The sequence below is a fragment of the Oryctolagus cuniculus genome, chromosome 7, assembly GCF_051225735.1.
Source record: "Oryctolagus cuniculus isolate XC-2025 breed Fujian yellow rabbit chromosome 7, ASM5122573v1, whole genome shotgun sequence".
In the NCBI taxonomy this organism is placed as follows: Eukaryota; Metazoa; Chordata; class Mammalia; order Lagomorpha; family Leporidae; genus Oryctolagus; species Oryctolagus cuniculus.
In genome coordinates this window covers 137003065-137279857 of record NC_142873.1, presented here as the reverse complement: position 1 = coordinate 137279857, position 276793 = coordinate 137003065, and the positions used below count along the sequence as shown (strand labels likewise).

The 276793-nt window shown below is 51.8% G+C and overlaps 9 protein-coding genes, 3 long non-coding RNA genes and 1 pseudogene across 99 annotated transcripts in view; 3 read left to right on the top strand and 10 right to left on the bottom strand.

Moving 5' to 3' along the window:
- Positions 1 to 11992, bottom strand: part of TRAPPC3 (trafficking protein particle complex subunit 3) — a 12149-nt gene extending 157 nt beyond the window's left edge. The window contains exons 1-5 of the mRNA XM_002720685.6: positions 11840 to 11992; positions 3049 to 3146; positions 2713 to 2812; positions 1199 to 1381; positions 1 to 581 (exon numbers count right to left, since the gene is read on the bottom strand). The exon at positions 1 to 581 is cut by the window's left edge and continues 157 nt beyond it. Coding sequence (XP_002720731.1) covers positions 462 to 581; positions 1199 to 1381; positions 2713 to 2812; positions 3049 to 3146; positions 11840 to 11881 — 543 coding nt within the window. The 5' untranslated portion in view covers positions 11882 to 11992 and the 3' untranslated portion in view covers positions 1 to 461. The remainder of the gene's footprint in view (positions 582 to 1198; positions 1382 to 2712; positions 2813 to 3048; positions 3147 to 11839) is intronic.
- A 5088-nt stretch (positions 11993 to 17080) lies between these two features.
- Positions 17081 to 39977, top strand: MAP7D1 (MAP7 domain containing 1). 8 transcript variants are annotated; one of them, XM_070078757.2, is made up of 18 exons: positions 17147 to 17500; positions 30153 to 30500; positions 30683 to 30751; positions 31274 to 31437; positions 32791 to 32905; positions 34238 to 34348; positions 35409 to 35531; positions 35628 to 35791; positions 35893 to 36038; positions 37040 to 37374; positions 37623 to 37800; positions 37877 to 38015; positions 38089 to 38193; positions 38479 to 38532; positions 38731 to 38776; positions 38871 to 38961; positions 39053 to 39246; positions 39406 to 39977. In XM_070078757.2, exons 1-18 carry the CDS (start codon positions 17455 to 17457, stop codon positions 39414 to 39416), a joined length of 2439 nt encoding a protein of 812 aa, XP_069934858.2. In that variant the 5' UTR covers positions 17147 to 17454; the 3' UTR covers positions 39417 to 39977. The 8 variants fall into 8 exon arrangements, with proteins under 8 accessions (XP_069934857.2, XP_008271895.3, XP_069934858.2 ...); XM_008273676.5 differs by having other exon boundaries at positions 17184 to 17500; positions 38734 to 38776; XM_070078756.2 differs by having other exon boundaries at positions 17081 to 17500; positions 35409 to 35791; positions 38734 to 38776.
- Positions 39978 to 40892: 915 nt separating this feature from the next.
- Positions 40893 to 42313, bottom strand: LOC138850683 (uncharacterized). Its single transcript, XR_011390784.2, has 3 exons — positions 42188 to 42313; positions 41769 to 41931; positions 40893 to 41429 (listed from the first exon to the last, which is right to left on the bottom strand). It is a non-coding gene; the product is annotated as an uncharacterized LOC138850683 (long non-coding RNA).
- A 4199-nt stretch (positions 42314 to 46512) lies between these two features.
- Positions 46513 to 47144, bottom strand: LOC149125754 (uncharacterized). Its single transcript, XR_016211116.1, has 2 exons — positions 46993 to 47144; positions 46513 to 46765 (listed from the first exon to the last, which is right to left on the bottom strand). It is a non-coding gene; the product is annotated as an uncharacterized LOC149125754 (long non-coding RNA).
- Positions 47145 to 55484: 8340 nt separating this feature from the next.
- Positions 55485 to 141018, top strand: THRAP3 (thyroid hormone receptor associated protein 3). Of its 50 annotated transcripts, none has more exons than XM_089300986.1 (17): positions 55485 to 55629; positions 56074 to 56248; positions 56945 to 57436; positions 57979 to 58141; positions 66253 to 66360; positions 98561 to 98661; positions 115005 to 115039; positions 117313 to 117480; positions 122328 to 123233; positions 124780 to 125493; positions 126353 to 126525; positions 127242 to 127353; positions 130687 to 130771; positions 132539 to 132726; positions 136811 to 137009; positions 137434 to 137577; positions 139461 to 141018. In XM_089300986.1, exons 8-17 carry the CDS (start codon positions 117344 to 117346, stop codon positions 139680 to 139682), a joined length of 2880 nt encoding a protein of 959 aa, XP_089157112.1. In that variant the 5' UTR covers positions 55485 to 55629; positions 56074 to 56248; positions 56945 to 57436; positions 57979 to 58141; positions 66253 to 66360; positions 98561 to 98661; positions 115005 to 115039; positions 117313 to 117343; the 3' UTR covers positions 139683 to 141018. The 50 variants fall into 46 exon arrangements, 46 of the variants coding, with proteins under 46 accessions (XP_089157112.1, XP_089157119.1, XP_089157131.1 ...); XM_089301013.1 differs by lacking the exon at positions 56945 to 57436 and adding an exon at positions 130886 to 131077 and having other exon boundaries at positions 55537 to 55629; positions 123439 to 125493; XM_089300984.1 differs by having other exon boundaries at positions 55598 to 55703.
- On the bottom strand, positions 70674 to 74059 carry LOC138850682 (uncharacterized). 2 transcript variants are annotated; one of them, XR_016211115.1, is made up of 3 exons: positions 73903 to 74059; positions 73062 to 73128; positions 70674 to 70993 (listed from the first exon to the last, which is right to left on the bottom strand). It is a non-coding gene; the product is annotated as an uncharacterized LOC138850682 (long non-coding RNA). The 2 variants fall into 2 exon arrangements; XR_011390783.2 differs by having other exon boundaries at positions 73742 to 74052.
- Positions 141019 to 142081: 1063 nt separating the features above from the next.
- Positions 142082 to 155581, top strand: MNMIP1 (manchette microtubule inner protein 1). 4 transcript variants are annotated; one of them, XM_051832200.3, is made up of 16 exons: positions 142082 to 142220; positions 142390 to 142547; positions 142633 to 142696; positions 142924 to 143042; positions 143266 to 143356; positions 143537 to 143592; positions 143681 to 143726; positions 143853 to 143953; positions 144051 to 144137; positions 144294 to 144336; positions 153623 to 153716; positions 153806 to 153858; positions 153963 to 154057; positions 154211 to 155169; positions 155260 to 155323; positions 155392 to 155581. In XM_051832200.3, exons 1-16 carry the CDS (start codon positions 142217 to 142219, stop codon positions 155467 to 155469), a joined length of 2112 nt encoding a protein of 703 aa, XP_051688160.3. In that variant the 5' UTR covers positions 142082 to 142216; the 3' UTR covers positions 155470 to 155581. The 4 variants fall into 4 exon arrangements, 3 of the variants coding, with proteins under 3 accessions (XP_051688160.3, XP_051688162.3, XP_089157109.1); XM_051832202.3 differs by lacking the exons at positions 142082 to 142220; positions 143266 to 143356 and having other exon boundaries at positions 142471 to 142547; XR_016211109.1 differs by lacking the exons at positions 153806 to 153858; positions 153963 to 154057; positions 154211 to 155169; positions 155260 to 155323; positions 155392 to 155581 and adding an exon at positions 144570 to 144707.
- A 687-nt stretch (positions 155582 to 156268) lies between these two features.
- Positions 156269 to 157808, bottom strand: EVA1B (eva-1 homolog B). Its single transcript, XM_002720683.6, has 3 exons — positions 157518 to 157808; positions 157095 to 157191; positions 156269 to 156965 (listed from the first exon to the last, which is right to left on the bottom strand). Exons 2-3 carry the CDS (start codon positions 157159 to 157161, stop codon positions 156523 to 156525), a joined length of 510 nt encoding a protein of 169 aa, XP_002720729.3. The 5' UTR covers positions 157162 to 157191; positions 157518 to 157808; the 3' UTR covers positions 156269 to 156522.
- A 4343-nt stretch (positions 157809 to 162151) lies between these two features.
- STK40 (serine/threonine kinase 40) lies at positions 162152 to 201803 on the bottom strand. Of its 3 annotated transcripts, XM_017350241.4 has the most exons (12): positions 201614 to 201803; positions 200624 to 200650; positions 183698 to 183817; positions 182063 to 182148; positions 181598 to 181741; positions 178650 to 178877; positions 178057 to 178109; positions 170308 to 170423; positions 166960 to 167104; positions 166722 to 166841; positions 166345 to 166429; positions 162152 to 164162 (listed from the first exon to the last, which is right to left on the bottom strand). In XM_017350241.4, the coding sequence occupies exons 3-12, from the start codon at positions 183807 to 183809 to the stop codon at positions 163944 to 163946; spliced, it is 1308 nt and encodes a 435-aa protein (XP_017205730.1). In that variant the 5' UTR covers positions 183810 to 183817; positions 200624 to 200650; positions 201614 to 201803; the 3' UTR covers positions 162152 to 163943. The 3 variants fall into 3 exon arrangements, with proteins under 3 accessions (XP_017205730.1, XP_051688163.1, XP_069934864.1); XM_051832203.2 differs by lacking the exon at positions 200624 to 200650 and having other exon boundaries at positions 201614 to 201800; XM_070078763.2 differs by lacking the exon at positions 200624 to 200650 and having other exon boundaries at positions 183698 to 183839; positions 201614 to 201766.
- Positions 201804 to 209071: 7268 nt separating this feature from the next.
- On the bottom strand, positions 209072 to 212573 carry LSM10 (LSM10, U7 small nuclear RNA associated). Of its 3 annotated transcripts, none has more exons than XM_008273664.4 (2): positions 212291 to 212573; positions 209072 to 209892 (listed from the first exon to the last, which is right to left on the bottom strand). In XM_008273664.4, the coding sequence occupies exon 2, from the start codon at positions 209863 to 209865 to the stop codon at positions 209494 to 209496; it is 372 nt and encodes a 123-aa protein (XP_008271886.2). In that variant the 5' UTR covers positions 209866 to 209892; positions 212291 to 212573; the 3' UTR covers positions 209072 to 209493. The 3 variants fall into 3 exon arrangements, with proteins under 3 accessions (XP_008271886.2, XP_008271887.2, XP_008271888.2); XM_008273665.4 differs by having other exon boundaries at positions 212375 to 212573; XM_008273666.4 differs by having other exon boundaries at positions 209072 to 209889; positions 212375 to 212553.
- Positions 212574 to 219688: 7115 nt separating this feature from the next.
- OSCP1 (organic solute carrier partner 1) lies at positions 219689 to 255430 on the bottom strand. Of its 22 annotated transcripts, none has more exons than XM_089300970.1 (13): positions 255206 to 255388; positions 249782 to 249955; positions 247501 to 247530; positions 245425 to 245634; positions 241334 to 241488; positions 236772 to 236939; positions 234843 to 234923; positions 227787 to 227890; positions 224353 to 224481; positions 223391 to 223460; positions 221170 to 221312; positions 220238 to 220301; positions 219689 to 220036 (listed from the first exon to the last, which is right to left on the bottom strand). In XM_089300970.1, the coding sequence occupies exons 4-13, from the start codon at positions 245576 to 245578 to the stop codon at positions 219920 to 219922; spliced, it is 1185 nt and encodes a 394-aa protein (XP_089157096.1). In that variant the 5' UTR covers positions 245579 to 245634; positions 247501 to 247530; positions 249782 to 249955; positions 255206 to 255388; the 3' UTR covers positions 219689 to 219919. The 22 variants fall into 22 exon arrangements, with proteins under 22 accessions (XP_089157096.1, XP_089157098.1, XP_008271891.3 ...); XM_089300972.1 differs by having other exon boundaries at positions 221170 to 221309; XM_008273669.5 differs by lacking the exon at positions 245425 to 245634 and having other exon boundaries at positions 255206 to 255413.
- A 4325-nt stretch (positions 255431 to 259755) lies between these two features.
- Positions 259756 to 266759, bottom strand: MRPS15 (mitochondrial ribosomal protein S15). 3 transcript variants are annotated; one of them, XR_016211105.1, is made up of 8 exons: positions 266531 to 266759; positions 266244 to 266288; positions 265180 to 265255; positions 264347 to 264395; positions 263840 to 263881; positions 262018 to 262105; positions 260171 to 260362; positions 259756 to 259922 (listed from the first exon to the last, which is right to left on the bottom strand). XR_016211105.1 is itself a non-coding variant. In XM_002720680.6 (8 exons), the coding sequence occupies exons 1-8, from the start codon at positions 266658 to 266660 to the stop codon at positions 259773 to 259775; spliced, it is 786 nt and encodes a 261-aa protein (XP_002720726.5). In that variant the 5' UTR covers positions 266661 to 266759; the 3' UTR covers positions 259756 to 259772. The 3 variants fall into 3 exon arrangements, 1 of the variants encoding a protein (XP_002720726.5); XR_016211106.1 differs by having other exon boundaries at positions 262018 to 262076; XM_002720680.6 differs by having other exon boundaries at positions 262018 to 262076; positions 263797 to 263881.
- Positions 266760 to 274238: 7479 nt separating this feature from the next.
- On the bottom strand, positions 274239 to 274370 carry LOC149125753 (small ribosomal subunit protein uS10 pseudogene; annotated as a pseudogene).
- Positions 274371 to 276793: the final 2423 nt, after the last annotated feature.

The window sequence follows — 276793 nt, the reverse complement described above, 5'->3', positions numbered from 1 at the left end:
GGCGAGCGCTGCATCGCGTCACATACAGCTAGAAATTCCCACCCAGCCCCTCCCGGCACGTCAGCCCCAGGTTCCCAACAGCCATCTGCCAATGGCCTTCAGAAGGCCCAGGAATAGATGTGTCGGCCTGGCCTCTTTACGGGGTCAAAGAGGACTTGGCTTTGCTTGGGACACTTTCCACGGGAATGTTACACGGCTTGAGCTCTTTCCAGTCCAGCCAAGGATGACTACATCTGGCCCCTCTGAAGGAACGGGAGCAAAGGGTTTCCCTCCTGAACACGCACATCTGTGGGGTAAACGGACTCTACCGCCATCTGCTCTCTCGGCACGGAGAATGGAAACAAGGTGAGAAGACACAACATCCACGTGAAAGAGTCCCTAGCTCTGGAGGGCAGAGGGAGCGCGGAGGCGTTCTGACTCCAGCAAGTGCTCCTGCTGGCCACCCTCGAGTTCTGTGACGGTCACTCCTCGCCAGCTGGGAGATTGTCCTCAATCCGCCTGATGAACCTCATCCGGATTTCTGTCACACTGTCTCCTTTCAGGGTATCCTGGACAAACTTGGCCTCCACAGCCATCTGGACCTGCGGAAGAGTGGAAAAATGAAGGGGCAGCTGCCTAGCCACAGCCTGGGGATGGAGCGGAGACTTGCAGACCAAGAGCAGCCACAAAGGTGTCTGCCTTCCACAGGGCCCGGACTGCCAGTTGTGATACTCCCCTGCAGAAGACAGAGCCCTCGACCCATGGGGGAACTTCAGAATGAAGCTGTCACCCATGGGGGCCAGAATGAAGACCTGGAAATGGGTGTTCTAGGCTGCGGAGGCTGGCGGCGCCCTGCCCAGCCATCCACGTGGGGGTGAGGGGTCGTCACCCGGCATCAGCATCCAGTCTAACCTTGGATCCCATCTCAGGCGGCAAAGCACTGGGGGAGCCAAAGGTCTTTCTTTTTAAACAAAGACTGGTCTCCCACGAGGGTGGCATGGACCCGAGTACTGGAGCTCTCTTCTGCTGCCTTCTCAGATGATCAGCAGGAAGCTGGATCAGAAGCTGAGTAGCAGGTGTTCTGAGTGGTGCCTCAAACCACTGCACCACAATACCGGCCCCTCCCCCGAGGCCGTTCTTTTCTCTCATTCGCCCAAATGTTTATCAAGCCCCAACTACTACATTCCAGGTATCCCAGAGGATAAAGAGTTTCACTCACCATCTCTAAGGCTCCTCGCAACACCCCACACAAAAGGTTAGAATAAATAAGGGATGAGTGGTTATCAGGAAGTTCCACAAAGTCCACCAAGGGGTTATTTTCCAAAATGAGGGAGAATTCGTCACCAGCTGGGCTCCAATTAGTGATGCTTGGAGTGATGCCCAAGTACATCTTGAACGCCACCTGTCAGGGGACACAGAGCAGCACCATGGGGAAGAACAGCAGGGGCTGCTCCATGGGGCAGGGCACAGGACTGGCAGAGCAAATAAGTGGCTTAGGAACACAACCATACTCTCTGCAAGACAATGAAGCTTCAAGTATTCAGAGCAAAAAGGAGAAGCATTAGGCCGGCGCCGCGGCTCACTAGGCTAACCCTCCGCCTAGCGGCGCCGGCACTCCGGGTTCTAGTCCCGGTCGGGGCGCCGGATTCTTTCCCGGTTGCCCCTCTTCCAGGCCAGCCCTCTGCTGTGGCCCAGGAGTGCAGTTGGAGGATGGCCCAGGTGCTTGGGTCCTGCACCCCATGGGAGACCAGGAAAAGCACCTGGCTCCTGGCTCCTGCCATCGGATCAGCGCAGTGCGCTGGCCGCGGCGGCCATTGGAGGGTGAACCAACGGCAAAGGAAGACCTTTCTCTCTGTCTCTCTCTCTCACTGTCCACTCTGCCTGTCAAAAAAAAAAAAAAAAAAAAAAAAAAGGAGAAGCATTAGCGCCTAACTCCACATTCCTCTCCTTCAAAGCATCCTGTAAGCACCAGCTCCCATGTGCTGATGCTTCTCAGTGGAAAGGGGCGCTCACCTCTTGACAGCAGCTAAGTTAAAGTCCCTGCACTCAGCAGCCAGAACTTGTCAGTACTGGAGCCAGAATTTGAAGTCAAGTTTGGCTGAGGCCAGAGTCTTTATTTTTTTTTTTTTTTCTTTTCTTTTTATTTGACAGGTAGAGTTATAGACAGTGAGAGAAAAAGACAGAGACAAAGGTCCTCCCTACGTTGGTTTGCTCCCTAAATGGCCGTTATGACTGGCGCTGTGCCGATTCGAAGCCAGGAGCCAGGTGCTTCCTCCTGGTCTCCCATGCAGATGCAGGGGCCCAAACACTTGGGCCACCCTCCACTGCCCTCCCGGGCACAGAGAGCTGGACTGGAAGAGGAGCAATAGGGACTAGAACCCGGTGTCCATATGGGATGCCCGCACCGCAGGTAGAGGATTAACCAAGTGAGCCACAGCGCCAGCCCAAGAGACTGTATTCTTAACCCCAGGATCCTCTGCTACACCTTCAGGGAAGATCTGCCTTCGATTTCACTGGTACCTGAATCTACAGCCATTATCCCGACCCTCCTTTCCTTTTTCATTATCTGTGCTATTCCCAAACCACTTGGAAGGTTTCTTGTGGCCCAAACAACTGTCTAACCAGTCTTCTGGGAGACTATGGGCCTCTCGAAGGGAGCTGGGAAGTGGTAAGCAGTGCTTCCCAGTGAGAGTCCTTTAGCATGACCATGACCAGGTGGCCTAGGATAATGACCTTGGCAATGACATCCGCAGTTTCCCGAAAGTCATGGCACCTCCCGACATTTGACCGTGCCAAGAAATCTTCTATCAGTCGGACGCCAATGTTATAGCCCCTGGAAAACAGAGAACAGACTATCATGAGATCTGAAGGTCGAATGTCTGAACATAGGCTGTTCGGGTGGCTAAGGGAAAATGAGGATAATCTGACAACACCCCAGTGAGGGAACTCAGAGGAAACTGCACTGCAACACTGGCTTTGGGAGGCAGGACCCTGTTCCCGGCTCTAAAGGAAACGTAGACCAGTGTCATGCGGGGCCCCTTCCTGTCTCTGGTCAAGAAGCGCACTCACATTTTGTCCAGCTGTTTATTCACATCTTCATCGTTTTCATAGTCCTTGCACAGTTGGGTGACCAGAGCTCCATAGGTCAGGGTGAAGAGCTCCGAGCTCTAAAGGAGATACAACAGATGGTCAAGACAAGCCATGCAAAGGTGATGCAGCCTGGACCAGCTGTGATGCAACTTGCCAGGCTTCAAAGGAAGGGTACCTGGGTCTGCAGGGACCATCACCCACTGGAGCGGCCAGGGAATATGGCCCCAAGGACCACGTGGCAGGGCGGTAGCCAGACCCACTACAAAAACACTGAACACAGAACCTCAAGCACCGAGCAGCCATTCTTCCAACACATCAGGGTGGGCTTCCGCCATCCCAAGTCTCCACCACAGCTGACAAGACCAAGCTTGAATCAGCAGGGTCTGGCAGGGAAGCCCAGTCGTTCACCAGCTTCTGTGGAAGACAGACCTGAGGCAGACATTAACAAACTAGCCTCGGGGCCGGTGCTGTAGTGCAGTGGATAAGCTCTCTCTGCAGTGCCAGCATCCCATATGGGCACCAGTTTGACTCTTCGGCTGCTCCACTCCAATCTAGCTCCCTGCTAATGTGCCTGGGAAAGCAGTGAAGATGGCTCAAGTGCTTGGGAGACCCAGAGGAAGCTCCTGACTCCTAGCTTCAGATCGGCCCACCTGCAGCTGTTACGGCCATTTGGGGAGTAAACCAGTGGATGGAAGATCTCTGTCTCTACTTCAGAGGTAAGGAAACTGAGACCCGGAATGGTTCAATAATTTGTCCAAGGACAAACAGCAAATTATTTTTTTTTTTAAGATTTATTTATTTATTCGAAAGGCAGAGTTTGAGAGGCTGGGGGAGACACACACAGAGAAAGAGAACAGATCTTCCATCTACTAGTTCATTCCCCAAATGGCTGCAATGGCCAAGGTGGGGGCAGGCTGAAGCCAGGACCCAGGAGCTTCATCTAGGTCTCCCACATGGGTTTAGGGGCCTAAGCACTTGGGCCATCCTCTGCTGCTTTCCCAGTCACATTAGCAGGGAGCTGGATTGGAAGTAGAGCAGCTGAGACTCAAACTGGTGCCTATATGGGATGCCAGTATTTCAGGTGGCAGTTTTACCCACTGCCACAATGCTGACCCCAAAGAAGCTAATTATTATCAACAGTGATTTGGGAGTAAAAAAAAAATTAAAGGTTTCTAAGCCACTGTTCATTTTATCCAGTGTTCCCCACAATTGCAATATTAATAAGCCCCCTCAATAAAAACAAAAACAGAAAAAAGCCAAAATCCTAAAAATTAAAAAAAAAAAAAGATAGAAAAAGAAAGAAAAACACACACCTTGCTTGCCCTAGAGTCTAAGAACATCTACTTTGGGATCGGGAAGCTCCATGCACTCAACTAAAATAGTCGGATCAGGGTGTCACCAAGAGACCATTTACCAAACCTGACCATTAAAGAGAAGCTATTAAGAAGAGGAATGATTTTTCAGTAGTCAAGGGCTTGGCACTAGAACGGCTTGGGCATGAATGGATGGAGACAATCCAGCAGTTACCAGGCCAGAGAGTTGACACCACTGCATTAACAGGAGTGCTTCCCTTCCATTATTAATGAGTCCTTGGCTGGAGACTCCAAGGGCCCCAGCCCACCATGATACCAAGTAACTTGCAAACCATGATGCCATCAAGCACGCTATGCATGAAGCTGCCCCCAGGCTACTCATAAGAAAAGTCCTGGGCCAATCTGTCAGGTCACAGAATCAGTGTGCCTGAGAATTGGCAATGAAATCCCTGCCCCAGGCTTTTCACACTCTCTCTTAATTTGTAAGTCTCTCCACCTTCAATTATGAATCAAGGGGCTGGCATTGTGGCATAGTAGGCTAAGCCTCCACCTGTAGCACCAGCATTCCATATGGGTGCTAGTTCGTGTCCCAGCTGCTCCTCTTCCAATCCAGCTTTCTGCTTATGGCCTGGGAAAGCAGTGAAAATGGCCCAAGTGCTTGGGCCCCTGTGCCCACGTGGGAGACCCAGATAAAGCTCCTGGCTCCTGGCTTCAGATTGGCCCAGCTCTGGTTATTGCAGCCATTTAGGAAATGAACCAGTGGATGGAAGATCTTTCTCTCTGTCTCTTCCTCTCTGTCTGTAACTCTACCTCTCAAATAAAAATACATTGTTTTTAAAAAGAATTTAAAAAGTTATGAACCAAGCCTATTTGGAACAATGAGTGTTATAAATATATAAATTAAAGGACTTCACACTCTGAAAATAGGAGTGGGGCTACAGTGCAGAAAAAAAATCATTTATTCAACATTTACTATGTACCAGAATAATAGGAGGTAGACAATACAGTCAAGTAAGTAAAATAGCTCATTTGCTAGACTGTGGTTAAGTGCTATGGATAAAAAGCAAACATTGTAGAAAATTAAGGAGTATTTATGTGTGTGTGTATTAGGGGAGAGAGTTAACTTTAAATGGGGCAAGTCTCTTTAAGGTAATATTTGAGCTAAGAGTAAGCCATGAAGTATCTGGGCGAAAAAACTGTAGGCAGGGCCCGGCGCTGAGGCATAGTGGGTAAAGCCCCAACCTGTGGTTTCAGCACCCCATATGGGCACCAGTTCAAGTCCCGGCTGCTCCACATCTGATCCAGTTCCCCGCTATGAAGCCTGGGAAAGCAGTGGAGGATGGTCCAAGTCCTTGGGCCCCTGCATCCATGTGGAAGACCCAGAGGAAGCTCCTGGCTCCTAGCTTCAGCCTGGACCAGCCCCGGCCATTGCAGCCATCTGGGACACTCCCTCCACCCCCGCCTCTGCTTCTCTGTAACTCTGCCTTTCAAATAACAAATAACTTTTTTTAAGATTTATTTATTTATTTGAAAGTCAGAGTTACACAGAGAGAGGAGAGGCAGAGAGAGAAAGAAGTCTTCCATCCAATGGATCACTCCCCAATTGGCCACAACGGCCAGAGCTGCGCCAATCCGAAGCCGGGAGCCAGGAGCTTCTTCTGGGTCTCTCGTGTGGGTGCAGGGGCTCAAGGGCTTGGGCCATCTTCTTCTGCTTTCCCAGGCCATAGCAGAGAGCTGGATCAGAAGTGGAGCAGCCAGGTTTTGAACCAATGCCCATATGGGATGTCGGTGCTTCAGGCCAGGGCGTTAACCCATTGCGCTGGTCCCACAAATAAATCTTTTTAAAAAAATTCCAGGCAGGTGATTGTAAAGATCTTGAGGTGGGCAAACCCCCAGCATGTCTGAGAAACAGCTGGGAGACCAGGATCCTTAGAGATGAACAGCAGAGAATCGGAAGAGGAAGTCAGAAGTAGGTGGAAGTTCCCCAAGACTGAAGATCTGGGGTTTGGGCCCTTCTCATCCTTATAACAAAAATTCCCTTGGGCCCACAAAGGTCAGCTACTTTCACAAGTCCAATTTCTTCCCTGAACATAAACACAACAATCCCTCTACCCACAGCGACACAAATGTCTTCCGTGACAGTTCTATTTTCAGACTGCTCTAATTAGATTTAATATTAACAATGGTCGCTAGTAGTTATGAAACTTTCAGAATGCCTGCACAAACCCTCACAACCACCATGAGAGGCTAGCAGAACAAACATCATCTACCCGCATTTTACGGATGACAGGCTAAGGAACTGAGACACAACAGGCTTCTTAAGGCTGGACGCTGCCCTATAAAAAAGCTTTGTCATCCTGAACACTGCTTAATCTCCCTGAATGTCAGTTTTTCCAACTGCAAAATGTTGACAATATTTTCTACTCTCCAGAGTTACTATGCAATGCCAATGAGGTGATGTTACATCACAGAACACCTGCTGCACCGTAAGAACTCAAGAATTATGGCTATTGTTTGTTTGTTTGTTTGTTAAGATTTATTTATTTGGAAGGCAGAGTGACAGAGGCGGAGATCTTCATCTACTGTTTCACTCCTCAAATGCTGTCAAAAGCCAGAGCTGTGCCAGACCAAAACCAGGAGCCTAGAATCCACTCTCGGTCTGCCATACGGGTGGCAGGGACCCAAGGCCATCACCTGCTGCCTCCCAGGCCTAGAAGCAAGAAGCTGGATCAGAAGTGTGGAACAGCTGGGACACCAGGCACTCGATATGGGATGAGGGCATCTTGAGGGGCAGCTTAACTTGCTGCACAAAGGCACGCTGAACTAGGATTGAAGAGGGCGAGCAACAAGGAGGGAAATTTGGAATCTATATTAAGAGTTTTGTAACAATTAACAAGGCATTCAGAAAGAAAACTGGGTTTATGGTAAGACCTGATTCTGAGTCTCATTATGCCACTCCACAGCTGTGAGAACCCAGGCAAATCATTTCACTTTGCTAATCCTCAATCTCACACCAAACAGTAACAGGAGAATCTGTCCTGGAGCTCACAGGCTTGCTGGGAGGAGCTACTGAGATAACAGACTTGAAGATGCTATACAGATAAGAAACCACCAAAACTCAGGCAGTTTTGGCAACATGATCTTCCACTAGTACTTCAGACACAACCTGAGCAGAGCAGCTCAAGCCAAGCCCACTCTCAGGTGAGCCACCCCTTGATGGTTTCCAGGCCTTCCGGTTAGTGCACCAGACAAAACGGCGACAGCCCCTTTGAGGGTGACCTCAGAGCCCAAGCTCTCAAGTGGGAATCCAGCACTGGACAGGAGGCTCAGTGACAAGACTGGACCTAGCGCTCCCACCTCACCTCTCCTGCACAGACACTACACAGCTGCTGCTGCAGTAGTGGCTCTAGACACTGGGACTGGGTCGCCAGTAACAGACCACACAGGAATGGCAAGTCTCCTCATCCATGGATTCCAGAACCAACCATCACACAGAGGACGGTAACAAGTATGCTAGCTGGCACTGCCAGCCGTGCTCCCGGTGCAGTCATGCTGCTAGCTTTCCAGGCATTCTCTACAGGAATCCTCAGAACAGCCCTATGATATGGTACTATTATTATCCATTTTATTAATTAAAGAACCACAATGGTGATTGATGCTTAGAACAATGCACAAACTTGTGTCCAAGGCCACGCAGCGAATAAGCAGTGACACCAGCACTCAGTCCCAGAAAATATTCATACCACTACAATGTATACATGTTTTAAAAAAGATTTATTTATTTATTTATTTGAAAGGCAGAGTTACAAAGAGGCAGAGTCAGAGAAAGAGAGGTCTTCCATCTGCTGGTTCACTCCCCAAATGGCCGAAACGGCCGGAGCTGAGCCGATCCAAAGCCAGGAACCAGGAGCTTCTTCCTGGTCTCCCACACGGACTCCCAAGGACTTGAGCCATCTGACACTGCTTTCCCAGGCCATAGCGGAGAACTCGTTTGCAAGTAGAGCAGCCAGGACTTGGGACTCGAACTGGTGCCCATATGGGATGCCAGCAATGCAGGCGGTGGCCTTACCCACTAAGCCACAGTGCAGATCTCCTATGTATACATTTTTCAAAATATATATTTACTTGAAAGCAGAGTGACAGAGATACACACATATGGTGTGGGGGAAGGGGAGGCGGAGCATGGGAGGAATAGAAAGAGATCTTCCATCTACTGGTTTACTTCCCAAATGGCCTCAACAGCCAGGTCTGGGCTGGGGCCAAACCAGGAGCCAGCAACTTCATCCCCAGCCCACCAAAGGGGGAAAAAAAACCCAAAAAACTCCATCCCCATGTCCCACATGGGTAGTAGGGGCCCAAGTACTTGAGTCATCCTCCGCTGCCTTCCTAGGCTCATTAGCAGGAAGCTGGATTGGAAGCAGAGAGGTGGGACTCCAACTGACATAGGATGCCTGTGTCACACACCGCGGCTTAACCACTGTGCTACACCACAGGCCCCTGGGATGTGCACATTTCTGCTCCCTCAGTATGTGCTGCTCAAGGTCAGGGACTAGGACTTCATCTCTGCATCTCCCACAGTACCTCTCAGAGCTCTGCACAGATCTGGGGCTCAGGGAAAGTTTGCTAGACAAATAGACTATTTCTGTTTGCACAGACTAAGAGCAGAGATCTAGTTGGCATGGAATATTAACGATTTACGCATATTAACCACTTAGGTATGGGAAAGCTTAAGCCGATTGGGCTTATTGGGAAGAGGACTGTTAGAGGGGTAGACTTTGCAAAGAGATGATGAACATGTCAAAAAAACAAGTGGTGGCCAGCGCTGCAGCTCAATAGGCTAATCCTCCACCTGCAGTGCCGACACACTGGGTTCTAGTCCTGGTTGCCCCTCTTCCTGTCCAGCTCTCTGCTGTGGCCCGGGAGTGCAGTGGAGGATGGCCCAAGTGCTTGGGCCCTGCACCTGCATGGGAGACTGGGAGAAGCACCTGGCTCCTGGCTTTGGATCAGCGTGGTGCGCCGGCCACAGTGGCCACTGGGGGATGAACCAATGGAAAAGGAAGACCTTTCTCTCTTTCTCTCTGTCTCTCTCACTGTCCACTCTGCCTGTCCAAAAAAAAAAAAAAAAAAAAAAAAAAAACCACACACAAAACAAAAAAAAACCAAACAGGTAGCCTCAAAGAGGATCCTGTCACAAGCCCTGTGTAGCACCAGTAGGAACTGAATGAGGGATACACCTAAACCTTCATCTCACTCACTCAACAAATACAAGAGTTCTTCACAGTAAATAATCAATTCACAAAGAAATATTTGAAATGAAATGGTACAGGGGCTGGTGCCATGGGTTAAGTTGCTGCAAGCACTCCATATTGGAGTGCTGGTTTGAGTCCTGGCTGATCTGCTTCTAATCCAGCTCCCTGCTAATGTGCCTGGGAAAGCAGCAGTAGATGGTCCAAGTACTAGGACCACTGTCATCCACATGGGAGATCAGGATAGAGTTCCAGGCTCCTGGTTTTGACCTGGTTCAGCCCTGGCTGCTGTGGCCATTGCACTGGTTCATGTCCCATTCATTGCTAATGGCCTGGGAAAAGCAGTGGAAGATGGCTTAAGTGTTTGGGCCCCTGCAACCCACATGGGAGACTGGGAAGAAGCTCCTGGCTCCTGGCTTTAGCCAGGCTATGCCCTGACCATTGAAGCCACTTGGGAAATGAACCAGCAGATGGAAGATCACTCTCTCAGTTTCTTCCTCTCTCTGTAACTCTGACTTTTAAATAAACAAATTAAAAAATTTTTTTCAATATTGATTTCAGGTTTAAAAAGGTACAGGGGCCAGTGCTGTGGCACAGCGGGTAAAGCCGCCACCTGCAGTGCCGGAATCCTATATATGGGCACCGGTTCAAGTCCCAGCTGCTCCACTTCATCCAGCTCTCTGCTATGGCCTGGGTAAGCAGTAGAGGATGGCCCAAGGTCTTGGGCCCCTGCACCTGCGTGGGAGATTGGGAAGAAGCTCATGGCTCCTGGCTTTGGATCGGCGCAGCTCCGGCCGTTGCGGCCAATTGGGGAGTGAACCAGTGGATGGAAGACCCCTCTCTCTGCCTCTCCTTCTCCCTCTGTGTAACTCTTTCAAATAAATAAATAAATCTTTAAAAAAATTAAAATAAAAAGGTACAAAATGAGAGTAAGATAGGAAAACTAAACAGGAAGTTCTCTCTGTTTATTTGTAGGCAAATGAGGAGGAAACAATGTGCCAAGCCCTTCACACTTTACACTATCTCCCTTACTCCAAGGCAGGGACACTGTGCTCGTCCACAGATACAGAAATCAGTGACGAATGGAATAAGCCCCAACTCCAACCAATGTCCTCGCATCTTCCCTCACATGACACTGCTTTCTAGCCAAATACTCCACTTTCAAATCCTTAGTACTTCCTCCCAAAAGGAATTCTCAACCTGCGATCCTACAGTATCTTCAGGGAGCCCACAACTCCCCCCAGATAGGAGCGAATGTTTGTAGGAGTCTACTTAATATCTCCAGGGAAAAGATTCACAGCTGCCACCGGCTTCTCCAGAGGGCTCCCCACCCTAGGCCCCTCTGGAGTAGCGGGTGTCCCGCCGCCCCCTTCTGACCCTCGTCCCGGCCAGGGGCAGAGTCCTCCAGGGACCTGCCCAGCCTGCGACTGCGGCTACTCGGACTTCAAATCCGAAAACAAAGAGATGGCATGGGCAAGGTGGCATAGGCCAAAGACAAAGGAGCACCCAGAAGCAGGGCCCCTGAGCTCGGGAGCAAACGTCATCTCGTTCACTCTCCCTCCCGCACGGGTGCCCGCGACAGGAAGAGAGCGCTGTCGCCCCTCCCCCCCACCCCGTAGGGGGGTACTCTGCACCCCTCACCCTGGTCCACCTCTCAGTGCTCTGAACACAAAGTTCCGTGCAAGGCAAGGGCTCTATCTGAGCATTTCTCACAATGCCAGTGTGAGAGCCAGGGCGGCTTAGGAGTCTGAAGCCTCGGCTCTGAAGTCGGACAGACATGGGTTCACATGATTAACTCTCCCTAAGGAGGAAATCCGGCCAAGTTACAGAAGTCACCGAGCCCTAAAATGGTGGTAACGGTCTCCACCTCGGAGGGCTGCTTGGTGGATTAAAGGAGCTAAAATCCAGAGGGTTGCTTGGTGGATTAAAGGAGCTAAAATCTACGTGCAGCGCATGGCCCCGCGTCTCAGCCACGGCAGCAGAGCAGGAAGCGTGTGCCGCTGCTAACTTTTCGGGGTCGTAGTTGTCGGTCCGGCACAGAGCGGCACTCGGGGCGGGGGTCTCAGCGACCGAGCTCCCCGGGAGAGCCCCTCCAGCAGTCCTCCGGGCGGCCCAGCAGGCGGCCCCCGCTCCCGAAGCTCCCTTTCCAGCCGCTCCTCCCGCGACGCCCCAATCCAGCCCCACCCGCCGGGGTCACGCGCCCCAAGTTACCATTTTCTTGCTCTCGGTGCCACGGTTCGCCTGCCTCGACATGGTGCCGGCCGCCCCGCCTCACCACGCCAAGCAACACCACAAGCGACCTGACCAAACACAGCCGGACCCAGCCGCGGGCCCTAAACCTTCGGGATTAACCGGCACTGACCCACTGCGCCTGCGCAGCCTGCCGCGGGGCACCTCGGGATTCGTGGTCCGGCCCTCAAAAGTAGCTCCCGCCCAACAAGCGTCGGACTACAACTCCCAGCAGCCTCGTACGGCCTATTAGCGCCGTCCAACTACAATTCCCGGAGCGCTTCGCGCGCGACTGATTCCAAGAGCTCGAGCCGCGCTGGATTGAATTCTAGCCGCTAGGTGGCGTCCGCAGCTTGCGGTAGCCCCCTACGGTTCACACACTGCCCACACCCACTCCTTTGCCCTCGCACCCCAGGCTCTGAGATGCTCCGCAAATTCCGGTCTCGCCCGTTGTTGGCCTCGGAAAGTCCCTTTCTAGCTAGCTTCTTCCTCTACTGCTGCAACTCGGCGCCAGAAGCTCCCAGGATGTCCCAGCAAACTAGCAAAATCTCACACACTGATCCATCTTCCTTTTATTTAAAAGTATTTAATGCCCACCTACTATGTGCCAAGCGCTTCGCTAGTGACTTTCTCTTCAAAGTTCCACCTGTTCCCAAACACCAAACGCAGCCAGCGCCTGCATCCTACCAGCTGTGTGCGGCCTCGTGACGGAATACCCGGTTTTTGGGATAAAGCTCAAGTCACTTTCTCCCCCTCCCTCTGCTAGAACAGGGACAGTGGCTGGTTCCCAGAAAAGACAGCTCAGCAGGCAGCGCCTTAGTCAGTGCTGAGTTCTAATCCCAGCATCGCCTTCTTAGGCAAGCTAGAGCTCTGCCAGTTGTGAGGATTGATGAGAGATGCAGAGCCCTGGGTGCATAAAAGGCACAAAGCCAACGTGTGTTCCTTTCCTTCCAGCCACCCTCTAAAAACAGCCCAGCCAACAGGCCCCAGAAATGCCTGGGGAACATGCTGGCTGAAGAGGAAGTCCCAGAGTCCCTGACCACAGCCCTCTGGTGTCAGTGCCAGCCATCTATCCTTAGCCAGTCAACTCTGAGGGGGCTGGGCGGGGTCAGGGGGTGGTCTCCCTAGCACCCTCTCCTCACTTCCAGGTAGCCTGACTCTGTCACACGCTGCCTGCATGACAACAGGCCGGTCCCCACACAAGCCCATCAGGCTGAGGCAGGCTGGGGTTGGAGGACAGTGCCTCCTTGGAGTGCAGGACCAGTCATCCGCATGCCCTGTCCCCCTGGCACAGACATTCCCAGGCATCCTTGGAGGCGGTGACCCCATGCTCTCTCCTGCCATAACACCCTGGAGGAGGGGCTGAGGGCCGAGGGCCTGGCCCGGGAAGGCAGTGGGGGGCTGTGGGAGCCAGAGGAGAGCAGGGGTCAGCTTGCCCCCCGGAGGCCAGCACAGCGTGACCGGCGCCTCCTCCCTTCCCAGGAGAGAGGACAGCTGAGGTGAACACCGCGGCCGGCCGGCCTGTCTGTCGGTCTGGCCTCCTCCCTGCAGGCTGCCCTTGGCTGCCCACAGAAACCTGAGTCACAGTCACGGCCAGCCGCCCGACCCCACCCAGCTGCTGTCGGGCAGGGCGGCTCTGGAGAGGCGGGAGGTGGAGCCTCTCCCTGCCCGTCTCTCGGCCTGAGATTTCCTCAGCCTGGGTGTCCTCCTCTGGGCGTCGCTTTCTCTCCGGACTTGCAGCGTCATCGGTCCCGAATTAAGTAAGGGTGGGGTGGGGTCGGGCTGCCCTGCGGGGTCTCCTCCTCGCTCAGAGGGGAACTTCAAAGCTCCCCAGGCAGCCGCTCCATGGGGTCTTAGTACGGTTTCCCATCATCCCCAAATCCAAATCCCGTCCCCCCCCCCCCACCTTGGGGACCAGCGGGCATCTCCTCCCTGCGCTCGTTCGTCACCTTCTCCCTAGAAAAGAACGTAGGGACAACTTCCCATCCGGCGGGGCTCGAGACAGAAATCCCCGCCCCCAGTCTCGCAGGAACCCAGAGGGTTGACCCTATTTAGTCCTGAAGCTGAGTTCCTCCTGGGTCCTCCAACCCCTCTCTGCTCCTCCTACTCCCGAGAGCTGGAGGCAGGGAAGCAATTGATGACCCCATAGCCCCTGAGCACATTCCCTTGAGGGGGTGGGCCCTGGAGGCGGAGGCTCCATGGGAGAGCCAGTCCGGCTTAGAGACCTCCTTTTGCCTTGCAGGTGGGGTGGAAGTGAGAGCCTGGTGTCCCTTCCCCTGCCCCCACCGTGGGGCCCTTCCCACTTCCGACTACGTGGGTGTGGAGGCGGCATGCAGGGCCTCTGCTGTGCTGAGATTCCTATCTCTGAGCCAAATGTCCCGTGATGTCCCTCCCCTCCATCAGGCCAGTCCCGGACCCAAACCTGGGAGGGTGCAAGCGCTCCTGCTCCTGCCCGGCAGGAGCCATGCTTCTGATCCCCATCTGTGACCTACCTCCCCCCAGCCCAGCCTTGTGGTGAGACCAACAGCTCACTCATGCCGGTTTCTGTGGGGGAGGAGGGGCATGCGGGGGGAGGGGATTGCCCTGGGCCACAGCTGAGGCCACAGAGTTCCGTGCCCCTCACTGACAAGTGCAGGAGAAACTGTTGGGGCCTCAGCCCGATTTTGCAAGTGCTCCACTTGTTCCTTCTTATGGGGCCACGTGGTGCCCCAGACACTGTCACCCAGCCCCAGGCTCAGAGAGACACCCACCCACCGTCAACCCTCTCAGTTGCCAGGGCCAGGGGTCATCCAGGGATGCCAGTCGGCTGGGGGGGGGGAGTGGAGAGAGAAGAGCCCACTCCATCTGTCTCCCCGACTGTATCCAGCACAGGACACTTGCTGTCTCCCAGGATCCTTTGCAGCCGCCTTCCCAGAACTGGCTGCGGATCCAACAGCTGTGTGGGAAGCCAGGAAAATTGCCCCACCAGTCACACAACTCCCGGATGCCCTGCTGGTCCCCCTCATCCAGCACCCAGCAGGAAGTGGGATGAGAAGGAGACGGGCTGACATTTTGGTGCAGTTAGTCGTCTGGGCCGCCACTTGCCAGTTCGAGTCCCGGTCACTCCACTTCTGAGCCAGCTTCCTGCTAATGCACCTGGGGAAGCAGCTGAGGGTGCCCCAAGTCCTTGGGCCTTGGCACCCATGTAGGAGACCCAGAAGAAGCTCCTGGCCCCTGGCTTTAGCCTGGCCCAGCCTCCGTTGATTCAGCCATTTCGGGAGTGAACCAGCAGATGGAAGATCTGTCTCTGCCTCTGTCTCTGGAATTTTGCCTTTCAAATAAACAAATTGAAGAAGGAAGAGGAGGAGGAGAAGGAAGAGGAGGAAGGAGGAGGAGGGGGGAGAAGGAGGGGAGGGGTTAGAGGAGGAGAAAGGAAGAAGGAAGAAGAGGAGAAGGAGGTGGGACGCAAACCAGGCACTCTGAGATGGGTGGTGGAGTCTGTCCCGGGTGGCACTGCTGTGCCGTCCTCTCCCCTCCTTGGCTATTCCTTAGCTCTCGCCAATGTGGGTGCCTTACAATTGCCACCTGTGTGTCCCCGCAGGAACCTAAAGGCCAGGGGTGGCATGGGAAAAGCAGCACCCTGGAGGACCCTCCCCTGCTGGGTTCTGCTCCTAACTCTGGAGTGCAGCTGTTGCTGGTTCTCGGCCGGCCTGTCCAGCTCTGAAGCTGCAGGCCCTGAGGCCTCTGACCTCACAAAGGACAGTCATGAGTCCAGCACCCTCATGGCGCCCTCCCCCGGCAGATGGGTGGCTAACAGCAAAGGCAGAGACCTGCTCCTCAGCCTGATTCCTTGTGTTGTTTTTTTTCCCCTAAACCTTTGAAGGTCCTTCATCAACAAAGCCATCATCACCATCACCATCATCATCACCATCATCATGCTTATTTATTGCTTACTGTTTGCCGAGCTCTGTGCTAAGCACTTCATCCACATGGCCTTATTCCATCTCTAACCTCATGGCACTGTTATTTTCCTGAATTTATAGATGACCAAGCTGGGTCACTAGCTTCAGCCTCCCAGCTGCAGTCACAGTCAACCCCCTTTTCTAGGGGTTTGGAGCAGAAGGGGCACCGTTCCCTCCCCAAACTCTCTCAAGAGGCTCCAGCCCCCAGCTGCGCACGTCCCCTCACCCTCCAAAGCAAGAACTGCTCCTGGCTTGCCCCCGACTCCCACCCTCTGGTTCCCCACTCTCCCCCTTCTGAGTTCGCTCTCCGGAGCTGCTCAAAGAAAGGGGGCTCTAGAGGGAAGGGGAGGGGGCAGAGGGGCAGCATCTCAGCGAGCCTGGACAATGGAGACCCAGAGAACTGACCTCTGGGGGGTCAGGACAAAGGGCAGGGCCGGGGTGAGCTGGGCCCAGCTGTCTCCTCCCTCCTCCCTGGGTCAGTCTCTGCGGCTGCAGCAGCCTCATCGATCCACCTTCCCAGCAAGCTGCCTCTTCGGCCCCAGGCTGGGCCGGACTTGGCTCGAGGCCCTCACTTCAGCGGGCACCAAGGGGGCTGGGGTCCACCCCAGAGGCCTGAGGAGCAGGGCTGTGTCTGGGAGTGGAGCCGCGCCCCCCCCCTTCCCGAAAGGTTCCAGAGGAGAAATCCCTTCTGGGGAGATTGCAGGGGTCGTTCTGTGGAGGTAGGGGAGGTTCAGGGCCAGGACCACCCAGTTTGGAGTCGGGAGGGACCCAGCAGATTAGAGACCTGGGTAAGGCAGCCGTGCAGAGCTGTAATTACCGCCTCTAGAGCAGGGAAGGCAGCAGCCCCGGGATGCTGGAGGAAGGGCGGCGGCGGCGAGGCTCCCAGACCGCTCTGCCCATCCCAGCCACCGCCAGGACAGAGCAAGCGCAGCCCCGGAAGGGGTCTCCCCGGGACCCTCCCGCGTGCCTCTCGACCTCCCCCCGCCCCCCTAAGTCGAGTCTTGGGAGAAAATTTAGGCTTGAGGCTGCCGCTCAGCCCCGGAGCCTAAGCCCCGGCCAGGCCCCAGGGTGGGCCTGGGGGCTACCAGCCGCTCCCCCACCGGCCGGTCCGCGCGGCGGGTGAGTCACCCGAGCGCTCCCTACATAGCCTGCTCGCGCGGTGGCGCGAACCAACGCGGCCGCAGGGGGAGGCAGCCGCCCGCGCCCGCCCGCAGCCCCGCGCCCCCTCCGCTGTGGCCGCACCGCAGGCGTCGCGGGGTTCTGCGCGCCGCGCCCGGGGGCGGGACGGGGCGGGGCGAGGCGCGCGGGGCCGGGACTGGGGCCGCTGCGGGGCGGCCCTCCCCGCGTCGCACTTGGTACGCGCCAGCCGAGAGGCCAGGCCCAGCCCGGGCGGTACAATAGGGTTGGGCTGCGGCCGGGACTGGGCCGGCGCCGGGCAGGCAGCAGGATCGCGGCCGGAGCCCACGAACACTGGGCGGCCGGCGACTCCGAGCCTTGCCGGCCGGCAGCCCTACTCTTCTCCAGAGCGCCGCCGCCTCCGAGTCGTTGCCCGCCGGGTCGGGCCGGGCGTGATGCGCCGCGGGAGCCCTGTCCTGGCCGCCGGCCGCCGCCGCCGTCGCCGCTGAGACCCCCGAAAGCCCCGGTGACGCCGCAGCCATGGAGAGCGGCCCACACGCGGAGCCGGGCCCCGGCGCCCCCTCAGGTATGGCGGGAGCCACGCAGAGGCCCGAGGCGGGAGGTCGAGGACGGCGCGGAGGCCGCCGCCGAGCGGGGACCCCTCCCCCGCCGCCCTCCGGCCGCTAGGAAGTTTAAAAATAAAGGCGGCGGCGACGGCCCGGGGCCACCGACGCATCTTCTGACAGCTGCCCCCTCCCCCACCGCGGGCGCCCGGCGGCGGGCTCCGCGGGGACCCTTTCGGGAGTCGTTGGGACGACCCTTCCGCCCCAGCCCGATGCCATCTCCGGTTTCTCGGCCCACTCCGGGCCCCGAAGAGCCTCGAGTACTGATGAGCTGGGGGCTGCGTCCGCTTCCCCATCCCTGTGGGCACGTGTGACCCTAGCCCGGGTGTGCGTGTGCGTGTTGGGGTGCAGATTCTCAGGCCTGGCGCCCTGCATTCCGGAGCTTGGGCCCGAATGCCCCCACGCCCAAGGCCCTGGCCCAGACCTCGCCCCCACCCCATCCGTCCAGCTGCCGCGCAAAGGGCCTGTTGCCGCTGCGGGCTGGCGGGGAGGGGAGGGGAGGAGGAGGTCCCTCGCGGCGGCTGCCAAGTAACCGGCCGGATAAAGGCGAGGGGGAGGGGGAGGCGGCATTGTTTGGGGCGAGGGCGGGAGCTGGGGAGTGGGCCGCCTCCCCTGCAGCCAGGCCCGCTGCGGAGCCCACCCAGCCCGATTTGGGGAGAAGGGGGCCAGAAGCGAATCTGCCTCCGCCGCCCGCCCTCCTTTCCAGCCTCTCTGGGCCTGAGTCTCTCACTGCAGCAAGAGGTGACGACTCAAGGCCAGCACCCTGGGGACCTGCCACATCAGCCCCTGACCCTCACACACACTCTGCCAGCCTGCCTCTCTCTCTCTCTCTCTCTCTCTCTGCAGGCCCCAGACCACCGAAGCTCCCCCTCCCTACCCCTCACCACATCAACCCCCATTGCCCGGGACTTCTGCAAATCCCATTCGGATGTGGGAGCAGCTGATGGGGGGTTGGGGGTGGGGACAGCTTTCTGGTTGGGCCTGGTGGCAGAGGGAGGCTCTTTCTCTTTCTTCCGGGAAGGGCAGGAAGAGCATGATTACGGAGGACCTGAGTTCTAGTCCCACTGGCTCAAGGCGGGGAAGGGGCCCCCTTCCCACACCCCCACGGAGTCCAGGAGCCTAATGCTGTCACCTCCCTACCTGCTGGGGTGTGGGCCCAGGTTGGAGCAGTGTCTGTGCGTGCGGGGAGCCCCACGACGAGGTGGGGCCGCTTGTCCGTGGGTGTTGGAGGGAAATGGTGTGGGTGTGGGAGCTGGGAGGACACCAAGTAGGGGCTGCCATCAGACTGCTGGGTGTCGGGGGCACAGGAAACAAGGTACCTGGGCCCGCCTGGGCTCTGCTGAGCTTGAGGGGACATCCAGGGAGGCCCCACCCGCCCCCTGCACCTGAGGGTCCCCAGCATTAGTGTGCACATGGCAGCCTGCATGGGGTGGTGCCCTGGCAGTAGAGGGTCTGACCCAGTGGGTAGTTTATAATGAGGGCACTGGCCAGGGTGCGTGGACTGAACATAAAGACTCTGGTGGGCTGCTTGGTTCTCCTGGGAGGCCTGAGTGGGGGTGAGGGCATACAGGGTCTTGGATGGGGGAGGGTCTTCTGTGCACTGTGCACAGGGGTCTAGATGGAATTGTATGGGACCCATGGAATTCCCTACACAGTTGAAGGTGACGGGAATCCCCTGTGCGGCAAGGGCTTCCCAGGAATAAATGTCACACTTCCAGCACGAGTCCTGGGAGCTGCCGAGGCATCAGTCCGAGACTGAGTGCCTGTGACATGGCTTCTGCCCCCTTTGAGTTCCCCTTGTGCAGGTGCACAATGAGCGTTAACGGGAGGCTGTGCAGCACAGGGGACAAGCGTGGTGCCTGCCGTGGGGTCTGGAGACCAATTAGTCATCTACTGGCCACAGGACTGGGGCCAGTGACTTACCTCCTGGAGCCATCACTTCTGTCCCCTCTCCCTCAGAAAATGGGGGTAGTGTCATCAAGCTGGTGGGGTTAACGTGAGGGTTAGATGTGAGGTGTGTAAGGGAACCTGACACAGACACCAGACACCCACAATGAAGTGTTATTACCGTTAGTGTGGTTATCTCCTGGAGCCGTGCCAGCGTGGAGGTGTGGAGGATGGAGGGAGGGCTCCAGGGTCGAGTCGGGTTGTTGGAGGGGGTGGGCTCCAAATTCAAACAGTGTAAGTCCCCACTTTCCGCTTCCTGCCTTGGGGCCTCAGGCAAGTCTCTTGACCCAAGTGTGCAGTATTCCCCTCTCTGAGATGAGAGTAATGCTAGACGTGAGCTGTAGAGACCTTGGACTCCTTGAGTGAGGCAGACTCATAAAACACCAGCTCGTCCGCAGGAGCTAGCTCTTTGTGCTGTCATTGCTCACTTCTTCGGGGCCTGAGGAGAGATGTGATGAATCAGAACTTCAGGAGGTAAATACAGGACAGAGGGCGAGCGGGAGGGGAGGCACGAGCCGGGGTGGATCTGGGGACGAGAGGGGCTCAGTTCCTGAAGGGGGGTGGTGAGGAGGAGGAGAGAAGACCCAAGACATGGGTGCCACCAGCCACCTGGCACAGCTACACTGGTGCCCTTCCGCGGGCCAGCACGGCAGCAAAGTGCCTCAGACCCAGTCCTTGCCCAGGGGAGCGCCCAGTGTGCCCTACGGGGCCCAGGCACGAAGGTGCTGCAGTGGGCAGTGGCTGTGCTCCTGGAAGACTTCACAGAGGAGGAGGCGTTTGAGGTGGACCTGAAGCATGAGTAGAAGCTGGTGAGGCTGGCACAATGGGCTGCGACTCCATGCAGCAGCCAGCCTGGCTGGCACCTCCCACTTGCCCCTCTTCCTTGGGCTGGTGGGCCCGGTAATGAGGCCTCTAATGAGCCCCTAATGGGCTTTGCCCATGCAAATGAGGAGGATGCCAACCCAGCCTCCTCCACCCCTCCCCCAGGATAGGCACCTGCTGCTGGAGAGGGAGGGATGAGGGAAGGGGGAAGGGGCTGAAATCGCGGCTCAGGGTGGTGGCACTTGAGGGCAGTGAGGGCAGGTCTCAGGGCCCAGCAAGGCAGCAAGTAAGACAGCAGGCATGTCCTTGGGTCCCCGCTGGGCTTTGGGGCCAGGGAGGAAGCCAAGGGGCCAGGCCCAGATAATGCAGCTTTGTTGGCTGGTGGTGGCTCTGCCTGGCACCCTGAGGCACTGCCTTCAGTGTTGCCTGCATTACCTCTCAGCTGCAACTCTGCCCTGAGGGGAGCAGGGAGCAGGGCAGGGGGTAGAGAACGAGGTACTGCCACCCTCCCTCACTATCCTCACCTGTCAGGGGGCGCTGTGGGCCGGGCACAGCCTCCCTGGTGAACCAAACTGGCGCCCATTTGTTACCTCCCAGTCTTGTTTACCCTGTGTCTGGCACAGGGGTGGGCACATCGAGTGCTCTGACTCCTTGGCTCCCCACTTGTCCCCCAGGATGCTCTCAGGAGGAGGGACCAGGATTATCCCCATCTTAACAGAGAAGCCCAGGGAAGTGAAGTCATTTGCCTGAAGACACACAGCAAGGCACTGGCAAAGGTGGGGTTTGACTTCAGAACTCTGTCAGGCCTGTGCTGGCGATGGGTTTGTGGCCCACCCACACCCTGTTTTTGGAGTGCTTGGGTTCATTGACTGTGCTCCTGATCCCATCCCTGAGAGGCAGCAGGTGACCATGCGTCCATCCAATAGTTGTGTCCCTGCTACCCTCGTGGGAGACCTCGATTGAGGTCTGACCCTTGGCTTCAGTTTAGCCCAGCCCGAAGGCATTTAGGGAGTGAACTAGCAGAAGGAAGATCTCTATCTGCCTCTCAAATAAATAATGTCTAACGCCGGATAATACTAAAGAAGTCTGCTGAATTGTCACAACCAAGCCAGCCAGTGACAAGGTCTGACCTTTCCATGAGTGGTCTTCCTTGGGCATCTTGGTTTTGGGGACCCCAGGATCTTTTCTCTGACCCAGCACAACCCCGGGTCCCCTGTCAACTCTGCCGGGTTGGACCAGAAGGAGGTCCTGGGCAGGCAGTGGTGACCTGTCTAGCCAGTGGGCCATCCCCAGGCCCTAGCCTGAGGCCAGGCCTCTGCCCCCAGCATCTAAACCCCAGCCTAGGCAGCCCTGTTGGGCCCAGGGAGGGACTGGTGGGGCCTGGGCTGTGGGATAGGGTCATTTCCTGCCGCCTAAAATAACAGGAAGTGGGTGCTCCTGATTGGAGGCTGGGAACAATGGACGCCAGCAGGCCAGGGAGCTCCTTCAGATCTGCAGTCTTAGTCGGGTTCCCGGCTTTCTCTAGTCCACTGATGCGTGTGGCCTGGCCCCAGGGCCCTGTGGTGCACCCATTGCAGCAGGCTACCCCTGTCCGGGTGCACTCTTGGGGCCACAGAATCCTTCCTGGCCAGGGGCAGAGTGCGGACACCTCCATCCAAGCCTCACAATCAGGTGTCCCCAGCAACTGTTCTTCCCACCTTCCACCCGTTCTCTACCCCGGGAGGCTGCCCCCAGGGAGCTTTTGAGGCCAGAGACTGTCCAAGCCCACCTGCACTCCTCACCAGCTGTGTGGCTTCAGCAAGTGTCGTGACCTCTCTGAATCCATTCCCTCATCTGTAGGAGGGGGTAAGAATACCCACCTCATAGGACTGCGGCCGAGAGTAAGGGAACCAGTGACTTCAGAGTGTTCAGCGGGGCCCACATGCAGCAAAGCCTTCGCTCTCATTAGTTGGACTTTCCCTGGGCTGGAGTTAAGAAGGACCCGGAAAGGGTAGGGCAGAAGTGATCGGGATGCGGCTGTATAGATATGCCAGGGACATTGTGTCTGTGTGCTCATGTGCGTCTCCAAGGCTCGTCCGGGCCTCAGAGGAGGTGCCTGGCTCAGTGGGGTGTATGCCTGGGCACACGTGCCCATGTACAGTTCTGTTTTCTGTGTGTGTGAGAGAGAGAGGGAGACAGAAAATAATGTATCACATCTCTCGCCATTGTGCAGCTCCGTCTGCGTGGTCTGGTGTCTCCCACTGCTACGTGTCCTTCTGTCTCCCTGCCTGCCTGGCTGACTGCTGGCTGCCTGGTCTGGTGCTGCCACCTCATGCTCCTGTGAGAGCCAGCGGGGCTCTTGCTAGGGGTGTAGGCTCGGTGCCAGCTGCCTCCGCATCGTGCCTCTGCCTCCCCTTGCCCCTACTTGGGGTGCCATCTGTGCGCCCGTCTCCTGCCCAGCTCTCACCTGGTCATTCCCTAGCACTGCCCCCAGCCCCTGCCCGGGCACCTCGCTTCCTGCCGCCTGGTGGCCAGCCTGGGCAGGAGCCTGCCTTCCCTGCATTCCTGCGCTCTGAGCTCAGTGCCTGCCTGCCCCACCTGTACCCTTTGCATTAGTGGGGGAAGCCTCCCTGGGGAGGCACCGGATCACTTCCTGCTTTAGGGAGCAGGCAGGAGCCTCAGGGAGGGGTGGTGTGACTGCCTGCCAGAAATGGCGTGACAGGAGGGTTTTGTCATCAGACAACCCTGGGTTCAAATCCTACCTCTGACACTAACGTGAACAAGCCACTTGCCTGAGTAAGAGTGTTTTCACCTGTGAAACGGGGCCATCCTACCCTCTCCCTCTGCGTGTCCTAAGAATTAGCTAAGACAGAGCGCCTGGGACGTGGCAGGGCTTCAGCAAAATAGCTCGCTTCACTTGCCCGGCTTAGAAGCTGACGGGACACACAGGGCTGGGACGGGACCCCTGTATTTGGTGTTCACAGACGAGGCTTTGGAGAAGTTGGGGCTCTGTGTGCTGGCTTGGTAGCTTTCCTCAGTACCCCCGGCCATCCAGCCAGCCATCTGTCCATCCAGACGGCAGGTCCTGTATAAGGCCACAGGGCTGCAGAAATCACAAAGGTGCCTCCTCTTCTCGATGACCCCTCACACTCAGAGGGGCAGGCTGGGTTTCTCCGTGCTGTTGGGAATATTGGGCCTGGCAGGAGCTGCTGGGGCTGGAGGAGGGAGGGGCGAGAGGAAAGGACAGTGCCAGCTCCCAGAGGGTGGGCATGGGAAGTCAGCACCCTGAGCCCTGTGACTGGCCACCCCCTAGGGAGGAGGCCCCGATCTGCCTGCGGACCCTGGGGTAGCCTCTCTTGGGGACCCGGGACCCTGACCATGCTGTGTAACCAGCTCCTGCACCTTTGCTCTGCTAGTGCTCTGTGTGCCAAGAAAGAAATACAAACTGTCTGCCTCTTATCCAGTTCTCAGCAAACACTTCTGGTCGATAGCAGCATAGCAATACAAAGCTGGCAACAGCAAAAACCTCGCAATCTGCCGCCAACCAAAATAAGATTAGATGAAGTAGCTAAAGGATCACATTTGGCGATTGAAAGTGGGGATAATCAGAAAGAGGTTAGCCATACTGTTCAGATAATTAACTACGGAATGAATTGGATTTAATGTAGTTTGTTCCCAATAACGCTGTCCTGGTGCCATTGCATCAGGGCTGGCATAATTCTGAGAAAATATTTGTACTCAGGGCCAACAGCCTGCCAGGTCACAAGAGGAGCTGCAGGCACCCTGTTTGCCTCCTGAGAAGTTTCTCTTGTTGAGCTGCTGGGGTCAGCACTCATAACTGTTTTTATTAACGTCTACCTGAGTGGCTTAGTCCAGGCAGCTGCCCAGACTGTGTTGAGAGGGAGCTGTTTTGCTCCCTTCAAGTGTTTGTGCCTTCACAGCCATTCACCACGTGGGTCCTCCTTTATCAGGGTGCATACACCCTCCCAGTGCCCGCCGGCCTGCCCAGTGCTTGGTTCTCATTCCACTGCATTCTGTGGTTGCCTCCGTGTCCTCGGGCTGGGGCTGCGGTAGCCACTGGTGATGCAGGGGTGAACAGAGCAGACGTGGGCCAGCCTCACAGTCTAGGAAGGAGGCTGACAATCACGGAGGAGTCACACAAGGAAGTCGAAATCGCAACAGTGACCATGCTAAGGCACCCGAAGCCACAACTGCGTAGACGAAGGAATTTATCCCGATCCCAGAGGCCAGGGAAGGCCTGCCTGAGGGAATGGTGGCCAAGGACCCGAAGGGTGAAACAGGAGTTCATTAAGAGAGGAGGAGAAAGAGCATGTGCAAGGGCCCTGTGGCAGGAGGGAGCATGGGTGGTTATTGGAACTAAAAAAGGTCAGTGTGAGCGGAGTTGGGCAAGAAGTGCAGAGCAGGGGAGGGGAGGAGACTCAAGAAGTATGTTGGGGGAGGCCAGGGACTTCAGACTACGCCGGACTGGTGTGTTGGGCTCAAGCATTTTCTTCATCTTCGGAGGAACGGGAAGAGGGTTCGAGTGGGGAAGAGTGCCACGGGCAGACTTGCATTTAGAAAGGATGGGAGAGCAGAGAGGGAATAGCGCAGTCACCCAGGGGAGAGACATGCTGCTGCTGTCCACGAGGGCGCAGCCAGCTCCAGGATGCCTGTGTGCCGGGCTGTTCCGGCCCCGGAGCTGGAGCCGATCTAACAAAGTAGAGAGCGGCACGGCCGTCATGGAGATTGCATTCTAGCCGTGGGAGACGTGTTAAGATAGTGTTGATGCCTGCGGAGAAACATAGAGTTGGAAAGGAGAGGGGGGCTTTCGGTGCAGTTTGCAGTCTTCAGCAGAGGCCAGGGAAGGCTTCACTGAGAGGTGACATTTGAGTAAAGACCTGAAGGAGGGGCCGGCGCTGTGGTGTACTGGGTAAAGCTGCTGCCTGCAGTGCTGGCATCCCCTATGGACGCTGGTTCAAATCCCGGCTGCTCCACTTCCGATTCGGCTCTCTGCTATGGCCTGGAAAAGCAGTAGAAGATGGCCCAAGTCCTTGGGCCCCTGCACTCGCATGGGAGACCCGGAGGAAGCTCCTGGCTTCAGATCGGCATAGCTCTGGCCGTTGCGGCCATCTGGGGAGTGAACCAGTGGATGGAAGACCTCTCTCTACCTCTGCCTCTCTGTAACTCTGACTTTCAAGTAAACAAATAAAATCTTAAAAAAAAAAAAAAAAAAGACCTGAAGGAGGTGAGGGAGTGAGGCCTACAGAACCTGGGGACAGGATTCCTGGTAGAGGGGCCAGCAGGTGCTAAACCCTGAGGCAGGAGCCTGCCTAGCCAGGCTGAGGGACAGCGGCTGGAAGAGAAAGAGCAGGGGCAGAGAGAGGGACCTGGAGGCAGCGGGCTGCAGAGGGAGGAAGGGCCCTGTTGAGCCTCATGGATACTGTGATGACATTGGTTTGTCCTCCCCGTGAGAGGGGCAGTCCTTGGAGGACGTCATCAGACAAATGACACAATTTGACTTGTTTCGATGTATTTATTTGAGAGACAGACAGAGTGCTCCCATCTGCTGGTTCACTCCCAAATGCCTGCAACAGCCTGAACAGGGCCAGGCCAAAACTGGCCTCAAGCTGGGTCTCCCACCTGGGAGGGACCCGGTTACCTGCGCCATCACTGCTGTCACCAGGGCCAGCATGAGCAGGAAGCTGCAGTCGGGAGGTGGCGCAGGGCATCAGGGTCATGCATTCCGACGTGGGACACAGGGCGCTTAACCGCCAGACCACACGCCTAACCCAGATCTGACGTGTTTTAACAATCACTCTGGCCGTCTTTGAGAAAAGACCAAGGGAGAACAAAGAATGGATGGGAGCAAGGAGTCTTTTATAATGGGTGAAAGTGGCGCGGCCCAGGGGGCTAGAAGAGATGGTGGGACGTGACTAGGCCGGGGATATACTTGAATTTTGAAGATGAAGCCAAAAGGATCTGCTGAGAGCTCAGACATGGGGTGCAAGGGAGAAGAGGGTCTCGAGTGACCCCCAGGCCTAAGAAGCTGGAAGGATGGAAGAGCAGCAGGCTTGGGGGAGGAGCTCAGGAGCTCAGTTTGGGACGTGGTGTCAGGTAGGGAGTTGCATGAGCGAAACTGGCCCTCCAGGGAGAGGTCTGGGCTGGGGAAACAGATTTGGTTGTCGTCAGCAGAGTGGTGGTGTTTAAAGGCGCGAGTCTGGGTGAGGTCACCCAGGGCGTGCAGACAGAAAAGACGGGAGCAGGAGCGCCTCCTGAGCCCTGGGGCCCTGCCGTGCATCTCATTAGGTTGGGAAGTTAAGCAGGGGTCAGTGGAGAAGGCAGAAGTAACAGCCAACAAGGCAGGAGGAAAACCAAGCCAAGTGCAGAAATGGGCTTCAGGGATGGCACAGGGACTGGCTGAGTTGGACGCTGTAGCTGGCCGCCGGGTTTAGCAGCAGGGGGTCGGGGGCCTGGAAAGGCCTGGCAGAGTGGGCTTTTAGGAGAGAGGGCAGAAGTGGTTCTTTCGGGTGGGTGCTGCTCACCGAGTCCCTTCCGGGAGCTCAGAGCTGATGGACCTGCTGCACCAGCTACTTGTAGGGAAACTGAGGCTCAGTCAGGTTCAGGGTTTGCTCAGGTCCCCACTCGCGCCTGCTCACCTCTGCTGTTTCTGATGCCCATTCCGTCCCCCATGCCCTGCTCCCAGCCTCCCTTCACGTGGCCAGTCAGGACCTCGTTGGGGATTCATTGTCTCGCCTGTGGGTGTGATTTGCCTAGGCGAGGCCAAACACCTGCCTACTGGTTTTCCTTGCAACACTCGCAGCACGCACAGGTGCTTGGAGAGTGGCAGTAATCAGGCCTCGCCCTCAGCCTGCAAGCTTGGTACTTACACACCCAGGCTGGGCCCCACACAGTTCTGGGTGCAAATCCTGACTGCCATGGACTAGTGCGGTGACTTGCACCAGCTTTATCACTCACTGGAGTTGGCACAGGGGCTTCCAGCTGACTGGGAAATAGGATGGCAAGGGACTGGCCCACTGTGTCCAGCTGGTAGACAGAGAGCTGGACAGGTCGCTGGGAGGCAGACCCCCAGCCAGGCCTTTGGAGGGAAGGGACAAAGAGGGACTGTGTGAGCCTCAGATGATGTAATCTCCCAGCGCCTCTTACAGGTAAGGGCGTGGGCTCTGGGTACTGTCACTGGGGTCAAGTCCAGGCCTCTTCGCTTAGCAGCTGAATGACTTCAAATTACTTACCCTCTTTATGCTTTATTTTCCTCACCTGTTTGAAAGAGATGCTTCCAGCACCTCCTTCATCACTGTTATCAGTGAGGGCTTAAATATGTGGGGGCAGGCATTGTGGCCACCGCATGTGACACCTGCATCCCATGTTGGAGTGCTGGTTTGAGTCCCGGCTGCTCTGCTTTGGTCCAGCTCCCTGCTAATGTGCCTGGGAAGGCAGCAGATGATGGCCCAAGTGCTTGAGCCCCTGCCGCCCATGTGGGAGACCAGGATGGAGTTCCTGGCTCCTGTCTTTGGCCTGGCCTCACCCTGGCTGTTGTAAGCATTTGGGGAGTGAACCAGTGGGTGTAAGATCTGTCTCTTCCTCTCTCATTGTTACACTGTTTTTCAAACAAATCTAAAAAAAAAAAACTAAAATGTAAAATGCTTTACATAGCTAAGCTCTCAATAATATCTAATTTTTTTTTTTTTTAATTTGAGAGGCTGAGACACACACACACACAAAGAGAGCTCCCATCCTCTGGCTCACTCCCCAGATGCCTGCAATGGCCCGGGCTGGGCCTGGCTGAAGTCAGGAGCCAGAAATTCAATCCTGGTCTCCCATGTGGGTGGCAAGAGCCCAAGAACTTGAGCCATCTCAGCTGCCTTACAGTGTCTGCATTGGCAGGAAGCTGGAGACAGGTGCAGGAGCTGGGAGTCAAACCCAGGGACACTGATGTGGGATGTGGGCGTCAACTCCTAGGCCACACGCCCACTCTTCAATATATCAATGTTAGTGATAACTGTTATAGCTAACAACCATTGCAGTACTATGAGGTGGGTAATATCTGCCCTGTATATAAGAGGAACTATGGCACAGAGAGGGTCTGTCATTGGCCCAAGGACACACAGCGTGAAAGCCAGAATTCATCACGTTCAGATAGCCTGGCTTCACAGCCCAAACCAACCAGTAGACTCCCAACTCCCTGAAGAAGGCACCAGAAGTCCCATAGGCAACTCCTGGGGGCACTCCTCCCTACACACACACTGTCACCCACAGGGAGGGGCAGTGTGCCAGCGCCTGAGAGCCAGAGTTCCCAGAGCAAAAGAGTGGTTGGGTGGAGCCTCCAGGAAGAGGGAATGTTTCCCCCATGTGTGCCACCCCATGGACCTTGGCCTTGCTCCCCAAGCCCAGGTTGGTTGGTGTGTCCCTGTGGCTTTCACGGTGCCTAGAAGGTAACAGCAGATGGCACCAGCAGAAGCCTGGCACCAGTGTGCAGAGGCTTCTCTTGGGAAGACCTGGAGGCGTCCTAAGACCCGCAGGAATGGAGTGTTTGCTGGCACATGAACTATGCCAGGTGCTTTACTGCCACCCCTACTAGCTTGTGCCCATTACCTCCATTTTACAGGTACGCAAACTGAGACTTACAGAGGTTGAATGGCTTGCCTAAGGTTACTTGTCTGGAAAGCAAGCCTTCCCTTCCTGTCTTGGGGCAGTGAACTCGGAAATCCTCATTGTGGCATAGCAGGTTAAGCCGCTGGTGGCATCCCATATGGCCGGTTTGAGTCCTGGCTGCTCCATTTCCCAACCAGCTCCCTGCTAATGGCCTGGGAAAAGCAGAGGAAGATTGTCCCAAGTGTCTGGGCCCTTGCCACCCGCGTGGGAGTCCGGGATGAAGCTCCTGGCTCCTGGCTTTGGTCTGGTCCAGCCCTGACACCTGAGGCTGAGGAGGAAACCAGCAGATGGAAGATCTCTGTCTTTCTTTCTGTGTCTCTTGCTCTCTCCTTGTAACTCTGACTTTCAAATAAATGATTAAATCTTTAAAAAAAAAAAAAAAGAAAAGAAAAGAAATCCTCACCTGCCTGATGCTGAAGCCCATCTTTCAGCTGGCCCATGACGTGCGCATGCATGACTCTGTGCTCATTTGCCAGACCTCATGGCTTCTTTACTTGGCACCTGGTTAGCTTTCATAGGGTTCCTGGAATAGTCATGTCTTAGAAGAAACCCGAGAGTGGCTAGGGAAGAAAACCAAGACATTACAAAGTAGAGGTCGTTGGTTGCCCCCCACCCCTACCCCGTGCGGGATTTTAGCAACACGGGTGTCCCACCTGTGCCACATTCAGTGCTTCATGTTGTTAGTCCCCTGTGCCCAGCTCTGAGTTGGGCACTGGGACCCAGGGCTGGAGTAGAAAGGTGAGTGAGGCAGATGTGGGACCTCAGCATCACCATTTGGTGCAAGAGTAAGGGACACAAAGTTTTCTCCACGTTTTTCCAGTGCGCCCTGTACCTTCCCACTCCTCTGCACATGACCGCTCCTGGCCAGCCCCTTCCCTCTTGCTTTGCCCAGTGTAGCTCGTCCTGCAACTCTCAGCTTGGTCGTTGCTTCCCCAGAGAGCCCCCAGCTGTAGGTCAGCCATCCCTGCCACGCTGCCCCCAGACGTAGTCCTTGCTCTACAGCGACTGCCGGGCACTCAGGGCGCGCGCTACACAGGCAGGGATTGGGGCTGCTTTCTCACCCTTGTGTCGTTAGTATCGGGACGGGGCCTGGCCCATACCAAGAACGCACACGCCTGGAGGGATGCGTCACTTGGGCACGAGAGATAGCCCTGTGGGTGTACAGGCTGACTCTCCTCTCCTGTGTTGGTCTTTCAGCTGTGGGAGCCAGGATCCCCCCAGAGCCAAGGCCTTCTCCAGAGGGTGACCCTTCCCCACCACCGCCACCACCACCGATGTCAGCCCTGGTCCCTGACACTCCTCCAGACACCCCTCCTGCCATGAAGAACGCCCCTAGCCCTAAGCGGCTCTCACTGGAAGCAGAGAGCCCCCCAGGGCAGGCTGAGCCTCAGCCAGCTCCCCCACAGGAAGAGTCCCCTTCTTTGGAAGCAAAGAGCAGGGGACCCACCCCACCAGCCACAGGCCCGCGTGATGCCAGACCTCGAAGGAGCAGTCAGCCATCCCCAGCGGCTGTGCCAGCTTCTGACAGCCCTCCCGCCAAGCCAGGTGTGTGTGATGTCCCCAGTGTGGGGCTCAAACCCTTGGGCTCAGGGTCCTAGCCCTGGATGCCACCCGGGGGTTCTCTTTGGCCCCAGTGGAGAGGGGAAAGGGATGGGTTGAGGCTAGAGGGAGGACCCGCTCCTCTGGGGAAGATGTTTGACGGGTTTGTGCTCGTTCTCTCTGCTAAGATGTAAAGAAGGCAGGAGAGAGACACAAGCTGGCAAAGGAGCGGCGAGAAGAGCGGGCCAAGTACCTGGGTGAGTGTTGCGCTAGCGTCGTGATCGCCGTCGGCATCCTATTAATAACACTGATGCTTCTGGAACGTTTCATTACATGCGCCACACTAAGAGCAGCACACACAGCATCTCATTCAGTCCTCCCAGCCCATTAGAGGAGGAAGCGGAGGCCCAGAGAGATGAAATCCTTTGTCTAAGTGGCAGGGCTAGCAAAGTGGCTGAGATTCACACCCAGAAGCCCCGTCTCACCCCACATCGCCACTTCCCACCATGTTCTGTGGGCAGCTCTCTAGTCGCACCCCAAGTCAGATGGACATCTTGCCCTGAAGAACTCATTTCTCCTCCAGCCCTAAGACTAAGGGGCCAACAGGGAAGAAGCAGGCCTCCTGCAAGGCCTGTGTGTTCAGGATGCTTTCCGCGGGAGCTGGTGTCTGAGCATGGAGGGGCTCCACCCAGGGCTGGGACGGCCACTTGGAGGAGATGCGCTTGGCTGTGAGCAGCCTGCAGAAGCCCTCACACAGCCCTGGGCTCCTTATCCCACAGCGGCCAAGAAGGCGGTGTGGCTGGAGAAGGAGGAGAAGGCCAAGGCGCTGCGGGAGAAGCAGCTGCAGGAGCGCCGGCGGCGGCTGGAGGAGCAGCGGCTCAGAGCCGAGCAGCGCCGAGCCGCCCTGGAGGAGCGGCAGCGGCAGAAGCTCGAGAAGAACAAGGTGTGTGTCTTTGCCACGTCTCCTGGCTGGGTCCGTGTGGACCTCGGTGTACTGTGCCCACACCTGTGTACCGGTTTCGTGTGTTGCATGTCATGCATCCATGACATCTGTGTCTACGTGGTCCTCTCCAGGCGCACACCCACAACGGTGTCCCTGTGTCACAATGACTGGGCATCCTTACAACTATGAACACGTTTGTGCCCGTGTAAGCTGCCATAGGCCCCCATAGCTGTGCACTGTCACTACCCATGTTTGTGAGTAGGCCACGTGTCTGTTTGTAGTGTGGTTGTCCCTTAGTACCTGTAGGGAATTGGCTCCAGGATCTCCCCATACCAAGATGTGGATGCTCAAGTCCCTTATATAAAACAGTGTAATATTTGCACATAACCAATGCACATCCATTCCCATATATTTCAATTTTTATTTATTTTCACTTTATTTGAAAGGCAGAGATACAGATAGATAGAGATCTTCCATCTGTTGGTTCACTCCCCAAATGCCCACAATAGCCACCAGGGCTGGGCCAGGTCACAGCCAGGTGCCCAAAACTCAGTTTGGGTCCTCCACGTGGCAGGCAGGGATCCAAGCACTTGAGCCATCGTTTGCTGCCTCCTAGGAAGCTTGAGCTGAAGTGGAGTAGCTGGGACTTGAACCAGACACTCCAGTATGAGATGTAGGCACCCCCAAGCAATGACTTATCCCCGGTGCCAAACACCTGCTCCTCGTACACTTTAAATATCTCTAAATCACTTGGATACCTAATTAATGCCATATAAACAATCATTATACTGTATTGTTTAGGAAGTAATGACAAGGGAAGAACGTCTGTGTGTGTGCAGTGTAGAGGCAGTTCCTTCTTTTCCCAATACTTGCTGCCTGCAGTTGGTTGACTGCAGGCACGAAGGGTCCACTGTGTACAGACAAGTGTCTGCATGTGCCTAGCTCTGTCACACAAGTAGAGGAAATGATGGGAAGGGGGCCTGGCCCTGCCCAGGGGCCACAGGCTAAAGGGAAAACACAGCCCCAGGATCAGGACCCCTCAGTGCCAAGGGAGGTGAGCTTGCCCAGCAGCCCCAGGCAGGGGAGGAACCCAGGTCCTCAAAAGAGCAACTCAGACACCCAGGAAATGACTCAAGAACAATGAAAACACCTCAAGAACAACTCAAAAGGGATCTAGTGCACGTGGTCCTTAATCATAGCAAGGATTCGGTAACCTTGGTTACCTGTGATGAGTCAGGAAAAGCTTCCTGGGGAAGCTGGGAGGCGTCGTCTTGGGAAGAAGGAAGGCGTCTCTCCCTTCTATGACGAGTGATTCCGAACCCAGAGCCCTGTCCTCTGCCCATGCCCCTCCAGGAACGCTACGAAGCAGCCATCCAGCGGTCAGTGAAGAAGACATGGGCCGAAATCCGACAGCAGCGCTGGTCCTGGGCGGGGGCCCTGCACCATGGCTCTCCCGGACATAAGACCAGTGAGTGGGCTGGAGGGGCTGCTGAGCGGGTGGGGGAGGCTGGGGCCTGGCCGGCGCGGGAAGGGATCAACCCTCGTATGAGGAGCTGGCAGCTCCCTGTGGCAGGTGCCTCTTGCACCACGTGACTGTGTCCTCTGATATGGTCTGTAAGCAAATGATCCGGCAGAACAGAGGCGGGCCCTCTCCATTTGGTCTGCTCTTCAAACCTGTCATCTTAGGAGTAGCCTTCCTCACTCTTGTCGGTTGTTATTGGTCAGTAATACATAAAAGGGACATTAGTGCCCTGCAGACCCTGGACATTTAAAGAAAACTGTCCCCCTCTGACCTGGAAGGTAGATGTTTGTGTCTCAGTCTTCATGGAGAGCCATGATGGATTTTGGTCTGATTCCTTGCTGGCCTGGATGGTCACTGTGTTTGGCTCTGTGTTTCTAGCTGCATACCTCTTGGGGTCTGTTGCTCATGGATCTGCATTGTATGGCTTAATGTCTGCCTCGGTGTGTTTGTGACCTTGTAGACCTCAGTGAGGGCTTCTGAGTCACGGACTTGGGGTCCAGCTCTGGCACTTGCGGTGTGACCATTAACTTCTCGATATCTCATTTTCTTCATCTGTAAAATGGGGATATGATACTGCGTGCCTCCAAGCTTGTAGGTAGATGTTTGGAGGATCGAGTGAGGTAACGTGTGTGGTGCCCAGCACAGTGCCTGGCCCATGGTAAGCATCCACCACTGTCGGCTCCGAGAGACGTCACCACCGGGCTGCCTCCATGTGCTTGTGCCTTGTGTGCATCTGGGTCTGACACATCGTCCCTTGGTGTTTGTGTCTGTCTCTGTGCATGTCTGTGCATGCGTGCGTAGCCTCCTCTCTCTCTGCCTTTCTGCATGTCCTTGTCTTTGTGTGTCCAGATGACTCTGTGGATTTGTGCAAGTGACTGTGACCGTGTGGGTTGTTCTGTTTAGGGACTTCTTTGCATTTGTCCCAGTACGTGGGTGTTGTATCCATAGCGCCTTGGCTGGGCAGTGTCAGCAAGCACCAACGCCGGCTGGTTATGGGGAGGGGTTGCAGCACCCAGCCCTAGGGAATGGCTTCCTTTGGTCTGGCCAGGAAGGTTGTAGTTTCTCTGGTTTTATACCATCTCCTCCCTCTATTCCTTCTCCATCGGCTCCCCCAACCCAGGTTGACTCTGGTCACCTCCGCGTCCCTCCCTTTCCCAGGCCAAGTCTTTCTCCTCTCCCCTCTCCCACCCTGCCCTCGGAGCATCCTGCATGGAAGGCCTCAGTGCCCCCCTGGCTCCCGTCTGGCCCGGCCCTAATGCCGTGTCTTTTCCCCTCCAGGTGGGAGCAGGTGCTCCGTGTCGGCAGTAAACCTGCCCAAACACGTGGACTCTATAATCAACAAGCGGCTCTCAAAGTCCTCTGCCACTCTCTGGAACTCCCCCAGTAGAAGTAAGAGAAGGCCCAGCTTCCCCCTCTAGAGTCCCCTGTAGCCCCCACCAAGCGTCCTCCAGAGCTCTGCAAGAACACCAGGCCCCTGGAGCCTTCACATACTCCAGGTCCCCATCCCCAGTCTACATACCCCCCCCTTCAGGGGAGCCGCCATTGCCCTGCAGGAAAGACGAACAGAGACAAAAGAATGCCCTAGAGGGCAGAGAGCCTGGCTGAGGCCTCCAGAGCAAGTTCCGAGTAGTGGCTGGGGGTGGGGATGGGCAGGCAGCCTTATCTCCAGCCAGGCCAGTGAGCCTGCACTGGGCCAACCGTGGGCAGGTGGCCTGGCAGGTGGCCTTGCTCCCCGCGGGTCCGACTGGCCGGGTTCCTGAGGGTGGAGGCAGAGTGTCCGTATTCTGACTTCATCCTGGAGGGTCCATGCAACCCTGCCCCCTCTGCCTTCAGAGCCATAGCCACTATGGCCCTGGCTGGTTCCAGAGTTGTGGCCAACCAGGGTGGCGCAGCCCTGCCTTCCCACCATGCCCTGGTGCTCACTGTGAAGGAGCCATGGTAGGAGTTATTTATAAGTTTCTCTAGCTTTTATTTGGTTGCTCTGTTGCCTAGCAACCAAATCAGCTGCTGTACCAACCCCACCTGACTGAGGCTTAAAAATAACCCAGCAGCTGAGGGGAGAGAGCAGGATGGCCTAGGGCAACCAGGCAGGCTCCAGCCTCTCCTTGGCACAGGATTCCTACACACCGGGCCAGGGGAGCACAAGGACCCTCACTGTCCCAAATGCAGGGGATCGGACATCTGAGTCTTCCCCCAGCCCTGGCTGGCTCCTGCCTATACTCACAGTTCAGAGCCCTTTCCCCTGGAGAGAGCCATAGTGGGGACCCTCGGGTGATGGAGGATGCAGTGCCTTGTGGAGGCCAGATCTTGGGGAACTCAAGTGTGGCCCCAGCGTGATGGGGTGGGTGGATCTTCCCGAGTGAGAGTCCTTGGGCGAGGCATGGGGATGGCCCTGGTCCCCGTTGTGCCTCTGCCGGCGTTGACCAGTATCCCCTGGCATTCTCCCTAGATCGCAGCCTGCAGCTGAGTGCCTGGGAGAGCAGCATCGTGGATCGTCTCATGACGCCCACCCTCTCCTTCCTGGCTCGAAGTCGCAGCGCCGTCACACTGCCCCGCAACGGCCGGGACCAGGGTAGGGGCAGCGGCCCTGGGAGACCTCTCACGAGGGGCCGGGCAGGGGCCAGCCTTGCGCCCCGGCCGCGCCCCGACCGCACTCATCCCTCTGCAGTCGTGCCCCTGTGCCCGCGCTCGGCCTCCGCCAGCCCCCTTACGCCGTGCAGCGCCCCACGAAGCGCGCACCGCTGCGCCCCTGCCGGGGAGCGCGGCGACAGGCGCAAGCCCAGCGCCGGGGGCAGCCCCGCCGCGGTTCGCCGCTGGCCCGAGGCCTCGCCGGTGAGTGGCTGCGCAGGCGGGGACAAGCGGCCTGGTCTCGGGCAGCGTGGAGGCCGCTCACCGGTGTTCCCACTGCCTCCCTTCCCCCACCCCCTCGCCAGGTGCAGAAAAAGGAGAAGAAGGACAAGGAACGGGAAAACGAGAAGGAGAAAAGCGCCCTGGCCCGGGAGCGCAGCCTCAAGAAGCGCCAGTCGCTCCCGGCCTCCCCGCGCCCGCGCCTCTCTGCCGGCGCCGCCGCGGAGCTCAGGTAGCTGGGGCGCGATCGCTCCGTGCGTTCTCGTTCTCTCGGTTCACCTGCGCCTGCTGGGCGCCCCGCCCCAGCGCTGTCAGTTCTTTCGTTTCTCTCTCTCCCTCTCTGTCTCTCTCTCTCTCTCCCACTCCCCCTCCCTTCCTTCTTTCCTCACCCCTCTTTTTTTTTTTTTCTTAAAAAAGATCTATTTGCTTATTTGAAAGCAGTGGGACTGGCGCTGTGGGGCAGTGGGCTAAGCCTCCACTTGGGCCCCGGCATCCCATATGGGCACCGGTTCGAGTCCCGGCTGCTCCACTTCCCATCCAGCTGTCTGCTGGGAAAGCAGTGAAGATGGCCCAAGTGCTTGGGCCTCTGCACCCACGTGGGAGACCTACAAAAAGCTCCTGGCTTTGAATTGGCTCAGCTCTGGCTGTAGTGGCCATTTGGGGAGTGAACCAGCAGATGGAAGATCTCTCTGTCTCTCCCTTTCTCTTTCTGTAACTCAACAACAACAACAAAAATGCAGAGTGACAGAGAGGGGAGAAATCTTTATCCACTGGTTCACTCTGTAAATGGCTGCACCCCAGGGGAAGCCAGGAGCCTGGAACTCCATTCAGGTCTCCCACGTAGATGCAGAGGCCCAAGTACTTGGGTCCTCCTCCACTGCTTTCCCAGGTGCATTAGCAGGGAGCTGGATCAGAAATGGAGCAGCAGGAACTGAGACTGGCACCCATATGAGATACCACTGGCTGTTGCTGGATTACCCCATCTATAGCTAATGAATGAATGACCTGTTGGGTAGTGTTGGGGTAACAAGGCCATCTCTGCCCTCATTAAGCTTACAGGCTAAGAGGGAGACAGGCATCAGGGGTCTTACAAACAACTACACAGGAGAGGAAAAGACTGGGTTCAGGGCCGGGTAGAAGGTAGGGATGCTAACCTCCTTGGGGGACTCTTGCTGCGTTGAGGATGTGCTCAGAGGGTGTGCCACTCACTGCCCTCCATGCCTTTTCTTTCAGCCCCAAATGCAGGGCCCGGCCAGCCTCTCCTTCCACGTCCTGGCACAGGCCTGCCTCCCCCTGCCCCAGCCCAGGGCCAGGCCACGCGCTGCCTCCAAAACCACCATCTCCCAGGGGCACCACAGCCTCACCCAAGGGGCGGGTGCGGAGGAAGGAGGAGGGGAAGGAGAGTGCCATTGCTGCAGGGCCTGAGGACAAGAACCAGAGCAAGGGCAGGGCCAGCGATGAGAAGGAGCCAGCAGCCCCAGCCTCCCCTGTGCCCTCGCCCTCGCCCTCACCCTCGCCCACCCCAGCCCTGCCCCCCAAGGAGCAGCCAGCTGCTGAGACCCCTGCAGGTGAGTGAAGAGAAGTACGGAGGGGCAGGGCCGCCAGCTCTGCCGGTGTGGGGGGAGGTGGGTGGGGCGGGGCGGGAGCCTGGGTGCTCGCTGTTGTTGGGCTGGAAGAGCAGAAGAGGCGGCCCCTGCCTGCGGTGGGTCCAGACCAGGCGTGCAGGCCACTCTGAGCGACTGGGTCCCACTGCGGTCCTGGGGGCCTGCAGGTATCTGCGGGTGTGTGATGACTCCTGGTCCTGGATCCCCTCCAGACTCTGCCGCCCAGACCTCAACTCCAGCCCCCGCGCCCCCGGGGACCCCGAGCAAACCCATGGCCGGCACCACAGACCGAGAAGAGGCCACTCGGCTCCTGGCCGAGAAGCGGCGCCAGGCCCGGGAGCAGCGTGAGCGTGAGGAGCAGGCGCGGCGGCTGCAGGCCGAAAGGGACAAGTGAGTGCGCCCCCGGGCAGGGGCTGGGGGTGCCGGGGGAAGAGGTGCAGACCCAGCGAGTTTCCCTGGCTCCTAGGCGAATGCGAGAGGAGCAGCTGGCGCGGGAGGCTGAGGCCCGGGCCGAGCGGGAAGCGGAGGCCCGCCGGCGGGAAGAGCAGGAGGCCCGCGAGAAGGCGCAGGCCGAGCAGGAGGAGCAGGAGCGGCTGCAGAAGCAGGTGCCGGCGGGCGGGGCCTCGGCCTGAGGGGGGGCTGAGGCCGGCGCCCCGGGCTCATGGGCGTCTTTGGCAGAAAGAGGAAGCCGAAGCTCGGTTGCGGGAAGAAGCGGAGCGGCAGCGTCTAGAGCGGGAAAAGCACTTCCAGCGGGAAGAGCAGGAGCGGCAGGAGCGCAAGAAGGTGCGTGGGGCGGAGGGGGCGGGGCCTGCGGGCGGGGCACGGTGGGGGTGTAGGGGGCAGTGCTGGATTTGGAAGGACTCCAGCGGCCTGTCCACGGCCCTGGCCTTGGTCTTGCAGAGGGTAGGACAAGGAGGAGCTACCCTACTTCCAGGGCAAGTTCTGGTTCTTGGCTTAGAAAGGGTTGCTTTGAGCTGGGAAGGCCCAAGAGCCCCAAGACCCGGGCTGGCTGCTGGGAGATTCGGGACTCAGGCGGGGCTTGGACCTTACTACGGGCTCTCCACACAGCGCCTGGAAGAGATAATGAAGAGGACCCGGAAGTCAGACGTTGCTGAAACCAAGGTCAGGGGTCCCCCAGAGGGGGCAGTGTTGGGAGCAGGGGCCCGGGTACAGGAAGGAGGCTGCGCAGAGCACCTGGAGTGGCGGAAGGCGGCGCCATGGAGGCCGCCCCTCGCCCAGGTCACGGGAGAGGAGCACTGCACACAGGCAGCCAGGTGAGTCCACTCAGGCCTTGAGCCTGACTGCTGCTCCTCTTCACAGCAGAAGCAGGACGGGAAGGAGGAGAAAGTCCACAATTCCGGCCCAGGTAAGGCCCCTGTGCCCTCTTCCCCACCCGCCTCGCCACCTCCACCTCCCTGCGTGGCCAGCCCCTGACCGGCGGCCACTCCTCCCCTGCACAGAGCCCATGAAAGCCGTGGAGACGCGGCCGTCGGGGCTGCAGAAGGAGACCCGGCAGACAGAGGAGCCGCCCCCCCAGGAGCCTCCGTGGAGGTACCAGCCCGCACTGCTAGGGACCCTGAGCCGGGGTGGCCTGGGCTTTCCTGGAAGGCGAGGTGCTGAGCGTTGGCCCCTGCACCCACAGCCTTCCAAGCAAGGAGCTGCCAGGGTCTCTGGTGAACGGCCTCCAGTCTCTGCCAGCACACCAGGAGAACGGCTTCTCCCCCAAGGGACCCTCTGGGGACAAGGGTCTGGGACGGACCCCAGAGGCGCTGCTGCCCTTCGCGGAGGCAGAGGCCTTCCTCAAGAAAGCCGTGGTGCAGCCGCCGCAGGTCACAGGTGGGGGCGCCCTCGCCCTGCTCCCTCCCAGCAGCCTCCCCTGGGCTCCCCTGGCCCGGCCTCTCTTCCCTGACCCTGTGCTCCACCCTACAGCCCCGCAGCCCTCTGGGCCTGGGGGCCAGGTCTCCTCTGAGCGCGTCCCCTCTTCTTTTCCCTCAGAAGTCCTCTAAGGCACAGCTAAGATGCCCCTCTACACCACGTGCCAAGACGTCTGGAGGAGAAAGAGACAGAACAAAGATGGCAGCGGCCTGGGCCTCGGGGTGGTCCTCTCTTGTTTGTAACCTGCACCTTATAGACGGATGTCTCTTTGGCTGGAGCAGGCCCTGCCCCTAGTGCATTCGTGTGCTCCCACGCGCGACACTCCCCTCGCCCGTACACACACACACTCACAGCCTCTCTGGCCGCGTCCCCTGGGGAAGGGCCGCCTGTAGTATTTGCCTGGGTTCGGTGGGGTACAGTGGATGTGAATACTGTAAATACTCGTGCTCAAACTCCTCTGCATGGAGGGGGCAGGCGCAGGAGGCACACCCTCCCCCCAAGGCTCCCTGGGGAGGTCTTCCTCTCTCTATTTAACTGTAACTGAGGGGGAACCCAGGCTGGGGTTGGGGGGGCACCTCGGGCTACAGGATACTGGTTGCTTCAGGGGTACCCATGCCCTCTGCCCTCGCGGAATCAGTGTTACTGCATCTGATCAAACGTCTCCTGAAATAAAGTGAGAATAAGTCTGCCAATCCCATCTGTCCTTGGAGCTGGCCATGAGAGGGAGCAGGGAGCCCCCTGAGCTCCAAGAGGAGCTGAAGGGGCCTAAAGCCTAGGGCTGTCTGCCCCTACTGGTGCTACCAGTTCTGGACACCCCTGCCTTGTCTTTCAACTCCCTCATTGTTCGTTCGATAAGCACTGTTGCGTCTGCCTGGTGCCAAGTAGTGAGCTGTGCACCGGGGGTGCAGTCGGAGGAAAAGGAGTTGCCTGTGTCCTGTGGAGTTCATGGAGGAGCAGGTGAGGACTGTAAGCACAGTGGGCTGCCTGCCCACAGCTGTGCCCACCACCCCTTCCTCATTCCAGGTGGAACCGCAGTTTGTTCCAGTAGCCGTTTGTCTCCTGGGAGCCACCCTGTGCTTCCGTGGAGGTGGATCCTAGCCCTGGACGTGCATCCTGATTTTAATGGCCTAGAAATGATGGCCCCAAGCCCCACATGAGTGAGTGGCTTAGGTGTAGATATGTGACACAGTTCTGGGGACAGAGGTGAAGCCCCCCTTCTGGGAGCTCCTAGGGAGGAAACACGATGTGCCAGCCAGACTGTAAGGGGACCTCGCAGCGTTCACACCTTCCCACAGCCTGTCAGGGTGGGCTGAGGGACCAGTAGAACATGGCAGGTGTTTGGGTGTGTGATAATGCATCATGTCTAAGGCTAGGATACAGAAGACCCCTAGTGCCTGTCTTGGTCGCTTTCTTGCTTGCGGGTCACTTCCTACAGGAAGATGGCTGCTGTGTCATGAGACAGAGCCCTACAGAGAGGCCCAGGGATCGGCACGCGGAAGTTCCGTGCCAACGGCCACATCAACATGCTTGAAAGTGCAACCTCCGGCCCCAAGCCAGCCTTCACACGACTTCAGTCCTGGTCAACAGCTTGACCACTCCTGGATTCCTTATATTTTTTCTTATTAAGATTTATTTATTTGAAAGGCAGAGAGAAGGAGAGAGAGCGAAGGCCAGATCTTCCATCCACTGGTTCACGCCCCAAGTGGCTGCAATGGCCTGGATCGGAAGTGGAGCAGCTAGGACCCAAACCAGTGCCACAAGGGATGCTGACACTGCTGGCTGAGGCTTAACCCTCTACACCACAGCACCAGCCCCCAGTCCTGGGTTTCTAATGCTTGGAAACAGAATGGATGCTTTAAACCAGGTGTTGTGATCACCTGTCATTCATCACTGGTTAGCTAATTCACATAACAAGAAGAAAACCCGCCTGTTCCACTGTGATGCCTGGAAATTGCTGCATTTATTCTGCTAACCAACCTGAGGACAAAGCCAATGCCATGGTCGGCCGAGCAGCGAATTGGGAGTCCTTGAGAACATCACTGAGTCCACCAGCTCTAAACGCAGCCCCATCTCCAAGCACGTAGCTTGAGTTGGATTTTCTGTGATGCGTGGCCGAAAGCTTGTAACTTGTGTAGGAACACAGACTGGAAAAAAAAAAAAAAAAGGAAATGCATTTCTACTGTGAGGTACAACCAAGGAGGTAAACGGGAGAAAGTCGGGCACCCAGGGAGAGATGCATTCAGGAAAGGTGTCCTCCAGAGGCACCTTGAAGTGTGACCTGGAGGATGAGGCAGAGCTGGCCAAGTGAAGAGAGACAAGGGGGGGTGCAGGTGCAGGTGCAGGAGCAGGGTCGCTGAGCCTGAACAAGGGGGAGAAGCCCCATGGGGCTGGAGAGGCGTGGAGGGCCCTGTCCCTCCCCTTGCTGGGATCTTTGCACAGCCCCAGCCCCGACTTCCCCAGCTCACCCACTAGCTCACACTCACACTGAGGCTGAGGCGCCAACATTTCCCTGCAGGGCACTGCCCTCTGAACACTCCTGGGAGACATTCATTTATCCAATCAGTAAATTGCCACGGAGCACCAGTAAAGCACCAGACACGGTATGGTGGTTAAATGAAAACCAGACCCAGAAGTTCCTGGAGCTTCCTGTGGGGAGGACAGATATTAATATTAATCACACAGCCAAGCACACAGATGTAAGAACAGAACACGTGGACCTCCGAAGGCAGAGTCTGGGGAGCAATAAGAGCTGCAGGATCGGGAGAGTTCACGGTGAGGCAGTGTTGCGTGTGCAGAAGGAAGAGGGAGAAGTTCCGCCCAGACCAGGGGAAAGCAGTGTGCTGATCTCTGCGTGGGGAGGGGCTGTTTGAGCGTCTGGAGGACGCCAAGCGGTTTTGCTCACCTCTGAAGCCACTGTGCCAGGCACTCAATATTTGTGGAATCAAGAGAAGTCTGCTGAGTGGCTGGCGCTGCCACTTGCGACGTCAGCATTCCATGTCAGATTGCCAGCACGAGTCCTGTCTGCTCTGATGCCACTTCAGCTCCCTGCTGTGGCCTGGGAGGGCAGCAGAAGGTGGTCCAAGTCCTTGGGCCCCTGCACCCGTGCGGGAAATCCAGGTGGAGTTCTAGGCCCCTGATTTCAGCTCGGCCCAGCCCCGGCTGTTGTGGCCATTTGGGGAGTGAACCAGAGGATGGAGGATCTCTCTTTCGCTTCACTTTGTGTGTGTGTCTCTGTAACTCTACCTTTCAAATAAATAAATCTTAAAAAAAGAGAAAAGCCTGTTGAGGAGGTGGAACTTGGGAGCAGACCAGAGCCTCATAAGGCTGAGCCCAGCAGCTTGCATTTTATTCCTGGAGCCCAGGGAAACCACCAAAGGCTCTCAGCAGTGCACAGGGTGACAATCAGATGGTCACTTTCCTTACACCAGTCTGGCTTTGGAGGGGACTTGGTTCCAAACCGGGAGACACAACAAGTGATTGCTGGGGTAGGTGTTTGCAAGAGTCAAGTCCCCACCTGGGATGCCTGCAGCCCATATCGGAGTGCCAGGGTTCCAGCTTCCTGCTAATGTGCACAGTGAGGGGTGGCAGGTGATGGCTCAAGGACTTGGGTTCCTGCCAGCCCCGTGGGACACTTGCATTGAGTTCCCAGTTCCTGGCTTGGACCCATTTCTGGCTCAACCATTGTGAGCATTTAAGGAGTGAATCAGCAGATAAGAGCTGGCTCTGTCTTTGTCTCTCTCTCTCCCTCCTCTCAAATAAGTAAAAATATAAATAAATAAAACGAAGTGACTGCTAGGGTCCAAGTGAGAGATGGCGAGAGAGTGACACACAAACGTATTGTTCACGTGAGAAAATGTTGAGCACCTGCTCAGTGCTGGATTTTCACGTGAGCAGAAGCATGGAGCTTTGTTAATAAATAATACCACAAATGTACAGTTACTCTATGACAAGCCCACAAAGAAGTAGGTGGCATTGGCAAGTGAATAATAGGGGATCCAGCCTGGCCAGGAAGATCAAGAATGTCTGAGACAGCAGTGGGGCAGAGGGGTCTGAAGGAGGTGGAGGAGACCGCACTGCCGAGGCCCTGTGATGAACGCTGCCGGCTGGAGCTGGAAACTAGAGTAAGAGCGAGCATGGTGGCAGGCAAGGAGGCCAGGGCCAGGGTTTGACCTTTGAGGCAAGAACACTGGGAAGCCACCGCAGGCCTCAGCGGTGGGCGACACGATCAGATGATCAGAACTGGGGCTGGTGCTGTGGCGTAGCAGGTAAAGCCACCGCCTGCAGTCCAGCATCCTACATGGGCACTGCTGGTTCGAATCCTGGCTGCTCCACTTCCCATCCAGCTTCTTGCTATTGTGACTAGTGCGCTTGAGAAAGCAGCAGTGGCCCAAGTGCTTGGGCCCCTGCACCCACGTTGGAGACTGAGAGGAGGCTCCTGGCTTCTGCCTGGCCCACTCCAGCCGATGTTGCCATTTGGGGAGTGATCCAATGAATGAAAGATCTCTGTCTTCCTCTGTCTCTGTCTCTCTATAGTTCTGCCTTTCAAGTAAGGGGAAGAGGGGGAATGGGGAGTCCAGGCCGGAGCGACAGCCTTGGAGGCGGGTGATGGGCACTTGCTCAGTGAGCAGTGAAAACCGAGAGGTGGATGGAGGAGGTGGGAAAATGCGTTGACCGCAGGAAGTGCAAAAGGAATAGGCGGCGGGGTCATTCCAGCTCCCCGGGTCGAACAAGAGACAGATTCTAGTATCACCCTGCAGAGGAGAGGCAGGTGGCGGCGGCCAGGCCGTGCGCTTGCCCGGCACCCGTGACGGCCACTCCTTGTTCAGGTTGGGTGCTTCGGGGCTGCGTGTGGCTCTGCAGCTGCGAGGCCGCCGCGGGGAGCGGCGCCCGGCTTCCCCGGCGCGGCGGGGCTCTTCCGGGAAGTCCAGGGGCTGCGCGGCTCCGGGCTGGTTTCCCGGTTGCCCTGCGGAGACAGGAATGTCCGCTCTGTTCAGGCCCGGGGCGCGTCCAGTGTGAGAATGGAGATGGAGGTAGGGGCCCTGCGCTCGGCGGAGCTCGGCGCTTTCGTCAGCGGCGACAGCAAGGCAGGGCCAGGAGGCGACGCCGGGCCCTTCCTCCCCGCCGCATCCCAGCCCCCGGCGCCCCGCTACTGCACACACCCTTTCTTTGCCAGGGCTCCCCAGCTCCGCGGTTAGTGTCGCCTCTAATGGAACGAGCGGGCATCTGGCTCCCCCTGGTGGTTAAGTGCGCACACTGGCAGGCGAAGCGAGGCGAGGCCAAGGGCTGCGGCCCGAGTCCCACAGGCCGGGCCGCTGAGTCACAGCCACGACCAATTCCCCCGGCCCCTGCGAGCTTCAGTGTCTTCGCCTGCAGACGAGCGCTCATGATGTGGGAGAGGCATCGCTCGTTGCAAGGCCTTCCCCCACTTTGAGGGACGGCTGCGTCCTAGGCAGCTCCCCGGCAGGTACCGCTGCGGCCACCAGCCCTTTCCCAAGCCCGTCAGACCGGTGCAGATGAGGCTAGGACACAGAGCGAAACCGACCACCCGGAGCCAGGAGGGTGCTCCATGTAGATGTGGAAGGAGACATACAAAGGGACTTCAAACGTTTGTGGAAAATGAAATTAAAAGATTAATTTCATTAATCTTTTAAACCAAAAACAGAAAACGAAACCCATGCACGCAGGGATCTTCAAAAAGTGACAGAAAACGCATGCTATGGAAAAATCGTGCGTGGATTTCAAAATTTTTAATTCCATTTTCTATCAATTTTTTGAAGTACCTTCATATATGGAAGCTTCAAATTACCATTAATTTATTACTTTTTAAAAATACTTTTTTTATTATTATTTTTTTGACAGGCAGAGTGGACAGTGAGAGAGAGAGACAGAGAGAAAGGTCTGTTGGTTCACCCTCCAATGGCCGCCGCGGCCAGCGCACCGTGCTGATCCGACGGCAGGAGCCAGGAGCCAGGTGCTTTTCCTGGTCTCCCATGGGGTGCAGGGCCCAAGCACCTGGGCCATCCTCCACTGCACTCCCTGGCCACAGCAGAGAGCTGGCCTGGAAGAGGGGCAACCGGGACAGAATCCGGCGCCCCGACCGGGACTAGAACCCGGTGTGCCGGCGCCGCTAGGCGGAGGATTAGCCTAGTGAGCCGCGGCGCCGGCCCTAAAAATACTTTTATTTATTTGTGAGACAGAGTGCATGCTCCCTTCCCCTGATTCACTCCCCCAAATGGCCACACAGCCTGGGAGGAGGGCGGGCCTGAAGCCAGGAGCGGAGAACCAACCAGCAACTTAAAGGTTGGGTTAAATGTCTGCCCCTATTGCTTTTTTAAAATTGATTAATTAACTTATTGATTGATTTTTAAAATATTTATTTATTTATTTGAAAGGAGTTAGAGAGAGAGAGAGAGGAAGAGGCAGAGAATTTCCAACTGCTGGTTCACTCCCCAAATGGCTGCAATGGCTGGGGCTGCGCCAGGCCAAAGCCAGGAGTCAGGAGCTTCTTCTGGGTCTTCCATGAGGGCCAGGGGCCCAAGCACTTGGGCTACCTCTGCTGCTTTCCCAGGCATACTAGGCAGGGAGTAGGACTAGGAAGTGGAGCAGCCAGGACTTGAACTGGTACCTATATAGGTTGCTAGCTATCTGCCTGCACCACTGTTCCAATCCCATATTTATTTATTTTTTAAAATTTATTCATTTATTTAAAAGAGTTACAGAGAGAAAGGAAGAGGTAGAGGTAGAGGTAGAGGTAGAGAGAGAGAGAGAGAGAGAGAGATCTTCTATCTCTGGTTTACTCCCCAAATGGCTGCAACAGCCAGAGCAGGGCCAGGCTGAAGACAGGAGCTTCATCCATATCTCCACGTGGGTGCAGGGGCACAAGCACTTGGGCCATCATCCCCTGCTTTCACAGGCACATTTGCGGGGAGCTGGATCATAAGTAGAACAGCCAGGACTTAAACCGGTGCCCATATGGGATGCTGGCATTGCAGGCGGCAGCTTTACCCACAGCGGTGGCCCTATTAATTAATTAATGTATTTATTTATTTTTGAGAGGCAAAGAAACAGAGACTGATAGTCCAAGAGAGAGTGAACTCCCATCTGCTGGTTCATTCCCCAAATGCCCACAGGCTGGGGGGCGGGGGGACAAAGTCAGGAGCAAGAAGCTCAATACCCATCTGCCATATAGATGGCAGGAACCAAATTACTTGAACCATCACCACTGGCTTTTTTTTTTTTTTTTTTTAGATTTATTTATTTATTTTGAAAGTCAGAGTTACACTGAGAGAAGGAGAGGCAGAAACAGAGAGAGAGAGAGAGAGGTCTTCCATCTGATGGTTCCCTCCCTAGTTGGCAGCAACGGCCGGAGCTGCACCAATCCGAAACCAGGAGCCAGGAGCTTCTTCCAGGTCTCCCACATGGGTGCAGGGCCCAAGGACTTGGTCCATCTTCTACTGCTTTCCCAGGCCATAGCAGAGAGCTGGATCAGAAAAGGAGCAGCCGGGACTCAAACCGGTGCCCATATGGGATGCAAGTAGCAGCTTTACCCACTACGCCACAGTGCCTGCCCACCACTGGCTCTTAATGAGCAGGAAGCTGGAGGCAGGAGCCAGAGAACTTGGGTACTCCAATGTGGCACATATGTATCTTAACCACCAGGCCCAATGCTTGCCTCCTGCTATGCATCGTGTTCTACAAGTAGATTACCTGGGAGACATTCCACTGGTGTAGTTGGCCTCTCAACACACAGGCTCAGCTATACACGCTCATTTTGAACCTAATTTCCTAGTAGTTTAGACTCATTCAAGCTTGCTTTGAACACAGCTGCTGTCTGCAGCTCCATGACACAACACATTCCTGGGATTAAACAGGTGTTTCTAAATAAACAGTAATGACACAGTGATTATAAAAGTGAAGACGGAAAACTCAGGTTACTTCAAGTCTCCCATTCTATGTGACTGCTTGTGCTCATTGAAAACTTATGCATACAAGGTGATTAATAAAAGTTACAGGGAGCCAGAAATCTGTGTTTACAATTTGTGTTTAAAAATGTTAAATGGTGGGAAATGCAAGGTATAATACTTTTTGTTTGGTGAAAATGTTGATCCAAACATGAGATTTTTACCAAATTTGAGTAATCATCTTTTTAAAAGATTTTTTTTTTTTTGACAGGCAGAGCAAGACAGTGAGAGAGAGAGACAGAAAGGTCTTCCTTCCGTTGGTTCACCCCCAAATGGCCGCTAGGGCTGGTGCACTGCGCCAATCCGAAGCCAGGAGCCAGGTGCTTTCTCCTGGTCTCCCATGCTGGTGCAGGGCCCAAACACTTGGGCCATCCTCCACTGCACTCCTGGGCCACAGCAGAGAGCTGGACAGGAAGAGGAGCAACTGGGACAGAATCCAGCGCCCCAACTGGGACTAGAACCCAGGGTGCCGGCGCCGCAGGCAGAGGATTAGCCTAGTGAGCCGCAGCACCGGCCTAAAAGATTTTTCAAGATGCTTTCTTTATTCGAAAGATAGAATTACAGAGAGAGGGAGGGACACACAGAGAGAGGGATCTTCAACCCCTGGTTCACTACCCAACTGGCCACAACTGCAAGGAAGGAGCCACACTCAAGCCAAAAGCCGGGGGCTTCATCTGGTTCTCCCATGTGGCTGCAGGGGCCCAAGCACTTGGGTCATCTTCCGCTGCTTTCCCAGACATATTAGCAGAGAGCTGGATCAGAAGTGGTATAGCGCAGATACAAATGGGCTTCCATATAGCATGCTGATGCCAGCATTGCAGCTGGTGGCTTTACCTGCTTTGCCACAATGCCAGCCCCAAAAGTGTTTAATTTTGATAAAGTCCAACTTATCTACTTTTTTATTATCTATGCTTCTGGTGTCACTTCCAAGAAAAGTTATGTCATAAAGCCTTTCCCCTGTGTTTTTAAGAGTTATGGTTTTCACTCTTATGTTTAGGTTTTTGACCCATTTCAAGTTAATACTTATATGGCAAATAATTGTTAAAAAATGAAAACTAGGGGCCAGTGCTGTGACATAGTGGGTAAAACTTCCATATATGATGTCAATATCCCATATGGGTGCTGGTTCAAGTCCTGGCAGTTTCACTTCTGATCCAACTCCCTGCTAAAGGCCTGGGAAAAGCAGCAGAAGATGGCACAAGTGTTTGGGCCCCTGCCACCCACATGGGAAACCTGGAGGAAGCCCCTGGCTCCTGGTTTTGGATTGGCCCAGGTCTGGCTGTTGTGGCCATCTGGGAGAGTGAACCAGCATATGGAAGATCTCTCTTGAGGTTGGTGCTGTGGCATAGTGGGTAAAGCCACCACCTGCAGTACCGGCATCCCATATGGACACCAGTTCATGTCCAGGCTGCTCCATTTCTGATCCAGCTCTCTGCTATGGCCTGGAAAAGCAGTAGAAGATGGCCCAAGTCCTTGGGCCCCTGTACCTGCATGGGAGGCCTGGAAGAAGCTCCTTGCTCCTGGCTTCAGATCCACACAGTCTGGCCGTTGTGGCCTTCTGGGAAGTGAACCAGCAGATAGAAGACCTCTCTCTCTCTCTGCCTCTGCCTCTCTGTAACTCTGACTTTCCAATAAATAAACCTTATTTAAATAAATGGAAAACTGGGCCATTGCTGTGGCATAGAGGGTAAAGCTGCAGCCTGCAGTGCTGGTATCCCATATGGGCGCCAGTTCGAGTCCTGGCTGCTCCACTTCCAATCCAGCTCTCTGCTATGGCCTGGGAAAAAAGTAGAAGATGGACCAAGTCCTTGGGCCCCTGCACCCGCATGGGAGACCTGGCTCCTGGCTTCAGATCAATGCAGCTCCTGCTAATGTGGCCAATTGGGGAGTGAACCAGCAGACAGAAGATCTCTCTCTCTCTCTGCCTCTACTCTCTCTGTGTAACTCTTTCAAATAAATAAATAAATCTTAAGGAAAAAAAATGGAAAGTGAGCATTTTGGGAGAGACCTGCCCACGAGCAGGATTCAGCCCCTGGATCACCTGGCTGTAGGTGCTGGTGTTGTTCCTCGAGGATGACTGTGTTAGGGACAACAACTATTAAGGATACTTGTGAAGATACAGCAAGGAGGACTTTACCCAGGGCCATGTCACAGCACAGACACCACCGCAATGGGATCTTGCAGTGGAGGAGAGAACAGGCTCAACTCCAAATGCAGCCTGAGCAAGTGGGAATTTACAACCAAGAAGCAAGGTGGGGGCCCAGTCACTTGAGGAAGCCCAGAAGCTGGGGAGATTCTGGTTAAACCAAGCTGGGTTCTTGCTGAAGACAGGCCAGGCTTACGTGACATCACTTGGGGAGTGAGTAAGGATGGAAAGACAGAGGATGGAGGGAGGGGTCCTGGCTGTACTGACTTAGCAGGCTTTTTTTTTGATAAAACTTTTGTTTTTGTTTTTTAAATATTTTATTTATTTATTTGAGGTAGAGTTACAAAGAGAGGGAGAGACATAGAGAAAGGTCTTCTATCTGATGATTTACTCCTCAAATAGGTGCTGTGGCCGGAGCTAGGCTGTTCAAAAGCCAAGAGCCATGAGGTTTTTCCAGATCTTCCATGCAGGTGCAGGAGCCCAAGCATTTGGGGGAATATCCACTGCTTTCCTAAGCCATATGCAGAGATCTGGATGGGAGAAGGAGCAGCCAGGACTTGAACCAGTGCCCATATGAGATGGAGGCTTAGCCTACTGTGCCAGCCACAGCACTGGCCCCTGAAACTGGGTTCTGCATGGAAGCCCACAGATGGGCTTGGGAGAAGGTCCAGAAGCCTGACCAAAGTCTGGCCAAACAAAGAGCGTCTGTCTATCATGTGGCCTTCTTGTTCATAACTGGAATTTATTATCTGCATTTCTGGGGCTTAACCTACTGCTGTCCGGGTGGCATGGTTAACAGCATGGATCCTGGTGCTAGCATTGTGGCATAGCAGATTAAGCCCTAACCTATGGGATGCCGGCATCCCCATGATTGCCAGTTCGAGTCCCAACTGCTCCACTTTTTTTTTTTTTTAAGATTTATTTATTTATTTATTTGAAAGGCAGAGTTACAGAGAAGCAGAGGTGGAGACCGAGAGAGAGAGAAAGAGAGAGAGAGGTCTTCCATTCACTGGTTCACTCCCCAGATGGCCGCAACAGCCAGAACTGGGCAGATCTGAAGCCAAAAGCCAGGAGCTTCTTCTGGTTCTCCCACAGGGGGCTCAAGGACCTGGGCCATCTTCTACTGCTTTCCCAGGCCATATCAGAGAGCTGGGTCAAAAGTAGAGCAGCCAGGACTCGAACCGGTGCCCATATTGGATGCTGGCACTGCAGGCAGTGGCTTTACCTGCTATGCCACAGCGCCAGCCCCATGACTGTTCCACTTCTGATCCAGCTCCCCATTAATGTACCTGGGAAAGCAGTGGAAGATGGCCCAAGTACTTGGACCCCCACCACCCTCATGGGAGACCTGTATGGATTTCCAGGCTCCTGGGTGCAACCTGACCCAGCCTCAGCCATTGTGGCCATTTTGGGGAGTGAACCAGCAGATGGAAGATATCTCTCTCTCCCCCACTCCTTCTCTCTCTTTCCTTCTGTCTCTGTAACTCTGCCTTTCAAATAAATAAATAAATCTATCTTTGGGGCCAGTGTTGTGGTTCAGCGGGCTAAGCTGCCACCTGCAGTATTGGCATCCCATATGGACACTGGTCTGTGTTCCGGTTGCTCCACTTCCAGTCCAGCTCTCTGCTAATGCGCCTGGGAAAGCAGCAGAATATAGCCCAAGTGCTTGGGCCCCTACACCTACTTGAGAGACCTGGATGAAGCTCCTGGCTCCCAGCCTTGGCTGTTGTGGCCATTTGGGGAGTGAAGCAGTGGATGGGAGATTGCTGTCTCTCTGTAACTGCCTGGTGGTATTGGAGCCCTGGCTCTGGCACTTAGCTGTGTAGCTTTGGTTACAGGACACAGCTGTTTGTTTTTGCACCTGTTGAATGGCATGTGCTGCACAGGAACCCTACAGTGGGATACGTGGGGAACTCAGGAAAGTAAGCACTCACAAGGACAGACAGCATTTTTAGGGTCATCCTTCTGCTGATGGATCCCAAATAAGAATCCCGAGTCCAGGCCCCTTTCCTGAGGCTTACAACCTGCAAATCTTGGCCTGCATGTCTCGCCAGCTGCATCAATTCAACAAGTCTAAAACTGAGCCAGAAACTCCCTTTGGAGAACACCACCGGAAGCTTCCACTCCCCCAAGCCAGGGAAGTCAGCCTTTGTCAACTCTGAAATATCTCTGACCCTGGTCCCCAGCACCCTCAGCCTGACCCAGGCTGCCATCATCTCTGCCATCCCAGAAAGGTTGACAAGGCCTTCCCCTACTATGTAGTCTGCACAACGGCCACAAGTCTGTTCCGGATTCCCCTTAGCCCCTTCCTCAGCCTTCTCTCTGCTCTCCACACAGAAGGCACATTCGGCAGAGCGGCTTCCTGAGCCTCCTCATCTTGTCGTTCTCACACTCTGCCCTCTTCCCACCACGGGGGACTTGCACTTCCTCTCCAGGTCTCAGGGCCTTTGCACAAGCAGTTCTTTCTGCCCGGGACACGTTCCTCTGCTTGCCTTCTGTAGCTGGCTGGTGGCTATTCAGATCTCAGCAATCCTCCTTCCAGGAGGCCTTCTTTGACCTCGGTGTTCTGAACCTATCCTACAGAATAAACAATACATTTTCACATTTTAATGTTGTCTTTTTTTCCTAATATAATGTCCTTCTGTGTCTCTTTTTAGAAAGATTTATTTATTTATTTGAAAGGCAATTTACAGAGAGGCAGAGGGAGAGAGAGAGAGAGAGAGAGAGAGAGAGATCTTCCATCTGCTGTTTTACTCCCTAAATGGCTGCAACGGCTGGAGCTTCGCTGATCCAAAGCCAGGAGCCAGGAACTTCTTACAGGTCTCCCATGTGGGTGCAGGGGCCCAAGCACTTGGTCCATCTTCCACTGCTTTCCCAGGCCACGGCAGAGAGCTGGACCAGAAGAGGAGTATTTGGGACTTGAACCAGTGCCCATATGGGGTGCCGGCACTGTAGGTGGAGGCTTAACCCACTATGCTACAGCGCCAGCCCCCTTCATGCTGTCTTTTTTTTTTTTTTTTGGCAGGCAGAGTGGACAGTGAGAGAGAGAGACAGAGAGAAAGGTCTTCCTTTTGCCATTGGTTCACCCTCCAATGGCCGCCGCGGCCAGCGCGCTGCGGCCGGCGCACCGCACTGATCCAATGGCAGGAGCCAGGTGCTTTTCCTGGTCTCCCATGGGGTGCAGGGCCCAAGCACCTGGGCCATCCTCCACTGCACTCCCTGGCCACAGCAGAGAGCTGGCCTGGAAGAGGGGCAACCGGGACAGAATCTGGCGCCCCGACCGGGACTAGAACCCGGTGTGCCGGCGCCGCTAGGCGGAGGATTAGCCTAGTGAGCCGCGGCGCCGGCCCCATGCTGTCTTTTAAAAGTTCCTCCAGTACCCAAGTCACACCAGCAGCGATGGTTTAATCTTCGGCTCTGTGTCCTCACTAGCCAGGTAGGCACGGGCAGTCTGTGTGCCATGAATGACTGGCAAGAGAAACATGAGCCAGATCACAGAAGCCAGACCAGCCGGGTGAGTGGAGGAGACTAACAGGCGGGTGATGTTTCTACCGCACAGTGTGATACGGGTAGGGCCAACGCCACGCATCATGGAAGCTGGGCAGGGGTCAGGCACCACACACACACCTTGCATCCGAGAAGCCGGGAAACCTGCTCTTTCTCCTGTTGCATGAACAGCCCCAAGAGTTTTAGGTCAGGGGTAGGACGACTAGAGGTGAGCTGGGCAGAGTGTGGAAGTAAGCAGGCAAGACCAAAGGTCAGAGACAGGAGGCTGTGACAGGTAAAACATGTATGCCAGAAAACACTGACAGCCAGGGAAGGGCCCTGGGGAGAGAGAGAGGTTTCACTGCATGCTCTCTTGGACCTAAGGAATTCTGACTCCTGTGTCAATTGCTCAAAATGTCATTTCCGAGTGGACAAGGGGCAGGTGTTTAGCGCAGTGGTTGGTTTGTTGCATGGGACATCCACATCCTGCAGCAGGGTGCTTGGCTGGAGTCCTGGCCGCTCTGCTTCTGATCTGTCTTCCCCAGGATGTGTGTCCTTGGGGCCAGCAGGTGACGGCTCAGGTACTTGGGTCCCTGCCATTCCTGCGGAAGGCCTATATGGAGTTCCTGGTTCCTGACTTCCACTTCCCTGGCCCTGGATGGTGCAGGCATTTGGGGAGTGAACCAGCTGATGGAGGATCTCTGTCTGCCTGCCTTTCAAATGAAAATATGAGGGGAAATGGAGTTGAAAAAAAGAATTGGGGTGGGCATTACAGCAAGCCAGTCAAACTACCACTTGGGACGCCCACAGTTAGCCTGGTTTGAATCCCAGCTACTCCATGCTTCTGATTCAGCTTCCTGCTAGTGTGCCTGGGAGGCAGCAAATGATGGCCCAAGTCCTGCCACCAGGAGAACTGGATGGAGTTCCAGGCTTCTGGTCCTGCCTTGGCTATTTTGGGTATTTGTGGGTGAACCAGCAGATGGAATTTATCTCTTTCTCTCTGTCTCTCTGTTTCTGTCACCCTGGCTTTCAAGTAAATAAATACATCTTAAAGAAGTAAAAGAGGGGCCGGCGTTCTGGCACAAGTTAAGGCACCATCTGCATCCCATCTGAGCACAGTTTTGAGTCCCAGTTGCTCCACTTCTGATCCAATTCCCTGCTAATGGCCTGGGGAAAGCAGCAGAAGATGGCCTAAGTGCTTGGGTCCCTGTCATCCACATGGAAGACCCAGATGAAACTCCTGGCTTCTGGTTTGGCCTGGCCCAGCCCTGGCCATTGTGGGTGGCCACTTGGGAAGTAAACCAGCAGATGGAAAACTCTCTCTCTTTTCTTCTCTTTCTGAAACTCTGCCTTTAAAATAAATAAATAAATCTTAAAGAAGAAGAAAAAGAGAAGCAGGAGGAAGAAGAAACTCTCTATAGCTCGCCTAAAATTCAAATAAAGTCCAGGAGCCTAACCATCCCCTCTCCTGATCCCACCCCAGCCTTCTCCTCCCTCCACCTGTGCCACCAGTCCGTAGTTCCTCATTTGCATGAATCATTATTGTAAAAGTCCCTCAAGTTCATTTTAAAAATCATCACCAGGTAGAGCCGGTGATTGGCACAGCAGCTGACACCACTCAGGACACCTGTGTCACGGATCAGAGTGTCCCATCTCTGCTTCTGATTCCAGCTCCCTACAGGAGCAGACCCCGGAGGCTGCGGGCCCCTGCCACCCGCATAGGAGATCCGGACTGAGTTGTGGGCGCTTGGTTTTGGTTCGGCCCAACCTTGGCTGTTGTAGGGAATGAACCAGTGGATGGAAGATCTTTCTCTGTTTCTTTGCCTTTCAAATAAAAATAAGGAAAGAAAAATTAAAGAAAAAAATTGCTATCCAACTTCTCTGTAGTGCTGATGGCAGGGTCCCTGGTCTCGCTTGGATGCCCAGCCCTGGGCCCTACTGACCCAGCACACAGCAGCCCAGGCCATCAGGAACTGCCAGGTGAGGTGTGTGGGAGGGACAGGTCAGGCAGTTCTGGCCCTATGTCCTGGGGACAGGCACTGGTAATTGAATCTGTACTCTGAGCCTTGAGTTCCAACACAAGAAACTATGTCCTGACTTCATAAATATATTCAATTATTATTTGTCAATTAAACATCTAGTGAAAGAGAAATTATTTTCCCTGACTGTGGGCTCTGGGTCTTGACACCAGTACCAGGGCAGAAGAGATTCCTGGTCTCTGGGCAGAGGGCCCTGGGCAGGAGTCTGGTGTCACTGGCTGCCCAGGGCAGGCCTGTGGGTGAGGAGCCGCCCAGCCCCCAGTTGTTTTGTAACAGCTGCTGGACTGGGCCAGAGGAGAAATTTCAGGAGCTGGGGTGGGGTGGGGAGGAAGAGGTCAGCGGGAAGAGCAAGGCCACTGGGGAGGCTGATTTGGTCCCAGGCCCTGGGGGCAAGAGGCAGACAGTGGTTGGAGCTCCAGGCCTCTCAGAGGCAGACAATAGGGCCTTTGGAGCAAAGGCAAGATGGATGGAGGGGAGAGCAGGGATCTGCCAGGCCCCCTGCCTTCACAGCCTCCCCCTTGGCCAGCCGCCTGGCCTGGCTCCCAGGCAGAGGCAGCTGGAGTGATTGGTGTGGGTGAGGGAGTAACAAGTGCCAGGGGCTTGTCTCATGTCTCAGAGCTCAGGGAGCCTGCCAGAGTGGAGGGCACGACTAAGAGCGAGAAATAGAGACAGAGATAAACAGTGATAAACACGGACAGCACCAGAGAGACAGGCAAGAGGAGCAGGAAAGGAGACGGAACCCGAGACTGAGGGGCCACACCAAAAGGGGCGTGGGGGGCAGGGGAGGTCAGCAGCCACAGGGCAAGCTGACCTCTCTTTACCCCTTCCCGGACCCCTGCTGTCTGCCCATCTTCCCTCTGTGTGGCTGTCCCAGGGCTTCTCAAGCTCAGCACCATTGACATGGAGGGCAGGATGACCCGTGGATGGGGGGGGGGGGGAGGCTGTCCTGTGCCCTGTGCGGTGCTCAGTAGCCTCTTTGACCTCTACCCACCTGCCTGTAGTGCACTCCCCCACCCCCCCCATTGTGGAGACCTAGTGTCTCTAGACATCACCGGGAGTTCTCTGCGACAGGACTGCTCTGAACTGAGCAGCTTACCTGCCCTCCAGGTGTGGTCTTGAGAAGAGCTAACTCCTAGGTGTCTAATTCTCCCATCAGCCCCTCTGCAAGGCCCCTGCCCCAGCACGGCTTCAACCTCCCTAACTGGAAAGCCAAAGAGACTGGGAGAGCGACTGAGCTCAGAGAGAGGGTCTGAAGGACTGCTGAAGCCCTCACAGAACTTCTGCTACCCTCACAGAGCTTCTGCTTTTGCTCCATGCAGAAGACCCTGCAGGTATGTTCTGGAGTATTTTAGGGAGTACTTTGTGAGTGTGTACGCTTGTCTCTAAAGGGGGGGAGGGAGAGCTGCACCTCCGACCATGTCTGGACAAGGCTCTTGCAGCAAGTCTGTGTTTTATTCTGTAACAGAGGTAAGAAATACCTGAATTATTTATTTCTCCAAATTGAATTATCTGCCCCCCAACCCTGTGCTAGGTGACTGGTGGGAAACTCAGTCACAGTTCTATTTTGGGCATCTCTACCCACTGGTAAATGTTCACAAATGATTTGGGTCGAGGGATTTGATTTGTAGCATTTGCCAGTTTCCATGGTGAAAATACTCCCGTTATGGCCCATTTCAAGCTACCAGCACTGCGCACCTGAAGAGGGAACTGGGAGAGATGTGCACCAGCACAACTTTGGGTGGGGTTCCCACTATCCAGCTGTGAACAATAGCAAGGGCAAAGATGACACTAAAATAATTAGGAAGTGATGCACTTCGATGATTGTTATCACTTTTGAATGTACTTGAATTAGAAGCTTACAACTTAGGGTTTTGTGATGTGTCCACCCAGCTGAGGCACCGTGTATAACTCCTGGGGGTGGGGTATGCAGTCCAGAACATTGGGGGAGGGATGTTCTCTGATCTTCCATGGACGCTGTCCCCGTGACTCAGCTTGGCTTGGCCACAGAGGTCTTTGTGTCTCCGCAGGCAGCTCTGCAGGCTCAGCCAAGGTCCCAGGAGATGTAAGCGGCAGTGATGCCAAGTTGCTTCTACTTCAGAAAAGACAAAGCAGCAGCGAAGACACCCAGCCCCCTGCTCACTTTCTCAGGCTTGAGAGAGCTCATCAGACATTCTCTGGTGGGCCCACTTCCACCCCTCCTGAGTTGGGAGCCCTGTGCAGGCACTGGAGCAACCTAGCCCCATGTCTCCAGGAGCTGAGCCTTAGTAAACAAAAGGCCTGGCTGGGGGTTTCTCATGGTGCCTGGCAACTCCAAGGCCTTAGCAACCTCAGTCGCCACTCCTAGGCAGGAAGGAGGAAACGTCCCTCAGCAAGGCGACCACAAAGCAAATAGCAATGCGCTGAGGCTCTGAACTAAATAAAGGAAGCGTTCAGGCTAGAAAAGGAGAGATTCTGGTGAGACTTCAAGAAAGACTTCCTGGCCTACCTGGAGGGAGACTAACACAGGCACTGTGAGCCAGGTAAGAAGCTCCCCTCCAGGCTGCTGACTGACCACTCAGCCGACCTATGGCCCCATGCTCAGGTAACTTCCTCTGATGGTTCCCTACTCCTAGAGTAAAGTCTCTCTCTCTCTCTCTCTCTCTCTCTCTCTCTCTCTCACACACACACACACATACATACATGCATATTTATATATATACATACATACATATATATATACACACACACTCCCTACTCCTCAGGGTAAAGTCATATATGTGTGTGTATACACACACAATACATAAATATACACATACACACATACACACAATATAGATACACAAATGTATACATGTATACACACTCATATATATGTATATGCATACATATATATATTAATTTATTTGAAAGGCAGGATGACAGAGGGAGAGAGAGACAGACAGAGATCTTCCATTCACTGACTCACTCCCCAAATGGCCCCAGTGGCCAGAGCTGGGCCAGTCTGAAGACAGGAGCTTCTTCTGGGCATCCCCTATGGGTTGCAGGGGCCCAAATATTTGGGCCATCTTCTGCTGCCCCCCAGGTGCACTAGCAGAAAGCTGGACCTGAAGCAGAGTAGCCGGGACTCCAACTACGCACTCCCATGTGTTGCTGTGGATTCGTTCTGAGAGGAGGAGTGCAGTGGGGGCAAGAGGCACGGAATCACCACCACACAGACCCTGGGAGTCGGTGAAAGCAGGCCAGAGGTGAGCAGCCTGCAGATCCATTTATTTCTGTTGGTACAGCAGCTTATATAGCCGAGGCAGCCAATCCGGTCAAGCGGCGGTTTATGCCCTAACCAATCACAGCCTGTTGCCAGGCAGTTTCCGAAGCCATCCAATCACAGCCTGTTGCCAGGCAGGCTCCTTTGCCAGTGGCCATCTTGGCATGGCCTTCTCATTCCACCACACCCATGTGGGATGCAGGCATGCCAAATGGCAGCTTAATCTGCTGCACCACAATGCCCACTCCCCTAAAGTCATATTAATATCTGAGTGCCTGAACCTTATGAGGTAGGAGTTGTCCAGTTTTACAGATGAGAAAACTGAGGTTCAGAGAGGGTGAATCACTTGTTTGAAGGCACAGAGCTAGGGAAGTCATGAAGACTGAAATAAGAACTCACATCTGACATCAAAGCCTGTGCTCTTGGTGCCACGTGACTCCCTCTCTCATTTCCACCTGTCCCATCCTCCTCTACAGCCTCCCCTACTACAACCTGCACCCCCTCTCCATAAATAAGCTGGTAGGAGTGGGGGGGGGGGGCAGCGGTGCAGTGGAGTAGCTGGTAAAGCCTCCCCCTGCCGTGCTGGCATCCCATATGGGCACCAGTCTGAGTCCTGGCTACTTCACTTTTTTTTTTTTTTAAAGTTCACAGAGGACCAGACTTCTTTTTTTAAGTCTTTTTTTTTTTTGCTAAGATTTATTTATTTATTTGAAAGTCAAAGTTATGCAGAGAGACAAGGAGAGGCAGAGAGAGAGAGAGAGATGCACAGAACTTCCATCTGCTGGTTCACTTCCCAAGTGGCCGCGATGGCCGGAACTGTGTGAATCCTAAGCCAGGAGCCAGGAGCTTCTTCCCGGTCTCCCACGCAGGTGCAGGTCCTTGGGCCATCCTCCACTGCTTTCCCAGGCCATAGCAGATAGCTGGGTAGGAAGTGGAGCAGCTGGGACTTGAACTGGTGCCCACATGGGACACCAGCACTGCAAGCGGCGGCTCCACCCGCTATGCCATAGCACCAGCCCCTGCTTCACTTCTGATCCAGCTCTCTGCTATGGCCTGGGAAAGCAGTGAAAGATGCACCCGTTGTGGGAGACCTGGGTGAAGTTCCTGGCTCCTGGCTTCAGCCTGGCCTAGTCCTGACCATTGTGGTCATTTGGGCAGTGAACCAGCAGACAGAGGTCCTCTCTCTCTTTCTCTGCCTCTGCCTCTCCCTATCTGTAACTCTGACTTTACTTCTTTTTATAGTTATATATTTTAATATATACATATTTCAAAAATATTCATGTTTTTCAAATAAATAAATTAATAAATCCTAAGGGGGGGAGGATAAAAAGAGAAGCTGGCAAGAGGAACAATCTCAGGGGTGGAGAACACCTGGCCCGCAGGCCATTTATATAAGGCCCCTGAAATCATTTGGTCTGGCCCTGCCAAGGCACCCACATGGGACTCAAAATTCAATAAATCTATAGCAGGCTAGTTTTGAAGTTGATCATATGGGCTGCAAATGATGTTATAAATATCCAAATGTCCACTGACAGAAAAAAGATTACCCATCCCTGAATTAATTGATGAACCTGCAAAACCATCGCCTTGGTTTAGTGATCGCCGACCGTACCATAAGATAATTTTAAAACAGTGCTATTGAACGTTTTCTTTCTAAGCCAGATAAACAGCATCTCAACTTTAGCACTGCACAACTGCCATTTTGAGAAAGGTTATTCTTTGTGTGGAGGGTGGGGCAGTCCTGTGCACAATCCCTGGCCTTTATCCACTAGATGTCAGTAGTACACCCCAGGGTCCTACAGCCAAAAATGTCTCCAGTCACTGCCAAAATGTCCTCTTGGGTGACAAATCCCCCATCCCACCGTTGAGAAACACTAAGTTAAACCCAAGATTGAAAAAAAAAATCTCTCTCCATGAAGCAAGTTTTAAGAGTTATATAAATTCATTTTTTGTTCTAACAAACTACCTGAGCTGGGTGATGTCTAAATCAAAGAGGCAGAGGTCAGTATTGTAGTATAGTGGGTTAAGCTGCTCCCTGAAATGCCAGCATCCCAGATGGGCACCGGTTCGAGTCCTAGTTGCTCCACTTCCAATCCAGCTCCTGCTAATGTACGTGGGAAAGCCGCAGAGGGATGGTTAAATGTCTGGGCACCTGCCACCCATGTGGAAGACCCAGATGGAGTTCTAGGCTCCTGGCTTCAGCTTGACAGTTTCAGCTTTGTGCCATTTGGGGAGTGAACCAGCAGATGAAAGACCTTCCTCCCTCTCTCTTTTTCTCTAACTCTTTCAATTAAATAATTATTAAAAAAAAATAAAGAAGCGGGGCCAGCTTTGTGCACAGAGGTTTAACCAACACTTGCAACACCAACATGCCATATCGAGTGCAGTTTTGAGTTCTGGCTGCTCTGAGGGCACCAGAAGATGGCCCAAGTACTTGGACCCTGGCCACTCATGTACAAAACCAGGATGGAGTTCCTGGTTTCTGGCTTTGACCTGGATATTGTGGCCATTTGGGGAGTGAGCCAGTGGATGGAAGATATTAATCTTTCTTTCTCTGTCACTTTGCCTTTTAAATAAATAAATAAATCTTTAAAAAAGAAAAAGAAGTTATTTAGCTCACAGTTTTGGAGGCAGGAAGTGCAAGATCAAGTGATCCCATCAGTTTGGCCTTTGCTGAGGGCCTTCTAGCTATATCCCAACAGGGCTGATGGGATCATGGCAGGAGATTGTGCCAGAGCAGAGAGTAGTCACATAATAAGACAGTTGTGCTCTTTATAACAACTTGCTCTCAAAGGAACTAAATGGGATTCCTGGGGATACATTAATCCTTCATTTTAAAAAAGATTTATTTCTTTAAAATTTATTTATTTATTTGAGAGGCAGAATTAGAGAGAGAGGGACAGAGAGAGATCTTCCATCTGCTGGTTCACTCTCCAAATGGCCGCAATGGCCTGAGCTGGGCCAATCTGAAGCCAGGAGCCAGGAGCCAGGAGCTTCTTCCAGGTCTCTCATGTGGGTGCAGGGGCTCAAGCACTTGGGTCATTTTCCACTGCTTTCCCAGGCCATTAGCAGGGAGCTGGATTGGATGTGGAGCAGCTAGGACTCAAACCAGTGCCCATATGTGATGCCAGTGCCACAGGTGGAGCTTTAACCTACCATACCAAAGCACTGGCTCTTATTTATTTATTTTTTAATGATGTTTTTCTTTTTTTTTCTTTAGGATTTATTTTATTTATTTGAAAGAGTTACAGAGAGAGGTAGAGACAGAGAAAGAGGTCTTCTATCTGCTGGTTCACTTCCCAGATGGCTGCAACAGCTGAGGCTGCACCGATCCGAAGCCAGGAGCCAGGATCTTCTTCCGGGTCTCCTACATGGGTGCAGGAGCCTAAGGATTTGGGCCATCTTCTACTACTATTCCAGGCCATAACAGAGAGCTGGATGGGAAGAGGAGCAGCTGAGACTAGAACCAGCACCCATATGGGATGCCGGTGCTTCAGGTCAGGGCTTTAACCTGCTGCGCCACAGCACTGGCCCTATTTATTTATTTTGAAAGTCAGAGTTGCAGAAGGAAAGGCAGAGACAGAGAGATCTTCCATCTGCTGGTTCACTCCCTAGATGTAATGGCCAGGGCAGGGCCAGGCCTAAGCCAGGAGTCTAGAACTTCATCTAGGTCTCCCATGTGGGTGGCAGGGGCCCAAGCTGCTTTCCCAGATGCATTAGTAGGGAGCTGGATGGGAAGTCAAACAGCCAGGATTTGAACCAGCAATCCAATATGAGATGCTGGAATTGCAAGCAGTGGTTTAACCCACTGTACCCACAGAGTAGGCCCCTGCACTAATGCCTTTAAAGGGCAGCATCCCCAGTGACTTAAGCACAGCCCACTAGGCCCCACTTCCAGCACCTTGATAATGGCACACAGGAATGGAGTTTCCAGCATATCAAGCTTTGCTGGATGCACTCAAACCATATCCAAACCACAGCGGAAATAAGTCACCAGTGCAGTGAGGCAGCCCTGCTCTGAGCAGCTGGAGGGAGATGGATCACTGAGGTTCAGCCTCCGGTTTCTGATGCAACAGAGTGGGGGCAGAGGTGATTTCTAAGGTCTGAATCCCGGGCAACAGCAGGGTCCGTGGAAATTCTCTAAGGTCAGCACTACCAAAATCAAGTCCAAGGGCAGTCAGCCACTTTACATTCACCTCCACCCCAGAGGGGTTTGCAGCTGCAGGAGGAACTTGTTTGGAGCCAAGGATGGGAAAAGGGCAACAGGTGATTGATGCCACAGCCAATGTTCCTATAGGTGGGGAAGAGGGGGTGGACAGGGCCTGGAGATGAATTCCAAAGTGGTGCTACTCAAGTGTGGTTGCTGGCCTGTTGGCTGTGTGGCCTTTGATGAAATGGGAATGTTTAAAAATTTTTATAAGGGCTGGTGCTATGGTGCAGTTTATTTTTATTTTTTTTATTTTTTTGACAGGCAGAGTGGACAGTGAGAGAGAGACAGAGAGAAAGGTCTTCCTTTGCTGTTGGTTCACCCTTCAATGGCCGCCGCGGCCTGTGCACTGCGGCCAGTGCACCGCGCTGATCCGATGGCAGGAGCCAGGTACTTATCCTGGTCTCCCATGGGGTGCAGGGCCCAAGGACTTGGGCCATCCTCCACTGTACTCCTGGGCCATAGCAGAGAGCTGGCCTGGAAGAGGGGCAACTGGGACAGAATCCGGCACCTTGACCGGGACTAGAACCCGGTGTGCCGGCGCAGCAAGGCGGAGGATTAGCCTAGTGAGCTGCGGTGCCGGCCACTATGGTGCAGTTTAAATTGCTGCCTGTGGTGCTGGCATCCCAGTTCAAGTCCTGGCTGCTCTACTTCTGATCCAGCTCCCTGATAATATGCCAAGAAAAGCAACAGACAATGGCCCCCAAGTCCCTGGGTCCCCACACCCACATGGAAGACCTGGAAGAAGCTCCTGGCTCCTGGCTTTGGCTTGGCCTGGCCTGGCTGCAGCCATTGCAGCCACTGGGGAGTGAATCAGCAGATGGAAGATGTCTCTCTCTCCCTATGTTTCTTCCTTTTTCTTTGTAACTCGCCTTTCAAATAAAATATGTACATCTTTAAAAATAACTTATAAACAGTGCAACCAAGTAAGATTGTGACTTTTGGATGTAATAATACAAATTTTATCTTGTGTGTCTTTTTAAATTTCATTTTTCTAGTAAGCTATTTCTCATTGTATTTTCTTATTATTTTTTAAAATATTTATTTATTTGAAAGGCAGAGTTACAGAGAGGCAGAGGCAGAGGCAGAGAGAGAGAGAGATAGAGAGATCTTCCATCAGCTGGTTCACTCCCCAAATGGCTGCAACGGCCAGGCCTGGGCCAGTCTGAAGCCAGGAGCCAGGAGCTTCTTCTAGGTTTCCCATGCAGGTGTAGGGACCCAAGGACTTGGGCCATCTTGTACTGCTTTCCCAGGCCATAGCAGAGTGCTGGATCAGAAGTGGAGCAGAGACTGGCGCTGTGGCACAGAGGGTTAATGCCCTTGCTTGAAGTGCTGGCATCCCATATGGGTGCCGGTTCAAGACCCGGCTGCTCCACTTCCAATCCAGCTCTCTGCTATGGCCTGGGAAAGCAGTAGAAGATGGACCAAGTTCTTGGGCTCTTGCACCCACATGGGAGACCTGGAACAAGCTCCTGGCTCCTGGCTTCAGATGAGCACAGCTCTGGTCATTGTGGTAAATTGGGGAGTGAACCATTGGATGGAAGACCTCTCTCTCTGTCTCTCCTCTCTCTGTGTAATTCTGACTTTTAAATCAATAAATCTTTTTTTTTTTTTTTTTTTTTTTTTTGTACAGGCAGAGTGGACAGTGAGAGAGACAGAGAGAAAGGTCTTTCTTTTTCTGTTGGTTCACCCCCAAATGGCCGCTCCGGCTGGCGCGCTGCGGCCAGCACACCGTGCTGATCCGAAGCCAGGAGCCAGCTGCTTCTCCTGGTCTCCCATGCGGGTGCAGGGCCCAAGGACTTGGACCGTCCTCCACTGCACTCCTGGGCCACAGTAGAGAGCTGGCCTGGAAGAGGAGCAACCGGGACAGAATCCGGCGCCCCGATCAGGACTAGAACCCAGTGTGCTGGAGCTGCAGGTGGAGGGTTAGCCTATTGAGCCGCCGCACCGGCCTAAATCAATAAATCTTTATTTAAAAAAAAAAAGTGGAGCAGCCAGGACTCAAACTGGTGCCAATATGGAGTGCTGGCACTGCAGGAGGTAGTTTTACCTGCTGCACCACAGCAATGGCCCCTGTCATTGTATTTTATAAAAGACTCTGTCATGAATTGGGAATTAAAAGCAAATGCAAAAAAATTATAAATGTTTGAGGTGATGAATATGCTAATTATTCTGACTTGATCATTGTTCATTCTATACATGTGTCAAAATATCACATTGTACCCCAGAGTAAAATAAACAAAAAGACACCCTCCACCCTCCTCTTCCATTGTAATTTTATAAGCACTGTTCTAAAACCAGCTGGTAGGGGAGAATGCTTGGCACAGCAGTTCAGAGGCCCACTTGTTGGGACCGGCACTGTGGCATAGCAGGTAAAGCAGCCTGCAGTGCCAGCATCCCATAAGGGTGCCAGCTCCAGTCTTGGCTGCTCCACTTCTGATCCAGCTCTCTGCTTTGGCATGGGAAAGCAGTGGAAGATGGTCCAAGTCTTTGGGCCCTTGCACTCATGTAGGAGACCCAGACGAAGTTCCTGGCTCCTGGCTTTGGATCGGCGCAGCTCCAGTCATTGTGGCCATCTGGGGAGTGAACCAGCAGATGGAAGACCTCTCTTTCTCCCTCTCTCTGCCTTTCAAACAAATAAATAAATCTTAAAAAAAAAAAAAAAAAAAGAGGCCCATTTGTGGACTGGCGCTGCCACCTAGTATGTTAAGCCTCCGCTTGCCGCACCAGCATCCCATATGGGTGTCAGTTTTTGTCCCAGCTGCTCCTCTTCTGATCCAGATCTCTGCTTATGGCCTGGGAAAGCAGTGGCCATAAAGTGCTTGGGCCTCTGAACCCATGTGGGAGACTCGGAAGAAGCTCCCAGCTCCTGGCTTCGGATCAGCCTAGCTCAGGCCATTGCAGCCATTTGGGGAATGAACCAGTGGATGGAAGATCTCTCTCTTTGTCTTTCCCTCTCCTCTGTATCTCTGCCTCTCAAATAAATAAATGAGAGAGAGAGAGGGAGGGAGGGAGGAAGAAAGGAGAAAAAAAGAGAAGAGAAGAGGAGAGGAGAGGACAGGACAGGACAAGACAAGTCTACTTACAATGCCCTCATCTCTTATTGGAGTGCCTGGGTTTGAGTCCCAGTTCTGTTGTTGACTCCATCAATTCTGCTAATTCGGACCCTGGGACGCAGCAGGTGATGGCTAAAGTACTTGTATCTTTGGATTCAACTCCCAAATTCCCAGAGACATAGATTGAATTCCCAGATCCTGGCTTTGGCTTGGCTCTGTCTTGGCTACTGGACATACTTGGGGAATGAACCAATGGATGAGATATCACTCTCTCTCTCTTACATCTAAATAAATGAAAACTTTATTAAATTTATTTTATTAAACTGGGGAAAGTATAAACCTAAAAAATAACAACAACTCCCAATCTTCACTGCACATTAGAATCTCTTGGATCAGCATTTAAAAACCACCATCACTGGGTCCCACCCCCATACCAACTAAATCAGAATCTCTTGGAGGTTGGGCCCACACAGACATGTTTTGGAAAAATTCCCAGCGGATGTAATGTGTGGCTAGGTGGAGGATCTCCGCTTCACTGAAGGATCAACCTTGGAAATGGGAGGATGGAGGCCTTTGGCAGAGGTCCCCACAATTGCCTGCACATGGGAATCACCGGGGAAATTTCTAAATGCAGTGATGCTGCGTCCCACAACACAAGGCTGCAAGCTACTTGGTCTGGTGTTGGCATCTGGAAACTTCCTGAGATGACTGTGATGTGCAGAGAAGTTTGGGAATCCCTGCACTAGAATATTCCCTGATAACAGGTGCTAGTTGATTGACAAAGGAGTAATAGTTGCCTGCTCACTCACTCTCAGCTCCTCTTTTTGCCAGAGATCAACAACAGAACAAGCCACTGTAACTTTGACCAGAATGTTGGGTTTGGTTCTGCAAAGCAGAGATGGAGTAAATGGGCCTTGGTTGGTCTAAGCAATAGCGAAGGTAAGTGCCCCTCTCCACAAGTGGCCTTTAAACTTGGAGGGTCAGACTTGGTGCTGGTCCCAGTCTATCCTGAGTTCCCTTCCCACTGTCCTTCCTGCCAGAGAGACTTATAAATGACACAGAACTCCAACAGCTTCTCTCTGTTAGTCATGACTTCAACTTAGAAGCCAAACTCAGAACAGCTCATTTATTGGTTGTTGACATGGAAAAGTCCAAAAGTGCTGCTAATTTCAGTCATGGCTGAATCCAAGGGCTCAACTGGGATAGTCAGGAATATGTCCTTCTCAGCTCATGGCTCTGCTCTCTCTGCCGGGCAGAGATTACTTAGAAGTAATCAGAGGGGACCAGTACTGTGGCATAGAGGGTAAAGCTGCTGCCTGCAGTGCCGGCATCCCATATGGGCACCGGTTCAAGTCCCAGCTGCTCCACTTCCAATCCAGCTCTTTGCTATGGCCTGGGAAAGCAGTGGAAGACAGCCCAAGTCCTTGGGCCCCTGCACCTGTGTGGGAAACCTGGAAGCTCCTGGCTTCTGGCTTCAGAGCTCTGACCTTTGTAGCCAACTGGGAAGTGAACCAGCGTATGGAAGACTTCTCTCTCTCTCTTCCTCTCCTTCTCTCTCTGTGTAACTCTGACTTTCAAATAAATAAATAAATCTTTAAAAAAAAGTAATCAGAAGTAAATCCACAAATTTTAGAAATCCATACAAGACATGAATGAACATTTTTCCCATGAAACTGAGATTTCAAAGAAAAATCAAAATGAAATATTGCAAATGAAGAATTCAATAGATCAAATAAAAAATGTGGTGGAAAGGCTTAACAACAGAATTGGTGAGGCAGAAGGAAGAATATCCGAGTTAAAAGACATATCTCTGGAAATTTTACCAGTGGGTATATCATACAAAAAAAAAAAAAAAAAGAAAGAAAGAAAGAAAAAAGAAATTAGAAAACTAAAAAGCAGTGTTGGGGATTTATGGGATACTATCAAATGACTCAACATATCTTAGGAGTTCCTGAAGGCATGGAAAAAGAGAATGGATTAGAAGGCCTTTTTAGTGAAATAATTACAGAAAACTTCCCTAATTTGGAGAAAAAAAGGGATGTCCAGGAAGCACATAGAACTCATAATAGACATCACCAGAAAATATCTTCCCCATAACACATTATAGTCAAACTCTCCACAATAAAGCATAAAGATTCTAAAATGTGCATGAGAGAAATTCCAGATTACTTTCAAAGGATCTCCAATAAGATTCACAGCTGACTTCTCATCAGAAACCCTATAAGCTAGGAGAAAATGGTGAGATATAATCCAAGTCTTAAGAGAAAAAAACTGTCAACTCAGACTACTGTACCCTGCAAAGCGCTCATTTATGAATGAAGGTGAAATAAAGACCTTCCATAACAAACAGAATTTGAAAGAATTTGTCATCACTCATACAGCCTTACAAAAGATGCTTAAGGATGTGCTACACACAGAAACATGGTCATCACTATGAAAGAAGAGGAAGGCAGAAAATCTCCCAGTAAAAGTACAAATGAAATCCAAAGTAAACAATAGGAACATTTATGGAAAAATGGCAGGGAAATTGAACTTATTCTGGGTTTTCTTCTGTAGTTCCTTAGATTTCAGAATACCCTGACACTGGGAATCTAGTCACATATTAACACAATCTGGTTTTGAATCTTTTAAAAAAGAATGCATTGATTATACTGGACCATCTTTTTTTTTCCTTCTCTTATTACATACCATTTGTATGATTACAGTGTTAAGTCTTAGTTCTTATGTCTGAGCAGAAGAGTGTATCAGTGGGGCCAGGGCTGTGGTGCAGTGAAAGCCCTGGCCTGAAGCGCCATCATCCTTTGTGGGCACCGGTTCTAGTCCTAGCTGCTCCTTTTCTGATCCAGCTCTCTGCTATGGCCTGAGAAAGCAGTAGAGGATGGCCCAGGTTCTTGGACCCCTGCACCCATGTGGGAGACCTGGAAGAAACTCTTGGCTCCTGGCTTCAGATCAATGCAGCTCCTGCTGATGCGGCCAATTGGGGAGTGAACCAGATGATGGAAGACCTCTCTATCTCTATCTCTTTCTGTAACTCTTTCAAATAAGTAAAATAAACCTTTTTTTTTTTTTTAAAAAAAAGGAGTGTATCAGTTATTTTAAATGAATTTTTCCCTGTCTTTGAAGTTCAGTCTGTAAGTGTGCCATAAGAGAAAATAATTGGGTCTGTATTACTTGAATACTTGAAAACTGAAATTGATAAGATACATTATGTAATAAATTAGGTTTTCATTTCTGGATAAAATTAAAAATGAAAAAAATGTACTACTTAAAGGGTAAAAATGATAGTGCTTATAAGCACTGTGAACACTTTTGTGTTTGAGGCTCCCCAAATCCAAGTGTTTAAAAGATTTTTCTCCTACATCCTGCTCTTCTTTTCTGTGCTTCATGCATTTGTTCTTATTATTGTTGTAAAACAGCAGGGTGAAGTGTCACTATATCTGTGTTCATTACTAATCCCATATCTTTTCTAGTTAGGAAAAATGTCTCAAAAATACTCTTAGTGTCATTTTTGTGCTAATATTTTACCCACTAATGGTATTTTAGATACCTTTAATCATTTTAATAAGATGTCTGCCAGCGCCACGGCTCACTAGGCTAATCCTCCGCCTTGCGGCGCCGGTACACCGGGTTCTAGTCCCGGTCGGGGCGCCGGATTCTGTCCCGGTTGCCCCTCTTCCAGGCCAGCTCTCTGCTATGGCCAGGGAGTGCAGTGGAGGATGGCCCAAGTACTTGGGCCCTGCACCCCATGGGAGACCAGGAAAAGTACCTGGCTCCTGCCATCGGATCAGTGCGGTGCGCTGGCCGCAGTGCACCGGCTGCAGCGGCCATTGGAGGGTGAACCAACGGCAAAGGAAGACCTTTCTTTTTTTTTTTTTTTTTTTTTTTTATTTTTTTGACAGGCAGAGTGGACAGTGAGAGAGAGAGACAGAGAGAAAGGTCTTCCTTTTGCCGTTGGTTCACCCTCCAATGGCCGCCGCGGCCGGCGCGCTGCGGCCGGCGCACCGCGCTGATCCGATGGCAGGAGCCAGGAGCCAGGTGCTTTTCCTGGTCTCCCATGGGGTGCAGGGCCCAAGCACCTGGGCCATCCTCCACTGCACTCCCGGGCCACAGCAGAGGGCTGGCCTGGAAGAGGGGCAACCGGGACAGAATCCGGCGCCCCGACCGGGACTAGAACCCGGTGTGCCGGCGCCGCTAGGCGGAGGATTAGCCTAGTGAGCCGCGGCGCCGGCCAGGAAGACCTTTCTTTCTGACTCTCTCTCACACTTCCGCTCTGCCTGTCAAAAAAAAAAAAAAAAAGTGTCTATAAAAATTTAAAACATTACACATTGTATTTGAGCTAGTTAGTGAAGAGTAAGAGAAAAAACTAGCTTATTGAGACTGTAGATGTTTCATTAAATTTCAAAATTTTTAATAAAGAAACTTTCAGAGATAGGTTGAGACCCGACAGTATCCATTAAACTAGCTCCTGTGATGTGAAAAAGAACCCCGGAAGCAGTGGAGGACATGTGAGGGCATTTACTTGCCATGGTTGTGGGTGTGGTCTGCTCATACTTAAATACAGGTAGCGACACACTGACATTTTTGTTGCCCAATAATCTGGAGTAGTGTCCGGCATTTATCTGTACTAAAATAACTATAAATTAATGGAATCTACAAAGAAGAAACTTTATGATTGTACTATATTTGGGAGCCTTTGTATAGCTAGGTAAAGTTTCCATGATACAAAGTATTTGGATTTTAGAATTTACTATTATAAAGAAGACATGGCATTATCCCATGTGCTTAAATGATAGCTTGCTTATTGAGTTTCAGAAAAAAACAATATGAAATGATGAATTGTCTCTGTGATGGCTATAATGTTAAATTGGCAAGTTGTAGCATAAAGCTTAAACCTGTTTCTCAAATGTGAACCACAGTAGTCTAATGCTGCTTTGCATATACTGTAAGGGCTACAAATAGTTTCAGCACTGAACACATATTGATACCTTTCAGATGAATGCAACCTGGTGTTCTCTATGCCTCAGAAAGTGTCTGTGTCTGCAAATTTGTTAATCTGTTTAGTAATGGAGATACTTCCTGTTCTTTTTTCGTTGTTCCATATTTTCATGTTTAAATGTGAATTTTCACATTTTTACTACTGTTAATTTAAGCACAACTTGTGCAATGGTTAAATGCAGTTGTCAGTGAAGAAACGTAAAAACAACCTCATTCATGTAACTGCTTAAGTAAAAACTTTTTGTTTTCTATGTTCATTTAGTTTTTTTTATGATTTATTTATTTATTTGAAAGGCAGAGTTACAGAGAGGCAGAGGCAAAGAGAGAGAGAGAGAGCCTTCCATCTGCTGGTTCACTCCCCAAATGTCTGGAGCTGCGCTGATCCGAAGCCAGGAGCCAGGAGCTTCCTCCGGGTCTCCCATGTGGGTGCAGGAGCCCAAGTGTCTTCTGCTTTCTCAGGCCATAGCAGAACGCTGGATTGGAAGTGGAGCAGCCGAGATTCGAACTGGGGCCATATGGGATGCCAGCACTGCAGGTGGTGACCCCTCCATTCATATACTTCTAATGATCTGTATTTCTGTTTAAATATAAGTGATGATGTTTAGGTTTTGTGCCTGTTTAATAAGACTCTCTACCATTGACTAAATGAAGGAATGTTGAAGAGATTTTTATTCTGTAAATAAAAGTTGGTTGAAACAGTAAAAAAAAATTTTAATTATTCCATTTTCCATAAACTTTATTTATTGTCAATTTAATTTACTTGAAAGGCAGACAGATTTCTCTTCCACTGGTCTGTTCCCCAAATGCCTCCAATAACTGGGTCTGGACCAGGCTGAAGCAAAGACCATGAACCTCGCCGGCGCCGTGGTTCAATAGGCTAATCCTCCGCCTGCGGCGCTGAATACTGGGTTCTAGTCCCGGTCGGGGCACCAGATTCTGTCAGGTTGCCCCTCTTCCAGGCCAGCTCTCTGCTGTGGCCAGGGAGTGCAGTGGAGGATGGCCCAAGTGCTTGGGCCCTGCACCCCATGGGAGACCAGAAGAAACACCTGGCTCCTGGCTTCGGATCAGCGCGATGCAAAGGCCGCAGTGCGCCGGCAGCAGCGGCCATTGGAGGGTGAACCAATGGCAAAAGGAAGACCTTTCTCTCTGTCTCTCACTGTCCACTCTGCCTGTCAAAAAAAAAAAAAAAAAAAAAAAAAAAGAGTGGAGTAATGAATTTTTTTTTCCATGAGAGGATCTCAAAGCCCAGTTGTCATGAGTATGGTAAGCCACCATTTGGCACAGTTCAAGTGTGGGCTGCTCTGCTTCTGATTAGCTTCCTGCTGATATGAACAGGAAAGCAGTGTAAGATGGCCCAAGTACTTGGGTCCTTGCTACCTATGTGGGAGACCAGGAAGGAGTTCCTGGCTCTTAGTTTTGGTCTGGCCTGCACCTGGCTGCTGTGGCCATTTGGGAAGTGATGGAAGATCTGTCTATGCTCTCTCTCTGAAGTAAATAAATAGCCTAATGGAGAATGCAGACATACAACAATTAAATATACAATTAGCTAGATAATACCATATTGGAGGGAAGAAGTCAGTTTCTGGCAAGTTCAGTTTGTGATACTTGTGGGGAATCAGAGTATGATGGCTCCCAAACATCGGGAATTTCCTAAGTGAATTGAGTCTAAGATGTAGATGAGGGAGTAAAATTCCTAAAAGAGATGTAAAAGTTAACTGAGTGCCATATGGCTCAAGGAGAGAGTTTACTCAGAGAGTCTGAATGAGAAGGAAGGGTAGAGACTGGAACCCTGCAGGGAAATTTCTGGGCCAGGGCAGGGGCAGAGGCTGGGAGAGGTAAGAAGATCCAGAGTAGAGTATTGCAGAAATCAACAGGAATGACCAAGTAGGTTTCAAAAAAAAAAAAAAAAATCTTAAAGATTTATTTATTTGAAGGGCAGAGTGACAGGGTGAGACAGATCTTCTAGTTCCTCCTTCATTCCCTAAATGGCTGCAACAGCTAGGGCTGGGCCAAGCTGAAGCCATGAGCCTTGAATCCATCCCAGTCTTCCTGGTGGGTAGCAGGGTTATTAGCAGGGAGGTGGATCAGAAGCTGAGTACCTGGGATTCTAACCACTGTTAGAGAAGGTGGGTGTCCCATGCAATAGTTTAACTTGCTGTGCCACAAGGCCTGCCCCCACCATGTAGTTTGTGTATCTATCTGGTTTACCACTGTGTTCCCAGCGTTTTGCACCAGGCTTGATATACATTACAGCCTCCGCCCCCTGCACAACCTATGAATTGAAAATTAAACAGAGGCTGGTGTTGTGATGCAGTGGAAGCAATGCCTGTGATGCCAATATTCTGTATTCGAATGCAGATTTGAGTCCCAGCTGCTCTGCTTCAGATCCAGTTTCCTGTTAATGTGCTGGGAAGGTAGCAGACGGTAACCCTCGTGGGGATCCGAATGGAGTTACTAGCTCCTGGCTTGGGCCGCCTGGGGAATCTTCCATCCTCTGGTTTGGGGAAAGAATCAGATGGGAGATCTCTCCCCCCATCACTTTGCCTTTCAAATAAATAAATCTCAAACAAACAAACAAACAAAACACCCGAAACAACTAAATAGAACCCAGACATTTCAAGAAGCATGCACAGTATGCTACCCACCGGAAGTGCTCCAAGGAGGTGAGGACGAGCAGCACGGAAGGACTACTGCTTAGGGGACTTGGTTGAGCTAGCTCGGGAAGAAGTTAGAATTTTTAAAATATTTATTGATTTGCACTTTGTCTACTGTGTCCTGGGGATACAGAAATCCACAAAAACTCCTCTTGGCTCTCAAACTCACAGTTGGACGGGGAAGACAAACACAGGCCCTGATATTCTAAGTGTCAGGTGCAAATGGCTATGGAAGCCCAGGTTGGGGTGGGGTGGCTCTTGGGCTCAGAAGGCGGCACAGCAGAGGGGCCTCTGAGCCCCTCTTGTGCGAGTTCACTAGGGCAGGAACTGCAGAGCCAGTCAGCCTGTGCAGAACCTCCATGCGTTTATACAGCAGCTCAGCGGTCTGCTCACAACGCGGATTCCAAGGCTACAAACTTCCGGTTCGATAGGCAAGTGGCACCCATCTTAAACGACTCTGGGTCACACTCAGAAAACCTCTTTCTGCGCCCTCATTGTAAATTACGGAAGCGGGGCGGAGCAGCACGGGAGGTGAGGCTGGCGGAGGGCGTCGTTGCCTATCCGGGCTCCTCCAAAGGAGGTCACTCATCAACAATTAAAAAAACAACAACAACTAATCCCTCCATTTTGCTCGGCGTTCTGAACCTATCAGATGCTTTCATGTGCCTTACTCTCGCGGGAGCCTCGCAACAGCGCTGTCGGGTAGAAATGCTCATTCTCATTTTCTAGGGGAGGAAACGACTTCAAAGAGGGGAGATGATTTGCTCAGGGCCACAAAGCGGGAAGCGGTAAAGCAGAGACTCAAATGTAGGGAATCCGACTCCCAGCTCACAGACTTTTCCACGACGCAGGCAGGCCGGCGAGTGGGTGGGGCCCAGGCCCTCCCTTGAGGCTGGTTACAAAATGGTGGGGGTAGTGGCGTCAGCAACGCCCCCGCCCCTTCCGTCCACCTTCTTCTCTCTTCCTCGGGCCACCCAGGCGCGGGGGAGGGGACGGGACGGAGCAGCCCACGTGACGGACGACAGCTCGGCGCGTGACGCAAAGCGGCGGGCTCAACGCTCGCTTTTTCTTGTGGGAAGCGTAGTTCACGAGACCGTCAGGTCGGCAGGGAGAAGCGGGAAGAGGACTACACTTCCCAGGAGGCTGCGGGGCGGCGCCGCTGCCGCCGGAGTCGGAGAGCGGGGACGCGGAGCGCGCTGTCGGGCGGGGGCGAGGTTCAGGCCGGTTGTGCCGTTGCGAGGCTGCAGCTGCGGTCGCTGCGGTGGGCCCAGGTGAGTGAGCACCTCTGATGGGAGTTAGGACGGCTCAGCCGGCTCTAGTCGTTTCCTCTTTTATCTTTTCTTCTCTGTGACTGAGTCAGGGTCGCGGGAAAGGCCTATCGCGGAGCCGTTCGCCGGCGCTTCCACCCTGGCCTCTTCTGAGCGGGCCCTGCTCCCTGGGGCTCCTCCCCCTCCCCGCCCTTCAGCCCCCCCCCCCCCCCCCCCCGCTCCCGGCCTGGTTTCCAAGGCCCAGTCCTCCGGAGCAGCCCTTAGGCTTCTTTCTTTTCTTTGGAGTCGCTGGGGGAGGCCTCCATTGCCGCCGCCTCTCCCTTTGGGTTTTCGTTTTCCCGGAACTCTGGAGTACCCCCCCCCCCCACCGTCTCCCTTGGCCTGGTTCTGTCTTCTCCTAGAGCGCATGTGGCTGGCACTCAGTTACTGTTAATACTGCTTCCGTTCTCTTCTGCCTTGTGGCCAAAAGAAGCATAATCCAAATTTGTCTCCGACGGGAATAATAGTGTTCCTACTTTTTTTTTTTTTTGGCTGGAGGTGAGGCCACTTTTATCAGCTATTTCCATTGCCCTCCTGAATCTTAGGGGCGTTGCGCGGCAGCGGAGGCTGGTGAGCAATAACCCTGGTGCCCAGAAGTTGGAAGCCGTCCGCGAGAGTAGTGTTTGCCGGGAGGTGGTTAATTGGATTGAAGGGAAAGCCTGAGATCGGAGGGCCTGGCAGGAGAGCGCCGCTGAAGCTTCCAGTGGCTGCACAGCGGAAAGGCCTCTGGAGCCCGTGTACCTGAGTTCGAATCTTGGCTCTGCCAGCTTTCGATTTTTAGGTCGAGAGTCCGTTTCTAGGAACCTCCGCTTTCTTAGTAGCAGTGAATGACATTGCCTACTTCTTACAGTTAGTATGAGGATTGAATGAAATAATGTAAAGACGACTTAGTCACTGCTATTATCACCATTCTTTTCAGGTTTCCAGATTGTGGGCCTGGAGTGGAAAGGCACTCTTTACACCGTCAATTTTCGTCCCTTTTGGATGGCCCTCCCCCTTTTTGTTTGTGGTAATACTGAGGGTTGTAATCCCATCCTGTTGTTTAGGCAGCCTAATGTGTATTATTATGTAGAAGACAGCCAAAAAATCAAGTAGCTGCTGTGAGCTACTTGGGGATCAAATCGGGCTCAGTTTGTTCTTTTCTGGTACATGCAGATAACAAGTTTATCTTGCAACCTTTTCAGCCTGGTAACATCGTTTAAAAGAGCTGCAGTGTAGTTTCAACAAGAAACTTTTCAGTTAAAACCCTTTGTGTCTAATACATAATTCCATCTCCTTGTTTTTCAAACCTTTTAAGCACCGGTGAAAGGTCTCCAGTTTTTGAGATTGATGTTTGTAGCTTGCAGTCTTAAGTGTAGCCAGTTTTAGCAGTGGTGCTGGTACTGGCAGCAGCAGCAGTTGCAGGGTGTTAGTGTATCTCTTTGATGCCAAGTGTACGTGCTTTTCAATTAGGGGTATCCAGTGAATTGTGGATTACTAAAAGGGTAAAGTGTTTTGCACTGAGCAATTGGAGGGTGGAAATTTGGATTATGTCCATGGTTAGCACAGAGATGGGATGAGATGAGTGTGGCTGGGAGAGTGCAGACATGATTTATGTGTTTGTTTTAAAATAAATAGTCCTAATCATTGGGAATCTTAGAGTGTTTCTCTTAGTTATAGTGATAATCTGAATTGAAGTGTGGTTAATGCTGTTCTCAGTAGGTTTTAGTGGATTGCTTCTTGCACATTTTTTTCCCCAAGTCCTCTTTTTTTTAAAAAAAAAATTAATTAATTATTTAGAAGGCAGAGTTACAAAGAGGCAGAGGGAGAGAGAGGTCTTCCATCTGCAGGTTCACTCCCCAGATAGTCGCAATGGCAGGAGTTGTGCTGGCTTCAGGCCAGGAGCTTGTTCTGGGTCTCCCATACCGGTGCAGGGGCCCAAGGACTTGGGCCATCTTCTGCTTTCCCAGGCCATAGCAGAGAGCTGGTTTTCATATCGAATACCTGCTATGCCACAATGCCAACCTCCACCTGCCTTCATTCTGTAAACATCTGAGATCAATTCATTGTTTGATTCTGGTCCATTGATTCAACAGACAGTGTATGAGAGTACCATTTACCAGCCTCTGAGAGTACAGTGAGGTGTGAGACAGATGGGATCCAGTCTTTTGGGAATTTTGCAAGATAGTGGGAGAAGACAGAAAAGATAAGCAAGTAAATCACAAACTGAGTGACGGGACTTGGAGGTTTCAAGAGGGGACTCTAGGGGCTGGCCCTGTAATGTAGCAGGTTAAGCTCCACCTGCAGTGTGGTAGCTCCACTTCCAATCCAGCTGCCTGCTGAAGTGCCTGGGCAAGCAGCAGAAGATGGCTTAGTCCTTGGGCCTCTGCACCTATGTGGGAGACTCCGATGGAGCGCCTGGCTCAGCCCGGGTCATTGCTGCTATTTGGGGAGTGAACCAGCGACTGGAAGATATCTCTGTAATTCTGATTTTCAAATAAATAAATCTTTTTTCTTTTTTTAAAGAGGGGACTCTAATAGTCATAGTAAAGGGGGAGATCTAAGGGTGGTCAGAGAAGTTTTTCTGAGAGACTAAGGAACCAATTTGGTAGGGCATCCAGGTGGAAGAAAGAGCAAGTGCTAGAACTGAAGAGGGGGAGGAGTAAGTGTGGGTTGGAACAGGAAGGATGCCAAGTACGGCTGACACGGTGAGGAGAGTGGTTGAAGAGTTGAGAGGCAAGGTGGAAGAGGAAATCCATTGACCCACCCTGACGAGAGAGAGACACGGGTATTTGCTACTGAGTCATTTCAGTAGTACAGATAAGGGATGGGGAAGGAAGGGATTTGTGACTTGAGTTGAGATAATTAAAATCAATCTTGCAAAGATGGAAAAATGAACCATGGGAGATGACAGTTACAAGGCTATTGTTCTAGCCCAGGCTGGAGATGGTAGTTGCTTGGCATATAGTGGTGGAATAGTGTTGCGGTGGAATGAGGCAGAGGGTTTGAAGATTAAATAGATTTAATAGTCTGTAGCACGCTGGCGCCATGGCTCACTAGGCTAATCCTCTGCCTTGCAGTGCCGGCACACCTGGTTCTAGTCCCGGTTGGGGCGCCGGATTCTGTCCCGTTTGCCCCTCTTCCAGGCCAGCTCTCTGCTGTGGCCAGGGAGTGCCGTGGAGAATGGCCCAAGTGCTTGGGCTCTGCACCCCATGGGAGACCAGGATAAGTACCTGGCTCCTGGCTTCGGATCAGTGCAGTGTGCCGGCCGCGGTGGCCATTGAAGGGTGAACCAACAGCAAAGGAAGACCTTTCTCTCTGTCTCTCTCTTTCACTGTCCACTCTGCCTGTCCAAAAAAAAAAAAAAAAAGTCTGTAGCGCAAGATGTTTTTCTGTGATTGCAGACCCCAGGGGGCCTGTGAACTATGTCAGATTTTTGCGAGACTGTAGATTTTCAAAAAAAAGATCTTTTCCTTCTACTGTATTCATGAATCTCAGTTTTAAAAACTGTTGCTTTGGAGGCCAGCACTCTGGTGCAGTGAGTTAAGCTGTCATCTGCACCCATTTAAGACCTGGCTGTTTCACTGCACTCGAGTTAGTGAGTCCGGGGCTCACTGACTTTCAGCTTCCTGGTCCGGTGTTGTGGTGCGGTAGGTTGAGCTGTCACCTGCAAGTGCAGGCATCTTGTAGGTGCATGGTTTGAGTCTCTGCTACTCCACTTCCAATCCAGCTCCCTGATAATGCACCTGGGAAAGCAGCAGAGAATGTCCCAAGTACTAGGCCCCTGCCACTCACATGGGAGATCTGAACAAAACTTATGGCTCCTGGCTTTGGCCTTTTGGGGAGTGAACTAGCAGATGGAAGTCTTCTTTCTCTCTTTTTTTGTAACTCTGTTTTCAGATAAAATAAAATCTTAAAGTTGCACTTTATTTTTAAAAAATATTTATTTGTTTCACTCCCCAAATGGCCACAATGGCTAGGTCTCGACCAGGCCAAAGTCAGGAGCTTCTTCCTGGTCTTCCATGTAGGTGTAGGGGCCCAAGTATGTGGGTCATCCTCTGCTGCTTTCCCAGATAAATTAGCAGGGAGCTGGATTGGAAGTGGAGCAGCCAGGATTTGAACTGGTACTCATATGGGATGTTGGCTTTGCTGGTGGCGACTTAACCCACTATACCACAATGCTGGTCTCCAAAAACAGCAACTTAAAAAAAAAAAAAAAGCCCCTCCTTTGGACTCTGAAATGTGTGTTCATAACCCATAAAAATGTAATTGTCCAAGGCTTACTAGTAAGCACAGTAAGAGAAACAGGTACTTCCTCTCCCTCTCTCTCTCTCTCTTTTTTTTAAGATTGTTTATTTGAGAGGTAGAATTACAGAGGGAAAGACAGAGAAAGGCCTTTCATCTGCTAGTTCACTCCACAAATGGCCACAACAGCTGGAGCTGGGCTGATCTGAAGCCGGGAGCTTCTTCAGGTCTCCCACATGGGTGCAGGAGCCCAAGCCCTTGGGCCGTCTTCTGCTACTTTCCCAGGCCATAAGCAGAAAGCTGGAGAGGAAGAGGAGCAGCTGGGACCTGAATGGGTGCCTTTATGGGATGCCAGTGCCGCAGGTGGAGGCTTAACCTACTAAGCCATAGTGCCAGCCTCTGGTACTTTTTCTTAAAGATTGACTTTCTTGGTCTTTCAAAGGAATTGCTTTTTTGGTTTGGGGTAGGAGATATAACAAGTTTAAATGCTGTGCTAGAGAGAAATTGTCTTTTAATTTTTGTTTAGAAGATAGGTACTGATGATGCTCATCATGAGGAAGTCGAAATTTATTTGAAAGATTTACTTATTTGAAAGCATTAAAGAGAGATCTTCCATCTGTTGGTTCATTCCCCACATGACTGCAGGGCAAAGCTAGGAGTCTGGAAGTCTGTCTGGATCTCCCACATCGGTGGCAGAGTCCCAAGGATTTGGGCCATCACCCATTGCTTTCTTTCTTTCTTTCCTTTTTTTTTTTTTTTTTTTTTTGACAGGCAGAGTGGACAGTGAGAGAGACAGAGAGAAAGGTCTTACTTTACCATTGATTCTCTCTCCAATGGCCGCTGCGGCCGGCGCACCGCGCTGATCCGAAGCCAGGAGCCGGGTGTTTCTCCTGGTCTTCCCTTGCGGGTGTAGGGCCCAAGGACTTGGGCCATCCTCCACTGCACTCCCGAGCTACAGCAGAGAGCTGGACTGAAAGAGGGGCAACTGGGACAGAATCCGGCACCTGGACCGGGACTAGAACCTAGGGTGCCAGCGCCGCAGGCGGAGGATTAGCTTATTGAGCCGCGGCGCTGGCCCCATGGCTTTCTTAAGTGCATTAAATGAGAGTTGGATTGGGAGAGGAGCAGCTGGGACTCAAACTGTGCTCCTATGGGATTTCTGCATTGCAGGTGACACTTAACTCGCTGCACCACAACACCAGCCCCAGGAAGCTGAAATCAGTGAGCCCAGTTTCATAAAAATTTTTTTCCTAGTATTTTATTCCATTAGATTTTATGTGCAGTTCCTATTTTATTATGTTTATTTTTGTTTAAAGATTTATTTATGTGAAAGGCAGATATACAGAAAGAGAGGGACAGACCTTCCATTCACTGGTTTACTCACTGCATGGCTATAATGGCTAGGGCTGGGCCAGGTGGCAGCCAAGAGCCGGGAACTGCATCTGGGTCTCCCATGTGGATGCAAGGCCCCAAGTACTTGGGTCATCTTCTGCTTTCCCAGGCTTATAATCAAGAAGCTGGATTGGAAGTGGAGCAGCTGGGACTCGAATCCTTGCTCCCATGTGCTGCTGGTATTTCAGGCAGTAGCTTAACCTGTGCCACAATGCTGGCCCTGCAGTCCTATTTTAATGGCAAAAAAAGGAGCATGTTATGTTAAAAAAACAAGGTGATTTCTTCTTGCTTTCTTTTAGCAATTAGAAGTTTCAGATGTTCAGTCATTTCTTTTTCGGTGTATTTTCAGAGTATTTCAGTGTATTTTCAGAGGATAATGCTTGTGCTTTCTGCTGCAAATTTAGACTGGATACTTTAGATGTATTTGACAGAGTGATGGGGTGGGGTGTGAGAGGAAAAGACATCTTCCATTCCCTGGTTCATGCCCCAAATGGCTGCAACAACCAGGATTAGTCCAGGCTGCAGCCCGGAGCCAGGAACTCCATTCCGGGTCTCCTGTGTGAGTGGCAGAGTGTCATCCTGTTGCCTTCCCAGGCACATTAGCAGGGATCTGGGCTAGAAGTGGAGTAGCCATACTTGAAGCAGTGCTCTGATATGGGATGCTGGTGTTACAAGTGGTGCCCCAGCTCACGGTGCCATAATGCTGGCCCCGAAGGTAGAGTTCTACACTGAAAGATGCATATATTTTTCCTTTTTATGCAGAAGTTGAAAACTGAAGGCTCATGGACTAGATCCACTCCAGATATGTTTTATTTGGTGCATACTGTTGTAAATTTGAATTAGTTGTCGATATTTACAATAGGGAGATTTCATATAAAAATTTGGACTTGGACTGCTCTTGAAAAATCCAGTTTGGCAGCCATCAATCTGTATTTCTGCTTTGCAGCGGCTGCCTGTTGTCATTGGGGCATATCCTTTCCAGTTTGTCACAGACTCCACCGCAGCTCCTTGTGTATCCCTGACAAGGAGCAGTGTCTGTTGGTACTTATTATTTTATTTCTATGTTTTACTTGTTTGTAGGCATTTTAGTTTACTGTCCCTGTTCTGGATATGTGATGTAGGTCTCTAATGCCCTTATTCTAAATCATTTTACTGTCTTAGCATTTTGTCACCTTAGTTTTCTTCTGATTCCTTTGTTTCTTTTAAAAAGGCATTTAGGTAACTCTGGAAGAAGGAGGTGAAGCCAGGAGCTGGGGGGAAAGGGGAGAACATTGAATTGTTTCCAAGCTGGAGAAAATCAAGGACTTTTAGAAAGCCTGAAGGCATTGATCTGACCCCTGCCTGTGCCTTTTTTAGCTGGCCTGTGTGCAGTGTCCTCATTTTTGTTCTGCCTGGTTTGCTTTGTAGCATCTGGAATGTTGTAACTGCATAACTTGGCCTCTGACAGAAGGTAGAAGGCCAAGCAGAGAAGTTGCTGAATTTGTAATTAACAAGACTTTGGCTCTTGTCCTGAGATTTAAGAACCAGTTATTTTAAAAAATAATTTACATCTATGAGGTCCGTAGCTTTGCTTTCAGAAATCCTATGTGATGTTTGTGAGTGGTAAATAACTCAATCTTCTCTAAAAAGGGCAGGATAAATAAAAGATTGATAGAGAAATCTGTAGAGGTGAGACTGCTTAAAGTTACTCAGCAAGTTTCCTCTGTCATTCCTTCCTTCCTTCTTTTCTTTCTCTCTCTCTCTCTCTCTCTTTTTTTTTTTTTTAAGATTTATTCGTTTATTTGGAAAACAGAAATACAGGAAGGGGAAAGATTTTCCACCTGCTGGTTCACTCCCCAAATGCCTGCAACGGCCGAAGCCAGGAGCCTGGCACTCCATCTCGATATCCCACATGGGTAGCAGGGGCCTAAGCAATTGGGCCATTTTCTGCTCTTTTCCCAGGTACATTAGTAGGGAGCTGAATCAGAAATGGAGCAGCCAGGACAGAAACAGCTGGCTTATAGGGGATGCTGGCATTGCAGGCAATGGCTTGACTCGGCCCCTATTATTCACTTTAAAAACAACTGGGTAGGAACTAGAATTTGGATTGATGCAAGGACTAGTATTGGTGTTACTTGATTTCTCTTTTTCTGGGAAATATGACATTAACAACTTAATAAATGCCAGTAAGTACCAGACATTTATTGTAATGAAAATATGTGGGCAAGTGTTGTGGCTCAAGTGGGGTAAGCCTGGGACTCCTGAGGCCGATTCAAGTCCCAGCTGCATCACTTAAGGATCCAGCTTCTTTAGATGATGGCTCAAGTACTTGCTTTCCTGCCATCCATGGGAGAGACCTGGAGGGAGTTCTAGGCTTCTGGTTTCAGCCTGCCCAGTTTCAGCTGTTGTGGGCATTTGGGGAGTGAACTGGCAGTTGGAAGACTGATTGACCAATCCAACTCTCTGTCTGTTAGTTTGCCTTTCAAATTAAATTTATCTTAAAAATGTGATATACAGACTGTTGGTTGAAATACCTTTAGAATTTAATTTCTATTTAGATGAGTTATTTTTAATTTGGGCCAGTGCTGTAGCATAGTGGGTAAAGCTGCTGCCTATAGTGCTGGCATCCCATATGGACTCCAGTTTGAGTCCCAGCTGCTCCACTTCTGATCCAGCTCTCTGCAATGGCCTGGAAAAACAGTATAAGATGGCCCAAGTCCTTGGGCCCCTACACCCATGTGGGAGATGTGGAAGAAGCTCCTGACTCCTGGCTTAAGATCTGCACAGTTCTGGCCAATGTGGCCATCTGGGGAGTGAACCAGCCAATGGAAGACTTCTGTCTCTGTCTCTGCCTCTCTGTAATTCTTTCAAATAAATAAATATAAAAAATATGTAAAAAGATCTCAAAAAATTTTTCATCTATTTGAAAGGAAGAGAGATACTGAGATTGAGATTGAGAGATCCGACTTCTAGTCTCTGGTTTACTCCCCAAATGCCTGCAACAGCAAGGGCTGGGCCAATCTGGAACTCCATCTGAGTCTTCCACTTGGGTGGCAGGAGGCCCAAACACGAGCTGTCCTCTTCTGTCTTCCAGGAGGCGTTACCAGGGAGCTGGACGGGAAGCTGAGTAGCCAGGTCTCTACCAGCGCTTCAGTGTAAGATGGGGATGTGAAGGCGATAGCCCTACCCCCTGAGGGACAAAGCCTGCTTGTGTCTCTCCCCCTCTGCCCTGCTCCCAATTGGTTATTTTTAAGAAGCAGACTAATACGTTGCTCAAATCGACTTGAAATGTTTCCGGGATACTGGATATTTATGGTGGGTGAGCTAAAGCTTAGTTGTTTAGTGTCTATTTTGAGACCGGTAGGCAAATTTATTCCTCCCTGAGTTAGTATTATTACAGCTGTTATGATCTCACTGAATGTAGCTAGAAGGAACTTTTAGAAAATGTAGTCAGCAGCACTTTTAGAACATTTAGTTTAATAAGCTGGTCTTAAATTTCATCATTCCTCTAAGGCCAGTGTTTCCTTCATACTGGGTGGTTAATCTGCATTGAGTGTATTCCAGCAGGGATGAACAGTTTTTGTTTTATTTTTTCCTCCAACATTTTGTTAGGAAAGATGTGAAACATAATGAAAAGGTGAAAGAATTGTATAGTGAGCATCCATATGCCTATCAGAGATTCTGCTTTTGCTAACATTTGCTGTATTTACTTTATCATATCTTTCCATGTATCTCCTTTATTTTTAAAAGTTGTGGTAAAATACATATAACATAAAGTCTTAACATTTTAACAATTTAAAGATATATAGTTCAGTGATACTAAGAATTTTAGGGGTTAGTATTTAGCCTAGTGGTTGACATGCCCATGTCCCATATTGGAGTCCCTGGGTTTGAGCCCCAGCTGTGTTCTTGGCTCCAGTTCTCTGCTAATGCAGACACTGGGAGGCAGTGGGTGGTAGCTTAAGTAACTGAGTTCTTGCCACCCTGTGGGAGACCTGGATTGTGGTCCCTGTTCTCTGTTCTTGGCTTTATATCCAGCTCAGCCCCTGCTGTTAGCGGGCATTTGGGGCCCAGCTCCCTGCTAATGTGCCTGAGAAGGCAAAAGGTGGCACTTTGACATCCATGTGGGAGATCAGATGGAGTTCCAGTCTCCTGACTTTGACCTAGCTTAGTCTTAGCCATTGTGTTGAAATCTACATGTCCTGAGTATATTAGTTTGATGCTCTTCTTCTGTCCTAAAGCATTGTGCATGCAAAACCAGCGTTTGATATAATAGCTTGAATAATCTAGTTTCCTGTTAAAAATACTCATTTATTTATTTTAAGGATTTATTATTTATTTGAAAGGCAGAGTTACAGAGAGGCAGGGGCGGGGTGTGTCTTCTATCCGTTGGTTCATCCTCTAAATGGCTATAATGGCTGGAGCTGGGCCAATTTGGGCCAGGAACCTGGAGCTTCTTCTGGGTCTCTTACATACGTGCAGGGACCCAAGGACTTGGGCCATCTTCTGATTTTCTGCTTTCGCAAGCCATAGTAGAGAGCTGGGTCAGAAGTAGAGCAGCATGGACCCAAATTGGCGCCCATATGGGATGCCAGTACTATAGGCTGTGGCTTTACCTGCTACGCAACAGTACTGGTCCTCAGTTTATTTTTATTGGCCACATTTCTTGCTAAAACTTTGCAGAGTATCCTGTAAAATTTTTCTCACTGAAAAGTTAGCACCTGATTTGGACCTGGTAGATATTTATCTCTTTCTGTTGTGCAGATAATATTTGTGTACAGTTTTTTTGGAGCTGATTTTAGAAGCTGGAATGTCTTTTAAGAATTTGGTGATATCTAAGCATGTTGCTGGGGTGGGGAATCTTAATGAACTGTGAAATAAACCTTCTGAAACAATGTAGGAAAATAAATTCTCATTGTTGAGTATTACTACCTTTTCTGTTTCTTGTTTTTATCTTTTAAATTGCCTTTTTCGACTACAGTGTACTATGTGCTCTACAAAGTGCTAATTCATTTAATTTTTATAATAAATTTGAGATAAGTGTGCTTTTGGGAGATGAGGACACTTGTTTATACGCTTTGCTCAAGCCTGCATAGTTGGGGAGTCAGGATTCTCATTAAGGTTTCTTCATGTGTTTTCAAAGCTCTTGTTCTTAACCATTCTGCCTGTATTTACTATAGCCATCCCTTCTTGTGCTTAGCCTTTAATGCATGTGAAGTTGTTTCATTTGACCCTAAAGACATTGCTTTATGAGTCCTGTTTCAATTTTTAGAAGTTGTTTGCAGAGATCTAAATGTGTGTGGCTGGGGCCAGTGTTGTGGCACAGCAGGTTAAGGTGCCACAACCTGCTACTTCCCTTCCTGTCCAGCTCCCTGTTAATGTGCCTAGGAAAGGGAAGCTACAGATGTGGCACACAGTCCAAGGGAGATATTTTTTTTCCCCTCTGGATAGGAACTGGGAAAGGAAGTCTAAAGTGGCATAACTCCAAAGTATGTCAAACTCTAAAGTATGTCATTAAACATACTTTATTTAATGCTTAGAAAAAGCGTGTGACGTGAGGACATGCTCAAGAAGTACAAAGGCCTGTGTATTTGAGATATCAATTTAATAAAACTGATACCATGGTTCAGTCTTCCAGGGTTTTTTTCTCATTCCCCCAACCACTCTTCTGATACTGGTGTTTATAAATTATATTTATTTTTGTAGACTTCTATTAAAAATCTGCTTTCTTTAACAAAATATTGGTAGGTGTTTTTAAGGTTCATATAAGTTGTTTGATACTAGTATATTTTGTACCTTTTTTTTTTTTTGCTCAGTTTTAGTTTTGGGATGTCATTCATGATATATGTTATACCTACTTCATTTTCATTTCTGTATAGTGTTCATTGTTGAATGTGCCACTTTTTATTTAACTCATTTTCCTGTTTGCACAGAAGGCTCTCAAGAACATTGCTGTTGCTGCTGATTTTTTTTTTTTTTTGAGATTTATTATTTGAAAGGTAATACAACAGAGATCTTCCATCCCTCGTTCATTCCCTAAATGGCTGAAATAGCCAGGTCTGGGACAGGCCCAAGCCGGGAGCTTTATCCAGGTATTCCATTCCACAAGGTTAACAGAAGCCCAAGCACTTGGGCCACTTTCCACCGCCTTCCCAGGCACATTAACAGGAGACTGAATGGAAAGTGAAGTAGCTGAAAATTTCAACTGGCATTCTGATGGGATGTTGGCTTCACAAGCAGTAGCTTGATGCCCTGTGCTGCAGTGCTGACTTTCAAGAATGTTCATGTGTAGATTTTTCTACTGACTAGGGAGAGCTTCTAGGTTTATATCTTAAAGTGGAATGCTGGGTTATGGGATGTGTACTTTTTGTTTTATTTTGTTTTTTAAAAGGTTTATTTATTGGGGCCGGCACTGTGACATAGAAGATAAGCCTCTACCTGCAGTACTGGCATCCCATATGGGAGCCAGTTGGAGTCCTGGCTACACCACTTCTGATCCAGTTCTCTGCTAATGAGTCTAGGAAAGCAGCGGAAGATGATCCAAGTGCTTGCCTGCACCCATGTGGGAGACCTAGAAGAAGCTCCTGGCTTCGGATCAGCCCAGCTTTGCCCGTTGTGGCCATTTGGAGAGTGAACCAGCCAATGGAAGATTTCTCGCTCTCTCTCTCTTTCTCTATGCCTTTTAAATAAATAAGTCTAAAAAAAAAAAAGAAAAGATTTATTTGAAAGGCAGAGTGACAGAGGTATCTTCTGTCTGCTGGTTTACCCCCCATATGGCGGTAACAGCTGGGGCTGAGCCAGGCTGAAGCTGGGCCCAAGGAACTCCCATCTGGGTCTTCCACGTGGGTGGCAGCACCATCTTTTGCTGTTTTCCCAAGGGCTGTAGTGTGGGATGCTGGTGTACAAGTGGCAGCTCACAGCCCCTCCTGCCTCTGTGCTACCACGCTGGCCCTGGATGTACATTTCTATAAACATTACTTATATCACATTATTCTCCAGAGGTTAATCCACTTTATACTGCTGTCACTTTATACTGCTGCCACGTTATGGCAGCATTGAAGCATTTCTGTTGATACACGTTGTAATGATAATTTGCCATTCTGATGAGCATATAATATTTCATTGTAAAGTTAAATTCTATTTACTAGTGATTACTAGTAAAGATTAATATCTTTTTCTAGTTTCTTAGCTATATAGATTTCCTTTTCTTAATTGCCTTTTTGTTCTCTTATCCTTTATTAGTACTTATTATCATTTGATGTAAAATATATAGTGACTTGCTTGTATGTCTCACCTCACCTTGAGGTCAGTGACTTCTCTTTTTGTCAGTGTTGTATCTCTAGGGCCTAGCATAGTGCCTGGGGTGTGATAGACATTATAGCTAAATGTTTAACTGGTAAAAAAATAAGATTTATTAAAGTTTTTGCCACTTGTATTCCTTTGTATTCATTTTATTCACTTGTTATGCAATCTGGACCCTGAATTTAGATGTTTTGGTTATATGTATTGAACATTTACTCTCTAGTATATGAGTTAGGAGTTGGTTTTGATTTTTCTGAAGCATACGACACGCTTATTAATTTTCTTTTTATGGTTTGTACTCAATATTTTGTTTGAAGTCTTTCTCTACCCTGAATTCATAGGTTCTCTCCTTTGTCACCTTCTGAAAGTTTTTTTTTTTTTTTTTTTTTTAAAGATTTATTTATTTATTTGAAACTCAGAGTTACACAGAGAGATAAGGAGAGGAAGAGAGAGAGAGGTCTTCCATCCGCTGGTTAACTCTCCAGTTGACCACAATGACTGGAGCTGCTCCGATCCGAAGCCAGGAGCCAGGAGCCTCCTCCAGGTCTCCCATGTGGGTGCAGGGGCCCAAGGACTTGGACCATCCTCTGCTGCTTTCCCAGGCCATAGCAGAGAGCTGGATCAGAAGAGGAGCAGCCGGGTCTCGAACCAGTGCCCATATGGGATGCCAGCGTTTCAGGCCAAGGCTTTAACCCGCTGCACCACAGCGCCAGCCCCCTTCTGAAAGTTTTAAAGCTGTTCACATTTAGTATATTTAATTGCTTACTTTAAAAATCCACATGGAGCTTATTTTTGGATGTGGTATGAGGATAAATATGTGATTTTACTTTTTTCTATATCCTGGATTAGTAGTCATTAATATTCTGAATCTATTTTTAAAGATTTATTTATTTATTTGCAAGTCAGAGTTACACAGAGAGAGGAGAGGCAGAGAGAGAGAGGGAGGAAGAGAGACAGAGATAGAGAGAGAGAGAGGTGTTCCATCCAATGGCTCACTCCCGGTTGGCTGCAAGTGCTGGAATTACGCCGACCCGAAGCCAGGAGCCAGGAGCTTCTTCCAGGTCTCCCTTGCAGGTGCAGGGGCCCAAGGTCTTGGGCCATCTTCTACTGCTTTCCCAGGCCAAAGCAGAGAGCTGAATTGGAAGTGGAGCAGCCGGGTCACGAACTGGTACCATCATATGGGATATGCCAAAGCACCGGCCCCATTGAATCTACTTTTTTTTTTTTTTTTTTTTTTTTTTTTTTGACAGGCAGAGTTAGAGACAGAGAGAAAGGTCTTCCTTTTCTGTTGGTTCACCTCCCAAATGGCCATTACGGCCAGCGCTGCGCTGATCCGAAGCCAGGAGCCAGGTGCTTCTCCTGGTCTCCCATGTGGGTGCAGGGCCCAAGCACTTGGGCCATCCTCCACTGCCTTCCCGGGCCACAGCAGAGAGCTGGCCTGGAAGAGGGGCAACTGGGACAGAACTGGCGCCCCAACTGGGACTAGAACTTAGGGTGCCGGCGCCACAGGTGGAGGATTAGCCTAGTGAGCTGCTGTGCCGGCCAAGATAATTTCTAATAACAAATTTGTTTGAAAATATTTCAGTTTGTACTATGAGAAGCAGTTACTGAACTGTGTGTAGGATCTGTAGCTATTTAAACAACAAAAACTTCAAAGGTGGATATGCTTTAATGAATTCTTCTGCAGGAGCAAACTATTGCATCCAAAACTAAATGAGAAATCTTCTCTATCCCACGCGGGTGCAGGTGCCCAGGGACTTAGGCCATCTTCTTACTTCTTTCCCAGGCCATTGCAGAGAGCTGGATCGGAAGTGGAGCAGCCAGGACTTGAACCAGCGTCCGTATGGGATGCCGGCTCTTTAGGCCAGGGTGTTAACCCACTGTGCCACAACTCCGGCCCCAGCAGTGCTCCTTTTCTTATTTCTACTTAAACAAATTTTACTTGCTGTTTTGGAGCTTGGTCAAATAATAAGACTTCCTCCTGAAACTTACCTTTGTTCTTCTAGTTATATGTGACCTTTACCTCTGTACTTCCCTGGTGACACTCAATTCTGACAGGTGTTATGTGGGTCTCTCTGTGTAACACTCCTCCTCCACCCTTACACATAAGCTCTTGAAAGGCCAGGATAATGTCTTAAATATAATAGGCACTTATCTTGTTAAGTGAACCTCAAACCTGATAGCTTCCTGGCTTATCTCTGTCTTCCATCCTGGCTCATCCTTTCAGCATCCTAACTTGCCTGCTTGGAGTAACATCCCCATATCAGAGATAAAAGTTAACCTTTCTCCTTTTTTTTTATTTATTTATTTATTTATTTTTTATTTTTATTTTTTGACAGGCAGAGTGGACAGTTAGAGAGAGAGACAGAGAGAAAGGTCTTCCTTTGCCTTTGGTTCACCCTCCAATGGCCGCCGCGGCCGGCGCACCGCGCTGATCCGATGGCAGGAGCCAGGAGCCAGGTGCTTATCCTGGTCTCCCATGGGGTGCAGGGCCCAAGCACCTGGGCCATCCTCCACTGCACTCCCTGGCCACAGCAGAGGGCTGGCCTGGAAGAGGGGCAACCGGGACAGAATCCGGCGTCCCGACCGGGACTAGAACCCGGTGTGCCGGCGCCGCAAGGCGGAGAATTAGCCTAGTGAGCCGCGGCGCCGGCCAAGATTTACTTTATTTAAAGACAGATTGATGGGGCAGGGAGTTAGGGTAGTTCTTCCATCTGCTGATTCACTCCCCAAATGGCTGCACTAGTTGGAGTTGGGCCAGGCTGAAGCTGGGAGCCAGGAACTTCATCCAGGTCTCCCATGTGAGTGGCAGAGGCCCGAGTACTTGGGCCATCTTCTGCTGCTTCCCCAGGTGTATTTAGCATGCAGCTGAATCAGAAATGGAGCTGCTGGGACTTGAACCTCTGCTGTGATATGGAATGTCAGTACTACTGTAACCTGCTATGCCACAACTTCGGCCCCTCCTTGACAGTTTAGAATAAATTCAGGATTGCAGTGCATCTAATCATAGTGGGTAGTGTACAACTATTTTAAGTACTTTCTATTTATTATAAACCCTTTTTATCATTCCTTGCAGTCCTGACCCTGCCACTCATGTGGGAGACCTGGACGTAGTTCTAGGCTCCTGGCTGCAGCCTGGACCAGTCCTGGCCATTGTGGTCACATGGGGAATGAACCAGAGGACAGAAGATCTCTGTCTCTACCTCTCTCTGTAACTCTGCCTTTCAAATAAAATAAAATAAAAATTTTGAAAAATTCATCATTGCTTTCCCAGGCCATTAGCAGAGTGCTGGATTGGAAGAGGAGCAGCTGAGACTTCAGCAGGTGCCCATATGGGATGCCGGGGCTGCAGGCAGGTTTAACCTACTACGCCACAGCACCAGCCCCATCCTATAAGTTATTCTTATAGTTCTGTCTACTGTTGTAATTTTTTGAAAAAATTGATATGACACATTATTTATTCATACCTTTTTGCATAAATAGTTGAGGTTTTTGCCTTTTTGAAAAAAATATACAGATTTTATTTGAGAGGTAGAGTTACAGAGAGGGAAGAGACAGAGAAAGGTCTTGGATTCATTGGTTCACTCCCTAAATGGTCTCAGCGGCTGGAGCTGGGCCTGGGCCGATCCAAAGACAGGAGCCAGGAGCTTCTTCCAGGTCTCCCATGCTGGCTCAGGGGCCCAAGGACTTGAGCTGTCTTCCACTGCTTTCCCAGGCCATAGCAGAGAGCTGAATTGGAAGAGGAGCAGCCTCTTAATATCTTTTTCTAGTTTGGGACTTCTCTAGTTATGGGACTTGAGACAGTGCCCATATGCGATGCTAGCACTGCAGGCAGAGACTTAACCTATTATGCTGCGGCACTGGCTCAGGGGCCTTTCTTAATCTTTTGAGATTTCTGAAACATCTGAAAGTATTTAGTTTTTTTTTTTTTAAAGATTTATTCATTTATTTGGAAGAGTTACATAGAGAGAGGGAGAGACAGAGACAGATCTTCCATCTCCTGGTTCACTCCCCATGTAGCGACAACAGGCAGGATTGGGCTAGGCCGAAGCCAGGAGCTTCCTCCAGGTCTCCCTTGTAGGTGGCAGAGGCCCAAGAACTTAGGCTATATTCTCCTGCTTTTCCTAGGCCATTAGCAGGGAGCTGGATTGATTGAAAGTGGTGCAGCCAGTACTGGAACCATTGCCCATCTGGGACGATGGTGTCACGAGAGCAGCTTTACCCACTGTGCTACAATGCTGGCCCCTCAAGTATATTCTTAAGGATGTGAGATTGGGGGCCAGCGCTGTGGCACAGCGGGTTAAAGCCCTGGCTTGCAGAGCCGGCATCCCATATAGGCGCTGGTTCTAGTCCGCTGCTCCTCTTCCAGTCCAGCTCTCCGCTATGGCCTGGGAAAGCATTAGAAGATGGCCCAAGTCCTTGGGCCCCTGCACCCACATGGGAGACCTGGAAGAAGCTCCTGGCTTCAGATTCACGCAGCTCTGGCTGTTGGCAGCCATCTAGAGAGTGAACCAGCAGATGGAAGACCTCTTTCTGTCTGTCTCGACCTCTCTCTGTAACTCTGTCTCTCAAATAAATAAAAAAAATGATGTGGGACATCACTACATTCGTACTTTTATCTTCCCTATTGCCATACTTGCTCAGATGTTACTATCTTGGGATTCAAACTTTATACATTCAAAAAACATGTTAAAATCTACCAAATACAAGGAAGTTTCCTCAGACACCCTGACCCTGCCGTTGGGGCTATTTGGGGAGATACAACTTAAGTAGGATACAGTCTCTATCCTTATGGACATTCATGTTTAGTGGGGAGGCAGAAGCAGTTAAATACAGTGCAATGTGATAATGGCAGTAGTAAAAGATGGAGTGATATGCTTACTAACTCCCGAGGAGTTGGGGAACAATAATACAGGAGTTAACTTTGTGCTTGTTCTGGAAGGTTGGAAAGAGATTGAGAGATAAGTTAATGGGAAGGATAGTGGGTTTTATGTGTGGGTGGGTGGAAGATGGATATTGGAACAGAAGTGATTGTTAGAGAGGAGGCTATTCAAAGCAGTGAAAGAATATGTCTGAAAGTATGGAAACAAAATTCATTCTAAAAAGGTAGTTAAAAATAAAGGCAGCTCTCTGCTGTGGCCAGGGAGTGCAGTGGAGGATGGCCTAAGTGCTTGGGCCCTGCACCCCATGGGAGACCAGGATAAGCACCTGGCTCCTGGCTCCTGCCATCGGATCAGCGCGGTGCGCCGGTCGCAGCGGCCATTGGAGGGTGAACCAACGGCAAAAGAAGACCTTTCTCTCTGTCTCTCTCTCTCTCACTGTCCACTCTGCCTGTCAAAAAAAAAAAATAAAATAAAATAAAAAAATAAAGGTAGTTTCATTGTTTTGAAACATACAAGTGAGTGGCAGAAGATAGAACAGGATTGTGAAGTGCTATGCTGGGTTCTGTTTAGTGAGCAGGAAAAACACCACGATCATATTTGTGACAAGTTATTTTACTTTTTTTAAAAAAAGATTTATTTATTTATTTGAAGGTCAGAGTTAGAGATCTTCCATCTGCTGGTTCACTCCCCAGCTGGGTGCAGTGGCTGGGGCTGGACCAAGTGAAAGCAAGGAACCAGGAGATTGTTCTCAGTTTCATGTGGGTAGTAGGACCTCAAGCACTTGTACCTTCTGCTGCTTTCCTGGTGTGTTAACAGGAGGCTGGATTGGAAATGGAGCAGCTGGGTTTCGAACTGGTGCCCATATGGGATGTTGACGTTGCAGGCAGTGACTTTATCCACTTTGCCACATGAAAGGTTATTCTGGCATCAAATTTAGTCTTTCTTATTTACAAATGAATGAAAGCAAATGTGACTTGTCTTTAAGTTGGTATCTTGATGTAAATGCCTTGGGGTAAATGGATTGTTAATAACTATTTTCTAACAAAGGTAATTATGGAGGATAGCATCATCTGCTTTTAAAAAAAAAGTTATTTGGGGCCAGCACTGTGGTGTATTTGGGCCATCTGCTTTTTCTAGGCACATTGTATTCATTTGTAGTTCTGCCTTTCAAAAAATTTTCTTTTAATTAAAAAAAATATTTATTTGAGAGGCAGAGTATTCAGGGGTGTGTGTGGGAAATCATCCATCCACTGGTTGACTCCTTAAATGACTGCAGCAGCCAAGGACTGGGCCAGTTTCAAGCCAGGGGCCTGGACCTCCATCTAGGTCTTCCCACATAAGCGGCAGGAACCCAAGAGCTTGGGCCATCATATGCTGCTTCCCTGGTGTACTAGCAGGAAACTGAATTGAAGAGTGGAGTAGCTGGGACTTGACCAGGCAGTCTGATAGGGGATGCTAGTATCCTAAGTGGTGGCTGTAATTTTAGGGGAGAGGAACAAGGGACAGCCACTCCTAACAGGCCAACTGAATTATCATACTAACTAGACACTCTTAAGGCAAGCCAACATGTGATTGGCAGGTTTTTTTTTTCTTTTTTAAAGATTTGTTTGTTTATTTGAAAGGCAGAGATAGCAGAGGTCATATAGTGTATGAAACTTGGGAGTATTCTGAGCTACAATGTAGTCTAAGGAACTGCTGTCCTCTACTTGGGTTATTTTAGGCAACATTTTAATGATTTCTTCTGCCCTTGGCCTGTTGAAGTTTGTTCTGTCTACAATCAGAACGTGTTACTCCAGTTAGTAGTGTCTCTCCCCCCCCCTTTTTTTTTTTTTTACAGATTTATTGGGGTGGGTGCTGTGGGATAGTAGGGTAAGCCTCCGCCTGTGGCGCTGGCATCTCATATGGCACCAGTTGGAGTCCTGGCTGCTCCACTTCAGATCCAGCTCACTGTTAATGGCCTGCTTCTTCCCAGTCTCCCATGCGGATGCAGGGCCCAAGCGCTTGGGCCATCTTCTATTGCTTTCCCAGGCCACAGCAGAGAGATGGATTGGAAGAGGAGCAGCCGGGACTAGAACTGGCGCCCAAATGGGATGCTGGCGCTGAAGGTGGAGGATTAACCTATTGTGCCACGGTGCCGGCCCTGGGATGTATTTTTTAAATTGTTTGTTTATTTGAAAGGCAGAGAAGCAGAGAGCTTCTGTCCGCTGGTTCACTCCCTGAATGCTGACAGTGGCCAAGATTGGACCAGACTAAAGCTAGGAGGCAGAAACTCAACACAGTTCTCCCACAAGTGTAGTAGGGATCCAGCTGCTTGAGCTATCAGTTTCTGCCTTCCAGGGAGTGCATTAGCAGGCTGGTGGTGGAATCAGGAGCAGGGCCAGGCCTCAAACTTAGACATTTCAGTATGTAGATGTCCCAAGCCAGTGCCACCCCAGAAGGGATTTTTTTAACTGTTATGTCCTCAGTGCTTACAATAGTACCTGGCAAGTAGTTGGTACTTAATACATGTTTGATGTTGTTCAACAAGTGGACAGTTAATAATGTGTAGAAGGGAAGAGGGTCAGTTATCGTCAGTGCAAAAATCTTGATATATGGGTATCTGGCTAGGGGGAGGCTCAGGAGATAGAGACTGGATAGTATGCCTATGGGTGACTAGACACACAGGCATGACAAGCTGGCAGGCAGAGATCATAAAAACTGATGGCAAGGATGAAGACACAGGGCTTCAGGTGTCTGCAGTCACAGAATAACTGAGGGCCAGAGTATCAGGTTTGTTTTACCATTCCTCATAATGGAAAATTGAACACTAGTTGGAGTGAGAAAAATTCTTGTATCTGAGAAAAGAGGTTAATAAATAGGAAGAAAATGGGATAGGGTAGTAAAATAGAAGGTTTTTGCACGTGTGCTTTTGCCCTCTGATTAGAATTTGGAGAATGGATGTGTTGGAATAGTTCATTTCTTAAATCCAGTGTATTGTGGAGTAAGAGCAGTTTGAGTCATGTAGCAGTGATGGGGTTTCCCCTTCTAGGCAACGTGGCTGACAAGAGCTGCTTCTGTGCCTCTGGAGTTAGGAAACAGGGAAATATGTTTTGGCTGATATAACCCAAAATGAATTCTAAGCACAAACTAAAACAATACATGCAGAAGTATTTTGAAAGAATATTTGAAGGTGCTGTATTTTTTCTGTTTATCAACTAAGTACATACGTGACCATTGTCAATAATTTGGTAATAGGTCTGACTGAAAATGACTTCCATCTGGATGATAGTCTTAAAAGTAGCTTTTATTATTGCTTGTTTGTAATGGTAGTCTTCTGGTTACCTTTGGTGCAGGTCAAAAACTATTGCTTGGATATTCAGTTTACTCAGCAAACACGTATCAGAGTTAGGTATATAAAGAATTTATGGCTGGTGAGGGAATTAACATATTAACAGATAAAATGAGATGGGTGTAGAGAGCCATATCCAGGGTAACACAGAGGACAGTACCCAGCCCAGCCCAAGAGAGAGCAAACCATTTGGTGAGGTGGAAAGGAGTCCTTGTGTGGTCTGAGGATTCTGTAGGTACAAAGGATAAGGAAATACATTCCTTTCCTTCCTGGCTAAATAGGCAAGGGTTCAGCTGTATACAGACCACAGGGTTCAGAGAAAGGTAAATGGGTAACCTGCACTATCTTATTGAGGAAATGCTGAATAAGTGAAAAAGATTACTGTTGAAACTGCATCATCAGATTATCTGGATCTTTTGTGCCTTTTTACTTTATAGTAGTATGAGTGAATAATGCTTTTTTTTTTTTTTAAGTTTATTTTATTTATTTGAAAGAATTAGAAATCTTCACAGCAGCTTGGGCTGTGTCAGACTGAAGCCAGGAACCTCCAACTCCATCCAGGTCTCCCACATGGGTGTCAGGGACCCAGGTACTTGAGTCATCTTTTGCTGCTTTCCCAGGCACATTATTAGCAGGGAGTTGGATTGGACTTGAACTAGGATTCAAACTGGTGCTCATGTGGGATGCTGTCACTGCAGGCAGCAGTTTAACCCACTGTGCCACAACACTGGCCCCACAATAATGCTTTAATAAACCAGGAGTGAGAACATTGACAACTTAAATGAACCTTATGGTGTTTGAATTTAATTTTTTAAAAAAGATTTATTTATTTGAAAGATTTATAGAGAGGCAGAAAACAAGCAAGAGAGAGTGCGCAGGTGAATGAGCTCTTCCATCCCCGAATGGTTCACTCCCCGAATGGCTGCTGTGGCAGGAGCTGTGCTGATCTGAAGCCAGGAGCTTCTTCTGGGTGTTCTATGTGTGGATGTGAGGGCCCAAGGATTTGGGCCATCTTCCACTGCTTTCCTAGGCCATAGCAGAGAGCTGGGTCGGAAGTGGGGCAGCTGGGACTTGATCTGGTGCTCATATGGGACACTGGCACTGCAGGCGGTGGCTTTACCTGCTACGCCACAGTGCTGGTCCCGGAATTCGATTTTGCTATTTGTTTTAGGTAACTCTACATTGCGTTTAAGAAATCTTTATTCATGAGCAGGGTGGAGAAAAGAAAAGAGAGAGGGATGGATTGCGTCCTGTCTGCAGTAGCCGTGGCTGGGCCAGGTGGAAGCTGGGAACCTGGAATTCAGTGCAGATCCTCCCGAGTGGGTGACAGGAACTTAACTACTTGAACCCTCATGGAGCTGCTGCCTCTCAGGGTGTGTTATTAGCAGAAAGCTGGAATTGGAGTAGAACCTAGACCTTGAACCCAGGCACTCTGATAGGAGATGCAGGTATCCCAACTGTTAGATCAAATGCCCACCCCTCTACATAGCTTTGCTATATTACTGTACTTACCAATCTGGAATATTTAGACAACTAGAGCAGAGGGTTTTTGGTGCTTGTAGGGGTTGAGATGGGGAGTTATTTTAACTTGGTTTCTATTTGTAAAATTTAGTTGAGCACATCTCAGTTATATTTTTTCTTTTTTTTCTTTTATTTTTATTTTTATTTTTATTTTTTTTTTGACAGGCAGAGTGGACAGTGAGAGAGAGAAAGGTCTTCCTTTGCCGTTGGTTCACCCTCCAATGGCCGCCGCGGCCGGCGCGCTGCGGCCGGCGCACCGTGCTGATCCGATGGCAGGAGCCAGGAGCCAGGTGCTTTTCCTGGTCTCCCATGGGGTGCAGGGCCATCCTCCACTGGGCCATCCTCCACTGCACTCCCTGGCCACAGCAGAGAGCTGGCCTGGAAGAGGGGCAACCAGGACAGAATCCGGCACCCGGACTGGGACTGGAACCTGGTGTGCCGGTGCCGCAAGGCAGAGGATTAGCCTAGTGAGCTGTGGCGCCGGCCCCCCATTTGCTGATTTCACCCTCTAAATGCCATATATATATATATATTTATTTATTTCAGGCCAGAGCCAGAATCCTGGAGTTCAATCTGGGTCTCCCATGTGGCTGGTGGGTATCCAAGTAATTAAGCTATTTTCTGCTACCTCCTAGGGTGGCCATTAGCAGGAAGCCAGAATCAGAAGTAGAGCTGGGACTTGAACTCAGACCCTCTGCACTGGATGTGGGCATCCCAAGTGGCATCTTAACCACTGCACCAAAGGCCCACCAGTTTGGTTTGGTTTTCCAGTGAGGCTTTTTATATTTTACATACCTTCCCAAGATTCAAATCAAGTGTGTATCAGTAAGTTTTTTTTTTTTTTAAAGATTTACTTTATTTTATTTTTTTTTATTTTATTTTTTTATTTTTGACAGGCAGAGTGGACAGTGAGAGAGAGAGACAGAGAGAAAGGTCTTCCTTTGCCGTTGGTTCACCCTCCAATGGCGCGCTGTGGCCGGTGCACTGCGCTGATCCGATGGCAGGAGCCAGGAGCCAGGTGCTTTTCCTGGTCTCCCATGGGGTGCAGGGCCCAAGCACTTGGGCCATCCTCCACTGCACTCCCTGGCCACAGCACAGAGCTGGCCTGGAAGAGGGGCAACCAGGACAGAATCCGGCGCCCCAACCGGGACTAGAACCCGGTGTGCCGGTGCCGCTAGGCGGAGGATTAGCCTAGTGAGCTGTGGCGCCGGCTTATATTTTTTCTTATTTAAAATATCTGATTTTTACCAAGTTCACCAGTTGGAATTAGAGATATGCAAATTAGTCTTGCATGATGTAGCACCTGAAATTGTGCCAGTGAAATTTATCAAGTTACAAGAAGGAAAGTTTTAGCTTTCCATACTATAGGAGGTTGGATGGATGAAAATACGTGTGAGAGAGATACACTACCAGACTAGTACACTTTCAGAGACATGTCTGTGTCTATTTGGAATGAAGTTGAGAGAATTTTTGCTTATTGATTTCAAGAATCAATAATGGGCTGTACAAGGTGTGGGTAGTAATTTTATTATTGCTTATTTCATCTCATTTCAGAATTGTATCCTGAATTTGTAAATTGGAGACTCCAGTGACATTGCCACTCTTGTTTTGAGGTAGTACCTTGGATCCAGTCCAAGTTGAATCGTTGTAATAAGGTAAATGCCTGGTTTTAAGAAGGACTGATAACTTCATTGATTTATAAAATCAATCTTATGTTTGGAAATGATTATCCAGAGGCTTCTTTGAAATTTCGGGGTTGTTATGAAGTGTTTTTTAAAAATCTTTTTCAAAAAGATTTATTTATTTGAAAGAGCAAGCGAGAGAGAAAGAGAGGGAGGTTTTCCATCTGCTGGTTCACACCCCAGATGGCTGCAACAGTGAGTGCTGGGCCAGGCTGAAGCCAGGAGCTTCCTCTAGGTCTCCCATGTGGGTGGCAGGAGCCCAAACACTTAGGCCATCTTCTGTTCTTTTTCCAGGCCATTAGCATATATCTGGATCAGAAGTGGAGCAGCTAGAACAGGAATTAGCACCCATACCTCCTATATCCCCAGTGCCAGTCCCCATGATTTCTTTTTTTTTTTTTTAAAGATTTATTTATTTATTTGAAAGTCAGAGTTACACAGAGAGAGAAGGAAAGACAGAGAGAGAGAAAAGAGAGGTCTTCCATTTGCTGGTTCGCTCCCCAATTGGCTTTAATGGCCCATCTGAAGCCAGGAGCCAGGTACTTCCTCCAGGACTTCCCACACGGGTGCAGGGGCCCAAGAACTTGAGCCATCTTCTACTGCTTTCTCAGGCCATAGTAGAGAGCTGGATGAGAAGTGGGGTAGCTGGGACTAGAACCGGCACCTGTATGGGATGCTGGCACTGCAGGTGGTGGCTTTACCCACTATGCCACCATGCCAGACCCAGTGATTTCTTAACTAGTCCCTTTTTGGTGGGCACACAGGCTTTTCCCTTATTTTCCCTGTGGTGAATAAATGATAAGATTACATTCTTACATATATATGACTTCTTTTCAGAGTATATTTTCTTAAGCTTAAAAAGCATTTTATATATTTATTTGTAGTGTTAGGAAACTTTATTCATATGTGGTAAAAAACTATTATCTAGACATATCAGACTGAAAAAACAGTACTTCTTCCCTTCCTTGTGCCTGAAAGCAGCTATTCATTGTGTATTGCCCCTCTAAATAATAAACTTATTTTTCTTTCCATGTTTGGTGTTATCTGTTGACTTCCCACCTTAGATAGAGTTGTTTTTTGGTATATTTCCCTGACCACCTCACAGACTAACATTTATATATAGAAAGTAATTTTGGTTAGAGTATTTCATGGCTGGCAGTGTTGTTCACTGTCTAATTTTGTTGTATGCTATTGTGCTATGGATGCCCTTTTTTTTTTAAGTTTTTTTTTATTTATTTTTATTTTTTTATTTATTTATTTTTTTAACTTGAAAGGCAGTGAGACAGAGACAGGCAGGTAGATCTTCATTTGCTGGATCATTCCCGAGATGGTTTCAGTGGCTGGGGCTGGGCTAGGCTGAAGACAGGACCCTTTAAGTCCATACAGATCTCCCTCGTGGATGGCAGCAGCTCATGTACTTGGGCCATCATCTGCTGCTTTTCTGGGTACACTAGTGGGGAGCTGAATTGGAAGCCGAGCAGCAGGTACTTAAACTGGCATTCTGTTTTGGGATGTAACTTAACCTGTGCCAATGCTGGCACCTGCTTTGCCTTTTTTGCACAAGTGTGTGTTTTCTTTGGTGCTAATAATTAGTCTTTTTAAAAACCTGTTTTGCCTTGCTTCTGTGTTTCTTTTAAGAGCTAGTTATTTATTTGAAAGGCAGAGCTGCAGGGAGGCAGAAGCAGAAAGAGTCAGAGAGAGCGGTCCTCCATCTACTGGCTCACTTCCCAAATGGCAGCAATGTCTGGAGCTGGGCAGATCCGAAGCCAGGAGCCTCTTCTGGGTCTCCCACATGTGTGCAGAGGCACAAGGACTTGGGCCATCTTCTATTGCTTTCCCAGGCCATGGCAGAGAGCTGGATCAGAAGTGGAGCAGCTGGGATTCGAACTGTCACCCACATGGGATGCCAGCACTGCAGGTGGTGGCTTTACCTGCTTGCCACAGCGTGGGCCCCTGGTTTCTGTGTTTTTATTGGTAGTTCCTTTCTAAACTCCATGCATTAGTGTAAATTTTCCTCAGTGCATTTAAGCATTTTGGCTATATGGAAAGTAATTTGGAGACACTTGCTCAGTTGCATCTGGACATGTACTTCTAGGCAGCAGTACAGCTGTTGTGCTCGCATCATCATCCAGATGTTTTTCTTCCTTTTCTTGGGCTGGATCCCATGATCTTTTTGAATCAGCCTTTTGCTTTGGAGGAATACCTTTATCCTTTAGCTTCCGAAGAAAAGAATATAAAACAGATAAAATTTTTAGACATTGTGTAAAAGTGCTTTTATTTCTGCCTTCGTATTGTTCGTGAACTTGACTAGATACAGAATTTTAGTGTAGAAATAATTTTCCAGGGCTGATCCTGTGGCACAGCGGGTTAAAGCCCCAGCCTGTGGCGCTAGCATCTCATAGAGGCACCGGTTCGAGTCCTGGCTGCTCCTCTTCCAATCTAGCTCTCTGCTATTATAGACTGAGAAAGCAGTAGAAGATGGTCCATGTTCTTGGGTCCTTGTATCCACGTTGGAGACCCAGAAGAAGCTCCTGACTTCGGATCAGTTCAGCCCTGGTCGTTGCAGTCATTTCTGGAGTGAACCAACAGAATGGAAGACCTCTCTCTGTAACTCTTTCAAGTAAATAAAATAAATTTTTTAAAAAATCATTTTTCTTCAAATTTATTTATTTGAAAGGCAGAGTAAGAGAATGAGAGAGCTTGCGCTTCTGTCTGCTAAATGACTGCAGCAGCCCCTGTTGAAGCCAGGAGCCTGGAACTCCATTTGGGTCTCCCATGTGGGTGGCAAGCGCCCAAGTACTAGGGCCATCTTCTGCTGCCTTACATTATCAGGGATTTGTATTGGAATCAGTGCAGCTGGAACTCAAACTGTTGCCTTGATGTGGATGGAATGCCACCATCACAGATGGCTACTTAACCTGCTGTGTCACAACATCAGCCCCATATAAATAATTTTTTTTTTTTGACAGGCAGAGTTAGACAGTGAGAGAGACAGACAGAGACAAAGGTCTCCCTTCTGTTGGTTCACTCCCCAAATGGCCGCTACGGCCGGTGTGCTGCGCCAATCCGAAGCCAGAGCCAGGTGCTTCCTCCTGGTCTTCCATGTGGGGTGTGGGGCCCAAGCACTTGGGTCATCCTCCACTGCCTTCCAGGGCCACAGCAGAGAGCTGGACTGGAAGAGGAGCAACTGGAACAGAATCCAGCGCCCCATCTGGGACTAGAACCCGGGGTGCCGGTGCCGTAGGTGGAGGATTAGCCTAGTGAGCCGCGGCACCGGCCCATAAATAATTTGTTTTTAAAAAGTGACTAGGCAGTGGCCCACACTGTGGTGTAGAGGGTAAATTTAAAGTACCGGCATTTCATGTGGTGCCATCTGAGTCTGCTTGCTTTCACTTCTGATCCAGCTCTCTGCTATAGCCTGGGAAAGCAGTAGAAGATGGCCCAAGTCCTTGGCCCCTGCCCCTGTGCGGGAGAGCTGGAAGAAGCTCCTAGCACCTGGCTTTGGATGGGTCCAGCTCCTCCCATTGTGGCCATTTGAGGAATGAACCAGCGGATGGAAGACTCTTTGTCTGTCTGTCTGTCTGTCTCTGCCCCCTCTGCCTCTGCCTCTGTGACTCCACCTTTCAAATAAATATATATATATATATATATATATATATATATATATTTTTTTTTTTTTTTTTTTTGACAGGCAGAGTGGACAGTGAGAGAGAGAGACAGAGAGAAAGGTCTTCCTTTGCCGCTGGTTCACCCTCCAATGGCCGCCGCGGTCGGCGCGCTGCTGCCGGCGCACCACGCTGATCCGATGGCAGGAGCCAGGAGCCAGGTGCTTTTCCTGGTCTCCCATGGGGTGCAGGGCCCAAGCACCTGGGCCATCCTCCACTGCACTCCCTGGCCACAGCAGAGGGCTGGCCTGGAAGAAGGGCAACCGGGACAGAATCCGGCGCCCCGACCGGGACTAGAACCCGGTGTGCCGGCGCCGCTAGGCGGAGGATTAGCCTAGTGAGCCGCGGCGCCGGCCTAAATATATATTTTTTAAAAAGTAACTAGGCAAAATTGGAAAATGTTCAAATCTTGAGCATTTGAAAAGGCGTAATCACGGTTGTCTTAAGGACAGTGCTCCCCAATAGAAGTCTAACGGGAGTTGCATGTCATTGAAAATTTTCTAGTAGCCACATTAAAAAAAAGATAAATTTAACTATAAAGATGTATTTAGTGCAGTTTAATGTTTCTAACACATTTTCATCTTAGCATGCAACTAACTTAAAAGTTAATGAGATACTCTACATTCTTTTTTTTTTTTTTTTTTTTAATTTTGTCTGGAATTCTGGGTTTATTTTATGCCTAAAATTCACCTCAACTTAGAATGACCTCATTTCAGGTGCTCAGCAGCCACACGTGAATAGGATAGTGCAGCTAGAGTTGATAATTCTGAAGGAATCGCTTAACTAATAGTATTAAGTTGTTGAGCTATTCCCTGCCATATTCTAAATAAAATATAAGGTAGCAATGTATTAACTTAACAGAATAAGTTTAACACATAAGCATTTCTTTTCCTCTAAACTTCTGTGTGATAGACTTGTTTGGGGAAGATTATTTGACATTTATTTATTTTTTAAAGATTTGTTTTTTGAAAGAGTTACACAGAGAGACAAGGAGAGGCAGAGAGAGAGAAAAGAGAGGTCTTCCATTCGCTGGTTCACTTCTCAGTTGGCCGCGGCAGCCTGAGCTGCGCCGATCCAAAGCCAGGAGCTACTTCCAGGTCTCCCATGTGGTTGTAGGGGCCCAAGGACTTGGGCCATCTAATACTTTCCCAGGCCATAGCAGAGAGCGGGAGAGGAGCTGCTGGGACTCAAACCGGCGCCCATATGGAATGCCAGCACTGCAGGAGGTGGCTTTACCCACTATGCCTCAGGGCCAGCCCCGATTTGATCTTTAAAAGGGTAGTATCATGGGGGTACCAGTGCTGTGGTGCAACAGGTTAACGCCCTGGCCTAAAGCGCCAGCATCCCATAAGGGCACCAGTTCGAGACCCAGCTGCTCCACTTCCGATCCAGCTCTCTGCTATGGCCTGGGAAAGCAGTAGAAGATGGCCCAAGTCCTTGGGCCCCTGCACCTGCGTGGGAGACATGGAAGAAGCTCCTGGCTTCGGGTCGGTGCAGTTCCGGCTGTTGTGGCCAATTAGGGAGTGAAACATCGGATGGACGACGTCTCTCTCTCTCTCTGCCTCTCCTTTCTCTGTGTAATTGACTTTTAAGTAAAATAAATAAATCTTTAAAAAAAAAAAAAGGGCTAGTATCTGCAGAAGATGTCAGACAGCTTCTTTCTCCTGATATAGTTGTGAACAAGCTTTGTATAGAATTTTGTAAAATGGTGGGTGTCTGCATCAGTGGTAGGGGGATTACTTGACAGAGAGAAACCACACTTGGAATCTGCAAAGAATGTCCATAGCCCACTGGTTCTGAATCTCTTTGTGGTTCCCTGAATTAGAATATTGATGGACATTTTTAATAAGTGTTATATTGCTGTATTATACCTGTGTGTGTATTGCAGTAGTAATAATGAAGTTTTCAGGTCTGCTTAATTTAGTTTAAAAGGTTTACCATAATGAGAGCTAGAAGGAAACTATATGTTGTTAGTTAATATAAATTATAGTGCCTAAATTAAAAAAAAATAAAGCTGAGGCCAGCATTGTGGCATAGTGGGTAAAGCTGCTGCCTGCAACCCCAGTTTCCCATATGGGTGCTGGTTTGCGTCATGGCTTCTCACTTCCAATCCAGCTCCCTTTTAATGGCCTGAAAAAAGCAGTTGAAGATGACCCAAGTGTATGGGCTCCTGTAGCCCACATGGGAAACCTGGAAGAAGCTCCTGGGTCCTCGCTTTGGTCTGCTGGGAAGTGAACTGTAGATGGAAGACCTCTCTCACTCTTTCCCTCTCTGTAACTCTGACTTTCAAATAAATAAATGCCTTTTAAAAATGAAAAGCCAGGATTTCTCTAAGAAGTAAGAAAATATTCCCCCATGGTAACATGAACTCATTTAAAATGGGAATAAAATTACTGTTACCATCCCCAAAGGAATATAGGAAAGGAGCCTCTGGAGTGAATCGAAGATTATTTAAACTGCCAGCTGTGCTGTTCATTGATTCCTGATGATGACACGTTAATTGCATAGATGATCCTGAGCTTCAGATACCTGTTGAGTAAATTCTCAGGAGGAGGCATCAAAAAGTTGTTTCCCATTGGGGATATTGTGATAAAAAGTTCTAAGTTAATGACATCTCAGTTTGCTGTTGATTTTGCCTGCTAACGTTCTGCATCAAAGAGATTTGTTTTCCAAAGGTAAATATAACCTTTTGACATGTCTTCCTTAATCACAGGCCCTCCTCTTCTAGTGCCCTTCTTCAATGTGACATATGCCAGTTTAGCCAGGAAAAGTATAATATGCCTTATTTTCTGTGTGCAGAGATGTCTGATCACTTGCTACTTACAGGCAGGTCAATAGTAAAAAAATACAAGAACTTAAGGTATGAACTCACCTCAAGTATGCCAGGCTCTTTGTGTATGCTGCTTCATTTCTAATGCTACTCCTGTGAGGTAAAGATCACTTCTGGAAGGCTGAGAGAGTATTTTGTCCAGCTAGTGGCTGGTAGAGCTAAGATTTTTTTCTATAACTTTTTCTTAGATTTATTTTATTTATTTGAAAGACAGAATTACAGAGAGAGGTAGAGACAGAGAGAGATGTCTTCCATCTGCTGGTTTACTCCCCAGATGGCCGCAGTGGCCAGAGCTGCGCTGATCAGGAGGAGCCAGGAACTTCTTCCGGGTCTCCCATGCGGGTGCAGGGGCCCAAGGCCTTGGGCCGTCGTCTGCTGCTCTCCCAGGCCATAGCAGAGAGCTGGATCGGAAGAGGAGCAGCTGGGACTCGAACCGGCTCCCATATGGGATGCTGGCGCTTTAGGCCAGGGCGTTAACCTGCTGCACCACAGCACTGGCCCCAGAGCCAAGATTTGATCCTAGTTCTTTTTTAGTTGTTTGGAGTTATTAAATACTACTACTTCTACTACTACTACTACTAATAAAAAATGTGTTTATTCCCTCTCATAATTGTCTTAGTTGTTATGAGTTATTTATACTTTCAAAAAGAAATTTCTGCAAATACCATAGTAGGAATGGTATTTTGAAATACCTGAGTCTTATAATTGGCATATAGTTTACATTTTCACTTAAATTTGTTTCAGTTTACATTAGTATTGTTTGTTCTAAATGATTATATTTTAGAATTTCAGAGTGCTCACAGGGACAAACACATAAAGGCCAGGTACCCATCATTGTGTGTTGCTTCTTTATAATAAGGAATCTGATTTATTAATAGGAAAGGAGTTAAAAGGGACTGGCTGTGTCCACTTATACTTATTAGGATTTTTACCTTGAATACATCCTGCCTGCAGGGTGTTGATAATTTTTGTGGCTAGATAAGGGTACACTTGAGTTTCTACTATCTTCTCTCCTTTTGTATGTATTAGATTCAGTGCATCCATAATAAAAACAGCTTTCTGCTGTGGCCAGGGAGTGCAGTGGAGGATGGCCCAAGTGCTTGGGCCCTGCACCCCATGGGAGACCAGGATAAGTACCTGGCTCCTGCCTTTGGATCAGCGTGGTGCACCGGCCGCGGCGGCCATTGGAGGGTGAACCAACAGCAAAGGAAGACCTTTCTCTCTGTCTCTCTCTATCACTGTCCACTCTGCCTGTCAAAAAAAAAAAAAAAAAAAAAGAAAAATTCCAGTTGGCTGTAAGGCAGGGTCTTCTTAACCTGTAAAGTTATAAAATATAAAAATGAAATAATCTGATTGTGATGTTTCCAAAGTGAACTTGGAGTCATAAAAAAAAGAGATATTTGGGCTGGTGCTGTGGCATAGCAGGTCAAGCTGCTGCCTGCAGGGCCGGCACCCCATGTGGGTGCGTGTTTGTGTCCCAGGCGCTCCACTTCCGATCCAGCTCTCTGCTATCACCTGGGAAAGCAGTAGAGGATGGCCCAAGGTCCCTTGAAACTGCGTGGGAGACCTGACTGAAGCACCTTGGCTCTGGATCAACCCAGCTCTGGCTGTTGTGGCCGTTTGGGAAGTGAAGCAGTGGATGGACAACTTCTCTCTGCCTGTGCCTCTCTCTGGCTCTGCCTTTCAAATAGACAAATCTTTAAAAAAATAAAAATAGTTACATTTATTTAGGGTCATATAGAAATTGTTACTTAGTGGGTTTTTTTTGTTTATTTAGTATCAGTATAAGATATTTGACTTCACATTGAAAATAAAAGTTAGCTTGTGGAATGTCAGCAGTTTTAGAATAGTGGAAGGGAGGAGCTGGTATTTTGGCACAGCAGGTTAAACAACCACTTGGGATGCCAGCATTGCATATTGAAGTGAATATTGAAGTCTTGGGTGCTCTACTTTTTTTGAAGATTTATTTATTATTTATTTGAAAGGCAGAGTTACAGAGAGGCAGAGGCAGAGAGAGAGAGATATCTTCCATCTGCTGGTTCACTCCCCAGATGGCTACAATGGCCGGAGCTGCGCCGATCCAAAGCCAGTAGTTTCTTCTGGGTCTCCCAAGTGGGTGCAGGGGTCCAAGGACTTGGGCCATCCTCCACTCCTTTCCCAGGCCATGGTTGCTCTACTTCTTGTCCAGCTTCCTGATAATGGGCCTCAGAAGACAGAGAAGAAGGCCCAAGTGCCTCTGCCACTCGTGTTGGAGGAGTTCCTAGCTCCTGGCTTCAGCCTGGCCCAGACCTAGCTCTTGTAGGCATCTGGGAATGAACCAACAGCTGGAAGGTCTCTGTCTCTGGTTCTCCCTTTGTCTCTCTGCCTTTCAAATAAATAAATCTTCAAAAAAGAGAATAGTGGAGGGAGATCACATGTAAACTCACTGACTGGCTTGAAAAATTATATAAGAAACAAGTGATTCTATCCTGTCTGCCCTATCTTGTGTCTGCCACTCCTGCTCCCCCCACCCCCTTTTTAAGGATTACTTTATTTGAAAGGCAGAATTACAGAAAGAGGAAAAGACACACACACACACACACACACACACACACACACACACACACCCCTTCCATCTGCTAGTTCACTCCCCAGATGGCAGATGCTCTCAACTGTCAGAACTGGGCCTGGCTGGAGCCAGGAGCTCCCTCTGGGTCTCCCATGTGGGTAGCAGGGACCCAGCCTCTTGGGCCATCCTCTGCTGCTTTTCCAAGGCCATTAGCAGGGAGCTGGGTCAGAAGAGTAGCATCTAAGATACGACTCAATGCCAATATGGGATGCCAGTGTCACAGGCTGCAGATTAACCCCCTATGCCATAGTACCAGCCCAGAACATAGTTTTTAAAGTTTAAGAATTTCAGAACTACCCAGATACATTTTATTTTAAAGTGTTAAAAGGGGAAATGACCTTTTTCCTTGAAGCATTTTCCTCCCTTTTAAAAAGGAGGGTGTTTAATTAATGTATATGTGAGTATTCTTTTCTATAAATTTTAAGACTTTAGAAATAAAATAATTGTTACTGATTTAACTTACTAAATGATTTAAGAGCCATTCAACAGCAGCCAGAGTAAATGTCAGAAAGACTGCTTTGGTTTGATTTCTTCTGGGACTTTAGGTGGGGTGTGAATACCTGGCAGACTGTTACCTTAGGGATGCCACAGCTACTCTTGATTCCTTTCTTTCTTTCCATTTTTACTCAGGAGACGACAGTCTCCAGAGAAAAGCATAAAATAGTAAACATGTTTAATGTTTCACTTGAACTCTGCTTTTCTGCCCTAACTATCCAGAAGCATACAGAGTACAAATTAGGCTTGTCTGCTTTTCCTAAAACCCTTTATGAGTTCTGAATTTCTTTCTTGGTAATTTTGGGTCTGTCTTTACCACAAACATTTTGTGGCTCATTTATCATTGATTTTGTACCTTTTTTTAATTTTTAAATTTTTTTTTAATTTTTTTATTTTTTGACAGGCAGAGTGGATAGTGAGAGAGAGAGACAGAGAGAGAGGTCTTCCTTTTGCCGTTGGTTCACCCTCCAATGGCCACCATAGCTGGCACGCTGCGGCCTGCGCACCGCGCTGATCCAAAGGCAGGAGCCAGGTGCTTCTCCTGGTCTCCCATGGGGTGCAGGGCCCAAGGACTTGGGCCATCTTCCACTGCCTTCCCGGGCCACAGCAGAGAGCTGGCCTGGAAGAGGGGCAACCGGGACAGAATCCGGCGCCCCAACCGGGACTAGAACCCGGTGTGCCGGCGCTACAAGGCGGAGGATTAGCCTATTGAGCCACGGCGCCAGCCCCTTTTTATTTTTTTATTATTATTTTTTTATTTGAAAGGCAGAGTTAGAGAGAGGGAGAGAGAGAGAGGTCTTCTGTCCACTGGCCCACTCCCTAGACAGCCACAACAGTTCGAGCTGCACCCATCTGAAGGCAGGATCTCTTCCATCTCCTGGTTCACTCCCCAGTTGACTGCAACAGCTGGAACTGTGCCAATTTGAAGCCAGGAGCCAGGAGCTTCTTCTGGGTCTCCCACATGGGTGCAGGGGCCCAAGGACTTCGGCCATCCTCTACCGCTTTCCCAGGCCATAGCAGAGAGCTGGATCGGAAGTGGAGCAGCCAGGACCAGAACCGGCACCCATATGGGATGCGGGCACGTCAGGCCAGGGCGTTAACTTGCTGAGCCACAGCGCCGGCCCCTATGGAAGCCTTTTGAGTCCACAAACTGTCAGTATTTGGACAGGGCCATAAGCAAAGTGGAAGTTTTTTCCTCCCTTCAGAGAAAAATACATCCTTTTTTAATGGCCTTTTCTTTCCACTGGGATCTCACTCAGAGATCTTTCCTGTAGATCATTTTTTGCCAGTGTCTTGGCTTTCTACGGCTAAAATGTTCTCATGGGCTTTTCAGCCAGACAGAAAGACTTAAGGGCTGATTCCGAGGTCAGAGTGTTTTTCATGGTGTTTGTCATTCTATGAGTCTGATGAGTGGCCTGATTCCCATGTTGGATCATTCTCTACCTGTTAATTCATTTTTTTAAAGTTGTTGTTTTTTTTTTTTTTTTTTTTTATAAGGCTGGCACCGTGGCTCAATAGGTGCCCCAACCGGGACTAGAACCCAGTGTGCCGGTGCCGCTAGGTGGAGGATTAGCCTAGTGAGCTGCGGCGCTGGCCAAGAGATTTTCCATCTGCTGGTTCACTCCCCAAATAGCCACAACAGCTGGAGCTAAGCTGATCTAAAGACAGGAGCCAAGGTCCCACACGGGCGTAGGGGCCCAAGGATTTGGCCATCTTCCTCTGCTTTGCAAGGCCATAGGAGAGAGCTGGTCTGGAAGTGGAGCAGCCAGGAGTTAAACCGGTGCTCATATGGGATGCTGGCACTGCAGGCGGTGTCTCTACTGGCTGTGCCACAGTGCCGACCCTCATCGAACATACTCTAGATGTGGAGCAAGAGGAGCTAAATGTTTTAAATATAATTATCAAGCATGGGCTGCTAACTTGTCCCAACCTTAATTCCTTTATTTCATTGTCAAGATAGATATCCTGTAATTTTGCATGCTGCATAAAAAATGCAACCCTTTACTGTCTACTCTCAGTTTGTCTCAATCAGAAAGAGGGGAGAAAATCCATTTTTAAACCTTTTGTTGACTTTGATTTTTAACTATGATATCTCTGTCTCTCAGTAGGTATCTTTTCTTTCTTTCTTTCTTTCTTTCTTTTTTTTTTTTTTTTTAAAGATTTATTTATTTGAAAGAGTTAGGCAGAGAGAGAGGTCTTCCATCTGCTGGAGCTCTCCCCAATTGGCCGCAACAACCAGAGCTGCACCAATCTGAAGCCAGGAGCCAGGGGATTCCTCTGGGTTTTCCCACCTGGGTGCAGGGGCCCAAGGACTTGGGCCGTCTTCTACTGCTATCCCAGGCTATAATGGAGAGCTGGATCGGAAGTGGAGCAGCAGGGACTTGAACTGGATTTCCAAATGGGATGCTGGCACTGTATGTGGCAGCTTTACCCACTATGCCACATTGCCGGCCCCAATAAATTTTTAAAAAATTTATTTTTCTGTTTGAAAATGAGACTTAGAGTTACTTCTGTCTGCTGGTTCACCTTCCAGATGGCTGCAATGGCTAAGGCTGGCCCAGGCTGGAGCCAGGAGCCAGGAGCTTCTCTTTGGTACATTGGGTGCACCCATTCAGGTTCAGGGGTCTCAGGACTTGGGCCATCTTCCACTGCTTTCACAGGTGTATTAGCAGGATGCTTGATTGCAAATGGAGTGGCCGGGACTCCCAGCTGGCATATGAGATGCCAACATTGCAGGCAGCTCTTTAACCTGCCGCAACATGTTGCTGGCCCCTAAAATTTTAATTTTTAAAAAATGCTTATTTACTTATTTGAAAGGTAGAGAGGTACAGAGAAAGGGGGAGAGATAGAGACAGATTCTTCCATCGCTGGTTCACTCCCAAAATAACTGCGATAGTCAGGTCTAGGCCAGGCCCCAACTAAGAGCCAGAAACTCCATTCTGATCTCCTACATAGGTGGCAGGGTGCCGGATTCTGTCCCGGTTGCTCCTCTTCCAGTCCAGCTCTCTGCTGTGGCCCGGGAGTGCAGTGGAGGATGGCCCAGTGCTTGGGCCCCTGCACCCGCATGGGAGACCAGGAAGAAACACCTGGATCCTGGCTTTACATTGGCGCAGTGCCAGCTGGAGTGGCCTATTGGAGAGTGAACTAGCGGAAGGAAGACCTTTCTGTCTCTCTTACTGTCTATAATTCTACCTTTTAAAAAAAAATACACGTTTAACAAAAAATGAAAGCTTCATGGTGTTCGGACATCCTAATAACTCTGGCTAGTAAGATGAAGACACCTGTATGTTTCATTACTACACCAGGTGGCTGTTGCTTATTAGAATACGTTAAGCTCTGTCTTATATTGTTCACGAAGTGGACAGTGAAATTGGAGTTCACACCCTGAGAAGTGCTCTGAGAATGCTAGACCTCCTAAAGAAACTGAATATCCTGTCATAGAGTAAGTTTAGAATTGATGGATTATAGAAGCTACCATACATATTTATTTGCTCGTCCCATAAAAAATAATCAACTAAGACTTTTCTGAGAAGAGCTTTTTCAGTGTAAACCTGGTATGTGCAGACTGAACGATAGTTTGTGTGTTGGCTATTTAAGACTGGCACAGTTGGAACTCTTAGGATGGCCTATTGCCTTATCTTTGAAAGTTTTTGATTTGGAGAATTTTGCTTTGGCTTTTTTTGCCAATAGTAATTCTTTTTCTTGGATTTGAAAAATAGTATGTTTTTAATGGTATAAAAGCCTTGTAATTATGTATCTCACAACTACTGTTTTGTTGTAAGTAAAATGAATATGTTCTTCCAAGGCCCATTGGTCTTTTTGGTATTGGCTGAGAAGACTTGGGCCTTGGAAAGGGTGTTGGTTCTGGTCCACACTCTAAGGTGGCTCTTTGTGGAGCAGTGTGAAGAAAAACCCTTTCTCCAAGTAACAGAATTGTATTCGAAATGATTTCAAAAGGCTGTTTGAAATTTTACAGTTGGATATTAAATAAAAGGGGAAAAAGAAATAGAGCAACAATTGTGTAACTATAAGATGGAGGGGCACATCTTGCAGCAGAGGAAGGGTTTCTGAGAAAGGACTTCAGGCTTTAGTGATTCTGAGCTCACCCTGAAGCACCTTGTGGTGTAGCTTGTAGAAAGAAGTCTTAGGATGCCTTAGTGGTTTCTAAATAGTTCTTTTCTAGTCAGACCACATTTGGAGAACTACCTTAAACCCTGAGTATCCCAATGAGGTGGGACAAACTGGCATTGATTCAAGAGCAAGCCAGGGTAATAAGTGCATATTCTAAGATCATATCATCTAAGGAATGTTGGAAAGCAAGGATAGGCACAGCAGCACAATTACTGCTTTAGGTGCCCGCATCCCGTATCAGAGGGCTTGACTGACTACTCCACTTCTGGTCCAGTTTGTTGCTGATGCTCACCTTTGAGGCAGTAGGTTATGGCTCAAGTATCTGGGCCCCTCAGAGACCTGGATTGGGTTCCAGACTCCTGGCTTTAGCCTGGCATCCCTGACTATTGGAAGCTTTGGTGAGTGAACCAACAGTTGGAAGATATCTCCCTGTCTTTGTCTGCATTTCAAGTAAAATGAAAATAAGTAAAAGTTAAAAAGAAGCTGAGAATATTTGGCTGTTAAGTAGGAGTTTCCAAAGTAGTTCTTATATTTTTGCATCCTTGACCTGCCAAGCAGAGATAGATAGGAAGTGTTGATTGCTCCTTTTTCCATCAGCCAGTTCTTCTATACTGCTGGCATGGGAATGTGGCCACATTCTCCACCATTGATGGGGGAAGAATGTTTGCGGGGACATGTTTTCATCTGAGGCATATTTTACGTTCGTGAACTGTCTTCATCTTTTGCCACAATTCTTCGGGATTAGACTTTCTCTTAAATTTTTTTTTTTTTAAGAAAGATTTATTTATTTGAAAGAGTTAGCGAGACGGAAGGAGGTAAGGATGGAGAAGGAGAGAGGCAGAAAGAGAGAGAGAGAGAGAGATCTTCCATCTGCTGGCTCTTCCCAGATGGTTACAGTGGCTGGAACTGGACCAGTCCAAAGCCAGAAATTTCTTCTCAGTCTCCCACATGGGTGCAGGGCCCCAAGCATTTGGTCCATCTTCTGTTGCTTTCCCAGGTGCATAAGCAGAGAGCTTGATCAGAAGTGGAGCAGCCAAACTCGAACTGGCACCAGTATGGGATGCTGGCGCTGCAGATGGTGGCTTTACTTGCTGTGCCACAGTGCCAGCCCCTATCAGTGTTTTAAGTGAAGCAGCATGTACAGGAAAGGCAGATGTTACTGAAGGAGCAGAACGTCCTTATGGGTAAATTTCAGTTTGAGAAGAAACCGTGTCCCTGAGTACTTCTTAGATGGTATAAGTGCTGCATTAATTTCCAATGTGGTATTAATATATTTGCCCCTCTTAGGACATGGACTTGGAAGAACTACTAGAAATAAGAAAAGGTGCATGTATAGTAGTCTTAAGTGATTGCAATGAGGTTTAAAAGTCTCAGAAGAGAATTATGTGATTTTTAATGGATTAGCAGCAAGGCTTGGAATGATTTTGGTTAATTAATTGGATGACTTTACCTTTTATTTCTCCCCACTTCACACGAAAATGTGTGGGTTTTTTTTTTTATTTTTATTGTTTTGTTTTATTTTTTGACAGAGTTAGAGAGTTATAGACAGTGAAAGAGAGACAGAGAGAAAGATCTTCCTTCCGTTGGTTCACTCCTCTAATGGCCACTACGGCTGGTGCTGTGCCGATCCGAAGCCAGGAGCCGGGTACTTCCTCCCGGTCTCCCATGTGGGTACAGGGACCCAAGCACTTGGGCCATCCTCTGCTGCCCTCCCGGGCCACAGCAGAGAGCTGGACTGGAAGAGGAGCAACCGGGACTAGTACCCAGTGCCCCAGCCGGTACTAGAACCCGGGGTGCCGGTGCTACAGGTGGAGGATTAGCCAAGTGAGCCACGGCCGAAACTGTGGTTTTAAAAATACATTTAAGCTATGGCTCACTTGGCTAATCCTCTGCTTGCGGTGCTGACATCCCATATGGGCACCGGTTCTAGTTCCAGTTACTCCTCTTCCAGTCCAGCTCTCTGCTGTGGCCCTGGAGGGCAGTGGAGGATGGCCAAGTGCTTGGGCCCCTGCACCCGCATGGGAGACCAGAAAGAAGAACCTGGCTCTGGCTTCGGATCGGCACAGCACTGGCCGTAGCGGCCATTAGGGGAGTGAACCAACAGAAGGAAGACCTTTCTCTCTCTCTCTCTCACTGTCTATAACTCTACCTGTCAAATTAAAAAAAAAAAAAAAAATTTTAAGGGGGCTGGTGCTGTGGTGCAGCGGTTTAAAGCCCTGGCCTGAAGTGCTGGCATCCCCTATGGGTGCCGGTTCAGGACCTGGCTGCTCCACTTCCGATCCAGCTCTCTGCTGTTGCCTGGGAAAGCAGTGGAAGATGGTCTAAGTCCTTGGGCCCTTGCACCTGCATGGGAGACTGGGAAGAAGCTCCTGGCTCCTGGCTTTGGATTGGCGCAGCTCCGGCCATTGTGGCCAATTGGAGAATGAACCAGCTTATGGAAGACATCTCTCTCTGTCTCTACCTCTCTCTGTAACTTTCAAATAAATAAAATATTTAAAAAAAAAAACATTTAAATGTACTGAGAGAAGAAGCCTCATGTCTTTCTGGTATTTCCTTTGCTTTTCTCATGATATGTTCTTTTCTTTAGGTGACAGCTTAAATACCACCTCTTGACCATTTTCTGTAAGTAAGTCTCTATATTTACCAGCATTACCTGCTCTTTGTCTTCTTCCTAGTATTTACCACTGTTGGTAATTACTCTAGTTTGCTTGTCTGTTTTTATTTGTGGTCACACACTCTATAGGGTCTTCTTGAATGACAGGGGTTGTTTTCAGTTACAGTTTTGTACCGTCCAGAATTACTGTACTTAATTCACAGGGTATAATGATGATTTAAAAATTATCTTCAATTTATACTAATAACAAAGCTCTAGGAGTAGTAGTGGAATTGAAGCCATCTTACTGTAGTTCTTAAGTATACCTGTCAGTTCTAGTAAGTTTACTATTTGTAGAAGTGTTTAAGTTTGGTTGTTTGTATTTAGATGACAACTTTTTCTTCATGTTAATGAAAATTAGCTTCTTAGCTTTCAGTTTCTAGGTTTTGAACTGAGTATTCATTTTCCACTAACTTGTACCACCTTTTTCTTCTCAAGTCAGATATTACCCACCTATTGTGTAGGTGATGTGGATGATTTTTTTTTTTTTAACCTAGCTAAAAGTAAAAATTAGAGATGTCATTAGGCAGATATACCTGGACCTGTGGCGGGGGTAGGAGGAAAAAAAAGCGAGGATGAACCTAGAGAATCTCAAAATAATCTGAAGGCCAACCAGAAAAACAGTGTATTTTCTGTATTCTCGTTGTAAATTGTTTATTCCTCCCATCCCTGAATAACTTAACTTCTCTATCCTGATTTTGTGTAGCATTACTTGCCAACTTTTCATTGAAACATCTTTGGCCTTGCTAGAGCATAGAACATTTGATGTTGTGGGTCCTTGATTTCCTCATCTAGCTGTCTCTTCCTCTGCACTCTGTCTCTGGCCTCCTATAGCCAGTCTTTGATAGACACATACATTAGCTTGAAAGTTTTTGTCGCTGCAGGGATGTCCAAGGGTATAAAGGGGAGGAGTCAGTACACCTTGCAGACTAGTCCCAGTGTTTACTTCTCAGGACAACCTTGAGGTGCTCTGTTCACTCTAGAAGTGGGAGAAAAGGAAAAGGATGTGTGTGTTTGTAGGAAAATGACCCTGGGGGAAAAGAAAATCTAATTGTTGATGGTAATGAACAGCTAGATGAAAGTGATGGTTCTTCACTTTATGAATTATTTTAATCCTATATTATATAGATTATATTGTATTATTATATATTATATAATCTATATAATATATATCTATATATATATCTATATATTATATATATCTATATATTATATAATCTATATATAATTATATATTATTATATATTATAATATATATATATAATATATATATATAATATATATAATATATATATTATATATATTATATATTATTATATATATATTATATATTATTATATATTAGATTATATATATTATATATAATCTATATAATATATATCTATATATATATATCTATATATTATATAGATTAACATCTTATATTTACATCTGTTAGCCAACAATAAGTTATTTTGAGAATACTCACTCTCTTTTTAACTTGTTCCTTAGAAGTAAAGATTAAGTATATGCCTCATGGTGTCGAGGGCCATTTGTAGTCTAGGGAGTAGAGATGTGCCACTGACTCAATCACCAGGATATTGTTGGATAGGTTTTCTTCTTTTAGAATTGGGAAACCTGGCTCAGATCATATCAGTACATTTAGTCTTAAAACTTGTGTTCTGGGGCTGCTGTGGTGGCATAGTGAGTTAAGCTGCTGCCTGCAATGCCAGCATCCCTTATGGATGCTGGTTCAAGTCCCAGATGCTCTACTTCCAATCCAGCTCCCTGCTAAGGTGCAGCTGAGGACAGCCCAAGTGCTTGGGCCCCTGCACCCATGTGGGAGACCTGGAAGAAGCCCCTGGCTTCAGGCTTTGGCCTGGTCCAGATCTGGACATTGCAGCCATTTGATGAGTAGTGAACCAGTGAATGGAAGACCCCTCTCTCTCTCTCCCCCTCCAGTTCTCCTTTTCAAATAAATCTAAAAGCAACAACAGCAAAAACTTGTGTGCTTACGAAAAAGCTTATAGCTCTGTTCTTTCCTGTCCATCTTTTGGGGTCATCCAGTTAGGATTCAGTGTCAGCCAATTGCCACTATGGTTTAGGATGTTTGGAATTTGTACTTCTTAGAAGCTCCTTTTGGTGAAAAGCCAAAGAGCACTCTGTAAAATCAATCATTTCATCTGTTTTTTAAAAAATGTTCTGATTGTCCAGAGAGGTTTGAATATGCGATGGGACTCATGTTTGAATTGTATTTTCTTAGGTGAGGTGTAACTGAAAAGCGAACTTCAAAGATGTCAAAAACAAACAAATCCAAGTCTGGATCTCGCTCTTCTCGCTCAAGATCTGCATCGAGATCTCGTTCTCGTTCATTTTCGAAGTCTCGATCCCGAAGCCGATCTGTCTCTCGTTCAAGGAAGCGCAGGCTGAGGTAAGGGGGCATGGTTTGTATGCTGACATAATCATAACCTTAGTCAATATGGGTTTTGAAGGTCTTTGGTCAGACTCTCTGAAGTGTCAGATGGAATCAGGGTTGGCCTGTGAGATGTTCCAGGTCTCTTCAGACAGTCCAGGTCAGCTTTGATTGCCATGCTCTTTAGCTAATTTCTCTCCTATGCCAGCACATAATATTTCCCATCCATTTTGGAAGAAAGAGCATTTTCATTTTATTTGAGCTGTTTGCTTCAGTTCTCGACGTCTGATTATTTTTTATTGAAGTATTTTTGAGGGCTTGAATAGTTTATTTGCCATATCAGCAAAAAAAAAAAAGCTAAGAGGGTGAACAGCATTGTAAGAAGAAAAATCTTTACCCATTAAGATAATTATTGAAAAACTTACCATAAGTTATTTGTATGCACTAACTGCTTCTGTTTAATAAAACGTATTCTAAAGCTGTCTGAAATATCAGTGTTGAAAACATCATTTTGTCTTACTAATAAATTCTTCAATTTATTGTGAGGTCTTTTTTTTTTTTTTTTTTTTAAGTATTTAAAAGGTAGAATAACAGAAGTGAGGGAGGAGAGTGAGAGCAAGAGAACAGAAGCACTTGTGTGCGTTGTCTTCCATCCACTAGTTCACTCCCCAAGATGGCTCTACCAGGCAGGTCTGTGCCAGCCAGAAGCCAGGAATTCCATCCCAGTCTCCCACACAGGTGGCAGGGGCCCAAGTACTTCCATCTTCTGCTCCCTCCACTGGCGTATTAGAAAGTGAATCAGAAGTAGAGCAGCTAGGACTGGAGCTGGCACTACAGTATGAAGTGCCAGCCTCACCAGTATTTTTTAATTCAGTTTTCATACCATCAAATGAATTTCTCTATTTCAATCATGTGTTGAAATGGGAAACTTCTTTTGATGTTGTGAATCAGGCTTTTTATCTTTAAGATCATTTTAGGTGTTTTTTCTGTGTTTTTTTTTGGGGGGGGGGTAGATAAGGACTTTTTAGTAGGTATAAGTTTCTAGATAAATATCGATGTCCCTTTGGGAATCTGCACAATTTCATTCTTTCTGTTAAAATTGCACTAGCAAAGAGATTGGTTTTGTCACTTGGAACCCCTGCTGTTTATTTCAGATGAGGATCTTGAATCCTTTTCTTAGCTGAATGGGTTATGAAATGTGCAGCAAACCTCAAGAGAAGTCAGTTACGAAGTTCTACTCTTTTTCCATAGCTCAGTAGTCCTTGTAAAGATTGTTAAATGGTTGTTGAGGGTGTTTTCCTCCCCAAAAATAACAGTTTCATTTTCAAATGGAATCTGAAAAGTCAACCTGAAAATTAATTTCAGACTAGAGGTTGAACAAAAAAAAAGGTATGCATAAATGCTGAAGGAGAAAAACCATTAAATACGTTTTTTAATCTACTTCAGGAAACAGCTGTCAAGACCATGGAACTGAGCAGGGACTTTATAACTCCTTCCTTTTACCCATAGTCATTGATAGTCATCGTCTTTTTTTTTGTTTTTTTTTTTGGACAAGCAGAGTTAAAGAGTAAAAGGTCCTCCTTTTCCGTTGGTTCACCCCTAAATGGTTGCCACGCTGTGGCCTGCGTGCTGCGCCGATCTAGAGCCAGGTGCTTCTCCTGGTCTCCCATGCGGGTGCAGGGCCCAAGCACTGGGCCATCCTCCACTGCACTCCCGGGCCACAGCAGAGCTGGACTGGAAGAGGAGCAAGGACAGAATCCGGCGCCCCGACCAGGACTAGAACCCGGGGTGCCGGCGCTGCAGGTGGAGGATTAGCCTAGTGGGCCATGGCGCCGGCCTACCCATAGGCTTCTGATTTAAGCAGTTTTAGCTCATTTGATTCTGAAAAATTCCTTTTTAAAATTTAGTCCACTAAGTGGGAACTGACTGGTTCAAAAGCAAGAGGCAATACAACCAAAAACCAAGACAAAGTTACAGAGCTGGTGTGTGTGCTGCCTTCTCTCCAGCAGGTTGTTACTCGGGAGGAGTGTCTTCCCTAGAAAACAGGTTTCTGTATTGATTCTAATCTGAATTCCTTTTTTTTTTTTTTTTTTATTGGAAACAGATAAATTTGCCACTGAATGTTCACTTTTTCTTTCTGGGCTATCTGTTTCATGGCTTTTTCTTTTGTTTCCCCTCTCCTACAAGGAAAGTATCTATCCAGAGATTTTGGGAAACCATGCCTTTAAATTAACTAACTGCTGAGTTCTACAGAATTGGAGAAAATTGATTATTTCCTTGTATTTCACAGACTGTATCCTTTTAAGTGACTTTTAAATAACTTCAAATGAAATCTGCAAAGACTCATACTCCCGCATCTGCAGTGGCTGCGGGTTTTGGATGCAGTATGCCACAAGGCCCTCACTAGTAATGGATAACAAGCAGTAGTAGCCTCTGAGGATGGGAACATGAATTGAACCCTCCTTAGTGGATCACTTCCCTCAGGCATAGCCATTTAAGCAGGTCGTACTCGGTTTCATAGCCTGCTTCTGCCTATCTCTTCCTTTCTTGCGTTGTTAACTATTTTTGAATGGAAAGTGTGGAAGGTAAGTTTTTTTGTTTTTATTAATTGTACTTAAATAGCAACCTTTAATATCATGTATTTCTGCCAGTTGCCTGAGTTCATAAAATAGTAAAAAAAAAAAAAAAAAAAAAAAAAAAAAAAAAAAAATTGGAGCATAGTGCTTTCCATTCAGTTGAATGTGTTTCTTCTTAAAAAGTCTGCTTTGTTTAGTTGTTAAATCCTGAAAAAAAGTTGACACATTTGCTAAACAGTTGTAGTAGTGTCCCCCTTATCCATGGGAAATAGGACCTGAAACTGTGAATCATGCTGAATCCTATCATGTAGACTATGTTTTTCCTAAACATCTGTACCTGTGATATATTCTCTTCGGCGTGCTAAGAGAATATAACGATGAGAGCAACATGCCGTAATCAAAGCTACTTAACATTTAGGAGTTGGGGCTGCCGTTTTGGCATAGCGGGTAAAGCCATCGCCTACAACACCAGCCTTCTGGAAATATGGGTGCCAGTTCATGTCCTGGCTACTCCACTTCTGATCCAGATCCCTACTAATGTCCTTGGAAAGCAGCAGAAGATGGCCCAGGTGTGGCAGATCTGGATGAAGCTCCTAGCTTTGACCTGGCTCTGATGTGGCTGTTTCAGCTGATTGCGGATTGCACCAGTGTATGGAAGAACTTTCTGTCTTTCCCTGTTTCTCTAATTCTTTCAAATAAATTAAAAAAAAAAAAAAGTTTTCTATTTCAGAAATTTAATTTGCCATTTAATAATTTTTAAGCCCCTCCCCCCCCCCTTTGTTTTTTTGGAGAGAAAGAACATGCGCTTCCGTCCTGGTTTATTTCCTAAATGCTCACAGTGACTTGAATCTTTGAGACTGAGCTGGAAACTTAACCCAGATCTGCTACATGGGTGGCAGGACCCATTCACTGGAGCTGTGACTGCTGCTTACTAGGGTCTGCATTAGTAGGAAGATGGTGTCAGGAACACTGGCTTTCCAGTGTGGGATGCAGCTTTCTGCTGGTGTCCGTATGGGATACGGGCACCGAGGCTGCGGTCTTCCCCGCTATGCCGCAGCGCCAGCCTCAACATGTAGTTTTTACAAAGTTAGGTTACTGTAGATTCCTGTTCTGGAAGTGTTGCTACATCAGTTGTTTGTAGTTTGTTAAATGAAGGAAAGTACACCACTATCCTTTAGACTAGGAAGCCTCTGACTTCGAAGATGTATAAACTGGAGGCTGCTTTCTCTTCGCTACCTCTTGTGTACTTAAGAGCCTTGTGGTCAGATAGTGCCCTCTTGTGGCACTTTGGTAAGATCATGGAGCTGAACCGCAGATATTTGACCTTGGAAATAGACCATTTGCAGGTCCCTGATAAATAAACCAATACTTGTATGGTTTGGTAATCCTATTTTAGTTCTTTTAAGCTTTGAACAGTGCATTCTCCAAGTGTTCCTTGGTATAAACTTGTTGTAACTGTACTTTTACAACCTTTCCTCTTAGTGGGATCTGTAAATTCTGCCTGCACAGAGAGGGGTGACTGGGTTGGTGAATGGACTGTTTTAATAGTCTAAATGCCAGAGAACCTGAGTAGTTACCTGTTCAGGTACCACAGCTTGCATTTCTTCCCTGCCTCCATTGACCTCAGAAGCTGTCTGACTCCCTGGGTCTGTGAAACTCTCAGCAGTTGCTAGGTCAGCATGATCTCTGTTTCATTTACTACAGTAAGGATTTTTATATTCTTTAAGTCACGGAATTCTGTCTCCATTTAAAATGTGCTGCAATTTTAAGTGATCTGTGTCTCATTCATTAAAACGATTCTTGTGTATGTTTTTGTACTTAACATGGGCACTATGTAGTGGAATTAAATATTTAAGCTTATATCCTTGCTTTGAAAACAAAACTGAAAATGAATGACAAGTGAGAGTAGGGAATTCAAAATGTAAAATAACAAAAACATGTTGGCAGTTTTTTTTTTTTTAATGTCGGAAATTCAGGGGTGAATGTTTGACCTAGTGAATAAGACACTGCTTGGGATGCCTGCATCTCATATTGGAGTGCATGGTTTTGTGTTCTGTCTCTTGCTCCCAGTTTCAGCTTCCTGCTAGTGCACACCCAGGAGGGAGGCAGTAGATGGTGACTCAAGTAATTGGGTTCCTGGCTGTGTCCTGGCCTGGTCCCAGCTGTTGTAGCCACTTGGGTAGTGAAGCAGAAGATAGATGGAAGAGCTCATTCTCTTTTGGGCTTTCAAATAAATAAATAAATAATTTTAAAAATTCAAACATTTTTTCCCTTCCCCTCCTTTTTCAGTTCTAGGTCTCGTTCCAGATCATATTCTCCAGCTCATAACAGAGAAAGAAATCATCCAAGAGTATATCAGAACCGGGATTTCCGAGGTCACAACAGAGGCTATAGAAGGCCCTATTATTTCCGTGGGCGCAATAGAGGCTTTTATCCATGGGGCCAATATAACAGAGGAGGCTATGGAAACTACCGCTCAAATTGGCAGAATTACCGGCAGGCATACAGTCCTCGTCGGGGCCGCTCCCGATCTCGGTCCCCAAAGAGAAGGTCCCCTTCACCAAGATCCAGGAGCCATTCTAGGAACTCCGATAAGTCGTCTTCTGACAGGTCAAGGCGCTCCTCATCTTCTCGTTCTTCCTCCAACCATAGTCGAGTTGAGTCTTCTAAGCGCAAGTCTACAAAGGAGAAAAAGTCTTCTTCCAAGGATAGCCGGCCTTCTCAGGCTGCCGGGGATAACCAGGGAGATGAGGCCAAGGAGCAAGCATTCTCTGGAAGCACCTCTCAAGATACTAAGGCATCTGAGAGCTCAAAGCCATGGCCAGATGCCACCACCTACAGCACTGGTTCTACATCACGTGCCTCTGCGGTTTCTGAGCTGAGTCCTCGGGAGCGAAGCCCAGCTCTCAAAAGTCCTCTCCAGTCTGTGGTGGTGAGGCGGCGATCACCCCGCCCCAGCCCTGTGCCAAAACCCAGTCCTCCACTTTCCAACACATCCCAGATGGGCTCAGCTCTGCCGAGTGGTGCTGGGTATCAGTCTGGGACACATCAAGGTCAGTTCGACCATGGCTCTGGATCTTTGAGTCCATCCAAAAAGAGCCCTGTGGGTAAGAGTCCACCGGCCACTGGCTCTACGTATGGCTCATCTCAGAAGGAGGAGAATACTGCTCAAGGAGGAGCAGCCTATACCAAGAGGCAAGTATCTTGTTTCCCCTGCCTCCTGTGATTTATCTCACCAGTTGATAGTGTAATTGTAATGTGATCTAAGTTAGAGCTCTGATTAATGGTAATGAGGTAATCTCCATTTCCTAAACTTTTCATTAGCAAACATTAAAAGCATCACCCAAGGAAACCTTTAGCTTAACTCTAGCTTTCCTACCTTCCTGAATTTGTATTGCAGCATAAAGTGTCTTTAGACTCCTCTGCAATGATGTTTTCACATTTAAAATTTGCCTTGGATTCTACCAATGTAAGCCAGAGAACAGTAGAGATTTGTGGGTCAGCTATCAAAAAAATATGATCTTTGCCAAAATGAATGGCCATTGGAGCTGTTAGACCCTCTAGGACCCACCATCTACTGTGTATGATCTGCATCCGCCCATCATGGTGAAGCGCTGCACCCTCACAACCTCCTGTTGAGACTGGGCAGAATGGGAAAGTCCAAGGCTTAGTCCAGGAAGGCCTTGTCTTAAAACCATAAGGTGGGTGTGTGTCCCAGTAGAAGCCAACCAGGCTCCGTGTTAGGAGAGGACATGACAGTGCTTCCATCCTTCTACCCTGGGGGACACGGTGAGTTGGAACGCAAATCTTCTGTTTGTGTGGTTGGTTGGATGGATTGGGATGGTGGAGAGGTTATAGGGAAGTTGCATTGGGGCCAGCTAGATGTCAGGTGATTGACCTAGTGAGTGGTTTCCCTTTTCCTTTGTTTTCTTTTATTACTGCATTCTTCGATGTCTTAATTTCTTGATTCTTCCCTGCCTTATTAATGCAACTCTAAGGTGGTAAAGCTTTGTCCGTTAATGGTACAGATTACAGATGTTCAGAATCTGTGTGCATTCCTGCCTTTAGCAAGTCTACTTTAAAGTGTAAATTTTGTTCCTTGGCAGGGGTGAGAATCCCTTTTTAGAAGCCTTGAGCATGAGCTCTAACTTTCCCTAAGAAGGAAGATATGATTTTTTGCTGCCACCAGCCCTCTTCCCTGTTAACAAGTACTTTGTTTTTATTTGTGTTCACAGTCCATTTCATAATTAGATCTTCTAGGTGACCTGACGCAATTTTGAAGCCTTTTTTGAGGCTTGTATTTCCAAATGTGAGTTGTATAAAAGCAAAACAGTCCAAGGTTGAACATTCTATGTTAACTTTGCTGAAAGCAGATTGTAAGGGACTGAGTGAAGGTTGGTAAGACTTAATTTTTTTCCCTTAGACCACGTTACAGGTAAGTAGGTTTCTGTTTTGTTTTTTTGTACCCTAAAAATAACTTCTATTTTCTTTTTGGTTGTTTTCGTAAAGCGTAACTGCATGGACCATATATTTTTCTCCAAATTGCCAAGTTCATAGATCTATGAAGGAATGATAATAATTGCAGAAATTACTAAAAAGTAAACAAGTAGAGAGCATTTTGGTCATATTAGAGTCCAAAAGACATGTTTGTTCAGAGAATGAAAGCCAGTAGATGGGTGCTATTTTAGAGCAGATGGCTTAAGAAGCCTGTTGTGTGTCTTGCTTGTGTTTTTATAACCAGGTATCTAGAAGAGCAGAAGACAGAGAATGGAAAAGATAAGGAACAGAAACAAACAAATGCTGATAAAGAGAAAATGAAAGAGAAAGGGAGCTTCTCTGACACAGGCTTGGGTGATGGAAAAAGTAAATCCGAACCATTTGCTCCCAAAAGTGATACCGAGAAGCCTTTTCGGGGCAGCCAGTCTCCCAAAAGATATAAGCTCCGAGATGACTTTGAGAAGAAGATGACTGACTTCCACAAGGAGGACTTGGATGAACAAGATAAGGACAAAACTAAGGGGAGGAAGGAATCTGAGTTTGATGATGAACCCAAATTTATGTCTAAAGTCATAGCAGGTGCAAACAAAGGCCAGGAAGAGGAGAAGTCAGGCAAATGGGAGGGCCTGGTGTATGCCCCTCCAGGGAAGGAAAAGCAGAGGAAAACCGAGGAGCTGGAGGAGGAGTCTTTCTCAGAGAGATCCAAAAAGGAGGATCGGGGAGGGACCAAGAGAACCGAAAGTGGGCACAGGGGGTTTGTGCCTGAAAAGAATTTCCGAGTGACCGCTTACAAAGCAGTCCAGGAGAAAAGTTCATCGCCTCCCCCAAGAAAGACCTCTGAGAGCCGAGACAAGCTGGGAGCCAAAGGAGACTTTTCTTCTGGGAAGTCTTCCTTTTCCATTACTCGAGAAGCCCAGGTCAATGTCCGGATGGACTCTTTTGATGAGGACCTTGCACGGTGAGATATACTTCTTGATCCTCAAGGCTTTAGTGTTGTCTCCTAATCTCTATCCCTGAAGGTTATCTCCTTTATTTACCCCTGCCCAAGTTTCTACCTCTCTCTGGAATAGTATGTATGTGTGTCCCTGTGTCCCTGAGCCAGGGTGTTTAGGGGGCAGGATCACTGGGGTGGCAAGTGGTGCTTTCAGCCTTTGGTGACTGACTTGGTTGGTTGCTGGTTCCCTGTGCTTCTCTCTTGCTCTGTTCATCTCTGCCCGCCCCCACTCGTGTTTCTAACTGTATTCAAGTTGTCATTTGCCTGTACAGCCATCCAGGAGCCGTGTCTCCATTCCTAGCCAGATCACCAAAGTCTGTATCATTGGCCACCACTGTTGAATAACATTGCAGTTTATTATAGAGCTGGGCAAAAGCAGATTCCTCTTTATCTAACATCCTTCGCCCCCATACTTTAGGAAAAAGTGGCAATGCCCAGGAGGCTGGCTGTCTTTACTGAGTATAAACATCCTAGCCCTGCTTCGTTGCGTCACCTACTGAATGGTCTTAGCTGGCCAGGCTCCTTGATCTTCTGACATGCCTCCCTCTCATTTGCTATGTGTTGAAACTCCAAAAGCTGAATCACTTAGATTTAACACTTGACCCCACTTGAAGATTCCCAGCAAAGAAAGTGGGAACAGATTTTGACTGCTCTTTACCATAGCTATGTTGTGTTGAGGCTTCTGTGAACTTTGGAAAGGAGAAAAAGGAGTTTTGTGGATAGATTAAATTTTTTTTTTTTTTTAAGAAAGTAAGATGTTTTTATGGTTTAATGTTCTCTTTCTATATCTTGCTACATTGGCCTCCCTGTGTTTCTTTTTTAGACCCAGTGGGTTATTGGCTCAGGAACGCAAGCTTTGTCGGGATCTAGTCCATAGCAACAAAAAGGAACAGGAATTTCGTTCCATTTTCCAGCACATACAGTCAGCTCAATCTCAGCGCAGCCCCTCTGAATTGTTTGCCCAGCATATCGTGACCATTGTTCACCACGTGAAAGGTGAGACCAGACTCTATTTCTGTACTTGTAGCTTCCACTGTCATAAGCAGGAAGAAGAGTGAGCTGGTGAGGGAGCCTTGGGGGGCGGTGTGTGTTGGGGGGCCTCCTTTGTCCCTTTTGAAGAACCTTTGAAGCTAGGGGCTAGCTTGAAGGGAATTCCTTTTGGGAGAAATTTCTGTCTTCAGTTGCAGAAATAAAACATTTTGAAGTGCCAGTAACTTAAAATCATGACAGCAGGTGAAATCCTTAACATGAAGGTTTACAGTGTTTAAAAACTTAGGAGGTAGGAAGATGGCTCTTCTCCCTTCTAGCCATCTCTTCCAGACCTGTTGTGGATTTGTCACCAAATTACTCTACCATCCCCTGGACAAAAGGAAGTAGGCAAGTTGAGGAATGGCCAGCAGAAGTATGTGAGCTGGAGCAGTCACAACTTCCCTCTGAAATTTAAATTCCATCAGAAGTTGGTGCCGTGCTTCCAAGGGAAGTACGTGCCAGGTGTCTGTCTCTTCATGTCTCTGGCCTTAGGGAACTACACTGGAACTCTTTTTGCCCAGCGTTGGTCTGTGTCTGAACCAGATATTTTTGCTTCTTCTTTTCAGTGTGTTTGTTGTATGGGTTTGATAGCTTAGTCCTGTTTCCATGGTTGTAGATTTGTGCAGAAGTTGAGCATTGAATCTGCCCTTTGTAGAGTAACCTGTGTCTTTGAATCCCAACAGAGCATCACTTTGGGTCCTCTGGAATGACATTGCATGAACGCTTTACTAAATACCTAAAGAGGGGAACTGAGCAGGAGGCCGCTAAAAACAAGAAAAGCCCAGAGATACACAGGTGAGGGCCTCAACCTTGCATTGGAGTTTGTAATTAAAGACTTAGCAACTGCTGAAGTCATCTTAAATTCTGTGGCCAATGCATCTTGAATGGAAAATTTGGGATATCCTTCAGACTGGGAAGAGCTATGCACATTTGTGTTTATGAATAGAAGGGACACAAGCTGTGGTCTCTCTGTGGGCCTGCAGTGGGCATAAGGAAAACAGCTCTCTCCATACAGATGAACTCTATGTTCTGAGAGATGGCTAATAGTAACCTGGTCACTGTGGTCATCTGTAGGTAGAGTAAATGCTATTTCTTCTTCTTCTTTTTTTTTTTTTCTTTTTTTGAAGTTTTATTTTTATTTGAGAGGGAGAGACAGAGATCTTCCATCCTCTGGTTCACTATCCAAATGGCTGCAACAGCCAGGGCTGGGCCATGCTGAAGCCAGAAGTATGTAATTCCATCTGAATATTCTACGTTGGTGGCAGGGGTCCAAGCACTTGGGCCATCTTCTGCTGCTTTCCCAGGTGCATTAACAGGAAGCTGGATCAGAAGTGGAACAGGGTCTGGCACTGTGTTGTAGCAGATAAAGCTGCCTCCTGCAGTGCCGGCATCCCATATGGATTCTAGTTTGAGTCCTGGCTGTTGCACTTCTGATCCAGCTTTCTGTTAGGGCTGGGATAGCAGTAGATGCTGTCCCAAGTCCTTGGGCCTCTGCACCCATGTCGAGACCGACCCGGAGAAGCTGCAGGCTCCTAGCTTTAGATCCGCCCAGCTCCGGCCATTGTGGCCATTTGGGGAGTGAACCAGCAGATGGAAGTTCTGTGCGTCTCTGTGTCTCTTTCTCTCTCTCTGTCTTTTAATCTCTATAACCCTGATTTTCAAATACATAATTAAATCTTTAGGGAAAAATAAAAGTGGAGCAGTTGAGACTGGACCTTGCACCCAGATGGGATGCCAGCATTGCAGACAGCGGCTTAACCTGCTGTATCACAACACTAGCCCTTCTTTTTGAAAATTTTTGTTTTGTTTTTATTTAAAAGGTAAACAGATGAAATCTTCCATCCGTTGGCTTTCCCTCCCAATGCTCAGACTAGCCATGGATGTCAGAGACTTGCCACTGTGTGCCAACTCCCAGGATATGCTTTAGCAAAAAGCGGGTAGTCGGGTCACAGACCAGACACTGATATGGGATGTGGATATCCCAAGCAGCAGCTTTACTGCCACGACTACACCACGTGCCCACCCAGTTCTAGTTTCTTGAAGCAAACCTATGTATGGGAAGTCAGTTCTGTAGAAGATTTTTTTTTTTGGCCTGGGGAGAAGTAGAAGAGGAGTTTGTTAAAATTATCTTAAATGGTTTAAAAGCTCAGTAGACTTAAAGAATATCTCATACAGTTGTGAGAATCTATTCAGGAAATAGGGACTTTTTCTGGAAACAAAGTTTGGCTTTAATTCCTTAGTAGTCAATCCTTGTCTACTAGTATCTCACTAGGTAGGTAGGACCAAGTTTGTACAGCAGTGTTGGATTTAGGATCTGTTGGAATGGGTGTCATTCCTGGCAGTTGTTTCTCACCTAAACCTGATCTTTTTTTGTGTTGTTTTTTTTTTTCCAGTTTTTTTAAAAAAATGTGTATAAGGTGAACAAATTTCATTTCATATATACAGATTTAGAAACATAAATTTTCATCATAGGTTTAACCCTCCACTAAGTATTCAACAGATAGTAAGAAAAAAAGAGTATTCCTCAACAGTAGAGACAAGGGCTGTAAACAATATTCAGATCCCAAAATGTCGATTTTGCTCATATACATTACTTTTTTTGAACTCTGTTAGTTACTACAGATTGGGAAGAACATGGTATTTGTCTTTTGGGGGCTGGCTTATTTCACAAAGTATAATGGTTTCCATTTTGTTATGAAGGACAGGATTTCATTCTTTTTTTATAGCTGAGTAGTATTCCAAAGTATATTTATACAACATTTTTTAAAGATTTATTTAAAGTCAGAGTTACACAGAGAGAGGAGAGGCAGAGAGAGAGAGAGAGGTCTTCCATCTGATGGTTCACTCCCCAATTGGCCGCAACGGCCAGAACTGCACTGATCCAAAGCCAGGAGCCAGGAGCTTCTTCTGGGTCTCCCTCGTGGGCCATCTTCTACTGCTTTCCCAGGCCATAGCAGAGAGCTGTATTTGAAGTGAAGCAGCTGGGTCTCGAACCAGCGCCCATATGGGATGCCGGCGCTTCAGGCCAGGGCATTAACCCACAGCACCACAGCGCCGGCCCCTATACCACATTTTCTTTATCCAGTCATCGGTTGGCAGACACCTGGTTGATTCCACGTTTTAGATCCATGTTTAGATCCATGAATTGATCTGGAATAAAGATTGGGGTACAGACAGCTTTCATATGCTGAATACATTTTGTTTGGATAAATTCCCCTGCGTGAGATGGCCAGGTCATATGGTAGATCTATTTTCAGCTCTCTGAGGAATTTCCATACTATCTTCCACAATTGTTTTACTAGTTTACATTCCCACCAACAGTGTATTTTAGGGTACCCTTTTCCCCACATCCTCACCAACATTTATTGATTTTTGATTTCTGTATGAGAGCCACTAGGAGCTGACACTGTGGCGTAGCTAGTAAAGCGGCCACCTGCAGTGCTGGCATCACATTTGGGTGCTGGTTCGAGTCCTGGCTGTTCCACTTCTAGTCCAGCTCTCTGCTGTGTCCTGGGGAAGCAGTAGAAGGTCTTGATTTGCATTTCCCTGATCCTAAACCGAATCTTAATAGGAGAGTGATACTCAGATTCTCAAAAAGGAAGCTGCTCTTTGAGGTTAGCAAGACCTGGGTAGGATGAAATAATAGGTCTGGCTGTAGGTGAGAGAGCAAGAAAACAGCCTAGGAACATAGGATTTTTATGTATTTGTTTATTTTTTGAGAGTGGGAGACAAGCACCTAGATGCCCTTGATGGCTGGGACTGGGCCAAGACTGAAGCTAGAAGCTGGGAACTCAGTCAATCTGTGTCTCCCACATGAGTGTCAGGAACCCAGTCATTTTGAACCATCACTGATGCCTCCTAGGATCTGCTTTAGCAGGAAACTAGAGTCCAGAGCTAAAGCTGACTGTTGGACCCACTCCAGTACTGGATATAGGTGTCTCAATTGGTGACTGTTAGGCCAAACATCTGCCCTTGGAACTTGGGATTTTAAGTGTCTGTGTTTGCCTGCCTGTGGGACTACAAGAAATAATAAAAAGAAATGTTTGTGAATCTGTTACCTTGCTTTAGTAGTAGAATATTACCAGTAGTAATATGTAATTATACATATTTTTCTGTTTTCAATTTTAGGAGGATAGACATTTCCCCCAGTACATTCAGAAAGCATGGTTTGGCTCATGATGAAATGAAAAGTCCTCGGGAACCAGGCTATAAGGTGAACTGTTGCTTTGATCAGTAATTCCAACAAACTGAGTGCGTTGGGCATGAACTTGACAGAAATGTGTTTGTTTAAATTACTCTCTACTTAAGTTTGTGTTTTTCTTTTAAGGATGGGCATAATTCTAAAAATGAACTACAAAGGGTTAATTTTTATTAAATGTATCAACAACCTTTGTGAAGTGGTTAGAATATGGTAAATGACCCCAAAGTCTATTGAGGTGAGCTTGAGAAAAAAAAGAGAGGAGTTTTGGAACAAGTGCCCATGATGAGAGAAGAAACTTTTTGTGATATTTTTCTGCTTGTAAGTATTATCAAATCAACTGTATACATGCACTATTTGCAACCATGATTTCAAAAAGACATGCATGTCAGAGAAGAGTGAAATATTCTTAGCTTAACTTAGTAGACTGTTTATAAACAGCTGGTCCAGGTTTTTTTTTTTAACATTGTACCATATCTATCATCTGTTGGTTACTGCTACTTTAAAGCTGAACATTACCTTGGTAGCCCAGCTGCAGTTGCAATGATGTGCACATCAGCACTGTTAGAGATTAAAGCTTGGATGCAGTCTTTTACTGTGAGGTAACTAGATTGGGTTTTTGAAAATCTTAGTATTTATTGACCTTCATTCACATAATACAGTTGAAATAAAAAATTAGTGATGGCTGTTTTATGCTGCTGAAATCTTTTCTAAAAATATTAATTTTCAAGTTTTCCCAAATTTGTCTTGTTCGTTGAATGTAATGAGAGGCACTCTTGCATAGTCTCTCTTCTTCCACCCCTCTTCTCTCTCCAAATAGCAGTCAGGTTGGCACTAATAAGTGAAGCATGGAAGTGATCTCACCCTTCATGCCTTAGAGAGCCAGGTCCATTAGAGGTGTTGTCCAGCTGCCCAAGGGAGCGGTGGCTGTCCTGACCTTGCCTTTTCGTTTTGGTCTTTAAGGGGTGCAGAGGATAAAATGATAAACCTTCTAATCACTCCTGCTTTAATTAAAATTAAGCTTTATTTCACAAAAAAGTATAGTGGTTCTTGTAAGGATGATGTGAGGACAGAGTGAACTGCTCATTCCTTTCTCCTCTGAGAGCGTTCACTTCAGTTGGAAGGATTTGGTGTGTGATGGCCTTGAAATTTCCTTGCATCTTTTCCATCCTTGGGTTTCCTAAGAATCATTGAAAGCCACCCCTGGGATGGCCTGGGTTCTCAGGTGCTGGGTTCATACTGTCTCTGCAGCATATGAGCCCAGTAGTTTTTAAACTTTGACCTGGTATTGCCACTTTATGAAGGCTGTTGACGTTCCCCATTGTCTCTTTCTGGACACGAGTACACAGACAATTCCAAGTAGAGGCTAAGCGGTGGGTGGCCACTACAGTGTAGGTAGGGGAAAGTGGACATTTCCACTCTTGGTAGGGACCAAACTCCAAGCCAGTGTAACCAAGCTCCCAGAGCTGACACTGGCCTTCTCTGCCTGTAGATGAGCCGGTCATTACTAGACATTAGGAAATGAAGCAAACTCAATATATAACAGTTTCAGAAAGATACCAGCCTCATTGTTGTAGAGAACCAGACTTGAGCTCTGTGAGGGATCCTTATGAGGTGACTTCTGTGGGACATCCTGCATCCTTCCCAGACTTGGCTCATATGCCTCACATTCCTGGTGCTTCCTCTGCACCCCTCCATTGGAGTAAACACCACAGTTTGTGGGGTGGTTGAGTTGGCAGCCCTAAATCCCCAAAACCTTAATTTTGACTTCTCTTTTGGCAGGCTGAGGGAAAATACAAGGATGATCCTGTGGATCTCCGCCTTGATATTGAACGCCGTAAAAAACATAAGGAGAGAGATCTTAAACGAGGTAAATCAAGAGAATCAGTGGATTCCCGAGACTCAAGCCATTCGAGAGAGAGGTCAACTGAGAAAACAGAGAAAACTCATAAAGGATCAAAGAAGCAGAAGTACGTGAAACCCTTGAGTAGTCTTTTTGCCTTTCCCTTTGAGTTTCCACTGGACCTTTCAAGTCAGAGGGCTTTGGGGTTGGGAAGTGCAGCATCTCTTGTAGTTTCTTTGTACCATATAACTCTCAAGTAGCGTTCCTAGTTTGAAACTATCAAAGTGTGTGACCCTTGTCCAAGGAAGGCTTTGTGGGAGAAAATCTGTTAACCTGACTATAGGGATAGTACAGAGGCTCATTTGAGAATTCCTTTTATAACTGCTTTAGACATGTTTGTTCTTACAGCAAATTTTCATGAAGAGGATTTTTAGAAATGGCTCAAAGTCATTGTCAAGTAATAACACTGGTCAAAGAAAAAGGGTAAATTAGATAGGACAAGATTGTTGATTTTAAATGCCTCTTAAACTAGTTTCACAGACAGTGCCAAGAGAAGTGTTCCAAATACTCCTTAAACAAAGGTGGCATTGTTGAGTTTTGTAGGGCGGCATTCATGCCAGGGACTTGAGATTTCTATTTACGTTTTTGGAAGTGCTGTGACTTTTCAGTCATGTGTCCGTCCTTAAAAGGAGCAGAGATAAAGCCCCATACCTTCCCATAATAAGCAGTGCTTCTGCTGTGAGCTTCCAACTGGCAAGCATATTCTTACCCATTTTCTCGTGATAAGTTGAACAGTTGGTATGATACCCATTTTGACCATTTAGAAGGTAAAAGAAGCCAAGCTCAGTTCTTTGTCTAAGATCACAGATATTAGCTGACACCTAAACTCACATCTTTTGTTCCTCTTAGTCTCACATTCCCGTGTTACTTATGCATGAGGAGTTCTAGCAGCTCCCAGGACTTCCTAGAGATAAAAGGCTAGGTAGTCCTCCGTAGGGAATGGAAGTGGTGGATAGCAGGCCCTGAAAGCTGGCACAGGGGGAAAAGGCACAGATGCCCTCTTTTTTTTTTTTTTTTTTTTTTTTTGACAGAGTGGACAGTGAGAGAGAGAGAGAGAAAGGTCTTCCTTTGCCGTTGGTTCACCCTCCAATGGCCGCCACGGCCGGCGCACCGTGCTGATCCGATGGCAGGAGCCAGGTGCTTCTCCTGGTCTCCCATGGGGTGCAGGGCCCAAGCACTTGGGCCATCCTCCACTGCACTCCCTGGCCACAGCACAGAGCTGGCCTGGAAGAGGGGCAACCGGGACAGAATCCGGCGCCCCAACCGGGACTAGAACCCGGTGTGCCGGCGCCGCAAGGCGGAGGATTAGCCTAGTGAGCCGTGTGCTGGCCGCCCTCATGTATTTCATATTGAGTCTGGATAGCCAATTCTGATTTCTTTCCCTGGTACACATGCATTTTTACCTCTGATTTCCTGTGTGTTTTGGACAACTAGTGATTTGGGCAAGGGAGAAGTCATAAGCCATGTTTGCCATTAATATGTCACCCTGTGGTTTACAACTGAAGAATGACTTAAAATGCCAGGATTCAACTTTGGGGCCTTTTCAGAGCCTTTGTTTTGAAAACCTGTGGAAATTGCACTCATTTTTAGTGGGATAGAGTTATACTTTAAAAATAAAAAGATTTATTTATTTATTTGAAAGGCAGAGTTATGCAGAGGCAGAGGGAGAGAGAGAAGTCTTCTATCCGTTGGTTCTCTCGCCAGATGGCTGCAGTTGCCGGAGCTGTGCCGATCCAAAGCCAGGAGCCACGAGCTTCTTCTGGATCTCCCACCTGGGATGCTGGCACTGCAGGTGGTGGCTTTACCCACTATGCCACAACGCCAGCCCCAAGTTACACTTTGTTAAAAATTGCTTATTTTTGTCTACTTGAAAGAGATGGGGAGAGGAAGGGGGATTCTGTCTGTTGGATCACTCCTCAAATGCCTGCAACAGCCAGTTACAGGCCAGACCTAAGCCAGGATCCCAGAACTCCATCTGGGTCTCACCTGGGTGACAGGGGCTTAAGCACTTGAACCATCATCTTTTGTCTCTCAGGGTATATTAACAGGAAAATGGATGGGAAGTGGAGTAGCCAGGACTCCCAGTTGCACTCTGATACTGGATGTGCACATCCCAAGTGGCAATTTAACCAGTTATGCCATAAAGCCCACCCAAGAGTTATACTTTTGGGGTCAGCATTGTGGTGTACCAGATAGAGCTACCACCTGTGACACAGGCATCCCATATGGTGCCAGTTCATACTCCGCTGCTCTACTTCTGTCCAGCTCCCTGCTAATGTGCCTGGGAAAGCAGCAGAAGATGGCCCAACTGCTTGGGCCCCTGAAGAAGCTCCTGGCTCAGGCCTGGCCTGGTCATTCTGGCCTTTGGGGAGTGAACCAGAGGATAGAAGGCGCCTCTCTCTGTCTCCCTCCCTCCCTCCTCCTTACCCCCTACCTTTCAAATAAATAGTATCTTTTTTAAAAAATGTTACATGGGGCTGCCTCTGTGGCACCCTGTCGCTGGGCCAGAATTCCATATGGGTGCCGGTTTGAGTCCTGGCTGCTCCACTTCCTACCCAGCTCTCTGCTATGGCCTCGGAAATCAGAGAATGGCCCAAGTGCTTGGGCCTCTGCACTTGGAGACCCAGAAGAAGCTCCTGGCTCCTGGCTTTGGAGCGGCCCAGCCCCAGCTGTTGTGGCCTTTTGGGGAGTGAACCAGTGGGTGGAAGATCTCTTTCTAACTCTGCCTTTCAAATAAGTAAATAAAAGTTATACATATGAATTGTAAGAATGCTGTGACGGTAACTTTGGGGTTTTTTTGTGAGCAGGTGCTGGGAAGAATCAGTAGGGGAGACAGGCTGTTTTCCATACAGGATAACTGAGGGAAGGAATGATAGGTTACTGAGACATGACTGGCTTCTCCCTAGAAGTTCCCCTATGCTCTTGGGAGCCTGGCTTTTCAACCTTTAGTATATAGACAGTGACTCATCATGCTAAGCTAATTTTCCCTAGTCTGTAATTTCCCCCAGATGAAGGTAAGGCAAGGCAAGTAACTCTGGGAAGAGTTTCACCAGATCCTAGGGTTAATAACACAATCTGTTTGAGCTCAGTGGGAGGTGGGGTGTGGAGTAGTGGTATAATTAGCCAGTTAGGTTTGAATCCAGGTTCTGCCCAGTTCACCTGAGTCTCCTCTGTCCATAAAATGAGAGGAATAGTCGTAAATAATTATAGTGCTATTTACTGTATGCCTGCTATGTCAGTGTAGAGTGTTTAAACTTATTATTTACATAATATTTAGAGCGACCCTATAAGACGGAGTAGCATCCCTGTGAAAATTAGAAAATAGAAAGCTCCGTCAGATGGTATGATGTAAAGCTGTGGCCCATCACAGATAAATTGCAGAGGTTTGTTTATTTGAGAGAGAGATGTCCTCTGTCTGTTGGCTCACTCCCCAAAAGGGTACTATAGCCAGGTCTGGACTAGGCTGAAGTCAGGAGCCCAGAACTCCTTCTGTTTCTCCCACACGGGTGGCAGAGGAGCTCAAGTACGTGGGCTGTCTTCCAGTGCTTTCCCAGACTCATTACTAGAGAGCTGGATTGGAAGGGGAGCATTCAGGACTCTGACAGTGGGATGCTAGCATTGCAGGTAGCAGTTTAACCCACTGTGCAGCAATGCTGACCCCAAACATGACTATTGGAATTAGGGGATGGGGCTGCTGCTGTGGCACAGCAGGTAAAGCCACTGCCTACAGTGCTAGCATCCCAAATGGGTGCTGATTCGAGTCCCAGATGTTCCACTTCTGATCCAGCTCTCTGCTATGGCCTGGGAAAGCAATAGAAGATGGCCCAAGTGCTTGGGTCCCTGCACCAGCATGGGAGACCTGAAGGAAGCTTCTGGTTCCTGGCTTCAGGTCAGCCCAGCTGTAGCCATTGCGGCCATTTGGGGAATGAACCAATGGATGGAAGACTTCTCTGTCTCTCTGTCTGCCTCTGCCTCTGCCTCTCTGTAACTTCTATTTTTGAAATAAATAAGAAAAAAAGAATGGGGGGTGAGCTGTTCTTAGGTTGTTACAGACACACTTCTGGTTGCTCTGTGTTTCGTGTTGGTGCTACTGCAGCAGAAGGCTGTTTCCTAGAGGCTCACTGCATTCCCTGGTTCTTTTCTTTGCATAGGAAACACAGGAGAGCACGAGACCGGTCCAGATCCTCCTCCTCCTCCTCCCAGTCATCTCACTCCTACAAAGCAGAAGAGTACACCGAGGAGACAGAGGAGAGAGAGGAAAGCACCACAGGCTTTGACAAGTCCAGACTGGGGACCAAAGACTTTGTGGGTCCAAGTGAAAGAGGCGGCGGCAGAGCTCGAGGAGCCTTTGTAAGACCCTTCCCCTTTCTCTGTGCCCCTTGGTCCTGCCAGTTCTGGTTGTTTCATCAGAATGCCAGTTCTGTTGCCTTTACTGTAAGTAATGTAGTTGATAGGCCCCTGCCTCATCCCTCAAGACTTCCCGTGTTTAGTTACTTTTTTGTTCATTATCACTTAGCCAGAAAGCTTCTAATGGCTTCTGGTTTCAGAAGTTCCCCATTAACCTGAGTCCTTCAGTTCGTAGGGAGATCCTTGGACCATATTTGTCTTTGTCTAGGCTGTGGATTTGAGATGAACAGAAACAGGCTAGAAACCAACTGACATGCCCTGACTGCAGAGCAGTTGTCCTGTGCCAGAAACATACTTGAACAGAATGCAGGCAGTTGTTTTGCCATTTCTGATGTCCTTTGTTGCTTTCCCCCATTTATTGCCACAGCCATTTCGAGCCAGAGGCAGAGGCTGGGGCAGAGGCAACTACTCTGGTAACAACAACAACAGCAGCAACAATGATTTCCAAAAGAGAAACCGGGAAGAGGAATGGGACCCAGAGTACACACCCAAAAGCAAGAAGTATTACTTGGTATGTGTCTGGGGATAACCAGGAAGGGCTAGAGAGCCTTGGGCACATACAGTAACTGATACCAAGGCCTTAGTTGGTCCAAAACTGTGATTACTTTCTTAAACTTTATTTATTTGAAAGGCAGAGTTAGATCTTACATCCTCTGGTTCACTCTCCAAATGGCTGCAGGAGCCAGGAGCTGCTTCTGGGTCTCTCATGAGTTTGCAGGACCCCAAATGCTTGGGCTGTCTTCCACTGCTTACCCAGGCACATTAGAATGGAGCTGGATCAGGAGTGGAGCAACTGGGACTTGAACCAGCACCCATATGGGACACAGATGCTACAGGCAGCAGCTTAACCCAGTGCATCACAGTGCCGGTCCCTGTGATTAAATGTGCAGACATACTGCACTGGGGTATGTGCACTTTTTGGACAATAGTGTTTGCTACATGAGTATTCTCTAGAGACTGTGCTGTTCTCAAAAGAGTTTATCATCTAAGATGTTTTTTGGAATCTAGGATAAGCAAGGAGTGTTGCTCTTGCCTTTTTAGTTTGTGAACTGATTTTACTGCTCACCTACCCCTATCTTCAGCCTCCCTGCTGTGATAGAGCCATCACACCCTCCCCTGATGCCGGAGTTCTACTGTGTCACTCCCCAGGGCGAGATTGACAGGAAAGACAACTCGGGATCTCCTTAAGGAAAGAGATCCGCCTCCAGCGTGAAATGCCCTGGAGCTTCTCTGATCTAAGCTGTTGATCATTCCCATGAGCTTCTGGGCCTCTCTCTGGTTGGGGTTTTTTCTAGGCTGGATACCAAGCCAGTCAGTGAGCTCTTGGCTTTGCTGTCAATAGCAGGCTCAGACTCCAGCAGGTGTGTGTCTGAGCGTTGCAGCCAAGGTCAACTTGCAGCTCAATCTTCATCCCCAGTAGAATGGTTGGCATGGGTCTGCACGGTCAGTTGCACAGCTAGGAAACAGGTTTGTTATCACTGTGCAGGGTCACCCTCACTTCTCTAGGGCTACGGGAAACTGCTTTGAGGCTTTTAGAGGACCCTTGAGCCTGTCTCTAGGGAAATGTACATGGCAGGGCCGAGGGTAGTGCCCGAGTGGGAGCGATGTAAAGTCCTTCTCCTCTCCCCTGTCTGCCACCTGAACAAGCCTTGCCAGCCTGATTGCTGTGTGTGGTTAAGCTGAGCTCTGCAAGCCTGAGGCTCTAGCTTGTTGGGTGGGTGGTTTAAACTCTTTGAAGCAGTAGGACAGTAGAGGTAATGTATGATTTCCAGAATGCTGTCATTCTTTCATTGGATCCTTTGTTTCATGAAATCATCATAGCAGGGCTTTTTGAGATATATATAGTAAGTGTTTTCCCTTTGCCAACACACTCCTCGCATGAAAAACTCAAGAGGGGAGAGACAAGATGGGTGGAGGGTGGGTAGAGTGCTGGGAAGAGCTGGAATCCCTGCTGTGTTCTGAATGATGCTCTTCCAGCTGCCTAAGCACCACCCAGTTCACACAGTTCCACATTTTCACGTGATAGGCTTTCTCAGACCCCTCCTTTCAGAGGCCATGTACTAATTAATATGGGAAGTTCCTTATGGTACTTAACTGTGTTCCCTCATTTGCTTAGTGGGACGTGATAGGTCGGGTAGAGGGGAGGATTCAGTGAGATACTGCTTTAGTGCTAGGTGAATGTTTTCTCGTTAGGCCCAAGCTTCTCCCTTAGGAGAGAGTTCCTAGTGCACGGAGCTGGTACGCCCTTAGACCTGAACCAGTGGCAATTTTGGAGGAGAGCAACAGCAGTGAGGACAGAAAAGAGGAAAAGGTTGGGTTTGGGCCCAGGTTATTCTGGGAAGGGAACATTCGGGTGGCTGCCCTGACACTGATGGCAATCTTCTTTCCTCTCAGCATGATGACCGGGAAGGCGAAGGCAGTGACAAGTGGGTGAGCCGGGGCCGGGGCCGAGGAGCCTTTCCCCGGGGCCGGGGCCGGTTCATGTTCCGGAAATCGAGTACCAGCCCCAAATGGGCCCATGACAAGTTCAGTGGGGAGGAAGGGGAGATCGAAGACGACGAGAGTGGGACAGAGAACCGAGAAGAGAAGGACAATTTACAGCCCACAACCGAGTAGGGGCTGCTCTTGGAGAGAGAGCCCTTGTCCAGGGGAGAGCGGCACTGGGAAGATGGCTGGTGAGGAGTTAAAACAGGAGCCTCAAGAAGATTCTGAAAATCCCACCCCCACCCCTTAACCAGCCACGCGGAATCCTGCTGCAGTGCAAAGCATCCCTGACGCTGCGTCCCACTGGACAGAGGGGCTGGCCACAGAGCCTGGGGGCAAGCCCTGCTCTCAAGAGAACACAACACACTGGGCTGCAGCTGTGTTTCTCATTTGTTGTGGGGGTGTGGGTGGGGGCTGGGGTAGGGAGGGAGAGCAATGCTTGGATTTTGGTTTGTTTCCTATTAGAAGCCAACAGTTTTGTTCTTATTTCATTTCATTTGAGGCTAAGAGGACTGATTGATTCTCAGTCTCTTCTGCCCTGTCCTGATTTTAAAAGCCCTTTCTTTTCTTTTTAGGCATATGTAGTAATAGCAGAAAGATTTAATTTGGGCAACTTTGATTCTTAAAAAAACAAAGCATGTGAATAAATATTGAAGTGTTCACCTCAGTTTGGGACCAAACTGCTTGGATCTTTATAAAAACTGGTTTTGTATGTCAAGGAGGAGTTTAAGGCCTGTCTGACCACCTAGTGTTCCCCTTTTCTGCGCAGCCATGTTCGCACGGAGTTGCTCCTGGCCACACCCCACACCCTGCTCCTGAACTTTCTGATTTCTTCCGTGCTGGGCTTCCCATTCTCCACCAGCAGCCCCAGTTACTAAACTTTCTAGTCCTGCTGATCCTCTCAGCAACGGGTGGAAACTGGAGGGCAGTTTCTGGTCTGTTTTCTAAGAAACTTCTGAATTCTATTATCTTTACAAATATAAGATGAGAAAATAATTTTTTCAATATTTTTAGTAATCTTTTTATAAAATGAAAAGAAACTCCTATGATCGATTAAGGAAGGTGGTTATGGCTGGGTGGTTCGTGGGGTTTTTTTGGTGTGTGTTTTTGGTTAGTTTTTTTTCCCCTTTCTCTTTTTAACCTTAAGCTTTAAGTTGAAACATTCTCAGATATTTGGGGGGAGAGCATCCTCTTAAAATGGGTCCTGTGCTTGCCTTCTGGGGAGGCGGTCCTGAGCAGGTGAGTCATATGGCATTTATGCATATGTTATATGCGGACTGCACCCACCTCTTCCCCTGCCTTTGCCTCTTGGGTTGTTGTGCTACTTTCCTCTTATTTGCTACATTTCTATAGTTAAGTTGGTTTTACTTGGATGATTCATGTTTAGGGGGAAAAATGAAAAACATCCTTAAAATTTGTTTCAACTCCTCCTGCAAATAAAAACAATAAATGAAGTGGCAGATGTAAATGGCTTGTGTTCATTGTTACCCTGGAGTGTGTGTGTGTGTGTGTGTGTGTGTTGGGGTGGGGATGGTAGATGCCAGCCACAGCAGTTTCAGGAAACCTGAAGCAGATAAGGCAGGTGTGGGGGCTGTACCTAGACTTCTGCTTAGCCCTGTCCCCAGGAGCCCCCCCCCCACTTCAGCTGTCCCTAGGAGGCAACTGCAGCATCTCCTCTGCCCAGCAGTAACTCCCCACTTGGACCCCCTGATTTTCCTTCATCCTGCACCTTGGACACCCTAGGAGAACCAGGTTTTTGCACTATGGTGTCATGGGCAAGGACTTTGGCTTGCTCTGTGTTGGGGCAGAGGTCAAGGGGTGTAGTTAACAGACTCAGCCTTTCCTGTTCACTGAGCAGGAAGACTACCTGCCCAGGCCGCGTGGGACTGGCTTTAAGTGGGCCCTAACCTTCAGACTCTGGCCACCTCTGAGCTGACTGTAAGGCAGATAAAAGTGCAGTTCTTCCTGCCTTCCCCACAAGGAGAAGCTGGAGGTGTTTTCTAAAACCAAACTAGGTCCTAGGGTCCCCAAAAGCAGGGGGTTTTGTCTTTGCCCTTTCCTTCCTCTGGGCGGTGGTTGGGGGTGGGTTTGGGGTGGGGACCAGGCTGGGGGGAGAGAGTGGAGATTTGAAGTACACACACAATAGTTTTGTGTGTGAAGATTTCCGGAAGTACATGCACAATAGTTTTGTGTGAACCCGGAGTAGGCGCCACCTACATACAAGGCCTAGCTTAGAGCAGTCACTGCCTGCTGGGGGCCCCACCCAGGTATGTGCCTTTCCCCACCCCTTCCCCTGCAGCTAAAAACTTAACGAGCCAAGAGGATGGGCCTGGGATGGGCCCTGTCAGTGGTGGGTGGGAGCCTCAGGGCCAAGGCTAGGAGCAGAGGAAGCAGCTAGATTCCGATTTTGGTGGGTGAGGAAGAATCTGAGGATCTGTGACCCCAGCACGGGCCTGTGACCCTGGAGCTCTCTCCCGTGGGTTGGGGGCTCAACTTGTTGAGCAGGGCCGCCCCCTCTCACACCCACTCCCAACACCTGGAGCCCAACCTATCAGCTCGCTCTCCGCCTCCTTGGCCTCGGTCTCACAGCCCGTCCCACCTTCCCTCCGGCCTAGTACTCAGCTGCCAGCGGTACCTGCCAGGCTCTGGAGGGCTCCCGGGAAGCCATGGGTATGTGCACCTGGACTGGGGGGCTATTCTCTGCAATCGTGTGGGAACGGCACAAGCCCGCGCCACCACCCTACTCCCTCGCTGTCTTCTACGCGGAGCCTGGGACTCGCCTGGGGAGGCGCCCGCCGTGGCCCTTCTGAGCCGCACCCCGCCCGGTCATTCGCCACAGAGGTCCTGGTCCTGGCCGGATACCGCGCGCAGAAGGAGGACGAATTGAGTCTGGCACCTGGGGACGTGGTCCGGCAGGTGCGCGAAGGGCCCGCACCGGGCTGGCTCCAAGGAGAGCTGGATGGCCGTTGTGGCTTCTTCCCTAAGCGCCTGGTACAGGTGAGGCTGGGGCTGGAGAGAGCTGCAGGTCCCGGCGCGGACCGCCTGGGAGCTGAGCACCCCCTTCTGGTGCTCTCAATCCCAGGAGATTCCAGAAACACTGAGGGCCACCGGGGAAGTGCCGAGACCGCGCTGCGCGCGCCGCCGAGGTAAGCACCTAGGCCAGCGGACAGGTGGAGCCAGCGAGGCTCGGGGACCGGCCCGGCTGTGGGAGGGGCCGTGAGGCCATTTTGCGGTCTCTGATTGGCCCTGGAGTACAATGCACCGCCCTAGGGCGGGGCCCAGTGGCCCCCACTGTGAACGCTTGCGACCAGCCCCTCCCCCAGCTTAGCGGACTGGGTCCCTTTCAAGCCGCTTCACTCCCCGTATGACCCAGATCACCCCGCCGCATCTCCGGGCCCCCAAAAATGGTGCAAAGTGAACTTCAGCTACAGCCCGGAGCAGGCGGACGAACTGACCCTGGAAACTGGGGAGATTGTGGAAATGATAAAGGAGGTGAGGCTTGAGGTGGTGAGAGGGTTTGGGAAGATGACGGGGCACCTCTCCCGAGGACGGGCAGAGGGTGGAGTGGAGTGGGGGCCATGGCAATGGCGAGCCGCGCTGAGAGCAGAAACCAGGGGACAAGGGTGGAGGGGGTCCCCGGGCAGAGCCGAGGGTGGGAGAGTTCTGCAGACTCTTGGAGCCGAACTAGAAGCCCCTAAGTCCTCCTCCTCCCTAGATTGAGGACGGCTGGTGGCTGGGGAAGAAGAACGGGCAGCTGGGAGCCTTCCCATCCAACTTTGTGGAGTTGCTGGACAGTGGGCCCCCAAGTGAGACCTCGACCCTGTGACCCCGAGACCCCTGGGACCAGTCTCTGCGATCTCCAGTGACCCTCCCAGTGGCATGAGCCTGTGGTTCACACCTCCTGACACTGTGACCCCTTTGACCCTGTCCCTCGACCTTGCCTGTGAATTAGCAAACCCCCCTAACCTCCCTTTCCCCGCCTCCAGGCCTTGGAAACTCAGACATGCCTTCCATCTGCCCTGGTGCCCAGCGGCCTCCCAAGGTAAAGTGGGTCAGAGGGGACACAGGGGCAGTGAGTCCCTCCTGGGTGGGCGGAGGCTCATCTTGGTCCTCCCTGCCCACCCCACTAGCTGAGTAGCCTGGCATATGACAGTCCTCCAGACTACCTGCGGACAGGTGAGCACCCTGCCCCGTTGTCAAGCCACTCTGACTTGGGGCTGGGGGAAGCAGCTAGCCTGATGGAGGAGGGAGGGGCTGACTGATGGGGGAGCCCTGGGCACCGGGAGACTGACCTGCCCGCAGTCTCCCACCCTGAGACCTACAGGGTCCTGTTTGACTACCAGCCCGAGGCGCCGGACGAGTTGGCGCTGCACAGGGGGGACGAGGTGAAAGTACTGAGGAAGGTAGGGAGGGCTGGGGAAGGGTGTTGGGGAGGGCTGGGGCCTGGGATGTGGGTTGTCTGGGGGACTCGCTCACCTCCCGGCTCACCTCCCCTTCCAGACCACCGAGGATAAGGGGTGGTGGCTGGGAGAGTGCCAAGGCAGAAGAGGAGTTTTCCCAGACAACTTTGTGCTCCCACCGCCCGCCGTGAGTACTGAGCCACACACGCCGTGGCGGGCAGGCAGTTTTGGAAAGGTTTGGAGGTCGTGGCGCTCACGAGAGGCAGCTGGAGGGTCCCCCCAAGGGAGGGTGGACCCAGACGCAAGGCGGCTCTTTGGGGTCTGATACTCCTTTTCTGCACAGGTCAAGAAGCTGGGCCCACGCAAAGTGGCATCTCGGGAACCAGGTGGGTGTCAGGGAGGTGGGTGCCTGGGATTTGGGGGTGCCTCCTGGGAGACCCACCAGTTCTGTTGCCCCTGCACACCCACAGCCCACCAGTGCTCCAGTACGCCCCCACAGGAGCTCCCAGGAATGTGTGGGAATCCAGTGGTGGGTCTGTTTGGGTGTGTCTGTGTGTTTGTGTTTCTCGGCGCGCCTTGAGAATGTGGCTGTCGGTGAGTGTAGATCTGTTTCACGTAGCAGGGAAATGTGCGGCTCGGTATCTGTGTGACTACGCTTTCACACGCTGCCTTCAGTGGCTCAGAGAGGGATCCAGTTGAATTCCGTGCCCTGTATCACCCGGTGGCAGCAGATGTCATTTTTTGTGAATCTGCAAAGGTACAAAGCAGCATTTCATTGTGAACTTACCTTGCACTTCCCTGGTTTCTAATACTTCGTAGGAGTTCTTTGAGAATGCGACGTGTGAAAACACTATGGAAATGCATATTATAAAGTCTCCTTGTTTTCTGAATGCCACTTCTTTAAAAAAAAAAAAAGATTTATTTATTTGAAAGAGTTACATGGAGAGAAGGAAAGGCAGAGAGAGAGAGAGAGAGAGAGAGAGAGAGAGAGAATATCTTCCATCCCCAATTGGCAACAATCGTTGGAGCTTCTTCTGGGTCTCCCACATGGGTGCAGGGACCCAAGCACTTGGGACATCTTCTATTGCTTTCCCAGGCCACAGCAGAGAGCTGGATCAGAAGTGGAGCAGCCGGGACTCAAACTGGTGCCCACATAGGATGCCAGCACTGGCTTTACCCGCTACACAACAGCGCCAGCCGCATGATACCACTTCTTTATGGGTATACATGTTGCCAATATTTTGTTTTATTTTTGATTTTCTTTTTTAAAAGATTTATTTTTATTTTATTTGAAAGAGATACAGAGAGAGAGAGAGAGATTTTCCATCTGCTGGTTCACTCTTCAAATGACTTCCTGTAATAGAAGGAAACTTAGGGGGCCGGCGCTGTGGCACAGCAGCTTAATGCCTTGGCCTGAAGCGCCGGCATCCCATATGGGCACTGGTTCAAGATCTGGCTGCTGAGCCGGCGCCGCGGCTCACTAGGCTAATCCTCCGCCTTGCGGCGCCGGCACACCGGGTTCTAGTCCCGGTTGGGGCGCCGGATTCTGTCCCGGTTGCCCCTCTTCCAGGCCAGCTCTCTGCTGTGGCCCGGGAGTGCAGTGGAGGATGGCCCAAGTGCTTGGGCCCTGCACCCCATGGGAGACCAGGATAAGTACCTGGCTCCTGCCATCGGATCAGCGCGGTGTGCCGGCTGTGGCGGCTATTAGAGGGTGAACCAATGGCAAAGGAAGACCTTTCTCTCTGTCTCTCTCTCTCTCTCACTGTCCACTCTGCCTGTCAAAAAAAAAGATCCGGCTGCTCCACTTCCAGTCCAGCTCTCTGCTATGGCCTGGGAGAGCAGCAGACGATGGCCCAAGTCCTTGGGCCCCTGCACCCGTGTGGGAGACCCAAAAGAAGCTCTTGGCTCCTGGCTTCGGATTGGCACAGCTCCGGCCATTGCAGCCAATTGGGGAGTGAACCATCGGATGGAAGACCTCTCTCTGCCTCTCCTCTCTCTGTGTAACTTTGACTTTCAAATGACTAAATAAATAAATCTTTAAAAAAAAAATAAAAAGGAAGGAAACTTAGGCCAGGTGATATCTTTTCTTTTTTCCTTCCAACTTTTTCTTGGAGGGCCAATGCAATGGCATAGTAGGATAAGCCTCTGCCTGCAGTGCCAGCATCCCACATGGTTGCCAGTTCAAGTCCCGGCTGCTCCACTTTTGATCCAGCTCTCTGCTATGGCCTGGGAAAGCAGTGGAAGATAGCCCAAGTGCTTGGGCCCCTGCTTCCACATAGGAGACCCAGATGAAGCCCCTGGCTCCTGGCTTCGGGTGGGCCCAGCTCCAGCTGTTGCAGCCATTTGGGGAGTGAGCCAGCAGATGGAAGGCCTCTCTCTCTGCCTCTCCCTCTCTGTCTGTAATTCTGCCTTTCAAATAAATAAATCAATCTAGAAAAGTTTTTAGGATTTATTTATTTTTATTTACAGAGAAAGGGACAGACAGAAAGAAAGAGATGTTACATCTACTGGTTCACTCTCCAAATGGCTACAGTGGCTGAAGCTGGGCCAGGCCGAAGCCAGGTGCTTCATCCTGGTCTCCTATATGGGTGCAGGGGCCCAAGCACTTGGGCCATCTTCTGCTGCTTTTCCAGGACCATTAGCAAGGTGCTGGTCCGTAAGCAGAGCAGCCAGAACTCGGACTGGCATTCAGGTAGTGGCTTAACCCACTTTGCCACTACACCTGCCCTGTATGTTGCCAATATTTGATTGAAGTTTGTGGCCTTTTTTCTTCTATATGGACAGAAGTTCTTAAATTTAGTGCAGTCAATGGTTAGGATGTTTCTTGTTTAAAAAAATCCTTCTTGTCCCGAATTCAGAAAGACAGTTGGCTATATTTTCTTTAGCACTTTTGAAGTGTTGCGTTTCATATGTAATTGCTTTCATCAAAGTAGCATTGATTTAAATGAGTGTTCCTGTTACACCCTTTTCTATATGAACAATCAGTTCCAACATCATTTTATTTTCCGCTTGTGAGTTTTACACAATTTTTATAAGGATTATTCCTAGGTAGTCCTGGATACCTCAGAGTTTTTGTTGTGTCTTTTAAAAGATTACATATTCTTCTAATCATTGCAGGAATATAGAAATGCATTGATTTTCCTATATTGATTTCATAGCCAGCCATAAAAATTATTATTTCAATAGTTTGTCTGTAGCTCCTGGTAAGTTTCCTGTGACAACAGTTGGGCCCTCTCTAGATGACGACAGTTTCGCTGCATTCTTTCCACTCCTGCCTTTTTTCTTTTCTTTTTTAAGATTTATTTATTTTTTTGAGAGGCAGAGTTACAGAGAGGGAGACAGAGAGAGAGAGAGAGAGGTCTTCCATCCGCTGGTTCACTCCCCAAATGGCCTCAATGGCCAGACGGAAGCCAGGAGCTTCCTCTTGGTCTCCCACATGGGTGCAGGGACCCAAGGACTTAGTCCATCTTTGACTATTTTCCCAGGCCATTTAGCAGGGAGCTGGATCGGAAGTGGAGCAGCTGGGACACGAACTGGCACCCGTATGGGATGCCTGTGCTGCAGACTGAGGCTTACCCTCGTGCAGCACAGCGCCAGCCCCTCCTTGTTTATTTTCCTGTTTTATTATAGCAGCTGGTACCTGTAACACAGTACTGAGTAGAAGCAGTAATACTGAATATCATGATCAAGTCCTGATTCTTTCGTGAAATGCTTCTAGTGTTCTCAGTTAACAGTGATGCTTGCTCACGTCTTCTGTAGATATCTTTTTGTCAAGGTCAGGTCCCTTCTCTTTCCACCTAGAATTTCTATCAAGAATGAGGGTTGAATTTTCTCTGTTTATGTGAATCTTGAAATGATTATGGGTTTTTTCCTTTGATCTGTCAACGTGGTGGGTGAAATCTGTAGAATTTCCTAATCTGCTCTCGCATTCCTTGGATAAATCCAGCTTGGTTGTGTTTGTTATCAGTTCCTATGCTATCGGAATTCTTTCCCAATATTCTTTGCTTTAAATCTGCATGTATTTGTACCGTGCTCATCTGATTACCAATATCAATCTGGCCCCTCGGTTATTTTTAATGATCTGGTAGATCTTAGGTAAGATAGGAATCATCTTCCTTTGAAAGCCAGTAACAGTTGTCTGTAAATTCATCTGGCCCTGCTTTTGTCATTATGGGAAGATTTTAAGCTATGTTTTCAGTTTCTCTAGAAGTCATAGAAAAGTCAGGCCAGAATTCTTGAGTGTGGGTGAGGTATAGTCTGTGTCCATTGTATCTGTTTTTTGATTATTTCCGTTGTTGTTCATAGTGGTCTCTCTTACTCCTGTTACACGCAGTCATATTTGCAGGTGGTCCTTTTGTCATTTTGAATTTTTTTTCTTCCAGTCTCATCAGACAGTTAATATAACCAAATACTTTAAAAATGTTTTTCTATTGTATTTAAAATTGTAGGGGCCGGTATCGTGGTGCACAGGATAAACCGCTGCTTGCAGCACCAGCAGCAGCCCACCCTAATCCGAGAGTGCTGGTTCGAGTCCCGGCTACACCACTTCCAATCCATTCATTCCCTGCTAATGCACCTGGAAGGCAGTGGGCGGAGGCCCAAGTGCTTGGTCCCCTGACACCCATGTGGGAGACCCAGACAGAGTTCCAGGCTGGCCTAGACCTGGCTGCTGTGGCCATCTGGGGAGTGAACCAGTGGATGGAAATCTCTATCTCTGTTGCTCTGCCTTTCAGTTAAATAAATCAGTAAAAAGTTTTCAGGATTTATTTATTTGAAAGTCAGAATTACAGAGAGACAGACAAACAGATCTTCCATCCTCTGGTTCGTTCCCCAGATGGCCACAACGGCTGGAACTGGGCTAGGCTGAAGCCAGGAGCCAGAAGCTTCTTCCAGGCTTCCCATGTGGGAGGCCGGAACCCAAACACTTGGACCGTCCTCTGCTGCTTTTCCCAGGCCATTAGTAGGGAGCTGGATTGGAAGTGGAGCAGCCGGGACGTGAACCAGCGCCCATACGGGGTGCTGGTGCTGCAGGTGACAGCTTTACCCCCAGAATCTCCAGCTATTATTGAATCGTTGGTTGCTCCTTTCAGGTCTCTCAGTGTCTGCTTCGTGGGTTTTGAGGCTTTGTTGCGGGCACATCCACATTTCTCACTGTGCTGCACTGTGTCCGTCAGCGGAACCTGTCCTCCTTCCCCTCTAGCAACTTGTCTTGTCTTAACGTTTGCTGTGTCTGCTATTAAAGCCACTGCATCTCTCTTTATGGTTACTGTTTTTACAATATGTCTCTTTTGACTCTCAACTTACAGCATGTCGTTACATCTTGTCTTTTAAAATTTTTTCTGACAATCAGCCAGTTATGGTCTGTGGATCAGGTCTGGCTTTTTGTGGAGAAACTGGAAGCTGCATTCACTGCTGGCGGAAACACGAAATGGTGGTGTAATTTATGTATCATGCACCATACAACCCACTTAATGTACGGTGATGTTTGGTATATATTGAGTCGTGTAAAGTCAGTACAATCAATTTTTGAACATTTTCATCACCCCAAAAAGAAACTCCCTAGCCTTTAGCCATCTGCTACCTCCCTGTCTCCCCAGCAGCCCTGGGCGAGCAGATCTACGATGTCGTGACAGATTCACCTACATTTCATGTGAATGGAATCTTACAACACGTGGACTTTCGTAATGGACTTCTTTCACTTCCTGTCTTCAAGGTTCATTCATTCTGTGCCATGTATTTAGTTCATTTCTTTTTGGATGAATGCAGCATGTTTTTTTTATCCATTCATTCATTGATGGACGTTTGGTTGGTTTCCACTTCTTGGCTATTATGCATAATGTCACTGTGAACATTCAAATACACGATTCTGAATGGACATGCTTCCGTTTCTCTTGGAATCGCTAGGTTATATGCCACTGCTGTGTTTAACTTTGGGAGGAACAATCGGGCTGTTTTCCAAAGTGGCTGCACCGTTTTGTTTCCACCAGCAGTGGATGCAGCTGACAGTTGCTCTACATTTGCACGGATATTTGTTTTTATCTGGTGGGCATAAGGTATCCTATTGTTGTTTTGATTTGCATTTCTCATGGTTAATGGTGTTGAACACCCTTTCATATGTTTGTTGGCTCTTTGTATATGTTCTTTTAGAAAAATGTCTATTTGGGTTCTTTGCCCATTTTTTAAAATTGGGTTGCCTTTTTACTATGGAGTTAAAGTTCTTTATATATTTCACATAATAAATCCCTAATCCAATACATGATTTACAAATTTTTTCTTCCAGCCCATGCTATTTTTTCAGTTTTTTAAAACAAGATTTATTTGGAAGGCAGAGTTACAGAGAGGCAGAGACAGGGAAAGAGAGGAAGATCTTCCGTCTGCTGGTTCGCTCCACAATGGCCAGAGCTGCACTGATCTGGAGTCAGGAGCTGTTTCCACATTTCTCACATGGGTGCAGGGGTCCAAGGACTTGGGCCATCCTCTGCTGCTTTCCCAGGCCATAGCAGGGAGCTGGATCAGAAGTGGAGCAGCCAGGTTACCAACCAGTGCCCATATGGGATGCCGGCACTGCAGGCAGTGGCTTTACCTGCTATGCACAGCACTGGCCACTATTTTTCCACTTTTCAAAAAAAATGTTTTTAAATTTATTTTCATTTTATTGGAGAGGCAGAGAGAGAGAGAATGAGAATGAGAATAAGAATAGAAATATTCTATTTATTCACTCCTCAAATGCCTGCAATAGCCAAGGCTGGTGATGCCAAAGCCTGGAGCCTGAAACTCACTCTGGGTCTCTCTCATAGGTGGCAGAGACCCTAGAACTTGAGCCATCACTACCACCTCCTAGTGCGCATATTAAAAGGAAAGTGGAATTGGAGACAGAGCTGGGGCTCTGAACCCAGGCTTTTTTTTTTTTTTTTTTTAGTTTTAAAGATTTATTTACTTGTTTGAAAGAGTTACAGAGAGAGAGGGAGAGACAGAGAGAGGTTTTCCATCTACTGGTTCACTCCTCAGATGGCTGCAATGGCCGGGACTGGTCCAGGCTGAAGCCAGGAGTCAGAGCTTCATCCTGGTCTCCCACATGGGTGCAGGGGCCCAGACACCTGGGCCATCTTCTGCTGCCTTCCCAGGCCATTAGCAGGGAGCTGGATTGGAAGTGGAGAAACCTGGACAACTGGTACCCATATGGGTTGCTGGCACCACTGAACTGGCCCCATTGTGTTTTTCTTTTTAAGAATGCCATTTTCAACTCTAGTAGTTTTCTTCTTTGACTGTTTTTCCAGATCTGCCTGTTGATTTTTTTTACAAGATTTATATTATTTATTTGAAAGAGTCACAGAGAGAGGTAAAGACAGAGAGAGAGAGAGTGTGAGAGAGAGAGTCTTCCATCCGCTGGTTCACTCCCCAAATGGCCACAATGGCTGGAGCTGAGTTGATCCGAAGCTAGGTGCCAGGAGCTTCTTCTGGATCTCCCAGAGTGAGTTCAGGGGCCCAAGGACTTGGGCCATCCTCCACTGCTTTCGCAGGCACAGTAGCAGGGAAGCTGGATCAGAAGAGGAGCAGCCAGGACTTGAACTGGCGCCCATATGGGATGCCGGCACTGCAGGCTGGGGCTTTAAACCTTTGTGCCACAGTGCCAGCCCCTGCCTGTTGATTTCTGGTGGTCCCTTAGTGGCGCGTGCATCCTTCATTCCTTCAGATGTTTTGCACATAGTTGTTCTGCGTTCTCTGCCTGACAACCTCAGTGTCCATGGGGTGCTGTGTGCCGACGTGCACTGTCCAGGACTCGCCTTCTCCAGTGTTTTATGATCTGTTTATGAGCTCATGAGTCGACCCTGGCCTGGGGGCGTCTTGGCAGCCTTAGTCGGGGAAGCCCTTCTCTGGAGAGGACACCAACTACCAGACTGCTCAGCCCTCCCGAGGAAGGGCGTCCGTACAAGGGTGGCACCGCTGTGTGGTGACCGAGCTTTGGCTTGCAGCAGGCCAAGGGAGCAGAGCCTGGCACCCCAGCTCTGTCACAGGTCCCAGGCTCAGCAGCCACAGTGCAGAACTGCCTCTTGCCACCTTTCTGGCCTTCGTTTCCCTTTTTCTGAGATTTACCTCTTTTAAGGCCAAGAGTGGCCAGAGCGTGTCCTAAGCAGGATACAGTTGCACTCTGGCGCAGAATTCTCATTAACATTGATTGGGGGCCAGCACCTCAGCTTTAGCTTTAGCTCAGGATTAGCTAGGCTAATCCTCTGCCTTGCGGCACTGGCACACCGGGTTCTAGTCCCAGTCGGGGCGCCGGATTCTGTCCTGGTTGCCCCTCTTCCAGGCCAGCTCTCTGCTGTGGCCAGGGAGTGCAGTGGAGGATGGCCCAAGTGCTTGGGCCCTGCACCCCATGGGAGACCAGGAGAAGTACCTGGCTTCTGCCATCGGATCAGCGCGGTATGCTGGCCGCAGCGTGGCAGCCATTGGAGGGTGAACCAACGGCAAAGAAAGACCTTTCTCTCTCTCTCTCTCACTGTCCACTCTGCCTATCAAAAAAAAAAAAAAATTAAAAAAAAATTGATTGGGCTTGGCCAGCGCCTTGGCTCAATAGGCTAATCCTCCGCCTGCGGCGACGGCACCCTGAGTTCTAGTCCCGGTTGCTCCTCTTCCAGTCCAGCTCTCTACTGTGGCCCGGGAGTGCAGTGGAGGATGGCACAAGTGCTTGGGCCCTGCACCCACATGGGAGACCAGGAGAGGCGTCTGGCTTCTGGCTTTGGATCAGTGTGGTGCGCTGGCCGCAGTGGCCATTGGAGGGTGAACCAATGGAAAAGGAAGACCTTTCTCTCTCTCTCTCTCTCACGCACTGTCCACTCTGCCAAAACAAACAAACAAACAAACAAACAAACAAAAAAAAACAAAAAACCACACACACAAAAAAAAAACACACCAACTTTGATGGGGCTTTCGGTACTTGCCCAAGAGTCACCTTGCACAGGTTAAGTCCCGCAGACCTTACGGCAGCCCTCCCAGGTGTGTGTTGTTACTTTCCCTGTGTGGTGGGTAAGGACACTGGGACACAGAGAGGTTACTTGTCCCACTTGTCACACAGCTAGCAAGGGGTGGAGCTGGGACTCCAAGCCCGGTGTCTGCTGCAGAATGCATGCCCTTAGCCACTACAGTACAACACTGGCAACGGGTTTGGGTGTGAGCCTGTGTGGAGTTGTGTGTGTGTCTAAGTGTCAGGCCATTTGCGAGCGGCTGCTTATGTGTCTGTGGATATGTGTGTCCCTGTGACGACCTGCAGGTGCTCACTCTGACGTCCCTTACGTGGGGCTTTCTCTGCTTGTTTCAAGTTGTCTGTCTCCTGCTTATCCTTCATCGGAAACACGTCATATCACTCACATACTACCCCTTTTCCCAGTTTGGTTTATGTCTGCTCTCCCGACAGAATGTGGCTGCTGTGGAAAGAGTATCCCATAGGCAGGGTGGGTGCAGCCGCAGCCAGGTTGGAGGGCTTCCCAGCACCTGCACACACTAAGTCACTCAAACCTTAGAACTGGTGCAGGTGGCGGGGCCTCTTTGCATAGTACTTGGTGGCGGAGACGGTGACGAATCATTGGATTCGGGGTGCATTTTGATGATAAGCCAGCAAATGGGAGATCTGTGTCTTTCAAGTAAATACTAATTTTCACCTCTCTCTCCTCCCAGCTCCTGTTAAGGAGCCGAAGAAGCTGGTGCCCAAGACATTCCTGCCTATGGTCAAGAAGCCAGTGACCAGCCCCCCTGGGCCCAGCAAAACCAAGTGAGGAGCAGGGTGGTTGGGGAGGGGGGAGGGTACAGAGAAAGGCTCCCCCCGGCCCCCACCCCAGGCCTGATGACGATGTGTTCCAGGCCCTCCTGGACCGCCAGCGGGGACAGTCAGAAGCGCCCTTCCCGAGCGTCCGGTAAGGGCTGTCTTCCCGCCGTGGGGCAGAACTGGAAGACGGGGGTAGGGTGCTTGTGCTGAGGGTCAGTGTGGGCGTGGGTCCCTGCGGCTCTGCTCTCCTAGGCACCAACGGCAGCTTCCTCGGCGGCGGTCCCAGCTGCCCTGGCAGGAAGCGATCCAAGACCCAGCCTCCCCGGCAGCGCTCGGCATCCAGTCAGGTGAGGGGCCCGAGTGTAGGACCGTGGGTTACTGGCCAGGGCTGGTCCCAGAGGTATGGGGTGCAGAGGTGCAGGATCCCAGGCCAAGGGGACGCAGACTCAAACCTTCACGGTATCCAAGCCCCCAGCTAAAACCTCACCTCTTCCCCACAGGGGGAGGAGCGGAGCAGTCTGGCAAAGGCCCCTGCGATGACTAGAACCCCCACACCGGACAAGAATGCCACCCCAGAGAAGACCCCAAGCCCAGAGAAAATGCCAGCTCCTGACCAAGTCCCTGAGCCAGACAAGACCCTGCCCCAGGAGGACCAGGCCCCTGCCCCTGACAACCCCAGCCCAGAGAGGATCCTGGCTGCTGACAAAGCCTCCAGCCCAGCCCAGACCCTGCCTCAGGAAGATCAGACCCCTACCCCAGAGGAGACTGGGACTCTGGGGGACCCCACCCCAGAACAGACCCCAGCCCTGGATGAGGCCTCTTCTCCAGAGGTGGTCTTTCCTGCAGATGATGTCCCTGCTACAGAAGTCCCACCTGAACAGGAAGCCCCTGACCCGGTGGCCGCTCAGGGGGATGAGGCCCCCACCCTGGAGCAGGTGCTTTCCGAGGTGGTCATCTCCCAGGGAGCCCACCCTCAGTTACACCACTTCTCTCCCGAGGAAGCCCTGTGGGTCAAGAGCCTTGTGGCCAAGGAGCCCGAATCCCAGGAGGCGGCCCACATGCCAGACGAACCCTCACCCCCCGCCCAGTGCTCAGAGAGACCCCTGGGTAAAAGGGACGGCGACTCCTGGCGGGGGTCCGAGCCCCAGCCCCAGCCCCAGACAGGGCCCATGCCTGCCCCAGAGAAGGCCCGCCCCCCAGAAGAGGCCACAGCCCTGCTAGTGGAGAGCACACTGCAGGAGGAAGTGCCCCCCAAAGAGCAGCTGGCTCCGCAGCGGCAGGAGGAAGAGGCAGCTCCTGCCCGCCAGCGCCCACATCCTAGCCAGCAGACTCCAGACCCCCAAGAGACTCCCACCGTCCACCCCCCGGAGGGCGGGCGTGACAGAGGCGACCTGGTGACGCTAAAGGACGAGGTGCAGTCGCTACGGACGGCGCTGCAGCAGATGGGGGCGCAGCTGGAGTAAGCGGGCAGGCCCACGGCGGGGGCGGGGATGTGGTGGGGGGGAAGGGGCCCGCCCCACGCCCTCACTTCGGCCGGTCGCGTCTGCAGGAGGAAAATGACCGACATCTGGGAGGAGCTCAAGAGCGAGAGGGAGAAGCGCCGCTGGCTGGAGGTGGGTGGGGCGTGGCTGCGGGGGAGGCGCTGGCTGCTGGCTCTCCCCTGACGCCCTCTCCTGACCAGGTTCAGATGCTGCGGAGGAGCCAGAAGTCCCCGGCCCAGGACTCCAGACACGCGCAGACGCAGACGCAGACGCACTGAGGGCGGGGCTGGGCGGGCGCGCCGGCCGACCTGAGCGACGGCTGGCTCGGGCCACCCACGTCCTTGCACACAACTTGGGGAAACGCAAGAAAGTAAAGTGCCTCGTACGTGCGCCGTGCCCTCCTGGTTCGTGCGGGGGCGGGGCGGGCGGCCCTGCGCATTCCTGGCGGCCTCTCGCGGGCACATCTGGCCAACATGTGGCTCCCATTACTGTTCCCAAGGCCTGCGCGCGGCTATTTTTATCCACCGGATGGTAGCGGGCGGTGGGGGGGGGGAGGGCGGGGGTTGGTGTCTCCTTCGGACTCCATCCCCACACTGGAGACTTGGAGGGCAGGAGGGGCCCAGGCGGGGTCGGGCTCTGCCCGCAGGCCCAGATTCCGGAATCCAGCTGCGCGCCGGGGGCGGGGCGGAGTGCAGGGCTCGGGAGCCGGGGCTCCTCCCAGGCGGCCCACGGGCACGCACAGCCCGGCTCAGACGCAAGCTCCGCCACCCCGGTTCAGGCACGCATGGCTACCCGGGGGCTTGGCAGTACCTAGCGTCAATGTCAGGCCGTGAAGCCAGGGCAGTGGGGGACACGGAGACGTGTGCCTGGCCGTCTGCGGGGAAAGAATGCATGTGTGAGGAATGGGTAGGGTGGCGACGCGCGGCTGCAGAGGAGTGCGCTCCTGTCCATCGGTGAAGTGGACACAAACGCGTGCTGAGGGGAGCCAGGGTGGGAGTGGTGTGTCTCCACCCTGGGCTCCCAGCTTGGCAGAAGCCTGGAGACCGCCGGCAGCAGGGGTAACACAAGCAGACCCAGTCACTGAGAATGCAGCCTTCATTGGTCACTTTGCCTCTGCCTTTTCAGTTCCCTTAGAGGGGCTGGGGGCCCTGCCTCCTGACCCCCGCCCCCCTCCGCCCCAGGGACCTCGGGCAGAACCGGGGAAGGGCGACCTCGGTGGTTGGCCATCTACGCCCAGTAGCACCAGGGAAGCGTCGGAGCCAAGAGAGTCCCAAGGTCCTGGGGCAGCTGTGGGCTCCCTTGACGTGTCCAACGCTCGGGGCTCCAGCCCGTCAGTAATAATGGACGCGGCCCAGCGTGCCCGTGCCCGACGAGCCGGGCCCCAGCGTGCCGCTGCCCAGCAGGTCCGGCTGCCCCGTGCGCCAGATCTCGCGCAGGATCCGCTCGCGCTCCTCCAGCCGCTGCGCGCGCTCCAGCTCCTCGGCCGACGTGAAGACGTTGACGCTGAGGGGCCCATCGGGCTCCGGCGACAGCTCGGGGCCCTGCAGCTCGTCGTCGGCGCCCAGCCGTGTGACGGTGTCCTCTTCGTCCTCTTCCTCCTCGTCGTCCCCGGGCTCCAGGGTGCTGCTGCGGGGGTCGCCGCGCAGCGCGGGGCCCCGCGGGCGCGAGCGCGAACGGGGCGCACAGGAGATGCTGATGACCAGGAGGCACAGGGTCAGCAGCAGGCCGAAGCACACGCCCAGCACGAAGTAGAGGCCGAAGCTCTCAGGGTTAGCTGGGGGCAGAGGGCAGAGGTCACGGAGGGCCAGGCTGGCACCCCGACGTGGAGCCGCTGTCGGGCAGGGAGGCAGGGAGGCTGGGAGCAGGCCAGGGGCACCGGGGGCGGGAAGGGGCGCGGGCTCACCGCGGATGTGCGCGTAGGCCGCCAGGCTGTTGCTCAGCAGCTCCATGTCCCTTCGGGGCGCGTCCATGCTGCTCCGAGGGGCAGCTCCCTTGTCAGTCTGCGAGGTCGGCGGGTCAGCCACGGAGCTGGCCCAGGCCCGCGCCCGCCGCCCCCTCGGGCTGCCCCTATCCCCGGAGGAGCGGCCCCAAGTCCCACCCTGGAGTGCGCGGTTTCCTAACTTGGTTGCAGACCTGGGCCCTGTCCGGGGGATCCTTCCCCAGCCCGGGGAGCTGCGGAGCTGGCCGCAGGGACTTGGCGCCCGCGCGGATTCCCACCCTGAGCGCGACGACCTCCGCCACCCCCTCGGCGCGCTCCGGAGAGGGGAAGCCCCTTCCCTCGCCCGTCTCGCGGGGCCGCGCGGGCCCACAGGCCCAGCTCACTCACCGTCAGCGCCCTGCCACCCGGGCTGCCCGGCCCCGCGCGTCCGGCGGCCGCATACACCCGGGGCCCAGCCGCGCCCGCCCAGTCCGGTCCCGGCCGCCCCGCCCGCCCGGCTCGGCTCCCAGGCGGCGGCAGCGCGGGCCGGACTCGGGCCGAGGGACCAGCGGGCGGAAAGTTTCCTCGGAGGATTGAGGAGGGGCGGGGCGGGGAGGCGGAGGAAAGTGCGGCAGAGGAAGGGGAGCGGGGCGGCCACCACGGAGGGGAGCTGGCCGGCCGCTCCCCCAACAGGAAGCCGCGGGGGAGGCCCTGGCAGGGACCGCCCCCGGCTCCGAATGACAACAGCAGTAGTGATGGGGTCCCGTCCAGGTGCCAGGCCATGAGCTAACCGTGTTCCTCCATCTGGTCCTAGGAGCCACCCTGTGGCTGCGGTACCATTAACCCCGCTCTGCAGAGTCCCAGAGATTAACCCCACCAAAGGGTCAGGATCTGAGCCCAGCGCTCGCTGGCCCTGGAGCTGGGGCTCTAGATCATTTGCCTGTACCCTGCCTCCCCTCCCGGGAGGCCCCCTGGAGGGGGGTCCCAGAGCAGCCTCGGCCAGGGGCAGCATGCCCTTCCTCCCCGGGTCTCCCAGAGGTTGCCAGCACCCCAAGACCCTCAGCCCCTCCTCCCAGGGCCCAGGCCTGAGTGTGGCCAGCTGGCGGAGCTCTGGTCTGGTCGCAGGGTTAATGATTGTTGAACTCGGTGTGGAGCCAGGCCCAGGCCAGCCTTGCAGACCCCAGCGGGGGGCCTCTCCGTGTGCGCTTGCGCATGTGCTGCTCTGCACGGAGCCGAAGCGGCTTGGAGCAGAACGAGAAGTTTCTCCCTGGCTGAGCCTGCCTGGGCACACGCGTGCCTTTCCACCTGGGCTCCGGGCTGCTGCATGCAATGTGTTATCCGGATGGGGTCTCCTCCTGCCTGGTCTCCCAGCCCCCCTCTCTCTGCTGGAGCTGGGGTGAGGGGGAGGCCTTCTTGGCGGGAGCCTTAGAGGAGGAGGGGAGGAAGGGGGAGAGGAAATTGCAGACATAGCTGAAGGCGCTGCCTGAGGCCCGTGGGGCAGCGACCCCCTCCCTGTCCAGGCTGGAGACCCCCCACTCCCTCTGTCCTGACTGGGTTCAAGTAGGGGGCAGATTTAGACAGGGAAAGAGCGGGAGCGACTGGCGCAGGATGGGAGGGGACAGGCTGCTGCGAGTGCTGTGAGCTAGCACGGAGGTGTCCTGCCATGTCCGTGTCTGCGTCTGTAGTCCATCTGCCTGAGTATTCTCGTGGGGCTGGGCACATCCTAGTATAAATCGTGAGAGCAGCCCGCTCGCCATCACATGCTGAGCGCAGGTCCCTTGCACTTCCTAGGAATGGGGATGTGACAGTGACCGGAGCAGACAAACCTCATTTCAGGGCAGGGGAGTGCTCCGAGGCTGAAGGGACAGGGGCATTGTGGTGGAGAGCATGGGGCAGCTCCGCGGCCCTGGTCTGGGTGGGGGCAGGGAGCTGAGCAGGGGCAAGGCACCCAGGGTAGGAGGCTGCTGGGGCATGGGACTGGTGTGGCAGCAGGGGAGTGACAGGTGAGCCCTTGTGGGCCACGCCTAGGAGCAAGCACTTGGGGAAGATCTGGGGGGTGGCTCAGCCTGGGGTGGGGGTGGGGCGCCGCAGGGGAGCAAGAGCGGAAGCAGGGTGTGCAGCGGGCAGGTGGCTCCTGTCCAGGCCTGGAGCGGCTGTGGAGGGGGTAGAAGGGGGCAGATTCAGGCTGTTTTCCGAAGGGAGTTCCTGCACAGGGCATGGGCATGAGAAGGGAGTCAAGGGCTGGGCACCTGGGGGAAGCCCACAGGAGGAAGTGGACTTTTGCGGGAGTCAGAGGTGCTGGATTTGAGGTTTCCGTAGGTACCAAGTCGGTGGTGGCAGAGAGGCAGGTGGAGCCCCAAGTCCTATACCCATAGACAGGTTTAATAGGTGTGTCAGCTGGGCAAGGCAGCAGGGGGCAGAGAAGTCAGTATGAGGCCAGAGCCCTAGGCACCTGCACTGAGCGCAGGGAACGGGGTGTGACCAGCCGCCGTGTGACCTCGGGCTGGCAGGTGAAGATAAGGCCAGAACTGAGCCCCTGACTTGGGCGGTATTGCAGCACTGCTTGGCTGGGGTGGGTTTCCGTGGGCAGTGTCCCTCTTTGTTCAGGGTGCATGTGTGACCAGCTGTTTGTGAACTGCTGAGAGCGTGTTGGCATGTCCACAGGAGCAGTGACGTGTGCTGTGGCTGGGCTGGAATGACAGTGCATTGAGGGGCATGTGCCCCAGTGTGTGGGACACCCATATATATATATATATATATGATTTATTGATTTATTTGAAAAGCACAATTAGAGAGAGGCAGAGAGATCTTCCATATGGCTGCAATGGCCAGAGCTGGGCTGATCCAAAGCCAGGAGCCAGGAGCTTCCTCCGGGTCTCCCATGTGGGTGCAGGGGCCCAAGGACTTGGGCCATCTTCCACTGCTTTCCCAGGCCACAGCAGAGCTGGTTCGGAAGAGGAGCAACCGGGGATGCCAGTGCCTGAGGCAGAGGCTTAGCCTACGACGCCACAGTGCTGGTCCCGGGGGAGGTTCTTCACTGAGAGTTATAAATAAGTCTCAGTGTGTTGTGCAAGACAGAGGGTCTGCCTGCCTCACAGGGTTGCCCAGAGCCCTCGGCCCTCGCCTTCTACGTGCCAGCAGCCTCCCCCAGGCACTGTGTCCACATCCTGAGTTCACAGCGCAAAGCAAGCACGCCGGCCTCATCCACGGATGTCCACATGTGAGTCAGGGGGACGGAGATGGCCTGGGCATGTCTGTTTGTGATCAGCACGGTGGAGGAAACAACGGAGAAAGGGATTCGAGACGACCAGGTGGGCGTGGTAAGAGGAGGCCTCTGAGGCAACATGAGCAGATGGGCGGCAGGTGACAGGTGGGGGGAGCATGCCAACATCTGGGAAGAGCCTTCCCCGCAAGAAGGGGCAGTGCAAGGCCAGGGGGTGGAAGCACACGTGGTTCGTTCAGGAGCAGAGTATGAGGTTCCTTCAGGAGCAGAGTGTGAGGAGCGAGGGGCTGAGAGGCGTGGGAGGTAGCCAGGCGTGGAGCCTCATGGTGTAGAGCTTTTTAAAATTGTTAGGGAGAGAAAGATCTGCTGGTTCACTCCCCAAATGCTTGCAACAACCAGGGCTAGGCCAGGCCAAAGTCACACTGGGAACTCAGTCTCTGTCTCCCACATGGGTGGCAGGGACCCAAGACTTAGGAACATCAGCTGCTGCCTCCTTGGGTGCGCACTAGGAAGCTGGTATCAGAAGCAGAGCTGGGACTTGAAGCCAGGCACTCCGATGAGGGCGGAGGGCGTCTCCACCTCCATGCCGAGGGCCGGCCCCAGGACTCTGGATGGCTCCTGTATGAGATGGGTGCTGTCCAAGAGTGCTAAGAGGAGGGACACCATTTGAGGTTTGAAAAGCTCACTCTGGCTGCCGTGTGGCACCTGGACTACGGCATGAGTGGAGGGGGGAGACCAGGAGGGGAGATGAGGGCCCGGGGTGGTCACAGTCTCCGTGTGCTCACACCGACTGTACCCATCTTCCTGACACATCCCTCCACTTTGCTTCCTGGGCTCCCAGTGAAAACTCGGGGAAGACGAGCAGGACAAGGTCAGTGAATCCCATGGCCTGCAGCTGCCAGCTGTGTGCAAGGCCCTGCTGAGGACCACGTGTGAGCACCACGAATCCCTGCCGGTGTGGAAGTCGTCACCTTGTGTGGCTGGATGGAAGCCTGATGGCGTGGCTGCCTGGGAGACGCCCGCCCACAAGGCTGCAAATGGAGACGCTGCCCAGGGAAGTGGCAGGCAGAGCCTGAGGGCCAGTACTGGGACAGGTACTGAGTGGGCAGGCTTCACGTGGAGGCTGGCCACCAGGGCAACGTGGATGGAGGGCGGGCTGAGGCCCGCTCTAGAGCACTGTTTAAGAACCAGGCCTCTTTCTTCTTGGAGAGGAGCCACCCCTCTTGAGGTTGGATCCTTGCCTGGGAAGGGCTCTGCCCGCATGGATTTCTGCTCCTTTGGGACCTGGGCTTGGGCACTGGCTCATGAACTCTGTGGGTCTGCCGTGCTGGGGGAGGGGCTAGCCTGCTTCTGGCTTCAATGCTCTGGATGTGCACTCGCAAAGTCTAAATTTAGGCAGAGGAAGGAAGGAAAGAAGAAAGGAAGGAAGACCCCGCTTGGCTTCCTATGGGGCAGGAGGGAAGGGGCGGGTGGTACAGGAAAAGGCCTGGCCTGGCCCTCTCCTGACCCCAGCTGCGCTGGCTGGGCAGGTGGGCAGTCTGGCTAGCTAGAGGGGGGATCCACATTCTTCCAGCCACAGTGGCCCTGGTTGCCACATGCAGCCAAGCAGGAGTCTTGCTTTGGGTACTTGATGAGGGTTGGGAGCTTGCTGGGAAGTCCTGGCTTCCTCCCAAGGTCAAGACCAGGAGGCTGGTGCCACCTGCTGGCAGGGTGGTGTGCTGGCAGGGCTAGGAGCTATGGGAACCTGAGCTGGGGACTGCGCTGCCAGGCTGGGATGGGAGAGGCAGGGAGGGCAAGAACAGACGACACGGCCCATGGCTCCAGATCAGGAAGTTTTATTGCTGACATGCAGGAAGAGTCCCCATGTAGTACAAAAATATGTCTTTATACAAACTTTTTTGTGACTTTTTCCATTTTGTTGTGTCTTTACAACAGGACTTCTCTCAGCGTGTGGCACCCAGCGAGGGCAGACCCAAGCTCTCCTTTGCTTCGCCAGAATCGTGATCAGGCCCCTGGGCTGACCGTGGGCGGGCCGGTCTGCCAGGGCTATGCGGACCCAAGGATATTGCTTTGAAGAGGTCAGGAAAGACCACACGTGGGAATCAGCCCAGGGTGCCTGGGTGGCCCTGGGCAGGGGCTCTGCCGGGACGACCCTGCCTCTGACCCTGGACCGACTGCGCCTGTGCTCCCTTGGGAGACTTTCATGAAATAAATATAGAAAAGGGGGCATCCCCACCCCACCGCACCACACCCTGGCTTGCAGCAGCTGACGCTGAGCCGGAGGCAGAGTCTGGCGGGCAGGGAAAGTGCTGGGCTCAGGTGGGCTCCCGAGGGCCCACTGAGGCAGAGGCACGAGGTGCCCAAGTGCTGGATGGGGGCACGGGGTGGGGGGGGGAAGGGGCATGGGCGGCCCTGCTACTGCTGGCAAGAGGTGGCCCCATTTTTTCCAGATGGGGAAACTGAGGCACAAGGAGGTTTGGGAACTTGCCCAAGGTCACTCACAGTGAGTCAGCTTTTGGGGGGAGGGAGGGAGCTCACAATCTGGGAAATTCGGTCACCTAGCCACTGGGGAGCAAGGAAAGGCCAGAGGGGACACTTGGGGGCCCAGGCCCCGTGCACAGGGTAGGTATCCTGGTGAGAACAGCGTTTCTGGCAAGACGGGCATCACTTCAGAGTCTCGGCTCAAAAAGGGCAGCAGTGCTGTTCCCAGGCCAGGCGGGGCAGGGTCCCCCACCCCACGGAGGCCAGGGCCAGAGGGGAGAGGCCTGGCCATTCTGTGACCGCAGGTGCGGTTGGGGAACGAGAGGAACGCAAGCAGGGCCACCTGGTCACGCCAGGCGCAGGGTCGGCCCCCGCCTGGCCACCAAGCAGCCCTCCTGCGTGTGCCCACGTCAGCTCGGTACCACAGCGAAGGAGGGAGAAGGAAGCCAGGGTTAATGCGTGTGTCCGGCACCTCAGTGACTCCCAAGGTGGGAGACAGAGCCGAGGCTGGGAAGGCCTCCCCATCACCGCCAGCAGAGGACTGACGGGCTGCAGGGGCACAGGGGCTGGCAAGAAGGGGAGCCCGGGCGGCCGTGACCCCCTGGCGTCCATGGGCCCAGCCACCTGGAGACGGGAAATTGGTTTCAGTAAAAAAATAAATATATTTGAATTCAGCTTAAGATGAGGTGAAGATTTTCCAAAGCCTGGACTGAGGGCCCTGGGGGGGGGGTGGCGACAGCCGGGGAGGGGCTGGGTGTGGGGAGCCAGCCGCGGGCTGCACGGTCCGCTGTCTGGACCACGGCGGGGCGGGTGGTATGCTCCTCCTTGCTCTGACTCAGTCCAGAGACAGCATGGTTACAGAGACAGAGGTAGATTAAAACGTCATGATTAAAAGCAGATTAGTTATCTAGGCTTCTCAGATTAAAAAAAACCAAACAATCAGGCAATCATTCCAAAAGGTAGCTTCGTGGTACCTCTGCTGACCACACGTGTGGCCTGGGCTGTCCCCGGCCTTGCCCCGTCCCCACTGCAACCTGGGGCAGTCCAGCACGCTAGGATCCAGCCCGCCAGCCAGGCCTTCGGCTGCGGCACAAGAGGTGGTGTTGGTGCTGACGCCCCTGCTGAGGCTGCTACTTGCGCAGGTAGCGCTGTGCCAGGATGGCTGTGTCCAGGGAGCTCATGGGCTGCGCGTCGTGGCCCAGCCGCCGCACGGGGGGCACGCTGCCCAGCTGCCGCTTGGGCACCCAGCTCCGGGCCTCGTGGATGCAGCTCTTCTCCTCGGCCAGCAGCAGCTGCTGCCGCATGTAGTTCTCAAACTCGTACTGGGAGCACTCCTCCGTCACCTTCGCCTGTGGGGCCCAGATGGGGCGAGACACAGAAAGCAGTGGAGACGGCGCGGTGAGTGCTGAGCAGCCTGGCTCCTGTGGCTCCCCCACCCTCCCCCAGCATCCACAACCTCAGTCTATCTGGGAGGGGCTGAGTGTGGGTCCCTGGTGCTCTCCAGGTCTTGCTGGCCACCCTGGGTGTGGCTATAGCAGGTGGCAGCTATGGCACACACCTGGCCTGCCCCAGAGTCCTCCCTAACTCTCCGACCTCGGGAAGGGTCACGCTTGCTTTCTCCCCAGAGGTAGGCAGGTGTCTCTTTCACAAAGGTCCTGTGAAGCCAGTGCCACGGCTCACTAGGCTAATCCTCCACCTTGTGGCGCCAGCACACGGGGTTCTAGTCCCGGTCGGGGCGCCGGATTCTGTCCCTGTTGCCCCTCTTCCAGGCCAGCTCTCTGCTGTGGCCAGGGAGTGCAGTGGAGGATGGCCCAAGTGCTTGGGCCCTGCACCCCATGGGAGACCAGGATAAGTACCTGGCTCCTGCCATCGGATCAGCGCGGTGCGCCGGCCGCAGTGCACCAGCCGCGGCGGCCATTGGAGAGTGAACCAACAGCAAAGGAAGACCTTTCAGACCTTTCTCTCTGTCTCTCTCTCTCACTGTCCACTCTGCCTGTCAAAAAACAAAAAAACAACAACAACAAAAAACCACAAAGGTCCCGTGGTCCTCAGGGACCAACACAGGCCAGGGAGTAAGAGCATGTTGGGGGAGCCGGCACTGTGGCACAGTGGGTTAAGCCATGACCTGCAGCACCAGCATCCCTTGTGGGTGCCGGTTTGAGTCCTGGCTGCTCTACTTTGGATCCAGCTCCCTGCTAATGCACCTGGGAAAACAGCAGAAGATGGCCCAAGTGCTTGGGCTCCTGCCACCCATGTGGGAGACCCAGATGAAACTCTAGGCTCTTAGGCTGGCGCCGCGGCTCACTAGGCTAATCCTCTGCCTAGCGGCGCCGGCACACTGGGTTCTAGTCCCGGTCGGGGCGCCGGATTCTGTCCCGGTTGCCCCTCTTCCAGGCCAGCTCTCTGCCTGTGGCCCGGGAGTGCAGTAGAGGATGGCCCAAGTGCTTGGGCCCTGCACGCCATGGGAGACCAGGAAAAGCACCTGGCTCCTGGCTCCTGCCATCGGATCAGCGCGGTGTGCTGGCCGCAGCGCGCCAGCCGTGGCGGCCATTGGAGGGTGAACCAACGGCAAAGGAAGACCTTTCTCTCTGTCTCTCTCTCTCACTGTCCACTCTGCCTGTCAAAAAAAAAAAAAAAAAAGAAACTCTAGGCTCCTGGCTTTGACCTGGTCCAGCCCTGGCCATTGCAGGAGAGTGAACCAGCAGATGGAAGATCTTGCTCTGTTTCTACCTCCCTCCTTAACTGCCTTTCAAATAAACAAATCTTCAAAAAAAAAAAAAAAAAAAAAAAAAAAAAAAAAAAAGTGGGCTGGGGCACTCTGGATGACTGTCTATCTATCTCGGCCACACAAGGCCCAGACTGAGCACGCAGGGACACTGATGGACAGGAAGACTGCAGGTCCCCGGTGCTAAGCACTCTATCCTCAAGGGTTAGCTCCACTATGAGGCTGTGAGACTTCGGGAAAGTCATCTTAGCTCTCTGAGATGGGGTTAAGAACAGAGGCCACACAAGCCCCTGGTGTGATGCCAGAGCTGTCCTGGGGCAGCCACTGAACAGCCTGAGGAGGGAGGGAGCGCGCAGAGGCCAGGTGGCTCTGCCGGGCCCCAGGCACAGCCCTTCCCACTGCTGGTGGCAGAGGTCCAAGGTGGGCAGAGAAGGCAGGTCCTTACACCACGCCAGGCCCAGCGTCTCGCCTGGGGCTGGCCCTTGTCCTGCTCCCCAGGGCACACCCTAGGGTCTCTGCCCCGTCCCAGGCTCAGCACTTGCACCAGTGCAGGGAACGGGGAAGGGGAAGCAGGAACTCAGATGAATGAATCATCTGAAAAATGAAAGGCAGGAAGGAGTGAGAGCCCAGTGAGTCAGAGGGGCGGGGAAGGTGACTACCCCACATGTCCACTGGGGGGCCTCCCAGGAGCTCGCTTCCACCCGGCAGCCGCTCAGCCCCCGCTGCACTGGGCAGGAGGGAGGAGGAGGCTGCACCCACAGGGAGCCACCGCCTCTGCCCCTGCCAGGCCTGCCCTCCCCACTCACCTCCTGGGAGCTGTCTGCGTTGCTCATTTGGTCATCGATGTCAGGAACCACTTGCAAGGGCCCGCTCAGAGATGACAGGGACTGCCTGTGGGGTGGACACAAGCCAGGTGGCTCCAGGCAGCCCCGGACTCGGCTGCAGTCAGACTAACCTGCCTGACACGACCGCCTGCTTCTCTGGCCCTCAGTTTTTCCTTCGCAGGTGGCAGTGAGAACCCAGTGAGGCAGTGCCCACCCTCTGATGGGCCTGAAGTGCAGCGAGTGCCCTGCTCTGCCTGCACCCTCCCCATCCTGCCCGCGGGGAGACTCTGGACGCCTGACTCTGCCTCATGGCAGGCTGCGTGTCTGTCCTGCACCCAGCCCAGCTCCTGCCCACTCACCACGAAGCAATGATGGCGCTCAGGGCCTCCAGGACGTCAGCGGCAGCCAGGCGCTGCTGGGGGTCAAGGACCAGCAGTTTTCGGATGAGACACACGGTGTTCTCAGAGACTCTCCCATCCCTGACATGGAGAGGGAGGTGGAGAAGGAGAAGGCTCAGCAGGGTGGCCTGGGGCCAGACCTCACGCAGGACCCCAGCCCACGGGGCTGTTTCCCCACCCCCAGGGACACAGGACTCACTCCGGGATGGTGTACTCTGCGGCCTTGATCTTGCGGAAGAGCTCCTGTGGGACGCTGTCGTAGAAGGGGAACTGGCCGTAGAGCATGGTGAAGAGCACCACGCCCAGGGCCCACATGTCGCTGGGCTTGCCCCGGTAAGGCCGGCCTGGGGGAAGGGCGACACACACACACACACACACTCAGCGTGGGAGACAGCGCCTCCCTTTGGATGCGCAGCTCTGTGCCTGAAATCCCACCACGGGGTCCTCCGCCTACCTCCCACATGGCTGGTCCCTTGCAATCCCCTTTGGCACATGCTCACCGTGCATCACCTGGGATGCCTTTCCTGACTCCTTGGGGAGGGATCATATTGGCCACATGCAGCCCACACACCTACCCAGCCCTACTGTACCGTCTGCTCCACCAGACTGTGAGCCCTGACCCCATCCCCAGAGCTGGGCACCCACAGCAAGTCGTCACTGATGCTTGGAACAGATTCCTGGCTCTGGACGAGTCAGCCACCAGGGCCCGGCCACTGTCCCACAGCCCACCTGTCTCCTGCACAGCACGTTACTGCCATCTGCCAGGTGAGGCCGCAAGTGCAGATGCCTTCTGGGCCTGGTGCTGAAACGTTTGCTGCTTGGGGCTGGCGTTGTGGAGCAGCGGGTTAAGCTGCCACCTGTGCTGCTGGTGTCGTCGCTGATTGGGTCCCAGGTGCTCTGCTTCCTACGCAGCTTCCTTTAATGTGCCTGGGAAGGCAGTGAAGAACGGCCCAGGTACTTGGGCCCCTGCACCAATGTGGGAGACCCAGATGGAGTTCCAGGCCCCTGGCTTCAGCCTGGCCCAGCCCCAGCCATTGTAGCTATTTGGGGGGTAAACCAGCAGCAGATGAATGTCTCTTTCGGTCTAAGATTTGTTTATTTGAAAGGCAGAGTTACAGAGAGAGGGGGAGAGACAGAGAGAGAGGTATTTCATTCTCTGTGTCGCTCCCCAAATGGCAGCAATGGGTAGAGCTGGGCATTCGAAGCCAGGAGCTTCTTCCAGGTCTCCCAGATGGTGCAGGAGCCCATGTACTTGGGCCATCTTCTACTGCTTTCCCAGGCACATTAGCAGGGAACCAGATCAGAAGTGGAGCAGCTGGGACTTGAACCAGTGCCCATATGGGATGCCAGCTTTACCCCACAGCACCAGCCCCAATAAATCAATCTAAAGCAACAACAAAACCCTGCTGCCTGAGTGCCTGCCTGCTGAGCAAACCTCTCTGGGCTAGCTTCCCTGTGTGTGCAACAGAGGGGAACACACACTTGGCTGAGCGCTGCCTGGTGACGGCACTGGCACTTTGGTCTCACGGACTCTCCTCCACAACCGGATGCTAGGAACCACTTGGGGCTGCAGGAGAGATGCTGCTGAGCACCTGGGCCGCCTCTCCATGCCCTGCAGTGGGCTCTCAGGCCCCAGTGCCTGCTGGGAGCTGAGGATGCCTGTGGGACGGAGGACATGGGTTCTCCCAGAGGCCAAATATTTAACAGGGTGTGTGTGTAGGGCAGGTGCCACCAAGGTGTGCGAGCCTTCAGAGTGGAGCCTGTCACTGCACAAGTGGGCTGTGCCACTGCATGCTCTGGGGGAAGCGTCTGCCTGGCTAGTAAAGTAGGTGTGGCAGAGGGGCCTGTGGAGCCATGCCGCCCCAAGCTCTCCACACCCTTGGCTTTTGCAGGCCCAGTGCCCTAGAACAGCTGGGGTGAGCTGTGCAGCCGAGCCTACGGTGTACTTGCAGACATGCCTTTCCCCAGAGCCCGCTCCACCACGCGGGGTCACCGTAACACACTTCATTATTTGTGCCACCGTTTTTGGCTTTCCATGGTTCCAAAAAGGTGGTTCCCACTGAGGCTGTCGGCGGTGGTGCCTGGGGAGCTGGCATCTGGATCTTTCCAGGAGAGGCTGCTCCAGTCAAAATGCTCAGGCCTGGGAGCGGCGCCACGGTCCTCCGCACAGGCAGCCCTGGAGAAGGGCCAGCTCTGCAGATCGTGGCTGGGGGAAATGCTCACGGCCGGGGACAGCAGCCTGCTCCTGGGACCACATGTGATGGCCGGGAAGAGGCTGGTCTGCCACTGCAAGGGAAGGACACACACACGTGTGATGCGGATGACGGGCCTTGGAGACCGCCTTGAATCTTCCAGGCTGGAGGCATTAAGCCCTCAGTTCCTGAGGAGCAGAACAGAACCACAGCGGGAAAAGCGTGGAGCCCACAGAGAAAGAACTTTGAGCCGAGGCCTTTGTGGGAGGCAGCCTGGGGTGGAGCCTCTGATTTTGGACAAGAGATGCCATCTTTCCAGGCCTCAGTTTTCTCATCTGTCAAAAGGGGACTTAGGCTATTTACCTGGTGGCAGCATTTTTTTAAGATTTATTATTATTGTTTATTTGAAAGGCAGAGTTACAGAGAGCGAGATTTCTTCCATTTGCTGATTCACTCCTCAAATGGTCACAATGACCAGGGCTGGGTCAGGCTGGGCCAGGCAGAGCTTCTTCCAGGTCTCCCATGTGGGTGCAGGGATCCTAGGATTTGGGCCATCTGCTGCTGCTTTCCCAGGCCATTAGCAAGGGAAGTGGGGCAGCTAGGACGTGAACTGGTACCCATACTGGATGTGAGTGTTGCAGATGGCAACTTAACCAGCTGCATCCCAGCACCAGCCTCAGCTGTGTGGCTTTAAGTAGATGGTACCCACTGTGTGCTCAGCATGATGCCTGCGGTGCCTACACAATCGGTAGGTACTAAGTGCCAGGCAACATTCGCATCTATCTTGTGTATTGTCTGTCTCATTTCTACCAGTCAGCTCCCAGAGCGCAGCAGTGTTTGTCTGCCTTGTTCACTGCTGGATCCAATGTGTCTTGCCTGGCAGGCCCTCAGCAAATAACAGAGTGATGAACGAACGGATTGAGTGACGTCTTTGACGGCGCACACTCTGCAAAGACCTCGTCGCTGCTTCCTGTTGCACAGGAAAACTCTCTCGGTGGCTGGCAGGTCCTAAGCCTCACCCGTTACACCCAGGGGATTTCTAGCTCTCAAGACCAGAGTTCATGTGTCACTTCCTCGGGAAAGTCCTCCAGGGCCCTCCGCGGCTCTGACAGGAATCCTGCTCCTTTCTTTGCTAGCACTGACCTCAGAGAGTCACTCAACAGGCCCAAGGGTGACGCCTGCACCGCCCAGAGCTTTTGCACCTACAGGAGGGTCAGTACTAGACTAGGCCCCAGCCAAGCCCCAACACCCAGCCAGTGCCTGCCCACAGAAACAATCTATTTAAAGAATGAAATGCTGCAGGCCTAGCCATGTGAGACCTGGAGACCCACTGTCCAACACACGCACGCACGTACCGCTGAGCACGTCGGGACTGATGTAGGCGGGGCTCCCCCTCTGGTCCTTCAGCAGGTCCCCCTCGCTCACAAGATGCTTGCCGAGGCAGAAGTTGGTGATGGTTATCCGATGCGTCCTGGGAGCGGGAGGTGGCGAGTAAACAAGCTGTGGTGCCTGTGGCTGGGGGCACCAGACACCAGCCCCAACCCTGAACCAAAGACGGTGAAGCAGCTGCCCTCACGTCCTCATCCGGGGAGCAGAGGAATCACACCGAGGCCGTCTGGCCACTCCTGACCACCTGAGTGTTTCAGGGCTTCCCCTGAAACTGCCTCGCTCTGGCTTGGTCTCCAGAAGTGCAGCTCAGGGCTTCGAATAACTTGTGCAGACTTTCCCCCAAAACAGCCTCAGGGAACATTCTAGATTGGGAATGGCCTAGAAACAGTTTGATTCCCTCATTCGCACGTGAGAAAATCAAGTCCAGCAGGAGTGAGTGACTAAGATCCTGCCAGCCCCACCGTGAATGTGCTTCACCTTGCTCTCTGTAGAGGAGGGAACCACAAGGGACCGAGTGCAACTCCCCAGGACCCCCCAGGGGCAGAGCTGGGCCTCCCCCGGGGTCCTGGTTCTGAAGTGCAGTTGCCTCACTTAAGGAGGAGTGTGGGAGCTGGTCCCCCGCTGTGTCCTCCCGGTAGAGACAGGCTCCTGCTGGAGTCCCTTGTCTCTCTGAGGAGCCCAGGGCTTCCCGGCATTGCCACCACTCCACCGACAGGGCGGGGGTAAGCGACGCTGAAACAGCAGCACACCCTGACTCTGCCACCCTCTGTCCTTCCAAACCCCGGCACAGCCTAAGGCCCACTGGTGATCTTGCCACCAAAAGAAAACCCAGTGACCTTTCTGGCCAGTTCCAGGGCGGCAACCAGCAGTGGCACCTGCCCTTATGACAAGCAGGATCTTGGCCACCTTCCCCTCTACGGCGGTTACACATGGGAGCACGCAGCTACAGGGTTGGTGAGGGATCTGCGAAAGGGCAGGAGCACAGCCCCTGGGGAGCGGGCGTGTGCTGCCTACGTTCCCAGCCTCTGGCCACTGTTCAGGAAACAGGAGGGGTTCCTTCTGTGAGGAGTCAAGTTGAAAGTGGGGTGATCCCATACCAGTGCATTGGCGCTTCCTGGAAACAGTGCTCCCTGCACGGCTGTCTACTTAGGACCGGACGGTGAAGGGGCTGGGGGGAGCAGCAAGGCCACGTGGCGGGACAGCATCACATACTTTGAGGGGCCCAGGGCAGGATGGTGAGACCAGAGTGAGAGTGAGGGTAAGGAAGGCGTTACGATGTGAAGACAAGGGCCAGGCTCCCCATTTGCTGGGGGCCAGGCCAAGCATGTCACAAGTACCCTCAGAGGAAGGAGCCACTATCATCCTCTTTCCACAGAACAGGAAATGGAGGCACAGAAGGATCGCTGAGCAGCAGACTGGTCCCAGGCGGTATCTTAACCTGCCCTCCTGCTGGGGCGGCGACTTCGGGAGCTCAGGCGCAAGGGAGAGGCAGGTCTTACTGTGGGTGGACTGCTTACCCCCTCATCCCTGCCTCCTCACCCCAGCAGTGAGTGTGGTGTGGTCAGCCCAGAGGATCCTGGGTGTGGGCAGCGCTTGCCAGCAGGGCCTGGCTGTGTTCTCATGGGATGATGAGAGCGCCGGGGGCTTGGGGTGGGCACTGAAGGCCTGAGGGGGACTGACCACAGGGGCCCCAGGAGGCTGCAAGGGGAAACGGGAGTTGAGCTGCTAGGTGGGGAGCCCCAGCCCCAGCAGCCAAGCCTGCCAGGGCATTCACGCAGCTCCTGGGCCGTGGCCCAGAGCGACGTCAGGAGTGTAGGGGCTTGGAGCCAGCTGCAGGCCTGAAGTGTGAGGCCCAGTGTGCCCAATGCAGCTTTTTCCATTCCCTAGGAAACAGCAGCAGGGGTGAGGTCCCTCCTTGCTCGCTCTGGTCTCAGGGCTACTGCCAAGGTCCCCAGACTCCTCACCTACAATTCAGGCTGTGGGCTACAGGGAGGAGCAGCCCATTGCCAGGGGGGAGGGCAGCGGGGCAGCACTGCCACCTGGGCGTCTCCTGGCAAGCCATGCAATCAGGGCTTTGAGCAGTCTCCTCTCGTGGGGCCCTGAGAAAACTCCTCCAGAGGACACGGCTGTCACTGGGTGTGGCAGCCCCATTTGTCAGGGCTGATGCAGGCCACGCTGCACCTTGCACACATACTGAAAGCGCACACTGCAGTTACAGGAACACAACGCTTTGCCTCCTGCTGGTTGTCCACCTGCAGTGGCAAGGCCCTGGGCATAGGAGAGGACTGTGGTCCCAGGGGTGGAGTGGGCAGGCACAGAGGGTTCAAGCCAGGGCTGGACTCCCCAGGAGGGCACACAGCATAGTGGGGGTGCTCCTGAATGCCTGGGCAGGTGGCAGGCTGGCGACGGCGAGGCTGTTTGCTTTGGATGAAACCACTGACCTGGAGAGCTCAGGCGACAGAGAGCTCTGGAGCCTACCCTTGGGTGCCACTTTGTCCCCTTCTGCTGATCCCCTCGGGGCACCTGCGGCCTCGCTAGTTGCTGGTATGGGAAGCCAGGGATTATGGAGCTCTCAGCAGGCGCAGCCTGAGTGGACCACTTTTCCTGCTGGGATTTTCTCACTGCCCCACTTCAGACAGCGCCACTGTGGAGCTCCGTTCTGCAGTGGAGCCCTATCCAAGCTGACTTCTGTCAGGTCCCAGAGCCTGCACTCAGGACTGACAGCTGCTGGGGCCCAGATGTGCCTCTGCGCAGTGTGCAGTGCCCCGGCCACTGATGGCCTTTCCTTTCGTTCCATCAAAGCAGACTCACCCTTGTTTTGTACATCACACTCTACCCTAACCCAGAAAAGCAGAGATTTTCTTTGAGATGTGGGGCAGGGCAGCTGTGGGAGCCAGTCCTTTTAGGAAGCTCAGGATGTGGGCAACAGGCAGTGCTCCTGCACCACGGACGGGGGCGTGCAGGCTGGTCAGGCCAGCCCCTCGTGAGGGCCAATGAGGAAGGGTGGCTGGCAGAGACACTGGGAGAACAGCAGCCAGGAAAGCTGCACGGGGCCTCAGCTGCCCCTCATGGAACAGCCTTGGGGAGAAAGGGGCACGGGCCAGTGAGGCCGATTGTGGATTTCCCCAGGAGCCGTGTCCAAGAGGCTCCGGGAGCCCTCAGCTGTCTTGGGGAATTCTGCTGGCAAAGGCCTGAGTGCAAACAAAGGCCAGTCTGTCCTCTGCATCCCGAACGGAAATGCCGACTCGGCTCCCAGGCCCGCCTCATCAGATGTTCCAGAAACCTGACCCGTGGCCCACAGGGTGGCCGTGGCCGGAGTGCAGCCCGAGGGTGTCAGGCGAGGGTGACGTGCCCATGGGAAGTGGATGCTCGGCCCTGAACCTCTCATGTCACTGCCCTGAGTGTGGGACCCCCTTAGGCCTCTTTCTGGAAGGTTCTCAAGGAGCAGGAGCACATGTATTCCCTCCACCAGAGATGGGCCAGTGGAGGTCTCTGGGGCTCAAGACACCAAGAGAACAGTTTGGAGAGAGGATAGTGGGCTTGGGAGTCAGATTCCTGGGTTCTAGTCCTGGTCCTGCCACTTCCTACCTCAACCTCCACTTCCTCATCCGTAAAAGAGAGGCAACACTAGCACTGCACTCCCAGGGCTGCAGAAGGGAGAAGGAGCTAAAGACAGCCCGGGAGGGAAGGGCAGGCATGGCACTCATCCTCTGATGGCCCTTCCAGGAAAAACCCACCTCTGAGCTGCTGGGTGAGCTGCTGGGTGAGAGGGGCCAGCACTGACACAGGCCCTGGAGGATATGCCAGTGTGGCTGAGCTCTTGGCTCGACCCTGCTGGCAGGACTGGCCAGGCCTGTGCCCGTGCTTAGGGAAGCGTGGCTGAGCCCCTAGAGCTGACGTGGGCTCTGCTGCACAGCGTCTGGAGTCTCCCACAGGAAACACCACGGGCAGCTCTGAGACCTCCTGAAGCTTGGCACTGCTCCCCTGCCCTGCCACCACCACCCAAGCTGGCAACTGGTGCATGGCTCCCTGGGAGTCCCAGACCCCCCAGCTGGCTGTGAGAGGAGGGGTGAGGGCAGCGAGGCAGGGTGGTGGGAAGTGCGTCAGCAGGGTCTGCTCCCAGTGAGTCACGCTTCAGCTATGGCCCTTTGGGCTACCACAGTGTTTGTCTCCTTTTCTAGGAACTTGGTAGGCAGCTGGCCTATCCTTAAAGAAGGGAGGAGGGAGAAAACCCACGGCAAAACTCACATAAGCCCTGAAGAGGATTTTGGGTTTCAACCCGTCCCTTTGCCTCTGCCCTGCAAACTCCTCACCCCGTTCCCTTCCCTGGGGGCTCTCAGTTCTGCACCCAAGAGCAGACGCAGCCTCTATGGAACCTCCTGGCTCCTGCAGCTATGTCCCCCAGGTCCCGCTAGTCAGGGTCAAAGTGGGGCCCACAAGCAGTGGGGGGTCTCTGCACCGTAGCCCTTTTGCACAGTAAAAGGCAGCCAGAACCTCTGTCTGCTCCCAGCTGCAGACTCGAGGTGCAGCTGAGAGGTAGGGTCTGAGTGAGGCATGGGTGCTCTACAAGCTGGGGTGCACACATACGCATGTGCACGTATGCACACACACATGCAGGAGCAGGGCAATCGCCCAGCTGCATGAGAACTGGAGGGCCTGCAGAAGAGTCAGAGGCCTGGGGTGCTGGGGTGGTTACAGGCAAGAGCCCCAACTGTCGGTCACACAGAGTCAATGACCACAGCCACAGAAGGCCCAGAGCTTCCTAGTCCAGCTGGACAAAGCATGGGTTCTACAGCCAGATGGACTTAGGTGCTTAAATGCCCTCTCTGGGTCTGACATCGTGGGGCAGTGGGTTAAGTGACACTGGCATCCTATATTGGAGGGCAGGTCCGAGTCCCAGCTGCTCTGTTTTCAATCCAGCTTCCAGCTAATGTGCCTAGCAAAGCAGTGGAAAATGGCCCACGTACTTGGGCCCTTGCCACTCATGTGGGAGGCTGGATCGAGTCCCAGGCTACTTGTCTCAGTCTGTCCCAGACCAGGCTGTTGCAGTCATTTGAGGAGTGAACCAAGGGACAGAAGAACTCTGTCTCTTCTTCTCTGTCACTCTGCCTTTCAAATAAATAAAATAAATCTTTAAAAATACATATGGTCTCTTTTTCTGCACAGTGAGCCTGACTGGTGATTGGCCCAAGGCTCAGTAGAAGGCCCAGTGCAGGGCAGGACTCCAGGACAAAATATCTGCTCCCTACAATTCTGGGTTAGAGTGGTTATTAGTGTTCTCCAGGACTGCCCCCCCCCCTTTTTTTTTTAAAAAAAGATTGATTGAGGCGGAGTTATAAACAGAGAGAGGGAAAGATACAGATCTTCCATCTGCTGGTTTGCTCTCCAAATGGCTGCAATGGCCACAGCTGGGCCGATCTGAAGCCAGGAGCCAGAAGCTTCTTCTGGGTCTCCCATATGGGTGCAGGGGCCCAAGCACTTGGGCCATCGTCCATTGCTTTCCCAGGCCATTAGCAGGGAGCTGGATCGAAGTGTAGCAGCTGGAGCCGGCGCTGTGGTGTAGTGGGTAAAGCCGCAGCCTGCAGTGCCGGCATCCCATATGGGCGCTAGTTCCAGTCTTGGCTGCTCTACTTCTGATCCAGCTTTCTGCTGTGGCCTGGGAAAGCAGTGGAAGATAGCCCAAGTCCTTGGGCTCCACAACCATGTGGGAGACCCAGAAGAAGCTCCTGGCTCCTGGCTTCAGATGGGCGCAGCTCCAGCCATGTGGCCAATTGGGGGAGCGAATCAGCAGATGGAAGATCTTTCTCTCTCTCCCTGGCTCTCCTTCTCGCTCTGTGTAACTCTTTCATATGAATAAATAAATCTTAAAAAAAAAAAGAAAAGTGTAGCAGCTGGGACTGAAATGGCGCCCATGTGGGACGCCTGCGGCACAGGAGGGGCTCATCCTAGCACACCACAGCACCAGCCTGGCCTCTTCTTACAACTCAGAGCCCAGCTGGAGCAACCACTGGGCCCACACCATGGGCGTCCTCCTGAGCCGCTCAGCGCAGCAGGCCTCTCTCCAGAGGGGGCCAGCATACAGGCTCCCTTCTCCTGAGTTCCTGCGGGATTAGCACTGGGGGAGCGCTAACGCATGGCCCAAACCCCATGAGGCAGTTTCCTATCACTGCACCTCAGTCCAGTCTTTCTTCCACGGTCACCCGAGAGGGATGCACGCTCAGCACATGAACGAACACAATCCATGAGTAAATAAGTAATCAAATGAACAAACTCGCACGGTCTCCTAGGTAACCAGACGACAGCCCTGGGACACGAGGCGGCTCTGACCCCATGTCCACGTTCCTCCTGTCTTAACTCGCTCACGCAGCCAGTGTGGGGTTCAAGCAGCCCTGGAATTTCCTGTTTCCTCCCTTGCTCCTTGTGGAACGTGACGGGGTCAGGTTCCCACCACTTCACTCGCTCAGGCTGGCAGTTTCCCTCGCATCCTTCACAGATGGACTCGGCTGGCAGTCGCTGCCCCTGCATGTGGCCCCAGCCCTCTGCACACTTGTCCTCATGCATGTCGTCCATCTTCTGGTCACAACCCATCATAAGGAACTTCTCTGGGGGGTAGGGGCTGCGGCCCCCAAGACTGGGGTCAGCATAGCTATTGGGGTGCACAGCACCTTGCTATGTGTCTCACGTGGGAGCTGCAGCATCCAGCACCCTGCCCCCTCCTAGAGGCCTACCTCCCTAGAACTTCTTTTCCTCTGACCACTGTACCCTTGGCCATTTTATGGGGACAGCAAGCAGAGGGCTCTGGGTGGGTTGGGCTGATATCCCGGAACAAACCACCCACACAGCTTCCACTGGGAGATCTGTGCAGCGGGCCCCTGTAAGCCCTCCGACCCCTGCTGTGGCACAGGTGAGGGAGGAGGGGCAGGCATGGCAGAGGAGGGGAGCTGGTCCCTCCTGATCAGTCCAAGACCCCTGCATGGTGGGTGCCTCTTTTCTGCCGGCCCAGGCCATCGGCTGGGAGGGGTGACAGCCTGAAGCAGGGGCCTCCAGTGACCTCTCCCTGCTGCTGGCTCACTGCGAATGCTGGGGGAGCTGCTCACAGCCCTTCCAAGATGAGGCTGGCAGTGTTGCCTTCCGACTATTCACGGCTGTGTCCCTCTCCAGGAATCCCCTTCAGCCCAAAGAGCTGCCTTGCCCGAGGTTCCCACTCTCCCCAGGCACCACACACTTAGAGTGGCAGGTCCCCATGGGCACAAAGGCCATGCCCCTGCCTTGATCCGGGACATCTCAAGGGCCCTGTGGCTGCCCAGTTCCACCTCTTCCTCCCTGAAGGCAGGCCCAAGTGACCCTCACAAGCAGGTCACAGTGTGCCTCTGGGGGATCCGCCCCATGGCAAGGCCTCAGTTTACTTATCATTTCCCATCTGTCCATTTTCCTAGTTGAGAACTGAGCCTCCATGGGGATCCAGGTCTGGCAATGGAATGCATCTAGACCCTCCCCAGAGCACCCTTTCTGCAGCTCAGAAACTCCCAGTCTCAGCAAGCACCATGTTCCCACGTAGCAGGAGACAGCAGCAGCCTTCCCATCCCCCAAGCCCTGGCATTCCCGGGAGAAGTGCACTGTTCTGAGTCAGGACTCCAAGGCGGGTTACTGGGCAGTCACAACATGGGGCCTGTCCCAACTCTGAGGTTACAGCAGCAAGGAAGTGTGGGTCTCACCTTTTATTGAGCACCATGTTCCCAAGTTTCAGGTCCCTGTGCACGATGTTTTTCTGGAAGACAAGGGGTGTGCAGTTTGCTTTTGTGAAGGTGAGGGGCAGGGTGAGGGGCAGCCTGCAAGGCATGTGCTCCAGGTGTGTGGGAAGGTGGGAAACTGCGGTGCATCACTTCAGGCCCCTCACTAACCACGTACCCAGCAGTCAGATGCTCAGCTGGTGCCTGGCCAGCCTGGGGCGCTCTCCTCTGCTCTTCTCAGAGCAGTGGCTAGCAGGGAAACCTTCCTCTCCCCCTCACCAGCAAACATCCCACGGGAAAAACAAGCGCGGGCCTGGGTCTGGGGTTGACAGTAAACTGCTGGGATCCTGTAACTGAGAACTGGAGGCTCAGACCCAGCAGCTGCATGCCTGAAAGAGGCCCAAGTGCTCCTGCCCCTGACCTTGGGGTACTGACACCCCAACCCCCGGCAGCCTATGGCTCCCCAGCTGGTTCCCTGAGCCTGGAGACTACAGGTCAGTGTCTCACTGAGGGGCTCTGCAGGACTGTCTGGGCCTCCCGGGACACATGTCACCTGGCCACTTCTAGGCAGGGCTTACCTGGTGCAGAGCCTCCACCACGCGCACCACGTCATAGAAGATGACCACGGTCTCCCGCTCACTGAGCCTCTTCTCCTTGATGACGTAGTGCTGCAGGTTGATCAGGTCAGCGGTCTTGTCGCTGAAGTCGTGTGCACACAGGCAGTCCAGGACGAGACAGATCCGCTTCTTCATCTTCTTAACCATTCGGCTGGATTCTGTGTCCTCAACAATTTCACAGGTGCGGTCCTGGGAGGCAGGAGGCAGACCAGAGTTGGGCTGGGGAGCCTGCAAGGCCATGACCTGGGGTCCAGGACTCTCCTCTCAAACCAGTGAGAGTCTGGAGCAAAACTGCAGTGCGGCTGGACAAGGGCTGAGGCCTGGGCAGTGTGACCACAGGGGCGCTCAGTGTTGCTCAGCTTCCCAGGTGTCAAGCGCCAGGCCCAAGGAGGTGAAGACACCTCAGGTTAAGGTTGGATGTTCTGTTCATAACGTAAAACCGAAGGGCCCTCTCAGCCTGGCGCGCAGGTGACAAATACAGGGTGACAAACACATCCTCCCTCTGTGGCTCTCCCAGATTCCAGCAATCAACAACTTTAACTTCTTCCCTGTGTCTAAGGTGGAAGTTAAAGCCGTGAATCCTGGAGGGCTCCAACAGTCACAGTTTTCTGTGTGTCCAGGACGACCTTTCTCATGGATACAGCACACCCAGCAGCCACGTGACACTGATAAAGGAGAGGGTTCTGAGGGTGGCACTATGGTGCAGTGAGTTAAGCCACGCTTGCAATGCCATATTCCACAGTGCTTGGGATTGAGTTCTGGCTGTTCCACTTCAGATCTAGTTCCCTGCTGATGCATCTTGGGAGGTAGAAAAAAAAGATGGTTCAAGTGCCTGGGCCCCTGCCACCTACATGGGAGACCTGGATGGAGTTCCAGGTTCTTGGCTTCAGCCTGGCCCAGCTCTGGTGTTGTGGGCATATGAGGAGTGAACCACTAGATGAAAGGTGCCTCCCCCCACCCCCCCATCACTCTGCCATTAAAATAAATTTTTAAAAGGAGGAGGAGGGGGTCTCTAGCCTCGGATGGCTGGCTGCAGGCATCAGTTCTACCTTGTTTCATTTGTGGGACGCAGGGCAGGTTTAACTTCTTCAAGTGTCATTTGACACTTAGAGAGCAAGCCAGTGATTCCTCTCACCAGCAGGTGCAAGAATTCAATGAGACAGTGCACGTCCTATGCTTAGGTCTGCAGCAGCCAAGGCTTAGTGGGCACCGTTACTCACACTGCCTGCCAGCCTGAGGTTCATCTTCCTTAACTGGAAGGCATTTCAAGTGAGACAGAAAGCAGAGAAGACATGGGGAATTTCACCCTCCCAGCTAGAGGGCCCTGGTGTCACCCCTCCTGGAGGGCTGCATAGCCATGTGTCTCTTCAGAGCAGAGGACCCCTGCGACTTGCTCATCCCCAAAGGCCCCAGCACGGTGCTGCCACCCGGATGCCATGCTAGAGATAGGTTCTTTCATCTGAAATGATATCAATCAAGTGAAAAAAAAAGGCACCAGGGGCCAAACCCTAAGACAATAACAATGCCCAGCCCCCATGTGACTTCAAGCTTAAGGGAAATGATCTCATTTTCTAAGCTGCCCAGTGATATTCTCAGTTGCCTCTACTGGCAAATCTAAGGAGAAAGCCTTGGCAGGCTGTGGACGTGGGGTGGCATTTTCTGTGTCTGATTTCAGGAAATCAAGCTGACAAGGAGTTTCACTGCCTGGAGGAGAACGATGACGGCAGTGCCATGGCCGCTGGGCACATCACACATTCTCGTTCACCTTCCCAGCCACCTGAGGGGAAGCACCACGATCCTCAGGAATCTGAGGCTTACAGACCCCAGACGACTGCCCCAGGTCATAAAATGTGGATCCAGGACCGTCAGCTTCGAGACCTGTGTGCCCTTCCTGGCACCACTGCCTCTCTCCTATCAGATGTGTCTCAGTAAGAACTGGTCCTGGGGCTGGTGTTGTGACACAGCAGGTAAAAGCCATTGGTCTGTGATGCCAGCACTCCATATGGGCACCGGGGTTCAAGTCCCGGCTGCTCCACTTCCAGTCCAGCTCCCTGCTAATGTGCCTGGGAAAGCAGCAGAAGATAGCTCAGGTGCTTGGACCCCTGCCACCCACGTGGGAGACCTGGATGAAGTTCCTGGCTCCTGGCTTTGGGCCTTTGCAGTACTGGGCATCTGGGGAGTGAACCAGCAGATGGAAGATCTCTCTCTGTAACTCTTTCAAATAGCTAAATCTTAAAAAAAAAAAAAAAAGGAACAGAACAGAAAAAGAAAAAAAGAGCCGATTCTGGCCCAGCTTCTGTGAGGTTCTGTGCAGTCCTGCTCAGGAGTGAGGTGGCGCTCAGGCTGGGGCAGCGGACTCCTGGTCACCTGACCCTGACCCACAACACAATGAGATGCAGTTACAGCTGGACCCTTAGGATGGCATTTGCAGGGTGTGAGCTTCCAACTGGTGCCTTTCCCAAGGAACCTGGGACATCTGAGTATGTGTGCTCAAGGATACTCTCTGAACACACAGACATGCACAGCAGGGCAAAGGACCGGGGTGGGGGTGGGGGTCAGCAGGTGGCCCCCAGTGCCCTTCTTCTGCATCACTGACCTTCCTGCCTCAGCCTGGCCGAATCCTGATGATGAAGCTGGAAAGGGTGGCGTCTTAACGACTTCCTGCTACCCTCCTTCCTCGGAACAGCGGCTGGCTCTTCAAGGAAAGCCGGGCCCCTGCGCTCCCGTGAGGCTGGGATCACTGCTGCGGCCAGTGCAGCCCCTGTCTGACCTCCAGCCCGTGGTGCCCTGAAGTCCTCACGCACCTGGCACGATGGGGACACTAGAAGGTGGAACGCTGGGAGCGGATGTGACCAAGCGAGCTCCTGCCACCCGGGGCCAGAGAGGGGGTGGAGGGCCAGGCCGCCTACCTGGAAGAGGCCGTGATGGTGCACCACGCCGTCCTGTGTGTGGAGCAGGGACAGCAGCGAGTACTCGGTGTGCAGCAGCATCTTGCCCTGCCTCTCCTCCTGGCTCTCTATTCCTTGGTCGCCCCTCTCCTCAAGGGTAAGGATCTTTAAGGAAGCACAAGATCAAAACGCCCTCCATCACGCTGCAGAAGCAGCTGCAGAAACAGGCAGTTTGCTTTCCACCACGCAACGTGCGCACACAAACACGCAGGGCGGACCGTTCTTCATAATGTGCCAGTTAGGTGGTCTACCACAGATAAAGCTCTCTAACCCGGGAGTCGTGCGAGGGAGGCTGTGTGAACTTAGTGCTTCACAGAAGGCAACCGCGTTCTCTTGTTCACAGTGATGCAGGTGCAGGGGCGGAGGGGAGGCAGGAGGGCTGGCCGGCAGGGCCTGGGTCCCGAGGTGGCCCCGCGCCTCACTCACCTTCAGCTGGTAGAAATCGTCCGTGCCATCTTTCCTTGCCAAGCACTGCACGATGCTCGGTACCGGGGAGTTGCCCAGACGGGGACCTGCGCACAGAACAAGGCTGCTCTACTTTTCAGAAGCAGGCCTGGGCAGTCACCTGTTGTCCTCTGATCACACCTTCTCTCCAGTAGGGCCCCACAGCTCACACCCCCTACACCAACCCTCTGATCCCTGCTGGTGAATTCTCATAGCCTCCCCTCCAAGAATGGAAGAGAGGTGTGCCAGTGTTGAGACACTCTTCGCTTTTGCAGGCAGATTTCCACAAAGGAGGAGTTTCAACTCTGGGTGCAAGCTGGGATCTCTGGGGAGCATCAGTTAAAAGAGAGGATCCCAGGCTGCAAGCAGGACCCTCTGAGTCAGCAACTCCAGGCTGAGGGTCCAAGCAACTGCAGCTGCAGCGGGGTTTCCCGGAGACTGACACAGGCACTGGCTTCCTGTCCCAGCACTGACTTTGGGGACTTCCCGACTTGTGGAGACTCACAGCGTTCTTCATCCCGTGAAAGCACCTGCCTGAGCTCTCAGAGCAGAATCAGATTATGTCACTGTCATCCTGCTCTGCAAAACACCCTTACCAGTGCTCCACCACCTTAACACGCACCCCAAACTCCTCTCTTTGGCCCCCAAGGCCTTGTGGGATTTGCTCCCTTCCCACTGCTCTGAGTACGAGGATGTTCAATCTCCCTTCCCCTGCCACACTCAGGCTACCATGGGCACTTCATTCCTAGCAAGGTAAGCCCTCTCCTGCCTGAGCCTCTGCACCTGCTGTTCCTTCTACCTGGAATGCCTCTCCCAGCTTCTCACATGGGTGCTCCTTCCCACTCGCGGCTCAGCGAGGTCTTCCTTGTCCCTACCCTCCATAGGCCCTTCTCACTCTCACATCACCTCGTTTACGCCTTCAAGGTTCATCACTCCTGGTGACCGCACTGTTTCTTTTTCTAACTAGAATGTCAAGCTCCACAAGGACATGGACTCGTCCACCTTATTCACTACTGCATCCCTGGCAAACAGCACATGCTTGGTGGGTAGCAGCCCCCACTGACTCTGCTGAAGCTGGGACTAGCCTGTGCCCATCAGTCCAAAATGCTATTTCAAAGCAAAAGTCTTACGTGGTCCCTGGCCACCAGGAGGGTTGTAGTGCACAGCCTGAAGCCATGTACATGCGCCGGGCCACAGCTGCCCCACAGAGAGCTCTGCTGCTCCCCAGCAGTTCCGTGCTGGCCGGCCCACGGGGCTGAGAGTCGAAGCACAGCGCCTTTTGAAACGAATCAGGCCATCCGGGAACGCTGGGTCCGGGCTCCGACGTGGCCTCTGTGCTTCCTGGGCACGGGGGTGTTCCATGGGCACACAGGACTGTCTGGGACAGGGCAGTCTAGCTCTCTGCTGAGACTGATCTAAAGCTGGTGCAGCTGCAACAAAAACGACGATCCCTGGCCCAGCAACCTGGGCTCAGCTCTTCCCTGACATAAATATACTCCGTTTACAGAGTGGTGAAGTGAGGGGCCGGGCCAAGGGCTGTCCAGAACTCTACATCGCTGTGGGCGGGCACCCCCTCTGATGCCTGGGCCACGCGCAGCCAGACTCCCAGAGGCTTACCGAGGATAAAGGGTCCAGCTCTCTTGGCATTATTTCCGGAAATCCCGCTTCCTAGAGCTTTTGCCCTGGCCGACGTTTCCCCAGCTCCTCTGTCGGATGCTCTCCGCTTCATTCTCAGCTCTGGACAAGACAGGAAAGACCCCTTCTTACTGAGTAAGTCAGCCAGTTCCACCAGCTAAGCCTGCGTGCCACCACCTCTGCTCCGCCCACTAGAGGAGCACCTCAGGTTCCCAGTGATAAAGACCTGGGACTCCCTTTCTCACAGCTAATTAGGCACTACAGGGGGGTGTTCCTTTTTTTTTTTTTTTTTTAAAGATTTATTTATTTGAAAGTCAGAGTTACACAGAGAGAGGAGAGGGAGAGAGGGAGAGAGAGATATTTTCCATCCGATGGTTCACTCCCCAACTGTCTGCAACGGCCAGAGCCATGCCGATCCGAAGCCAGGAGCCAGGAGCTTCTTCCAGATCTCCCACGCGGGTGCAGGGGCCCAAAGATTTAGGCCATCTTCCACTGCTTTCCTAGGCCATAGCAGAGAGCTGGATCGGAAGTGGAGCAGCTGGGTCTCGAACCGGCGCCCATATGGGATGCCGGCACTTCAGGCCAGGGCGTTAACCCACTGCGCCACAGCGCAGGCCCCATTTTTTTTTTTTTTTGACAGGCAGAGTGGACAGTAAGAGAGAGAGAGAGACAGAGAGAAAGGTCTTCCTTTGCCGTTGGTTCACTCTCCAATGGCTGCCGCGGCTGGCGCGCTGCGGCCGGTGCACCGCGCTGATCCGATGGCAGGAGCCAGGAGCCAGGTGCTTTTCCTGGTCTCCCATGGGGTGCAGGGCCCAAGCACCTGGGCCATCCTCCACTGCACTCCCTGGCCACAGCAGAGAGCTGGCCTGGAAGAGGGGCAACCGGGACAGAATCCGGCGCCCCAACCGGAACTAGAACCCGGTGTGCCGGCGCCGCTAGGCGGAGGATTAGCCTAGTGAGTCGCGGCGCCGGCCACGGGGTGTTCCTTGATGTAGCACACACTGGCTTCCAGAGGTGGGGCGACAGCAAACCACGGAGCAGGAAACTGGGCTCTATGCAGATGCCGAGATGCGGAAGGAGCCAGCCCCAGCCAATGGCTCCCGAATTGAGCCTGTCCCCCAAAAGGTCTACACCAAAATGATGTGCTGTGTTTGGAGGTGGCTCCAGGGGCACCTCAGAGCCATGAAGCCAAATGCCCGGGGCAGTGGAGTATAGGGAAGATGCACACACGGGAAGGCGGAGGCTCCCAGGGATGTCCCTGAGGAGGTGACACAGCAGTGGGCCAGGCAAGAACATTTCAGGCAGAGGGCCCAGGTGAACAACTATACAGAGGTAAGCAGCAGCACACGGCCACCAACGCCAAGCAGTTCGGGTTGCGGGAGTCTAAGGAGAGTGTAGAGTGGCGAAAGGTGACCCTGAGAAAAAAGCCAGGGAGCTGTTAGAGGAGTGCAGCCTTCACTCTTCCCCAGAGGGCTCAGAGCACAGAACCGCAAGTGTCTCCTGTATATTTTTTCTTCATAGAAAAGTAATTAGAACCGGTGCTATGGCACAGTGGGTAAAGCTGCCACCTGCAGTGCCAGCATCTCATATGGTCACCAGTTTGAGTCCCAGCTGCTCCACTTCCAATCTAGCTCCCTGCTAATATGCCTGGGAAAGCAGCTGAAGATGGCCCAAGTCCAAGTCTCCATACTGAGTGGAATACCTGGAAGAAGCTCCAGGCTCCTGGCTTCAGATCAGCTCAGCTCCAGCTGTTGAGGCCATTTGGAAGACCTCTTTCTCTCTGCTTCTGCTTCTCTGTAACTCTTTCAAATAAATAAATAAATCTTCAGAAAAAAAAAAAAAACTTCAAGCAGATTTGTTTTGTGTGGATGTTTACATGTGTGGTGCACATGGGTACATAAAGTTCTCTTTATTACAAAAACGTGGCTCACACTGGGATACTGTTTTGTAAACTTCCCTTTTCTCCCACCTAAAATACATTACATGGGCAAATTTTATGGTATATGAAATACATCCCGATAAAGATGTGAAAAGCAAAATAAAAGCCCGTTGTTAACATGCCCACCTGACAACACACGCTGAGCCACCTGGGTCTCCTACACAGGTGGCAAGCAGTACAACACTGACCCTTGTACTTTCTATATTTTGTAATTATGTATTTACTGTGTGTTTACCATTAAAATTCCCATGAGGGGAAAATATATTCCCATTACACCCAGTGCCTGCCCCAGTAGTTTCTCCAGGAAGGAAGGGATGCTTTTTCTCTAACAGATGACAGTTTTTACTACGTGTGTCCTGAGCTGCTTGCTGGCCCTGGCATTAAGTCAGTACCGCCACCATCAGGACCCTGTTCTCTACCATCCCTGGGACACTAAGCCTCCTCTCCTTTCCAGTTCCCAGGAGACCAGCAGGGTGGCATGTCACAACTGTGCAGACGGTGCCCACACGCCTACACACAGCTTGGTCTAGACAACAGCTTGCTGGGAGCAGCTGCAGCCCAGACAATGAGTGGGCTCCCCTGACCCCACCTACCCCACTCACGATTCATCTCAAGAGAACAAATGGGAACTACTCCAAGACGCAGGCTGACAGAAGGATGGGAGCAGACCAGCAGGGAGAGGGAAAAGACGCTGCCTCCCTTCCTGAACATCTCTCTGTGCTAGCCACAGGTGCCTGAAGCAAAGGAAGCACGGAGCAGAGGTAGGCCTGAAGCATGGGACTGACGGGCTGAGCAGGACCTCCCTGACTCCAGGGACACAGGCTCCTGCCCTCGCCTCTGCTGTCCTGCAGCGGGGACCTGCACCACCCTCCAACTGTGAGATGCACATCCCTCCAGGTAGCCCTAGTGCTCCCAGTGGTGGGGTTGCAGGGGAAGGCCTGCTCTGATGCAGCTCCAGAAACTCTGGTCTCGTAAGCACCTGGGGCTGGCTCCTCCAGACACCTGCTCCTCTGGCCTGGCCAGCTATTTGCTTGGTGTTTTCTTGGCCACTGCTTCGCTCCCTAGAAACTCAACGGCCCTAGCTTAGAAGCCTCTAGAGCGTTGAGTCTATCAACCCTTCCATGTTCTACCCGCACAAGCCAGCATCAGTGCTCTCAGAACCTGAACTCAACAGGAAGCTCCATGAGGCGACAATAGGGGCAAGGGGTGGAGGCCAGGAGAGAGGCAGGCTGCAGTGTGTTCCTCGACTCTGAACACCAGGCTTCTGCTCGCTTTGCCAAGCCAGGGCCTCTTCAGCACGACAGGCCCTCAGCGCCAGGACAGCTACCAAGGTGTGCCCATAGCAGGGGCTGTGTGACCCCACCCTGTCAATTTGGGGCTGAGGGTACCTCACCCTAATGCTGCCACACAGTGCTAGCCAACTCTCCCAGGAGAACAAGAAGGCTAGGCCAAGAGAGACACTAAGGCTTCTAAGGTTAAAATGCTAGGGTCCAGCAAAAACAGGTACGGGAACACTTAGGTGTGTGTGTGTGTGCAGGCACCTGTGGCAGAGCATGGCTCAACCTAGCAGACATACTATCCACCTCCCAAAGGAGGTGGGTTGCAGAGAAAGATGGCACTGAGCTAATGAAACACAGTGACTATGCTCCCCAGCTCTGTCTGTCCTCAGCTCTACCCAACTGCAAAACAGCAAAAGCCTGGTAAGGTACAGGGTGGGGTGGGGGGGAGTCCACTGAGAAAGATACATATATCCATCCCCCGCCATGGACCAGAGACATGGTCCCCACAAACTGGCAAAGAAGAGTCCTTGTACCCCTCAACAGACATGAAGGACAGCAGCAGGCTCTGCCCACATGCATTCAACCTCATCCTAGGCTTCTTGTAGCCACCTCTGGGTTTCAGCAGACAGGTGACCCTCAAACCAAACCAGGACAAGTCCCTGCAGAGGAACAAACAGTGGATCCCAGCCCAGTGAGGAACTTGCTCTGTTGTGTGTGTGCACAACAGCAGCTGGGGCCACAACCTGTGAGGAGCTGCTAGTGGCCACCAGGAGCCACTGACTGACCTGTCCACTTCCAGGTTGGGCTGAGCTAGCAGCTTCAATATTCAAGCTCTCTCTGCTTGCAGCCCCTATTTCCTGTCTATCAAAAAAAGAGAATTAATTTAATTATTTGATTAAAAAAAAAGTGCTCCTGAGTTGTGTAGGCCTTTTGGTTTTTACCTTTGGCAATGCCCATTTTAGAAGGCCGTACCATGCCTGGCCCATTCACCCTGAGACTGAGGGCATCACCATCTTGGCTTACAAAACCCATACCAGTTGGCATCTCCGAAGTCAGAGCAAGGGTTCTAGAGTAAGTCAAACCTGAGTTCAAACCCCAGCACCATCACTTACTAGTGGTGAGCTCTTCAGCAAGTTACTTCTTCCCCACCTACAAACGATAGGGTACGGCATCCTCCTTACTCACAAGGCTGTCCTAAGGATTAGGAGAGACACCCCACACCAAGTACCTGCTGGCTACTGTAAGCCCTTGCCAAACTGTGCTGTCATTCGGAGAAACATAGGAGCTGTAGATTTCTCCTGCCTCAAGGGCTAATTAGGCTCTGAACTGGGGGCTTGGGAGACCAGACGGAGGAAGGGAGCCAGGCTCGAAGCTTCAGAGACCTTGAACCTGCTGGCTGTCTGCTGTCTGAGACCGCAGCCCTGTGGGGTCTGGTGGCCAGCCTCAGTGATATGCTCAACACAGCAGGGAGAAGAAGATGCCGGTGTGGGGGAGGGGAGTTGGGTGGAGCCAGGGCACCTCCGGCAGTGGAAAGCAGAGGACAGCTGGGCTGTGGGGCAGCAGGATGTCTACTCTGTTGGCTGGAGGCACAGAGCATCTTGTTTTCTTATTTGCTGGCTGGTGTGAAGCTGAGGGCCTGTGCTTAGCAGGAGCACAGCTAGTGATTATCCACTTGGGGCACAGCAAGGGACTGTCCAGGATAATGAGGTCACCACGGATGAGTCTCCTGTCATGCTCCAGTTGGGGGTGAAGTGTGGGGTGGAGTAGGGAAGAGTCTAGAAGACAGACTCAGTGCCTCTAGTCTAAGATCTCTCTCAGAGTAGGCCTGGGAGTGGAAGGAGGGCAGAGACAGAATCTGGGCTGTAATTACTATTGAAGGTCAAGGCTTCTGGAGGTGTGCATTTGTCAGAACAATAAAACATACATATAAAAGATCTGTGAAATTCACTATGTGTAAATATACATCAATTTTTTAAAAAAGCACGCTGCAACCTTAACCCATGGTCAAAGTTAAAAGTTAATACCACCAATAATGGACCAAATGAATACCACGTGCTTCCTGATGTGATGCATTTAATAAATAGATGTTACTTATTCTTTTTTTTTTTTTTTTTTTGCCAAAAATGTACTACCTGAACTTTATCATGAGCAAACCCACACTGAGAGACAGTCAACAAAATGGGCCTATGTGCTTCAGATACATCGATGTCAAAAATAAAAGAACAGCTGAGTAACTCCTCTAGATGACAGGAGATTAAGGACAACAGGTGACCCTGGAGGAAAGGAAGTGCAGAGCACCGGTGGGCAACTGGCAAAACCAGAATACAGAGTGTGTGTTGGACAATGGCACTGCATTGGTTACATTTCCTGAATCTGAGATGTGTGCTGTGGCTACACAGGAGTGGCCTGTGATACTTGCTCAAATGTGTAGGGGTGAAGGGTCACAATCTTGAAACTTACTTAGGTCCCTAGAGGCAGGCAAGTCCAACCTGTGGGAACTGCTCCTAATACTTGATTCACAGATCCTGGGTACACAGCCCAGTGTCAGAACGTGGAATCAGACTTGGAGGGCAGGGCCCAGCCTGGCATGAACAGCGGGTTCAGTCCTCTCTCCCAAGCACTTGCTAAAGGAATGAGAAGGGGAAAGGAAATGAGGCCTTGGTGCAATCTCTAGGTTTGCCACGTGGTGGTGTCTTTCTGTTGTGTAGCCTCAAACAGTTTCTCTGTACCAGGTGCAGGATGGTGGGGCACTGCTTTCTTTCAGGTGGAACATGAACCAATCCACCCAAGATCCCAGCCAGCTACCCAGGTAAGGGGCTGGACAGACTCCAGCAGGCTGCAGGGTCTCTGCCTGCCTGCTGTGGTGGTCCTCTGAGGGCTGGCATGGTCTGCAGGTAGAAACCCAATCTCCTCTTGAGCCTGCCAGACCCAGCCTACCTCCTTGGCCTCACTGTCCTTATCTGTACCCCAAACCCAGCCACAACGAATGACTCATGGTTGGTTCCCTAAATGCGCCCTGAACACCCTTGCCCTGCCCTTCTCCCCCGGCTGGCTCATCCTCCTCCTCCTTGGACCCTTGCTGAGGTGTCACCTCCTCCTGACTAGGGCCCCTGAGCACAGCTGTCCCCTCCACTATGCAGTAGTCACTGGTTTATCTTCCAGGCTGGGGGCTCCCATGAGGGAGAAATCCCATTCATCTCTGACTTCCTGCACCAATCCAGCGCCTGACAAACTGCTCAAATGGGAGACAGAGAATGGGACCATCTGTTATGTATCTAGAAGGCATGAAAGCCCCTTCTGGGGCAGGGGACAGGGACAACTGAATAAGGAGGTACGAGGTGTGCTTCACCTGAGGCCGGGTAAGAATGGAGCCCAGAAGGCAGATGGATGGTCAGACCAGTGGGGTATGACAGCTGATGGCAGAAGGCAGGAGTTACCCCAGCTGGGGGTAACAGGGAAGGTATTAGTGTTGGGATAATTAGTCCAGGAAAAGACTCACAGGAGAAACACACGGGGCAGGACCGGGTCTGAGCTGGCGGTCAGCAAGGGCAGTACTGCTGGAGAGCAGCCCCCGAGGATCAACCTGTTCACCACACCTGCAGCCTGCGCAGAACCCTGCATCCACCCCATGTGGGAAAATCTCTTCTAGACCCCTCAAAAAAAAAAAAAAAAAAAGTGTTTTTCTACAGCCAAAATGGGAACAGGGAGAGACCTGGCCTGCCCTCCCATGTAGGAGCCAGGTATTCCAGGCCACTCTGCCGATTTCCGCACACCTCTAGTAGTGAACTTCACACTTAGAACGGGGGGGGGGGCACCTGACCCTAACTATCATCACTGATTTCTCCACCTGACTTTTTTCCAGCTTACAAAGCACTAGAAGACACATAATTATAACTGATCATCCCCTCCCCCAACATACACACACAAAACAACACTTCCCAGAAAAAGAAAGTGAGAGTCAGAGGTGCTGAGGCCTGCCTAAGTCACCAGGCCGGACGAGCTGGGATGCGAACACAGGCTTTTCCAAAGCTGAGTCCAGTCCTCTTTCTGCTGACCACACTGCTTCCTCAACTGTGCTTTCTCCGCCCCAGTGCCTGCCAGCCACAGACAGGATGGGACCCCGTGGACTTCCCTATAATGGTCCTTCTGCTGGAACCAGGAGCTGCATGCCAGAAAGCTGCAGTGAGCATGGTGGGAAAGGGACCCTGCTTGGCCCTACAGGAGGTGTGGCAGGGCCCTCAGGAGAAAAGGGCTGGGTCCCTGAGACCTCTTCTAGCAGACAACAGCCAGCACCCCTCACAGCCCCTCGCCCTGAGCACTCTGGGGCAGCCCCTGGGGCACCTCAAAAGCACGTGTGGGTGGTTTCTACCAGGGCCCCTGACTTCCTCCACATTTGGTCTCCATCCGCATAGTCGCCTCAGGAAACCAGGGGGAATCTGGAGCAAACCAAACCGAGAGTTTCACACCACAGACCCAGCTGGGAGAACAGGATGTTTTTGGGGTTGTGAAGCCTGGGCTCAAGTGTCAGCTTGTGTCACCAGCTTGTTTTGTGGCCCTTCATGGCTTCGGTTTCAGTATCTGTAAAGCAAGGATGCTTACCCTCCCCCTACCCCGCCTGGACCCCACTGTGATCTCTGGCTGGCAGTGTCGTGAGGCCTTTGCTGAGTGAAAGGCAACACGTGTTCCCTGCCCCACACAGAGGTGACCCGTCTGGTGACAAGTCTGTCCAAGCACATCTGTTTTTACTTGCTAGGAACTGTTCTCAGTGCTTCCCAGATTCTCTCTTTAATTCTTACAACTTTATGAAGATCCCCCTTTTTGTTACTGAGAAACCAAAGCCTTGAGACCCCGGCCCAGGAGGGGGCTCCCTGGGGCCTGCCCTCTCCTATTGCGCTAGCCTGGCGTGCTCTGCCGCTGAGTGTGAACAGCCATCCTCGAAGGAGGCCCCAAGGCTACAGTGGGGTCCTCGAGACAAGCACTGGCAGAAGCCATCTGCTTCGTGCTCAGGACGGCTGGGGGATGGGAGGCCGGCAGAGGACTGGTAATCCCTTGACTTCAGCCAGGGCTCCGGATGACAGCAATTCACACGTGTGCAGTCATCCTCTCTGTTCCAAGGCACAGAGACAGTTCTGTCTGCTTTTAAAATGTAGGACAAGCATGGCTCCATTTTGCCAAGAACACAAAACCTCCCATCACTGTCTGAACAGTGCTTTGCTGCCTCGGGCTTCTGAGTGCAGTGGCTGCATCGGTGAGCCCTCCCTGAGCGTGCTCTGCTCCGGGCTGTGGGAGAGTACCTGCAGCAGCCAAAGGAAGTGACTCAGCCCAGTGGGAAGTGGGAGGGTGCTCCCAAAGAGGGCCCCGCGCCCAGCCTGCTCCCCCCAGCACATCCGCACCAGCCCTCTCCTCTGCCTCTCCTCAGTGGGACTCCAGTGGCTGAACGCAGGTCTGGGGGCCAGCAGGGGCCTGAGCACCCTGGGACTGCAGTCCAGGGACCCAGCTTTCACCTCCTCCAGGAGGCAAGAGTCCTGGACTGGCTGCACACAAGAGGATTGTGTAATCACTGACATTTCTCTCCACCCCACTGCCCTGAGGAGGTCCCGGGTGGAAGGTTGCAAGGAGAGTCTGGAGGCTAACGGCCCCAGGCCAGGAAGACATGTCCCAGGTGATTCTGGAAGAAGAACCTGGGACTTTGCCCACCGAGGTAGATGGCGGCTCTCTCTGCAGGTTCCCCTAGGGAAAGATGAATGGAGCAAGACGTGCCATGGGCCCTAAAGCAGGCAGGCTGCTCCTGTGGGCAATGGGCCTCACCAGCAGTCACTCTGAAAGCCACCAGAGCAGATCCCAGGGCAGCACTGCAGCCCAGCCACCAGCTTACCCCTCCCAAGGGCCTCCAGAAACAGCTGATGTGACAACAAATAATCCGTCACTGTGTGTGGGTGTCAGAGGGGGAAGGGACATTTAATAGCTCTCTCAGGCATGCTGGCCTGCTCTCCTTCATCCAAAGAAGTAGCATGGGGACATAGCCAAGCACACTGGCTGGGGAAAAATTCGTGGTGGCCCCTTGGCTCTGCAGGGGGCCTTTTGCTGGGTACAGTGACAGCAGATGTTCACTGACAGCTCTTCCCCATCAGGCCAACCTGCTCTGGCTCACTTGGGCTCCCATGTAACATGGGAGATCCTGGTGTGAACACACGCCTGAGAGGTCCCTCCACTCAAACCATCAGTCACGGCTTTGTGCAGTGACTCAGTCTACACATAAGGCTTGCCGTGGAGACCCATATGGAGTTCAAGTTCTTGCACCTACAACAGCCCAAATCAGGCAAGGAGAAAGCAGCAAGTGACCGAAGAAGGACTGGTTGAGTCTGACAGCCGCCCTCCGTTCACTGTGGGACCCGGACCCGTGCCTGTCTGCTCTGCAGTCTCCTCGCCTAGAGGAGGGGCCTGTGCTGCCTGTACAGAGGGTCCCCAAGACTGCTGCAGCCAGGGTGGAGGAGGCACTAGACAAAAGCTATGGTTCCTTCCTTCTACCCCAGAGTTCCAGAGTGACATACAGGAAAGCCCAGGCCAGACCCAGGTGCATGCAATTATGCAATTCTCTCATATATAGACTTTTCAACAGAAAAAAAAAAAAAAACCCACAAATCATCCTGGGAGAAAGGTAATTTGGATGGGTGCCAGTGAAACGCCTTTCCTTAACTGCCTCCATAAAATTAATTAAATCAAATTTCACAACCTTGAAAATGAACACAGTTCACTTTCTGAAGTTTTACCCAATGCTGCTGCCCCTGGCTGCTCAGAGGGGAAGAGGCTGCCTGGTGTGATTAGAGGGGGGCTGCAGGCTCTGTCAGCTGGAAGAGCCCACATGAGGGCCTCACCTTCTCTGAGCTACTGAGAGGACAGACACAGCCAATCACAAGTGCCAGAGCCACCACCCAAGACTGTGCCATGTGCTGGTGGGACCATTTGCCACGTGTCTGCTCCAGTGTATTCCTCCCTCCCTCTCTCCTTCCCTTCCTTCCTTCCATTTATTTGAAAGTCAAAGTTACAGAGAGGGAAAGACACAGAGAGACATCTTCCATCTGCTGGCTCACTCCCTAGATGGCTATAATGGCTGGGACTGGGCCAGGCCAAAGCCAGGATCCAGGAACTAGGAGCTTCCATGTCTCCCACAAGGATAGCAGGGGCCCAAGCACTTGTACCATTCTCCGCTGCTTTTCCCAGGCCATTAACAGGGAGCTGGATCAGAAGTGGAGCAGCTGGGACACGAACCAGTGCCCACATGGGATGCCAGCATCACAAGTGGCATGACGTTTACCCGCTACACCACAGCGCCGGCACCTCAAGGATATGTCTACTCCCCACCCCTGGCCCTGCACAGGCCCAGAAGGCATGCAGAAAACATGTGTGAAAAGAAAACACACAGGCTTCGGGCCCAGCAGCTCCAGTTCTGGGAGTCATCCTATGGACATACGCGCACAAGCTCACAAAGGTAAGTGTGTTCAACAGGGGTCTTGCAGAACCATGCACAGCAGCAAAAGACAAAACCACACCAATCACACCCAGATCACACTAGATAGGAAACAGTCTAAATGTCCAGTGAGAGAGGATGGGCTATCTAGACAACCACAGTCTGAACGACCTCCATGGTGAAGCCCACGCCTGTTGACAAGGATGTCTACAGCAGCTCACCACAGGAAGCAAATGGCAGTGAATACATGTAGTATGATCCTATTCAGATTACAAAAAATTATACAAGGGGCCGACACCACGGCATAGTGGACTAAGCCTCCAATTGAGGCGTCGGAACCCCATATGGGCGCCAGTTCTAGTCCTGGTTGCTCTTCTTCCAATCCAGCTCTCTGCTATGCCCTGGGAAAGCAGTAGAAGATGGCCCAAGTGCTTGGGCCCCTGCACCCGCGTGGAAGACCCAGAAGAGGCTCCTGGTTCCTGGCTTCAGATCAGCTCAGTTCCAGCCATTGCAGCCATCTGGGGAGTGACCCAACGGATGGAAGACTTTTCTATCTCTCCCTCTCTCTGTCTATAACTCTACCTCTCAAATAAATAAATCTTTAAAAAAAAATTATACCCTTGAACATGCGTAGGAAATTTCTAGAAGAAATTTATTTATTTAATTTGAGAGAGAATCTTCTATCTGCTGGTTCAATCCCCAAAAGCCTGCAAAATCCAGGACTGGGCTGGGGCTGGAATTGGGAACCCAATCCAGATCTTCCACATGGGTGGCAGAGACTCTCGCACCATCGCCTGCTGTCTTGCAGCATCTGTACTGGTGGAAACCTAGACCAAGGAGCCAGAGATGGGAACCAAGGCCAGGCACTCTGGCGTGGGCATCTTAACTACTAGGCCAAAGGCCTCTTGGAAAAATTCAACAAGGGACACCTGCAGGCAACAGAACTAGGGACCCACAGCAGGCAGGGAACATTATTATATTCTTCTGCACTGATGATTTTATCATAATTACTACAGCAAATCTTTTTTTTAAAAAGATTTATTTATTTGAAAGTTAAAGTTACAGATGGAAAGGGAGAGAGACAGATTTTCCATTTGCAGGTTCACTGCCTAGATGGCCGCATGATCAGCACTGGGCCAGGCCGAAGCCAGGAAGTTCATCCGGGTCTCCCATATGGATGGGCAGGGAGCCAAAGCACTTGGGCCATCTTCCACTGCTTTCCCAGGCCATAGCAAAGAGCTGGATTGGAAGTGGAGCAGCCGGGACTCAAACCGGCGCCCATATGGGATGCTGGCACTGCAGAAGGCAGCCTTACCTACAACACCACAAACCCAACCTCAGCAGCAAAAGTTGTAAAAAAATTCCAAAGATCTCCCTAAACTAATGATTAAGAGCAGTAACGAGGAGGCTAGGCCTCAGAGAAAAGGCAGGTGGGAGAGCATGGAATAAGCATAAGTACCCTGGATGTGTGAGCCTGTGTGCCAATACAAGGGTGCATCAGGAAGGTGAAGGACAAAGGGACAAGGCCAACACTCTTGGTAAGCTGTAGCTTTCCCAGGTAGCTTACACACAAGCCAACAAGGAACTTCCTGTTTGCCACCTATCATCCATATGGGCGGGCTCAGAATGCCTCTTCCAAGTCACTCACAGACCCACTAGCAAAGAGCTCACCTGAGCCTCATCAGGGCTGGCCCCTTGGGTCCTGACTGTATGCCAGACACTTGAACATGCTATTATACCTCTCATTACTATTCTAAATGTAGGGGTTGTTTTGCCCACTTTACAGACAGGAAACTGGGGTGAGAGATGAAAACAGGAAGTGACTTCTTCAAGGTCACTTAGCTAGCAGGTGGGAGAGCTGGGTTATGAAGCCAGGTTTGATCTGAGCCTAGGCCCTGAACTACTAGATGACATGGTTGAAAGTCTCCTTGCCCACAGAGTAAGAAGGGGAGGGACCTGTTTGAAGTTTCATTCTTCTAGAAAAAAGGAACGGTTCTGGTTTGTCAAGGTCTCTTCCAACTCTATGGCACAATGAGTCCAAGATTCTACATGGGCTGGGCTCCTGTGACCAGAGCCTGGCTAGGAGGAAGGAAGGGGGTAGCAAGGGCTCTAGAGCCACACAAGTGCAACTGGAAATCCCGGCTCTGCCCATCCCGGTTTTGAGCCAGGTGTGCCCCTCTGCAAAACAGACAGCCTCCACTTCCTCAGACTCAATTAGGTATTGCAGAGTACTCAGCAAAGCGTCTGGAAGGTGGGGGGAGAGCTTTTTTTTTTGGCTGGTTTCCTTCCTTCCTTCCAAGGAGGGCTAGACCAGGGAAGAAGATGCACAGTAAGAGAACACACTCTATGACATTCACCCCAAACGTGGTAACATTGGGAGCTCCATATTGACTGGGAAAAGCAGCAGGACAGTCGCTCTCCAGAGCTGTGAGGTGCCAGGACAGGGTCCCAGAAGCCCCTTGGAATGTTGGCTCTGACAGTCCCGAGGGCTAAATTGAGCTTTCCCCCAGAAACATGGCTACCTTCTCAACAGACCTTACAGCAGCTCTGCCCCAAACGCCGAGATGAATGACGGAGCTGCCAGTCCTGCTCTTGCCAGTCGCCTCCACAGTGACCAGCCCACTCTCTTCCTTCTGGACCCCTGAGTCACTGAATAGAGTCCAAAGCTCCTGTCTTTCTCTCCTGCCAAGTAGGTGGCAGACTGCAAACACAGTTAGGGGCAACAACTTCATTCTAAAGTACAAGAGCCCTTCTCAGTTTTGCCACCTCTGGTGCTTGCCAACCACTAAGGTTTCTTTGACATCATGAAGCCTGCAGACTGCTAAGCTCTGGGGAGCTGAGCTCACACTCAGACACTTGGCCTTGACCAGAGGAGAATAAATGCTACAGGATCTCAGCACCCCCTCAATTCAACCCAACCTACTCAAGGCAAGAGCAGATGTGCCTGCTGGAGGGGAGTAAAGCTGCTCCCATTTATTAAAAGGGGGCCTGGGAATTCTTTTCTCTTTTGAATATTTTTTTTAAAATTCTTCTAAGAATTTATACTATAGACACTTAAAGTGGGAAAAATCACACATCCCAGGAAAAATCACTAAGTTGTGTCTGGAGAGCAAAATCCAGAAAACAACCTAAGCATACAACAGCTTGTTGAACAAACTGCACCCATGATGGGACACAATGTAGCGCCAAATGACTCAGATGGAAGAGTTGAGCTGAGCCATCTCCAAGATGTTAAGTAAATCACCACCAGCAATATCATCCCTTTCCCCTCTTGGACCCTAATTACAGAGTCTAGGAAGTTACAGAAGAGCTGCTGTGGGCCCCGAGCCACCTTCAAGGCTACTGTCTCATCCAAGCAGGTGGAGGAAGAAGATATGAACTTGCTTCAGGTCACCTCCTCATCTACCTCCTTTACAAACCCAAGGCCAAATGCTGCGAAAATCTCTCAAATTCCTTAGGGCCTGTTCAAATCCCCATTCACCAGCACACCGCTCTCCATAGCCCGGTGTAGCTACCCGCCGCCTAGACTCTAGGGGCAGAGGCACTTGGGCAGCATCCTCTCACTTCCCTTGTGGGCCTCTGACAGACGCCTCTCCTCCCCTAGAAGTGCGACTGAATCAGCTGAGCCAGCATCAGGAAGTTAGTCCAACCTCAAGGCCTCTTTCAGGAAAAACTCTGCAGGGGCCGCTAAGAAAGGCCCTCCCTTGCGGGTCTGCTGCTGTTCAGGACCCTCCAATTGGCAACAGTTTGCCAAGTAAGTGTGGACACTGCCAGTGGAAGGCTCACTCATAGGGCCATCTGAATGCTGAACAAATTGAGGGAGTTTTGCAGCGTCACCAACTACAGGTTCTGAAACTTGAAACAGCTCACCTGCCTGTCAAATCTGGGCAGAGGAAAGTGAAGGAAAGGAAGTGGCCTTTCTCCCAGCGGCCAACTCGGGCATCAGCGCAGGAGGCCTGGCCCAAGGCTAGACAAGAGGCTGCGAGGTTTTGCAATTTCCCTTCTTCCTGACTGAATGGAGCTGACAGGTTTCAAGGCCATCACCTTCTTGGTGACTTCAGGGTCACTTGCTACTGTTTCTCCTCCCTCAACATCACTTCCAAACACTCCAGAGTCCAGGTGATTCCCCCTGCAAACAGCTCTGCCCTTTCCCTACCCCTGCTTCGACCCCAGCCCCCGTAAGTCCTTGCTGTGATTTCTGCAACAGATCCTTCTGGGGCCTCCAGACGCCAGACCCACTTAGCCCTCATCTCCCTGCAGCCACAGGACTTCTGGGCAAGCCTGACAGCATTTCCTCCACTTACAGCAAGGCATCCGTCACCAAGAGAATAGCAAGTTCAAGCGTCTCAGTGCCGGTGCCTGCCTCCTCTCTGCTGTGTTCTGCAGCCAGGCCGCTTCTAGAACCCTGGTGGCTCTCAAGCTGCCCCACCCCCAGCATGCACCCCTCCCCACAGCCATGCTGCTCCTCCTGCCTGGAGCACTTCCTGGACCCCCAGAAAACTCTATCTACTCTTCAAGTTCTGAGGGCTCTCCAAAGTCCTCCCCAAGCTCCTCCTCATCCCAAAGGTGAATCACTCCTTCCGCTCAGCTCCGCCACATGTGCACAGGCTGTGACAAACTTGCCAAGCTCTGTGCAAGTGTCAAGTGTCACTGCTAGCCCACTGCCTCCCTCAGGGCAGAGCCTGCCTCTCCATCCTCCTTCTGGTCCCCGCCCCCTGCCCAGCACACACGGGGCTCACCCATCAGTGTGTGTGATGCTTCCTAATGGTGCTAATTCAGAGACCAGACAGGTTGCTAAGAGGGGCACGCACAGAAGAGACTCTAAATACATTTTCTCTCATGCATACTTTAAAATACTATTCTTTTTTTTCCTCGGCAGTCTACTTCTATTTTTAAAAAAATGGTTCTTTCACAGAGCTGAGCTGAATCATCCACATGGCTCCCATACCGCCTGGGTGAACTCCCCACAGATTTCCTTTTCAGGAGGATGCAATAAAATTCTGTGATCTGTGATCCTCCAGGACACTTCTGACAGCTCACCAGGACAACTTCTAGTCCCTGCGAATCGCTTCACCGAATTCCTGGAAATTCTTCCCCACAGCTCTAATAGGAACAGCAAGGAGGCACCAAGCACTGACGACTTGCATGTGCTAAGTACCACCTCACAACTGCCCTGCTGCGGAGGCACTCCTACCGTCCCCGTTTTGCAGAGGAGCAAGCTGGGCATGGAGAGAACAAGTAACCCCCAGGCACCAGCAGGGCAGACCCATCTAATGGCAAAGCCAAAAATGCTCTTAGCTAGTACGAGGTACCCTGAGTGAGCAACGCAGCACCCCTTACCGCGGCCTTCTGAGAGCAGCCTAGCCTCCCCAGGTGCTCAAGTGACCTGCAATCCCAGGAAGAGAGGGGCACGTGTGCCAGGCAGGCACATCCCAGGCCTGTGCAGGGAGCTTGCTGGCTGACACCAGCTGCACACAGCGCTTTCTCAGCTCTCCTCTCAGAAGCCTGTACTGGTCCCCGGGGAGGCTCCAGCCCTTTGGTCTCTCCTTTCCCCTTCCTTCCTTCCCCTACTGTCCCCTCCAGGGAGAGCTTCCTAAAACACGGATCCAATCGTCACTCCTCCGCATAAACCTTTTCACTAGGTCCCCACCGGCATCAAGTCCCGGGCTGTTAACATGGCGTTCCCTTGTCAACCTGTACTACTTTACCTTGTTCCATGCCAACTTCCCTGCCACTCTACTGAGCCCCAACAAACCACCTGCATCTCTAAGCAGAACACCTCACCCCTCATTCTCACCTGGCTAAGCCCCGCCCACCAGCTCATCTCCAGCATTACTTCAGCCAAACCTTCCCAGGGCTCCCCTGAGCCCATCTCCAGGTCAGCTAGCAGCTTCCTTTGCTGGGTTCCCACAGTGCTCTGTGCCCGCTGCTAGGAGCCTTTTTAGATCACATTTCAACTATCTGCTTACCGCTCAGCCTCCCTAGGCCAGACTGCGAACTCCTTGAAAGAAGAGGTAACGTTTATTGAATTCAATTGATTTTACACAGTGTTACCTTTTTAAATCTTCAATGACAACTCTGGTACCACTCTGTTATACAGGTGAGGCCAGGGAGGCACAGAGGGGTTAAGCAATGCACCCAAGGTCACACTAAAAAGAAAGCTGCTGAGCCTGGATCTGAACTCAAGCAGCCTGGCTCCCAAGCCACTCTACAGCACTCACCTCTGCAGGGGAGGCCCCCGATCAGTCCTGTGAGGAACAGAAGGATGGAGAAATGGATGAATGAATGGGGGCTGCCTAGATCCAACTCACAAATGGCACAGCTGGCCCGTTAAGGCAGGCTGGAGGCGTGCAAGCCCACTCTTCACAGCCAAGTTTTCTTTCGGCCCTACAATTACATATTCTGCTCTGCCTTATCTCAAGCAAAAGGACCCAGCCAAGAAGGAAAGGTGCCCAGCCCCGCGGGGCTACCCTCTGCTCTCAAAACCCAGCAAAGCCAACCGGTTTCCTCCAGTGACTTAAAACGGAGCAAAGTCTATCCCACCGCAGAAGGCGCCTGTCATCTCTTCCTTCCGCCAACAAAAAGGGCAGCAAACCTGGGGAGTGGGGATGGGCAAAGACGCGCGGCCTCGGGGACTCCGAACGTCCTTACCTCCTGGCCCGAAGGTGGGGCCAAGCGGCATGGGAGCGGGCGGCCTGACCGGCACAGCAGGTGGAACGCCGGTCATCATCAGCTCGCTCCCTGGAGACCGCCGGCCAAACGTGGCCCTGGCAGGCAGGGAGCTGTGACTCGCACCTGAACGCCGCCCAGGATGCGAAAATTCCCCGGCAGCGGCGGCACCCGTGCCAAGGGCTGAAGGCCCCGAGAGGAAGCCCTGGCCGGCCCTCCTCCGGGACGCGGTCTAACTTTGGAGTCACTCTCTGGATCCGTCGGAAGCACGGGGAGCCAGAGGCGTCTCTGGATAAACCTGGCTGAGTTCGAACGCCACCTGCCTCACTTACTGGCCCAGGGCTGCGGCGGGGACCGAGGCTCCCCGGGGCCACCCCGAAGAGCAGCCCCCAGCAGGGCGCCGGGCATTCGCTGCTGTCATTTCGGTCGTACTCGGAGAGCCTCGGACTGTCACCCCGTCCCACAGCCTGGGCCGCTGAGGCCCGCTCCGCCAACCCGCAACCCCCCGCCCCGCTTCCCCGCTCCGGAACCCGCGCCCTCACCTTCCCCGGGTGGTCAGCGCTGCTCGCCCATAGTCCGTAGCCGGGAGCCGGGGCTGCTCGGCGCTCGGTCCCCGGGGACCGGGGCCGGGCCGGGGACGTGAGAGCCGCTCACCGCCGCCTCCCAGCGCAGCCGCTCGAGCCGCCGCCACCGCCGCCGCCTCCCTCCATGGCTGCGGCGCCGCCACCTGACAACGGAAGTGACGCACCGCCCCCCTCCCCGGCCCGAGCCGTGGCCCCGCCCCCTCACCCCGCCCCTCGCCTGTGTCTTCGGCCCTGCTGCCGGCGGATAGGGGCGCCATCTTGACGATGGGCGGAAGCCTTCGGGCAAGAGGCCAGAATCAGATTGAGGATTGGTTCAGGGTGGGGCCAGGGCCGAAATCTGGGAAGCGATTGGAGACTGAGGCCGAAGGGGTCGGGACTTACCGCTTATCTATGAGTGCCATGAGGCTGGGACGGAGGCCCCGCCCCGCCCTGACTTCACACACCCTGGCGCGCCCTACCCTCGCCCCTCCGGGTCGAAGAAGTCCCTCGCTCGGTCTGTGGTGGATTATTTATCAGAAAAGTGACCCTTCCCAGATTCCCGTTTCCCAGCTTCTGGAATTCTGTGTGGAAAGCGCTACAGTTAGGCTTTATAAAAGAAATTCGTGTCGCGGCGTTCACAATTCATTTCCCGTTCGGCCCCTCGCCTTTGTATAAACCTCGAGAACTCCGGCTTCAACCTGGAGATCTCTGGAGTCCAGGCCAGGCAGGTTTACAGCGAAGAATTTCTGTGAACGATTCCAGCCACCTAACCTCACCCTCCTGTTGCAGCTTCGGTCCCTTTCTCCTCCTCCAGCAACCACGCCCTCCATGAATCAGCTTCTTGCACCGGCAGATGAGCCCTTTAAAGGGATTGCATCAGGCTGGTGACTCACTGGGGCCCCCTGAGAGCCTGGCTTCCCTCCGCTGGCACGCAGAAGCAGCTAGAAGGGGTCAGTGGCAGCGGCACCAGCGGCCACAGCCCCACTCCTTTGTCTAGGAGGTGTGAGCCAGGGGCTCGCTGCGCGCTGCCGTGTCAACTCTCAGCTGTCTTTCCAGCTGTCGCCTGGGTCGCTCTGCATCCGTGTGTGGGCGCACATGTCCTGGGGCGTATGTCCAAGGCTTTTATGTGTAGGTACATTTGTCACTGCCACACAGGCGGTGCCAGGACATGAGAGCTGGGAGGAGTGTGGGCTGGCTGCCTCTTTGTGTTTCTGAATGCCTGGTGTCCACTGAGCTGCTGATGGGGCTGAATAACAGTAACAGAACAGCCGCCACACACAGTGGTTAGCACTGGGCGACTGTATACAGATGAGGAAGCTGGAGAGGGGAAGTAACCTGTTCACAGACGCACACTAACACTTGGACCTACAACGGCAGGGCTGTGATTGCAACCAAGTCTGGCGGATTCCACAAAGCTTGGATGGGACTCCCTGCTGCCTGACTTCGGAGCTGGGTGACTAAGCGCCCCTCCGTAACCTCCCCCGCCTGTCCACACTTCATGGGATCACCGTGGGGGCTCAGTGAGTTATGGAAACAGCCTCTCACGGGGCCCAGCACGTGCTCACATTCAGCTTTCATGAGCAAAACACAGGCCCACCAAAGCCGGGCCCCGGACAAAAGGGAAATCCTGGCCGGCGCCGTGGCTCACTAGGCTAATCCTCCACCTTGCGGCGCCGGCACACCGGGTTCTAGTCCCGGTCGGGGCGCCGGATTCTGTCCCGGTTGCCCCTCTTCCAGGCCAGCTCTCTGCTATGGCCAGGGAGTGCAGTGGAGGATGGCCCAGGTGCTTGGGCCCTGCACCCCATGGGAGACCAGGAAAAGCACCTGGCTCCTGGCTCCTGCCATCGGATCAGCGCGGTGCGCCGGCTGCAGCGGCGGCCATTGGAGGGTGAACCAACGGCAAAGGAAGACCTTTCTCTCTCTGTCTCTCTCTCTCACTGTCCACTCTGCCTGTCAAAAAAAAAAAAAAAAAAAAAAGATTAATTAAAAAAAAAAAAAAAAAGGGAAATCCTAGGGATGCTAGGAGCCCGTCTTGGACAAAGAGTTTTGGGTTTCTGACCACCCACCCCCCCATCCTCACACCCAGGGGACTCTCAGCTGATTCAAAGCATGGGATTTTTTTTTTCTTTTTCTTTTTCTTTTTCTTTTTCTTTTTTTTTTTTTTGACAGGCAGAGTGGACAGTGAGAGAGACAGAGAGAAAGGTCTTCCTTTTGCCATTGGTTCACCCTCCAATGGCCGCCGCGGCCGGTGCGCTTCAGCCGGCGCACCGCGCTGATCCGAAGGCAGGAGCCAGGTGCCTATCCTGGTCTCCCATGGGGTGCAGGGCCCAAGCACTTGGGCCATCCTCCACTGCATTCCCTGGCCAGGAAGAGAAAGAGAAAGAGGGGGAATGAAAAGGCGATGGATAGAAACTAAAGGTACCAGCCAAAGGAAGTGAAAAACTGTCATCAGGATACCAGGATGAAACCGCTGGGCCCCATCCTTGCACACATGCAGTGACCTAGTCTCTCCGCAGCTCTCTGCACTTACGGGCAGGCAGTGCTGCCTGTCACAACAGCACCAGATGGTCGCTTAGCTGAGGTACTAGCAAATCTGCCTTGTTTGTTTGTTTGTTTGTTTTAAGATCAATTTGTATTTATTTGAAAGACAGAGGTACAGAGAGAGAGGTCTTCCATCCACTGGTTCACCCCCCAAATGGCTGTAACAGCCAGAGCTGAGCTGATCCAAAGTCGGAAGCCAGGAGCTTATCCAAGTCTCCCATGTGGGTGCAGGGGCCCAAGGACTTGGGCCATCTTCTACTGCTTTCCCATGCCATTAACAGGGAGCTGGATTGGAAGTGGAGCAGCCAGGACTTGAACCAGGGCTGATATGGGATGCCAGTATCACAGGTGGCAGCTTTACCTGCTAGGCTACAATGAACACTAGCACTTCCCCACCCCATAGGGTTTTAATATATAGGACTGTTTCTCTGTCTCTGCCTTCCAAAGAAAAAAGTCTTTTTTATTTGTTTTTAAAGGAGGGGGCCAGGGTGGCAACACTGGTGAGTACCAGTTCTAGTCCTGCCTGCTCTGTTTCCAATCCAGCTCCCTACTAATGCACCTGGGAAAGCAAATGATGGCTCAAGTGCTTGGAAACTTTGCCACCCAAGTGGGAGACCTAGATGGAGTTCTAGGCTCCTGGTTTTGGCCTGGCTTAGCCCTAGCCATTACAGTCATTGGGGAATGAACCAGTAGATGGAAGATCTCTCTCTCTCCCTCCTTCTCTGTCACTCTTTTGAATAAATAAATCTTTAAAAGTATATATGGGGGCCGGTGCTGTGGTGCAGCTGGTTAAAGCCCCAGCCTGAAGTGCCAGTATCCTATAATGGGCGCTGGTTCTAGCCCTGGCTGCTCCACTTCCGATCCAGCTCTCTGCTGTGGCCTGGGAAAGCAGAAGATGACCCAAGTCCTTGGGCCCCTGCACCCTTGCCGGAGACCCGGAAGAAGCACCTGGCTCCTGACTTTGGATTGGCTCAGCTCCAGCCACTGCAGTCATTTGGAGAATGAACCAGTGGATAGAAGACCTAACACTCTGTAACTCTTTCAAATAAATAAAAATAAATCTTTAATTATAGGTTGGTATAGCATTGCAATGTGGGCCTACTGTGTGTAGATCACGGAGCTGGATGCTGGGGCTCCAGTGACCCCAGACAACAGCTCTGCCCCATGGAACACACAGAGCCCCTGTGTGGCATGGGATGAGAGGCACCAAGCAGTAGCTGTTTGTGATCACTATCATGGTGCCCATCTTGGTACGCTGCCTCTAACTTAACCACGGGGGCTGGAGAGAGCTCCTTCTCCTCGCTGGGCCTCCAAAGGACAGAGCTGGCCTGACATCGCGTCTCATTGCCATCAGGTGCAGCAGGCCAGTGTGATTGTCACGTTACCAACAAAATTCCATGCCGAAGCAGAGACCAAGTGCACGTGGTTACCCTTCACATACGTTGTCCCGTTTCTCTGCGTCTTCCCGGAACACAGATGAGAACCCAAGGGACACCTGCTGCTCTGTGGCCCTTCAGCCAGGGAGAGCAGACTAGAACACACACAGCCTGCGGAGTCCCATCCTGCTTGGCTGTGCTGAACTCTGGAGATGCTGTGTCAGTGGCATGCCCTGGGAAGACCTGGACTTCCAGCTCTGTGCCCACCCAGCTCTCCCCTGTCCAGAAGTAGAGCAGCTGGGACTTGAACCAGTACCTGTATGGGATGCTGGCATTGCAGGCGGAGGCTTTACCTGCTATGCCACAGCGCCGGCCCTAGGCCAGCAGTTTTTTGAAAACAGGTTCTTCATCTTTCCCTCGGTGCCCCTCGGCTCCTCCCTTACACAGACTGTCAGGAGATCCTGCATGCGTTTACTTCAGGAAATGAGTGGAGCCATACAACAGAATGCACAGTCCATTTTTAGCTTCTGAGATCCCAAAGCCTAGCCTTCGGGGAGGAATGGAAAGAATTTCTGTGCAGATACAAATTTAGAAAACAGTGCCAGGGGGATGTGGGAGGCCGGATCTGGGGGCAGGGGTCTCCCAGGATAGAGACGCTTCTCTTTAGCCCTGTAGATGGGGCTATCAGCCAGGTCTAGGGACTGAGACACAGGGAGGGGTCCTTTTTCTGGGTAGGGCATCAGGGAGCTAAGAAAACCCTCTGGAGAAGCCACTGTGTGCTACACTTGGCTGAACAGGACCCAACTAACCTAAGTTCCCAGGATTTCCCGGGGGCTTACCGTGGCCTGAGAGAAGCAGGAAAAACAGCACCTGGACACCTGAGAAAGGGCTAGGTGACACCCAGGGGCATGACATGGCAGCAACCTCTGTGTGCTGATGGTGGCAGATCAGGGGACGCTGGTGACTGGAGGACCATCTCATCACCCACCCTTCCCACGCTTCGGCACCTTGGAAGGAAGTGCCACAGGACTCGATCCCAAGGAAAAGGGGGCCACTCCCAGTGGACTTCAGGTAGGTTTCTGCCTCTCTGGCTGAGTGGGGGTAAAACAGGAAGTCAGTCACAGGAATTCAAGGGGTGGGCGTTTGGCACAGCAGCTGAAGTCGATGCTTGGGACGGCTGCACCTCATATCTGACTGCCTGGGTCAAGTCCTGCTAAAGCAGACCCTGGGGAGGCAGCAGGCGATGGCTCAAGTACTTGGGTCCCTGCCACCCACACAGAAGCCCCAGAGGAGAGCGAGTCAGCTGGTCAAAGATCTGTCTCTCTGCCTTTCAAACAAAATGAAAATATTAAAAATGTAAAAAACAAAACAAAACAAAAAAAACACCAGCCACCACACATTCGAGTTCTATTTCCTACACACCACAAGTCAGCTACGCTGCCTGCCTCTAGCCTTGTCTAACTGGCACCAGCTCCTCCTCTTTCTGCACATCCACCTGCCTCTCTTCCCCCATCAGTAGGCTCCATGGTACTCTTACTGCCCCAAGCCCCTGAGCTTTCCCACCTCAGGACCTTTGCACTGGCAGTTTCCCCCACTTTCCCTTGGTTCTTCAAATGGCAGATTCCTTCTCTGTTTAAATTTCGCTTTGGCACACTTGCCAAAATAAGACCGCCTCTGTTTTCTCTCTCTCAAAATGCCGTTTATTTCCTTTACATCTGTAGGCATTTTTACATTTCTTGATTTATTATGTCTCCCTGCTCAAGTGTCAGCTCCCTGAGGGTGAGACCTTTGTCCACCCAGAGGTGCCTGCTACACACCTGGTGCTCAACAAATACCCATGCAATGAGCTGCCTTGTGGCTTGGCCGGTTAAGCTGCCACCTGCGACCCTCTATCATAACACCAGTTTGAGTCCCAGCTGCTCTGCTTCCGACCCAGCTCCCTGCTAATGTGCCTGGGAAGGCAGAGGAAGACAGCCCAAGTACGTGGACCCCTGCAACCATGTGGCAGACCCAGATGAGTTCCTGGTTTGGCCTGGACCAGTCCTGACTCTTGTGGCTACTTGGGAAGTGAACCCAAATGAATAGATCTGTCACTCTTAAATAAATAAATTCTTTTCTTTTTTTGAAAAAATTACCTTTGGAATGGCTTATCAGTGGCAGGCACAGTTCCTGGCTTCCCATGGGCTGGGGGGCACTGAGCTCCCTCAGCCCCCACTGGGTTCAGGACCAAATAACAAAAGACCCTGCATACCCTTGGGGCTTCTAAGCCAGGCTTGCTTTCCCTCATCTCCATCGGTCTCTCCAGCACCTTGCCTAGGAACAGCACCGGGCACCCAGGGCCTCTCTGCAGTGCCCCTCCCCCATCAGCCCCCGGCTCCCCTGCTGAGCCTGTACCAGGCCCCAGCATGCATCAGAGCCTCAGAGCTCCACTTTCCTCCATCCTTAGGCCAAACCCCCAGCAGGAGCCCTGTTCAAGTCTGGCAGCACAGGCAGGCGGGAAGCTGTGCCAGGGAGGCTGTGGCAGCCATCCCCATCACTTGCTGGCAGTGAGGACTGCTCCCAGCACTCGCCGTGTGCTGTCCGTCCCCTTCGCTCCAGCTGTCAGGGAAGGGCGTCGGGGAGCGAGGTGGCTTTCTCTCTGGAACCCTCTAGTTCCTCTTAAGGGCAAAGGGCAGAGTCTAAGGGGCTTCTAGTTCTAGGCAACAGAAGACAGACATATAAATAAATACATTATGCAGCGGGATCTTGGTAGACAGATGGGTCCCCGCTTATGGTTCAAGTTTGTGGCCACAGGGAGCCAGGAAGTAGCGGTCTACACACATCCCAGTGGTTCTGATGATGACACCAGGTCCCCGAACGTGAGTGCAGCGACCTTTGGCTCTCTCCAATCTCCCTTCTGAAGCCAGTGTCTGAAGCTCAGGGACCCCAAGCTCTGGCTCAGCGTTTCTCAGGCTGCTCGTCATCTTGGCTTCCCCTGACCACCTCCTCTCCAGGAAGGTCCGAGTCTCACTCCACGCCACGTGCTCGGCAGGAGCCTTGCGCATGGCAGCTTCCCCGTGACTATCTGACCATCATTCTCTCCAGTCCCCCAGCACTGAGCCGCCTGCGCTGGCAAAGCTGTTTGCCTGCCGCAGGTTTGCGATAGCCCCAAGGCCAGTGCCACAGACACGTGGGCTCTTACCCTGGGGCTCAACGACTCTCACAATCAGAGACCGACTTCTTGCCATGGGCTGACCTCCCACCCTTGAGAGGAGGGCCCACGCTCCTCTCACGGCTCAGCTCCCAGGAACAGCAATGAGATTAACAGCCTTTCCCACCTGACAGGTGCAAGGACCTGCCTCCTTCAATTCTCAAACTTTGCTACATATCAGAATTACCTGGGAAAATTTAAAAAACCCTAGTCCTTGATTCACCAATTAAATCTGAATCCAAAGGTGGGACAGGTGATTCCAAAGAGCAGCCAAGTTAGAGACCTGGCATCCGACTACAGCACGTGGCCAGGAAAGCATGAGGCATGGACTTGTGGGTATTCAAGTTTGATTTTATGAGAAAGTGACCATAACTGCAAGAGAAAAGGGGACACCGAGATGGGGCTCAGAATGAGCCCATTTCATAATCCTCACTGGGAGAGGGTTAAAAACTACCGCACAGATTCCATAACCCAGCAACCCAGAGAGGTTCAGGTGCAAAGGAGCAAAAAGGGGGACTGTCACCTGCCCCAAGGCCACAGAGAGACGGGATTCTGGGTTCCAGGGTGAGTCTGGGAGGCGGAACCCTGCGAAAGGCAGCTGTGTGACAGGGGTGTCTGCTGGATGCCAGTTTCTGGGTTGGTCCCGCCCCCTTCCCCGGCTCTGGGCAGAGAGGGATGGCGGGAAGCCGGCTCAGGAGAACGCGGAGGAGCCTGAGTTGGGGCTGGGGCTGGGGCTGGCCGAGGGCACAGCCTCACTTATGGCGTTTGGAGGGGAACTCCCGGCGGCCTTTGCCTGTGCTGCCGAAGTTGCGCACCCGATGGATGAGCTGCAGCTGCTGCTCGATGGTCGCGGTGATGTTCACGTCATCTGGGATATGCACATAGCGGACATTACGGCCTGTCACAAACAGGTCATCCAGCTGGACCTGGTGACCCCAGCGGTCCGTGTAGGTGACCTTGGCCAGGCGGATGTTCATGAAGGCATCGACGTTGTCTATGCGTCCGTGGGCCACACTCTCGTCCCGCAGGTCCACCGTGGTCTCCCGGCCCTGGAGGCCTTGCAAGAGGATGATGAGGCTGTTCTCGGAGATGGTCCGCTCCTTCACGGAGTGGCTCACTGCCATCTCTCCACAGCAGCGGCTGACGGCCTGCTGTGGGCAGAACACACGGATGGTCGTTGCAGCAGGCCAGTTCACCTCCACCAGGTCCTCAACCCGAATTCCCAGCACTGACCTCCCCGATTTTCACGTCCGTAGACACAAGTGATTTGTGCATCATCTCACAGTCTCCTCATACCCCCTTGTAAGTCAGTTTACTTTTACCCACTTTATAAATGAGGAAAATATGAGCTAAGTAACTCGCCAATGTCACAGCACTGAGAAGCAGAGGTACTGGGATTCCAACCATAGCTGCCTGACCCCAAATCCCACACCAGAGGTTCCTTTTTTTTTTTTTTTTTTTTTAATTTTTTTTGGGCAGAGTGGAGAGAGAGAGAGAGAGAGAGGGAGGAGAGAGAGGTCTTCCTTTTTGCCGTTGGTTCACTCTCCAATGGCTGCTGCGGCCGGCGCGCTGCGGCTGGCGCACTGTGCTGATCCGATGGCAGGAGCCAGGTGCTTATCCTGGTCTCCCACGGGGTGCAGGGTCCTCCACTGCACTCCCTGGCCACAGCAGAGAGCTGGCCTGGAAGGGGGGCAACCGGGACAGAATCTAGCGCCCCGATCGGGACTAGAACCCGGTGTGCCGGCGCCGCAAGGCGGAGGATTAGCCCAGTGAGCCGAGGCGCCGGCCTACCAGAGGTTCCTAACCTGCACTACACAATCACAGGGGGTGTTGGCTTTTTTTTTTTTTTAAAGATTTATTTATTTGAAAGGCCAAGTTAGAGACCATGAGAGGGAGAGATAAAGAGATCTTTCATCCACTGGTTCACTCCCCAAATTGCCAGAACTGGGCCAGGCAGAAGCCAGGAGCCAAGAGTTTCTTCCAGGTCTCCCACCTGGGTGCAGGGGCCCAAGGACTTGGGCCATCTTCTGCTGCTTTCCCAGGTGCATTAGCAGGGAGCTGGATTGGAAGTGGAGCAGCCCTTCCAGCAGCTTAACCTCTTAAGCCACAGTGCTGGCCCCACAGGGTGTTTTGACCTGGCTTCTGCATCCCAGACTGATTTGTTTAGTCAGGGGGATGAGGCCCGTGTCTCCTATTTTCCCCAGGTAATTCTAATGTACTGACAAGTTTGAGAACCACCGCACCCAAGTGTAGTTTACACTCTTGCTATTCAAGCCATGAGGGGCTCTAATTAGAAATGCATCCATGGGGCCCTCACTGTGGCTTAGTGGACTAAGCCTCTGCCTGCAGTGCTGGCACCCCACATGGGCACTGGTTCTAATCCCAGCTGCTCCACTTTTGATCCAGCTCCCTGCTTATGGCCTGGGAGAGCATTGGAAGATGGCCCAAGTGCTTGGGCCCCTGTACCCACGGGGAGACTCGGAAGAAGCTCCTGGCTCCTGGCTTTGAATGGGCCCAGCTCCAGCCGTTGCTGCCATTTAGGGAGTGAACCAGCGAATGGAAGACCTCTCTCTCTCCCTCTCTGTGACTCTACCTCTCAAATAAATAAATAAATCTAAAAAAAAAAAAAAAAAAAAGAAAAGAAAGAAATGCATCCATCTCAGGTTTCTCCCAGACTTAGAGAAACAGATCCTGCGTTTTAACAAAACCCCTCACCCACCTGACCCCGAATGACACCCAGATTAAAGCTTGAGAAACACTGGTTGGCTTTAGCACTTCTCAAATGTTAGCGAGGGTCACCAGCAGCTCGAGGGCTTGTTACAACAGATCGTGGAGATCCACTCCCAAGTCCCTGAGCCAGCATTTCCAACCTGTGCCCAGGAGATGCCGGCCGCCGGCCCACTCTGAGAAGTGTACTATGCAGCGGCCATTAAGCAGACATTAGAGTAACGGGGCAAAGAAAGGTGTTGGACAAAGCGCAGGGGTTTTGAAGATGGGGAACCTAGCTTGGAAGCCTCACTCCACCTGTCACTCCAAGTCTAGGACAGTTTTTTTTTTAAGCCTGCTTTCACATTTATTCAACTACAGAGGCTGGGCGGGTGTGCCAGCTGACGGTATACTGCTCCCAGCAGGCCTTCGATCTCGTACTGATATAGCTCTGTTTCATCTGAGCTTTATTTCCAGACCCTGGATCGAAGGTGGTGGAACTCCGTCTCTTTAGGACCCACTCAGAATTCCCGCCAGGGTTGCGCGCGGCGGCAGGAGGCCCAGGGAGCAAGGCCACGGCACTGAGGAAGGGGTTGGGAGCCGCTGGGTCCCAGGACGCGGCCTGCGGCCTGCGGATCTGCGATCCTGCAGCCAAGGGGTCTGGGGTTGTCACAGTGTCAGCCTGTCAGCCTCGGGTTCTGGGACAGGCTCCGCCGCGTCCCGCGTGGAGGGCCCCGAGCCAGCCGCTGGGCTTCGTCAAGCTGCTCAGCCCGTCGGCAGAGCTGGGGTGGCGCGGACCCTTGACTCCCGGAGCAGCGGGCGCAGCGACGCCATGCTCAGTACCTGCGCCGGGCTCCCCCGCCGGCCTCCCGGGTCCTCCACGCTCCGCCCCCCGATGCTCCCAGAGCAAACCCGACCCGAACCCACCGCGCCGGGTTCCTTCCGCCTTCCCGGTCTCGGTCGCCGCCTGGGCTAGCGTGAGCCTCGCGGGCCTTCCTCTCCGCGGCTGTAGCGCGCCCGAGCAGCCATGGCAACCACGGGGCCGCGCCGCGTCCTGGGTGCCGAGCGCGTGCGTCCGTGCGCGAGGCCGTCGCCGCAGGGTGGGCGGGAACTACAGCCCCCAGCATGCAGCGCGGGCGCACGTCCCCGCCCACGCCGCGGGATTCCCCGCCTCGAACTCGGTCATTCATTCTCTCTCCGTCCATCCAGGCGGTCATTCATGCAAGCGCTCACCCTGAGTCCCGCACCTTCCCAGGCTCTGGGCATAGGGGGCGGCCAAGATCTGAAGATGCTTCTTTGAACCGACGGCTCTGCAGGAGAGAATCTACGAGAAAACAAAAACACATGTGGAATAAGCACTCTTGAGAGGGTTAAAATTGAGGTGATGTGACTTGCGTAGGAGGATCAGGGATATCCTGAGCAAGTGACATCTGAGCTGAGTGACAGGAAGCCAATCTTGTGAAAACTAGGAGAGGAGCATTGCAATGAGAGGGAGCGGGTGTGCAAATCACCTGGGGGAAACGAGACTCAAGACTTGGGGAAAGGCTGGGGAGAGTGGTGAGCAGAGGTCGGAGAGGCAGGCGGCCCCGGAGCATGAGGGTTTTGTTAGCCGAGGTAAGGAGACTGGTTGTCTCGGCTAGGCATGCAGGGTCGAGAGACCATTGGTCGGTTCAGATCTGCTTCCTGGGACAGGCATTTGGTGCAGCAGGTGACATGGCCCTCATCCTTTTCGGAGTGCCTGGTTCAAGTCCTGGCTCCACTCCCAATTTAGTTCCCCGCTAATGCACATTCTGGAAGGCAGCAGGTGACAGCTCAAGCTGTTGGGTCCCTGCCACCCGTGTGGGAAACCCAGATGGTGTTCTGGGCTCTTGGTTTCAGCCTGGCCCAGATCTGGCTATTATGGGTATTTGAGAAGTGAACCAGCAGATGGAAGATCTCTGTCTCTCTGGCTTTTTTTTTTTTTCCCCAAATAATCTTTTTCTTTTCTGGCTTTTAAGTAAAAGGAAAATGAGTAAATTAAAGAGGTCTCCTTGTTGACTGTGCATGATAATTATGCTCTTTTGTGTTTCCGTTTCTCCATCTAGTTCTAGAAATACAATGCTAGGCTATCAAAGGGGAGTGACATGATTTAATTTACACTTAAAAAAAAATCTACTTGAGGCCGGCGCCGTGGCTCAATAGGCTAATCCTCCACCTTGCGGCGCCGGCACACCGGGTTCTAGTCCCGGTCGGGGCGCCGGATTCTGTCCCGGTTGCCCCTCTTCCAGGCCAGCTCTCTGCTATGGCCAGGGAGTGCAGTGGAGGATGGCCCAGGTGCTTGGGCCCTGCACCCCATGGGAGACCAGGAAAAGCACCTGGATCCTGGCTCCTGCCATCGGATCAGCGCGGTGCGCCGGCTGCAGCGGCGGCCATTGGAGGGTGAACCAACGGCAAAGGAAGACCTTTCTCTCTCTGTCTCTCTCTCTCACTGTCCACTCTGCCTGTCAAAAAAAAAAAAAAAAATCTACTTGAGGGGCCGGTGCTGTGGCATAGTGGGTAAAGCCACCGCCTGCAGTGCTGGCATCCCATATGGACGCCTGTTCGAGACCCGGCTGTTCCACTTCCATCCAGCTCTCTGCTATGGCCCGGGAAGGCAGTAGAAGATGGCTCAAGTCCTTGGGCCCCTGAACCCATGTGGGAGACCTGGAAGAAGCTCCTGGCTCCTGGCTTCAGATCAGCTCAGCTCTTGCCATTGCAGCCATCTGGAGAGTGAACCAGCAGATGGAAGATCTCTCTCTCTCTCTTTCTCTCTCTCTCTTTCTCTCCGCCTCTCCTCTCTCTGTGTAACTGTGACTTTCAAGTAAAATAAATAAATCTTTAAAAAAATCTACTTGAAAGAGTTACAAAGAGGGGCAGACGCAGAGATATCTTCCACCCACTGGTGCTTTCCCCCAAGTGGCTGCAATGGCCAGGCCTGGTCCAGGCCAAAGCCAGGAACCAAGAGCTTCATCTGGGTCTCCCACGTGGGTGGCAGGGGCCCAAGGACTTGGGACATCTTCCGCTTCCCCAGACCATAAGCAGGGAGCTGGAGTGGGAGTAGAGCAGCCACGGCACAAACTGGTGCTTGTATGGGATGTCGCAGGTGGCAGCTTTACACACTAGGCCACAATGCCGGCCTGTTGATTTGCAGTTTTAAAAAAGGCTTTATTTATTTGAAAAGCAGAGAGATAGAGACAGAGATTTTCCACCCACTGCTTCCCTTCCCAAATGCCTGCAACATCCAGGGCTGGCCCAGGCCAGAGCCAGGAGCCTGGAATTCAATCCACGTGTCCCATGTGGGTGGCAGGGACCCACGTACTTGAGCTACTACCTGCTGCCTTCCAGGGTGTGCATTAGCAGGAAATTGGATGGAAATGAATCAGGGACTTGAACCCAGACACTCTGACATGGGGTAAGAGCGCCCCACCTGGGGTCTAATAGCTGTACCAAACATGGGCCCCTGCTTCACACTTTTTAAAGATCACGGTGTAGGCTTGGGAAAGTGACTTATCTTCTCCCAGCCTCGGTGTCCTCATTAGGACAAGATGGAAAGTCTATCTGAGAGCGCTGCTTAGAGATCTGAGCGACCTTCACTGAGTGTGCTCGCACCTGGCAACCCAAGTGCCTTTACTCATTCACTGACTTCCGTCTCTCCCAGGAGTCAGCGGTTCTTCTTCATCTTTTTTTTTTTTTTTTAAAGATTATTTATTTGAAAGTTAGAGCTATGGCAGCGGGGGAGGGGAGGCAGAGAAAGCTTCCACCTGCTGGTTCACTCTTTTTTTTTTTTTCTTTAAAAAGATGTATTTATTTATTTGAAAGTCAGAGTTACACAGAGAGAGGAGAGGCAGAGAGAGAAAGAGAGGTCTTCCATCCGATGCTTACTCTCCAGTTGGCCACAAGGGCTGGAGCTGTGCCGATCTGCAGCCAGGAGCCAGGAGCCAGGAGCCAGGAGCTTCCTCCGGGTCTTCCACATGGGTGCAGGGGCCCAAGGACTTGGGCCATCTTCCACTGCTTTCCCAGGCCATAACAGAGAGCTGGATCAGGAGAGGAGCAGCCGGGACTAGAACCGGCGCCCATATAGGATGCCAGCACTTCAGGCCAGGGCATTAGCCCACTGCGCCACTGAGTCAGCCCCCCGCCCCAGGAGTACCAGCTTTACCAGTGTTGGTGAGGAGGTGACAGGGATTGAAATGAAGATGGTGACAGTGGGAATGGGAAGGAGAGCTGAATGCTCAAGACTGTGAAAAGAACCAATCAAAATCCTTGCATGTTGTAGACTGTGAAAAGAACCAATCAAAATCTTTGCAGGTTGTTTATGTGAGGGAAGGAGGAGGGGCCAATGATTTAGATCTTCACTCTTCAATTGCCTACAACAGCCAGGGCTGGGAGAGGCTAAGACAGGAGCCAGGGACTCCATCTAGGTCTCCTAGGTGGGTGGACAGGCCCCAAGTACTTGAGTTATCTGCTATCTGCTGATTTCCCAGGCATATCAGCATGGTGTTGGATTGGAAGTGCAGCAGCTGGGACTAGAACCTCTGGCATGGGACGTGGGGACGTCTGTGTTGCAAGCCTAACCCGCTGTACCACAATGCCAGCTCTGTGTGTAGGAAATTCCAAGTGTACTAGCAAGAGTGGAACTGTTTGAAGCTTAGTTGAGAAGAGGTTATGGTTACAAAAGAGTTAAAAGAGGGCAGATTCATCCCAAAGCATGGTTTAGGGGCACATGGGCAAAAACTCCCAATTCCTGGGACTGGCACTGTGTTGTAGCAGGTTAAGCCACAACCTGCAGTACCAGCACGCTATAATGGGTGCCAGTGCAAATCCTGGCTGCTCTACTTTTTTTTTTTTTTTTTTGGAGATTTTTAACCACGTACTTTATTGGATGTTAACATCAAAGAAGGAATATTTTAAAAGTAAAGCCAAACCTTTAAGTTAATAATATTTTCAAGTTAACCACATCAAAGTGTATTATTTTACATCTCCCCATGCTGTACACCCTACAACTGTACAGAAACTTCTGCCTTTCAAAGCACTTGTCACTTATAAAGTGAAAGTGTTCAAAATGCTAGGTAAAAATCTCCTATGTTTAAAAAACAATACTCCTTTGGAATATTTCTCTTCCTTGTGCTTATAGATGACCTGAAATATCAAGCCGAAGTTCCTGGAAACTTTTCTGGAAAAAATCATAGTAGACAAGGGCTAAGTGCAGACATAAGCAGCTCCATTTTATAGACAAAGTTTCGACCTTCCATTTTATTCCACTGGACTTCTTTGAATGGTCCACGAAGACGATTCCATTTGTTATCCTGTAAAACATCACTTTTTGGAAGATCTTTACACTGGTTACGGGGAAACTGAACCATGATCTTGCTGCCACTTTCAGGCCCATTACGAACTGAAATAGCCTAGTCACCACTCGGGGAGGCCACTGTTATGGCCGAGGCATTGCCGGTGCTTTCAATGGGCCCAAGTCCCACATGGTTACTGAAGCTGAGTACCTGCCAGCCCATCACCTTGGCCAGCTGTTGAACTGCATGCACCTGATGCTGTGACATCTGAGACGGAAGAAAATCCTGTAGTTCCTGCTCCCGATGAGATAGTGTAATTACTCTTCCATCTCTGTGCACAACTGGGGTCTGCTCAACTCCAATATTCAACTGCAGCTGAACAGACTCGCATATTTGTTCATATCCTTGTGATGTAATTAAAACGTTCACACTTGATTCATAAACATCATTGATGTTTGACCAGTGAGCCTGTATCTGAGGCTCCTCAATGCAACTTGCTGTCAATGGTTGCAGCAGTTCTACTCCTCAGAAAAATATGCTTTGCTTGTTTAATGATTTTCTCCAGAAGGCCTTCACTGGATTGTAAAGAATTAATTTCATTTTTATCAAAAGCCTGGGGACCTGAAAGTCTCATTCTCTCGTGGCCGAAGGGTGCACTTGCTGGATGAGGCATCATGGTGGAACTCAAGGTCTGTTTATGAAACTCTCTAATCAGTAGATGCCAATTGTGCTCTAACACATAAAGGTGATCTTCTGGACTTTGCTTCTCAGAGGCAGACTTTTGAGATTTCTTATCATTTGAGGAATGGCACAAAGAAATGGATAACTGCAAGTGCTCTACTTCTGATCCAGCTCCCTGGTCATGTGCCCAGGGAAAGCAGCAGAAGAAAGCCCAAGCACTTGGGCCATCTTCTGCTTTCTCAGGCCATAGCAGAAAGCTGGATCAGAAGAGGAGCAGCCAGGACCAGATCCAGCACCCACATGGGATGCTGGTGCTTCAGGCCGGGGCTTTAACCCACTGTGCCACAGCACCAGCCCCTGCTCTACTTCTGATCCAGCTCCCTGATCATGTGCCCGGGGAAAGCACAAGTGCTTGGGCCCCTGTACCTATGTAGGGTTCCCAGAAGTAGCTCCTGGCTCCTGGCTTCAGGGAGTGAACTAGGGTAGAACTAGGGTGGAACTCTGTCTCTCCCCCCTCTCTCTGTAACTACCTTTCCAAATAAATAGAATACATCTTTATGAAAAAAAAAAAAAAAAAAGGAAAAAACTCCAATTCTCAGCTCACACTGGGGCAGGGCCTGGGACTGTAAACTCAGTAATTTATCTGGGAAAGCGGGATTAGAGTCACTACTTACATCCTCTCTTTCTTACAGAGGAAGGAACAGAGGCTCAGGGAGGGCGACTGGTCCAGGATGGGTGGGGTCTGTGGCAGGGCTGGGCCCAGAGTGGTGTCCTGACTGTGCCACGATGCCTTCATCTGACAGCCAGCCTTTGGCCTGGCTTTTAACGAACCCGATGTCGTTAGTGCTTAGCCCACGTGGTAGGCACAGTCATTTCCTTCGCCTCCTCCCGACTCCCATGCTTTTTCTGGATGCCCTGAACCGCCATGCAGGTAAGCTTGTTTTTCTCACTGTTTGTGCAAGTCTAGAGACATGAAACTCCGAGGTTGCCTCATCCCAGAGCTGCCCTACCAGAGATCTATATCTTGTTTATTTACTGAGACACGCGTGAAATCGTCGGCATGGCGCTGGTGGGTGTGGGGAGGCTGCTGCCAGGCAGCTCAGGGCCCGCCCCCAGGCCTCCAGGCCCCCAGGCCCCAGGCCATGCTTACAGCAGATGGCAGGGTCTGACTCGGGACAGTGCAGCGGGAGCCGGACTCCAAACAGGACAGAACCCTCTCTTTCAGGTGTCACCCAGGCCGGCCCCTGCCTGGTGGTCAGATTGCTTCAAAGAAACGAATCTCAAAGGCCGCTTGGTATGCAGCAGGCATCTGATGGCGCGATCTACTTTCCCTGCCCAGCACACCTTTCTCTGGAGGCGTAAGGGTTTGCATCTATTTGGTGGTTCATCTTCCTGTATCCAACCCTCTGCCTGGGGTCGAGGGAGCTGGTCCATCCCTCTCTCTCCCTCTCGCTCTCTCTCGCCCCTGCGGCTGGGACTGCTGGCAATGACTAGCTCACCTTATTCTCTCTCCTCTCTTTCTGCAGCTCTGGATACTCATTCTGTAGGACGGAGGGGCCTGGCCCTCTGCGTGTTTGGGTGGCCTTGACCTTGCTGGTCACTCGGTCCTGGGAGGAAGCGTGCGGCAGGCAGATGGTGGCGCTGGCCCCAGGTGTTTCCCACGGATCCCAGTGAGACTTGGCATTGTGCCGAGGGCAGTGGCTCTGCTGTGACACAGAAGGTGAGGTGGCACAGCGTGGGTACTTCCCATGCACCTGGCCTCAGGCTCCACCTGGTGACAGAGGACACAGATGCCACAGCACATCAGGCTGGGTATCTTTGGTGGGTGAGTGCCTATGTGGCAGACGAAGACTCTGGGGTTGGGGTGGGGGAGTGGTACCTCTCCCCATGCAGGACAAATTCGCCTCCACAAATGGACAGAGAGGCATACGGGGAGGTACAGATGCCCCTGGCCTGTCTCAGCAGTGCTCACTCAGCCTGTGGGTGCTGACAGTTTCCCGGGTGCAGGGTGCCAGGATGGGGAGCCCAGTGGTGGGAGGCATGCCTTTTCTTGACTCCACACTCACCCACACGGCAGAGTCCAGCTCAGGGGACCGAGATGTTTCTGTGATGGCTCATAGGCAGGTGCCTGTGAGACCTGGCATGCCGAGGACAGCGGACATAAGAGAGGAGACGACCCCTGGGGTGGCTCCGTACAGACCCACGGCCCGGGATGCTCTGGGTGGCTGCTGGAGAACTGGGAGAACAGGGAGGATGTAGTTTCAAAGCCAGAATATATTTTGCTGAAAATACAGTGTATGTGGGGCCTTCTGGGGTGGGGTGCTGTCTCGGGAGCACTTGCGGAGTTCATTACAGCAGAGATGGGAATTGCACGTAGCGGCTTCACTCCATAGAAAATTAGCAGCAGCACGGCGGACCCTGGTCCTTCTCCGGGGTCCTCATCCGGAAGCGTCTCTGGGCAGAGGGGCGTGCCCAGTCAGCACAGCTACAACTCATCCATCATGGCCAGCAGGTCGTCCCCCTTGCTGGTGCTCCACCTCGGCTGGTCAGTGACCTCCAGCTCCCCCAGGATCCGGGCCAGCTCCTCGCTCCGTTGCTGGTCCTGGGAGAGAAATGGGAGGTGAAAAGGATGAGGGGGAGGTGCCAGCAGTGCTTATTTGTCTATTCTTGTGCCCCACTTCCGGTTGCCCACTTATTTGTCAAAATAGGGACGATAGAGCCGCTGCAGGATGGCTGGGGAGAAAAAGGGATGTCCCAAGACGAGGAGGGAAATGTGTGACCCCGTGGAGTCCCACGTACTCACCTGCATAGCTTGTATGTTGATGACTTTGTTGTCTAACTCTTCTGGCTTGGTTAGGGCTGCCTGTCTGGATAAGACGGTGAAGAAATGGGAACAAGGTCTGGGTATGCTCCATGCCAGCTCGGCAAGCTGGCCCTTGGTAACTCAGGACCTATGTTCTGCCTCACCTGCCGATCCAACTTTCCAGCTCACTTCCAAACAAGGCACCCTCTGCTCTGCAAAGTCAAGTCTGGCTCTGTCCCCGTGCCTTTGCACACACACTAAACCCTGCCAGGAACGGTCTTCCCCTTCCTCTGCTTGGCAAACTCCAAGACCCAGATCAAATGCCAACTCTGTGGCATGCCAGGGCCCAGTCAGCTGCTGTGCCCTCACTCGGGGCATTCATGACACGGCAATGGAATAAGTTACGCACGAGGGTCAGGCTTTGGCTCCTTTGTGCCATCTTTGTGTCCCCAGCACTTCCCATCATCCCTGAAGTGAGCTCGACCACAGGAAACAGGAGGCAATCCTCACCCCAGGTGCAGGCAGTGCGGAGCGCTGCAGGGTGGATGCAAGGCAAGGTGCCTGACAGAACTGCAGAAGCCTGGTGAGTCGCCACCACCACTGGGTTTGGCCATTAGACTCTCTAACCCCAAAGACACCGAGGTCCAGCCTCCCTCTGATTTCCTAACAGACTTGTCCTAGTATGACCACGTTGGTGCCTACTATGTGTTGCTCGGTTGTACTCTGTTAAGCAACACACTAGAACTCTATTTTTGAATGACTCCAGAAGGCTCGGGCCATTTAACCCCGGGGGGATTCTTTACCAAGGCTATTGAACTGGCTGGGCTTTCCTTCGTTATTTATAGGTGTCTCTGGTTTGTAATTGTCACTCTGAGGTTTGTATCAAACTTGGGATTTTTCTGTGTCTTAAGAGAAATGGGTTTAAAACATACTCCTCTTCTTCATCGGTGGTAAACAGATTCAACCGGAATCCTGGCTCGGGGCCACTGGGGTTCTTAATCTCCATCCCTCCCATCAGTCTGGCCAGGAAATTCAGCTCTTCTTTAGCAAGCGGATTTGGAGCGATGTTCTCCTGCTGAAACAATGGCGTGATCTGTAGCCACATGAAGGTGAGCACATTTCTGGCTAAGACCCCAGACACTGGGTTACAAAATCTGGCAAACCAACCACTGGATTATTTCTGGGCCCCAAAGTAGGCTTAACCAACAGAAAAACCGCCTGGGTCCGCAGCAGAAGTTTCCACTTTCAGGATGAGTGGCGGGCCCAGAGGCCCCACCCTTCCCCAGCTACCTTCCTCCTCGAAGGAGGGGATGCTGCTTCCTCTTGAGCCAGTCCAGTTCCCTGGGCATGACAAGTGGCCTCAGTGAAGTCCCGAGGGCCCAGGGTTCCTATTCCGGAGGAGTCAGCACACTGCCCCCAGGTGGTGACGGCCATGAACACACCCCTGGGGCCCTCCCTCCGCTCACTGTCCTGGTCCCTTCCTTCAGAGCCCATCCCAGGGCTCTCTGATCCACTCTGCCACAGTCATCTGAAACACAGGTCTTGTCTCATTTCTCCCTTGCCCCAGACAAACCCCTCTGCTTCATGCCTAAAGAACAAAGCATGCTGTTTAAGCCCCTCCCCTAATCAAGCCCCGATGTCCCTGCTGGGAGAAGAGTCGGCCACCTGCCTTGGTGACGCTGTGGCGGAGCTCTCTTGTCCTCGGTGTCTCTGCTTGTCCTGTCACCTCGGTCTGCGTGCCCCTTCCCCCTTCCCTGCTGTTTAACGTTTTACCCACTCTAGAACCCCACTTCAATGTCACCTCCTCTGGAAAGCCCTCTTCATCCCTGCCCCCACCCCACTGGACGGAGCACGTGTCCCTGCAGTCAGAACACCCAGCAAGCTCATCTTGTGCCTCGTAAGAGTTACGGTTTCCATGGCTGTCCTTCTCAGGGAACTTTCAGTCCCTTCAGGATGGGACCACGTCTATGTCAGCTTTTTTTTCTTTCTTTTTTTTTTTTTTTTAAGATTTATTTATTTATTTGAAAGGCAGAGAGAGAGAGAGAGAAAGAAAGGTCCTCCATCCTCTAGTTCACCCCCCAAATGGCTGCAACAGCCGGAGCTGAGCTGATCTGAAGCCAGGAACCTGGAGTTTCTTCCAGGTCTCCCATGCAAGTGCAGGGGCCCAAGGACTTGGACATCCTCTATTGCTTTCCCTGGCCATAGCAGAGAGCTGGATTGGAAGTGGAGCAGCTGGGTCTCAAACCGGTGCCCATATGGGATGCCGAAACTGCAGGCAGCGGCTTTACCTGCTACACGTCAGTGCCAGCCCCTGTGTCAGCTTTGTGTCCCAGTGTACCCAGCCCATAGAAGCAGTTCAGGAAATGTGTGCTGTGCTGAATAACTGGATATTCTGTGATGTGTCCTACAGCTTGCTGCGAGTTAACTTGGTAAACATTTGCGAAGATGGAATTCAGAGAAGTGACAATCCCGGTTTGAAAGGAGCTGCACACTGCTGTGTAAGGGAGCAGTAAAAAGGGACATTTTAACCATCAGAATTCTTGGAAGTGCTGGGCTCAGCAGTCACAGACCTAATGGCCCTGGTGCCCTGGTACAATTTCACACGTCCTGGCAGGTGCTTCCTGCCTAATTAGGGTGGCTGAGCCAAGCCTGAAATTACCCAATTAGTCAGATCACTGGACATACGCATGAAAAGCTACAATTAAAACCTGAGTTGGGGTGGGTGTTGTGGTGCAGTGGGTTAAGTTGGTGTTTGGGATGCCAGCATCCCCTACTGGAGTGCTGGTTCAAGTCCTGGCTGCTCTGATTCCTACCCAGCTTCCTGCTAATGCATCCTGGGGGTGCCTGCCACCTATGTGAGAGACCTGGATAGAGGCCTGGCTTCAGCCTGGCCCAGCTCTGGCTGCTGCAGACATTTGGGGAGTACGCCAGCAGACAGAAGATCTTGCTCTCTCTCCCTCTCTGTCACTCTGCCTTTCAAGTAGATGAAAATACACAAAGATTCAAAGACAAACCCTGCGTAGTTGCAAGGCTGAACGGAGATTGCACATGACGAGGGGAAATGTTGGCTAGCTTGCAGATTTAAAGTGTCCCCATCGAGATTTCTGCATCTAGAAAGAAGCTGCGAAGATGAGGGAGGAAGGAGAAACTCACCTGCGCTCGCGAGGCGGAGTTCTTTGATGCTCCAGACGTCTGGGTGTCCACGGGCCGATTCAGGCTGTACCTGGTGTCAACAGGAAATGGTGACATTATCTGGACCCTTTCCACTGACTTTTTTTTTTAACTTGGAAGTGTGGTTCAAGACTTCTGAGATGCCAAATAGCATCCGAGAAGGTGCTGTGAGGGGACGGGAGTTTGGGGTAGCAGTTCAGATGCCCGTATCCCCTGGGTTGGAGACCTGGATCTGTCTCCAATTCCAGGTGACTGCTAATGAGCACCCTGGGAGGCAGCAGGTAATGGCTCAGGTCAAAGCTGGACCCCTGCCACCCGCCTGGGAGACCTGGATTGAGTTCCCAGCTCCTGGCTTTGGCCTGGCCCAGCTTGGACCGTTGTAGCTATTTTGGTGGTGAACCAGCAGATAAAAGATCTCTCTCTCTCTGTCATTCTTCCAAATAAATACATTTTTTTTCTTTTTTTAAAAAATATGCCTGTATCCTCATAGGAGTCCCTGAGTTTGATCTTAGGCTCCAGCTCCTGGCTCCAATTTCCTGCTATTACAGACCCCGGGAGGCACTGGTGATGGCTCAGGTAACTGAGTTCCTGCTACCCACATGGGAGACCTGGACTGTGTTCCTGGCTCCTGGCTCCAGCCACAGCCATTGCATTTGGGAGTGAACCAAGTGGATAGGAGCTTGCTCTCTCTCTCTCTCTCTCTCTCTCTCTCTCAAATAAACAGTAAATAAACAAAAAAAATCAAAGAAACTATACATCTTTTTGATCTGTTGATGAAATGAGTTGCCTTGTGTTTGGAGTTCCTGGCGCCCTTTGAAAATGTCAGGAATCTGCATGCAATGTATCTAAGGGAAATTTTCACAGCAGAAAGCGTCATGCTGGGTTTTGGAATGAAGTGACCTCCTTCGACCTTGAGTTTGCTCAGGGAGGGAGACTTCGCTTACATGTTAGTTCCTAGTTTCAGGACTCGGTCTCCATAAAGTTCAAAAGAACCTTCTTTGGTTGCAGTGACATAGTTTCCACCATGCTTGAATTTTATCTTCTTGACTTCTTCACCTTTGTGGTTGAACATTCTGCAATACAAAGTGTGACATGATGGAATATTCTCCAAGCTCAGGGAGCCCAGGAGCCTTCATTGTTCTTTGTACCATGGACAAAAAAGGAACTCATGCACTCCTTCAAGATCAAGATGCAAGGTCGGGGCTCTGGTGAAGCGGGTGAAACCGCCGCCTGCAGTGTCGGCATTCCATATGGGCACCGGTTTGAGTCCTGGCTGCTCCACTCCTGATCCAGCTCTCTGCTATGGCCTGGGTGTGGGGAGCAAACCGGACTAGACTGAGTTACTGGAATTAAGACTTATTCTATGCATCTGCTCTCCCACAATGTGGTGTTGGGAGAGAAGTAAACAGCTTCCGCACAGCTGCCTCCAGTTCAACTGATAAACTGTAGGACTTGCTCCTGATTGGAGAGCAGCGTACTCGGCGTGTGGGCAGCCGAGTTAGGATTGGCGGAGGAGGACTATAAAGGAGGAGAGAGACGGCATTCACCAGGAACATCTAAGGGGAACATCTAAGGGGAACACCTGTGCAGCCCCCGAGAGAACCGGCCGGCGGAGTGCCGCTCCCCTGCGGAAGTGGGGAATGTGGCCAGGGGGAACTGCCCTTCCACGGAGGTGGAAGGGATAGTAGCCAACCCGGGAAGAACCAGCAGCAAACCCGGGGAGGGCCGAGCAGACGAAAGAACAGCGCAGGGTCCTGTGTCGTTCCTCCACGAAGAGGGGGAGCGACATAATGGTGCCGTGACTCGGATATGAAGCCTAGGCAGGGCTTAGTGTCGTTCCTCCACGAAGAGGGGGAGCGACATAATGGTGCCGTGACTCGGATAGGAAACCTAGGACGGATAGGAAACTTAGGAGGGAAGAAACGGGAAGAAGCAGGAAAATACCGGAGAGAGAGACTAGCGAAGAGCCTAGGGGAAAGCCGGACAAGAAAGGTGCCGGAAGAAGCTATTGAAAGCCTAGGCATAGACTCGGATACGGACTGTGGGAAAGAAGTTAGGATTGAAAGCGAAAGTGAAAGCTTTCATAGACTCGGATGCGGACTATGGCGGGGAAGCTAGGAGATTAAAAGCGAAAGTGAAACCTGGAGGAGGCTTGGACTCCGATACGGACTGTGGGGAGTAGCCAGGAGAAATGAGAGGAATATTGTTGGAAGAAAACTTAAGGAAACATACCGGGTAGAGAAAAATGTTAGGGAGGATGAAGCCGCGAGTGCAGGCCGAGGCGGAGATATAAGCCACCTTGGAATTCTTCAAGTCACCCCGGGGAGCAAGAGGCGAAGATCTGGAACCAGAGGCAGAGACGTGGGCCGCCAGGATTCGCCAGGTTAGTCCGGGGAACTTGGACTGAATGCCGGTGGTGGCGGAAACATTCGCGGAAGCCGCCGCGTGCAGAGAGAGCACGGGGCGTGAATAAATAGGGAACGCGGGGCTGGCGCAAGGCCGTGGTGCGGGCGCGAAGTGCGTGGAGACCGCGGAGCGTGCGCGCAGAGCCGGGAACCCGCCGGCGGGGCGAGGCGCCGGGAAGCCGCGCAGAGCCGTGAAGCTGCCGCGGGGCGAGGTGCCGGGAAACCGCGGGGATAAGAGAAACAGAAGTTTAGAAGTAAAAGAGAAATAGGAATGCTGGAAGATAGAAGTAAAATGGGAGAAATAGGAATGCCCGGAGATAGAGAAATAGAGAAATAGAAAGGCCTCCCCTCAACATGGCAATGAGAAAGCTTGGATTCGGTCTGCCTGATTAAGTGAGGCGATGAGCACCTGGGCGGCTAGCAGCTTATGCGCCGCAGGTCACCGAAGACAGGCACGAATTAACATCAGTAAGGCTTCCCCACAATGCAACAATTAGGAGGCTTGGATTCGGTCTGCCTGATTTAAGGCGGTAAGCACCAGCAAGCAGCTCGACCAAAGCATGAGCTGCAGGTCACCGAAGATAGGCACAAACCAACACTAATAAGTCTCCCCCACAATACGGCAATGAGAAGGCTTGGATTCGGTTTGCCTGATAGGTTTTGTAAGCCCCTGCGGGCAGAGCAGAGCATGTGCTGCAGGGCACCGAACACAGGCACGCATCAGCGCCTAAAAACCTCCTCACAATGGCGAAGAGAGGACCCGGATTCGGTTTTCCTGATTGATAGGACTTGTAAGAGCCTGTGGCAACTCTAGCAAGTAGAGCAGAGTGTGTGCCGCGGGACACCGAAGACAGGCGCGTATCAACGCCAAAAATAAAAAGAAAGGGGGATCTGTGGGGAGCAAACCGGACTAGACTGAGTTACTGGAATTAAGACTTATTCTATGCATCTGCTCTCCCACAATGTGGTGTTGGGAGAGAAGTAAACAGCTTCCGCACAGCTGCCTCCAGTTCAACTGATAAACTGTAGGACTTGCTCCTGATTGGAGAGCAGCGTACTCGGCGTGTGGGCAGCCGAGTTAGGATTGGCGGAGGAGGACTATAAAGGAGGAGAGAGACGGCATTCACCAGGAACATCTAAGGGGAACACCTGTGCAGCCCCCGAGAGAACCGGCCGGCGGAGTGCCGCTCCCCTGCGGAAGTGGGGAATGTGGCCAGGGGGAACTGCCCTTCCACGGAGGTGGAAGGGATAGTAGCCAACCCGGGAAGAACCAGCAGCAAACCCGGGGAGGGCCGAGCAGACGAAAGAACAGCGCAGGGTCCTGTGTCGTTCCTCCACGAAGAGGGGGAGCGACATAATGGTGCCGTGACTCGGATATGAAGCCTAGGCAGGGCTTAGTGTCGTTCCTCCACGAAGAGGGGGAGCGACACTGGGAAAGCAGTAGAAGATGGCCCAAGTCCCTGGGACCCTGCACCCATGTGGGAGACCCAGTTGAATGAAGCTTCTGGCTCCTGGCTTTGGCCTGGCCCAGCCTGGGCCATTATGGCCATTTCAGAAGTGAACCAATAGACAGGAGATTTCTCTCTCTCTCTCTCTCTGTAACTCTGCCTTTCAGATAAATAAATCTTAAAAAAAAAAAAAAAGGCCAAGATGCCAGTTGTGATCATAACAATGATGATAATCACAGTATCTACTGTGCTGATGTTACATGCCGAGTGCGGTATGAGCACATCAGAGCACTGTTCCCTTATGCATTGTCATAGTAACCACTTCACAGACGAGGAAGTGAGATTTGGAGAATGCACGGCTTCTCCCAGGCTCCTCTGCTAAGTGGCAAAGCTGGGATTAGGCCCTGACCTCGTGAGCAGTGAGCTTAACTGAGCAGGGGGGAGGGCAGTGCTGTGTCTGTCCAGGCTCACATACTGGTTTCCTGGCAGCCCAGGGCTGCTGGGAGGACACTGCTGAGAATTCACCTGATGAGTCCAGGAACTTCCGTCCCCCAGGGAACAGGCCCGGACACTGGCAACACGAAGCGGCCATTCGAGTTCTGAACTTTGTCCTTCAGAAATATGGACACCTGGGGGGCGGGGGGAGAAATACAGTCTCATTTTTCTAGGTACATTTTTACAGACACAAACATTCTGAAGTTGGAAACCGTATGATGGTTTTGGGAATGTTACCTAGGGAGTTTCTAACAGTCAGGAGAGAGGAAAAACCCACCGCCACTCACACCTGCGGAGCCGCCAGGCTTTCACAAACAGAGCGACACGGAGGTGGTGCAGCAAACCTGCCAGGTGAGCCGCATTACTCCCATTTTACAGACGAGGAAGCCGAGGTTCAGAGGGAAGTGACTTACCCCAGAGAGAAAAATAAGAGGCAGGGCTGGGATTCCAAACCGACTCAAAACCAACCTGACTCCAAACTCCACGCCCGTTCCTCAGTTTCCTGCTAACTTTCTATGCAGCTGCAAGCTTTGCGCTCATGAAGAACCTCATGAAGAACCGGCAGCTGGGAGGTCACCACACTGCCTCCAGGGCAGCCAGCTCCTACCAGGCAGAGCTGAGGCCTCAAATTCTTGTTTCTGACTCTGGAGCCCAAGCTCTTGCCTGCGCGCTGGTGAGAAGGGCAGGGCTGGAGCAGGCAGACCCAGCCGACAGCAGCCTCCGAGGGCCGCCCTTCACGAGACTGGAGCGGTACACTGATCTCCCACCCCCTCTCTGTGGAGGTTTTGGTCGTTCACAGATTAAATCCAATGAAAACTGTACCAGTTAATCAGTTTTACAGGCTCTTACCTTCTTCATCTAGGAAGTGACATAAACTTCCAGCTCTAAAATTCTACAGCTTTATATTAATGATTTCACCAAAAATAAGCATCTGTCGTGTGCAAGCAGGGAAGATGCCAAGTGATAAAAATTTATAAGCTGGAAGCCTGGCAAACTGTTAGACTGGGCTTAAATATCAGCTGAGCTGCTTCTTGGATCTGGGTTTTTGGTTTAAAAAAAAAAAAAAAACCAGCCTTTCTGTATATCAGGTTTCTGTTCGGTAAGCTGGGGGTAATAATACTTCCTACTCAATGGGTTAGTGTGACAACTAAATCCGACGAAGCATAAAAAGCAAAGCCTGCCTTGTAGTGTTCAATAGATGGTAGCTGTACTCTGGTTAGCACCTCTAATCGGACACAGGACATAGGACAGAAGCATAAAAGGAAAGCACCCTGAAGCAGGATGTGCTAAGCAGCATGTGCATATTAGCCTACAGAGGAGGACCACAGGCCTGCAGGGTGGCAGGGGTGACCGCGGGCTTGCAGCCGGGCAGGTGGATACGGCTGGGGCCACTTCAGCAGCAGGTGAGCGGACACAGGTCGTGTTTCGGGGAGAATGTGTAAACCAGTTTGGTCAGAGGGTTTAGCTGGATGCTTTTTTTCCCCCTGGTCTCCCTGCCTTCCTTCTTGCTGCTTTCAATCCGTCCTCCATTCTACTGCACAGACTCTTTGACAGCCAAATCTGATCCTGTCCCTCTCCAGCTTGAAGTTTTTCACTGGCTCTCTGCTGCCTGCCAGGTACTCTCCGCTGGCCTTGTTCTTCTCTGCACCATGTTCCTGAACCTCAGGTTCCAGCCACACTCAACTGCCCAGCCCTCCCCCAGGCCCCGCCCAGGAAGGGACCTAACTCAACTGAGATGGCACCCTCTACCTAAGGTGTCCTTCTTAACCTCCCACCCCCATTTTCCCATGGGCCTGGTGAAAACCCATTTTTTTTTAAAAAAGATTTATTTTATTTATTTGAAAGGCAGAGAGGGAGAGACAGATCTTTCAACCTCTGTTTCACTCCCTAAATAGCCAAAAACAGCTAGGGCTGGACTAGACCGAAGCCAGGAACAAAGTCAGCCAGGTCTCCCCACATGGGTGGCAGCGGCCCAAGCACTTGGGCCATCTTCCGCTACTTTCCCCAGCTTTTTAGCAAGCAGCTGTATTGGAAGTAGAGCAGCTGGGACTTGAACCGGCACCCATATGGGATGCCAGCATTGCAGGCAGCAGTTCAACCCACTGGATCATAGCATTGGCCCCAGAAACCCCCCTTTTTTTAAAAAAAAAAATTCATTTATTGAGAGGTAGAGTTAAAGACAGAGGAGGGAGAGACACAGAGAAAGGTCTTCCATCTGCTGGTTCACTCCCCAAATGGTCTCAACAGCTGGAGCTGGGCTGATTTGAAGCCAGGAACCAGAAGCTTCTTCCAGGTCTCCCACACAGGTACAGGGGCCCAAGCACCTGAGCCATCTTTCACTGCATTCCCAGACCCTTAACAGAGAGCTGGATTTGAATACAAGCAGCCGGAACATGAACCTGTGCCCATAGGGGATGCCGGAGCTGCAGGCGGAGGCTCAGCCTACTACACCACAGTGCCGGCCCCAGAAAAGCCATTTAAAAAAACAAATCTGGGGTGAGCATTGTGACTCAGCAGCTTAAGCCCCCAAGTGGGATGCCCACATCCCATTCTGTCTGCATCCCATTCTAGAGTACAGGTTTGAGTCCCGGCTACTCTGCTTCCTGTCTAGCTCCCTGCTAATGAGCCTGGGAAACAGCTCAAGCACCTGAGTTCCTGCCACCCATGTGGGAGACCCGGATGCAGTTCCAGGCTCCTGAATTCAGCCTGGGCCAGCCTAAGCTGTTATGGCCATTTAGGGAGTGAATCAGCGAATGGAAGATTTTTTTCTCTGTTACTCTGCCTTTCAAGTAAATAAATACATCTTAAACACATGTCTGTATGTATGTCCATATATGTGTACATATATAAAATGCCTGAGGCTGAGGACCAGAGCTCAGCTTCCAGGAGCGGTCAGGAGACTTCAAACACCAGCTCTACACTGGGTGCAGATCACTCCCAGCTGGGTCTGTCCTCCAAGCTCCAGGCTGGCAGACTGAACTGCCTGTCACATGGCTACCTGGGTGTCTGGCAGGCAAATCAAACAAAGAGAATGGTTCACTTTCCCACCCCAGGGTCTTTCCCATCCCAGGAAATGCACCCGCCTTGCCCGTGTCCTCTCTTCTTCCCCGCTGGTTCCTCACGTCCAGTCTCTCGGTCTTGCCCCAGAGCTGTATCCCGGATGTGAACGTTCTCCACTGCTCTGGTGTCTATAATGGCTCCTACACACTGTGCCACCTCTACCTCTGTCCTGCATGGTTCACTTTCCAGAACAGAAATCGGTCCTTGTTACCTCACACCTTAAAATGCTCAAGAGCTTTTTTTTTTTTTTTAAAGTCTACTTTGATTTATTTGAAAGGCAGAGAGAGAAAGAGACAGAGAGGGAGGCAAACAGAGAGAGGTCTTCCATCCACTGGTTCACTCCCCAAATGGCCTGGGCCAGGCTGAAACCAGGAGCCAGGAACTCCATCCGGGTCTCCCACGGTGGTGGGTGGCAGGGACCCAAGTACTCGAGCCATATCTGCTGCTTCCCAGAGTGCACATGAGCAGGGAACCGATCCGAAACATGGAGGAACTGGAACTCAACCCAGACCCTCTGCTGTGGGGTGCGGGCGACCCAAGTGGTGGCTTAGCCAGCCGTACCACGACGCCGGCCCCTTTTGTTTGTTCCTGAATAACCTCTTTCCTAGGGCCTAAAGCCGAGTCAGTGGATCAGTGCCAACTGACTGACGACTGGTGCCTCTTCTGATTCGTCTGTGTTGTGCCACACACGGAATCGCGTTTATTGGGAGCCTCACCCCTGCCCAGCAGGGTGTGTGCTACCCACAGCAGCCTCTCTGAGCTCAGGGAACATACATCATTCTTGTTCCCGTCTAGGGGCTCTGAGCTGGTTGTCAGCTTAGATGCTCTTCCCCGGGCTCTCTCTTAGTTCCATTAGCAATTAAATGTCTGTCTCCCGAAAGTCTGCCCTTGACTCTCTTGTCTAAAGATCTCCCGGCCCATTCGGTAACTACCAGTTACGTGTAAATGATTTATAATTACAAATTCAGCTTCTCAGCCACATATTCCAAGCGCTCGGTGGCCGCACCTGGCTCCTGGACGGCACAGACACGGGACATGTCCATCACTGCAGGAAGTTCTGCTGGTCTAACGCAAGCAACACCCGAGGCCTGCTGCCCTCCACAGCTGTCCCTCATGTCACCGTCTCCCTCACGGTCTCGGCGCAGGAAGGCGACCGACCTGCCCTCCCTGTACCGCCCCACTGGCACAGGGCGGGGCCTCTGTCTTGCTCACTTGTGTATCTCAGACACTTAAGACAGCCTGGCATACAGTAGGCACTTCATGAATACTCACTAGGCTGACTGGGTTTCCAGGGCTGAACTACTTCCAGGTAGAATGGAGGTGTGAGGGACGTCCTGCGGAGAGTCCAAGGCGGAATGATGTTGGCATGGAAGGAAGAAAGCCAGTGACGGAGGGTGCGCGGGGGTGAGGGAGAGGAGGCCCACCAGAGCGCTCAGCCTGCGGGAGGCAACTCTGGGGGCTCTGCCGGGGGTCAGGGACAGAGTCGGTTGTAAGTAATTGGAAGGATTGCAAATGCAATTGCTCTCGGTCAGCACCGTCTCTGTCCAGGTTCTGGGGCACAGGGTGGGCCCTTGGCCACTTCACGTTGGCCTGTGAGAGCCCAGAGAGCTTGGATACCGGCACCGGAGGAGCAGTTTTGTGTTTGCTGTGGTTACACAGTGGGGAAGGGGTTGTCAGAGCAGGGCTGTGTTTTCCTGATGTCGTTTGACTGTGCGAACGCATCTAAAGCTATCAAGAGTGTGGGGAAGTGCAGAAAGTCCGTGGAGGCAGTCACAGACTGCAGCTGAGCAGCAACAGCATCAGAGACCAGGCCTGGGAACCAGCCCAGCCGTCACAGGTCAGCGGCAGTCTCGTCAGGACACGCGGTGCTATTCTCTTGATAAACAGTCTGCTGCTTCACGGCCTGCCAGCTTAGCAATTAAAGCTTAATATACTTTGTGGCTTAATACGTTTTAAAGATTTTGCTATAGAATTCTTATTAGGAAAGTCTTTTCACTATACTGAATTTTATCTTGTCAGAATTGTGAAATCAATATGGCTGCTTGTATTACTACAACCCATAAAAATAATGCCCAAATATGCAGGGTTTTCATAATAATACAATGCAGAACTTTCAATATTTTCAAATTGGTGTTTTAAATTTAATGCAAAACTTTGTCTTATTTGTACCTTCCCGTTGTTTATGGTAATCGATGAGTATTAGAGACCTTAATTTATACTGATGTTATTATGGCTCCATCTATAGCAGACAAAATTACTCACGAGGGTTAAAAATAAAATTGGCGTTGGAGCTGCCATTGTTCATCTTTTCTGGTCTGTGGAAGGCATGAACCATTTTCAATCCCTTCCTTTGGCTGGAGTTTTACGGTGTGAGCGTGAGTGTGTCTCACGTACGCAGGTACAGCGTGCGAAAGGTTCAAAGGGGTCTGTCTGATGGGATGGGAGTCTCTCTCCTGACCTTTGCCTCCAGCCAGCTCCCCAGTCCTTGAAGGCAGCCACTGTGGCCAGTTTTGTGCACATCCTTCTGGGAGCAAACCTACGTATATATCACACCGTCTGCTTTGGTGAACCCTCCCGGCAAACTCTGAGTTAGGAATGGCGTCAGTTCCATTTCTCAGACGAGGAAACCAAGGCTCAGGGGAAGTAATTTGCCCAAGGTCCTGGAGCTGGTGCTGGAGATGGGCTGCAGACACGAGAGTAGCTCCAGGGCCTGCACTTGTTCCGCCGCATCGAACATCTTTCCTGTACCAGTCTGTTACGTTACGGGGAGGAAAACAGCCGTGTCTGAGAGAGGCGGGCCCACAATTCCAGAGCTTAGAATGTGGTTGTAAAAGGCAGAGTAGGAGCAGGCATTTGGCCTACCAGCACAGGTGCTGCCTCATATGCCTGCGACCCCTAGGAGTGCCTGCGTTGGAGTCCCCATTCCCAATTCCAGTTTTCTGCGAATGTGCACCCTAAGGAGGCAGAAGGAGATGGATCAAGTGGTCAGATTCCTGCTACCAACGTGGGGACCTGCACTGAGTTCTCAGCTCCCAGCTTCAGTCTGGTCCAGCCCTGGTCATTGCAAGCATTTAGCGAATGAACCAACAGATAGGAGACTTCTCTCTCTCTTTCTCTCAAATAAGGTAAATAAGTAAAATTTTCGGACAGAGTCAGGGTGTAGAATGGTCTGGAGTAGGCATGGCAGGAGGAGGGAGGGCCAGGCAGGAAGCAATGGCCCTATGAAGTCTGAGGGCTCGGCTGGTGGCACAGGAATGCTGGCGCACGTTGAAAGGGCAGACCCTACAGGCCTTAGCTGCAATTGGACGAAGATCAGAAACGGGGAATCCAAGATGCTGCTCTGGTTCTGAGCTGAGTGAGTGGGGGAACGGTGGTGCTCTCAAAAGAAATCAGCACTTGATCTGCCGGGACTAATGCAGACAGCGACATTAGGTTGTGGGCCCTGGTGGGCCTCCTTGTGGAGACTGGGGTCTGCAGTGCAGCGGTGGGCCGGGGCGGGGTAGGGGTTAGACTCAGGAGTCGCAGCCAGAGGAGTTGGTATGGGGAGGAAAGAGGTCCCCGACGAGCAGAGGGGGAGTGGAGAGAGAGGAGGGAGGTCTGGGGACGGGGAGGGGTGAATTTGGAAGGGAGAGGTAAGGGAAGGCCAGGGTGGCTGGAAACGTGAAGACCCAGGACAGGTCAGGGTTCAAGGGCAGGACAGCAGCCTCTTGCCTGTGTCAGGTGCCACAGAAGCCAAGGACGGTAAGGCTTGAGAGGAGGACTGGATTCGAGATCAGGTTGGCTCAAGAGCACATTTCCTTGGGAGAAGCAGAGAGGAACTACTACAAAAAACCTCGTGAGGTTAACTGCGAGAACGGCGGCCTTGTGATCTCTCTCGTGCTGTTTCCAACTGCTGCACCTGATCATCAGGACGTTTCTCACCGTGGAATCAAACCCCGAGGCCATCACTAACCGGGCACAATGCCCTCCCTTGTCTGCCTCCGTTTCCCTTACGCAGTGGGTTCCTGGAGCTGCCCCCTCACTTACCCGGATGTGCAGGTCTTGGAAGAAGATGAGGAGCGTCTGACGGATCAGCTGGAACTCGCCGGCAGACAGACCGCAGTAAACCTGACAAAGGCCAAGCAGAGAGAAGCACTCGCATCCTACAGAGAGCTGGGCAGTGTGGACACGCAGGGGTGAGCTGGGCTCGGGCATGGGAGCCGGACAGCAAGGAGAGGACACGGCGGCTGGAGCAGCAGCAGAGCCAGCACCTCCTTCAGCAGGGACAAACCCTGTCCTAGCACAGCTCAGCTGGGGTGCACTTCCTCTCTCCCAGACCTGGCGAGGCTGGGCCCCAGGAGTTAGAGCAAATCTTCCACCAACCCCCTTTCAGAGAAAATGGCTAGTCTCTGCATCACTGCTCTTTGAACGATTTTTTTTTGTTTTTATTTTATTTATTTATTTATTTTACAGGCAGAGTGGACAGTGAGAGAGAGAGACAGAGAGAAAGGTCTTCCTTTGCCGTTGGTTCACCCTCCAATGGTTGCCGCAGCCGGTGCGCTGCGGCCGGCGCACTGCGCCGATCCAAAGCCAGGAGCCAGGCGCTTATCCTGGTCTCCTGTGGGGTGCAGGGCCCAAGCACTTGGGCCATCCTCCACTGCACTCCCGGCCACAGCAGAGAGCTGGCCTGGAAGAGGAGCAACCGGGACAGAATCCGGTGCCCCGACCGGGACTAGAACCCCGTGCGCTGGCGCCGCTAGGCGGAGGATTAGCCTATTGAGCCGCGGCGCTGGCCTGCTTTGAATGATTTTTTTTAAACTTTGAGAGCAGAGCAGAGCAGAGCAGAGAGCAAGTGGTCTCATTCACTGGTTCACTCTCCAAATACCTGCAACGGCTGGGGCTGGACCAGGGCTAAAGTGTGGAGCTGGGAACTCAACCCAGGTCTCCCAAGTGGGTGGCAGGAACCCAAATACCTGAGCCATCACTGCTGACTCCCAGGGTCTGAATTAGCAGGCAGCTGGAATCAGGAAGCAGCGCTGGGAACTGAACCCAGGCAGTCCAGTGTAGGACGTGAGCACCTTAACCACTGGGCTGACGCCTGCTCTACTCTTGGCATTTTGAAGGTGACATTAAGAAGGCATAGGATGATAATACCAATCACATTAGCAAAATAGTTGTAGGTTTTTATTTTACATTTATTTATTTATTTATTTTTGGACAGGCAGAGTAGACAGTGAGAGAGAAAGACAGAGAGAAAGGTCTTCGTTTGCTGTTGGTTCACCCTCCAATGGCCGCCACGGCTGGCACGCTGCGGCCGGCGCACCGCGCTGATCCGATGGCAGGAGCCAGGTACTTATCCTGGTCTCCCATGGGGTGCAGGGCCCAAGCACTTGGGCCATCCTCCCCTGCACTCCCTGGGCCACAGCAGAGAGCTGGCCTGGAAGAGGGGCAACCGGGACAGAATCTGGTGCCTCGACTGGGACTAGAACCCGGTGTGCCGGTGCCGCAAGGCGGAGGATTAGCCTACTGAGCCGCGGCACCAGCCTATTTTATATTTATTTTAAGTATTCATTTGGAAGGGCGTGGACAGAGAGAGAAAGAGAAACAGAGATCTCCCATCTACCGGTTCACTTCCCAAATGCCTACAAACAGCTAAGGCTGGGCCAGGCAGAAGCCAGGAGTAGGAAAATTAATTCGGGTCTCCCAGGTGGGTGGCAGGGACCCAAGTATTTGAGCCATCACCCATTGCCCTCCAGGGTGTGCATTAGCAGGAAGCTAGCACCTGGGGCAGAGCTGGGACGTGAGCCTAAGTACTCTGATACGGGATGTGGGCATTAGTGGCATTTCAACCACGGCACCAAATGCCTGCCTCACTTGCTGATGCTGTAGAGAGTGGTGGGCTTTGCGGCTCCTCCTCCTGTCCTCCCTCTCTCGCCTGCTCCCAACAGAGCAGGAGGCGGGACTGGGGATACTTACTTCCATCAGCTGCCGGAAAGTCTCGTCCACTTGATGCAAGATGGTCGGGGAGTCTTGGATGAGGCCCTTGATGGCATCTAAATGGTTGAAGGTGACCAGCAGCACATCCTTGGGACGGGGACACAGCAGTACTTGATATTTGAAAGCCATAGTCATCAGGTCATAGAGCTGCCAACACACACACACACAAAGAGAACCGTAAAAGCGGAAGTCAGAATCGCCCAGCAACGATGCGGCCAAGTGCTCACTGAAAGCCCACTCTGGGCTCAGGGCACTGCTCAGGTGACCTTGTCAGCCATCACCCAAACCAGGACACTGGGAGAGAAAAAGCGGGCGCTACTGATTAAGGCTACACAACAGGCGTGACCTGGGACACTCCAGGACAAATCAGGATCTCTGGTCGCCTTACGTGTATTGCTGCTAGGACAATCCTGGCAGCTGGGGGGTCCCGGACTGGGCTCTGGACTTGGAGAAAAACAGCCCAGATTCAAGGACTCCTTGCCTGCTGACTTACTTCATGGCCCTGGCCAAGTTGCTTAACTCCTCTGAGCCTGCGCTTTCTCACCTGCAAAAAGTACTCCCCGATTTTCCACCACTGCAGAGCTGCTGAGAGGAGTGAAGGAGATGACATGCATGATCGTGGCGGGCAGAAAATTCAACAACTGCAAATGACGGACAATACTTACTCAGATACCAACAGGCCCCACGTGTGATAGGATCACGTATGGAGGACCGGAGGGGAGAAACTGCTGAGGACCAAAGTGGCCCATGCAGGCCTGTAGCAGAAGGGGCCTGGGAGGCACCTTGGGGCAGTCCCAGCGTACAGCCTGGTGCAGGGCACGGGATGTGCGCAGTAGTGGAGGAGAACGCTGGGTGGGGGTGATGGAGGCTCTTTTCCTGGGAGGAACAGGAGAGCTCCCGCCGGAGGTGGTGGGAAATGAAGTGGGGGTGAGTCTGGCAAGGCTGGAGGACCACAGGGTTTGGAAAGACAGGCAAAAAGGTCACAAGAAAAAAGACAGGCAGGCAAAATAAGGTAGACTGGATGTGGTAGGAATTAGGGGGTGGCTAGGGTTGGCTAAACTGACCCGGGAGGAGTAATGATGAAGTGAGAGTGGTCAATCGGCAATGAGGAGTGAGAGACAGGGCAGGCTGGAGCCAGGGAGGTGAGCCGGTACCTGGCTCGTGCTAGCTGTGTGATCAACATCTACTGATGGTGCAAATGGACGAAACGTTGGCGTGCTCTGGACTTGTGGCCTGGAATAAAGACGGCGGCCATGGAGGGCAGGGAAAGGGAGCGTGCGTGTGCTGTGAAGGAGAAGCCTCGGTGACGAAGGTGAGGGTGGCCCAGGAGGGCCGCGGCATGTTCACCCTAGTGTCAGGCAGGAGGCTGGTGCCACGGCCGGAGGCCAGAAGTCCGGGGAGGCCGGGGACAGGAGGGGTCTGGGGAGAGAGCCTGGACACGTGTGCGGCAGGACTGCGAACGTAAACCGCTACCAACCGAGGCTTCCGTCCAGCACAGTTACACACAGGAGCCCATCTGATCACGTTGAATCGTCACAAGAAGCCTGCGAGGTCGGTGATATGCCAGTTTGAAAATGAGGGAACTTGCCCAGCTCCACATCGCCCATGTGTGGCAGAATGAAATCAGACTTCAGGATGTCAGGGCTCCTTGCTAGAACCCTCCGTGTGATCCTGCTTCTCCGACACTCAGCTAAATACTAAGGGGGCAGCAGGGGGCGTGAAACACTAGAGATAGAGTTGAGTGTCTCCGCCATCCTTAGCAAACATTAAGTGCCTGCTGTGTGCATGGCACCACACTGGGAATGAAGGTTGAAGATGGGTGCCAAGACGAAGCAGAAATTCCAAGATGTGCAGCGGACTGGGTCCCACAGCTAGTGACTGGTAAAGCTAAAGCTCAGGCCCAGGACATCTGGTTCCAAATTCTGCATGGAAAGCTAATCCGTCCTGAAGACAGGGGGAAGAAGGAGCAGAGGGAAGGTGAATACTTACTGAACATCTACTACGTGCCAGGCCCAGGCACACGTCCCACTTAATCCTTCCAATAACTGATAACATAGCTGTTATCATCCCCATCTTATAGATGGGAACATGGAGTTGCAGGGAGATAAGTGACTTTCAAAAGGTAAGTGTCAGGGGGTAAGAGGGCTTGGGCTGGCACCGTGGCTCAATAGGCTAATCCTCCACCTAGCGGCGCCGGCACACCGGGTTCTAGTCCCGGTTGGGGCGCTGGATTCTTTCCTGGTTGCCCCTCTTCCAGGCCAGCTCTCTGCTGTGGCCCAGGAAGGCAGTGGAGGATGGCCCAAGTGCTTGGGCCCTGCACCCTATGGGAGACCAGGAGAAGCACCTGGCTCCTGGCTTTGGATCAGCGTGGTGCACCGGCTGCAGCGTGCCAGCCACGGCGGCCATTGGAGGGTGAACCAACGGCAAAAGGAAGACCTTTTTCTCTGTCTCTCTCTCTCACTGTCCACTCTGCCTGTCAAAAAAAAAAAAAAAAAAAAAAAGGCTTGGGTAAAGGCAGTCTGCCCCCCGAGGCTGTCAGGTCCAAGTGACAAGTCTGCGTTGATTCCGCACACTGTCTACCCACCATCAGTCCCGTGGAGGGGTGGCCATTTAGCTCAGGATGGAGATGACCACATCCCACATCAGAGTGCCTGGGTTTGACTCTCCTGATCAGGTTCCTGTCTCCAGCTTCTGGCTAATGCAGAGCTGGAAGGCAGCAGTGATGCTTCAAATAAGCGGGTTCCTGCCCCACCTGTGGGAGACCTGGCTGGAATTCCTAGCTCCTGGCTATGGCCAGGGCTGAGCCGTGGCAGGCATGTGGGGAGTGAACCAGTGGAAAGGGAGTTTTCTCTCTGCCTCTCAGATAAATAAAAATAAAACATTTTCATATAATGGAGGAACTTGAAAAGGAGTTATTAAAATTTTTTATTTATTTGAAAGCTGGAGAGACAGAGAGAAAGACAGAGACGGAGAGATCTTCCACCCACTGGTTCACTCCCCAAATACCCCCAATAGCTGGGGCTAGGTCAGGCTGAAGCCAGGAGCCCAGAACTCACTCTAGGTCTCTCACATGGGTGGCAGGGACCCAGGTACTTGATCCATCCTCTGTTGCCCTCCAGGGTGTGCATTAGCAGAAAGCTGGAATGGGAAGCAGAGCTGGGACTCGAACCCAGGCACTCCATTTATGGGGTGTGGGCCTTCCAAAGTGTTGTCCTGACCGCCGCACCAAATGCCCACCCTTTGAATTAACTGAAGTCCATACTTTATTAAGATTCCACTAGTTCCTGCCAGTGCACAGTTTCTGTCCCAGGAGCCCCTCCAGGGTGCTAATTCTATTTAGCTGTCCTGTTTCTTTGGGCTCTCTTGGCTGCGACGGTTTCTCTGGCTTTCCTCGTTTCTGATGACCTTGACGATTTTGATTACTCATCAGGTATTTTGTAGCATGACCTCCAGGTGGTACTTGCCTCATGTTTTTCTCATGGCTGGACTGGGAAGGAAGACCATGGTGGTGAAGTGCCGCTGTTATGACATCATACTGGGTGCACAGTGACTCCCCACTGCTGGTGGGACCCCGGGCCACCTTGCTGGGGCAGTCTGTCTGGATTCCCCCAGTGTAAAGCTAATGCTTTTCCTGGCTCTGTTCTGGACCATATTCTTTGAAAGGAAGTCACTAAGTACAGCCCACACTTCAGGAGTGGGGAGTTATACTCTGCCTCCTAGAGGGCAATTATCTACACAAATTGTTTTGAACTCCTAAAAGACTGGTCTGTCTCCTGCCATTTAGTTATGTGGAACTACTGTTTTAAAAATAAGAGTAGGCCAGGGCGAGCACTGTGGCGCAGCAGGTTAATGCCCTGGCCTGAAGTGCTGGCATTTCATATGGGTACCAGTTCCAGACCTGGCTGCTGCACTTCCAATCCAGCTCTCTGCTGTGCCCTGGGAAAGCAGTGGAAGATGGCCCAAGTCCTTGGGCCCCTGCACCTGCGTGGGAGACCTGGAGGAGCTCCTGGCTCCTGGCTTTGGATCAGTGCAGCTCTGGCTGTTGTGGTCATCTGGGGAGTGAACCAGAGGATGGAAGACCTCTCTCTCTGTCTCTACATCTCTCTAAAACTCTGTTTTTCAAATAAATAAAATAAATCTTTAAAAAAATGATGAGTAGACCAATAATTTTCCCCAAAAGAAATGAATATTTTCATATTACAAGAAAAGACTGAGTGGGTTTGAATTTTCTTAAAAGAAAACCATTTCTTCACTGTAGACTTGAGATTTGTGAAGACAGGCCGAGTTTGAGTTCTCAGGGTTGAGTGTCTCCTGTGTCCCTGGGGGCTGATAAATACAGGCACGCAGACCAGCACTCTCCTGGGGCAGAGGACTCGGTGTGCGTGACCTCTGAGGTGTGAAACTCAACAAAAACCACCAACATTTGTGCCTGTTTCTTGTGGGACTCTCACGCCCATCATCTCACCTGACCCCAGTCCGCGGTCATCCCCAGAAGGCACAGGAAGGGCAGCCACGTGACAGGCAGCGGCTTTGCTCCTCACCTTATCCATGCTGGCCTGGTTCAGTCTCATGATGGAGGCGTGAGCCAGCCGGTCGTAGACGGTCCTCAGGGCCTTCTTGGAGTAGAGCTCCTGGGGCTTGAACAATTCCTCCATAAACTTTCTGTTGAACATGGTGGAGACGATGTCATTCAAAACTGTGGGGACAGGAGAGGAGCCGGCTGAGCAAGGCGCTGCAGGAAGCTTCATTCACAGAGGCGCTCTGCAGGTGCAGGGAAGAGCCAGGCACACACAGGGCGCGAGGCAGGCGGGCGCCTGGTGGGAGCAGCTCCCTGCCGAGAAGGCAGGGCCCTGAGACACCACATCCGGGCCAGCAACGAAGGCAGCAAAGGCAACGTGCTACGGGCTGTGCTGCAGAGGCTGTGAAGCACTCCATGTGCTTTATCTCCTACTTCATGGTAAGGGAAGTGTTTCTGCCTTCTTAAAAAGAGATTCCTATTAGCCTTAGGTCACTTCCTTAAAAATGAGAAGGAGCATCACTCTTAAAAAAACAAATCTACACACTCGGACATCTATTTCCTAAACACAGGTAATTGACTCTTCTGGAAAAACATTTTATGAAAACAGGCAGGCCTACCTGCTGGTTAGAGACTAGGCATTACTAGTGTTTCCATAAGACGTGTATGTTGTTCAGACAGCACAAGTTGAGAATGCAGTCCTTTCTTCCTTCCTTCCTTCCTTCCTTCCTTCCTTCCTTCCTTCCTTCCTTCCTTCCTTCCTTCCTTCCTTCCTTCCTTCCTTCCTTCCTTTCTTTCTTTCTTTCTTTCTTTCTTTCTTTCTTTCTTTTAAAGGGGGAAGGGAGGCGGGGAGAGAAAGAGAGAAAGAGAGAGAGAGAGAGAGAGAGAGAGAGAGATCTTCCATTCGCTGTTTCTCTTCTCAAATGGTCACAACACAACAGCCAGTGCTGGGCCAGGCCAAAGCCAGGAGCCTGGAGCTTCTTCCAGGTCTTGCACATGGGTGACATGGGCCCAGGTGCTTTCCCCAGACCATTAGCAGAGAGCTGGATTGGAAGTAAAGCAACTGGGACAAGATCTGGCACCCATGCTGGGATGCCAGCCTGGCAGGTGGTGGTTTAACCCACCATGCCACAGTGCCAGCCCTGGAGAATGCGGTAGCTTCTATGTCTGATCCCCAACATCGGTATCACACTGTAATGATGTAGCTCATGCTGTTGTTCAAATGGAAAATCTCTATCACATGAGAACAAAAGGTGTGTACAAACCAAAGTTGCCTATAACTTTAGGTCTTCATTCATTTAGATGTTTTGTACCACTCAACAGAATATCACTAGGTAAGTGGTTTGAGAAATAGAACAGGTACGGTTGAATATAGACTATTCTTAATTAAGGTAGTTATTCTGGCATAAAGATGAAAGGATGTGGAGAGTACACATTCATAGTAATTAAAATTGGAGATAAAACTGGGTTACTTAAAGTAATTACACAAAATCAATTATTAAACATGAGTGATTATTACTAAAGATTTATTTATTTTAAAGATTTACTTGTTTATCAGAAAGGCAGAGTTAGAGAGGGAGAGACTTAGTTCACACTGGAAATGCCTATAATATCCAGGGCTGGGCTGAGCTGGGCCAGGCCAAAGCCAGGAGCCAGGAATTCCATCAGGGTCTCTCTGGTGGGTGCAGGGGCCCAAGCGCTTGGGCCACCTTCTGCTGCTTTCCCAGATGCATTTGCAGGGAGCTGAATCAGAAGTGGAACAACCGAGATTCAAACAGGCGCTCATGTGGGGTGCTAGCGTTGCTAGCAGTGGCTTAGCCTGCGGCGCCACAATGCTGGCACCTATTACTAAAGATTTAAACTCCTTTTGCCAACCACAAGGATGTGCCAGGTAATTGGCCATGGCCTTGTTTCTTTAAAGGCAGAGCAGTGAGTTGATTATTTCAGGCACCTCCACCGGTGAGTAATTAGCAGCAGTACCCTGAGGGCTCAGGCCAGCATTTTAAGGCATCTCCCTGCATTTGATGGGGGAAGGTGGAGCCGAGGTTTGATTTTTGGTGGTACCTAAATCTTAAATGGAAGGACTATGGGCAGCGGGGAGAAAGGACACATTCTTTCCCCGACGCTGACACAAAAGTCCTCATAGAAGTGTTTGAGGCCCTGGCTCTGCTTCTGCTTGCAGCTTCTTGCGAACGTGCACCCTAGGAGGCAGCAGGTGGTGGCTCCAGGACTTGGGTCCCTGCTACCCATGTGGGAGATGCAGACTGAGTTACAGGTTCCTGGCTTTGGCTTGGCCCAGTGTTGGCTGTTTCGGCTATTTGGGGGGTGAACCAGTGCATGGAAGGCCTCTCTTTTGTCTATCTGTCTGCCATTCAAATAATTAAAAAAAAAAAAAACAAAAAACCTCACACTTGCCCTTTGGACTTTTCCCTAGACTCCATCAAATCCATTCCCTAACAGGGCGTCCCTCACAATGGACGACTTCAACCCATCACAGCATGCCCTGCGCATGTGCCCCGCCATTCCCCAGAGTGGACACTCTGCAGGCACACACTCTGCCGCTGCCTCATGCCTCCCCTTAGCCTTCCACCAAAAAAGGACCTACAAGAACCTGGCTTTTCTCACTGTTTTCTTACCACAGCCTGCGTGAAACGCAGAATTTACTAGGAAAGAGGTCCAACTGAAAAGCCACATGCAACTCCTCAGAAGACAGCATAAAGACTGTCCCACGGATTTCTGTAGGCCTGGGAGGAGGACCAAAGGGGAAAGTTCTTTTTTTTTTTTTTTTTTTTTTTTGACAGGCAGAGTGGACAGTGAGAGAGAGAGACAGAGAGACAGAGAGAAAGGTCTTCCTTTGCCGTTGGTTCACCCTCCAATGGCTGCTGCGGCTGGTGCACCGTGCTGATCCAATGGCAGGAGCCAGGTACTTCTCCTGGTCTCCCATGGGGTGCAGGGCCCAAGCACTTGGGCCATCCTCCACTGCACTCCCTGGCCACAGCAGAGAGCTGGCCTGGAAGGGGGGCAACCGGGACAGAATTCGGCGCCCCGACTGGGACTAGAACCCGGGGTGCCGGCGCCGCAAGGCGGAGGATTAGCCTAGTGAGCCGCAGCGCTGGCCAGGGGAAAGTTCTAGTTAGACACCCATCAGCACTGACTAGGGTAATGCCACTTGAACCAGCATTCATATGGGCGGCCAGCGCTGCAGGCGGCAGCTTCCCCTGCTGCACCACCATGCTGGCCTGGGTTAATGCTACTAAGAGCTACCCTTCTCCTGTGTGCTGAGCAGTTCTCAAGTGTCTTCAAGCTTTTACTGGCATCTAGGAAAACAGCCTGGGCCCAGATAGATCTGTTTCGAAAGAAAGAAAGCCCCAAGGTGATGGTTAGCTCCTCTGGGCAAAGTGAAAAGGAAAACACAGCTCCCCTCTGGGGAGCGAAGAAGCCACATACATTTGGCATACACAGGTCACCATGGCTCCCTGTGCGAGAATGCCTGCCGAGTTCACCTGTTGGGAAGGAAGGACAGCAGGTGCCCCCAAAGAGAACATGGTGGTTTTCTGGTTGGGTCCTGCCACGAGGGACGCACCCCTCACTTCCTTCCTTGGACAGAGTATGAAGGCACGCGCTGACGCGTTTTCTTCTTACAATCTGCTTCGCTTAGCACGTGGCGGAGGCAGACCTACTTATGAACCAGACTCTGAGCTAAACAACCCAAGCACAAAGAGGAGGGGGATGTTCTCCTTGACCTAGAAAAGCAGCCACATGATATTTAAAGAAAGCCTGGGAAATCGTTTTAATCACACCCATTAGTCTGTCTTGGAGTTATTTAGTTTTTTTTAAAAAAAAATTTATTTGAGAGTGAGCGAGAGCACACCCATCTACTGGTTCAATCCCCAAATGCCCACAACGGCTGGGGCGGGGCCAGGACCAAAGCTGGGAGTCAGGAACTCAAGCCAGGACTCTCACATGGGTGGCGAAAACTGCATTACTTTGAGCTGCCACTGCTGCTTTCCAGGGCCTGCACTGGCAGGAAGGTGGAGTCGGGAACTGAGCCAGGAATGGAACCCAGGCACTCGGCTACGGGACATGGGTGCCTTACGTGCTAGGCTATACACTCACTCTTGGGTGTTACTTGTTGGCACTCGGATGAGCTCTGCATACGTTGAACGAGGCAGGAAGATCCAAGGAGCCAGATTTGATCAGAAGAGGCTAAGGCAGAGGAGGGACGGATTTTTCGCAGGTGCCTCAGGAGGACTGGACCTGGGCTCTCCATACATCGGGCTGCCAGCCTCGGGTTCAGGTTATGAAGTCACTTTCTGCTCGTTATCTCTGCACATTTAAGTTGAAATAAATTCTAGTGATCCAATTAGGTCTATGAAAAGTCCTCAAAATCCACACTTCACATCCGAAATTCTGCCGTGCATCAAGGGGTAAGCCAAAAATTGCTCAAGAGAAGTGTCATAAGGTGGTTGCAAAATACAAGAGCATATTAAGCACTCAAATAAGGACTTTTCTTTGAGCCTGGTCTGATGAAATAATTATCTTGATGAAAGCAATCAAGTTCTTCCCAATTACCTCTGCTCTAAATATCCTCGTTTATGGGAACAGGAATATGCGATTTGGAGCCAAAGCTAAATGACAGAAGTCAGGAAACCCCACTGGATAGTCACCAGCTCCCATGTCCTCGGCACTGGGCCTAGAACTTTATATGCATCATTTCATTTAAACCCCAAGGTGAGGTGGGTGTCTGGTGCAATGGTTCAAGATGCTGCTTGGGACCTCGCCTACCATGTTGGAGCACCTGGGTTCAAGTTCCAGTTCCACTGTTGCTGCCCACCCTGGGAGGCTGCTGCAGGTGATGGCTCCAATAGGCCCCTGCCACCCATGTAGGAGACTCACATGGAGTTCTGGGACCCCTGGCTTTAGACTGGCACAGCCCTGGCTGTTGTGGGCATTTGGGGAGGAAACCAGCAGACGGAAGATCTCTTCATCTGTCTCTGTTTCAAATAAATACATGATTGAAAAAAACCTTCCAAGACAATTCTGAATTATCCTCGTTCTTTTTTTTTTTTTTTTTGGCAGGCAGAGTGGATAGTGAGAGAGAGAAACAGAGAGAAAGGTCTTCCTTTTGCCGTTGGTTCACCCTCCAATGGCCGCCACGGCTGGCGCGCTGCGGCCGGCGCACTGTGCTGATCCGAAGGCAGGAGCCAGGTACTTATCCTGGTCTCCCATGGGGTGCAGGGCCCAAGCACCTGGGCCATCCTCCACTGCACTCCCTGGCCACAGCAGAGAGCTGGCCTGGAAGAGGGGCAACCGGGAAAGAAGCCGGCGCCCCGACCGGGACTAGAACCCGGTGTGCCGGCACCGCAAGGCGGAGGATTAGCCTATTGAGCCGCGGCGCCAGCCATGAATTATCCTCGTTCTAAAACTGAGTATTATTAAACTCTTTAAGAGTCATACATCTGGTGGTGGAGTTGGAAACAGAACGGGGCCCATTTGATTCTAATGCTTGTGCTCCTAAATATCACACGCGCTATCTCCTGGTGAGGGGACAGCATTTAAAATGTAGGAAGGATGGCTGAGGCCAGGCATCAGTGCGCCCAGCTGTCCAGGTGTCTACGATTTAGAAAGGCGAGAAAGGCTAAGGTTTTGTTGCCAGGAGTTGGCGACTTCTGCAGGTGAAGGGGACACTGAATGCTGCGCATGAGAAGGCCGTACTGCATGCGTGATACATGCCTCCTGCCCACGGTCCTGCGGCCATGCAGTCACATGCTTCCCTCTTTCTCGGCTGCCCAACAGAGATCTCTGTGCGCTCATGCTAAAGGACAGCTCTTAGGTCACGGGATACTAGGACGAAGTTGTTTTAAGAACTACCAGACAGGACAGACTACCAGAAGTGTGGCTGCTGCCCCAGCGGCCCCTGCAAAGGTTGACACTGAAAAAAGAGAGAAGGACCACTCAGGTACACGACACAGCCCTTTAGCCAACATCTGCTTGGTCTGCACCTGGCACCATGTGGTCATTCGCTTTATGCAAAGGGTTCAAATGCATAACCAACATCTCAGCTAAAGCAAAACTCGGGCCTGTTCTCTCACTTAGAAATACTTAGTGTGGTCCCACTGTAAGCCCCACTGATAAAGGACTGAGGGACCCTACGGATGCAGACTACGTACATGCAGCCCAGAGATAGCATACCTCGTTTTCTGTCCACCTCTGTCCATTCATCTACACGAAGCATATAAAAAGAAAACACCAGTTCATGAGGCAAGAGCATTACTTCCCAGGAGGCTTTACCAATCCCAGTTCTAGGGCTCTGGTCTATGAAACATTATTTTCCATCCTCGCATTTAACGTCTAATGTGAATACTCTGCCTTCCATCTGAGACTTCACAAAGAACGACAGATAAGAAACAGGCTCCAAAAAAGCCCAAAAAAGGGGACAGCCTCTCCAGGGCAGCCCAGGCAGAGAAGAAATGCAGGAGGACTAGCGGCCCCGAGAGGGCTCTGGGAGTTGCACGCTTTGCACTGGTCAGCTTGTCATCACTTTGCCTTACGAAGGAAGCAGGCTTATTGTGGCTTGCAGCCGTGGAAGTTCACAGAGATCGGGCTGGTCTGGAGTCTGAGCAGGGTGCTGACGGCAGAATGGACGTGTGCAGAGGGGAGCACTCGTCCTCCCAGCCGTTGGTCTCTCTGCATACAGCAGCCAGGGTTTGCTTGTGGGGGGTGTACCCCAGCAATTTAATCCCATCCAATCACTTCCTAAAGACCTCATCTTCAGACGTTACAACGGGATTAAGTCTCTGACCTTAATCTAGGAGCTGGTCATGGAAGACTGTGGGGGACACTCTAGTATTCAAACCATGGCGCTCACCAACAAGAATACACGTCATTCAAAGTAGGCTTTAAAAACACCAGCCTCTGGAGGACATCTGGTGCATGAAAGAAGCCAGACATAGGCAAATATTGCATGTTCTCCCTCGTATGTGGGAGGAAAAATAAAAAAAAAAAACCCAAAAACTCAAAAAAAGAGAAAAGTCTGTGTCTATCAGTTTCACTGCGAATGCAGTGTTTCGTTAAGCTTTGGTTTAAATCTTTGTCAAATAAATTGACAGGAACTGTATACCGCTATAGTTCTAATGATTTGATGACTATTTTTTTTACTTTCACATCAGCATTATAAAAGTTTATTTTCACAATTCTAAAGAGGTAAATCCCCAAACTTTACAATTCCTCACTTATTTCTCCCAAAACAGATCAAAAAGATAAATAAATAAAAAGTGTCAGAATATCAAACCATGTTTAAAAATCCTGTGGGCTAATTTTAAAATCTGAATTATATTAAATTATGACAATGATGGAATGTTTGCCAGTTAATCAAGATTCCAAACTAACATTCAAAATAAGAAAGAACTATCACTGGGATCCTGTTACATTTTAAATCACTATAAAGGCTGATCAGTTTTTATCATTAATAATGCTATTGCCATAAGCAAATAATGCCATTTATATTCCAAAAGTATATTTGTCTTGCACACCTTACACATTGAGGTATAAAGCAATGCTTTACTTGCATTTTTTATTAACATAACAAATAATTTCTTCCATAATGGAAATTACAGTAAAAAGTTAAATAACATCAGCCAACTTGCTGGCATTTTCTATGGTCTTCTAATTAATATACTAGTGCATAGACATGTATAAACCATACAGCCATACCAGTTTATAAGCAACAAATTCAAATTATTAGGAATATAAATTCAAATATTATATCAATTTATAAGCAATAAATTTAAAATGTTAGGAATATAATAAAACTACATTACACATAGTTTACTTTCCATGATTTGATGACTATTTTAAAATTTGCTTTATATGAGTGAAGTTGAACGTTTTCTCACTTGATTACTGTGTATAGCCCTTGCCTATTGTCCTGTTGGACTATCATCTTTTTACTTTTTATTTGCTGACCTCTTTACCTAGTAGTGCCATTGAGTCTTTGGCTATAATGTAAATTAAAAATATGTTATCTCCATAGCCAAAAAGTGAAAACAACCCCAGTGAATGGATAACTAATTATCTGCTTAAAAGGTAATACTACTTTGCAATAAGAGATTTTGAAAAAAAAAAGTTATCTCAAAAAATAATATATAACATATCAAGTTGAAAAAAACCCCCACTACCCTCCATGAGGTGGAGTACTTCCAGGGACAGGTAGAGAACAGAGTTTATTCATGTATAGTCTGATTTTTTTTTTTAATTAATGTAAGAGTTCCCTTTCTAGAGTACAGATGGAACTCATCAAATTAGAAAACCTGAAATGTGAGTTAAAAGGGAGATATGTCAATGTTTGTTTCTCCACCTTGCAGGCGAAGGTAGTCAGGGAGATACCAAGAGAGCAAATTAGGGAAAGCGTCCTTGACTAGAGAGATCTGTGAGAATCAGGACCCGTCAGGGCTGGGATGGGTCTACTACTTACTAGCTATATGAACTCCCAGCAACTCGTCCCATCTCAGTTTCTCCATCTGTAAAATGGGAGTCCAACTAGAGCTGCCTCAGGGAGCTGTCGTGACAAAGGTGGGCTCATGGACATCAAATATGTAGCTGGCTTCTTTCCGTCCCACTCTCTCTGTTGAAGTTCACTGGACACTCACTGAGAATCAAAGATGAGGGTTTTTATTTTTTTCTTTCCTTAATTTTTGGGGGAGATTTCAACCTAGAAAAACCGCATCCAGAGAAACAGATTCCACATACACTCACATTGCAAAACATTTAGTAATTAATGGTCTCTTGTGGGAACACTGGCACTAGATGGCTTCCTGGGTATTTTGTGAGGTTCTAATCAGAGCACGCACACACCTTCCACACGCCGGCATAGCTTGTAACTCACAACGCCAGTCCGGAGCTGCCAGTCTGAGAGCACAGCCGGCACGGAGCACTCACACTCTGCAAGCGGGTTTCAATGCCAGGTCAACTCCTGTGGGGAAATCCACCATTTTTCTCTCCCAGGAGGCTCCTGGGAGAGAAAATACTGGGAAATCAGCATTAAGAATCCTGTCTTCCGGCTGGTGCTGCGGCTCACTAGGCTAATCTTCCGCCTGCGGTGCCAGCACCCCAGGTTCTAGTCCCGGTTGCTCCTCTTCCAGTCCAGCTCTCTGCTGTGGCCCGGGAAGGCAGTGGAGGATGGCCCAAGTCCTTGGGCCCCTGCACCTACGTGGGAGACCAGAAGGAAGCACCCGGCTCCTGGCTTCGGATCGGTGCAGCGCTGGCTGTGGTGGCCATTAGGGGAGTGAACCAATGGAAGGAAGACCTTTCTGTCTCTCTAACTCTGCCTGTCAAAAAAAAGAATCCTTTTTTTTTTTTTTTTTAAAGATTTATTTATTTGAAAGACAGAGTTACAGAAAGGCAGAAGGAGAGAGACAGAGAGAGAGAGGTCTTCCATCCACTGGTTCACTCCCCAGATGGCTGCAATGGCAGGAGCTTCACCAATCTGAAGCCAGGAGCCAGGAGCTTCTTCCAGGTCTCCCATGCAGTTGTAGGGGCCCAAGGACCTGGGCCATCTTCTACTGCTTTCCTAGGCTACAGCAGAGAGCCGAATTGGAAGAGGAGCAGCCGGGACTTGAACGGGCGCCCATATGGGATGTTGGCACTGCAGGCGGCAGCTTTACCTGCTAAGCCACAGTGCTGGCCCCAATCCTGTCTTCTTAAATCAGACTCTGGAGACTGGCGCTATGGCATAGTGGGTAAGGCCACTGCCTGCAGTGCTGGCATCCCATGTGGGCGCTGGTTCAGATACCGGCTGTTCTGCTTCTGATCCAACTCTCTGCTGTGGCCTGGAAGGGCAGTGGAGGATGGCTCAGGTCCTTGGGCCCCTGCATCCACGTGTGAGACCTGGAGGAAGCTCCTAGCTCTGCCTTTCAAATAAATGAATAAATCTTAAAAAACAAACCAAACTCTGCCAATCCAAAAACCAGACTCTGGTGCCTTGGTGACACTGTCCCCATGCTGTTCCTCTGTGGCATTTGTGTAACAGGTAGACTGTCTCCGGAGAGGCTGCGGGTGAGGGAGGGATAATTCAGGGAGGCGGGGGTGTGACCCTCTTGACTGACTGGGAGCAGTGGAGCCGAGAGGGACAGTGACAAGATGGCCCTGGTAAATGCGTGCCCAGGGGAGCTGAGACCTTGTGGGCCAGCAGAGGTCTCTGTGGTGCTATGTGTTCCTGCCTCATCTTCCTGAGTTATCCAGGCAAGGTAAGCCACACCCCATTTTGCTTGTGACAACTCCACTTTTGTCATATTTTTTGTGTGGGGTGGCAGGCCCAAGGTCGTCCAGAGCTGGCTGTCGAACTGAAACTTGAAAAATAAACACAGAACCTCACAGCCTTTTGGTCACTTGGTACTATTCTGTCATCTGTGTGTTTTGCAAAAATCACTTCACGCCCCATGCCTGTTTCCCTGCCTTAAAATGAAGAACGTAAAGAAAATGTAATGGGGTCTTATTTATGAGCATTTTTAAGAGGACAAGAATTGGGGCTGGCACTGTGGTGTGGCATCCCATTCAGGCACCAGTTCAAGTCCTGGATGTTCCACTTCCAACCCAGCTAATGGCCTGGGAAAAGCAGCAGCAGATGGCCCAAGTACATGGGCCCATGCACCCCCATGGGAGATCCAGAAGAAGCTCCTGGCTCCTGGCTTTGGCTCGGCCCAGCCCTAGCCCCAGTGGCTATTTGGGTGAGTAAACCAGTGTTTGGAAGATCTCTCTCTGTCTTTCCCTCTCTCTTTCTGTAACTCTGCCTTTCAAATAAAATAAATAAATCTAAAAAAAAGAGTTATTTAAGAATTAAAAAGAGGACGGGGTGAAACAAGTAGCTTTTATTATTCTTGCTATTGCTTAAAATGTGGGACCACATTCACTATGCAACAGTCAAATATTGCCCCATGGAGAAGCCAGCACTTCCTTTCTGTTGAATGCCGACCTAGGAGCTGCACTGCGCATGTGTGTGTGTGTGTGTGGGGATGGGGGGACTGCAACATCGGCATTGCTCTCATGGGAACACCGGTGGCCTCCAGGAGACCAATTAGTGTGTAAGACAATGGAAACATCCAGAAGCAATGCGCTTTCCATTCAAAGCTTCTCAAGGACTGCTTTACTGTGTCTGGTGTTTTACTGGCCTCTGTGTACAGGAATCTGGCACCCCGGCTCCAACAGCCACGCCAGCTCCCAAAGTGGGACAGATCTGTGTTCAGTTCTCCGGAGCCACTGCTCCCTCTCCCACTTTCTTACCCTCTTCTACCAATCTCCCTTGGCCAACTACTTCCTGCCACCTCCTTTATGAAGTCACCGGGTGTGCTGGATATATTTGACTGCACCCCGTTTCCTGCTGACATATCTGACTACCACCACAGAGACGTGGGCTAGTCCTCTCAGGTATGGCAGCACCGTGCAGTGGCTAAGAGCATCCCGGCTACGACGATGACCTCTGGAGCCGGCTGCCCTGGGTTCAAATCCTATGTAGCTCAGGGCAACTTACCCTTAGCTTCCCCTTCTGTAAAACAGGTATGGTGACATTACCTAGTGATGGGGTGGCTGTGGGGACTAAGGCGCTGAAGGGGAGACAGTTCATGGTAAGCGCTTCATCTGAAAATCGCTTTACTGCTGCTGTCGTTAGGAAGATCAGAATTCCTTACTGGACTTGGCCCCAGAGCACGTGCAGAGGCGTTGGACGGGACGCTGCTAGCGTCTTGCACGTGTCTGACACGCACCCGAACCGCGTGGGCTGGATGGGCGTGTGAGTGAGAACTGTCGGAGATGCTGCAAGTGTTGCAGCTGAACTTCGCAGATGCAGAGGAAGAGGGAGTCCAGCTTTCAGAGCTGGCCCTGATCTTGAAGGAGAACACCTATCACCAGCGCTAATCATGTGAGATCCAGCACAGAAAGCAGCAGGCTTACGGAGGCGACATCCCAAGGTCACGAAGCTAGTTAGGTGGCAAAGCTGGAACTGGGACTCCGGAAAGTATGCTCTCGATTGCTAATCTATATTGTCTCCCCAGGTGCAGACTACCCTCTGAGAACCAGGGCCCGTCGCCTCACTGGTGCCATTAGCTCCAGGGAAATCCGATCACCTAGGTACAGCAGAACCCTCCTGAGGAAGAAACGGTAACTCTGTATCAAACCACTGATGTAGATCATCAGTTCAACAACCTGTACTGATTCGCTGGTTTACCCTGGCCAAGGCATTAGACTGGGTGCTGGGCTTCAAAGATGAATGAGGGGCCGGCAATGTGGCATAGTGGGTAAAGCCACCGACCGCAGTGCCGGCATCCCATATGGGTGCCGGTTCTAGTCCTGGCTGCTCCACTTCCGATCCAGCTCTCTGTTATGGCCTGGGAAAGCAGTACAAGATGGCCCTAGTCCTTGGGTCCCTGCACCCATGTGGGAGACCCGAAAGAAGCTCCTGGCTCCTGGCTTCAGATTGGCACAGCTCTGACCATTGCGGCCAACTGGGGAGTGAAGCAGCAGATGGAAGATCTCTCTCTGTCTGTCTCTGTCTCTTCTTCTCTCTCTGTGTAACTCTGACTTTCAAATAAATAAATAAATCTTAAAAAAAAGATAAATGAGACAATCAAGAGGGGGAGACAGACAGACAGACAGATGGATCATTTCAGTGTAACAGGGCCAGTGAGGAGGAAAGCAGACGTGGGTGCTATGGGAACACAGGGTGCTGCCAGAGTATTGGCAGAGTTTGGGCAGACCCAAACCACGTGGGGCAGATTGTTCTTAAACAGTATGCAGGATCGGAGGGGAAGGAATGGGGGATGGGGATTACTAGTGTGGAAACATGAATGAACATCTGTATTTGGTAGTATTAGGATACAAAGGCGGAGGGAGGCAGAGGAGGGAGAGCAGACTGCAGAGGTGGTCGGAGATCAGATCAAGGTAGGGCCCTGGAATGTCTCGTGCAAGGACTTCGCCTGGATCCAGACAGCAGTGCAATGCTGACAAAGGGTTTTAATCAGGGAGAGGGTGGACAGAGCTGCATTTCAGAAAGCTCACTTGGCAGGGGCCACCATTGTGGCATAGCGGGTTATGCCATGGCCTGCAACGTGGCCATTCTATGTGGGCACGGGTCCGAGTCCCGATGCTCCGCTGATCCAGTTCCCTGCTAATATATCTGAGAAAGCAGTGACAGATGGCCCAAAATACTTGGATTCCGGTCACCTATGTGGGAGACCCAGATGGAGTTTTTGGCACCCTGGCTTTGGCCTGATTGAGCTCTGGCTATTGCTGTCATTAGGGGAATGAAGCAGAGAATGGAGGATCTCTCTCTCTCTCTCCTTCTAACTCTGCCTTTCAAATAAAAAAAGCAAGCAAGCAAGCAAGCTCAGTGGCAGGTGGTGTAGGGAGTCTGCCTGTGATGTTGGCATCCCACTGGGGCGCCAATTCAAGTCCCACCTACTCCACTTCCAAGCAGCTCTTTGATATGGCCTGGGAAAGCAGTAGAAGATGCCCCAAGTCCTTGGGCCTCTGCACCCATATGCAAGACCCAGAAGAAGCTCCCGGATCCTGCCTTTGGATCGGCACAGCTCTGGCTGTTAGGACCATCTGGGGAGTGAACCAGCGGATGGAAGACCTCTCTCTCTCTGTCTCTGCCTCTCCGTAACTCTGCCTTTCAAATAAATAAATCTTAAAACAAAAAAAATTGCGATCTCACCCCTCCCAATTTGAAGACGGGGAATCTATGGGGATCAGATACCCCAATGATATCCCATGGGGGTAATATGCTGCGACACGATCTTTTGGAGATCTGACTCCTGAGAGCGTCCCCACTGGGATGCAGGCTGTGATTTTGTGAGAAAGGTCCCTGGCTGTTAAGAGTTAAGTGTGCGGGCCGGGCGCCTCTCACCTTTGCGGGCCTTGTCTCCTGGGATGTTCTGGGCCCGCAGCCGCTGGTCCAGGATGTAAAGCATCTCCCCGCCCAAGTTCAAGAAGAGCAGCGGTAGCGTCCGCACAGACATGGTGCTGGAAGCTAGCAGGGCTGCCCCGGGGCTCGGCAGCCAGGGGCCTAGAGGCCCGGCCGAGCGTCCCCGTAGCCTGGTTGCTAGGGCAACGCCGCGTATGGGACAAATGAGCCAATCAGGAGGCCGTTTGGTTGGAGGTGCCCTTTAGGCGGGCGCTCATTGGGCTGAGTGGCAAAGCCCCGCCCCGAGGCGGAAGCAGGAGGGCGTGGCTTCCGCGAGGGCCCCCGGCAGGATAAGGGGGCGGGCTTTGGCCCGCTGAGCGGAAGCCCTACATCTCTAGAGCAGATCCGCGTCAGGACGAGGTGGGAGTCCCGGCTCGCAGTTTCCTGGCGGGACTGTTGAGCCTCGGCTTCCGCGTGTGTAAGAGGCGGGTAACCCCCACCTCCCAGGGCTGCTGAGAACCAGATCACGAAAATCGCCGCGGAAGCATCCGTAAAATGGTGGCAGACTTCCCTTTCCGAAGGGGGGAGGAACCAGAAGGCCTGGCGATGTCTGCATTGCCGCCCTGAAGCCTCCTCGGAGCCCCACCTGCTTCCACGCCGGAAGCGAAGCAGGGCTGAGTGGCCCGCGCGAGTTCCTCCCCGCCGGCGACCCCTCCCTCACCTTCGCTGGCCTTGTTCCTTGATGAACAACTATGCTGCAAATTTCAACTTAAGATAGCTTTCTCTTTTTACTTTTTATTTATTTGAAAGACACATACACATACCCAGAGAGAATCTTCCCGTCTGCTGGTTCATTCTCAAATGCCCACAACAGCTGGGGCAGGGCCAGGCAAAGCCAGGAGCCAGGAACTCAATCCAGGTCTCCCACGTGGGTGACCAAGACCCAACTACTTGAGCCATCACCTGCTGCTGCCTCCCAGGCTGCGCATTAGCAGCAAGCTGGAATAGGGACCTGGAGCCAGGACTTGAACCCAAGCACTCTGAGATGGGAAACGGATGGTCTAAGTCACAGCTTAGCCAGTGTGCCAAGTGCCTGCCCCCAATTTCGTTATTTCTAAAGCTTACTAATTTATGTCCCCCCTCCCACTTGAAACAAGCTTTGGCTTCCAAACCTCCCTGGAATTCTAAATTATCAATGAAATTCCCCTTTTGCTTCCAAAATCTTTCTCACCTTTATCCCTTCATGGCCGTTTATTCTCTTTACTTAAAAGACAGAGAGAGGGAGGGAGGGAGGGAGGGAGAGACCCACAATATGGGCACCAGATTCTGTCCCAGTTGCTCCTCTTCCAGTCCAGCTCTCTGCTGTGGCCTGGGAAGGCAGTTGGAGGATGGCCCAAGTGCTTGGGCCCTGTACCCCATGGGAGACCAGGAGGCACCTGGCTCCTGGCTTTGGGCCGGCGTAGCTCCAGCCATAGCAACCATTTGAGGGGTGAACCAACCCAAGGAAGACCTTTCTGTCTCTCACCGTCTAACTTATCTGTCAAATAAACAGAGAGAGAGAGAGATCTTCCACCTGCTGGTTCACTCCCCAAATAGCCACAACAGCGGGGGCTGGGCCAGGCTGAAGGCTGGAGCTTCTAATTGGTCTCCCAAGTGGATGGCAGGGGCCCAGATACTCGGGCCATCCTCTGCTGCTTTTCCCAGGCACATTAACAGGGAGCTGGATTGGAAGTGGAGCAGCTGGGACTCAAGCCAGCGTGGCCGTGCAGGGGGAGGCCTAACCTACGCCACAGCACTGGCCCTGCTCCATGGCCGCGTCTATCTGTAGTTGCTGTTCCTTCCTGTCACTGCTCTTTTCCCACCTCCACCCTGCACTGGCTGCTGGGCTACATTTCAGAAGATGCCACCTTCAATAGGACACATCCCCTCAGTGACTTCCTACTGTGTGGCAAATCAGTCTGAGGGTGGCTCCAATACTTTCCAGAGCCCCCTCTGCCCCTGGCTCCTCCCATCCTGCTGAACTCATTTCATATCAGCAAGTTGTCCCCTCTGTGGGCAGTTTGCCCAGCTCCTCTTTCTCACAGCTGCACCCCAGCAGGTCGTGCCTCCGCACGCCAAGCTCAGCACCCTCCCTTCATCCCGCACCCTGTGAAGTCCATTTTCTATTCCTGGCCAAGTTTTCGGAGAGTACTCGACCTTCACAGGCTGGATTTCTGTCACTGCCCACCTCACTGCCCTGGAACTGCTTCTCTGTGAGTACCTGGCCTTCCCTTCACTGACATCTCAGCATCAGGACCGTGCTGTGGTCAAGAGCCGGCAGCTCAGGGCTTTGCCTGCTCTGCGCACCACACAAAAGGGGTTGGAACTAGGACAGGAATGTAGTGACCAGCATCATTACTCATGCCAAGCCTCCGTGCATTTGTTACCTGCCTGGCTTCCAAAGGCATTTGGGTTTGGGACAGTGTCAACTCCTCCCCTAGCTTCTCAGAGCCGGTTTTATCTCGTTTGGTATGGTGGACAGGAGGGACATGGCCAGTGGAGTTCTCTCATGCTAAAAGGATAATTAGCCAATGTGGGGAACAAAGGTGCCTTTGACTATTAGGCGAGATGCTATACCTTGGGCTTGTGCCTTTCCTGTAGGGCCTGATCTGCTCACGTGTTCCTTTTTCTCTCCTGTCCCTCTGCCAGGCCCCTTAAATGTTGGCATCAGGCCATGGAGCACAGTCCCTGCAGCTGACTGTGCCCACTCAGGAGTCCTGCCCCTGACAAGGCCTTCCCCGCCATTCCTGGAGGCACTGTCTGAACAGCTTACTCAGTTCTGAGCCTCTCGTCTCTGTGATTCTGCAGATCCCAAGCTCTGTTCTATCCACACACCTTGCCCTCAACCTGAGCTGTGCCTGCTGTCTCAGGCTGTGCCCTCAGGGATCATTTTTCCCCCCATGATCCTTGTTTCTCTTCCGAATTGTCTCCCTGGACAGTCTCACTCACATGACTTCACTCACCCTGACAACTCCCAAACCCCTCTTGCCCAGACCTCTCTACTGAGTTCCAGATCTAAATCTCCCACTGCTCTTGGGACGGCACTTTAACACATCTTTCTCCCTTGTTTGGTTTTCCTCGGCACAGCCTTTCTCTGAATGAAGCCCCAGGCCTGCGGCGTCATGAACGGAACTTTGCCCCTCAACTCCAGTGTCACGGTATTCGGAGAGGGGGCTTTTGGGACGTGGTCAGGGTTACATTAGGTCATGAAGGTGAGGCCCTGGGGATGGGATCAGCAGCCATAGGAGACAGAGATCTCCCTTCTTCCTAAGGAGAGGCCACATGAAGACAAATGAGGTGGCCTCCTGCAAGCCAGGAAGAGAGCCCTCATCAGAGATGGAATCAAGCAGCACCTTGATCTTGGACTTCAGGTCCCAGAATTAAGAAAATAAGTTTCTCTAGCATAAGTCACCTGGCCTATGGTAGCCTGAGTGGCCACTACATCTAGAAAGCACAATATCATCTAGTGCCTGCTTACCCACCTGACCGTCCTCTCTCCCTACACTCCTCGCTCAGTTTCAGGCACATTGCCTGTCCTGGGTTCTTCAAACATGCCAAGCACACTCAGGCTCAAGGTCTCGGCACTTCACTTGGAGTCAGTGGGTGGGCTTTATGGGGAAGAGGTAACCGTAATCCCCCAGAATTTATAAGCAACGCTTGGGGTACATAGAATGACTTGTAGTTTTTATCAATCCAAACACCAACACCCACAACCCCAAAACAATACACTGCTCTGATCCCTTCCCGCCACCTACCTTCACACAGCTGTTGCTAACTATCCAAAACGCAGACTTGCTATTGCCATCACTCCCTAGGTTTTAGAACATGGTAACTGGCTCCCACTCCCTTGAGCACCGTGTGCAGCTTTCTCTGCCGAGTGTACAAAGCCTCTCCTATCCGAGCTTCAGCTCGCCGGCCAAGCTTTTCGTTTACATTTCACGCATTTATTTATTTGAGAGACACAGAGATCCCATCTACTGTTTCTGTCCCTAAATGCCTACAATGAACAGCAGGGGCTGGGCCAGGGCTGTGGCTGGCAACCCTATCCAGGTGTCCCTAGGAACGCAGGCCTTCCAACACGGATGCGGGTGCTTTACCCATTAGGCTAGGGGCCAACTCCCTCAAGCGGCATGTGCATCTTCCTGCTCTCTGATTACAGCATGCACCTGCAGCCTTCTCCGCCTGGGCACCTGCACACTTGCAATCCCTGCTGCCCGGGAAGCCTGCCCTCCCGGCCTTGGCCCAGTGAATGCCTCCTCTTCCTGCTCCTCTAGGGCCTGGTCCGGGAGGCAGCCTTCCCACTCGGCCAGCTCCCCTCCCACTCTGCTGCCATGGGCTCAGCCTCACCTCCACCTGGAAGACAGGTGGGTGTTTAAGAGTGAGTCCGCTGGTAGGTGAGGGTCAGGTCCTGCTTCAGGCCACTCCAGGATCTGAGCTGAGTGGAAACAGGAATCCCTCCTCCTCAGGCCAAAAGGAGCCCCGTCTTTCCTACTGTCACTCTCCAAGGCGGAAAGAAAGATTCTAACAGACTTTATTGGCCCTCTTGGCGTGTTTCCTGGTGTGTCTCTGGCAAGGCTGTGGGAGGGCTTGCTGGGTTCTCCGTGGATCCTTGTTTTTGGGCTGCGGCTGCCGCTTTTAAAGCCCTTTTTTGCTTCTTTAGCTTTTGCACCTCCTGGAAAACCTGGGGGTGAGAGGAACAGGACAGTGTAAGCCCCTGCAAAAGCTCAGACGTGGGGCAGGCGGGGTGGGCACACTCTCTCTCAGAGGGCAGCTGCAGCCTTTCTCATGGGGTCGGTGGCCTGTGACTTCCTGAGGTCCATGTCAGGCCCTGGGCCGGTTCTGTCAGAAACAGACGACGACCCAACACCCGTCCCCACCCCCCATCCCAGTCCCAGGGGAGGCCACCCAAAGCAGCCCTCGGACGCGCACCTGAATGCACAGAGCCTTCTTGGCGAGGAAGCGGCGGTGGGCTCTGCGGTAGTACAGAGGGGGGAAGGTGTACTCGATCCCCAGCTCCCTGCACGTCTTCTCAAAGACTTCGTAGTTGGTCTTGCGGAGGTTTTTGAGCATCTTTTTCCGCTGGTCGATGCTCATCAGCAGATAGCGCTTATGAGCTTTGTCCTGTAAGACAGTCTGCATTACCTTCTCTCTTTTTTATTATTTTGTTTATTTATTCTTATTTATTTATTTGAGAGGTGGAGTTAGAGAGTAGGAGAGACAGAGAAAGGTCTTCCATCTGCTGGCTCAGCCCATGAGATGGCTGCAACAGCTGGAGCTGAGCAGATCCAAAGCCAGGAGCCAGGAGCCTCCTCCGGGTCTCCCACGTAGGTGCAGGGGCCCAAGCACTTGGGCCATCTTCTGCTGCTTTCCCAGGCCATAGCCCAGAGCCGTAGCTGGACTGGAAGAGGAGCAGCTGGGACATGGACAGGAGCCCATATGGGATTCCAGCGCCTCAGGCGGAGTCTTAGCCCACTAAGACTAAGCCAGAGTGCCAGCCCTGTATTACTTTCAGTATTAAGTAAGAGTGACTGTCATTTACAATAACAAAGTGTGGCCATTTTATCATTTCCCAACAACCTTATACAAGTAGTAGTCTAACTCAGAGGGAGGTATTACCATGGCTGTTCCCATTTCACAGATGGGAAAATAAAAGTTCAAAAAGTTGGCCTAGTGGCTAAGATGCCAGTAACTCACATCAGCATGCCTGGGGTTCAATTCCTGGCTCTGGCTCCTGGCTCCAGTTTCCTGCTAACATAGACCTTGGGAGGCAGTAGTGAAAGCAGGTAACTGGGTTCCTGCCACCCACATGAGAGACCTGGATGGAGTTCCTGGCTCTGACCCCAGCTGCTGTGGGTATCTGAGGAGTGAACCAGTGGATGAGAGCTCTGTCTGTGTCCCTCAAATAAAAAAAGTGTTATGATTCACACAAAGTCCCCAGAACTGTGGGTGCTGCCGCTGGGTCTCGAGTTTAGCTTTACTTGGCTGACTCCAAAGCGCAGGCTCTTTCCCCGGCATCGCCACAGCCCAGCAAACTGTCGGGAGGGAAGGCCCCTTCCACAGCTGGGACTGTGTGAGGGTCCGCCACACCCCAAATCAAGGAACCGCGGTCTCCCGGGGCAGGCTCAGCTAGCTCTGGGGAACACTGGGGTGCCAGGCATGGTACTGGGCCAGTTTCTGTTCCCAACACATGTTTATTAAAATTAAGAGCAATTTCAGCAGCTCAGCTCTGTGCCTTGTTTCAAGCCTTGGCACATAGTTTCCCAGTGGTGTGCCTTAAGGCACAGCTGAATCACTTCGTGACACATGAAGTACCTAGCACGGGGCCGAGAGACTTCCCACGCATCATGCTGGCTGCTGTTATGATTTCCCATGGTCCTCCCCATCCTGGGAGCAGATCCTCCTAAGATCCCCATCCTACAGCTAAGAGAACCGAGGCTCAGCCCTACAACTTCCCTAAGTCACACAGCTGGCTAAGTGGAAGGGGCAGGACTGAGACCTGAGCTTAGTGCCATCTGACTCCAGTCCCCCTTTTAACAGGCACCCATAGAGCACGTGCTGTGCCAGCCACTGTGACTGTGCTCTGGGGTCGGCGTTCCTAACCCCAGGGGACATGCAGCACAGCCCTGCATGGCTCCATTTCTCCCCCGGAGGCCGCTGAGGCGCTCTGGTGCTGCAGCCACCTGGCGTCTCCCGCGGCTGCTCTGTGCCCAGAGCCCTCCAGCTCCCAGCCCCCTCCCAGCCAGGCTGCTGCTGTCTGAGTGGTGTCAGGGGTTTACCTTCCGATGCTTCTGCATGTGTTCTTCATAATTGCAGATCTTGACAGTCAAGGCAACAACTGAAACCACAAACCACAGAGGATGAGAGCTGGGGACAGAGGAAGGAAGGGCCCAGGACTGGGTCAGGTTTTAGGAACCCCAGGAAAAACAATCACCAATGTTCTTGTATAGCTCTCTACAAATCCCAAAGTACTCGGACTTGCAAGATCTCAGATGGCTTGGGATTATCTTTTCCTTTAGAAAGTAAAGTCTAAGGAAAGGAAATTCCTAAATTTTATAAAGCAGAGGTGGAGAACATTTGTTCTGTGGGCCATATAAAATGATTAATGATCAACATAAAAGTCAGCCTGCTATACATTTATTGAATTTTGAGTCCTACCTGTGGTGTCTTGGGCAGGGCCAGACCAAATGACTTCCTGGGCCTTATACTGCAGGCCAGATGTCCCTCACCTCACCCCCCCATTATAAAGCTATCATCCAAAATCATCGGTAAACCTTCAGAGCACTCCCCTTACACTCAGGCTACAGACCAGGCTGCATGCTATCAAGGTTAATCCTCAACACTGCACCAGAGGTCCCAGCCAGTGCAGTAAGGCAAGACTCCTCAACTGACAGGTCTGTCTGGGACCTCTGCCTCTCCCCTTTCAGCTGCCACTCTTATCTCTGTGCTCTCACAAGTGAGTTCTCAGAATTATTAGCTCCCACTTGTCTCCCAAGCCCCTGAAATGTCTTTCCTATCCACTCGTGTTACCAGAATGGGGGTAAAAGCAAAAGTTGGCCCCAAAGAGAGGCTGTCACTCAAGCAGGCCCCTCCCACAATGCACACTGGGCTCTGGGAGCACTGCAGTGGGCAGCCTGGCCCTTCCCGCGTGGCTCCTTCACTCTACATAGCTGCAGAGTGCACAGAGGCAGAGCACGGGCTTTGGTCCCTGAGGGTCTCTCTGGAGCAGACACTATGCTGGAAACAACTGGCCAGTAGAAAACTGAGGAGTAATGAAAGGGCAGCAGTGATACTTGTGGTTCCAGGGGATCACCAGGGTCTTGGCAAGCAGGCCCTCTGTTCCTGCCAGCCCGGGAGATGTCAGCGTGATAGTGCAGAAAACAGGGGAGGTGAGACAAGCAGGAGGAAGGGGCGGGGCTTCTCACTCCCCTAGTCTGTTCTAATCGGAATGCCCCCCAGTGTACGTCCGGCATACACGGGTTCAGGACATGTTGGTCTTACTGTTTTTGTCACAGAGCACGAGCTTGAGTTTCCAAGGTGTGCGCATGTCCCCTAGCTTCTCCCAGTGCTGCTGTGAGTTAGGAGGCATCATCTCTGCCCTGCCCTGGGCCGCCCCACCCCCACCCCAGACGAGGACCTGGGCACTGACTCCAGTGTCAAGGAGCTGAGGATGCAGAGTTCAGTTTTTGTGGCCCTAGGCCAGGGCTGGGGAGCCTTTTACTGTCAAGGGCCATTTTGGATATTTATAACATCATTTGTGGGCCACACAAAATTATCAACTTAAAAATTAGCCAGTTACATTAAAAGCAAAAAAAAATTAGTCAGTTACAGATTTACTGAATGTTGAGTTTCACCTGCTGCTGCCTTGGCAGAGCAAGACCAGCTGACCTCATGGGCCTTACATGGCCCGCAGGCTGACAATCCCCATCCCTGCCCTAGGTCCTTCCCATCCCCCTTTCCCAAGCCACGCCTGAGTGTGTGTGCAGACAAAAACCCCAGATCAGGAAGCAGCCGGCAGACTCCCCTGCACCCCCATCCCCCCAGAGACCCCAACCAACTTCGAGCTTCCAGGGAACTGGTGTCCTTAGGGTTTGCCACAACCTTGTTCATCAACTGTTCTTGAATGGCTTTTAGCTTTTCCTTCTGTTGAAGACAGAGAGAGAAAATCTTCAATGGTCTCCTACCCTCTGAGAACGAGCTCTCCTCCTCCGAGGCCATGGCTGCGTCACAACAACCAGGCCCAGAAAGCCCAGGGCCTGACTTCTCTGTGCTCACCATGGCCATCCAAATGGATATTCATCCCGAGGTGGACCCAGGGCCAAAGCCTCTGAGGAGAGACATGGATGCCCCCAAGGCTTTCTTACTTATTCACGAATCAGGTCTCTAGGAATATCTACTGTGTGTCAGGTGCTAGGGCCACAGTGGAGAAACAAAACCGTCCCTGCCCTTGACACTTGGTGTGGGGGCACTACAGGTGGACACGGAATGACAGAGAGAGGGGTGCTGTGACTTGGGAAGCATGGCCCGGGGGTGGGGGCTGGGTAGGAGGGAGTCCCAGAGAACAAGACCAAGGGAGGATGAGGCCACAGCTTGGCACAGGCCACTCACCCGGTTGGCCATTTCCAAAGAGAGGAGTCTCTTCACGACGTCATCCACCCTGTGGGAAAACCACAGCAATGAGAGACAGCTGGGGCGGGGCGGGGCGGGGCGGGGGCAGCAATGCTGCTTTCATTTCAGTTTGAAAAGGAAGGATGACTGCAAATTCCCTCTGCAGCAAATGAACCTCTCTGGAGCTGGGGAGTCGTCTCCCGGGATTGAGAGTCCGCATGGCCCCGGCTGGCTGGGCTGAGAGCACGGAATAGTGCGACGGCTGTGGAAAGCTGGGGCTGTTGGCTGCAGTGTTCTGGTCTTGTCACAGGGAGGGCAAAGGGATGTCCTTTTTAATTAGAACATGGTTCAATGTACCTCAAGACACTTTAAGTCACATTGCAGAGGGGAGACACTAGAGGCACAGCCCAGCCCCCACCCCACAGGACACAGCGCTGAGCAGGAGGGGCCAGGCTTTGGTGTCGGTCAGCCCAGGAGTCAGACCCCAGCTCTGCTCCTGAGCAGACATTGGCAGCTCAATAGTCTATGACATGACATGGGGACAGTATTTCTTCCTTCACAAGGTTTTTGTGAGGACCAAGAGATGAGAGCTTTCTACAAAGGCCTGAGAGCTGTGTTAGTTTCTAGGTATGAAGTGGTACGGGGTCTTCACCTAGACTACCAACAAAAGCAGGAAACCCACCCAGTTCCAGGAGTGCCAGCTGCCAGTGCTGCCACCTGCATCACCACACTGGGGTCCCTGTGGCTCTCGGCCTCATCTTCAAGCAAGTTTCAGACACAGCAGCTCAAGCCTTGAAGCCACCCCCACCCCAAGCGGGTTTCTTTGTGCTTACTTGTCAATCCCAGGAATGTTCTGGTAGTCTTTGAGCAGCGTAGAAGGAGGCAGGTCATTGTCTTGGATGAGCTGGACTGTCCAGTACAGGGATGGAAAATGCCCAGAGTCAATTCTCTCTGTCCATCCCCTTCTCACCCACACCCCAACTTGGTGAGAAGCATCTAGGACCTTAAGCAAGGCACTGGGCATCTCTCGGCTCACTCTCTCCTCTACACACCCTGTGTGCACCTGCCCTGATACTTCCTACTGGGGGGACATGGCATTTCCCAAGACCATCCACTGTGCCTGCACTCTCACACACCTGGCTGGCTTGTTATCAGAACCCCCGCTAGGATGGGTCCTCCTGTGATCCGGACTGGCTCTGACTGTCTGAATCCCTCACCGTCTGGTCTATGGCCCAGCCTAGACAGAACAGGCACTCAGCAAACACTTGCAGGCTGGCTGCTTGACTGAACTAAGGGGGTGAAGGAGGGAGAGCCGAGTGAAAGGTGCACCCAGTAGAGATCACTGGCACAGCTCAGCCTCGGGGTGTGCATTCCCGACATTCACCCTTGGGGTGCATCGTCCTCTACGGTCAGACCCCGTAAATAATATTAAGAGCAATAAGGACTAATACCTACCACTATCTGTTGTGTGTTATCACCGAATCCTAACAATAATCCTCTCACACGTTTACTTCTACACGCATCTTAGAAACCAGCCTGAGAGAGACAACGTAACTTGCCCAGTAGCATCCACTAGTAAGTGGGATCTTAAGCACCATGCAACCTTAGAGTGAGAAACCACCTGCTGCTTCTCAGGACGAGACACAGAAGGCGCTACCCACCCTGCGAAGGGCTGGGCCGCGCCAGCCACGCACTCCTAGCCTGCGAGTTTTCACTCCCACGGCCTTTCTTCCCGCCCACCTCCCCTCCCTTGCAGCCTGCGGGCTTTGTGCAGGGTGGGCACGGGCATCTACTGTTAAGGATCTCCGGCTGCCCCCTCTGCTACCTCTGTCCTCTTGGCCGCCACTTCAAGCGGAGGTCACTCCTCCGCCCCAAGTCCCACCCTGAGACCTCCTACCTGGTTTCTGGCTGGCAAATCCGCGGGCGGCCTGGAGCAGGAGACCTACGCAGAAGAGAGAGGGCAGAGACCCGGCTCCTTAAGTGGCTCAGTCTGATTCCTCCATGGTCTGTCCAGTTGTGGCTCCGTCAGTCCCACCTCGTCCCCACCCCCCACCTTCATTCCCAGCCTCCACTTTTTTTCGTACCCGGCCGCGGCGCTTCTCCCCTACTCTGGTCCCCTCGCCCCTTCCATCTCGGCCGAACCCTATTTCCCAGCTCCCGCCGTCCCATCTCTCAGCTCCTCACTTCGCGGTTGCAGGCCCCGCTGATCCAAGGGAAGCCCGGCGCTCCCACTGCTCGGCAGCCTAAAGCCTGGGGCCGGAGTCACTGCCCGGATTCGAACGGCACTCAGCGTCCTCCACGCGGCTCTTAGCATGCTGATTTCTGACCTCGGCTGCACCCGCGCCACAGTAGTCCTCCGGGGTACGGACCAGGTTACATGGGCGCCGCCATGCTGCCTCAGGCTCGACCAATCGATGCGCTTGCGAGACCAGAGCAGATGAGGACCGAGGGAATAGATCGGCGGGCGGGCCCCAGGGATGACGCGATCACTGGACGGTGGTCTGGGTGGTGTCGGCGCCAGGCTGGGGGCGTGGTCGTTGTACGGCCCGGCTGTTAGCGGTGTGTGGTGCTTTGTGAGTTCCGAAATGCCACTTCTTGGCTGCGGCGTCCTGCGTTCTTGACGTTCCTGGGCTTCGGCCTGGGGCCTTCAGCCCTCCGGCCCGGGATGCTCCCCCAACTTCCCAAGCCCAGGGTGGAGCCCTTGTGAGGATGCTGGGCTGGTAGCCTGGTGATTAAGGTCGCTCGTTTTGGAATCCGGCAGCCTTGGTCAGGAGCCCGAACTCAGAGGTCTCCCGCCTGAGATCTGTGGGCAAGTCCTGGACCTCTCCTGGGCCCCAGTGTACCCCTGCGTGCAGTGGGGTAGTAATTACAGCCTCTGTCGTCTAGGTTATTGAGAGGATTAGTCGAGGCAGGGGTGTGCAAATGCAGTGAGCACGCTGTGGATATTAGTTCTGCTAATATTTGGTAAGTGAGTGAAAGGCCAAACAAAAGTAGGAAAAAATTTAATTATCCCTGGTCCAAAAAGGGAAAGGACTCCCTCCCCCCCATTTTTCTTAGAACGGTTACTTAATTGTGAATTCTTTCTCTACTCTTTTGAGGATTATGTAGATCTTTTTTTATTTTATTTTTATTTTTTGACAGGCAGAGTGGACAGTGAGAGAGAGAGACAGAAAGGTCTTCCTTTGCCGTTGGTTCACCCTCCAATGGCCACCGCGGCCGGCGTGCTGCAGCCGGCGCACCGCGCTGATCCGAAGCCAGGAGCCAGGTGCTTCTCCTGGTCTCCCATGGGGTGCAGGGCCCAAGTACTTGGGCCATCCTCCACTGCACTCCCTGGCCACAGCAGAGAGCTGGCCTGGAAGAGTGGCAACCGGGACAGAATCCGGCGCCCCGACCGGGACTAGAACCCGGTGTGCTGGCGCCGAAGGCGGAGGATTAGCCTAGTGAGCCGCGGTGCCAGCCTGTAGATCTTTTTAAAGGCTGAATAAACCTCTTGCTAGTTTGACAACCCGGGAAGGTTTTTCTCAAGGACATGTGGGCCATCTCTCTCTCTCTGAATTATTTATTTATTTATTTGAAAGGCAGAATGACGGAGAGAGAGGGAGAGACAGAGAGAAAGAAGTCTTCCACCTGCTGGTTCATTCCTCAATGGTCAGAACCACTGGGACTGGGCCAGGTGGAAGCTGGGGCCTGGAACTCCGTCCAGGTCTCCCAGGTGGGTGGCAGGGGCCCAGGCGCTTGAACCATCATTGCTGATGATGTGTTTTCCCAGGTGCATTGGTAGGGAGCTGGGATTTGAACTGGAGCTCCAACGTGGGATGCTGGCATCGCAGGCGGAAGCTGGATCTGTGGCCCCCTCCCTCTGTCTCTTAGGAATAGTGTCATTAAGGAGCTGAGAAGTGGTAGGGGGGGAGCGGACCCTGACTTCAGCTGGTGCCTAGCTCTAAGTTGCTAACCTCCTTCCTGTGATGAGGCCGTGAGACAGAGGCAAGCTGCTAATGTGCGCCCTGGTAAACAGCAGGTCGCGTGCCTACCTTACGTTTCGGTGACTTTAGCATGCACTACATGTGACAGATGGTGCTATCCTGTTCTCTTCCATGAGGACGACTTATGTAATCAATATTGTAAGATTTGGGCTAAGAGGGGGATCAGGGGCCAGCATTGTGGCACAGCAAGTTAAGTCTCTGCGTGCAGCACCGGCATCCTGTATGGGCATTATTTTAAGTCCCGGATGCTCCATTTCTGATCCCGTCCCTGCTAATGTGCCTGGGAAAGCAGTGGGAGATGGCCCAAGTGCTTCGGTTCCTGCACCCATGTGGGAGACCTAGAGGTAGCTCCTGGCCCCTGGCTTTGGCCTGGCCCAGCCCCAGCTGTTGTGGCCCTTTGGGGAGTGAACCAGAGGATGGACGATTCTCTCTGTCTCTCTCTCTGTCTCTCTTCCTCTCTCTGTAACTCTGCCTTTCAAATAAATAAAAAATAAATCTTAAAGGGAGGGTGAGTGAAACACCAGCAGATAAGCTGAACTCTCTTGTGCTTGTTTTTCAGAGAATGTTCCAGAAAAGCATAGCCTGCAACATTGCAGTCAGAGAGGGGCCAGACCACCACAAGCAAGTTGAAGCAGCAGCATAGTCTGAGTCAGAGCTTCATGAGCTAAGCTGAATTCGTATTATAATGCTCAGTCACCACCTACAGGAGGAGTTTGCCACCATTTTCTGCACATACAGTGTATGAAGACGTATGTTGCTCACATGTCTGAGCAGGACACTCCCCTACCCCTGGCTGTCAGAGCCCTGGCACATAGCTTCTCAGGGAGGTGGTTACTTAGGGAGCTCCACCTGCCCATTGTCTTTTTTTTTTTTTTTTTGACAGAGTGGACAGTGAGAGAGAGAGAGACAGAGAGAAAGGTCTTCCTTTGCCATTGGTTCACCCTCCAATGGCTGCCGCGGCCAGCGCGCTGCGGCTGGCGCACCTCACTGATCCGAAGGCAGGAGCCAGGTGCTTCTCCTGGTCTCCCATGGGGTGCAGGGCCCAAGCACTTGGGCCATCCTCCACTGCACTCCCTGGCCACAGCAGAGAGCTGGCCTGGAAGAGGGGCAACTGGGACAGAATCCGGTGCCCCGACCGGGACTAGAACCCGGTGTGCTGGCGCCGAAGGCGGAGGATTAGCCTGTTGAGCCGCGGCGCCAGCCCCATTGTCTTCTTCACTTGTCACAGTAAATAAAGCCTTTCACCCAGAATCTCCCACTAACACTCCAAGTGGCTGGACCCCTTATGTCTGGTAGCAAAATTTATGATCCCAGATGGAACTGTCCCTAGCCTGGACTTGGCACTATGTTTGGTGCAGCAGTTACGACACCACTTGGGATGCCAGCATCCCATAGCCGACGGCCTGTGTTCAAGTCCTGGCTCTGCTGCCTATTCCAGCTTCCTGCTGATTTGCACCCTGCTGATGTGCAGGTGATGGCTCAAGTGCTTGTGTCCCTGACACCCACCTGGGAGACCTGGATTGAATTCTGGGCTCCTGGCTATGGCCTGGCTCAGTCCCCAATGTTATGGGCATTTGGGGATTGAACCAGGGGCTGGAAGATCTTTGACTTTCTCTTTGCTTTTCAAATTAAATAAAAAAAAATAAAAACCCCAAAAATAGACAAAAAAAAAAAAAAGGTTTTGGGAACTAATGACTGGTGAAGCAAGTTCTAAAATTCCAACTCCCTCTACATTTCCCTGGGTGTCCCATCCCACTCCTGGGAAGAGACCTGCTAACTAAAGTGGGTGCTACTGTGTATGTAAGTCAAGGCTGAGTAGAACTGGAAGTCCCCGGGAGCCGCGAGCAGATTCTTGGCTCTCCTCCACGAGGCACCTAAGAATCCTGAAACCATCCGGGGAGTTATTTATCTCTGGTTACTCCAGAAGTAGGGGCCAGGCCCAGTGGGTTGGGCTGTCAGCACCTGCCCTGTAACGATTTCTAAAGCAAATTGATCCCTGACCCAGGGTCAGGCAGCATCCTCTGAGACCTGGAGCACCAGCTGGCATCTCACCGTAGTCATTGATCGACCAGGCCCTGCAGATCTCCTTGTAACCCCTCTATACTACCTGTTAAGAAACCCAGGTCTGAATATAGGTTGTACAGGGCAGGTGTATGTGAGGGCTGGGGACGAAGCAGTTCAGATCATTCATCTTATAGTGCCCAGCCCCTGTGCTCTATTGGCTAGTTTCCCAGGGCATGGCAAGTATTTATCTTTTAAGATAGGTTTATTTGAAAGGCAGAGTTATACACACACACACACACACACAGAGGGAGTGACAGAGATGGGGAAAGAGAGAGAAAGAGAGAGAGAGAGCACGAGCGAGCGCACAAAACAGCCACAACAGCCAGGGCTGGGCCAGGCTGATGCCAGGAGCCTAGAACTCCATCTGGGTCTCCCATGTGGGTTCCAGGAGCCCAAGCATTTGGCTGTCTTTTCCTGCTGTCCCAGGTGAATTAGCAGGATGTTGGATTGGAAGTGGATTGTCTGGGAACTTGAACCAATACTCATATGGGATACCAGTGTTACAGGCAGAGGCTTAACCCACTGCACCACAACGCTGGCCCTGATAGCAACTATCATTCTGTCATACATGCATTTTTTTAGAAGATTTATTTATTTATTTGAAAGGCAGAGTTTCAGAAAGGCAGAGATAGAGATAGAGATAGAGATAGATAGAGATAGATAGAGATAGATAGAGATAGATAGAGATAGAGAGAGAGTCTTCCATCTGCTGGTTCACTCCCCAAATGGCTGCAGTGGCTGGAGCTTGCCGGATCTGAAGCCAGGAGCCAGGAGCTTCTTCAGGTCTGCCAAGCGGGTGCAGGTGCCCAAACACTTGGTCCATCTTCCACTGTTTTTCCAGGCCATAGCAGAGAGCTGGATTGGAAGTGTAGCAGCTGGGACTCAAAGAGGCGCCCATATGGGATGCTGGCGGCAGCTTTACCCTCTATGCCACAGTGCTGGCCCCAGGATGTATTCTTTTAGGCCTTGAGTCTTTTTTTTTTTTTTTTTTGTCTTTGAGCACAAACACCCAAAACCTCACGAGGAACTGAAGTGTTCTGGGACTGTCCTACGCCACTTGTTTGAAAAAACTCCCACAGGGCAGGCATTTGGTGCAGGGGATAAAACGCTGCCTAGGGCGCTGCATCCTGTATCAGAGTGCCAGAGTTTGAGTGCCAGCCCTGCTTGTGATTGTGATGCCAGCCTCCTGCCAGTGTGCACTCTGGTAAACAACTCATGAGGGCGCAAGTACCTGGGTCTTTGCCATGCACTTGGGAGACCTGGGTGGAGTTCTGGGCTCCTGGCCTTGACCTGCCCCTTCTCCCAGCTGTTGTGAGCATTCGTGGATGGAAGATCTCTCTTTTATTTATTTATTTATTTACTTTTTTTTTTTTTTTTGACAGGCAGAGTGGACAGTGAGAGAGAGAGACAGAGAGAAAGGTCTTCCTTTGCCATTGGTTCACCCTCCAATGGCCGCCGCGGCCGGCGCACCGCACTGATCCGATGGCAGGAGCCAGGTGCTTCTCCTGGTCTCCCATGGGGTGCAGGGCCCAAGCACTTGGGCCATCCTTCACTACACTCCCGGGCCACAGCAGAGAGCTGGCCTGGAAGAGGGGCAACTGGGACAGAATCCGGTGCCCCGACTGGGACTAGAACCCGGTGTGCCGGTGCTGCAAGGCAGAGGATTAGCTTAGTGAGCCGCGGCGCTGGCCAAAGATCTCTCTTTTAAATAAATGAAAAACAAATTAAGACCAAAGCACCATCTCCTCCAACTTTTGGTGGGAAATTTTGAGTAGAGAGCTGAGGGCTGCAGATAAAGACAGGGTCAGGGCCTGTGCTGTGGCACAGCTGGGTAAGCTGCTGTGTGTGACACCGCCGGCATCCCATACCAGAGCATCTGTTCAGAGTCTGGCTACTCTGCTTCTGACCGAACTCCCTGCTAATGCACCTGGGAGTGCAGCAGAGGATGGCACAGGTACCTGGGCCCCTGCTACCCACATGGGAGACCCGGATGGGGTTCCTGGCTCCTGGCTTTGGCCTGGCCCAGGCTTGGCTGTGTGGCCATTTGAGGAGTGAACCAGCAGATGGAAGATCGCTCTCTCTCTGTGCCTTTCAAATAAATAGATAAATTTCTTTTTTCAAAAAAGGAACAGCCTTCGGGCTGGTGCTGTGGTGTGGTGGGTTAAAGCCTATCAAATGGCTGCAATGGCCAGAGCTGCACTGATCCGAAGTCAGGAGCCAGGAGATTCTTCCCATTCTTTCACGTAGGTTCAGGGGCCCAAGGACTCGGGCCATCTTCTACTGCTTTTCCAGGCCATAGCAGAGAGCTGGATTGGAAGTGGAGCAGCTGGGACTTGAACCAGTGCCCACATGGGATGCTGGCACTGAAGGTGGCAGCTTTCCCCACCACACCACAGTGCCGGCCCTTGAAAATTTTTTTTAAAGATTTATTTATTTATTTTGGAAGTCAGAGTTACAGAGAGAGGGAGAGATAAAGAGATAGAGGTAATCTTCCATCCTCTCGTTCATTCCTCAGATGTCTACCACAGCCAGCACAGAGCCAGGTGCTTCATCCGGGTCACTCATGTGGGTGGTAGAGGCCCAAATGCTCCGGCCATCTTCCTCTGCTCTTGCGGGCCATTAGCAGGGAGCTGGATTGGAAGTGGAACAACTGGGATATGAATCAGTGTCTATATGAGATTCTGGCGTCCAATACGCCATTACTCTGGCCTCCGAGGCAGAAATTCTAAAGGAAATCAAGCCTTTTAAAAAACTAAAGGATTTTCTGCTTCATGCCCTCACTTTAGCATCACCTGCTCTAGAAAAATGCTTTGACCTCCCCGTTCATGAAAGACACAGGGAATGGTAGTGGGGGTCCTTACCCAAATGTTGGGACCATTAAAGCAAGTGGCTTATTGTGTTTCAAAACAGCTGGATACAGTGTCCAGGGATGGCTACCTTGCCGTGTCTGCAGGCAGTTGTAACTGCCTGTTAGCTGTTAGAGAAGAAAAAAAAAAAGAAAAAAGAAAAAGAAAATCCCTATCTGGACCCCACACGAGGTGGCCAACAAGTGGAAACCAAAGGGTAGCATTGGGAAGCTGGTGGCCACCTGCTGCAGTACTGAGCTTTGTCACTGGATACCCCAAGCAGTACTCTAAAACCCTGTGAGGCCTCAAACCCTGCCACAGTGCTGCCCGTGGCTCTGGGCCCCCTGCACAGGGCTGCCCTGGAGTGACAGAGCTGGCACAGCAAGTGGGACAGATCTCAGAAGTGAGCCTCTGCCGGCACGGAAGAAGCAGGGCTTGGGGGTGGCAGCAGTGCTGTGGAAAAGGTCAGTGGAGGGCAGGACATGCGATTGTGTCCTTTCAGGGAACTGTGGGAGCCGCCTCTCTCTCCAGGGATGCCTGCACAGAAGGCAGCCACAGCAGGCCTGAGCAGGGCACAGGGACCGGGCTCAGGGAAGGCTTCAGCGGCCTGTCCTGGCTCCAGGTGTGCCTTCTCAGGGGTCCAGGCCCACGGCCATCTGGCCAGAGGAGGCTCCTGAATGCTAGCCCTTTCCCGGTACGGTTGGCCACCTGACCTGCCCAGATATAGAAACAGAGAGCTATAAGAGTACCCTACAATTGGGCGGCGGGGTGGGGTGGGGGGGTGGGTTGCTCCCTGCGGATATGCAAGTGTGAACGACCCGCCCCTACTGAGGGAAAGCTCCACCCTGGTGAACCAGATTGGTCGTTAAGGACTGGATATTGCACTCTCCTCAGGATCGGCTGAATCCCTCTGATGAGGCCTTACTGGATCTGCTGACCACTTCTCTCTCTCTCTCTCTCTAACAAGTGGTAGTCAATTTATTAAACCGGTCAGTTGGCTTAGGCATCTGCAATGGTGACTTCAGCTTCTACTCCCGGCTCAATGCTGATGGCAGTGATCCATTTCACAGCCTCAGAAGGGCTGAGCAAGTCAATGAGCCACTTGTGGGATCTCATCTGGAACCGGCCCCACGTCTTAGAACCCTCCCCGCAGGGGTTTTTCTTGTAGTGATCCGCAGGGTCTTGGTAGGCATCTGAACCGGTCCTTTCACTTCCAGATTCTTCTCCTTTGCTCCTCCGATCAAGTCAGCACACACCTTCTCCAGGGACTTGCGGCTGGTCAGGGTGACCCTAATTCGGTGAATGGCCACCTCTGGTTCCACGGGCATCTTTCCAGTGTCTTTAAAAGCCATGGCTGTGGCACGGCTTCCTGACCGACTTGTTCCTCCGTGAGAGCGACCAGTGGTGAGTCAGGAGCCAGAGCGGGCGAAAACGTGCTCCGCCCCCAGCGCTACCGCGTCTTCTCAGAAAGAAGCTGTTTTTCTCTTGAACTTAAGAGCTGCCTCCTGGGATTCACCATGCCCCAGTGAAGAGGGGCGTGAAGGATGACCTTCTTCCCCTACCCTTCAGGACTGAGGAGTGAAATGTCTTGGGGTGGGGGTGGGGGGTTTCTAACCCAGCAGTGTGGGATCTGGGCGAAAAGGGGGAGGAGAGGCCGTCAGGTCTTGGGCAGAGAACTTGAACTCTCTTGAGCTTGTTTTTCAGAGAATGTTCCAGAAGAGTATTTCTTGCAACCTTGCAATCAGAGGGAGATAAGACCACCACACACCAGTCTGACTCGCTTCTTCATGACCGAAGTGGAGCCCTCCTTGTTATAATACCACATTCTCCACCCAGGGGAGGAATTTGCTGCCAATTCCTGAACATACAATGTGTGAAGATGTATGTTGCTCATGTGTGTTAGCAGGAGGGACCTCTCCCTGCTCTCTTGCTCCATCCTGGACACCCCCCTTAAAGGACATGTGGGCCCCTTCTCCCTTCCCCCGCCCCTCGCCCTGTGTCCTCCCTTGTTGTTGAGACCCTGGATGCAGGAACCGGGCTCAACCTCCCCCAGACTCCTTGCAAAGCAACTGGCAAAACAGAGAAGCGCACAGGGCAGCTTGTGAAACAGATAAGAGGAAAGTTCCCGGCGGTTTTGGAAAGCCCGCTACTCCCTATTTCCCACTAGGGGCAAGCCCCCCACCTCCCACTGGCAGGAGCAGATTCCGTCTCCAGCCAGATGAAAACCCAGCCCTGTGCGTGCCTGCGCAGTCTCTTTGCAAGAATAGACCGTCGCCCCTCTTTACTTCAATAAAGCAGCCTGTCTCTGTTGAGGTTGGCTTTGTCTTCTTTTTCTGTCTCTTTTCTGGGGCTACAAAATGCCAGAACCCTGAGCTATTCCAAACCTAACACCCCTAATGCTGGCTATAAATGCCCTGGCAAATGGCCAGTGTTGTGGCATAGTGGGCAAAGCTGCTGTTTGCAATGCCGGCATCCCATATGGGTACAGGTACTGATTGCTCTGCTTCTGATCCAGTGCCCTGCTAATGACCTGCGAGAAGCAGCAGAAGATGCCCAAGGATTTGGGCCCCTACCACCCACGTGGGAGACCTGGATGAAGCTCCTGGCTCTTGGCATTGGCCTGACCCAGTCCTGGCCATTGCGGCCATCTGCAGAGTGGATGACAGGATGGAAGATCTCTCTCCCTCTCTCTCTCTCTGTAACTCTGACTTCCAAAATAAATAAATAAATCTAAAGAGAAGAAAAAAAAGTAGCCAGTGCTGTGGCACAGTGGGTTAAACTGCTGCCTGTGGCGCTGGCATCCCTTATGGGCACTGGTTCAAGTCCCAGTTGCTCCATTTCTGATCCAGCTCCCTGCTAATGTGCCTGGGAAACCAGCAGAAGATGGCCTAGGTGCTTAGGCCCCCGTGCCCATGTGGGAGACCCAGATGAAGCTCCTGGCTCCTGGTTTTGGCCTGGCCCAGCACAGGCCACTGCAGCCATTTGGGGAGGGAACCAGCAGATGGAAGATCTCTTTCTCTATTTCCCTTCCTCTCTCTCTGTAGCTCTGCCTTTCAAATAAAATAAATAAATCTTTAAAAACAACAACAGAAAATGCCATGTCAAATCGCTTCTCAGGTGGTTTATCTAGGGAACCCCACCTGCTCACTGTCTTCAGTTGCTGTTTATCCTGAGACAAGGTATGCAAGTTGTATGTACTTGATTACATAAAAGGAGAAGAATTCTGGCATCAGTTCAAGTCCTGGCTGCTCCACTGCCGATCCAGCTCTCTGCTGATGCACCTGGGAAAGCAGTGGAGGATGGCCCAAGTACCTGGGCCCCTGCACCTACATGGGAGACCCAGAAGAAGCTCCTGGCTCCTGGCTTTGGATCAGCCTAGCTCCAGCTGTTGTGCGGCCAAGTGGAGCGTGAACCAGCAGATGGAAGACCTTTCTGTCTCTACTTCTCTCTGCAACTCTGTCTTTCAAATAAATAAAATATCTTGAAAAAAAGGGGGGGGGGAGATATTTCCTTCTGTCCTTGCAGCCTCTTTAGTGGATTGCCTGTGAATGCTT

Coding starts and splice junctions, on each gene's coding strand:
- STK40 (XM_017350241.4), bottom strand. CDS start 183,809: ATGAAGCGGAGAGCATCCGACAGAGGAGCTGGGGAAACGTCGGCCAGG. Junction 181,742..182,062: donor ACGATTTCTACCAGCTGAAG/GTGAGTGAGGCG, acceptor GCTTCCTTAAAG/ATCCTTACCCTTGAGGAGAG. Junction 166,430..166,721: donor AGCGCCATCATTGCTTCGTG/GTGAGTGGGCAG, acceptor TCCACCCCACAG/GCAGTCCCTGTCATCTCTGA.
- OSCP1 (XM_089300970.1), bottom strand. CDS start 245,578: ATGGAGAGCCCAGGTCCAGTCCTCCTGAGGCACCTGCGAAAAATCCGT. Junction 227,891..234,842: donor TCCAAGACCTGCACATCCGG/GTAAGTGAGGGG, acceptor CCCGCCCCCCAG/GTGTCCATATTTCTGAAGGA. Junction 220,037..220,237: donor TCAACATACAAGCTATGCAG/GTGAGTACGTGG, acceptor TTTCTCTCCCAG/GACCAGCAACGGAGCGAGGA.
- MNMIP1 (XM_051832200.3), top strand. Junction 153,859..153,962: donor GCGCCCTTCCCGAGCGTCCG/GTAAGGGCTGTC, acceptor CTGCTCTCCTAG/GCACCAACGGCAGCTTCCTC. Junction 155,324..155,391: donor AGAAGCGCCGCTGGCTGGAG/GTGGGTGGGGCG, acceptor TCTCCTGACCAG/GTTCAGATGCTGCGGAGGAG.
- THRAP3 (XM_089300986.1), top strand. CDS start 117,344: ATGTCAAAAACAAACAAATCCAAGTCTGGATCTCGCTCTTCTCGCTCA. Junction 127,354..130,686: donor AAAAGCCCAGAGATACACAG/GTGAGGGCCTCA, acceptor TTTCAATTTTAG/GAGGATAGACATTTCCCCCA. Junction 130,772..132,538: donor CTCGGGAACCAGGCTATAAG/GTGAACTGTTGC, acceptor CTCTTTTGGCAG/GCTGAGGGAAAATACAAGGA.
- LSM10 (XM_008273664.4), bottom strand. CDS start 209,865: ATGGCAGTGAGCCACTCCGTGAAGGAGCGGACCATCTCCGAGAACAGC.
- MRPS15 (XM_002720680.6), bottom strand. CDS start 266,660: ATGCTAAGAGCCGCGTGGAGGACGCTGAGTGCCGTTCGAATCCGGGCA. Junction 264,396..265,179: donor AACATTCCTGGGATTGACAA/GTAAGCACAAAG, acceptor GTTTTCCCACAG/GGTGGATGACGTCGTGAAGA. Junction 260,363..262,017: donor ACATGCAGAAGCATCGGAAG/GTAAACCCCTGA, acceptor ACTGTCTTACAG/GACAAAGCTCATAAGCGCTA.
- MAP7D1 (XM_008273673.5), top strand. CDS start 17,455: ATGGAGAGCGGCCCACACGCGGAGCCGGGCCCCGGCGCCCCCTCAG. Junction 32,906..34,237: donor CTCTCCCGGACATAAGACCA/GTGAGTGGGCTG, acceptor TTTCCCCTCCAG/GTGGGAGCAGGTGCTCCGTG. Junction 37,801..37,876: donor CTGCAGGCCGAAAGGGACAA/GTGAGTGCGCCC, acceptor CCTGGCTCCTAG/GCGAATGCGAGAGGAGCAGC.
- EVA1B (XM_002720683.6), bottom strand. CDS start 157,161: ATGGACGCGCCCCGAAGGGACATGGAGCTGCTGAGCAACAGCCTGGCG. Junction 156,966..157,094: donor GGCCTACGCGCACATCCGCG/GTGAGCCCGCGC, acceptor CTCTGCCCCCAG/CTAACCCTGAGAGCTTCGGC.